The 288,358-nt window shown below is 34.7% G+C and overlaps 1 long non-coding RNA gene and 1 pseudogene across 14 annotated transcripts; one reads left to right on the forward strand and one right to left on the reverse strand.

Moving 5' to 3' along the window:
• Positions 1-30,682: 30,682 nt before the first annotated feature.
• On the reverse strand, positions 30,683-229,092 carry LOC119626230 (uncharacterized). 14 transcript variants are annotated; one of them, XR_012090392.1, is made up of 6 exons: positions 228,842-229,090; positions 211,506-211,585; positions 209,165-209,325; positions 106,039-106,174; positions 103,047-103,119; positions 30,683-32,075 (listed from the first exon to the last, which is right to left on the reverse strand). It is a non-coding gene; the product is annotated as an uncharacterized lncRNA (long non-coding RNA). The 14 variants fall into 14 exon arrangements; XR_012090393.1 differs by lacking the exon at positions 106,039-106,174 and adding an exon at positions 122,844-122,977; XR_012090386.1 differs by lacking the exon at positions 106,039-106,174 and adding an exon at positions 172,718-172,904 and having other exon boundaries at positions 30,684-32,075; positions 228,842-229,084.
• Positions 113,643-118,747, forward strand: LOC140709677 (small ribosomal subunit protein uS5 pseudogene; annotated as a pseudogene).
• Positions 229,093-288,358: the final 59,266 nt, after the last annotated feature.

Consider the following 288,358-nt stretch of genomic DNA (forward strand, 5'->3'; position numbering starts at 1 on the left):
ACTTAATTTCTTTACTCACCCATTGGTCATTCAAGAGCATATTCATTTCCATATATTTGTAAAGTTTCTAAAATTCTTCTTATTAGTTATTAATTTCTAGTTTTATTCCATTGTGGTCAGAGAATATGCTTGATATAATTTCAATGTTTTTGAATGTTTAAAGACTTGTTTTGTGATCTAACCTATGGCCTATCCTTGAGAATGATTCATGTGCTGAGGAAAGAATGTGCATTCTGTAGCTCTTGGATGACACATTCTGTAAATATCTATTAGATTTATTTTTTTCTAAGCGAAGATTAAGTCTCAAGTTCTTTATTTTCTGTCTAGAAGATCTGCTCAATGCTGAAAGCATGGTGTTGAAGTCTCCAGCTATTACTGTATTGGGGCCTATCTCTTTAGCTCTAATAATATTTCCTTTATATATCTGGGTACTCCAGTGTTCGGTGCATATATATTTAAAATTGTTATATCCTCTTGTTGGACTGACCCCTTTGTCATTATATAGTGACTTTACTTGTCTCTTCCTATAGTTTTTTTCTTGAATCTATTTTGTCTGATAGAAGCATAGTGATTCCTGCTCTTTCATGTTTAACATTGGCATAAAATATCTGTATTTTTAGTCTATATCTGTATCCATCTCTTTCTTTTTAGGCTGAATGAGATGGATATAGATAATTACCCTGAGAGTGGGTAATTATAAAGGAAACAGGTTTAATTGACTCACAGTTCTGCAGGCTTAACAGGAAGCATGAGTGGGAGGCCTCAGGAAACCTACAATGATGGCAGACAATGAAGGGGAAGCAGGCACCATCTTCACAATGTGGCAGGAGGGAGTGTGAGCATGTGAAGGAGGAAAAACTATCATTTATAAAACTATCATATCTTGTGAGAATTCACTTACTAGCACAAGAACAGCATGGGGAAACTATCCCCATAATCCAATCATTTCCCTCCCTCAACACATAGGGATAACAATTCGAGATGCGATTTGGGTAGGGACACAGAGCCAAACCACATCACAGTCTTTCTGTGTCTTTGTAGATGAGAAGTGTTTTTTGTAGGCAACAGGATCAGTGGGTCTTGTTTTTTCATCCATTCAACTAGTCTATGTCTTTTGATTGGATAATTTATTCTGTTTACATTCAATGCTATTATTTATAAGTAAGGATTTATTCCTGCCATATTGTTATTTGTTTTCTGGTTGCTTTGTGGCCTTTTCTTCCTTTGTTCTTTCCTTCCTGTCTTCCTCTAGTGGAGATGATTTTCTCTGATGATATAATTTAGTTTTTTGCTTTATTTTTTGTGTATCCAAGTATGTTTTTGGTTTGAAGTTAACACAAGGCTTACAAATACTATCTTATAACCCATTATTTTAACCTAATAACAACTTAACATTATTTGCATAAGTAAACAAACAAAAAGTAAACTAATAAAAACTCACCTTAGCTTTGTCCCCCCACTTTTTAATTTTTTTGTTTCTATTTATATCTTACTGTACTATGTCTTGACAAGATATTGTATTTATTTTTTTTATTGGGTCATCATTTAGTCTTTAGCCTTATTTAGTTCATTTGGTGAGGTCATGTTTTTCTGGATGGTTTTGATGTTAGTAGATGTTCTTCAGTGTCTGTACATTAAAGAGTTAGGTATTTATTAGCAGCCATTCTTATTGGGAAGGCTTTCCAGATACTTGAAATAACTTGGGTGTTATGATTGAAGATGTTTCTGCTTTAGTGGGAACCCCAAGCTCAGTAATGCTGTGGTCTTGCAAACTAGTAGAGGTCCCAGCTTGATGATCTTGGACAAGATCTGGGATAATTTTCTGCATTACCAGGCAGAGACTCTTGTTTTCTTCCCTTAATTGTCTCAAACATATAGAATCTCTCTCTTCATTCTGAGCCACATAAACCTGGGGGTGCAGTGACACAAGCACCCCAGTGGCCACCACCTCTGGCCCAGGAAAGGTCCAGTATTTCATCCAAGAGTCAAGTCCTAAATTGGGGTATTAATCCCTTCTCACATTGCTAATAAAGACATACCTGAGACTGGGTAATTTATACAGGAAAGAAGTTTAATTGACTCAGTTCCACATGACCGGGGAGGCCTCACAATCATGCAAAAAGCAAAGGAGGAGCAAAGTCACATCTTACATGGCATCAGGCAAACTAGTATGTGCAGGAGAGAATTCCCCTTTATAAAACCTTCAAATCTTGTGAGACTTATTAGCTATCAGGAGAACAGCATGGGAAAGACCCACCTTCATGATTCAATTCAATTACTTCCCACCAGGTTCTTCCCATGACATATGGGACTTAGGGGAGCTACAATTTAAGATTTGGTTGTGTACACAGCCAAACTATATTATTTTCCCCCAGCCCCTCCTAAATCTCATGTCCTCACATTTCAGTACTAATTATGCCTTCTCATCAGTCCCCCAAAGTCTCAATTCATTTAAGCATTAACTCAGAAGTCCACAGTCCAAAGTCTCATCTAAGACAAGGCAAGTCCCTTCTGCCTGTGAGCCTGTAAAATCAAAAGCAACTTAGTGTTAGTTACTTACTAGATACAATGGGGATACAGTCATTCCAAATGGGAGTAGTTGTGGAAAACAAAAGGGCTCCCGGCACCATGCAAGTCTGAAATCCAGTAGGGAATCATTAAACCTTAAAGTTCCAAAATGATCTCCTCTGACAACACATCTTACATCAAAGTCATGGTGATGCAAGAGGTAGGCTCCTACAGCCTTGGGCAGTTCTGCCTCTGTGACTTTGCATGGTACAGCCCCACTTCTGGTTGCTTTCATGGACTGACATTGAGTGTCTGCAGCTTTTCTAGGTGCAGGGTGCAAGCTGTTGGTGGATCTACCATTCTGGGGTCTGGAGAACAGTAGCCCTTTTCTCACAGCTCCACTAGGCAGTGCCCAGACTCTGTGTGGAGGCTCCCACCCCACATTTCCCTTCTGCACTGCTCTAGTAGAGGTTCTCCATAAGGGTCCCACCCCTGAAGCACACTTTTGCCTGGGCATCCAGGCATTCCACACATCCTCTGAAATCTAGGCAGAGGTTTCCAAACCTCAATTCTTGACTTTTGTGCACCTGCAGACTCAATTTCACATGGAAGGTGTCAAGGTGTGGGGCTTGCACTCTGTTGGGCCATGGCCTGAGCTGTTCCTTGGCTCCTTTTAGCCATGGCTAGAGCAGCTGGGACATAGGGCACCAAGTTCCCAGGCTGTATACATGGAGGAATGGGGGGAGCCCTGGGCCCATCCCATTACATCCTTTTATACTCCTAGACCCCAGGGCCTGTGATGGGAAGGGCTGTCACAAAGGTTTCTGATATGCCCTAGAGATGTTTTCCGAATTTTCTTGGTGATTAACATTGGCCTTCTCATTACTTATGCAAATTTCTGCAGTGGGCTTGAATGTCTCCCCAGAAAATGATTTTTTTTTTTCTTTACTATTGCATTGTCAGGCTGCAAATTTTCCAAACTTTTATGCTCTGCTTCCTCTTGAACACTTTGCCATTTAGAAATTTCTTCCACCAGATACCCTAAATCATCTCTCTCAAGTTCAAAGTTCCACAGGTCTCTAGGGCAGGGACAAAATGCTGCCGGTCTCTTTGTATAGCAATAGTGACCTTTACTCCAGTTATCAACAAGTTTCTCATCTCCATTTGAGATCACTTCAACCTGTACTTCATTGTCCATCGCACTATCAGCATTTTGGTCAAAGCCATTCAACAAGTCTCTAGGAAGTTCCCGCATCAACCTGTCTTCTTCTGAGCCCTCCAAACTGTTTCAACCTCTGCCTGTTAACCAGCTCTAAAGTTGCTTCCACATTTTCAGGTATCTTGATGGCAGCACCCCACTCTACTGGTACCAGTTCACTGTATGAGTCTGTTCTCATGCTGCTAATAAACACATACCAGAGACTGAGTCTGGGTAATTTATACAGGAAAGAGGTTTAATTGACTCACAGTTCAGCATGGCTGGAGGTCTCACAATCATGGCAGAAGGCAAAGGAGGAGCAAACTCACATCTTACATGGCAACAGGCAACAGACTGTGTGCAAGGAAACTCCCAATTACAAAACCATCAGATTTTATGAGACTTGTTTGTAACTATGAGAAGAGCATGGGAAAGACCCACACTATGATTCAGCTACTTCCACTGGGTCCCTCCCACAACATGTAGGAATTGCGAGAGCTACAGTTCAAGATTTGGGTGGGGACACAGCCAAGCCATATCAATTGGGGACCTTAAGGGCCTGCTTGGTGCTCCACTCACCTGTGGTGATGTTGGCACTTAATGTTCAAGACAAAGTCTCCTTTCCTTTTCCCTCTGCTTTTCTCAAGAATAAGGAATTTTGCCTCGTAATCATCACAGCTGGTCACATGCTGAGTTTCACCTGAACTTAGCAAATCTCAGATGCTCACCCAAACCCCACAGTGTAGTACCTGGATATTGCTGCTGGTTATTCAGGGCCCAAGGGCTCTTCAGTTAGCAGGTGATGAATGCTGCCAGGGCTTTGTCCTTTCCTGTAGGACAGTGGGTTACCTTCTGGCCCAGGGTGTGTCTATAAATGTTTCTTGGGAGCTAAGGCCTGGATTGGTGACCTCATGACTGACTGGTGCCCTATCCTGAGGTGGCTGAGGTGGTATCTAAGATGTAAGACAAAGTCCTTCCCACTCTCCCCTCTCTCCTCAAGTGAGAGGAAGGGGATCTATTTTGGAGCCATGAGCTGTGCAGCCTGGGGTCAGGTGAGAGGTGATGCCAGCACTCCCTTGACTGCTCCACTGGTGTCTCAGTAAGTCACATACTGCCTCCCTACTCCACGCCCTCCAGTTCACTGTCCTGGGCCTAGTTCTGCTCTAGGACTCATCTAAGAGTTGCATTCCTTATGACTTAGACTGCCTTTCATGTTTACTTAGACACTAAGAGCACATTGGCCCTCAGTGGTGAGGTGTGCTGGCACTCAAGTTTGAACTGTTGCAGTTGGTGATTCCCCTGTGCCTATGGTTGGTTAAATGCTCCCTCGGTGGGTGAACATCAGCTGAGTTTGGTCTAGTTTTTCTCTCTGTTCTGACACGACAGCACTGAGTTCAATGCCTCACAATTGCTGTCTCCCTCCTTCAGTGCCCAGAGATGCTCTCTGCAACACATTGTGGCTGCCAGGGGTGGAGAAGCGTGGCACTAGAGATTCAAGACCATTTGTTTTTCTGTCTCTTTAGTGCCTCTTTCAGTGATATGAAATTAAAACCTGATACTGTGAGTGCTTACCTGATTTTTGGTTCTTATGAAGGTGCTTTTTCTCTGAAGATGGTTGTTTAACTTGATGTCCTTGAGAGTGAGTGATGAGTGGAGGTTCCTGTTCTACCATCTTGCTTTGCCTCTCTCTGAAGTAGTTTTGTACTCATGTACCAACATTAGATAATATACTAAAATTCTACTTCATAGGGAAAATATTGTTTTTGTTTAAAGTTTTTAGGGTAAAAATGCTAAATGACTTAATGAATCATTTGAGTGATAGGAAGAATGGCTTTCTTTGAGAAGCTGTGCCGTAGCAGGTGTAGCTCAAAGTAGCTCAGAGACTCTATCACTTTGGTTGGTTGGGAACCCTATCACAGAACAGTAACTGCCCTTACAGTATACTACTTCTATAACAATTACTGTCTCTAAATTAGGTTTCATGTAACTCTCTACAGTTTGAGATTTTACCCTACTTGCAAGTTAAAAAGACTATATTACTGTTTGATGGTAGAAGACTGGAGACTCTGGGTCAGAATAAAAGGAATTTATTATTCACAGCATAGCAGAAAAAATAAGCTTCACATATATGTTGGTTTTCCTTACCCCTCATATCCCCAGGGTGAAGTGGAGTGACCCAGATGGATGCTGCACTTGCAGTAGGAACCCTAGGCTTAAAGAACTCAAATCTTTTATAACAGAAAATAAACTTCCCTGAACTTTGTCCCAGAGGGAGATATCTCTGTTATTATGAACAGCAAACAAAGCTGCCCTTTGCCCCAGAGGGAGCCACTATCTTTATCTTCCACAGCTGTTTGCTATACAAATATCTGTTATAACATAGTCAATGCCTCCGCTTGCAAGATGGATAGAAATGGGAGACATTCACAGAAGATTATTTCTCAACACTGACTTCCTTAAAAACTGTATTTCTCTCAGGACTCTCCCCACTGTTGATAAGTAATTTTCAGGCCATTACCAAAAAAGTTTTCTTCTGTGGAAAGGACATGAAATATCAGAGAGATAAACACAAGGTTATACTTGTGAGAGTTATCTTTTCAGGATTAATAAAGCAGTTCTTTATTAAAGAGTAAGAAGTATATTGCATATGAATGCTGATTGATACTCAAATTTGAAGAAAAATAACAAAGGTGTAAAAAGAGATGAAACCTAGATGCCAGCTGGGGCCACCTGTATTAGATATTATTAAAGAGATGTTTCCGATATCTCTGATTAGTTATCTCTTCTTTTGTCCCACTCTTTATGAATCTCAATCTACCACTATGGTTCTAAAAAAGACATGGAAGCAGACAGAGAAATTATAAAATAACTCTACAAGATGATACTGGTTTAATAAATACTTACTATGTCAAGATACCATGAGAGATTTAAGGAAATATAAGATATAAATTCTTTTGTTAAAATTTTATAACATAATTGAGGAGATAAGACTTTTAAATGGGAGAAATTATGTAAATATATTAAGTACCAGATTGAAAGAATAATGTTATAAATTTTAATGTGAGTAATTGTTAAAACTTTAGAAGGCATTTGTGAACAACAAGCTTTATGTAAAGAACTCATGTCGTATTTGGGAGGCTGAGGCAGGAGGATTGCTTGAGCCCAGGAATTTGAGACCAGCTTGGGCAACATAGTGGCACCCCATCTCTACGAACAAATTTAAAAATTAGGCAGGCATGGTCATGAATGCCTGTGGCCCAAGCTGCTTGGGAGGCTGAGGTGAGGGTATTGCTTGAGCCCAGGAGGTTGAGGTTGCACTGGGTTATAATTGCATTACTGCACTCCAGCCTGGGCAACATAGCAAGACCTTGTCTAAAAAAAAAATTGTTCTAAAAAACAAAATTGAACAGCATTGAAGTCACACTGTAATGGTCATCATATTCCACTACTTCGCCAGCATGTCCATTCCTACTTCTTTCCCAAGAGAAAACACAAGAAAGAATGAGAATTAATAAGAGGTTTGCAAATGTGGTATGTTAAAAATAATAAAATCATAATGTAAAGTTTGTTATAATATTTACATTACTCATCTAATATTATACTTAGAAATATTTCTATGGAGTTGTTAACTTCAAAACCTAAAAAGTATCTCATAGTAGAATAGTATAAGAAATATTGTCAGCATTCTCCTACTGATGAAAATTGGAGTTGTTTTAACTTTTTCAACTTTATAATATTTTAACAGTTACAACATCTAACCAAAATAAATATTTCTAATAAGCTAAAAGATGGAAAAACTACTTTATAAAAAGTAAATCTTTAGCTAGTAGGCTTTTACTAATCTCTTTTCCCTATTCAAGTGTTGTTTTAATTTACAATATCCTATTTACCAATTATAATGAGTATTAATTTCAAATCTTTCTTGTAATTTATTATTTCTTCTTCTGATGAATTACTTATTCATATTCCTTTCTTAATACATCTTGGTAATATTCGGTCCCAGTGAATAGTGTTAGTTTTCAACTTTTATAATGTTTTTTCTTTTTTTTTTTTTTACAAAATTTAAAATGTTTACATAGTTAAATGCATCAATCTTTTCTCTTTCAGATAATCTACAAAACTCTCTGATTTAGCAAAATCTTCCCTGCTTCAGATTATAAATACTTGTTCATATTTTCAAGTTTAAAAGTGTTTATAATGTAAACATCATCAAGATTAAGTTAGCTTTTAAAATATTTTAAGATTCAAACATCTGGAATGTAGATTTTTATATGGTATAGGCCTGGCATTAATTTTTCTCCAAGTTGATAGACAATGAACAAAATAATATTGATTTAACTGTATACATTTTTTCTGTCAACTTAAAAATCATCCTGGATTCTGAATATATATGTGTACGTGTACATACATACTCCCTCAGCTTTACTAATCTTTGCCTTTTCTCACAAAATGTCACATTGTGTAATTGTATAGTTTTTTTTTTAATAAAATGACGTAGAGTTAGTTCCTCATGTTTTCCTTTTCTAAAATCTCATTAGCTATTCTTACAAATTAATTTTCCACATGAACGTTAGAATAAACAACTGGAGATCTAGTTTTAAACCATATCTATATATGTACACACAAAAATACATGTAGATCTCATTACATTTTTGAATAGAATTACATGGATTTTATAGTTTAATAGAAATGCAACTCATCTCTATTTTTATATTGAGCCTTTCCATTTAAGAACATAATCTTTCTTTTCAATTATTACATTTGATCTTCAGTAGACATTTAAAATTTCTTGATAGGATTGTGTTTTGTAGTTATTGCTATTTTCCAGTGCATTTCTAGTACAATATTGTTGATATCTATAGAAAAGACCAATTTTTAGATATTATTTTTCTCTTATCCTGTTGATTTTATTTGTATAGTCGCTAAAACATTTCTTTGATTACAAAATATTTTCTAGAAATAATTTTATATCTGTTGCAATTTTAAAGTCTTACACTCTTTTCCCCTTACTTAATTTTTTTTTTAAGTGCCTTTACTAGTTTCCAAGCTAACATAAAGGTTATTTAATAATACATATTTTAATATCTTAGATATAATGGGTACAGCATGTAATGTGCAGTACTCTCAATTTGTCTATCCTCTTGCAAACATTTATAATTTTGAATACTTTCTTTTTTTTTTCTTTTTTTTATTTATTTATTATTATACTTTAATTTTTTAAATGTTATGTTGTTATTTTGCATTTATTAGGTTCCAGAATTAGGCTGGATATAAAGAAAGACAGTGTAGGGGAAGTTTTGAAAAACTTGAGTCTGATTTAGGAATTTGAACCACTTGCTTGTAATGGATTTATTGAATGAGCTAGATCCAGCAGAGTACAAGTCAGGAAGCAAGTTTCTACTTTCTATCTTCCATTCATTTTAAGGAATCAAAGTCTTGTAGGTTATAGTTTGCTTTTGTTTTTATTTTGGTGATTGTTTTAGTTTTTATTACTAAAAAGAGTCAAGCCAATCTATTCTTTATAATATCTATTTTCATATTCCCCATAATAATGCAAATATCCCCCAAACACTGTCATTCCAGAATCATCCTAGTCAATCAATTTTAAAAAGTTGATAAAACATCTTTTCAGTCACAAATAAACCACCATTATGTGTAAAGTAACCTTTTAGTCTCTCTGAAGCGTGCCAGATCAATGCTGATTCCATCTTAAATCAAGGTGCAACTAAAAATCAAAGGAGAAAAGGAATCATAACAATTTCAAAGAACAAAGACATTTGCTTATCCATAATATCTTATATTGTTAGCAAATAATTTTAAAAAATACTGTGGTGGGGCCACCTATTTATTTTTGTATTCTGATCCTAAATCTTAGAGAATGAATCAATAGAACTTGCTGTAATAAAGTATATGTATTATAGAATTATTCTACCCTTCAGATAAATGTTTCAGCTGTTACTGTAACATTTATCTATCTTACTCTATATTTTAATAAAACAAGATAAACAAAACTTCTCATAATAAGTTGCAAGAAACTGATATTTTTCTGTAATAATTTTACTACAAAGTATTGTTATAGTTAAATGTATTATATAACTGTACATTTCATTATTTTTGTTGCATTATTTCTTTTATAATTTCTGAATATGGAAAAGGAAAATAATTGTTTAGAGCTATGTTTGTTCAATGTGATAGACACTATTCCCATGTGGTCATTAAATTTAAATTAAAGTTAAATAAAATTTAAACCTAGTTATCTTATTTCAAGAGCTCAATAGCTACATGGGTCTAGCGTCTGCCATGTGGGACAGCATGGATATAAACATACCTATCATTGCAGAATGTTCTACTGGACAGTGGTGGTTTCAAGTATGGCAAAACTAGCATATATTTGTAACTTGCAAAGCCATGATATACTCTTAACATTTTGTGATAGTTTATAATGACTTTTGTAGTGATTAGTTATTTGATATCATGAAGGAAGTAATAGCTATCTTTTATTTTAGTCTCTTTTAGAAATTGCAACAGGATTCTCTGAGCGGAGGCTGTGAAGAACTTCAACATTAGGAAAACATCCGGATTAGGGGGCAGTGGGGAGAGGAAAGAATATCAAAGACTTATAATATCAGAAACAAATCAGAAGCCACATAGAGATCTCTCACATGACATTGTTTCTTAAATTAGCTGGATTTCCCTTTGCTTCCTTATTTCTTCATTCATTTCTTCATTAATTCCACAACTATTTATTGAGCCTCTGTTAAGTATCAGACATTATTCTAAATCTTGAGGAAACTAGACATAAAAGTAATGATCTTAATGTTTGTGTTCCCCCAAATTCCTGTTTAAATTCTAACATCCAAGGTGATGGTATTAGGAGGTAGGTCCTTGTGAGGTAATTAGGTCAGGGAAGTAGAGCCCCTATGATTGGGATGTTAGTACCGTTATAAAAGAGTTCCAAAAGCTGCTTTGCCCCTTCTGCCATGTGAGGACACAGTGAGAAAAGGATTGTATATGAACCAGGAAGTAGGCTCTCACCAGACACTGAATCTGTCAACACCTTGATCTCAGACTTACCTAACTCCAGAATTTTGAGAAATGAATTTCTGTTGTTAATAAACCACCCAGTTTATGTCATTTTGTTATAGCATCCTGAACAATAAACATAGAAAAACAACATGTATGGCATGTCAGATGGTAGTGAATGCTAAAGCATGCCAAAAACAAAAAGCAAAATGAAACAACATAGACAAAAAAAAAAAAAAAAAAAAAAAAAAAAAAACACACACACTAAGGAAGAATATACTTAGAACTGGGAGGAATTCCTATTTTAGAACTGGGGGGAATTCCTATCTTAATGATCAGATTGATCAAAAAAGCCTGTTCCAGTAAGGTGATATTGAAACACAAGAGTTCCCTGGTGCCTCATCGCAAGGCATGCAACAGGAGTGTGGCTCTGTGTTCCTCCACCACCACTCAAACCCCTTATGGGAAGAAGAGCATGCAGATGGGCCCACCCACGAGCCAAGGCGAGCCCTTCTGGGCTCTGGTTCTATGGTGGCATTTCGAGGTGGATGCCTGTGACTCCCGAAGCCCCAGTGTTACAGTGCTCTTTTAGCTCTGCTGTCTGCAGATGGCTTAAGTGTTAACCAGCTCAGTTTCCTCTTGGTCCCTGGGTCCTTGTCCAGTGTCAAGAAAGAATCAGACCACACATGAACTTGAAGAGTGAACGCAGGGATTTTACTGAGTGGTGGAGGTGGCTCTCAGTGGGATGGATGGGGAGCTGGAAGAGGGATGGAGTGGGAAGATGATCTTCCCCTAGAGTTTAACCATCCAGTGGCCTGTCTCCTCTCTGATTGTCCCTAGCCAAACTACTCTCAGCATTCAGATGCTCTTTCTCTTCTCTCCTCCCCTGCCACCCGCTTCTTGCAGCAAAAACTTAAGAGTGTGAGGGAGAGAGAAAGTGAGCCTCCCCACTTTCTCTTCCATCTTCTTATCCCCAAGTTCCAGAGATGTTAGACAGATGACACCCATAAGTGCCATTGTGACCTGTACCTGTGAAGCAGGGGAGCCTAGATAAGAGGAGTTATTCACCCTCACCTATGCCTGTGCCTCCCCTACTGTTGGCAACCTTTAGGTTCCCTGGGCCTCATTTATGTCATGGAGCATGCCCTCCTTCCATGAAGTGGGGATTTAGTTTGCAGGAATTGGTCCTGTCTATTTACATTGTGCCTGTTGCCTGGCTTTGGATTCCTTAGATCTGGTTTTCCTTTCTAGGGCTTCAGCCTGAAGCCTGGAATCAACTTTGGGACAAAAAGGTATTTCAGGGGCTGCATGTATCCGCTCAGATTAAATCTCAAATAGGTGCAGCTGGTGGGAGGAACCAGCCAGCCAGCCACATGGGGTCCTAGCAGCAGCCATGGTTTTCTCCCACCCCTCATGACCATTTGGTGTGGCTTGTGCATGCTGCAGACACACCCAGGCATCTGAGCCATGAGGGGAGTGGGTAAGGAGCATGGCATGCTGGACCCTGCAGCTGCTGGGGTGGGGGTGGGGATGGCACCTGTAAGAACAAATGAAAACCACATTGCTCTGAACTGCACCTCTGATGGCTGAGCCAAATGATTCTTTTTAATATCATTGCTGTCGTCTGTAGCAAAACCCTTAACATTATAAAGGAAGAGATAAGAGTCATTTCAAAACATGAAGGAAGACACCATAGCCACCACAGTGAAGTCTGGGGGTCTTGGCCTTTGGAGTTCAGTCTCGGAGCCTTTTAGCAACAAAAGATACCTTCAGTTGCCCCCTCTGTGAAGGGAAACAGAGAAGGAAGGCGAGAGGTTGTAAGTTCTTGGAAAAGAGGCAGATCCAGTAGTTTCACACCTGTACTCACCCTTCTTTGTATCTCGGATGGGACTCCAGATGAAACAGGAGAGTTCCCTGACCTCCCCTTGCAGGATGTGCGACGGGTGTGGCTTTGTTTGGCCACCACCACGCAAACCCCTTATGGGAGGAGGAGCACGCCAAAGGGCAGGTGCAGGAGCCGGTGCCAGTGCTTTTGGGCTCCAACCCCATAGCAGAGTCTAAGGGTGGCTGTCTGCAACTCTTGAAGCCCCAGTGTTAAAGTGCTCTTTAACTTTGCTCTCTGCAGATGGATTAAGTGTTAACCAGCTCAGTGCCCTCTTGGTCCCTGAGTCCTTGTCTGGTGTCCAGGAAGAATCAGGTCACACACGGACATGAGCAGTGAATGTGGGGGTTTTATTGAGTGGTGAAGGTGGCTCTCAGTGAGATGGATGCAGAGCTGGAAGAGGGATGGAGTAGGAAGGTGATCTTCCTCTGGAGTCAGGCCACCCAGCAGCCCATCTCTCCAGTCATCCCATTGTAACTCCTCTCTCCATTCAGATGCTCCTTCTCTTCTCTCCTCTGCCACCCAATTCTGCCGTTTGTCTGCTTGTCTCCTTCTGGAGCCTGGGGCTTGGGATTTATACGGTTACAGGATAGGGTGGACTGGTGGGCCAAAAGGCAACAATTTGGATACAAAAACAAAAACGCCTGTTCCCATGTAGAGTCATGGGTTTCCAGGCCTTAGGGTGTAGCCTTTGCTGGGGAATTGTCCTTTTCTACACAGTATTTCCCTATCTGCTGTCCACATCAATATTTAAGTAGGGACACAAAGAAGAACTTATGTTCTTGGCATTGTATTGAACTCAAGACTGTTTTGTTTTAGGCATTATACTAGGCTTTGGGACTGCAAAGAAGAAAAGAGTTTTTGTCCTATTCTCATCAAGGACTAAGGAAGAAGATAACAGGAAGAATAACCCATTACATACAATGTGCTAAGTGTTCTATTAGAAGTACATGCATATGGTAATATTTCCTCATTTACTAGCTAGTATTTTTCCCACAAAAGAATATAAAGCCTTATGAACAGTACTGAGAATAATAATTCTTTTTTTATTCAAAATTAATTTTTTAACAGAAAAGAATTAATCTTAAGTGAAGAATTATTTAAAAAATTAACCAACATACAGAGCTTGCAGTGAGTGAGCCGAGATCACGCCACTGCACTCCAGCCTGGGCGACAGAGTGGGACCCCACCTCAAAAAAAAAAAAAAAAAAAAAAAAGTCAAAATTAGTCCTATTCTGGACAGTATGAAAAACTTCTACTGACTTTTCATTTTTTAACATTATATGATCTTCCCTTTCAGAGGGATGAGATTACAGTTGATAAAGGTCGTGAACATCAAATTTAAAATGTAAAATAAATGAACAAATAAAATTTGTGTCATCTATTTTTTGTCATGGATATGTTAATAAATAAATGTGATAAACATGGAGACTTTTTATAGTAAATCTTATCTTACTGACAATTCATTATTTTTATACCTGTTTTAGAAAAAAATTAATTACAATTTTTCTGCTTTTTCTTTTTTTCAGGATTAAATTTTATTTCACATTGATCAAAACCATGAAAAATATTTACATTTTCCCATGTTATAGCACAATATTTCAATGGAATATTTCTTGCCATAAATAATATCTTGCTGATTTGTAGAACTGAAACAACAGTTTAAGTTCTCCAAGGTAAGGAAAAATGACATAGTAAATAATTGTTTAAAATTTCTAAATCCAGACATAAACATATGGCTTCATTATTAACATCCTATATAGTCTATTACTAAATTATTTCCATTGTCAATTAGCACCCATTTATAAAGATGCATTCTTAATATTGTTTTGATCAGCTGGAATACACAGATATAAGGTATTTAAAATCTATTTATGCTTTATAGAGAAACCAGACATTAAAACGTCAGGTACTACTTATTTGAAATTATTATACCTTATCCAAATTATTTAGTCATTAGGTTCTTTAAATTACTTAGTTATTAGGATCTTCAACCCAGGTAACAGCAATAATTCTGTGGTTTTATTTTTCTGTAAACAACTGAAAGAATAATCAGATCATATTCTAATATGTTCTGAAATATCTTTAAGACTGATCATAAAAACTAATTTGTAATATCAAACTAATGCTTGATATTTCTGCTATTTTTTCCTAATCACTTTTGGATAACTCCAAAAATAAAGTATAATATTAGGAAATTCATTTTTTTGAGTTTTACTTTTCTAAACTGAAAATTAACAATCTTGAAATTAAAACAGATGCAATTTTTCATGTACTTCATGATGGATGCATGGAAAGATTTACCCGGAGAGAAATAAACACACCTATTAGTTATCTCCAATTAGCCATGAAAGAAAGAAAAGGCAGATGAGTGATTGATTACTAAAAAGCTCCAAGTAATTGGGTAATAAGGCAAAAGTAATGTTATATGTTCCTATAGTATAATCTAAGAACATGATTTCATTTGTATAAATTAATTACAAAGTAGGTACAATTAACTGACTTCCAGGTAAGTACAAAAATATAAGGAGTTTTGCAGATAGCAACCATTTGAAAATAAAACACTTCAATCATATTATAGGACACCATAAGAGAATGTCTCACTCTACAGTATACAGAGTCCATTCCTTGTTCTGAATGAGACTTACAAACAAAAAAGTGTTTATTTAAAACTTGTGTTTTAAGGAAAGCTTTCACTGCAAATTAATTTAGCCAACATTTCAGTCATCTGTAACATTATACAATTTTACTATCATTTCTATAATCCATTAGTTTAAAATGAATTCAATTTATGCTACAGTTGAGTGATTAAATAATTTCTGAGGAAATTTTAATTATCTTTATGGCAGTTTTCTAGATTTGAAAGAAAAAGACCTTACACACAAGTTGAAATAAAAAATAGTTATAAAAACTCAACTTACTGTAAAAGCCAGAATCCACAGCGGGGACAAAATATATTTCCGTTCTAAGTATTGTTACCTTCAGATCTCCTGATTCCTAAGTCCCATTTTGATGTTGGAGCAAGAAAGGGGACTTGAGGTGTCATCTATCTTATATCTCTCATTTTGAACCTTGCCTTCCACAGGGCTTCTGCACGGTGTCCTCTCAGCTTCTTGTACTTTCTCCCGAATATTCGTGTTTTGCTCCCTCACTTGATTTGAGTCCTTGTTAAAATGCTACCTTTTAAGAGAGGACTTTCTTGGCCACCTCTTTATCCTGCTCTATTTTTCTTTTTTAAAAATTTAGAAAATATGTAGCATAAATGCTATATATATATATATTAAAAAATATGGTACATATATACGTGTGTATATATTATATACCCTGTATCTAGTATTTATTTATTGATTGATACAGGATCTCACTCTTTCACCCAGGCTGGAGTGCAATGGCATGATCACGGCTCACTGCATCCCCTCGACCTCCCCAGGTTCAGGTGATCCTTCCACTTCTGCCTCTTGAGTAGTTGGGACTACAGGCATGCTGCACCACTCCCGGTTAATTTTTGCATTTTTTTGTAGAGATAGCGTTTCTCCATGTTGCCCAGACTGGTCTTGAACTCCTGGACTCAAGTGATCCACCAACTTCAGCCCTCCAAAGTGCTGGGATTACAGGTGTGAGCCACTGTGCCTGGCCACTGGTCTGTTTTCCTTTAGAATTACACTTATAAACAACGTAATATTCCATGTTTATTTTTGTAATATTCTGTCTCCCTCTAACTTCACCACCACTAGCATGTAATAGCCACCTGAGTGGGGCATTTAGTTTGTTTAAAGTACGTACCCGGTACACGGAAGAGGGTCAGGCAATATAGAAGATGCCTGTCAAATACCTAGGAATGCAGACATAGTCAGATGTTTTTCTATAGACATACTGATTGAATTTCACTTTAAAACAAATAAAAATCACAACCAAAAGCAACTGCCTAGTAAACCAAGTCTCTGTGGTTTCAGGAATCAAATACTGAATTTAGTTGCATTTTGCTTATGGTAGTCAGTTGATTCGGGATTGTCCACAATCTTAATCATCATGTTATCTGATATCTAGATGATCAAAAAATGTATTTTGTTTTCCCTTTCAATGTTTTTTTAATCTAAGAGTCCAGATATGTCCAGGCCTTTGAAGATAAATTTCAATATCCTGGTAATTTCTAAATTTGATTATAAGTTAGGATTTTTGTTTGCTAGAGAAATAATTCTTCCTTACAAGTTAGGATTTGAGTTTAAAGAGTTGCTTCCTCGTGAGTTCTGCAAATATTCACCTACCAGAAAAAGACTATTCTTTACACAATATCTTTTGTAATGGTGTACACTACATTTACTTTTTTGATACAGGAAAGTGCTTTCTTTAGAGTCATGATGATGTCATCTTCAAAACGTTGACACTCTCATAGCTGAGTGAAAAAAAAAGATATTTAGTTAAAATAACCTGGACTAAAATGTCAGCTCTTCTATGTTGTAACTTCTGAGTCTCAATGTCCACATTTATATGAAGTGAGTGAAGGAATACGAAGCATATTGCAGGCTTTCATCAGACAAGGAAAAAAGTCTGTGAAAGTTTCTGAAAACATTCTGCTGCAGAGAAACGGTGATATTTTAAATCACTTCTTTTTCTTATCTCCTCCCATTCTTGAAAAGTGCAACAGAAAAAGAATTTTCTTATTGTGGTCTTACTGTCTCCTAATTCAAAATCATTCTGGATTTCAAATGAATTAATGACAGGCAATACTTTCATAGCAGATTGCCTTTTAGATCTCTTAGCCTTAGAATACAACTAATATATTTAATAAATTTACTTATCAAAAACATTTCTTTCTGAACATGAAAAAATATACTAGAAACTGTCACTATAAAACTACATACAAAGTGCAGTACTAGTCCTCAGAAATGACCCCAAACCACAGAATATGGAAGAGGAGAAAGGAGAGGTCGAGGAGAGAAAACTGACAGCAATATCAGATGAATTTTCTGTAGATGAGTAAGGTAGAGAATACGTAAATGACTTGACTTTTATAAAGTGTCATCTTGATTGCCTTTTAAAAAGACATTTTAAATTAACTGTGACTAGTGAGACAAATAGCCAATTTGGGGGAAATACACATACTCCTCCAACATAAGGTTATCATTTTGCTATTTGTCAGTGCTAAATAAATATTCATAAATGTGGAACTTATCTTCCCCTATCAAAATTCTAAGGATTCGTTTTCTCAGTTTTCAATTTAAAGATATGGTCGTTGAGTATTTTTTTTTTTTTCTTAAAGCCTCTATTATTAGCCTACAAATTATTTTGAAAGAGAAAGTCAATTAAATATGTGAGCTCAAACATGTTATGTTTAAAGACTAGCCCATTTCCCCCCAAAACTGAATTAATTGAATATTATATGAGAATATGTTAATATTTATAATACCACACTGTAAAAGTAAGGATGCTTTTACAGGTAAGTAATTTCCCTAAGGTGGAAGAAATTCATTTTTAGTGTCAATTTTAAGATAAATGACATATTTCCTTACAATAGTTTTAGAACTTCTAACATAGCCAAGGACAGGTATGCCACAGTTGTTAAGAGCATTAATCTTGATGTTGTACTATTTCAAAACGATACTTGTGTTTAGCAGGTTACCTGCCTCTGAAGGTACAAGTAATCCTTTAAACTAAGAAAGGCCACGTGGAGAATAGGCTCCCTCTGATGAGTGCCTCAAATGTCAAACCTGTTTATTTAAAGAGACCGTGTATAATTATGTAGTCAAATCTGGTTTTTTCCCTCTTGGAAATCTCCACTTTATGAATAAAATACTGCTTATGGGTTTGTGCAGCCAGACAACTAGTGCATAAAAGAAGGGAACTAGTGTCAGATCTTTTTATATTGATTTTTTTTTTTTTTTAATAATGACAGTTTCTAGGTCCCCAATCACTAGGAAGAGGAGGATTCAGTATCTCTGAGACAGATTGAGAGAGGCCAGATTCAGAGCCCCCATTAGCTGATTTGCTGAAGGAGAATTTAAGATTTTGAGGCAGTGTTTCTTACACCTGACTACAGAGTTAATTAAGCAAAATGCCAGTTTTATCTCCAGACAATTGCAGAGGCTTTGGTAGTGTTGGTTATTGGCCAATTTCTCAATCTCTATTATGAGAAGCACTCTAAGCCTTTAATTTAAAATGTCTTTATTTTACACATCTTACCTACATTAGACCTCTGATCATCTTCACATTTATCGTTATTAAATGATTTTGGATTTCTTTTGTCTTTTCTCTAGGTATTACCTTACAACTGGACACTATTTATTGGGGTTACCTAGCGTGTAAGAGGGTATTTGGATAATTTCTTCCATGAAATTTCAGGCCATGACTCTAAAATGATTCATTAGCTAACATTTTACTAACATCATTATAAACATTTTTACATATAAAACATCTATATAATTCCAAGACATTAAAAGTCAATACAGTATTTATAAAGCAGTTATATGCATTCAGGCAGGTGACTGTATCTTATATTTTTTATCTTATAAAGAAACAAAAGTGTGATCAAATATTGGATCTACTACGTACTGTTCTTTGGATGAGTTTCTTAAACCTTTATACTTCAGTTTCCTCTCTGTAGAACATTATGGAGAATATGTTAATATTTATAATACCACACTGTAAAAGTAAGGGTACTTTTACATGTACCCTTATTTTTAATGCCAACCTAAGGGATTTTTGTGTTAGGACTAAAGGAAAAACAATATAGAATGCTTATCACAGATTCTGGTATTTGATATATAGTCTATAAACTACAGTTAGCAAAGAAAACAAATCCTCACACTTTCCTTATGTGTATATATAAATGTTCATATGTGTGTATATATGTACGTATAAATATGTGCATGTGTAAAACTTAAAAAATGCACCTGGTTTGTCTTACCTACTGAGTTACTTTTATTGGATGTCTTTGTGTGGGTGTTTCTGTGTGTGAATTATCTTATAGACTTGTTAGGTAGACACATAGAAGAAACCAAACACATCACAGTAACAAGTGACTTTCCTATTTGAGGACTGGCTCTAAGAAAATCTCATATATGAGATCCACAAATTATATGCAATATATGCACATGTGTGTCATGCACATTTATGATTTCTAGAAATGATGTAGAAGTTCTACAATAATAAAGCACAGCAAAAAATCTTGTATGAATTTAGAAATGAGATTTCACTTCAAATAAGTTTATTTAACTTATCCAGTGTAAAGTTGATTTTAGGTTGGTTTTTGGTGTAATATACTTTCAGAAGTACCATCTCATAACAAATTTCAGAGAACTTGGATGAAAATAATTATACAAAAATTCCCTATGAAATATTCATTTTTAATATGCATTCTGTTTCGATTCAATTTTTTAGATAGTTTCTTTAAATATATTCAGCTTTCATATTGCTTTGCTTTATACTGTCAAAACAATAGCAACATTTGCTTTACTGTCAAAGAGATCAATTTCAACAATTCAATATAAAACACAAATCATACCATTTGCTGACATGAAAAAAAGAATTCGTTGAATTTTTCACTTTTTTAGCCAGTTATATAACTGACAACTGTATGTAATTTAAGTTTTTTAAGCACACCCAAACAATAAAGAAAAATAACACATTTGCAGGTAAAATGAAATAAACATCAAGAAGGAAAATTACTTTCTGAGACGTTAAGGTACCCGTGGGGTGTTGCTATAAAACTGCTTTTTTCATTTATCTATCAGATAAATATTGGATTTGATTCTGTAAGTCATCAATAAATGAACAATACAATTGTGTACTAAACTGGTGAGTCTGCTTATGATAGTCTATTCTGATCCTGGAATTATAATATCATTGGCATTAGTTGGAGTTAGGCAACATAGGAAAATTACAAGAGATGTTAGTATCCTAATTTTGATACACTGCTGCTAAGTTGCCTCTTGAAACAACAAGAAGCATACAAGGAAAATTCACTAAGGTAAAGTTACGTCAAGACTTGGTCACACAATAAGTACCTGGTGGAGCTAGGATTCCTATCCGTGGCTGTATTGGTTAAGAGTTCTTCCAGGACAGGAGAAGGTCTGTCAGTGGTCACATTTCACCTGAAAACATGAATAAAATTAAATTTCCCAAATGAGTGGTTATTTTATTGGACTTTTAATAAGTGAGCTCTATAGAAATTTCATAATCAAACATTTGACAATTTCAGATATACAGAAAGGAATATAAATATAGTTACTGATCAAATAGTATGCAATCTGAAAATAAAACTGATGGTAAAACCTTTCAGCAACAAGTGTTTTGGAAACATTTTGACCCTTCCACATATTACCTTGATCCAAGTATCTGTGGGGCAGCTGGTAAGGAGGCTAAGTTCATAAGACACTAGGCCTTGACTTAGACAAACTTCCAAGCAGTGACTTTGGTTTCTTCATTGCCATTAAAAAAAATTCAAAACCATGAGATATCATCTCCCATTTGTTAGAATGTCTATTACCAAAGAGACAAAAGATAAAAAGAGTTGGGGAGCATATAGAGAAAAAGGAACACTTGCACCCTATCGGTGGGTGTATAAATTAGTATAGCTGTTATGGAAAAAAGTGTATGAGGGCCCCTCAAAACAGAACTACCATATGATCTAGCAATCTCACTACTGGGAATATATCAAAGGAAATAAAATTAGTATGTCAAGGAGATATCTGCAATTCAATGTTTATTGAAGCATTATTTACAAGAGACAAGATATGGAATTTGTGTCCATCAACAGATAAATGGATAAAGTAAATGGGATAGATATACACAATGGAATACCATTTGACTTTAAAAAAGAAAAAAATATCTTAATGTAGGAATATCCTAAGAAGAATTTTCATCTGTTCTGTACACATGCTTATGGATAAATTTTAAAAATTGAGTTTCTAGCTGTTCATAGTGACTGTATAAACACACAATCAATTTTTAATATACTAACATATCCAGCAAACTTACTGAATGAACTTACGCGTTCTAGGAGATTTTTGTTAAGTATTTTTGGGATTTTTCCATGTACACAATCATGTCATCTGCAAATGAGATAATTGTATTTCTTTCTAATCTAAATCAAAATGTCTTTTTATTTTTCCTTATTGCACAACGGATAGGTCTTCTGGAATGATGTTGAGTAACAGTTGTAAGACAATAGCCAAGGCTTTTTTTACACCACAATGTTGCGGGAAAGCATGAGGTGTCTTACAATTAAGTATGATGTTATCTGTATATTTGACACCCTTTTTTCAGTCAAAGGAGTGTTCTTCTATCCTTAGTTTTCTAATAGTTTTTTATAATAAAAATCATACATAAATGTTGATTTATCAATATTTTTGCGTTTGTTAAGATGTTAGTGTGGTTTTTCTTTTTTAGTCTGATAATATTGTGAATTATATTGATTTATTATCAAATGTTAAACCACTCTTGCATTCCTGAGATAACCTTCACTTAGTCTTTACATGTTGTTGAATTTAGCGTGCTAATATTTAGCTGAGAATGTCTTTGCATATGATCATGAGAGATACGGTTCTATAGTTTTCATTCCTTTTAATGTCTTTGGTTATTCATAGTATTACCTGATTATTCCTTTAATATCTATAAGTTCCATGGTGATATCCTTCTTTTATTCCCAATATTAGTAACCTATATGTTCTCTTTTATATTCTAGATCAAAATGCCTAAAGTTTCTATCAATTTTATCGTATTTGTTAAAGAATCAACTTTCGTTTCATTAATTTTCTCTATTGTTTTGTTTTCAATTTTATTTCTTTCTGTTCTTTTGAAAAACTGTTTCATACTTAATGAGGTATAATTGACAAATAAAAATTGTGTATATTGAAGGTGTACAATGTAATGTTTTCATATATGTATGTATTGCAAAATGATTGTCACTATCAAACTAATTAACACGTCCATCACCTCACATGGTTACCTTTTTAAATATTATTTTAATTGACAAATCATGATTGTATTACATTATGTATTACATGTATAGAATAGAAGCTGCTGCTTTAAAAAACTGACAATGAAGTAAGAGTTGAATCTAGAGCAAGCAGAAGAAAGCAATTATAAAAATAACATAGTGCAATGTGATGTTTTGATACTTTGTTCTTTTTATAATTCTTTTCTTCTACTTGCTCTAGATTTAATTCTTATTTTATTGCTACTTCTTTAAAGTAGCAGCTTAGATAATTTATTTAATACTTTTCTTCTTTACTAATATAAACATTTCATGTTTTTTAACATTCTCTAAGCACTTCTGTAGCTATATTCTGCTAAATATTATGAGGTATTTATTTTCACTTGGTTAAAATATTATTTAATTTACCCTGAGTTATCCTCATTGACCAATGAGCTATTGAAAGTGAGTTGTTGATTTTCCAAATATTTTGGGGAATATTCTAGATATCTTTCCATTGCAGATTTCTAATTTAATTTTGTTATACTGCAGATCATGAACATACTTTATATTATTTCTTTTCTTTTAAATTTGTTAAGGTTTATGTTATGGCCCAGAATATGGACTATCATGGTGAATGTTCCACATACACTTTGAAAAAAAACGTGTATTCAGCTGTTGTTGGGTGGGATGTTATAAAAATGGCAATTAGGTCAAGTTGGTTGATAGTGTTTTCAGGTATTCTATATTTTCACTAGTTGTTATATCAATTACTGCTTGAGGAATGTTGAAGGTTTCAACTGTATTTGGGGATTTAACTATTTCTGTTCTAAGAGTTTTCCCTTCATGTATGTTGAAGCTCGATTGTTAGATGCACATATGTTTGAGACTTATCTCTTCTTGGAAAATTGAGCAATTTTATCTTTAAGTAATGTTCCACTTTATTATAATATTCTTTGGTTTAGGTATATTTTGTCTAATAACAGTATTTTGGTTAGTGTGTGCTGCAAGGTATAACTTTTGTACATGGCATATATTTTTATGCTTTTTTATTATTAACCTATGTGTTTATATTTAAAATTAATTTCTTCCAGATAACATATGACTGGTTGTACCATTATTCTTCAATCTTACAGTATCTGTCTTTCAACTGGTATACTTGGATTGTTCACATTCAGTATGATTCAATTTAAATTTTATTTAATATGGTTGAATTAAAATCTTTTTAGCTGTTTTATATTTGTTCTGCCTATTGTTTTATACTTTTTTATATGTTTTTTCTGACCTCTCATGTTGAGCATTTTTATGATTTCATTTTATTTATATTGACTTACTATCTTCCTTAAAAATCAGAATCGGCATTGAAATAATATAAACACTTTACATATACTGCAAGGAACTTTCAGCAGTCTCCTCCCAATTCCTCTTTTCCATTTTCTGTCCCATTGTTACATACATTTATTTCACATATGCACAATACTTTGATAGCTTTATATTTTGAGTTATTTAAAGCAATTAAAATTGCAAATCAATTTTATTATATTTTCTTTATTTCATTTTTTGAGCTCTTCAATTTATTTACATAAATTGAAGTTTCTCTCCGATATAAAATTATTTTGCCTAAAGAACTGTGTTTACTATTTTGTATAGACTAATTCTGCTGCCAACAAATGCCCTCAGATTTTGTCTGTCTAAGATAATCTTTATACTTCTTTCTTTTTTGAAGTATATTTCCCCTGGGCATAGAAGTATAGGTTGATTTTTTTTCTTTTAGTACTTTAAAAATGTCTCTCTTTTGTATTCTAGCTTCTTTGTGTTCTGAGACAAGTCTGATAAAATTATTATCTTTGTTCTTCTGTGTGACTACATTTGAAAAAACATCTCTGGCTGCCTTTAATATTTTCTCTTTGTCTTTTGATTTCAGCAGTATGAATAGGATACACTTTGGTTTTCTTTGTATTTTTTCCCTGCTTGGTGTTCTCTGAATTCTTGGATCTGAGATGTGTTCTTTGTCACTAAATTTAGAAAATTCTCAGGGGTTACTTTCAAATCTTTCTTTTTCTTTATGTTGTCCCTTTTTCTCCTTTTGGAAAATCAATTATACATATATTAGGCTATTTGGTATTATTCCTCAGCTCTTAAATTCTTGGTTCTGCTTTTTCCTCTAAAAGATTATTTTTCTAATTGCGTTGAAATTTGGGTAATTTCTATTGACCTATTTCAAGTTTACTGGCTGTTTTCTTGGCTTTGCTATCCCTACTGATGACATTCTCCAGTGTCAAGATTGAACACGTTCTTCATCTCTGTAAGATCTTTTCCATTTCTAGTAATTCCGTTCTTTTCTATTATTTCCATCACTTCACAGAAATAATTATGTGATCTTGCATAATGTCTAACTTTTTCATTGAATTTTTAAATATATTAATTATAGTCATTTTCATTTTCCTGTCAAATGGTTTGTCATCTGAGTCTGGGTCTGATAATCTCTTTGTCTTTTGAGAGAGTTTTTACATTTGCTTTCTATTTTGTATTTTCCTCATAAATTTTTATCAACAGCTAGTCATTTTTATTTTTTTTAAATTTTTTATTTGTTTTGGTAAACTGGTATAGACCAAGGTAAAGAACTTCATCCAGGAAATTTGCAAACCTTTTCTTCTGCTGGGTTTTTAGTTTAGGGATTTGAGTTAATCTTGTTAGAAATTGGGCCGGGTTTAAAATTCCTTATTGCTATGGTTACCCTCATTGCACTATAATTCCTCAAGTTTCTTTAGCAATACCTGTGATTTAACATGGGGGATAGCTTGCCTGTGTGTGTGTGTGTGTGTGTGTGTGTGTGTGTTTTGTCATTATTTGTTTTTATCTTTATCTCATCTTTAGTTTTGCCCCTGGCTGTATCTTTTTGTATACTCTTCACTCTTCCCTTTACCAGTATGCTGTTACTTATTATTAAATGCTTGTTAGACTGTCACTGAGTATCGAGTGCAGTGGGAAGTTGTTCCCCACGGTCCTGGTTAATCCTCAGTTTTAGGCAGGAACCCTATTTCTAGGACACAGGGGTGTGGCCTCCTGTTCCTACTCTGGCTAGAGCTCTGGCCCTGGCATGTAATGCTACCGTTTTCCCAGAGCAATGTTTTTATTCTATTTTCTTTCTCCTTTTGCATTGGGCTTAAACCTAGCTCAATTTCTAATAAGATTAATTCAAATCCCCACACTAAAAACCTAGCAGAAGAAAAGGTTTGCAAATTTCCTGGATAAAAATGTTTACCTTGGTCTGTACCCTTGTAGCCTTCAGTGCCACAAAGGTTAAATTGTTGGTTACCTTGCAGTTAAGGCTTTTGTTCCATCAAGAAGCCAGTTTTGTTGGGTTAGCTATCAAACTAATAATTTTGCCTCTTCTTGGAAAACTTTGTGTAGAATTGATATTACTTCCTTTTTTTTTTTTTTTTTTTTTTTTTTTTTTCTGAGACGGAGTCTCGCTCTGTCGCCCAGGCTGGAGTGCAGTGGCACGATCTCGGCTCACTGCAAGCTCCGCCTCCCAGGTTCACGCCATTCTCCTGCCTCAGCCTCCTGAGTAGCTGGGACTACAGGCACCCACCACCATGCTGGGCTAATTTTTTTGTGTTTTTAGTAGAGACAGGGTTTCACCGTGTTAGCCAGGATAGTCTCGATCTTCTGACATTGTGATCCGCCCGACTAGGCCTCCCAAAGTGCAGGATTACAGGCGCGAGCCACCACCCCTGGCTGATATTACCTCCTTTCTTAAATATTTAGGAGAATTCAATAATGAAGCCATCTAAGCTTGAAATTGTCTTTGTGGGAAGGTTTCTAAGTACACTTGTAGTTTCCTTCATAGTTATATGAACTATTCAGTTTATCTATTATTTCTTGATTGAGCTTTGATACTTTGTAGTTTTCAGGTAATCCATCTATTTCATCTAACTTGTCAAATATATTATTATAAAATTTTCACAATCTCTTGCTTTTTCAATTATGTGTAGAAAGTGTATATCAATTGTCATATTCCCCTTTGATATCTTTATGGCTCACAAATGATTTAGAAATGTTTCATTTAGTTAAATATTTGGTATTTTCCAGATATTTCTCTAGTTACTAAAACCCCAGGGGTCTGGCCTTGGTCCTGCTGTTCACCACACAGAAAGCCAATGACTGAGAGGACAAGTATTTCCAAGGAAGAAGACTTTCTTTGGCTGCTATGGCCAAGGAGATGGGAACTGAGTCTCAAATCTGTTTATCTGGCTAAAACTAGGGGTTTATGTAGCAGGGAGGAAATGTAACAATATGTAAGAAAACAAGAACTAGGGAGGAGCAAGGAAGCAATCATGATGAATGAGGGGTGGCATCTGCTATGGTGATCTAGTGAGTTGCAGTTCTTTGATACTTTTTTGAGAGGCCTGAATGTCCTGTCCTGAGGAAGGAACTCAGATAAAACAAATAAAAGTTTGAAGCTCTAAGACTAGAAGAGTCAATTTCTGTGTTTATCAAAAAGAGTAGTCTATGGGACTACTCTTAAATATTTTTTGGTCTATAACAGTATAGCAGTTCCCACACACATATAGAGACACTTTTTGTTCAAGCCATAGTTTACTTGAGGAATTGGGCTAACCATCCTGTAGCATATTCCCACAATCTGTATTTGGCAGATTGTATTTTATTGCTGTTGTTCAATATGCTTCTCTTGTCTTTATATTTCTTGTAATTGAATCTAAAACTTGCATAGTCGCATTCAAATTCTAGCAAGAATGATTTGTAGGTGGCATGGTAGATTTCTCTAATACTGCATGAAGAGCCCATATAGTCTGGTTTTCCTAAGAGAGATCAGTGTTTTCAGTTGTTGTCAGTCCATCTACCCATTATAAGGCTTAGTAGCAACATTTCATGTATTTTTAAAACATCTAGTGTGAACTGTTATCCAGATCCACTGTTAAATTAGGACTTATAAAATAATAATTTTATAGTGCTATGATTATTTTTGCTTTATTAGTTGAACTTCTTCTATAGAAGAAATTAACCTTATCAAGTATTTGGCTACCTTGAAATGGTTTATAAGGTATTATAATTTCTTTTTTCATTTTATTTGCCAATTTGCAGAATGAGTTATCACACCAGCACTCTATAATAGTAGGGTAATCATATAACTCATCCTCCGAACTGCGACACTTACAAGTAAAATGAAGTTATATTAATAATCATCTTAAGACAACAATCATAACCTGGGATTATTCCAGGAAAAGCTATCTAATGGTGATCTATGCATATTTTTAAAAGTTGATTATGAACTTATGGATCTTTTTGTATTTTATGTTTCATTTCATTGCAATCATAATTCTTGTTAATATCCTAGTTGTTTTATATTTGGCTGCTGAGAGCTGCTTCAAGTTGGTTTCTATGTCCTTTTGAAATTATCTCAGTAGTCTTTGATAGCTTCTTTCCTTTTCTGGACAAGATACCTCATGCTCATTTTATATATTTCCTTCCTCCAGATCTGGAAACAGTTATTTCTCAAAAGAGTCTGTTTATTTTAGTAAGGAATGGTATGCAAATACCAAAATAATACCAAAATATTGGTTTTACAGCTGATTACTTCTGTATTACATTGCTTTTAGGCTTTCTCAATGAAGAGAACTAAGAAACATGATTTTTTAAAAGAAAAATTAATCATGAGTATCTACTGGTATTTCTAAATTAAAATAAAGATTACTGGGATTTAATCTTGCTTTTATATTTTATGTTTGTGTTTATTTTCTTTTACTCTTCAAATATTGATTACGATATTTAATGTTACCAATATTTTCTACTTTAATATATATATTCACTCAAACCATTATTTTTACTAACAATGACTAATTCAATTTCAAATTTCTGTGATGCTAGTTTTATCCTTTAGGCATAAACTACTAACAAGGCCAGTTAAAATCCTGTGTTTTAAAATCATGTTAAAAATTTTTGTTTAAATGTTATGCCACTAAATTGATGAATGATTTTTTAAAAAATTTATTCTTATAATTTATGTAAAATATTCAAAATTATAAAACAAAGTAAAAAGATCTGTAGCTTCTTTGTTACTTAACTCTTCCTGCTTGTCACTCTCCAAAAGATAGCATTAATGAAACCACATTAAAGTCTCTATATTGAAACTAGTTTGACTATATTTACTGATATATCATCATATTATATTTACTGCCATATCGACGTACTAAGGTAAGTCTTCATCAAGCCTCTATTATGAAATGGCTCTTTTGGAATCTCTGATTTTATTCTAATCATAAGCATCTTTTTTCCTCACTGTCTCTGTTGCATATTTATGTATCTTATGCTAGTTCACATAAACTGGCCACTTGCAGTGTCTGTTCTGGTATACTAATAGTAGGGAAATCTCTATACTTGTTCAGAGATCAGCCCTCACATTTAGATTGTTTAATCACACTTCTTGCTGCAACGACTGAATTAAGCAAGTGCGTTTGTATTTATTTTGTTATGTCCTATTCTGACTCTGTTACTATTTTGCAGATTTGTAGAATGCAGCGACTACTAAATATATGACTCTCCTGTGAGATTGGGTGAATACTAGAGATGCTGGAAATGCCATTTTTAGAGATGTTTCATGGGAAGGGTCATATACTCATAAAATAATGTCTCCCAAGAAACCCTTATCCTGAAAGGTTCTGCTGCATACTTCAAAACACCCACCCTTGTCTTCTATGTTTATGGCTACAAATGCCTGCAATGAAACTCCAGAAGTACAAGGAAGTATCTGTCCCTATGGCATAGCTTAACTTAGCTGCTGAACCTTCATTTTGTAATTTAATTATTCTAGTTAATTTTAGGTAATGACAGGGAAAAGAATGTGTCTTTAAAACAGTTAATACAATACTCATTCATATAGAAACATATAATATCCTGGAAAGGATAGCAAATTTAAGTTCAAGAATTACTGTAGTGAAGAAAACTATTAAGTTTTATTTAAATCATATCCCATTAATACTCAGACTTATTTGACCACAGAATTGTTGCTTCTTACATAATGTATTAAAGTGAAGAAGAATTAGTGTTCTATAGAACACACTTGAGTTTTGTAAAGGCTGTGTTAAATAAAGTTCAACAAACGCATTTATTGTACAATATTTGAGAGTTTTTTATTTGCTACTGTGAATGATGAATCTTTAAGGTGGAGGATAGTATATGGAATATTTCCCAAATTTATTTATGTCAGAACTACTTTACTGCATGGCACGAACTGTGAATTATTGTTTAGGACATATAAACATCCTTCTTTTTTACAATTTACTTCTCTCTTTCTTGCTCAGAGAAGGTCATTTAATCTGTATGTCATAAAATGCTAAGAAATGTGATTTCATTACTACTCTTATTACTATCAGTATGTTTACCTTTAATTGATGCATTATATAATAAAGAATCCTGAATATGTCATAAATCTAAAGCTCAGCGAATTTCAACAAACTGAGCCCACTTGTGTAACCAGCATCTAGCTCAAGAAACAGAATATTTTACTTATCTGTAAAGAAAAGGGAAATAAAAATTTCCCCCGACTTTCCAGGACCACCTTATTTTCTTTTTTTTTTTGTCTTTGGTATTTTTTTATTTTTTTTTATTTTTGATTTTTTATTTTTTTTATTATTATACTTTAAGTTCTAGGGTACATGTGCACAACGTGCAGGTTTGCTACATATGTATACTTGTGCCATCTTGCTGTGCTGCACCCATCAACTCGTCATTTACATCAGGTATAACTCCCAATGCAATCCCTCCCCCCTCCCCCCTCTACATGATAGGCCCCGGTGTGTGATGTTCCCCTTCCTGAGTCCAAGTGATCTCATTGTTCAGTTCCCACCCATGAGTGAGAACATGCGGTGTTTGGTTTTCTGTTCTTGTGATAGTTTGCTAAGAATGATGGTTTCCAGCTGCGTCCATGTCCCTACAAAGGACACGAACTCATCCTTTTTTATGGCTGCATAGTATTCCATGGTGTATATGTGCCACATTTTCTTAATCCAGTCTGTCACTGATGGACATTTGGGTTGATTCCAAGTCTTTGCTATTGTGAATAGTGCCACAATAAACATACGTGTGCATGTGTCTTTATAGCAGCATGATTTAGAATCCTTTGGGTATATACCCAGTAATGGGATGGCTGGGTCATATGGTACATCTAGTTCTAGATCCTTGAGGAATCGCCATACTGTTTTCCATAATGGTTGAACTAGTTTACAATCCCACCAACAGTGTAAAAGTGTTCCTATTTCTCCACATCCTCTCCAGCACCTGTTGTTTCCTGACTTTTGAATGATCGCCATTCTAACTGCTGTGAGATGGTATCTCATTGTGGTTTTGATTTGCATTTCTCTGATGGCCAGTGATGATGAGCATTTTTTCATGTGTCTGTTGGCTGTATGAATGTCTTCTTTTGAGAAATGTCTGTTCATATCCTTTGCCCACTTTTGGATGGGGTTGTTTGTTTTTTTCTTGTAAATTTGTTTGAGTTCTTTGTAGGTTCTGGATATTAGCCCTTTGTCAGATGAGTAGATTGCAAAAATTTTCTCCCATTCTGTAGGTTGCCTGTTCACTCTGATGGTAGTTTCTTTTGCTGTGCAGAAGCTCTTTAGTTTAATGAGATCCCATTTGTCAATTTTGGCTTTTGCTGCCGTTGCTTTTGGTGTTTTAGACATGAAGTCTTTGCCCATGCCTATGTCCTGAATGGTACTACCTAGGTTTCTTTCAAAGAAAAGGAAGCAGTAACATCAGAAGAACATTCTATAAAAATACTGTCCAAGAACACTAGATGAACTTACTATAGGTTGCAGAAGTTGGAGTAGAGGTTTTGCACACCAGTTATACTGACACACAAACTGCAGATCTATCCTCTTCCTCACAGCTTTAGAGCTTAGCAATTGACCAGTAAAAATGTAGAGGGAATTACTTAAGGCAAATCAATTTAACTTGTCTTTCAGCAAATGTTGCATTGACTAAATCTTCTGTTCTTTTGCACATTGGTGGTAGAGTTAAAAATTTCATTAAAAAGCCAATGAGTTTGTCCATAGAAGAGTGAATTGATAAGAGAAAGAGGAATTCTGGTTGACAGTTACAGACAATATTCATGGACAGTGGTAGAAGCGGCAGGCTCGGATAGTTTTCTTTCTGGAATAAAATCTATATCACTGGAAGATGCTGCTCCTTAGTTTCTTTCTTCTTCTTTTTAAAAAATAGTTAATTTAGTTTAATTTTTAAAAATTGACAGGCCGGGCTCTGTGGCTCATGCCTGTCATCTCAGCACTTTGGAAGCTGAGGTGGGCAGATCATCTGAGGTCAGGAGTTCGAGACCAGCCTGACCAACATTGAGAAACCCCCTCTCTACTAAAAATACAAAATTAGCGAGGCATGGTGGTGCATGCCTATAATCCCGGCTACTCAGGAGGCTGAGGTAGGAGAATTGCTTGAACCTGGAAGGCGGAGATTGCAGTAAGCCAAGATCGCACCATTGCATTCCAGCCTGGGCAACGAGAGCAAAACTCCATCTAAAAAAGAAAAAAAAAAAAGTTGACAGATAAAATTGTATATATTTATTGTGTACAACATATTTTGTTTTATATATACGTGTGTATATATATATACACATGTACATACATATATACATATATTGTGGAATGGCTAAATCAAGCTAATCAACATACATATTCTTTCTTAGTTGTTATTTTTGTGGTGAAAACTTGAGATCTACTCTCTTAGCATTTTTCAATAAAATAATATATTGCTATTAACTATAGCCACCAGGTTGTACAATATATCAAGAGATATTCCTCTTATCTAACTGAATTCTTATCTAACTGTATTCCTCTTATCTAACTGAAATTTTCTATCCTTTGACCAATGTCTCCCCAGCCACCTCCTGCCCCGACCACCACCCCAACCCCTGGTAACCACCATGCTACTCTTTACTTTTATGAGGTGAACTTTTTAAAATTGCACGAGTGCGATCATGAGGTATTTGTCTTTCTGTGCCTGCTTATTTTACTTAACATACTATCTTTTGCAAATAACAGGATTTTCTTCTTTTTTATGGCTAAGGAAAAACCAGATTTATATACTAGATTTTCTTTATCCATTCATGTTGATATACACTTAGGTTAATTCACTGTCTTGTCTATTGGGAATAATGCTTTAATAAACATGGAAGTGCAAATGTCCCTTTAATATACTGATTTAATTTCGTTTGGATATATACCCAGCAGTGGGATTGCTGGATCATATGGTGGATCTATTTTTAAATATTTTTAGGAACTCCATACTGTTTTCCATAGTGGCTGTACTAATTTGTATTTCCCCCAACAGTGTGTAAGTGTTCCCTTTTCTGCACGCCCTGGCCAACACTTATCTTTTGACTTTTTGATTATAGCCTTACTGCTCCTCGGTTTCTTGTGTTATTTGTAATTGTCTTTTATGGCTGTCTGCTTGGTCATTTAATATTTATTTGGGAAAGGATACTATCTTAACTCACAGCTTCTAATAGCTACAAATATGATGCTTATGGTCAGCTGCGGTGGCTCACGCCTGCAATCCCAGCACTTTGGGAGGCCAAGATGGGTGGATCACTTGAGGTTGGGAGTTCAAGACCAGCCTGACCAACAAGGAGAAATCCCGTCTCTACTAAAAATACAAAAAATTAGCTGGGCATGGTAGCATGCGCCTATAGTCCCAGCTACTCAGGAGACTGAGGCAGGAGAATGGCTTGAACCTGGGAGGTGGAGGTTACTGTAAGCCAGATCGCACCATTGTACCCCAGCCTGTCAACAGAGTGAGACTCCATCTCAAAAAAATTAAAAAAAAAAGATGCTTATTATGTTTCTATTGCTATACTTATGTTTCAAACTATTAATATATCATCCCTGATTTTCACCTTAACATTGTGAAGTAGCTATTATTAATCATATTTCACTAATGAGTAAAATCAACAGAGAGACTAAGTATTTGTCCTAGGTCATACCAATGTTAAGCTGAGAAAACAAGTTTTAACCCTAGACATCTGGCTCAAAAACAAAGTGCTTTGCTGAAGGGTTCCTGAAAAGAACCCTGGGAGATAGATAATGTGTTCTTTTCTCAGAGTTACAATCACTGAGGGCTGGGGTATGAACCCAGATCAGAAAACTGTGGGTGCATTATTCTTTCCTCTAACCCAATATAGTGCATATATATTCTTTCTACTGAGAAGTTCAAAGACTTACTATATCAAAGAAAAAGAAATATACTACTGACTTTTAATAAGAAATGAAAATTTATGGTTTGAAACAGGGATAGAACACTAACATGTTTCCGATTTTTAAGGTACAGTCCAAAAAATGGCTTCACATTCAAGGATACAGGAGAATTAGGCTGGATTTCCATCACTCATCTTTGTGTATATGACTGAGAACATTGGTATTTCTATGCTGTAGTTGGGTAATGTTTCTTTTTTTATCTATGCATATTTAGGTTAATATCAAATACAAATACATTAAAATAAACAGATAAAAATCATTACATAACTTGCATCAGTGGACATTAGGTATCCAAAGATAGATATATTTACAAACAATTGAAACACCTTTTAGTGCAATGAGAGGGAGACATTATAAATTATACCACTTTGTGATGGATATGTTCCTTTGCTTGGCTACAATAATCATTTCACTATGTATATGTAAATCACAACATTACATTTTACACCTTAAATATACACAATAAAAATAAAATATATCACTTTTGGCTTGTTTTACACTTAATTTTCTCAGACTTCTCTGGAGAATTGGTCCTGCATTTACTTAATTGACTTTACACTTAATAAAATACAACAGAAAAGAAAAACCGTCAAAATATTACTGATTTTAGACATGAAAAAGTAATGCATAATTTAAGTACATATACAGATAACAATTATCTTTCTATGAGGTTACTATTACGGTATATATTGGTGGACATCTTTTTCTAAAAATAAAACATAAATAAAAATTCTACAGGCAGAATTGTTAGTCAATGGTGTTAAATGTTTCACAATTTTATCAACTTTACTGAGGTATATTTACATTCAAGTAATTGTATGCATCTAATGTGTGTGATTTGATTCATTGTGATAGATTGGTCCAGGGCCAAACCACTGCTCAAATCCACACACATTTTTCTCACCTCTCAGAGTTTCTTTAAGCGTCTATGGAACACATCCATACCTCTGAACCCTGCCCCAGATAATCATTGATATATTTTTGTTCACCATAGATTAGTTAGCATTTTCTAGATTTTAACGTAATTAGAATCAACAAAACAATATAAACCCCTTTGCAAAAGGCTCCTCTTAGCACAATGGCTTAAAGAGTCACTTATGTTATTGTGTGGATTCATTTTTATTGTCGAGCAGTGTTCGGTTGTAAAGATACCCATATTTTGTTTACCCATGCATTTGTTGATGAATATTTGGGTTATTTGAATTTTGGAGCTACTTTGAAAAAAGCTTCTATGAATATCTGCATATAAATCCTCTGTGTGGATATATATTACCAATTATCTCAGGTAAATACCTGTGGTGGAATAACTAGGTTACTTGGTGGATATATATTGAATTTTTAAAGAAATATCCAAAGAGTTTTCCAAAGTAATTGTACCATTTCACGTTCCCAGAGGCAGTGCATGAGAGTTTCAGTTGCTCCACATCTGGACACTTAAAATTTTCAGCCTTTACTCTTAGCTCTTCCGATGGGTACACAACAGTAACTTTTCTTTGTTTTAGTAGTACTTTCTTAGATAAATAACCATGTTGACAACTTTTCATGTGCTTATCTGCCACAAAAATCTTTTCTGTGAGGTATGTGCTGAAATATTTTGCTCAGTTTTTTTTTACTGGATTTAATTTAAAGGGCAAGACCACCCTGCCTAATTCAGGACCAACAGTTCCCCTAAGGCTAAAATCCGCTGAGGGAGCTAGTCCACCTTAGGGAAATGGCCGATCCTGGCTGTGCTCCACTACAGACACTGCCACACCAAACCCTCTGGTTCCAGGTTGTTCCTTGCCACCTTAACTCACCCATTCCCCCAGAGGCTCTGGGAGCCAGGATTGAGTCCAGGTGCACAGTAGCACTGTGTGGGGTTCTCAGGTATCTCCTGATGTTTCAATGGTTTTTATGTATTGGCTTCCTAACTATAACTGTTTGCATTTTAATGGTTTATTTAAAGTTATGTCATGTATCCTTAACTTTTCACATTACTTAAGGTTAATATCGTACACATTAATGTAAAATGTAAAGACCTTACAACCATCTAAGTCCATTTACCTCTTGAGATCTGTTATGCTAGAATTTTCATATGTATTATATCAATATGCAGTATACACTCTGAAAGAAAGCATCATAGTCTTTGACTGAAATAGCCATGCATATTTTAATGAAATGAAGAATAAAAAATAGACTATCTCCAAATACGTATCATTTTATATTCCCTTCTTGAATGTCTGTTTCCCTCTACTACCACTCACCTTCACCCGGAAGAATTTCCATTAGCATTTTTTGCAATACATGTCTTATCAAGACAAATTCTCTTAGTTTTCTGTTATCTGCAAATATGTCCACTTTGCTTTTTTATTGAAGAATATTGTCACTGTACATGGAACTCTGGGTTGCTAGTTTTATTTCCTTCATTACTTTAATGATGTTATTCCACTTCTTCTGACTTCATAGTTCCTGATGGAAGACCACAGTCATTTGGAACATTGTTTCACAGTATATAATGTGCCATTATTCTCTGGTTTCTTTCAATATTTTTTTTTCTTTTCTTTGGGTTTCTGTAATTTGTCTATGATGTGCCTAAGTAAGGTGTACTCATTGTATGTGTCGTTTTGGTTTTACTGAATATATTACATTTTGAATCCATGTATTTCACAAAATTTGTAAAGTATTTGAACACTAATTCTTCAAATATTTTTACTGACACATTCTCTCCTTTGCTTCTGGGACACTAATTACATGTATGTTTGACCATTTGATATAATCTAACACTCTCTGTAGTTCTGTTTGCTTTTTCTTTAGTTTGTTTTTTCCTCTGCCTCTTAGCTTGGATAATTTCCATTATATGATTTTCAAGTTCATTATTTTTTTGTCAGCTCCTTTCTACTATTAACCTGATCAGTTTACATTTTAATTCAAATATTTTGTTTTGAATTTCTTTACTTTCTATTTAAGATTTTTAATTAGTATATCTAGCATTTTCTATTTTTCTGCTGAGATTTTCAATTTTTGTCCTTTCATTCCAAGTGTATTTTCCCTTACTTCATTATAAAAGCTGTTTTATGGTCTTGTCTGACATGATAAAAACTCTCAACACATTAGGTATCAAAGGAATGTGCCTCAGCATAATAAAGACTGTATGTGTCAAGACCACAGCTAACATATTAAATAGTAAACAACTAAAACATATCCTCTAAGACTAGGAATAAGACAAAGGTGCCCACTGTCACTGCTTTTATTCCTCATAGTACTGGAAGTCCTAGTAAGAGCAATTAGGCTAGAAAAAGAAATTAAAGCCATTCGAACCAGAGAGGAAAAAGTTAAATTGTCTTATTTGCAGGGAACATGATATTATATGTAAAAAATTCCTATAGACTCCACCAAAACCTCTTAGAGCCAATAAAAAGATTCAGCAAAGTTGCAGCATTAAAATCATAGAAAAATCAGTTGTATTTCTATACATTAATGATGAACTATCTGAAAAAGAAATTCAGGAAACAATTTCATTTAAAATGGCATAAAAAGATGATACTGAGGAATAAATGTAACTAAAGAGGTGAAAGATGAGAAAAAGTTGAAAACACAAATAAATAGAAAAGTATCTCATGTTCACATATTAGAAGACTTAATATTGTTTAAAATACCTATATTATTCAAAGTGACCTACAGATTCAGTGTAATACAAATAAAAACTTCAATAAAGTTTTTCATGCACACACAAAAATACAATCCTAAAATTAATATGGAACCACAAAGACCCCAAATAGCCAAGCAATCTTGAGAAGAATCAAGCTGGAAGAATCACACTTAATGATTTCAAACAATATGATAAAGTTACAGTAATCAAAATAGGATAAAACTTGTATAAACACGGATACATAGACCAATGAAATAGAATAGAAAACCCAGAAATAAACTAACACATCAACCAATCTTTGAAAAGGCTACGAAACATACAAAATGGGGAAAGTATAGTCTGTTGAATAAATAGTGTTGAGATAACTGGATATCCACATGTGAAAGACGGAAATGGAACCCTTATCTTACACCATACATTGAAATTAATTCACAATGGATTAAAGACTTTAATGTAAGATGGAAAATTTAAAACTCTAAGAAGAAAACATGGGAAAACTCTTTGACATTGGTCTTAGCAATGACTTTTTAGATATGACGCCAAAAGCACAGGCAGCAAAAGCAAAAGTAAACAAATGGGATTACATAAAACTAAAAATATTCTACACAGCAAAGGAAACAACAAAATGAAAGGACAACATATGTAATGGGAACACAAAAATTACAAACCAATAGGGGATTAGTATCTAAAATATATAAAGAACTCCTTAAACTCAATAGCAAAAGCTAAATAAACCAATTAAAGAATGGCAGGAGATCTAAATAGACATTTTTCAGAAGAGGGCATACAGGTGGCCAACAGATATACTGAAGCTGCTCAATATCACTAATAATCAAGGAAATGCGTATCAAAACCACAGTGAGGTATCAGTCCACATCTGTTAGAATGGCTATTATCAAAAAGAAAAGAGAATACAAGTGTTGGAAAGGGTGTGGAGAAAAGGAAAACCTTGTACACTTTTGGTGAAATATAAATTGGTATGACTATTATGGAAACAAATCTCAGAAAATTAAAAATAGAGCTGCCATATGATTCAGCAACTCCACTATTATTTATCCAAAGGACATAGAATCAATATGTCTAAGAGATATAGATATATTTAGATTCCCATGTCCATATGGAATTATTCACAATAGCCCAGATAGGCACTCAACCTAAGTGTTCCTTGTCAGGATAATGAATAAAAAATTATGGGGGGTGTGTGTGTGTGCGTGCGTGTGTGTGTAATTAAATGCAACACATCCATAAAAAAGAAGAAAATCCTGATGTTTGCAACAACATAGGTAAACTTGAGAGGCATTATGCTAAGTGAAATAAGCCAGACACAGAAAAACAAATACTCTATGACTTCACTTCTATATGGAATCTGAAAATGTCAAACTCATAGAATCAAAGAGGAGAATAATGGTTGCCAGGGCTGGAAGGTGAGGGAAATTGGAAGATGTTCGTCAAGGGGTACAAGCTTTCAGTTATAAGATGAGTAAATTCTGGTGATCTAATGTAGAGCATTATGACATTAATTAATACTGTACAGTATATTTGAAATTTTGTAAGAGTAGATCTTGTGTGTTCTCCACACACACACACACACACACACAAATGGTAACTATATGAGGTGATGAATGAATTAACTTGATTGTGGTAATCAGTTTTACAAAGTACACATATTAAATTTTTTCACATTTTATACCTTAAGTATATACAGAATTTATTGGTCAATTATACCTCAATAAATCTGGAAACAAGAAGTTTGTGTTTGACAACCTAACATCTGGATCATCTTGAGTCTAGCCTCTGCTTATTTTATTTTCCTTTAAGAAAGTCATATTTTCTTTCTTTTTATTTGAGTAATTTTCCATTGTATCCGGGATACTGTTACAGTTATATTGTTGAGGCTGTACATTTTGTTATATTCCTATAAAGGATGTTTAATTTTTTTTAGAAAACCAAAAACTACCTTGCTTATCCTCAAGCCTCAACATTTTTCTTGTGTGTTTAAGGCAGTAACTCAACTCTCAGTTTTTTCCATTTAGCTTTAGCTGCCAGCTGCTTTGAGTTTTCCCCATGCTTGCATAATTCAGTGGTTAGCCACGGATTTGGACAGAGTTTTTATACATAACTTGATGATTTCTTCCATGCTTTCTTTTCCCAGAATTCCCTCTTCATTTTTAGAGCATGATTGCCTCAGGCTCTGTGTTCTGATTCTCTAGGTTAGAAAGAATGTGGGTTTCTACCACAGTTTAAACTTCCCTGGGCCACACTGGGACTGTGGTCAGTCTTCAAACTTAAGTCTTAAAAATGAGACACAATCCTTGCTATAACCATCTTCAGAGTTTTAACCAATGCCCCCAACCCCACAAAAATATTACATTTTTTTTAAACTTTCAAGTTTTTAAAAATTGTATCCAGATTGTATCGTTGTTTTTGAGATGATTCAATTGTTAGGAGATTATTTTGCCATACTTGAAGAGGAACTCCTTAGGGTAGAACAATGTAATCCATTTCTCAGAAGACAGAAATATTTCTCCTGGACAGATTCCAAAACATATGTTATTGTGTAAAAAGATTATCTGAGAAATTAGACACATAACAAAAACAAGATTTCAAAAATTCGGCATCCAGAAATCCAAAAAATTACGTCAATGAATGAAATGAGCAGAGGTAGGTAAAATCTCAAAAAATCCCAAAGAGACATTGATTTTTTTTCCGATCGAAAACACAGTTTTGAACTGGATTTTATTGTGGTTTTGCCTGTCTTCCTTCCAGATGGCACAATATAAATTGTCTCAGAGATAAGCAAAGAGAGGCAGACTGAACACATAGCTCTCAAGAATCAAATTTCGCATCACTGATAACATGTACAAACAGAATTTCTCATCAGTTAACACTGATGTCCATAAATTATCTTTTAAACAATTTGTTATTGATAATACATACACTTCTAGTCCTAAAAACTAAGAACTGAATCAATAAGATATCTTCTTTCAATTACAAAATATTTTCTGTGCTTCTGAATAAATTATTTTATTCTTGCAAAAGAGAAAAATCTCATAGGATATATGTTCAGAACTTTAACCCAGAAGCTGAAATATTTTTTTTTCTTTATTTTGAGAAGCAAGAATGGGTAAGTTACAGGGTAAACTCTTTAATGCTTCTATTGACTAATTTATTTATCTTTTATTCTATTATTTTTAAAACTAAGGGTAAGATCATCTTTATTAGCTTGTATTTTTAACATTGAAGGTCTACTTGTTGGATAATACTGACAGCTGAGTGTTTCAGGCAATTAATTTTGAAATAGGACCAGTAAGAATGCTAATACCATGAAGCCACACAGAATGGCTGATGACCAAGATAGCCATAGTTAGGCAACATGCATACTATAAATTTGGTTTCCATGTGAAACATTGTAACTTTGAAAAGTTATCTTGTATTTCTGTTCTTTCATTTACTTAATTTAATAAAAAAGACAGATCTATTAATTAATATCAAGGTTAACTTTTTTGAAATTTAGTGCTCGAATGAAATTCTAACCACATAGTTATGAGTCTTTTAGTTAATAAATACAAATTTCTAGTCAGTCTTTTATTTAATAGGAGAGAAGCTGTTCAAATACTTCTGATAGTAAAATATGCTTCAAAGACTGGCTTTCAAAATTATGGATATTAGCTACAATATTTTACCTACTCTGGAAAATTAAAGTGGTATTGAAACTTTTATGTATAGTAAATGTATTGCTTAATCTTTGTTGATGAACTCTGAGCATCATGAGTGTGATATACCAAAGCATGAAGTCACATTTTCCTATTCATGTTTATATTGTGTAGTAATGGAAGAAATTTTGTTGTATATTGGACTCCTAGTTCATTTCTGAAAATAGTTTGAAACGATGATGTTTTTTAAATTAAGGATATTGTATTGTCTTTCTTTGTTTTCTTTTTCTCTTTTTTTTTTTTTTTTTTTTTTTGAGACGGAGTTTCGCTCTGTTGCCCAGGCTGGAGTGCAGTGGCGCGATCTCGGCTCACTGCAAGCTCCGCCTCCCGGGTTCATGCCATTCTCCTGCCTCAACCTCCCAAGAAGCTGGGACTACAGGCACCCACCACCGAGCCTGGCTAATTTTTTGTATCTTTATAGAGACGGGGTTTCACCGTGTTAGCCAGGATGGTCTCGATCTCTTGACCTTGTGATCTGCCCGCCTCGGCCTCCCAAAGTGCTGGCATTACAGGCGTGAGCCACCGCGCCTGGCAAGATGATGTGTTTTTTTTGGGAGATTATAATGAAGATATTTATATTGAAATCTTTTGAGCTAATTATTTCTTCAAACATTACCAATTGTTATTCTGTTTTTTCTCTTTATGTTAAGGTTCTAGATGTAATGTAATACTTTAGAAGAAAAATATTTAAAATAATTTTTCCATGACATTATATCCAAAATAATTTGTTTAAAATCTCTCTAATACCTGTAAATGTTTTTTACTTCTACAGAATATTTTGATTTTCAACAGTCATGAGAGCATTAACAGCCAGACAAAGAGATGGGGACTTAGATACTGTGGATAAACAGAACATTTATTTTAGTTAAATGCCTAACATTTCAAGCTTATTAATCCAGAAATTTCAGGCAATGCCTCCACAGATTTATATATCTCTTTATTAATTAAAATGTTTTCCTTGGCCGAGCATGGTGGCTCACGCCTGTAATCCCAACACTTTGGGAGGCCAAGGTGGGCGGATCACCTGAGGTCAGGAATTCAAGATCAGCCTGGCCAACATGGTGAAATCCCGTCTTAAAAATACAAAAATTAGCCAGGCGAGGTGACGGGTGCCTGTAATCCCAGCTACTAAGGAGGCTGAGGGAAGAGAATTGCTTGAACCTGGGAGGTGGAGGTTGCAGTGAGTCGAGATCACAACATTGCATTCCACCCTGGGCAACAGAGAGAGACTCCTCAAAAAGAAAGAAAAAAAGTTTTCCTTATAAATTTTTTATTTATTGTTTATATTTATAAACCTTCAGTTTAAAAGCTTATATTCTTACATATATATATCATTTGCATTGTAGCCTGTTGTGTGTATTTTGCTGAACATACATGTTTTTCTTCCAAATTTTAGTTTAAAAAGTGTGTATTTTTTTTTTTAATGCTAAAATAGCATTCACTTGAATGGAGCTTTTGCAGTCTAATATGCTTTTGAGGTTGCAGTGCTCAGTACTCCCTGCGCAAGTCAGAAATGCCAACACCATGCTAGAGACAAGCTCCTGGCCAAAGGCCAGGACACCGCCTTTGTCAGCCAGCTCTGCAGAGGGCAGGGCAAGTACCCCTTTCTGAGACTGGGAAAATACTTGGAAACTGCCAGAATCAGCTGAATTGTAAAATATCTCAGATGTGTTTGAAGAAAACAACAAATCATCAACATAAACAAGACATCATTAGGGTGCTTGATGGGCATTTCTTCAATGAGAAGATTCTGAGCTGTGATTACTGTGTGTTTACCTTTGCCCACAGAACATAAATGAATTCTGTAATTTGGTAAAAAAGAATATTGCTTTACTCTCCAGCTGGTTTCCTGGGGGAAAAATAATAATATTTCAAAGAGGAAATACTTTGTTAAGCATATTCCTTTACCAACAATCTAGCATATTATTCAACACTTAAACTCACACATTACATTTTATTCTAATATCTTGAGGCTGGTATTTGTGAAAAGGTATTAATAAAAACAGGCTTTCCTTTACATCGTTCTCAACAATAATCTGGTCAGTTGGAGCACTTACTCCATAAGCTTAGTATACTGTAACAAAAAAAGTGTTTGGAGGCACATTAAAATTAAACATGCTAATTCAGTTTTCCTAATATATTCTGCTTTTGATTCTTAGCGAATTAATGATGATCATGGTGTACATTAGAAATAGTTACTAAATATTTTTAAAATATTTTTAGAATAAAATGACTAACCATATCACCAAGGAAAGAGATAGTTAAAAAGAAACATTGTACAAATTGTGCATTGACACAAAATAGACCATATTAGCATCCCAGAAACAAGAAACAACTATGAGGTATTAAATTGAAAATCCATGTGAAGGGAAGGTATGCATCTGGTTCTTCATGTCTTGCAACTTTTAAAATAGAATTTGAAAGCTAACCAGAAAAAAGACTTTAAAGACATTATTTCCAAAATTATGCAGAGTTCACAATGAGTGGATCTTAGAGCTTCTGTGTACCTATTTTTCATATTTCATATTTATATGGAAAAATGCATAAGAAGTTAAGGATAATAATATAAATATATATTTGGTAGGACAATTATCATAATCTCAGTGTTCTGTTTTTTTACATTCCATACTTCATAATGAAGAGAATTTGGATTTTCTTTCTTTCCATTTTAGAGATTTACATATGAATTTTGTACAATAATTTGAAAAAAAAGAAAGAAACGTGTGAAAAATATTAATACTGGAAAATATATAAAAAGACTGCAGAGTTTTTTCTTCACTCCTTTTTAAAAAGTTATTTAAATAAGATCGAAAACAAATATACAATAATATGTATTGAAATGCATTTGAAAAATTTTGAACCTACATGGATTATTTACATTTATTTGTCGCATTTCTCTTGAAGAATAATATAAACTTGAAACAAGTAAAACAAATTCCTCACTGTCCTCAGTTTTGAATGTTTAAATGCTTATCACATGATGGAGAAACCTTATTTAAAAAAATAATGTTACTGGTATGAATTTCCATATAAGTTTTAAGCACCTTAATCAAAATAATATCTTACAGATTCGTATAATACAGGTAACATCATAAAAATGATCATCTTTGCACCTTTGCCACCACTTCATACCTAGCCCAATATAAAGAAACATAATCTAGTAATTATTTCTTTTTTTTACATTATCTTCATACATGTTCTCCATTTCTTGATTTATAGACTGTGTTACCTATTAACTGCACTGCGGAAGCTGCAAATTTTGATCATGCAGGCAGTTCTCCACTTCTCATCATTGTCTTCATCAAATATTTTATCATTATTTAAATTACTGCTTAGTTGTATATCTTTCGTTAACGTACTTATATATTCATTTATTTTATCAATTATAATCACCAAATCCCCTTCTATATCATATCTTACTCCTAATCTTTTTATTTTCTTTTCCTTATTATAACTTTTCTATCCTCAGCACTTCAGAATGACATGGTCAAAATTAATAAAATTTACAATTGCTCTGTGATCATAAGTAAGTCTGCTTTGCAGGATGAGCTAAAAGTGGAAAACTAATGAACTTTATTTTTATTATTATTTTGCAGAGACATTAACTGCAAGTCCAAGTTATATTTCACAATAATATTTTCTTTTATAGTGTCTCAATATCATGACCTCTGAATCACTCAAAGTATAATACAGTCCACATTAATACATAATTAAATATTATTTTTTATCAGTCTATCAGTTGGTTTAAAATTGTGCCCACATTTTAGTTTGCTTCACAATTAGAAAATAAATTTTTTGTGTAGTTTTTAATTTTCCTAGAGTTTCTCATTTCTGCCTCTCTCACTTTTTAAAATGACATTATAATGTACTTTTAATGTAGCAGTTATGTGATGAATCTTTTCTAAGTCCTTGAATTAAAAAAAAGTCATTATTCTACCTTCACACTTGATTTAAGATTTGTCTAGAGACAGCATCCATTCAAAGCCATTGTCCCTCCTAACTTTGGAACCACTGTTTGGTACTTTTCTGGCATCCAAAGCTATTAATGAAAAATCTGATGTTAGTATGAATCTTGCACTGTTGTAATTACCTGTTTTTGTCTCAAGAAGCTTGTATTTATTTTGTGTTTTTTTTTAACTTATTGGTTTAAATCAACCAGAATTTCTTGGACTGTCTATGTAACAGAAATTAAATCAGTATAAATCATTGTTTAGGTTCACTTTGGGTTCCTTTGATTCTTCATGTTTTCTTTCATAGTCGTTTTATCTTGCACCCCATACTTTCCTTCTGTGGTCATTTTCTTTCCCCTTGAAGTTCATATTTTGAAGTTACTTCAATGAGAGTCTAATGATGCTGAGCTATCACACATTTTGTTTCTGTAAAATGTTTTACTTCATTTTTCTTTTTATAAAGATAGTTTTGATGGGACACATTTATTTCCTATATTTGGGGGTTTATGTGTTTTTATCATTTCTGAAAAATCCTTGATTATTATCTCATTTTCTTCTCTTTATATTTTAAGATCAGGGATACATGTGCAGGTTTGTTACATAGGTAAACTTATGTCATGAGGGTTTGTTGTACAGATTATTTCATCACTCAGGTATTAAGTCTAGTACCCATTAGTTATTTTCCCTGATCCTCTCCCTCCTCCCTCCCTACACCCTCTGATAGACCCCAGTGTACATTGATTCCCCCTGTGGATCTATGTGTTCTCATCATTTAGCTCCCACTTATAAGTGAGAACATGCAGTGTTTGCTTTTATGTTCTTGTGTTAGTTTGCTAAAGATAATGGCCTTCAGCTCCATCCATGTCCCTGCAAAGGACATAATCTTGTTCATTTTTATGGCTCTGTAATATTTCAAGGTGTATATGTACCACATATTTCTAACCAGTCTATAATTGATGGACATTTAGGTTGATTCCATGTCTTTGCTATTGTAAACAGTGTTGCAATGAACATAACACTTGCATGTGTCTTCATAATAGAATAATTTATATTTCTTTGGGCATATACCCAGTAATCAGATTGCTGGGTCAAATATTATTTCTGTCTTTAGGTCTTTGAGCAATTACCACACTGTCTTCTACAACAGTTGGACTAATTTACACTGGCAGCAACAGTGTATAAGCATTGCTTTTATCCACAACCTCACCACCATCTGTTATGTTTTGACTTTTTAGTAATAGCCATTCTGACAGATGTGAGATGGTATCTCATTGTGGTTTTGATTAGCATTTCTTTTTTTTTTTTTTTTTTTTTTTTTTTTGGAGACAGAGTCTTGCTCTGTAGCCCGGGCTGGACTGCAGTGGCCGGATCTCAGCTCACTGCAAGCTCCGCCTCCCGGGTTTACGCCATTCTCCTGCCTCAGCCTCCGGAGTAGCTGGGACTACAGGCGCCCGCCACCTCGCCCGGCTGGTTTTTTGTATTTTTAGTAGAGACGGGGTTTCACCGTGTTAGCCAGGATGGTCTCGATCTCCTGACCTCGTGATCCGCCCGTCTCGGCCTCCCAAAGTGCTGGGATTACAGGCTTAAGCCACCGCGCCCGGCCTTGATTAGCATTTCTATAATGATCAGTCATGTTCAGCTTTTTCCACATACTCGTTAGCTGCATGTATGTCTTCTTTTGACAAGTGTCTGTTTATGTCTTTTGCCCACTCTTTTACGGGGTTGTGGTTTTTTCTTGTAAATTTGTTTAGGTTCCTTATAGGTGGTGGCTATTAGACTTTTGTCAGATGCATAGTTTGCAAAAATTTTCTCTCACTCTGTAGGCAGTCTGCTTACGCTGTTGATAGTTTCTCTTGCTGTGCAGAAACTCTTTAATTTGATCCCATTTGCCAATTTTTGCTTTTGTTGCAGTTGCTTTTGGTGTCTTCATCATGAAATCTTTGCCCATGCCTGTGTCCTAAGTGGTATTGCCCAGGTTTTCTTCCAGTGTTTTTATAGTCTTGGAATCTACATTTAAATCTTTAATCCACCTGGAGTTAATTTTTGTATATGGTGAAAGGAAGTGGTCCAGTTTCAATCTTCTGCATATGGCTAGCCAGTTATCCCAGCACCATGTATTGAATAGGGAGTTCTTTCCTCATTCCATGTTTTTGTCAGGTTTGTTGAAGATCAGATAGTATAGATGTGCAGTACTATTTCTGGGTTCTCTATTCTGTTTAATTGGTCTATATGTCTGTTTTTGTACCAGTACCATGCTGTTTTGGTTACTGTAGCCCTGTAGTATACTTTGAGGTTGGGTAGCGTGATTCCTCCAGTTTTGTTCTTTTTGCTTAGGATTGCCTTGGCTATTTGGGCTTTTTCTTTGGTTCCATATGAATTTTAAAATAGTTTTTGTCTAGTTCTGTGAAGAATTCCATTTGTAGTTTAATAGGCATAGCACTGAATCTAAAAATTGCTTTAGGCAGTATGGCCATTTTAATGAATTGATTCTTCCAATTCATGAGCATGGGATGTTTTGCCATTTGTTTGTGTCATCTCTGGTCTCTCTGAGCAGTGTTTTGTAGCTCTCCTTGTAGAGATCTTTCACTTCTGTATTCAGCTGTATTCCTAGACATTTTATTCATTTTGTGGCAGTTGGGAATGGTAGTTTGTTTCTAATTTGGCTTTGATCAGAAAATAACAGATGCTGGTAAAGTTGTGGATAAAATGTTTATACACTGTTGGTGGGAGTGTAAATTAGTCCAATGATTGTGGAGGACAATGTGGCAATTCCTCAAAGATCTGATGACAGAAATACCATTTGAACCAGCAATCCCATTACTGGGTATATACCCAAAAGAATATTAATTATTCTATTATGAAGACACATGCCTGGGTACATTCATTGCCACACTATTTACAATAAAAAAGACATGGAATCAACCTAAATGTCTATCAATGATAGAGTGGATAAAAAAATGTGGTGTATATACACCATGAAATACTACACAGCCATAAAAATGAACGAGATCAGGTCCTTTGCAGGGACATGGATGGAACTGAAAACCATTATTCTTAGCAAACTAACACAGAAACAGAAAACCAAATACTGCATGTTCTCATTCATAAATGGGAGTTAAATGATGAGAGAACACATGAACACACAGAGGGAAATAGTACACACTGCATTCTATTGAGGGTGGAGAGTGAGAGGAGGGAAAGGATCAGGAAAAGTAACAAATGGGTACTAGGGTTATTACCTGAGTGATGAAATAATCTGTATGACTAATGCCCATGACACAAGATTACCTATATAAAAAAGCTGCACATGTACCCCTGAACTTAAAATGTGAAAAAGATTTTAGTTAAAAGCCTATTCATTATTTTCTTTCCACAGTTTCTTCTCATTGGTTTCTTAATGTTGTTGGACATAATTTAATACTAGATCTTGACATTGTGTTCTAGTTCATTCCAGCTACATCATTCTAAGTTTCTGGTTCAGCAATGTTAATTTTCACACTTTGAAAATTTCTTAAATACTTTAAAGACAGTATTTGATTCACCAGCTAATTGGGTCAAGGCATGACTTTTTCTCACATAAATTTGAATGTACTTTGTATTTTATTAAAATAAGTTATTCATGTGGTTTATAATTTATAAGGTTATTCAATTTACTCATGGAAAAAATACTCTAAAATACTCTAAAATTATGGTAATGGGGTTATAGACATAAGAGCATTTTATTATCATTTTTGGCCTGTGATCCTAATAAATATATTAGGCAAAATATTGTCAGAATACAAACATGAGTGAAAGAATGTGCTAATCAGTGTTCTTATATCAATATATAAATACATTTATTAAAGATTTCTATGATGACTTAAGTGGGTTGAATTTTGTTCCTTCGGAGAATATGTTTGCTAAAAACCTCAAAATGTAACCTTATTTGGAGTAGGTTTCTTTGCAGAAGTAATTAAGGTGTGGATATTGAGATTAGATAATCCTGAATTAGTATGGGTGCTAAATCCATTGACAGGTGTCCTTACAAAAGAAAAAAAAGGTACAAAGAAATGCAGAAGGGAAGGCCATAGGAAGATGGAAGTAGAGACTGGATGATTCATTTACAAGTCAAGGATTGCCAAGGATTGCCTGTGGGCTAGGAGAGAAGCCTGGAATGAATTCTCCCCTAGAATCTTTGGAAGAAAGCAATCCAACCAACATCTTTATTTTGGACTTTTTAACCTTTAAAATTATGAGAGAATAAAACTGTATTGTTTTAAGCTATCACATTTGTGATATTTCGTTGCAGCATCCCTAGAAACTAGAATATGCCTTTTGATTATTTACTATAGTATATTGATATTAGGCATTTAAAAGTGTTTCAAACATATTTTAAAATTTTCAGTGATACCTGCTTCTTCTAGAGTGAATTTTGGCAATATAAAATAGTTTTGTAATCACTTCTACAATCAAACCACCGAAGAGTTCCAATCACACCCCCTCCACACACACTTGAATCCCTCATGCCAGATTTTTGAAGGCAAATTCTCCCCCTCACCCATAACACTTGACAATCAAGGATATAATCTCCATTCCTATAATCTTGCCTTTTCCAGAGGGCCATATAAATGAGATATGCAATATACAGCATTTTGAGTTTGCCTTTGTTCACCATGCAAAATGCATTTGAGATTTATTCATGTTGCTGAGTGTATCAAGAGTTTCTTCTTTTTATTACTAAGTAGTAAAAGAAGAGTAAGAACAAAAGAACTGTGGTTTTGACCCAGTTGAGAAACATGGTTGTTTGCAGATTTTTATGAAGAAAACTTATATAAATATCCAGAATTTTGTATGAACATAAATTTTATTATGCTTATGTGAAAATCTAGGTAATATAGTATGTGTATGTTTAACTTATTAGAAACTAATACATAGTTTTCCTTAGTGGCTGTATCATTTTCCATGTTCATGAGTAATGTAGGAAAGTTCCAGTTACTTCACATCCCCATCAGAACTTGATTGTCACAAGAGTTGTATAAATTCATGCTTGCACACACGTATTCACAACATCAACATCATCAGTTTAGGGGACCACTCTACTACCATGTAACCTTATCTTAACTAATCACATCTGCAATGACTTTATTTCCAAATAAGGTAACAATCTGAAGTAGTGAGGTTAGGACTTAAATATATCTCTTTTAGAGGGACACAATTCCACCCACAGGCAATGCAAATCCACACAATTTTCTTTCAAAACCCATCCAAGGTATAACACTCCTAATTGCTATATTCTGTTGTCTCTGTCTTATTAAAGTATACCCACAATCATTTCTCTTTTCTAATGCCCAGTCCACAGTTACTGGGTAAACCTTGTGCTTGGTTCTTTGGTTCTCTAACATTATATAGAAGACAATGGGGAAAGCAATGTGGTCCAAACACACAACTCTCTGATAGTCTTGTATAATGAAAGGATTAAACTGGCCAGACATGATGGCTCATGCCTGCAATCCCAGTACTTTGGGAGGTTGAAGGTGGATAGCTTGAGCTTACAAGTTCAAGACCAGCCTGCGCAACATGGCAAAACCCATCTCTACAAAAAATACAAAAATTAGCCAGGCATGGTGGTGCACACCTGTAGCTCCAGCTACTTGGGATGCTGAGGCATAAGGATGCCTTGAGCCAGGGAGGTTGATGCTGCAGTGAGCCAAGATCATGTAGCCTGGGTAATAGAATGAGACTCTAAAAAAAGAGAAAAAGAAAGAAAGAAAGGATTAAATTAGTAGAAGTTAAGCTCTTAAAGCTCATATAATGGGAGGCAAGAATCTTTCTGGATTCCCATTGCTATATCCAGGACATATCTATCCCTGTTTTGCAAAAACCTCTACTCCTCTATGTTTGGAACACTCTCCCCTTCTAATTTTTGCCATTTACTATTGTACAATTTATATACTTTTCACCTTAATTCACTGAATATACTGATATCAAGTTCAAAGTTTTCCTGTTTGCTTCGACTCCTATTCTCAATATAGTTGATTTCAAATTCCACATAGAAAACTAGCTTTGACTTCACCATCAACAGTGATCTTCAATTCGAGTCCATTTTCCTGATCCACTTTACGGTAAGGCTCTAAGAAGTTACCCTGAAATCCTGTATCACTCCAACTCTCTGACCACCATCTCCTGTTTCTTGCTTTCCTATTTAATTACTTAGGCAATGAGTTGCTGTGATTCACATCAGGACCTCCAGTTTACTGACCTCTCTTCTTTCTCTTCCTCCCTTTTCCCCATCCTTAGTTTATTCCCTGTTCACTTAGATTCCATGCTCTATCATTTCAATCATTCTCTTTGCAATCTCTTAAACCCTCTTATTATGATATGTTTTAAATGCACAAATTCTGGAAAAATCTGAATAAAATCACCCATCTGCCTTCTGCATAGTCTCACACGTATCACTGTATGTGGGAGAAGAAGAGTCACATGGGGCAGACGAACTGTACAGTCATTATTAACCCAAACTACTCCCTCAATGCCATGTTTCTCTATGACAGTTTAAAATCTTCTTCACATTAACTTACTTTTCTTTATCTAAAGGACTTTTTCTGTTTCTGAAGGACTCTCCACATTAACTCATTCTCTAAAAATAATAAATATTTTGAAATGACATTAATTACATTGTAGAATTTAAAAATACACTACAGTGCTGAGCTTTCAGGCCATTTTTTGTTTAAAAGTTGGTAACAGAGGAAAGTACACTCTTGGAACAAAAAAATTTTGAAGGTATTGGCCAATATATTACACTTACATTTTGGTTCATCTGCTGTACTGGAGGGGGTCAAAACTCAGGTTCTGCCCAATATGCAGAGTCTCAGACAGAACCTCCCCACATTAGTAGCAAGTAAGGGTTATAGCCTTAGTAAAATATCAAACCAGACTTAAACATATCTATTGTCCAAACCCTAGGAAACCATAGGAAAGTCTGCCTGGGACTGAGTAATGCAGAAGAAGTAAAATAAAAAAGAAAAGAAGTATGTTTCTGAGACATTATGACCATAGAACAATGGTGTAATGAACTTTCTTTCCAGCTATGTAATTTGGTCCATTCAAAGAACTTCAATCAATGTGACTTCTCAATTCTGGCTCCTTCAACGTTAAAGTTACTGCCCAAGTTAGGTAGGCATGGGATTCCAGTAACTACATTAGGATGTTGGACTGGCCATCCCTGGCAACTTGAATCTATATTTCCCTAATCGCTGCAGGCCAGATGAAGTAGCTGATGTCTCTTTGTTAGAGGCAGGCAGTCAAAAATTTGCTGGGAAATACATGGAATTAAAAAAAAAAACAGCTAAATGTGGTTATATATTTAAAAAGACATCACATATTCTGGCAGAAGAAATTTAAGTACTGTAACATCACAACCAGCATGCCAGAAATCCACAAAAGATCTATGTCATATGAGTTTGACCGTAGTTCTCTGAGGCAGACAGAAATCAAGGTGATGTGCGACTCTTAAGTTTTTTTCCCCTTCTAATCTTGTACACACACACACACATAGTCTAAATCTGTAGGAAATGAGTCATATATATCTGAAACTATCTCACCAGAAAAGCTGATAGGTTCAAGGTCAAGGTCTTCCCTTCTTTCGGGGCTCTGTTTAGTCATGTCCAGGAAAGAACAAAGAGTTCATAGTTTTATTTTGTTTCGTTTTCAGAAATTTGTTGGAAAAAAAGAGTAGGAAGGCTAAATGTTATACTGCATGATAGCAGTACATGGAAGGAACACTAAACCAAGGAGATGATGATGATGTTTATACTTTTTAAAATTCCTGGCAATTCCGTCTGTAACTAACTTTAAGTGAAATATAATTACATGTAAGGGAACAGTCATAAGGGTTTAAATCGATCTTTTGAAACAAACTGATCACCCAAATCAGACTGTACTCTCTTCTCAATAGAGATTGATTGCATTCTAGATTTGGGATTATTGACACAACCAGAATAACTATAAGAGTTATAACTATATGTGATTGCATTACAATGATCAGGTAGAATTCTTGGACCTTGAATATGTCATTCAAGGTCTTTGGAACCCAGTTTGCCTAAGTATAAAATGATTATTTTGTCAAAATGATTTACAAAATCCTTTCAAGCTCCAATATTTTATGTTTTTTGAAACTCTGATTCAAAATGTATTTTATTATTAAAATAAAAAAGGAAAGAGCAAATTGTAACATTACGGTGAAAATATATTTAGAAATCATTTTTATGCTTTTCATGATCTACACCATAAACCTTAAACTCACTTGAAGTCCCCACATGCTGTAGTTCCAACTCATTTTTGCCTCCTCCAAGCCTCAGGTGGTTATATATTAGAGAATGGTTACTCTCTCTTCTGCATATGTGGCGGTACCCTATACTGTTTCTTTCTTCAAATTTCTTCTTATTTTCTCTCTCCTTCTTTTGAATGACTTTTATCCCATACTCACGTGAATGTTGAAAATCTTTCCTTTAAAGTTTAGGTCAAATGTCAACTTCTTCACGAAACCTTCCCTGGAGACTCAGGCAGAAATGGTGTTTCTTTAATCAGTGCTGAGTGACTACTACTAATCTTCATTTAAAATGGAACCCATCATGTTGTCCTGCAGTTTTTTCTTTGTTACCCTCTCAACGAAAAAGAAAACTCTTTTAAGAACAGTATCATATGTTGGGCATCTGATATCCACCTTAACGTCAGTCTTCTTACCCCATAATGCCTAGGAACTAGAGGACATTCTCCTAGAATTTGACTGGTAGTGATCTTCGGGTACAAAAAAGAAAGTTGAGAAATGTTGATATAGTTTTATCTAATGTACACTTATGACGTAAATTCCAGGACCAGTTACAGGATGATAGATTTCACTCAATCTTTTACTGGATTGCATGATCAACTCTCAACTGCTTCCAGGCGGTGCCTCACTGGATGACTCATAACTAGCCATTTTTCCAATCCAGAGTTATGTCCGTATTCCTTTGGGTGTCTTCACAAAGTCACATTTTCAGGTAAATTAATATGATTTAACTTAACTAACCTCAAATAGCTTGGGGTTAACATGCACTTAACTAACCTCAAATAGCTTGGGAAAGAAGAGCAAAGAGCACGCATAAAATAGAATTTGTAGTAAAGGAAATTCTGGATTCATTAAAGACAAAAAGGAATTCTAAGACATGAACACTCCGTAACAAGGGCTTTTTAAATTATAAGGGATACACAATGATATTTTATTTTGTACACTTCCTATTGTCATCTCCTTACAATACAAAATTAACACTTAACACAGGAGCGCATTGCACATAGAAAGTATCAAAAGAGACATGTTAGGATATATAGTTATTTTCAAAATAATTAAAAAGTTATAGATTGCTTTATAATATTTGGCTAGATAATTATTTGAAACATAAAAAAAATTACAATGCAGAATCCTTTTGTGGGAAAAATATATTAATTTCTGTTGTTTCCTCCTGATGTTAAAAACGAGAGTGAATTTTATTTTTTATTCATAGGAGGTTTTCGTTTCAAGTACTAATTATGTAATTTGCTTGTGACTAATATGAATTATTGAATCATTATGATCAATGATATATGTTAACTAACAATATGGAGCATTAGTTATAAAGCTAATTTCTACAAAACAGCTGCTTGTGTAGATATATTTCTCTGTAGAGTTGTTAAATATAGCATTTTTAAATATTGCAACGTATCCAAACATCAATTTTATTACACAGCATTATTTTAAATGTAGGCAATGGAAGTTAATGTTACATAAATGCCCATTTAAATGTTTAGACATTTACATCAAGTGAAATATTTTCTTGTATTTATACAAGTATACATTTCATTTATACCAAATGAAATATCTCTTAGCAGAAGACGCTGAAAGAAAAGGCAGGAAATTCTGGTTTAAAATGTGTGTAACCATCATCTGTAAAATTGTGTACAATTTTGTTGTATGCATAAATGATATAAAGATAAATCTCATATTTAATTTTAAGGACATCTATAAAGACTTATTTCTAGAAATTATTTGGCCCCAGTGGTGTGCAAGATCTCTTCTAGATGCCAGAACACAAGCTAATAAAAGACTTGATATCTAATTAGAAATGGGCTGGCAAATTAAGAAAAACAAAAATAACACAAAATAGTTTTTTAGACACTCTTAATAAAATTATTTTTGCTGCTATTATTATAATAGGTACTATAAAAATGTTTTAAGAAGTTTGATCTTGAATTAGTCTTTCAGAATGGATTAGGTTTGTGTAAACAAACGAGTAAGTAGAGGGCATTTTTAGCAAGTAAACCATGTTAGCCAGTCACAGGAACTAAAATGTGCATAGTGATTTAGGGGATAGGGGAAAAAAAGGTATAGTGTGGGTGATTAGTGGTAGCTAAATTTTGAGGAGAGAGTGTAATACTTTCAAATTTAAGCAATGTTATCATCTAATAATATTGAAGTGTGTTTTTGAAGCCCTTATGAATAGAGAAGTAACAATGGTCATGCTGAGCAGAGCTTCTCAGACTTTAATGTGCACACTTATCGCTTAGGGATCCTGCTAAAACGCATATGCTGACTCAATTCTCCAGTAAAGCCTGAGATTTCACCTTACGAAAATGAATTCCCAGATAATACCATTACTGCGAATTCCCAGACTATACTTTAAATAACAATGCCCAATAGACAGATTCAGCTGCAAAACCTGGAAATAAAGAAGCTAATTTGAAGACTAATGTGGGAATCCTGATGCAAAGCAAGAAAGGTTAGTGCCAGTGAAAAGAGAGATAGAGAATATTTGTCAGAAATGTTAGAGAGTAATTAATAAGTATGTTTTCTGGATTTGAGAGGATCATTGAAAAAAAGATGATCTATTTGTTTTTCTGTTTGCGAAGTTGATAGCACAATGTTAGTTTGGAAATCAATATAAATTCTGAGGTGTGATATGGCTTGGAGGGAACAACTGGTATTCTTTTAGACATTACACTTACATTTATGGTCAGGCATCTGGATGGAAACGTCCACAGGCCTCGCAAAATGAGGATATGAAGCTGGGAGGAAACCTGAGCGATTAAGCCATGGAAATTGTTAAAATCATCAGGAAAAGTAGGTAACAAAGAAATAGAAGAGAAACTAAAGATAATGCCTATTTTTAAGAGGTAGAGAAAGGAAAAGGAACAATGAAAGAGATAGGGGGAAGGTGCAAACAGTAGTATGGACTAAGAATCAACAAATAAAGCAGATAAACTCAGAGGAGAAGCAGTCTGAGATGTAAATAAAAAGTCACAGAGGTTAGGAATGTTGAACTTAAGAACCAGAGTGTCATCAGTGAACTGAGATCCTCAGGGCAAATATCTTTTAGTAAGGATGAGTTTTAGTAAGGATGAAACTGTGGGCAACCATGAAAGGGCAAAGTTTAATTGAATTTGACTGAACTACATCTCATAAACATTTTCATTTGCCTATATTTTGTTACGGAGTATAATAGTCCTCTATTTAGTCTTTCTTGCATGACCTGCCTGGAGTATTCTCTCCACCTCCTTATATGTAATAATTAAAATCTGCAATAATATCTGTCGCATAACTTGGAACTTGTACAATTCTAGCTCATGATTAGCATATGAAGCTGGTCAAGGGTGAAGTGCTCAACACTATTTCTTTCCTTCTTCTCTTGAGCCTCAAACTTTGGGAATTCCCTCAAAGTTTTACAGCCTTCATTCACATATAAATTTGAAGTAGGGCCAGGAATAGCTTACATATGTTTTCCCTCATTCCATGATGGTGAAGAACTCAGCTTTTCCTTAACAATATTACTTCATACACGTAGGTATTATAAATCCATTCTCAACTTCAGTTTTTAAAACAATATTTAGAATCTTTGTGCTTCTTCTCCAACATCTTTTCTTCCTTCCTTCCTTTCTTTCTCTTTCTTTTGCTCTTTCTTTCTCTTTCTCTCTCTTTCCTTCCCTCCTTTCCTCTTTCCTTTTCTTTTCTTTTTTCTTTCTTTCAGACAGAGTCTCACTGTTGCCCAGGCTGGAGTGTAATGGCACAATCTTAGCTCACTGCAACCTCTGCCTCCCAAGTTCAAGCAATTCTCCTTCCTCAGGCTCATTCGTAGCTGTGATTACAGGCATGTGCCACCACACCTGGCTAATTTTCGTATTTTTAGTAGAGACAGAATTTTGCCATGTTGGTCAGGATGGTCTCGAACTCCTGACCTCAGGTGATAAACCTGCCTTGGCCTCCCAAAGTGCTGGTATTACAGCCGTAAGCCTCCGCATCTGGCCTAACATCTTATTTTTTTCACTATTCTTATCATAATATTGATTTGAGTTAAGTTGTGTTTTTTATTATTCTTAACACTTATATTTTAATTTTGAAGACTAATGTAGGATCACACCTAACACAGTACAATGTCCAGGAAGTACAATAAGGCCTTATCCAGATAGATGTAAGGGAATTAAATCACAATTGTATACATTTTTCCTATCTTTGCTGTTTTTTATGGATTATCTCTGTAACCTAAAATTTACACTTTAAGATTTGAACTTTTTTGTTGTTGTTTTATTTTCCAATGATAGAATTCACCCCGTAATCTTTAAATACTCATGGACCAGAAACATTTATGACCAAAGACATGCACGTTTCTTTCGGGAATTATTCACAGACTTGTGTAACATTCGTCAGTATAATATTGCCTTAAAAATTACCAATTCTGCATTACCTAATTAGATATTGGTGAGGTGATTAGAGGTTTTTGGTGATGTTCCAATTGCCTTTCCTTCTGAGTCATATTGGTGGTGACCAGTGGGTTTGAACCAGGTTAGTGTCTTCTGAACTGAGATATGAGAATAAAGCAGAGCTGGCTCATGTTAATGGTGCACAAAATCAAATACTATCCAATAGGCAATATTCAGAAGTAAAGAGTCAAAAAGAAAAGAGCTTGTACAAATAAATTGTCAGGAAAACTACTTTCAACCAAAGCAATAACAAGTATGGCAGCTAAGCACTCGCTTATCGTCTCCAAACAGTAACTTCACTGGCCCCATTTTCATTTTTAACAACCCAATGCAAGAAAGAAATACAAAAAACTCCTATTCACAAAGCAATTCAATAATTAGAAATATAGCGTAGTACAATTGCCTGATCTATGAATATGCTCTATGATCAAGGAGATTGTAACTATCTAAATGAAGAAGTGTTATTGATAGGAAGAAATATATTATCTCATGTGTCTTAATCCCTAGTAGAGGATGTTTAAATTGGATTGATTTTCCCCTTTTAATAGTTTTTCAAAAATGCACGCTTTATTTTTTAAAGACTATTTTTAGGTTCATAACAAAACTTAGCATAAAGCAGAGTTCTCTCATACTCACCGCCCCCACATACTCACACTTTCTCCTCTATCAACATCCCACATCACAGTGGTACATTTACCACACTGGATGAACCCACACTGATGCAACATTATTACTCAAGTTCCAGAGTGTACATCAAGGTTCATTATTGGTGTTGTACATTACATGTGTTTGGACAAATGTATAATGACACTTATTCACCACTATAATATCATACACAACATTCTTCATACCCTAAAACTCCTCTATGCTCCTCCTATTCATCCCTTTTCCTGACACCCCTGAAAAGCACAGATCTTTTTACTCTCTCCATAGTTTTGCGTTTTCTAGAATGTCATATAGTTTGAATCATATAGTATGTAGCCTTTTCAGATTGTGACTGATGTTATATTAAATAAAATCCATCTATATGCTATCTTCTATGTCTTCTACTATGACGTTAAATCTTTTTAGAATTTGCACACTGTAATCAGCACTGGTATTTTTAATACCTGTAGAAAATGATGGCATTATAAGTGTCACTTGCTCTTCTTTCATGATTGCAGTGCCTTTTCAAACATGTTCTATTATTCTAAAATTCTGTAACAAACTATCAAACAAAATCCATAGATATCAATAACCAGAGTATCAAATATTTTTAACTGAAGTTAAGGCAAATGTAGCAGTAACTAAAAATTATTTTTCTGAAGTCTGAGATAAATTATTTAAATTACGTTTTAATCATTTACAGAAAAGTTGACATGCTAGCTGGCTATCAGCTAGGTAAAACAGAACCATGGAAAATGAATGCAGTATTACCAACAGTTCATGGCAAATGACATCTCATTTCATGCTCTCAAGTTAGTCAACAGCTTATTCATCATTCACTGATGTTCAAGACAGATTATCTATCATTTGAAACTCAGAAACACTTCAAGATGTTGTTAGGTTTTAATACTTCCCTACAAGACAGATAACTGTTTATCTCTAAATCTTTCAGTATGCTTAGAGGAGTTAACTCTGTCTGCAGAGTTAAAACAAGAGACAGAGAATCAAATATAAATGAACGCAAATTCCAGAAGAGAGAGGAGAGCAAAAGGGAGCATAATGTGTATAATGGTGAAAAAAATGGAAGAAAAAGAAAGGAAAGTGTCAAAGGGGGTTTACTAAAGAAGGAAGTTACAGGACATTTTGAAAGATTAATTCTGATCACCCTGATTCATTCATTATTCCTTTATTCATTCTTTCAATGTATACCAATGCCTATCATGTGCCAGTCATTCCTCCAGGCACTAGAAGTAAAGAAGGAAACAAACACAAAACCCTTGCTCTTATCGAGCTTAAATTCTAATGGAGGGAGGCACAATAACAAACATGGAATAGGTTGGTTTTTGAGAAGAAAGAAAAAGCAGGGTTAGAAGACAGAATGAGAGGTGCTACTGTTCTAGAAATCTTGGCCCAGAGGGCCTTCCCCGATGATGGTATTTGAACATACTCTTAGATTCAGACACTGGGGGTAAGAACTTTCCAGGGAAAGGGAATAGTGGAGCAAGAAGGGGAATGCCTAAAATATCCCACAGTTCCAGTGGTGCTGGAGAGAAAGAAAGGGCTAGAGAGTGGAAGGGAATGAGCCAAGATTCAGATCATATTGGTCCCATGATCCAACTGCTTCTCATTCTGAGTGAGATGAGAAGCCATTGGAGGGCACTGATCAGAAAAGTGATTTGATCTGACTTGCTAATAAAAACAACCATGCTTGTTATGTATAACATACATATATATGTTAATATATGTAAAATATAAATATATATTATATATGTAAAAGCAGAGAATATATATAAAATCAGAGAGATAAGTGTGGGACTTTTATAATACAGGGAAAAGACTATTGTATCATTCTTATGGAAGAAGAACATTTAATATGTCTAACATAAGGGAAAAAAGAGATTAGAAATAAAGGCTGAATGGCTCAGAGAATAAAAACTCGCTACATTTTAGTACACAAAATAGACTAAATCCAAAGTGGTAAATTTACACAGAGAAGCTGAACATAGGGTTTCTAATTTGTTGGGCAAGAAAAACAATTGAGATTTTATCTTTTAATATAAGAACTCTAATATGAACATTTGAAAATGATTCAATGTTAATGTTGGAAGACAGGTAGTCATAACTGCTCACCAAGTAGAGAAAATGCAAATTTCATGTGTACAAAATGTTCTTTTAGAATGAATGTGGAAGAGAAAGTTATTAGGAGTTATAGAACATCATTAATCACTTCAGTCATTCGTATTATCAATTCCCTCTTTGCCTCTCCTTCATACTGAACTAGCCAGGGCTTTCTCTCTAGCTACTTTCCAGGTATCCTTGGTTCTCATACACCCCTGCCGGAAGGCATTATTTCCTTATTCCTAACCCCTCCCCACACACCTACAAACCTATTTACTTTAATTTATCTTCCTGTTTCAAGCTGCCTTATTTATCAGTTCTCTTGACTGCATCTCTCTCACGAGTCCTCCCTTCACTCCTATCTTTCTTCTTCTCCCCAGTCATGAAATGTGCTCATATGTCTCCCATAGGACTAACCAGGACAACTGTACATTGCTCTTATGCCTCCTGTAGCTACAATCTTATTTCTCTTTAATTATCATGCAAACTTGAGTGGTCTACATTTTCTTGTTTCTTCTTCCACCTTTCCCATTCATTTTTCATTGTACTAGGATCTGGTTCCCATTTTCAATAATCTCCTGAGCCATCTATAACCTGCCTTTAATTATTGTGTAATTATAGTATGAAAAATTCTGCTGATTTGACACTTGTGATAACTACTCAAAATTCTTACATATATTAGAGATATTAAAAACACATTTGGAGACATTATGTTAAGTGAAATAAACAAAGCATATAAAAACACAGGCTGAATGATCTCGCTCTTATGAAGAATCTAAAAAAGTTGATTTCATAGAAGTAGAGAGTAGAATAGTGATTACCAGGGACTGGGGAGGATAGGGAGTAGGGGATACTAGGAGAAGGTGATCAACAGGGGTACAAAGTTAATAAGACAGGAAGAGTAAGTTCTGGTGTTCTATCATACAATACAATGGCTATAGTAAATAACAATGTAGTGTATATTTCAGCATAGCCAGAAGAGAAGATTTTGAATATTATCACCCCAAAGAAATGATAAATGTTTAAAATTATGGATGTTGTAATTACCCTGAGTTGATCATTATGCAATGTATACATGCATTGGAACATCACACTATATGCAATAAATATATACAATTACTATGTGTCAATATAACTTTAAAGTAATAAAATAATTAAAAAACACATTTGGATGATCAGTTTGAGAACTTTAGGGTAATTTTAATTAACATAATGCACTTATAGTAATTTGTACTACTAAAATCATTTCGACATTTGTTATACCATTTACTACTTATATTTTATTAGAAAAGTATTGTTATGTGCCTGACTATTTTAAGCTATTTTCTGCCAAAAGATTTAGAAAATTACCCCCAAAACCATTAAAATATTACTGATTTCTAACCAATATATAAAATTTGTATTTTTCTCTATACATTTCTTTTCCATGATGCACAGTATATTGGTTTATACTTGTTCTCCTCCAATGTCTAGTGTAATATTTTGTGTTATGATTTCATTGCCTGTATTTTTTTTTTGATTCCCATTAATGATATATACGTGACGATGGTTCTTTTACTCCAGAGATAACTGATTATAGTTTAGTACATAATTTTAGAGCTTAATGTTTATATTCTGGTTACAAAATATTGTATATTATAGAAAATTTTAAAATGTAAACACAAGAAATAAAAGTCACAAAAAACCCGCAGAGAGGTAATCTCTATCTCTAATGTGAGGCATATATTTTCACTTTTTTATCTACAAATAATATAAATTTTATCTAATCTTTATTCTTACTTATGTTTTATATTACACAAAGTGGAATGATGGTGTGCCTCTTGTTTTATAATTTGCTCTTTTATTTATTATTATATTGAGAACGTTGTTTCAAGTTATTCAATAATTTTATGGAACATCACAACAACAAATTCATGGAAATGTACTGCTTTAACCATAGTAAGCAATGTTTTATAAATGCTCTATTGCATTTGCTTTTGTGTGTGTATATCTTGTTTCTTATCCTTCAGATATGTTACTAAATGAACATATTTAAGCTAATAGTACTGCATCAGTCAGGAGTTCTTTTTTTTTTTTTTTTTTTTTTTTGAGATGGAGTCTCACTCTGTCACCCAGGCTGGAGTGCAGTGGCCGGATCTCAGCTCATTGCAAGCTCCGCCTTTCGGGTTCACGCCATTCTCCTGCCTCAGCCTCCCGAGTAGCTGGGACTACAGGCGCCCGCCACCTCGCCCGGCTAGTTCTTTGTATTTTTTAGTAGAGACGGGGTTTCACGGGGTTAGCCAGGATGGTCTCGATCTCCTGACCTTGTGATCCGCCCGTCTTGGCCTCCCAAAGTGCTGGGATTACAGGCTTGAGCCACCGCGCCTGGCCCAGTCAGGAGTTCTAAAGGAAAATAGAAACAGAGAGTCTCAAACTAGTTGCAGTTAAAGCTTAACAATGAATGTACATATGATGTTTCATACATATGCAGTTGGTGGTTTACATTTCCAGATGTGGAAACATGTTGTCTAAGTTCTCGTATAGTAGGCTGAATCCCACTTTTAAAATAGCGTTTATCATATTGTGTTACATAAGCCTGTGATAGTGTGCACTCCTTTAAGGAAGAGGATGTGTTTTTACTTTGGACTTTATTTCTTGGCACAATGCTTAACACATCATAAGCCTTCAAAATGTGTATTGAGAAAAACACATAAATATTTGTCTGAATCAGTGTGTGTAATTTAAACTAAATACTACAATGACTAATAATAATAATATCAACAACAGCAGTGTCGCCATCTCCCAATATTCTTTTGCCTAGGTATTTCTAAAACTCTATACAAATTATAACTGGTTTATATTAACTGATTTCAGTTCCTATCAAGTGATAGGAAAGTTAAAATATACTTAAGTTTAATGATACATTTTTCTGACTTTACCATTTTAGTATCTCAGCTGGAATTTAAATAGAAATTTGTATATTCCTGTCTAAGAGTTGATTCTTTCTTTTTATAGCCTATATTCAGCATTTTATTTTGAAAGTGGATTAAAACCATTATAACTTTTTTTAGTCATCAAATGCCTTAGTTACTGCAAATGTTTCAGACAGGACATTATATTTCCTAAACAAGTTTCTTCCTCTACCTTGGAAAAATGCCGTAACTCTCGGAGTCATTCTGATTTAGAGTTCATCTAATCTGTGATCTATATAAGACAAATTCTTTCTCTCAATGGCAATATTTTCATTGACTAATTTTTATTATAGAGGTAACACAAATTTACTTCAAAACTAATTTTTGTTACCTCCTACCTCTCTGTTCCTATCTTTCAAAGTCCAACTCAAATTCTAGATCATGCATGAAAAACACCTCCTTGATCATATTTATATTTTTATATGTATGCTTTTGGCAATGGTAATTTGTGCATTGCTTGGAAGTTTAACATATGTTATCATGCAATATTATTTGTTTCATAGGTAATCCTCTCATCAGGTAAGATTTTTTTTATGCTCCTATGTAGAAAAGAACTAACATAGTAGGCTAGAGGCAGCTATCTTTAGAAGGGCCTACTGTAAGGTGGACCCTTGGCTGGCATCTGGGAATTTGGCACTTGTCTTATCCACTTTCTGATAAGAGTAGCTCTCTGTGCCTAGGCTGTTTTTACAAATGTTATGATTTATGAATATTCGCTTTTCTTCTGGGAGTCTGTAATTTTGGTATTTGCCTAGTATGTGCCTATATGACCACCATCCAACAGAAACCATAGGGGCTGAGTTTCCAATGGGCTTCCTTAGGCAGGAACATTGTACTTATGCTTCTGCATTTTAATTGCTAGATGAAGGCACATGCTTAAATGTGCCCCTTCACAAGGGGGAGAGCATAAGAATGCATGTGCATGGATTTCTCCAGAATTTGCCTCTGTCTCTTTTCTCTACCAATCTCTTTGTGCATTCTTTCAGTACAATGCACCTTAGCCATGAGTACAGCTTTATTCTGAGTCCTGTAAGTCCTTCTAGCAAGTCTCTAAACATGGGAATGGTCTTGGGGAATCTCAACACACTTCTATACAAGCTATTAAATCAGTCTGTCACTCTTCATGGATGCTGTCAGAAGACAAAATCTTCTGGGTCAGAGACAAGAGGTTTATTACTAAAAGCATAGAAGACAGTATGTGCATCATTGTTATTTTAGTTCTAAATCTGCAAGTCCCACGGGGTGACACAAAGGGCCTCAGGTGATTACTGCAAAAACAGTGGATTGGCATTGCAGCCGAAGAGCACTGCGCTTGGGGAACCTGCTTCTTTTATAGCATTCCTACCTCTTTTCCTGGAAGGAGACATTATCCCGTCTTTCAAGGTTTCAAGACAAGGAAATATTACCAAATTCTTTAAGGTTACCCTAAGAAACAACCTGAGTAAAGAGTTTTCAAGACCTTGAATTTTTGAAATACCAAGGAAGAATTTACGAGATGCTCAGGGCCTGTGGAGGATTATCCTGCTGTATTAGACCATTCTCACATTGCTATAAAGAACTACCTGAGACTGGGTAATTTATAAAGAAAAGAGGTTTAATTGGCTCAAATTGGCTGACAGTGCCACAGGCTGTACAGGAAGCATGGCCGGTGTGGGGCCTTCCAGGAAACTTACAATCATGGTGGAAGGTGAAGGGTGGTGGAAGCTGGTACATCCTACATGGCTGGACCAGGAGGAAGAGAGAGAGGGAGAAGGAGGAGGTTCTACACACTTTTAAACAACTAGATCTTGTCAGAACTCACTCACAATTACAAGAACAGCAAGGGAAGTCTGCTCCCATGATCCGGTCATCTCCCACCAGACCCTTCCTCCAACACTGAGGATTATAATTCGAAATGAGATTTGGGTGGGGACACAGAGCCAAACTATATCATTCTGCCATTGGTCCCTGCCAAATCTCATGTACTGCTCACATTTCAAAACAAAATAATGCCTTCTCAATAGCCCCCCAAAGTCTTAACTCATTTCAGCATTAACTGAAAAGTGCAAGTTGAAAGCCTCATCTGAGAGAAGGAAAATCCATCCACCTATGAGCCTGTAAAATAAAAAACAAGTTAGTTACTTCCAAGATATAATGAAGGTACAGGCATTGGGTAAATATTCCTTTTCCAAAAGTGAGAAATTGTCTAAAACAAAGGTACTATAGGGACTATATGAGCCTGAAGCCCAACAGGGCCATCATTAACTCTTAAAGTTCCAAAATAATCTCCTTGGACTCCATGTCTCACATCCAGGCCACACTGATGTAAGGGGTGGGCTCCCAAGGCCTTCGCCAGCTCTGCCACTGTAGATCTGCAGGGTACAGGCCCCTCAGCTGCCTTAACTGGCTGGCATTGATTGCCTGTGGCTTTTCCAGGCGCATGGTACAAGGTGTCATTATACCTACCATTCTAGAATCTGGAGGACAGTGGACCTCTTCTCACAGCTCCACTAGGCTGTGTCCTAGTAGAGACTCTGTGTGGGGGCGCCAACCCCACATTTCCCCTCTGTACTGCCCTGTTAGAGGTTCTTCATGAAGGCCCTGCCACTGCAACAGACTTCTGCCTGTATATCCAGACATTTTCATACATCCTCTGAAATCCAGAGAAGTTCTCAAGCCTCGGCTTTTGCCCTCTTTGTACCCACGTGCTTAACACTACATGTAAGCCACCAAGGCTTGCCGCTTGCAATGGCCTGAGACATATATGGGGCCCTTTTACCCATGACTGGAGCTGGAGTGACTGAGATGCAGGGAGCAGAATCCCAAGGTTGTTCAGGGCAATGGGGCCTGGGCCCAGTCCACAAAACCATTCTTCCCTCCTAGGCCTCCAGACCTGTGATAGGATGGGCTGCCACGAAGGTGTCTAAAGTGCCTTGGAGATATTTTTCCCATTGTCTTGGCTGTTAACATTAGGCTCCTTTTCACTTAATGCAAATTTCTGCAGCCAGTTTGACTACCCAGAAAATGAGTTTTTCTTTTCTACCACATGGCCAGGCTGCGAATTTTCGAAACTTTTTTGCTCAGCTTCCCTTTTAAATGTAAGTTCCAGTTTCAGATCATCTCTTCACTCACAAACATAAGAAGCAGCTGGGTCACTTCTTGAATGCTTTACTGCTTAGACATTTCTTCTGCTAGATACCCTAAATTATTTATCTCAAGTTCAAATTTCCACAGATCTCTAGGGCATATTACAAGAAGACAGTCCTGTGCAGGGCAAGAGTTGACTCTCCCCCACTCACTAGGAATATTAGGTGATGTAGGGAGATCCCCTGAAACTATTGCTATGGAATAAAAGATGAAATGCTCCTGATTATTATAAACACAGAATTGCATGCAGGATTGTGTAAAGACAATGCCAGATTGGACTGCCAGAATGAGCCAACAGCATGTGATGTGCTTCCCCTTGCAGAGAGCCTATGAATGGACTTGCAGTCAGGGAGGTTTCACATCACCAAGATTCCTATCCCAGAAAAGCAGATGTTCATAGCTCTGGGAATGGAATGCGACCCTTGTGGAGAACCTATAAATGGATGCATGAGGGGCGCCTGTCCATATGGATAAGATAGGGCTATAAATGTCCTCATCTTTCCATGGCTCTTCTAGGCCTCTTTAGGGTTAAGGCGTACTCCCTTCTGAGAAATTCTGGTCTAACCGGTTGTCTAGCTTCACATCCTGTTTCTATGGATTGTTTGTAACCAGCTTTTGCTGCAACTGTTACTGCTGATTAATATCTGGCTAATCATAGGTTATGGAAAGACTATGTTTCTGTTTTAAGACTCTTTTAGAAATTACTGATGCACATTCTATATTGTAAATTCTTATCTCTGTATACTGTACTTCTGCATACAGATGTTATGTTAAAGAATTACTTCATCCCCATGTGACCATCTCGCCTCATAATCAAATGACCCTAAATCCCTCACTAACCTACGCCTGCCCTCATTAAATTTAATGATAAATGCTGGCATATCCAGTGCATTGGCAGCACCACGGAACTAGAAGGCGGTGACCCCCACTGAACCCAGCTTTCACTATCTTGTGTGTGTCTATTATTTCTTGACCTGCCGATCCACCTGGGAACAAAGAAAGAGCCCCGTTGCATTGTTGGCTGCTGGCCAGATCCCACAATAGGGTGATGGTTCAGCAATTATAACATTGCCTCTCTAAAAGTGATGAATTGGCAGCCAGCAGCCAGGGAGAGCCATTTCCTGATGGTCCACACCTGTTGCACTAAAGTGTTAATTGAATGCAGATGCCAGGTAGAAGCAACCTCCTGGGCATGTGCATTAAGTGACAAATGGTAGAGTACGACCTTCTAGGGGCAGTCCAACAGAAAAAGGAAGAAAAGTCTCAGATGGGCATGTGAAATACTTTCTAAACACACTGCATGTGCTCCTCTTCCAAGTGCTGCCCACCAGGACACTGCAATGTGGACAACCCATCCTAAGGGAAGAATTAGGGGAAAGGGATGCAAGATGCTGGAAGGGGGCTGGCCTATGAAGTCCTAGAATCACAGTTAAACACTGCCCTTGACCTTCATGTGCCCACTTGGGTCTCTTCAAGTATGCTTCCCTTTCTTTTTAAATAAACATCCACTCCTGCTCTGAAACTTGCTTCAGTCTCTTTCTGCCTTATGCCTCTCAGTCAAATTTTTTATTCTGAGGGGACTAGAATTAAGGTTGCTGCCCACCTGCAGATTAGTCACTGGTAATTCTGATACCTTCCATTGTTAACATATTTGGTGCCATGAGACTCAGATATTTGCCAACAGTAATAGGCAGGGGCACCACGCTGCCAGTCTCTTTGCTAAAGCACAGTAAGAACAACTTTTATTATAGTTCCCAATAAGCTCATCATCTCCATCTGGGATCATTTCAGCCTGGATTTTATTGTGCACATCACTATCAGCATTTGGGTCACAAACAATAAGTCTCTAGGTAGTTCCAAACTTTCCCATATCTTGTCTTCTTCTGAGCCCTCCAAACTGTTTCAACCTCTGCCTATTACCCAGTCCCAAAGCTGCTTCTATATTTTCAGGTTTATTTATATCAGTGCTCCATTTCTGTGGTACCAATTTTCTGTATTGGTCCATTCTTGCATTCTATAAATAACCACCTGAGGCTGGGTAATTTATGAAGAAATAATTAGTTTATGGTTCCACAGGCTGTACAGGAAGCATGGCTGGGGAGGCCTCAGGAAACTTACAATTATGTTGGAAGGTGAAGGAGAAGCCAGGACATCCTACAGGGCTAGAGCAGGAGGGGGAGAGAGAGAGCGAGAGAGTGAGAGAGAGAGAGAGCATGGGCAAGTAAAGGGGGAGGTGGTACACACTTTTAAACAACCAGATTTCATGAGGACTCACTCACTATCACAGGAACAGCAAGTTCACTTCCATGATCCAATCACGTCCTAAAAGGACCCTCTTCCAACCAACATTGAAGATTACAATCCGACATGAGATTTGGTTGGGGACACAAAGCCAAACCATATCACCTGCCCAATAATACCTCTGTGTATTGTATAAGATTCTAAATATATCAAAGATAGCAAACATATTTTTAGATTCCTTTTATGCCATCTAGACCAATTATACAGTGTTCAATATGAATGTAAACTCAATGACTCCTTGTATTAGTTTTATGTGGTTGCTATAACAAATTGTCATTAATTTGGCAGCATAAAATAACAATAATTTATTCTGGAGGCCAGGCATCCAAAATCAGTGTCATTGGACTGAAATGAAGGTATTGGCAGATTCAAGCTCCCTCTGGAGGTTCTAGGGAATAATGTATTTCTCATCTTTTCCACATCTTTTGAACATGGCGCATCACCCTAATTGCTGCTTCCATGGAGGCATTGTTTTCTCCTCTTGTGTCTGTATAGGGAAATCTCTCCCACCTCTCTTTTGTAAATATGCATTTGAGGATCACATTTAGGGCCCCTCTTGATAATCCAGGATAATCTCCTCATTTCAAGACCCTTAATTTAAATACTAACATCTGTAAAGTCTTTTATTTTTTGTCATGTAAGTTAACGTATTTACAGGTTCATGGATTTCCAGCACACAGGCATCCTTTAGAGGGTGGTGTGCATAAAATGTTTTCAAAGTTATAAGATAATTACAACTGCATACTACAAAATAGAGAAATAATCACTCAATTTTATAGGTCTAAATAGGAAGTAATTTTTTTCTACTCATTAATACGTCTCTAGAAGTACTTTTAAGCCCATATACATATTTTGACAGAAGAAAATACTACACAATCTGAAAGAGAAAGCAGAAGTACTTTCTTAATAGCTAAATGAGATTTGTGGCATGCTCTTACAGAAACTTGAAACTAAAATTTACTGGAATGTACAAAATATTTATCTTTACAGACCTCCATATAATTTGAAATGCTGGTTAAAAGAATCAAAATTTTTCATTTTTTCCTTTTTATAGGTCAAAAAATAAGCAACACATTTTTGTAGCATGTATTTGGTAGAACACTGCTGTGACAGAAAGAAGAAAACGAAACAGAATAATTTACAGACGTTTTAGTGGTTTACAACCTTTAGATTAGGGAATCTAACAAACACTGTTCTCTTCAATACCTGTATTTAGGATTTAGTTACCTTTTACATCTACTTAGTGTAGAAACTAATGAATAAATGACTGCAAAAACATTTTCATAGAATAAGGAGATTTCTGCTTCCTTCCCTTTCTAGAAACACAGGTCATACACACATATGTGTTTCTAAATCTGATTGCTAAAAACACAAATTAGAATTCATGGTTTAGTTTACCCTGACAACTGTCATTTTTAAATTCCCTATGTAGTTTTTCACACATCAATTTCAGACAACTTTCTTAAGCTATTTCTGGCTCATTTAAATTTCCTAATTCACATGAAATAAACTTCTATTTGTTATTTCCTCTGCTTGAGAGGTCAGAATTTAATCTCTTTTACTATGAACAAAAATTAACTAAATGATGTGTGTCCAGATCTTTGCAATTTAAGTGATAGCTACTGGAATCAGCTGATGTACCACCTTCCTTTGGCAGTACTTTCTATATGGTCAGCTTGGTATAAGGAGGACTCTAGAACAGGTGCGGCAAACCACGATTCAGGGACCAAATCAGATCCCAGCTGTCTTTGTAGATTTTGATGTAACCCAGACATACTCAAACATTTACATAGAGTCCACAATTCCCTCACCTCTACAGCGGCAGATTTAAGAAGATGCAACAGAGGCTATATGGCCCAAAGAGTTTGAAATATTTACTCTCTCACTCTCCTTGGCCATATTTACTGATCTTTGCCCTAAAATAAGGAAAATAAAACATAATCTGTTTATTACATATACCTAAGACAAAGTAATGTGGAACCAATTGAAACCTAGAATGAGATTTAAAAAGACATCACTAAAAGGCTAAGAAATAATTTTAAAAGACAGAAATAAAAATCAAATCATATTTAAAAATATATTACTAAAAGGCTATTGAGTTTAAAATAAGAAGATTAAATAAAAATAATATGAAGTCATGAATTCAGAGTCCCAAATTTAACTGCACAGATCAAACAAGATTTTGCTTGGCCCTCAACTTCATATGGTTAACCACAGATATAACATGAGACAGTATGATGTGGCTACCAAAACATATAGGACAATTCTCTGAATTAATAGAAGTATGTTTCTAGAATAATATTACTATTAATAATAACTAACAATTATTAAGTATGTACTATGTGGATACACTTTTTGAAGACTAGTTGTATGTATGTATGCATATGTATGTGAGTTAAATTAATTCCATGACAGTTCATTTAGGTAGATATAATATCCTATTTTATGTATGAGAAAATTGAAGTGCACAGAGTTTCTTGCCCAAGATCACACAGCTAATAAAGTCTGGAGACAGAATTCATACTTGGTTGTCTGTCACCAGAGCCCCTGCTCTTAGGCCCCCTCGCCCAGAGAACAAATTACTTAGAAAGTTAATAACAACTGTATCCAAATGTTTGAAAGGGTTTCATGTGTAAGAGAACATAGATTTATTGGGAGTTATTTTAGAAGTCAACATTAAAACAGTAACATCAATGATAGAGTTGCCACTTTTCAAAATATAAAGAACATGTTTATAATTAAAATTATTATTATAACTGTAATAGGTTGAATCTCTTTTCTGAACTCATAACAAGTGAATTTCTTCAGGGGCTGTGTGTGATTTTTTTTTAGAGATGGTCTCGTGGAGATTTTTTTATGGAGTGGAAGTATTCTAGACGTGCTGTAAATATTTGATGATAGAGAAGAAGGAAATCAAAGAACCATGGATGTGCTCTGGCATCTTATTCTATCACTATTGCCATGTAGGAAGATGACTTGCCTGAAGCAGGATAGTGTCCAGGATTAGCTTAAGAGTAGACTGTAAGAACACTTCACGTTCACAGGGAGTTGAAGCTAGCACCCTAGAGCACAGTTAATGGACTACATTTTTGATCCCTCTGAATTTTTTTTCAATTAGGCTTAAACATGAAAGCTATGGAAAGTTAAAACATTTTATTCTATAAAGTTCAAAGTGGCAAAGAGGCACTGGAAATGCAAAGTTCCCGTGATATTTTATCAATGTTACTCAACTTTCTTTGGGGGATTAAAGAATAATTCTTATTCTGTGACTAATCTTGAGCCTCATTCTTCACAGATCTAGGCTTCCCCATGTGTTACTCGGAAATACTTTCTGTGCCTCAGCACAGAAATAGATATTTTAAAATGACTTTCCAACCTTTGGACATTCAATACACTAAGTAGAATCCAAAACCAAGACATGAAATGAGGAAATTTCAAGGGAGATGATCATTACAAATTTAACTAAATAAAAGTACAATATTTTGTCTTAAAATTATTAACTTTGGATACCCCCAACAGCACAGTAGTCACAGAGATGTGTGTTTGAAATATAGTAACAAGAATGTTTATTAAATAATGTTTATACATAGACACACAAGCAATAATTTATTGTTAAAATCTTCATAGAATCTCAGTTACTATTCACTTTTAAAAGAACGCATTTCTGGTTTTAACCACCTACTTGGGTTTAAAAAATATTGTGTACTTATTGACAATACCTCTCTAATTAATTTTAATTATTACATAAAGATCTATTTTAAGAATCTTTAGTCTCTTGGAAAATTAGTCTACATTTCTGGCACCTTAATGCCAATATATACTGCCAAATTTCTAATGTTGAAAAAAGCACATTCCCAATAAGGCAAATTCCTTTACCAGTAATCTTTAAATTCCATGCATGCAAAGATATGCTTCTACAGAGAAACTTTTGATAATAAATACGGAAGATAAGATTAAAATGCAAAATTCCAGCCCAGCTAGAAACAAAACAGGTGAGTACTGCAATTCAAACATTATGAGAAAGTGGACTTCATTCATCTTATTCTCTGTTGTATTACCGGTGTCTCAGAGAGGACAAGACACATAATAAGCACTCAGGGACTGCTGAAGTGAACAAATAAATGAGTGAACAAAGGTAATGGAATATTGGGGGTACCCACCCCCAATATTTCAATGTAAGTTCTTTCTATTTTCCCTAAGTGTTAGCTGGCTGAGAAATAAAGAGAAAGTACAAAGAGAGGAATTCTACAGCTGAGCCTCCGGGGATGACATCACATATCAGTAGGACCGTGATGCCCACCTGAGCTGCAAAACCAGCAGGTTTTTATTAAGGACTTCAAAAGGGGAGGGAGTGTACGAACAGGGAGTAGGTCACAAGATCACATGCTTCAAAGGGCAAAAAGGAGAACAAAGATCACATGCTTCTGAGGAAACAGGACAAGGGCAAAAGCAAAGATCACAAGACAAAGGGCAAAATTAGAATTACTGATGAGAGTCTATGTTCAGCTGTGCACATATTGTCTTGATAAACATCCTAAACAACAGACAACAGAATTCGAGAGCAGAGAACCAGTCTGACCTCGAGTTTACCAGGGTGAAGTTTTTCCCCACCCTAGTAAGCCTGAGGGTACTGCAGGAGACCAGGGTGTATTTCAGTCCTTCTCTCAATCGCATAAGACACACGCTCCCAAAGCAGTCATTTATAGACCTCTCCCAGGAATGCATTACTTTCCCAGGGTCTTAATTATTAATATTCCTTGCTAGGAAAAGAATTCAGTGATATCTTCCCTACTTACACGTCCATTTATAGGCTCTCTGCAAGAAGAAAACTATGGCTCTATTCTGCTTGACCCCACAGGCAGTCAGACCTTATGGTTGTCTTCCCTTGTTCCCTGAATATCACTGTTATTTTGTTCTTTTTCAAGGTGCACTGATTTCATATTGTTCAAACACACAAGTTTTATCATCAATTTGTGCAATAGTGGTCCTGAGGTAACATACATTCTCAGCTTATGAAGATAACAGGATTAAGAGATTAAAGTAAAGACAGGCATAAGAAATTATAAAAGTATTAATTTTGGGGAACTGATAAATGTCCATGAAATCTTCACAATTTATGTTCCTCTGCCGCGGCTCCAGCTGGTCCCTCCGTTCAGGGTCCCTAACTTCCCACAACAATCAAAAATAATTGCTATGATGTGAATGAGTCTCCCAAAAAGTATGTGTTGGAAACTTAATCCCTAATGCAGCAGTGTTGGGAGTTGCAGCCTAAGGAGAGGTGAATAGGCAAGGAAGGTTATGCCCTTACTGGATTAATGTCATAATTTCAGGAGTTGGCTTGTTAATTGTGGGAGTGGGCTCTTTATAAAAGAGCAAGTTTGGCTTTCTTATACTCTCTCCCTTGCTTGCTGTTCTCCTTTCTGCATGGATGACATAGCAAGAAGGCTCTCACCAGATGCTAACACGTTGATCATGGATATTCCAGCTTTCAGAACCATGAGCCGATAAATTTCTGTTCTGCATAAATTACCTAGTCTGTGATATTCTGTTATAGCAGCACAGAAAGCTGGTACCAGTAATGTGGGGTGTTGCTGTAACAAATATCTAAAAAGGTGGAAGTAGCTTTGGAACTGAGTAATGGCAGAGACTGAAAGAGTTTGGAGAAGCAGACTAGAAAAACATCTGCATTGATGGAAATTCTGGAGACGGCTCAGATGAGAACTGCAGAGAAAGTATGCACTTTCTTTGAGATGATGTAAGTAGTCAGGAACAAAATGTTAGTAAAAATATGGTAAGTAAAGGCCATTCTTATGAGGTCCCAGATGAAAATGAGAAATATTTTGTTGGAAACAGGAGTTAAAGGCCATCCATGTTATAATGGTGTGAAGAACTTGGCAGAATTTTATTTATGTCTTAGGGCTTTATGGAAGACACATTTTAAGAGCAATGAACTAGGATATCTGGCAGAATACATTTCTTTTCTTTTCTTTTCTTTTCTTTTTTTTTTTAAGATGGAGTACAGCTCTGTTGCCAGGTTGGAGTGCAGTGGCACGATCTCAGCTCACTACAACCTCTGACTCCCTGGTTCAAGCAATTCTCCTGCCTCAGCCTCCCAAGTAGCTGGGATTACAGGCATGTGCCGCCGTGCCCAGCTAATTTGTGTGTGTGTGTGTGTGTGTGTGTGTATACATATATATATGTGTGTGTGTGTGTGTGTATATATATGTATATTTTAGTAGAGACGGGGTTTACCATGTTGGCCAGGATGGTCTTCATCTCCTGACCTTGTGACCCGCCTGCCTTGGCTTCCCAAAGTGCTGGTATTACAGGCATAAGACACTGCGCATGGCCAGAATAAATTCCTAAGCAAAATATTGAAGAAGCTGAGGGGTTTCTTGTGTTTTTTTTTTTTTTTTTTTTTTTTTTTTGGGGGGGGGCTTTCTTTTTTTTTTTTTTTTTTTTTGAGACAGTGTCTTGCTCTGTTGCCAGGCTGGAGTGCAATGGCGTGATCTAGGCTTACTGCAACCTCTACCTCTTGGGTTCAAGCGATTCTCCTGCACCAGCTTCCCAAGTAGCTGGGACTACAGGTGTGCGCCACCACACCAGGCTAACGTTTGTAGATGAGGGATTTCTTTTAATTGCATACACTAAAGTGAGAGAGCAGAAAATGATTTAAAGATGGAATTTATAATTAAAAGTGAAGCAGAATGCAAAGATTTGAAGAATTCACAGCCTGGCCATGTAAAGAATGAAAAAGTGTGCAAGGATGTAGCCAAGCAACTGTTTGATAAGATTGGCATGGATAGAAGGAAGCCAGGTGAAATTCTTCAGGACAATAGAAGAACGACCCCAAAGGCATTTCACAAATCTTCAAGGCTGCCCCTCCAATCTAGGACTTTGAGGACAAGGTTTCTAGAGAGGCATCCACTAGACCTCAGCATTCACTGCTCTGTGATGCCTCAAGTTTCTTCTCCCTGCATTTTAGCACAGGAATCCTTGGCCTCTTCATTTCTAGCTATGCGGGCCTAGGTATGCTTCCAGCCACCATTACAGCTATTACTCTGGAAAGTACAGGCTATAAATCTTGATATAAATCAACCCTGTAGTGCTAACTGTGCAGATGTGCAGAGTGCAGGAGCTGTGGAGGTGTAGTTGTCTCCAGCAAGATTTTAAAGGAAGCTGTAGATACCTGCTGCAGGAGTGAGGAAGAGTCCCCAGTAAGACAATACCTAATGAGACCTTGATGGTGGAGCACCCCTGAGACCCTAGTACTGTAGAATCATTAGCATGTAGCCTCAGCCCAGAAGTGCTGCAGGTACAAGACTCCGAACTGTGGGAGTTGCTGTGTGAGATGACTTCCGCAAAACCATGGGAGTGGAGCTGCCTGAGGCTTTGGGGTTCCAAACTCTATCCCAGTGTATTCTGAAGGTGACACACGGAGTCAAATATTATTCTGGAGCATTAAGATTTAATATTGTTGATCATGTTGCCTTTTGGACTTACTTAGAAGCTGTTAAATCCTTTCTTCTTCCCTACTCCTCCCTTTTGGAATGGAACTATTTATTCTATGCATGTTCCACCACTGAATTTTGGAAATGGGTAGCTTACTTAATTTCACAGCCTCACAGCAGGAGGGGAATTTACCTCAGGATAAATCCTGCCTGAGTCTCATCCATATCTGATGATAAGACTCTCGACTTTTGAATTCGTTCTGGAATTTGTTAAGGTCCTGAAACGAGTTAAGATTCTGGGGCTATTAGAATGGAATTAATGTATTTTGCATATAAAAAGACACGAATTGGGTAGCTGTGGATGGAATGCTATGATTTAAATGTGCCCCCCCCCCCCAAAAAGCATGTGTTGGAAAATTAATCCCCAGTTTGATAGTGTGAGGAGGTGGGGCTTAACGAGAAATTACCAGACCATGAGGACTCTGCTCTAATAAATAGATTAATGCTAATATTACAGGAGTGCATTTGTTATCATAGAAGTGGGGTCCTTTTAAACAGACAAATCCAGGTCTCTTCTCATCTCTCTATCCCTTCTCTCGGTAGCTCTTGCATGCCCTTCCACCTTCTGTCATCAGATAACACAGCAAGAAGGCCCTGAGAACGCATGCTGGCACCTTGGTCATAGACTTGCCAACCTCTCGAACTGTAAACTAATACATTCTACTTTTTAAAAAATTACCCAGTCTGTGGTACTCCGTTATATCTTGATTTCTGTTCTATCTTTCATTTCCTTCATAGAACTGCTTGCTCAGAGAAATGAAGAATTCAGGAATAATAACACTGTGCATGTGGAATGTGCCACTTTACAGGACACATAATTAAAATCATAACACAATAGGATATTATAGGGGATTTTCTGAACTGAAACAATAAAATTTTTTATTGAAATTGAAATGGTATTAATTTATTGGTGCTGTTTCAGGTCTTATACAAAGATTTGATATTAGGAGTACATTTGTAAAAAAAAAAAAATCTGTGTCAGATTTAGGGAATAATTTTAGAGATTTTTCTCTGGTATAATTCCAAAATTCACTTGTAGCAAAATGAAGTAAAGACAAAAGAAAAATGACTTTCTCTTTTTCCTTGAATAACTCAAGTTTTGCCTTGTCATACATTCCTTTTGAAGACAGTATCAACTTATAATTTATTATAAGAAAGGTCAGTTTAGGGTACACCTAAATGGTACTGTTAAATTTTGGAGTTTCTGAGCTTTCAGAAAGTATCCTTGATTGAAAAGTGAAATTCTTTGAAATAACACTCTATGAGATGACAGAAACCAAAGCATCAACTCACAGCTAAACGTGGTGTCATGTGCTCAAAACTGAGTAAAGTATTTTAATAAAATTTCCACTAATTTTAGCTGAGTTTTGTTTAGTGGCTATAGGGAGAATAGTTTCAGACCAAAGGTTAGAAATAACTCCCATTCAGATGTGAAAATATATTGCTTTTCTGGGAATCAAAACGAACCTGAAGTAAACAGTCCATGACTGGATACTAACATTTGATTGCACAGTAATAAAAATGGAACAAGAAGCCAAAGGGTTTGGTCTAGAGTTGGCACTAGCCTAACATTAGGCAAACAAATGAGAATAATTAGAAATAAAACAATTGCTTTTATTTTAAATAAGCTGAAGAAATATACACACTTAAGACTGTATTTCCAGACTGTCCATCTGATATGGTTAGGCTTTGTGTCCCCACCCAAATATCATCTTGAATTGTAGTCACCATAATCCCCACATGTTTAGGGAGATACCTGGTAAGAGATGATTGGATCAAGGGGGTGGTTTCCCCCATGCTGTTCTCATGACAGTGAGTGAGTTCTCATAAGACCTGATAGTTTTACAAGGGGTTCTTATGCCTTCGCTCCTTACTCTTCTCTCTCTTGCTGCCATGTGAGGTCCAAGCTTGCTTCCCCTTTGCCATCCACCATGATTGCACATTTCCTGAGGCATCTCCAGCCACACAGAATTGATAGTCAATTAAACTTTTTTCCTTTATAAATTACCCAGTCTTGGGTTGTATGGCAGTGTGAAAATGGACTAATACACCATCCGATTCCAATTTGCATGAGTACACCCTAGTTGAGACAATGTGAGGGATGTTGCTCTGTTCATTTATCAACTCACTTAACACATGTTTTGTTTTGAAATGAATTAAATTTTAAGATTTTTTAAAATAGAAAAGTTTCTCTTCCTCTTAACCCAGCTTTTCACAATGAAAATATCTGTTTTCATAATCCATAATCCCTTGCCATAAATAGAAAATTAACATTAATTAATTTCTTCAAATACAGACATTATTTGGATTTTATATGCACTCTTTCTTGTGGTGTATATTTCTATAACATATTATTACATGTATCGATTAAACATCACTACAATCAGGACATGGTACTATTCTAACACTATAAAACTATGTTTGTTGCCTCTTAATAACGTGTTTCTCCAACCCTAAGCCCTGGGAACAACTTATTTGTTGTCTATCCCTAGTTTTGTCACTTTAAGAAGATAATATTAAGGTAATCTTATAGTATGTAACCACTTTTAAGTTTTTTTTTTTTTTTTTTCTTTTTGGGCCTACTTTTTGTTTGTTTGCTTGTTTCAATCAACTGCATGTTTTTGAGATCAGGTCAAGTTGCCACATGGATCAAAAGTTCATTTCCTTTTGTTGCAAACAGTATTCTGCTCTATAGATGTATCATAGTTTATTCACCCAGTTGAAAGACATTGTGGTTATTTTTGGACTATAGCTATACAAATAAAGCAGATATGCATATTCATTTATAATAGAGCTTTTCACTTTTAACTATGAGAAACTTTGAAAACTGCTTTCCAGAGTGACTGTATCGTTTTACACTTGTACCAACAATGCATGAAGACTTCTTGTTGCTCTATATCCTCATGTATCAACATGTACTTACAAGCAGGAGACAATGCCAGTATCCAACATTTTAGACAAATTAGACATGGTATTGCCGTTCAGATTTTATAACTGAGTAAAGAAGACAGACTTTATCAAGTAGTTTACAAACATTCAATCATAAATTTATAAATTCTAACAAGTACTGCAAAGGAAAAGTACAGGATTCTCTAAGATCATAACATTGGTTGACTCAATCTAGTCTGCAGTGTCGAGAATACTTACCTGGGGAAGTGTTAAGCCAAATTAAGGTACGAGCACCTAAAGATGCACACAATGCAGGCATAAAAAATTCTTTCATGAGGAAACGTGCAAATGGAGGCTAATCAATACATTTTTCTCCCTTAATTCTCATCAACCTTAAGGTGAGATTGGCTTGTGCTCCAGGAGAAGAAACCGCTCCCTTTCCACATTATATATGTATGAGTAATTTGGGGAGATTCGGAGAGCACAAAACTGATTGTTTTTATGTTAGGGAAGTTTCTGATTGGAGATATGGCCTTACTGCAAAAAGGAGCATCCTGAGCTTGACATATAATTATATTTCAATGCATATTTTAAGAAATTTTGGTCCCCAAACAAAACACATATGCTTGACACATTTATAAAATCAATTTAATTAAATTGAACTGCTCGTTAAATGAGAAATGTAGAAATGTCCCCTTTTTTCAAGGTGATAATAAATCCAACATGTAATATGACCTGCAACAAATTATTTGGGTATGAGAAATAAACATGAACTCCCAAGGCCTCAACTGACTGAATAGATCCCATCTTGGCCAAGGGGTCCCCAGAGTAACCTTGAAAACAGTTATTGGCAATGATGAGATGAGAGGTTAGACATACCTCATAATGCTCCCTTTCTCACTAACTGCCATTGGGTTTTCTTCCCTAAGGGCTAAACAGAAACCAGTCCTTGTAAAATACTCTATCTCTGATATCAACCAACCCCAGATGCCAACCCTCCTTTTTTGCCTTATAAGACCACTGACCAAAGAGTGGTTCTGGCCAGCCTAGTAACGCACAGTAAAGGTTTTCATGTCCTCTGCTTCACCTTTTAATGTCAGAGGCCAAAAACTCTACCCTCAGATCATACTAACTCTGCCATTTTTTGAACATGGAATCCATGAAGGGGCATGGAACTCAATTGAGTATGCACATGTTTCTCCTTTTATGAATATTCATGACGGTTCCTACAGCTTATTAAATATGTATATTCAGCCAGCTTGCTCAACATAAATTTCTCCCGTTTGCCCCTTCAGTCTTCTGGCCAGAGGCGACATTTCCCAGCCTGTTCCAATGGCCATTATTCAGGCTGCAATGCTTTATGACAAATAAAGCTCTCCTTTCCAAATTTATGAACCTTGTCATTCATCAGTTGACGGTTAGATACTTAAGAAAAATGCTGGGTAAATAATGATTGCAAATCACTGATTAAATAAAATTCTATCATTTTATAGATGATAAAACTATGGATTAAGAAACTAGTGCCTTCATCACAGTCATAAAACTAGACATGACAGATATTCATATTAGAATCCCAGGTATTTTGTCTTTATTTTCATTTTTTTCTCACTATATTACAGGGGCACTAATACATATTTTTATTATTTTTAAGTGATATATATAAAAATATTCCCAGGCTTTATGAAAATCTGGCATTATACAAACATGCCATTTTAGACTGTCAAACAAGAGACAGAATAGGTTAAAATAAAATTAACACCAATTACAAAGAAAGCAATTAAGAAAATAATATGACAATTTGAATGTTTCACTTGAAATAAAACAGTATTAAAATATTGAGTGTAAATAGCAATTAAAAAATAAAATTATAGGCTCAACAGAAGCTTTTCTTTTCCAGGTTGTGAGAAAGTAGAAATAGGAATTAAATGTGTTCAATTAGTTGGCACTTGATGAACACTCCTTCAAAGAGACTGAGGTCTCTGAATTCACATCTCTCTCTTTTTTTTTTTTTTTTAATTAGTAAATTTTACTTTTACTAATACATATTAAAAGTAAATTTTACTTTTACTTTTTTTTTTTTAAATTTATTTATTATTATTAAACTTCAAGTTGTAGGGTACATGTGCACAACGTGCAGGTTTGCTACATATGTATACTTGTGCCATGTTGGTGTGCTGCACCCATCAACTCGTCATTTACATCAGGTATAACTCCCAATGCAATCCCTCCCCCCTCCCCCCTCCCCATGATAGGCCCCGGTGTGTGATGTTCCCCTTCCCGAGTCCAAGTGATCTCATTGTTCAGTTCCCACCTACGAGTGAGAACATGCGGTGTTTGGTTTTCTGTTCTTGTGATAGTTTGCTAAGAATGATGGTTTCCAGCTGCATCCATGTCCCTACAAAGGACACAAACTCATCCTTTTTTATGGCTGCATAGTATTCCATGGTGTATATGTGCCACATTTTCTTAATCCAATCTGTCACTGATGGACATTTGGGTTGATTCCAATGTGTCCTTATAGCAGCATAATTTATAATCCTTTGGGTATATACCCAGTAATGGGATGGCTGGGTCATATGGTACATCTAGTTCTAGATCCTTGAGGAATCGCCATACTGTTTTCCATAATGGTTGAACTAGTTTACAATCCCACCAACAGTGTAAAAGTGTTCCTATTTCTCCACATCCTCTCCAGCACCTGTTGTTTCCTGACTTTTGAATGATCGCCATTCTAACTGGTGTGAGATGGTATCTCATTGTGGTTTTGATTTGCATTTCTCTGATGGCCAGTGATACACAGTTTTCAATGAGCTATTTTACCTTTTCATTAGTATTTGATTTCAATATTTTAACAATTATTGGTAAGTGTAAGAATTGCATCTGACTGAAATCAGTCCATGTTTTCAACAATTAATTCAAGTATAAACGAGACAGCAATATTTCATAGACAAAAGTAATTGGTTATTATCCTTGAATCATTGTTGGAATATGCTCATTATATTTTTGGAATCTGATAATGGAAACACCATCAAATTGTTTATGTTTTGTTTTTGTTTTCCTAAATCAAGACAAATTGATACAAAACATCTTACAGAGAATTAACTATAAAAATTGTAAATCTAAATTTAATATTTGAAATTATGCAAGTAGTAGCAGAAAAAATTGGGGGAAATCCTCTATAACCTGGATTGTAGAGGAATTCTTTCTAGGTAGAGTACAAAATCTGGTGCAATTTAAAAAATGATTGACGACATGTTGTACACAGAAATAATTTTAAGAGCTTTGTATGTAAACAAAACCAAACAAAAACAACAACAAAAATCACCATAAACAAAGTAAAAAAAAAATTGATATCAAAGTTGAAGAAAATATTGACAAAATATATTCCTTGTACAGAGTCATATCCTAAATACAAATAGAACTTTTTCAAATTATAGAATTTCCTAAAATTTTTTGAAAAGTGGAACAAAAATAAGCAAACAAGTCACAAAAATAAAGATAGCCATAAATACATTAAGATATATTTAACTTCATGTATAAAAAGAATTATGTAAATTAAAACTGTGTTTATATACCATTTCTCACATACAAATGGTAAAAACTTAGAAACTTGACAATACACTTTACTAATGAGACTGTGGAGAAACTGTTATTTGTGGGGAGGGGACACAACATAGTACAACCTCTTTGGAAGGGAATTTGGCAATATTTAGCAGAAATGCCTATGCATTTGTCCTTTGACACAGTCATCTTACATCTATGAATTTACCATGAAAGTATTTTAAGATTACAAAAAATACACATACACATGATCGTTCATTGTAGCATTATTTGTAACTGCAAAATGTTGGGAACTATGTAAATAACCACATAGCAAATTGGTGGAATTAACTATTGTGTATACACACAATGAAAGACTATGAAGCTGGTTAAAATAATACAACAATATACAAATTGATATGGATAAATTTGTAGACTATATTGCTAAGTTTCTTAAAAAAGCAAGTAGCCAGAGTATATATAGTATGCTATTTCCATATAAATATCAAGGGAAAATAAGAAAACATTCAAATATTTGCTAATTTTACAGTAAGGAATACAGCAAGAATATATAAAAGAATAATGATATTAGTTTATCTACAAGTATGAATTGAGAAAGGGGTAAAAAAATAATAAAGTAACATTTCACTGAGTATAACATTTATTACAGTTTTAAATCATATTAATACTGTACATATTCAAAAATAAACAATGCAAAAAGGAAAAAAGAGCCAATTATATATCTAATTTAAAAAGAAAACCTTCACTAAAATAAAAAATAAAAATAAAAAACACTAATCCAATTGAGGCTGAAATGCAGTTGTTTGACTATATATCCTTTGGACAAAATAAAAAAAAGAACTCCAAACATACCTGAAACTTATCTTAATAGATTTGTTTTAATTTTTTAAAGGTTTAACAATTGTGATTATTATATGTATAGTAATTATAGTGCAAATGATTAAATATAATGATATTATTGGGATTCAGTTTTCTCACTGTGGAAAGGGAAACATACAAATATGAATTGGGAAAGGCAAAAATGAACTTTTTGAGCATCTATTCATCTATCTCTGCCTCCCCACTCCCCTGCCCAACTCCAGCCAACTGTGTCCTTGAAAGGGCCTTGAAGCAATGAATATTCCATTAGCAATAAGCACATTTAGCATGCAGGTATTTGGATCTTTCTTTATAAATGTCATTCCTCACTACAAGACATTAGAGATTCCTGGAGAAACAGCTCATTCTAGTGCTAGAGTAACAATGGTTAGGAGGAACCTGAATCATTTTTGGTGCCAGCAAATTGGGAAGTGAACAAAAAGAAATGCTAGTGTGCCAAAGTATGAGCATACTAAAAATACACAGGGATGAGGCCGAAGTGGGCTCTCTTTGGCCAAACCTGGAACAACTTGAGTATCTAATTAAATAAGAACAGTTATGGATTATTATCCACGGAATGAAGTAAAAATCCATGATTTCATATTATCAATAAAAATATGTAAATGATGAATAAAAAAATAAAAAATCTTTTTTTTTTTTTACAGTATAATTCTCACCTATAAACATAAAAGGGATGATAGGGTAAAAAAATATCATTTTGTACCTTTATAGTAAAAGTTTTGTAGGCAAGAAACAACAGCTGTTAACTTTAGAGGTAAAAATTTTGATGAGGAAGAGAATAATTACATTTCCTCAAATTATTTCTCTCAAAATTAAATATTAAAAGAAAAATAATAACTATATAGTCAATAAACCAGACAACATCTAAACCAAATAATAAAAATTGCCATGGTCACCAACAGGGAAGAAACATCATGTGTCTCTGAATATTACATCCTAAGAAGGACACAGCATTACTTACGTAGATTTCCACCCCACAATAAAAGCCTAACCTGAATCTAAACATAAGAAAACACCAACAAAACCTATTTGAAGGAAATTCAGCTAAGATAACAAACTTAGGTTCTTAAAAACTGAGAAAAGTAAATGCACTGTAAGTTAAAGAAAGGCTAAAACATGTTCTAGATATAATCTTTAAAGATTAAAAGACAATTTAAGAGATACGTCAAGTAAATGCATATATAATCCTGGATATGTTTAAGTAATGAGAAAAATGGCTAGAGAGGTTATTATTAGGACAGTTGAAGAAACTGGAATGTGAAACATAAATAAAATATTATACTAATGTTACATTACATGAATTTGGTTATTTTACAATGGTTATATAAGAGCATCTCCTTAGTCTTAGAGTACTAACACTGACTTTCAAGTGGGAAATGGGGCATGATGTATGCAATTTCATTTCCAATTTTGTTCAGAAAAAGTATGAGATGTAGAGAAATAATGACATAGGTAGAGCAAAATGTTAAAAATTGGTGAATCCAGATAAAGGATATTTGGGAATTACTTAATTTTTTTCTAGGTTTAATTTTTTGGGGGTAATAAAATGTATAAGAAATAGATATTTTCCAACATTTGAGGAGTTTTACAATTATCTTTCTGAAACTTGTTTATTTTATTTATTGTTTACTTTTGTAGAGACAGGGTCTCACAAAAGAGAGATCCAGCTGATCTTGAACTCCTGGGCTCAAGTGATCCTCCCACCCTAGCCTCTCAACGTGCTAGGATTACAGCTGTGAGCCACCAAGCCCGGCCTGCGAAACTGATTTTTATTTAAATTCCATTGTGTTTAGATAATGTACTTTGACTATTTTTAGTTTTTAAACTTTGTTTAGACTTGCTTTAATGTCAGTTACACAGTTTACTTTGGCAAATGATCCAAGGGTATATGAAAATAATGTGCATTTTGCTACTTAATTCTGAATTGAGTCTCTCTCTCTCTCTCTCTCTCTCTCTGTGTGTGTGTGTGTGTGTGTGTGTGTGTGTAATTTCATGTTTCTGTTAAAACTCAACATCCTTTTCTTTACTTTCTTGAATATATTAATCACACAGTTATATTCAAGCCCTTGTATGACAATTCTAATACCAACTCTAGGTCTTCTATTATCTGCCTTTGTTTGTTTTCATTGTTGGTCATTTTGTCCTATGTTTTGATATGCCTGGTAATTTTTGACTGAATTCTCGACACTTTGGATGAAAAATTATAACAACTCTGGAATATGTCATTTTTCTCCAAGGAGGGTTAGATTTTCTTTGACAGCAAATACTGTATTAGTACTTCCCTTGATTTTGTTGTGCGCTGATTTCAAGCTCTGTAGAACTATTCTATATCACTTTCACTGTTACTTTCAGATGGTAGTCCTTACTCTTAAGCATGTTCCTTATACCCAGGAGGTGGTCTTAGTTCTAGGTTGTGGTTTTTCTGGGGTCTTAACAAAAGACCTGGAGTATTTGAGAAAATGTTTGCACCATTCCGGGGCTTGATCTTCAACATCTGCCTCCCTGATATTATATAACTGATAAAATTTCTGTTTAGTTGTTTCCTTTCAGCAAATACTCATTTCTAGTCTCTTGTTCTTCCTGCCTGCCTGCCTGCCTGTCTTCCTACATTTTTCCTTTCTTCCTTTTTTCCTTCCTTCCTTCTTTTCTTCCTCCCCTCCCTCCCTCCTTTCCTTCCTCCCTCCCTCCCTCTCCTTCTTTCCTTCCTTCCTTCCTTCCTTCCTTCCTTCCTTCCTTCCTTCCTTCCTTCCTTCCTTCCTTCTTTCCTTCCATCTTCCTTTGTTCCTTTTGTCATTCTTTTTTTCAGTTTCATTTTTCATATGCAAGAATGGGTAATTAACCAATAACTAGAAAGGAATTTGCCTGTAAATTTTTTCCCCCTCATTATAGTAGTTTCCTCATTTCAAAGATTTTTGCTTCTTGAGTCCTATCCAATTTGGCAACTTTAAATTCCAGTCACTGACTTTCAGCCAAGTGAGATGCTGGGTTCTGCTTGGGTTCTGCTCTATGATGCAGTGAATTGAAAAAATGTCTTCAAGGGGAAAGATGAATGAATGTGGAACTCATCTTATGCTCTTCCATTCTCTCAAGGATCATAGATCCTCAAATCCTGCCTCAGGTGGTTTATCTCTAATGCTTTCAAATAGTTTTTTAATATATTTTGTCCATCTTTCATAATTTTTTGTCAGAGGATTTGCTCAAAACAAATTACTTTGTTGTAGTGAGAAAAAAATTTTGAAAGTTATTATTTGAGCTCATATTTATTATCTCTATTTTAGAAACTCGCCCATAATAGAAAGCTAATACTGGATGAAGTATAAGTTAAATTCAGATCTTTTCATGACAAGTCCATTGAGCTTTCAGTAATGTATTAAGAAGCATACATATTTATTATAAAAATACTTTCAATGTGTGGAATCTTCTGCATACAAAATGTATTAAAACCTATGTTATTTGTGACAGGCTTCCTAATTTTCATATATGCTACATATATGTACGTTCATATGTGTGTGTATACATATATACATTTAATTTAAAGCACAGTATAGATGAGCATATGTAAAACATGTTTCCAAGCCTCTTATCCTAAGGTGCTATTATTTTTGTGGGTATGTGTTTAATAGATGTGACTAATACTCTCACTCAGCAGAAGATCTAGGGCAGAAGGGATCTTAAATAGTTAACTCAATAACAAAATTGCAAAGATGAGTCATTAACTTTAATGAAGATCATTTTTTCTTTCTTTTTTATATTTTATCCACTCATGTAATAAATAATAGTCATAATAAAGCTATAAAAGTGATAATGATGATTTTGGTGGTTGTATAATTTTATACTTCCCAAAAGGGCTAAAGCGTATCCCATCCATAATCAGTTGTTTAAATTATATGCCTTGAAATGACACTCAATGTTTTAAAAAAGAAAATGTATTTTGGGAGAATTTCATCCTAAAAATAAATCTGCCTCAATTAGTAAGCTTGAGTCCTCATTCTCCTGCTCATTTAGCTTAATGAATGTCATTAGCATGGGCTGTTAATCATAATGGATAAGATATGAGTTGCTTTCTTTCTCCCTTATGTTTTCCACCCTAGGAAAAAAAAAATCCATGCAGGTGGGGTTTTTACAAGTTTAGTCTTTCTTCATCGTAAGATAAGGATGATGAGACAAAAAATGCATCTTGAGGCAATTTTGATAAAATATGGCTAGACTGATGTTCTTGTTTTTCAATGCAATAGCTGTAGAAATTCACATATGTTGGAGAATGTAGATGTTAATGCTTTAGGGAGAAGTTTGAAAGATAAAATGATATTTATGTAACATATTAAATAATATTTATAATATATAAAATATATCAATTATTATATATCTGCCAAACATATTTATGCATATATACACATAAATATGTGTGCGTGTGTGAGGGTCAGTCTGTGTTTTTAATGGATGTATATACAGATACCAAGATATTATAAACTCAAAGCTTAATCCTTCTTAATCTTTAGAAGGATAAATTTACTTTAGAGAATAAAATAATTTATTTGTATGAAAGCACTCCGATTATCAATAGGGAATATTAAGGAAATTTCATTAATCCATAGCAGCATGTCAATAGAAAAGGGGTGCAGAATACCTTCTGGATGATCAAATTAAAAACATATGCACTTTGAAATGGTTTTCTTATAATATCAGTCTGCTTTTATCATCTAGACCAGAGGACCTAACTTACTGGCAGAAAATTTCAGTTCTGAAAGTTGGTACTGTAGGAACACAGGGATGGTACGTTTCTGTCTCAGAAAAAGACAATCAAAGCAAAGTGTATGTTTCATGTAAATTGTGGCTCAGCATTTTGATATTCTGGTTTTCTGGTACAGAGAACTACTTTAAAAGATGATTCAGAAACCTCATAGGGAAAGAACTGGGGAAACTGTCAACCTGTTGGCAATGTTAAGAAACCACAAACGGCTGACAAATAATCTCTGTCTATCATGCAGGGCCAAGAAAAAACAGAAAAACAAATGAAGAAAATCACAAAAACAACTGCAAGAAGCCATAAAGAATGTGAGTCTTAACAGTAAAGAATGAAGTCTTATTGTGGAAGAAAAAAGTGAATGAACAGAAAGGATAGCGTGTAAGAAGATGAAATAACAAACATAGCAGAATATGGTACAAAACATAGAGGTTACAAAGATCAGGAGAAATAAGGTGTATGATAGAAAAAAAAAACATGCAAGAGTAAAATGTAGCATAGATGCAAAATAATTAAAACAAGGAATATTATATCAACTTCTATTTAGGCCCAAAGCTTTGTGAGACTGGCAATAGCAGGATGCTGAGATATTTGCTATCTTCTGAATCTCAGCTGCAACCAGCACAGCTATTTTTCTCAAGTTATGAAATGAATATTCCAGCTGCATAGATCATTAAAGGCTTGCTGTCATTTTGAATTTACTTGATCCTTCAGTGAACACGTATCAATTAAGATACTCTGCCTAAATAAAAAAGAGACCCTTTCCTTGGGAACTGTCATTACGAGCCATGTCTGTGGACCCTAGAGCCAACTCTGTAGTGTCATCGATAAAGGCATGAAACTCTAGAGCCATAGTGTCTGGGTTCATACACTACCTTTGCCATTTATTTCCTATGTGATCTTTGACAAGCAGTGATACCCCTTATTGCCTCAGAGTTCTCATTTGTGAAAAGGAAGCAGTTAGACTATCCCATGAAGTTATGACAGGGATTAAATGTATTGAGTTATGTAAAGTACTTAGAATAATGTATGTCACATACTAAGCACTATCTGCTTGTAAAAGGAACAACAATTGTACGTGCCTGTTAGAGGTACTCTCTTATTCATTCAGTGAATACTTACTGAGTACCTGCTATTTGCCAAGCATTGTTCCAGGAACTTTGGATTCCGTTATTAATAAAATGGACACAAATCCTTATCGTTTTGGAAATGACATTCCATAGGTATATTCTAGTAGAAATACTCTAGGTACAAAGATGATAATAATATCCTATTAGGCTCTGTTCCAATTTCTTAAGATATATTATTGTTATGGACTGAATCTATGTATTCCCCCAAAATTCATATATCATATATGGCCACCCCTGACCTCCACGGTGGCCATATTTGGAGTAAGGAAATAATTAAGGTTAAATGAGTGAAGTGGGACCCTGATCTGACAGAATTCATTTACTTACAAAACAAGGAACAAGAGCTTTCTCTGTCTCTCTTTCTGTCTCTCTCATCTCACTCTGTGTGCATGCAAGGCCATGTGAGGACGCAGTGAGAAGTCACCATCTGCAAGCCAGGAAGAGGGTTCTCACCAGAAACTGAACCCTGCCTGAACTGTGATCTTCAACTTTCCAGCCTCCAGAACCAAGAGAAAATAAATCTCTGTTGTTTAAGGCAGCCAGTCTGCGGTGTTTTGTTATGACAGCATGAGCAGACTAAGACAATTATTAACCATGACAAGTAGTTTCTATTCCATATCCCATTCCACAGATAAAGAAAGCAAGTTGTAGAAATATTAGCTAAGATATCAAATACCTGCATGTTTCTAAGTACTTGTCTTTCTTCCCATTTTTTATCTATTTTATTTAGTATTTATTTATTGATCTATTAATTCATTTATTCAACAAACCGCTATTAATATTTTCTGGCAGACCGTGAGTTCAAAGCCAGAAATTCTGGCTTCAGAATTTCTCCTCTTAATCAATTCATTTTGCTGCCTCAATTAACAATTTGCCAAAGCTGGAAAAAATTCAGCCATGTTGAACTTATTACAGACTTTTAATTCCCATTTGTTTTCCAATTCAAGAATAATATCTAGTGTTGGATTATGAAATACCTGAATAAATTAGTATCATCTAAGCAGTATTCCTCATTCTCTAATACAGTACACACTGAAACAGTCATAATGGCATGCAACTCTACCTTCTAAATATCTGTTGAACACATCATTCCCACCCAATTTCCATCCCTGTGGCCTTGGTTCATTTGCTCATTACTGTCAAGTCCAGAGATGTATGTTTAAGTCACATCAATTTCTTAGCCAGCCTTTCTTTCTTCATGTTTCTTTCATAATGTAACTCAAAAGAATGTGTCTGAATGTTTATCTCATACTTATAACCTTTAACTATTCAGAAAATATTGAATCCCAGACTCATTGTAATGACACACAAACCCTTTCACTATTTTCCTCTCACTTAGTTCTCTAACACAGTGCCTGGCTTGGACTGATATCAGTTCTTGAAAATATTACTTAAACATTAGTTCAGGAAACATTTCCTGCTCAATCCCTCTGAACCTATTACATTTCCCACACCTTGTATATTTTCCCATCCTGTCATTATTACTCAGTATTAAAAATTTACTTGTTTGTTTAGCTGTCACTTCTAATAGATTGAAATTCCATTGGACAGGTTTTATGCCTCATTCATTTTTTATATGCCTAGGCTTGGCACAATATTTGGCACAGACTAGTTCAATAAATGATTGTTCGATTAAATAGTATCAGGCCAACCCCTGAGGAAATAGACACCCAATAATATAATTGCTCCATTAGCTGTTTACTAATTTTTACACATCTGATCATTATTTACAATAAGGAATAAGTTGGTGTCAAAAACAAAAACATTACTATTTCTCTCAAAGGATTCAATTTTTTTTTCAGACTGACATAAAAATGGGTATTTAGTAGATCTTCCAATATAGCAGTTTTCAGATAAACAATTTGGAAGAATAACCACCAATCGAAGTCTCATCATCTTTGCCTTTCTCATATTCATTTGAAAAATTTAAAAGCCAGTGCCAATGTATGGAATAAATAGTTACTAGGAAAGCACATAAATACAAATATTGTCATCTCTAGGACTTCACATCAGTGAAGAACACACTGTAAAAACCACTCTTAGATTGTAAACAGCAGGGATTTAATACAAGGAACTGGTTTTTGGATTTAATATAAGGAACGAAAAAGCTGAAACATGAAACAGGAAATCTGTAAGATTACCTAGAGATTAAGAAGCAAAACTACTACAACCCTTAGGACTGAGTGCCAAAGGGAAGAAGTAGTGTCACCAGAATTCAGAGATCATAATAACTTAGGAGAAGCTGGAATCAGGGTGGGCTTTTCTAGAGGGAGATAGAGGCTGGGAAGAAGCACAGCTTTTGCCAAAGACACCATTTTAGACAGAAAAGAGGGAGAGGAATATATCCTTGACTGAACCTTTCTCTCACTCTCTCACCTCCTGAAAATGTCTGTCATTGACCGAACCCTAGTGGAGACTCACTCGCATAGATCCCAGAGAATGTGGAGTTTAGTGACTGTCCTTCCTGTAATACACAACAGAGCATAGAAATTTTGACATTTCTACAAGGAGAACTACAAAACACTGCCAAAAGGAATCAGAGATAACAAAAATAAATGGAAAAACATTCTAAGCTCATGGATTCGAAGAATCAATATCATTACAATAACCATACTACTCAAGGCAATTTACAGATTCATTGCTATTCTTTTGAAACTATCAAGGTCATTCTTCACAAAATTAGAAAACAAAACAAAACGAAACTATTCCAGAATTCATATGAAACCAAAAAAGAGCCCAAATAGCTAAAGCAATGCTAAGTAAAAAGAACAAAGCAAGAGGCATCACACTACCCAACTTTAAACTACATTATAAAGCTATGGTAACCAAAACAGCATGGCAAAAAAGAGACACACAGACCAATGGAACATAGACCAATGGAACAGATTAGAGAACCCAGAAATAAACTCACACACTTACAACTATCTGATCTTTGACAAAGCTGACAAAAACAAGCAATGGGGAATGACTCTTTATTTAGTAAATGGTGCTGGGATTTTTGCCTAGCCATATGCAAGAGAATAAAACTGGACCCTTAACTTTTACCACATAAAAAATTAACTCAAGATGGATTATGTAAGACCTTATAGTAGATAAATCCTAGAAGAAAATCAAGGAAACATTCTTCTCTACATCAGCCTTAGAAAAGAATTTTTGAAGAAGTACCCAAAGCAATCGCAAAATAACCAAAAATTGACAAGTGAGACCTAATTAAACTAAAAAGCTTCTGCATAGTGAAAGAAACCATTAACAGAGTAAATAGACAACCTATAAAATGGGGAAAATATTTGCAAACTGTGCATCCAATGATGGTCTAATATCTAGCACCTATAAAGTATTTAAACAAATCAACAAGCAAAAAACAAAAAACTCTATTTAAAAATAGATAAAGGATATGAACAGACACTTCTCAGAAGAAGACATACAAACAGCTAGCCAATCAGTATTAATATATGAACAATGTTCATCATCACTAATCTTCAGAGAAATGCAAATTAAAACTACAATATGATACCATCTCACACCAGTGAGATGGTGGTGGGAATGTAAATAAGTTCAGCCACTGCGGAAAGCAGTTTGGAGATTTCTCAAAGAACTTAAAAGATGGCTACCATTTGACTCAGCAATTCCATTACTGGAATACACAAAGGAAAATAGACGATTTTAACAAAAAGACACATGCATTTGTGTGTTCATCACTGCACTATTCACAATAGCAAAGACATTTAATTAGTGGAGTTGCCTATCAGTGGTGGACTGGATAAAGTACTCAATGGTATATGGTATATATACATCATGAAATACTACACAGCCATCAAAAATAACAAAATCATGTATTTTGTAGCAACATGGATGCAATTGGAGACCATTATCCTAAATGCATTAATGCAGGAACAGGAAACCAAATACCACGTGTTCTCATTTATAAGTGGGAGCTAAACATTGAGCACACATGAACATAAACATGGAAACAATAGATACTGTGGACTATGGTGGAGAGCGTGGGTTGAAAAACTACCTACTGGGGACTATACTTACTACCTGAGTGCAATATACCCATGTAACAAACCTGCGCATGTACTCTCTGTATCTAAAATAAAAGTTGGAATAAAAAATCTTTTTTTGAGAAATAGATCTGACGGCAAAGCTTTTTAATATGATTGTCTAAGGTATATGATACCATCTGTATTGTAAACTTTAAAACTCAGACAATAGATTATTTGGGGGATGGTAAGTATTGCTTTTTACAGCATCATCATCAATAATCAGAGAAATGCAAATCAAAACATCTTACACCAGTCAGAGTGGCTATTATTCAAAAGTCAAAAAACAACAGATGTCAGAGAGTCTGCTGAGAAAAGGGAACGCTTATATGCTGTTGGTGGGAGTGTAAATTAGCTCGGCCACTGTGGGAAACAGCTTGGAGATTTCTCAAAGGACTTAAAACCTATCTACCATTTGACCCAACATATAAACAGAATATAAACCCTGAAAATTCTGTTTGAATTAAGGCTTATCAAAATCCCTTATAATAGAGTCACATACAGATCTGACCATACAGATGAAGATTTTTTTTTTTTCAATACACTATGATCATCTAAGAGAGTATTAGCTTGTATTCATTTATCTGGCCAATTAATCGACACGTTAGGAACTGATTCTACATAGCAGAGGTTACTTCATTAGGATAAAGTTTGGCAACCACATATCTAAGTGCTGGGGAAAAGGGTGAAGAAGGAAAGATTATAACAACAAAAACAAGAAGAAAGGATTAGGATGACATTTTGGTCAGAAACCTGAGAGGCAGCAATACCAGGATAGGAAGATGAGGACAAAAAGGGAAATGAGGGCTATTGAAAGCCACCTTATCTACTTCAAAGCATGGATCAGAGCTGTTCCTGATGTTTCCCAGACACGGTTTCTGTCTGGTCTTAGTAGCAGCTTCCAATTTCTCTTTAGGAAGAAAAATATAGCAACAAGAGGTCAAGTGAAAACTAGGAATTATACTGAACCTATGTTTGCTTAACAAAATGCAGATTCTGTTTATTTTGGCTAGGGGCAAGGAGTATGGTAGAGACTACACAAGATCAAGAGTTTTCTCCAAGCAAATGCTGAACCCTGCTGTAATCTCTGCTCTTTATTTCTTTGTATATATAGTGTAAAGTCAGCGTCGATATATTTTTCCTCATTTGAATCAAACAGGCTTCTGTTTCTACTCTGTTTCTATTCCATTGCTCATATTATCTTGCATATGTTACTCTTTTTCTAAAATAAAAAATAAATTCAACATTGGTTGTCAAATGTCTTCATTAATCGTGAATGCCCCAATGCAGTGTGATATAGAAAGCATGGTTTTCTTTTTTTAAGAATGAAATGTAACTTTTAGGGGTGACATTTAAAATATGTTTCTTAGCAAAAGTCTTATGATCTTTCTTTGACATATTCTCATCTGGATGAATTTAATTTTAAATTAGGGACAGTAAAAATGGAAAATATTTTTATTTAATATGTAATATCTTAATCACGAAGATGAAGTTTAATAGGACTGCATGTTTATGTTTGTATTAATGGTAGGACACGGAGATGTATTAATCAAACCAATAAAACTCTAGTACACATAATATAAATGTCATCTTCTTTGGTGGGTGAGTAGCATTTTGAACGGGATTTCTTGTCAAGTTGGTGCTGTTATTGAGGATATGAGAAGCAAAGTTCCAGAGTAGGTAATATTCATGCAAAATTTTCTGTTTCAAAATATCTTCTAAATACTCTTTCAATTATAAACATCTTGGAATTAATAAAATGAAAATACCATATGGGAATATGGAGTTTGGAGTTTAAAAATCATAGAATGATTATTTTACTGTAAGTTGGTTGGGTGGAAAGATTTTAACTTTATTTGGAAGCCTCAAGCAATATGAAATTTAGTATAGAAAGCTCCCCTAAATCAAACTCAGAAAATTAGTAACAACCAGCACACAGGAAGAGGTACGCTAAGAAGGAACCCAGGAGGGGCCCCTGGAGATTTATTCTAGCACGTGTCCTCAGTGTGACTTTTTTTCTAACTCTCCTTTACTACTACGTTTGTCTTACATTGGACTTTCCATTTTTCTCCCTATCTCATAGGGTTATCTATTAGAGTTACTACTTTCTAATCTTATTCATATTTGAGGTTTCTTAATAAATTTGGCCCAGTCGCCCCATGTCCTCCTCTCATATCATTTCAGCTTCAGCAGTTTCAAACTGTTCCATGTTCTTCTATATTTCTAGACAAAAATCAAGTCATATAATTTTTCCTTTCTATCCAGGCCATTTGGGCCATGACCCATGATTTCGCTTGCCTGCTCTTGGATTCGTCAGCCATCCATGATCCAACCAGTTGTGATCAGAAACCAAATGTTCCAAAGTGAGATGGAAATCCCTCTTACAAGCCAGGTTTTATAGCCCAATGGCTCGCACCTGTAATCTCAGCACTTTGGGAGGCTGAGGTGGGAGGATGGCTTGAGCCCAGGAATTTGAGACCAGCCTGGGTACTGTGGCGAAAACCTGTCTCTACAAAAAACATTTTTAAAAAATTAGCCAGATGTAGTGGCACGTGCCTGTAGTCTCAGGTACTCAGGAGGCTGAGGTGAGACAATCACTTGAGTCTGGGAGATCGGGGTCACAGTCAGCCATGACTGCGCCACTGCACTCTAGCCTGCGTGACAGGTGAAACTCCATCTCCATAAATACATACATAAATAAGTAAATCAGTTTTGGTGGTGGTTGATTGGAGGGGTGAGGTGGTGGTGGTAGTTAAGTAACCGTGTGATTTCTTAACACAGACAAAATTTTCTATCAGTCCCAGCTCACTTCAGTTTCAGTCATGGAAGAAAGATAAATGGCTTTCGTTTGCTAAAACTTTAATGCCATATATTTTTGGTCAAGAACAACCTTCAAAATGAGAAAAGCGAGGGCCAGAGAGGGTAAGCAACACATGTCATACTATATCGCTAATTACGGGTGTTGCTGGGACTAATTTTAACCCAGGAGTTCTGTTTCATGTAGCACAGGAAGCTGTTTCCAACTCCTTATTCATGTAAGACTGCACAAGAACAGAAAGCAAAATTTTTTGCCTGTGAATGAGCAATACTTGCACAATGCCTATTTAGCATACTTCTGCAGAGTGTGGTTGACCATAGCTTTGGGGAAAACATTAATTGATAGGCTGAAAGCCTCTGAACAGCTTGTACCCATCCTGGCTTTCAAGGTACTGACACCCACATAGCAGGTTTCTTGCTCAGGGCTTTGTTTTCTTTCTGTATGTAGACTATGAAAACAGAAATAGGAAATTTGGTTAGAGCCAAAAAATATTTGCCACTTTCTCTACCTAAGCCATGTTGCATAACTCAGATGCTGTTTATGAGTTACAATCATAGCAAAGATGCCACTAGTTAGAAATGTTTCAGAATCATCAGAGGATGAAAAATGTTATAGAGATATGATAGGAAAAGAACACTTTTCTGCAAAGTCTTTGGATTTTAGAAAATAATTAAATTCAGTGCTAAAGGAGAACAGCTTAATCAGAGTTGCTGATGGTGATCTGGCCAAAATGAGGAGCAAGGAAAAAGCCAGAGAAAGTGTCTGCTATCTTTCCCACTCCTTCATATAGCACCCAAGTGACTATTAAAATGTATAAATTTGAAACATTTGCCATGTGTGGATTCAGGGGACTCCTGAAAGATGAGATCTACTAAGAAAAGGAGAACAGGACTTTTAAATGATCCATTAAATACAGAAAGAAGAGAGATGAAAAGGAAACACTGAATGCAAGAGGTAAGAGAGAGGCAAAGAGGATGGGAAGAAGGTAAGCAAAATTTTGTCTCAGAAAACTTCAAAAATAGTGAACAAAGATGATGGTGGCCAATTGCAACATGGATATCGTGCTGCAGTAGCTTTCAACCCATTTTTGGTATGCAGGGTACATTTCTGAGACAATCATAATTGAAGAAAACACAAAATTTACACATTTCTTGGTACCTAACAGTATAGTTCCTTTTTAAATTTATATTGTTATATTTAGAAGTAGTTAAGTTTCTGATTCCCTTTAAAAAAAGAGGGAAACAAAATACAAGAGGGGAGAATATTATTGATCATCTATTTCAAAAGAAAACAGTAACTGCCTGGCTCAGCTAAAGTCTCTACTGATTATTCTTTACAATGTCATGTTTAAACACCATGGGGTAGACATTTCCATGGAGAAAAAAGAAGAAAAATCATGTTACGATCCTGAGTACCAGCTCTATAAGACAATGCCCAGTTTCTCTTGAAAATGATACAAGCTAAATACTACAAAGGTTGTAGAGTTATGCTTCTTGTGTTAGAATTGGGATGAAGGCTCTGCAGCTAGAGAATACACATTAGGACTTTAATTGATTTAAGAATTTAGAATGTAAATCTTTAGAAATTCCTACACACAGACTGAAAATTGAGCCCCCTACTAGACAGTATTACATCTCTGAGCTAAGTTTAGAACATGACCCAAATATCCAAGACATCTATGGAAAAAAAAAAAAAAAAAGTAAAAGAATCTCCTGACCCTGACTCCTGGCTGGTTTTGTTTTACAGCATTATTTTCTGCAACGCGTTTTCTATACTTCATGGAAAGGAGCCAAAGCCCTGAACTGTAAAAATCCATTGTTCATCATTGAAAATGGATGCACTATTCCATCAGGGCTGATAGTTCGACAGTCCAAAAGGACTTAGATCATTCAACCAAATGTTGATGAAAAATAACTTACTATTATTTAGAGTAATATTTTCAAACCCGTTTTTTACCCTTTTGCTTCCATAAGTTACTAATAAGAGAAAAATTTTCTTTGCCATTTAAGAGTAAAAGTAAAGCAAATTTAAACAACTGGTTAATTTAATGATAATTTAAATCCTTATTTATACAAATTTGGATTAATTTAATAATTATGAAATAATATATTGTGCATTAGTTTAATTCTTGACAATATTTAAACATAGTTCATACTTACTTTATAAATGAATGTATTAATGCCATAGGCAATCGAAATGTTATTCTCCCCCCTCCTCCTTCTTTTCCTATCATTCCACCTCCTCTTTTTTTTGCTTCTCCTCCCCTTCCTAGATTCTGAAGCTTTGCAAATATAAATTACTCCATTGCAAACATGCATTAACGACTCATTATTATCCTATCTGATAGTAGATCTTAACACTTTTAGTAGAATGACAAGAAAAAAATGTTACTATGAAATAATGTATTTTTTTAATTGCTTTTGTTTTAAGACAAGTTCTTGCTCTGTCACTTGGGCTACAGTGCAGTGGCATGATCACAGCTCACTGCAGCCTGGAACTCCTGGACTCCAGCAATTCTCACACCTCAGCTTCTCAAGTAGCTGGGACTATAGGCACGAGGCACCACTAGTGCACCTGGTTAATTTATTTTATTTTTTGTAAAGATGGGATCTCACTATGTTGCCCAGACTGATCTCAAACTTCTGGCCTCAAGCAATCCTCCCATTTCTGCCTCCCAAAGCCCTGAGATTACAGGTGTAAGCCACCAGGCCCAGTAATATCGTTAATTGATAAATTTCCTTTTTTTTTTTTGTAGTGTTATGATATATACTGGTTTTCATCCATGGTTCCTGGCTTGTAACTCCCATAGGCATTGTTGCAGCTTTTTGTTACAGCGTTGGCTATGTTAGACCTCAAGGCAGGCCTCTGACCTTCTCCTCCCCTCCTTTCACTCTAATGTTTCTCCACCTTTCTCACTGTGGGTCTTAGGACCCTCCCATGAGAGAGTTCTACCCTATACACTGGGGGAAGGAATGTGGATGTCATGAAGTTTCCATAAAAACCCAAGAGGTCAGGGTTCAATGAGCTTCGGGAGTTGACCACGTGGAGGTTCCTGGAGGGTGGCACAGCCAGGGAGGGCGTGAAAGTTCCTCCCTGGAACTTGGGAAATTGCCCCTTTCCCAATACCTTGCCCTATGTGTCTCTTCATCTGTGTCAATTGCAGTACCCTTTATAATAAACTGGTAAACGTGTTTCCCTGAGTTCTTTGAACCTCTCCAGCAAATTAATCAAACCCAACTTTGATTTGGTTCATGGGAACCCCAACTTAAAGCTGATTGATCAGAACTTCTGTAGGCCCAGACTTGCAACTGGGTGTATGTGAGGGAGCAGTCTTGGAGACTGAGCCCTCAACCTGTGGGATCTGACACTATCTCTGGGTAGACAGTGTCGGAATTGAATTAGACGACAACCAGCTGGTGTCTGCTGCTTGGTGTGTGGGGAGAAAACCCTCATTCATTTGGTCACAGAAGTCTTCTGTGTGATCATTACTGTGATGTGAGAGTAGAGGAAAAACAAGGTGAAAGCAAGTTTTTCCTACACAATTTTATTGATTTTGTTTTGTTTTGCTTTGTTTTGAGACAGAGTCTTGCCCTGTCACCCAGGCTGGATTGCAGTGGCGTGATCTCGTTTCACTGCAAACTCTGCCTACTGGGTTCAAGCAATTCTCCCGCCTCAGCCTCCCAAATAGCTGGGATTACAGACATGCCCCACCATGCCTGGCTAATTTTTGTGTTTTTAGTAGAGACGGGGTTTCACCATGTTGGCCAGGCTGGTCTCGTACACCTGACCTCAGGGGATCCACCAGCCTCGGCCTCCCAAAGTGTTGGGATTATAGGCGTGAGCCACCGTTCCCTGCCTGATTTTACTGACTACGACAAAGGCTACAATTCAAACTCCAACTTTTGGAAGCATTTCTGAATGAGGACATAAAATGTTGCTCAGGAGTGAACAGCCCATGTATAGATTATTTAAAAACCCTTCAAGGGTTAATATTGCAAATGTATAGCATCACAGTCATGTATAATTACTTACCAGTGTTTTAAAAATAAAACTGCATGGCTCTCAAATTTTTGAAAGCCTAGATGAAAATGATTTAAAATTCTGTTGTCATTGTCTCTGGCTGAGGGAATGAACAAAATGCTTCTGTGATTAAAAGGGTTAAGAATTCTGTATAAGTCTTGTATAGACTTCAAGGTTTTTTTTTTTTTTTTGCCCCTATAAATTATCAAAGTCTTTTTCAAATGGAACATTGTGTTTGCCCTTTTAAATTTATGATGGATGCTATACAATTAACATTATCATGACAACTGAAATGTGAAAGCAATGGACCTACAAAATGTAATTGCTATAAAATAATCCTGGCATTTGTCAACCACAAAAGTGGAAAGTATTCTATCTCAGCATCCAAACTTTTTTTTACCTTAACACATACATTTAATTTTACTATTAAACAGATTTCTTGTTTCTTACTCAAGGTCTATATAATGACATTATTCTGGATATATTTTTGTTTTCCTGTATGAGAATAAATTAGAATAACCTCACAAAAACAAATTCAGCAAATATTAGTTATTTACTCCACTTTATATTATTCACCTTAATTTGTGATTATTTCCTCCAAAAGTCAATGTTTATTGAATTACCAATAACCATAGTGTTAGCATCAGTTATTTACATTAACTCTGTATGTTTGTGGAGAATCTCATAAATAGATTTTATTAAATGCTCTTCTGTATTTGTAAGTGCATATTTGCTTTTTGTTTGTTTGTTTAGTACTTTTATATTTTAGAGCATACTGGAATTTTGCATTTCACCTTTATTTTTTCCTAAGTGTTAGAATTTAACTTCTTTCCCTTAAAAGTTTAAAGGTTATTTGTGTTGTCAATTAGAATTTGAAATAAGGAATCAAATAATCTTAAATAACAACAATAAAAATTACGTTCAAAGTTTTAGCAGTTCATGGATATTTATGTTTCTGGACAAAAATGTTTTAGAGAGATTCTCTCTAATTTCATCCATATTTTGATCACGTAGAGTTTCTGATCACATTTGATGATATACTTTCTAATTTATATACAGTAACATTATGAGATACTTACATAAGTGAATAGAAAAGGTATATGAAGCATGCTTTGGAAGCCAGTCGTGGTGAGTCAACCAGGAAGAATTTCTAAGTTTGGAGTTAGGCTTTCAGAGTTCCAACTCCAGCTCTTTCTTATCTATTATCTAGCTAATAAATTTGATCCATTTATGGGGCTAATTTGAATATACACTCCTATTCTACATATTTTATACAATTTATGTGATTATAATTTTAAATTACATCTACAAGAAAGCTTGCTAATTTAAAAGAGCTATGCTAATATGTAGTCATATTATTATTACTATTTATATTATTAAATAGTGTTTTAAAAAAGCAAGGTAAGCTAGAAATAAGAAGAGCATTAGTATGTCCAATAAAGTAAACTTCCATGGGGAACACAAAGGAGAAAAAACATGAGTAATATCTTTATAAGGGCTAAGAGGTATTCTTGACATCATCGGGACACAAATCAAAACATGATGAAGAGTTTGGGCCATTTTAAACTTAAGCATAGTTTCATATTAGGAATATCTTTTTCTCTTGTTAAATAAATAATAGTTCTGGTAAGCTGATCTTTTAAAAATATCAGATTTTGCTTCATAGATGGGAAAGTCTTTCACTGACGGAAGTAAAGGCATATTTCTGAAAGTTTAAGTGATTCCAGGAAATTAATAACATGAACTTCACCTTTCCACATCTGCCAATTTCAACTGTGATGTGTTGTTATTTACCTCATGGTAAAGTTTAGCCATCCTTTCAAACTTTTGTGGAAAAGTACCAAATATTAGTTGCAATCTCTCCCATTAATTTAATAGGTTTGAAAGTAGAATTACAAGATTTTCTTTTTTGTATAGACAGATATACAAATTTTAGGCAAAGGTAAAAAAATGTGTTTATTACTCTGTAACAATTCTCAAGCCCATAAATAGTTTCCAGACCATAAGGTTTTCGATGTGCTGTTTTAGAAGCCTCTAATCAAACCATGTTATACCTTTTGGATTTTAACAAAGAGAGAACCCAAATGTAAAACAAATAAACATACAAAAAACCCCACAAAAGGATTAGTAGACAAAACATAAGTTTTGAGAGTATCCAATTGACAGCACTAGGGTAATAGCACTGGCAGGCTATTTTAAGGCAATTTTTCTGTACTATTGAGTAGCTAGCATTTCATGGTTGGAATATCTATGATAAGCTGTGGGACCTATGGGTAGGTAGTAATACTGATTAATTCACCTGTTTTCATTCTCTGCGTTTTGCTAGAAACTGCTTTCTTATTCTCCTTTCCAGTAAACACTTAATATTAAGACTTACAGTGCTTCATTGTAGAAATAAGGGAAAACTGGCCTTGGGCCACATTTGTAAATCTATATTCAAGTACGCCATCAATCAAATCTTACCCAAATGCCAACGTGCAGCTGGGTATTACAGATGTTCAGTAGAGTCACTCCTTTCCTTTCCCACAAAACAGATCTAGGGAACAAATTTAAAACAAAACAAAAGAAAAAGAAACAGAGGAAATTAATTTTATATTAGGACTCCTTCTTTTTCTATCAACCAAAACTCCTTGTTGTTGACTGATATATGAGTTTGTGCTATTTGCAAATTGACTGTTATTTGTACACATTTAAGCATATTCCGAGTTCTCTTTCTCTACGTTTCCATTTCATTACTTTTTCCTTTATTCTAAATATTCATGTGACTAACCATAGGACAGTTGTTACTTTGAAACTACTCTATAGTGCCTTTTACATTGCATTTTACTTTGGTGAATGTTTTTTGCTTGAATAGGTTAGAATATTTGGAACACTGGTTTTAATGTATTGGTTTGATATGAAGTGACATTGAAATGATATCCCCGAGGCCTTATGTTCATTCAACTAAGTTAAATGAGATTCTTGTTCTTAAAATGAAGAAAATGTAGATATCTGCAATATTCTTGGAAGCTTATTGAAAATTTGACTATTTTCAATAACGCCTGCATTCTTCAAACTTTATTCTATACTTTTCTAATAGTTAACATACACAAGTATTTTATAATATTACATTTCAGTTCATGAAAGAATAGCAAAATTTTTATTTTAAAAATATTTTTTAGACAAGTATTACATTTTGTACATTAGGTGAGCTACACTATAGTTTACATTTGCCAATAATACATTCTTTCATAAATATTTTGTAGGAAATAGCAGAATTGGCTGAGAATATGTACATTTGTAATCTTACATGCATGCATTTTGGAAAGGAACACATGATAAAAATTTACAAATAGTTGAACTATAGTATTATATTACATACAGCCACACTTGTTTTAAAAGAAATTACCAATTTCCAGACTAAAAGAAGTGAAGAAAAAAAATGACCATGGTACTCAAAGAAAATATTTAATGATGAAATATTTCAAAACTTATACTTATTATTCTAACCTTCTGCCATTTTTGGTCAACTCTTTCTCTATACAGAAGTATAAATCATAACATGGTCTAAGGATACATCACGTCTTATAAATAACCTAATTGTACCTAGACATTTTAGAAGCTGGCAACATGAATTGAGAAGAAAAAAAAAACGAACATCATTCTTAGTCACGTTTTTAAAGTTAATCTCTTCACTAGGAACATTTTTCAAATTTAGAGAGTAGAGAATACAAATATAATAAATGCATCCCTATCTGATGAAAAGCAGTGACTATTTAGACAATGCTTTCTACTCAAACTTGGGTCTACCCAAGTTTATCATATATGCACTTTTTTTTTCATATTTTGTTTTAAATGAAGCAACACTGCTGGCAAGCCCTGCGTTTAATTTCCTAATTAGTACAAAAGCTGGTAGGTGAACTGCAGATTCACCAGCCAGTTTTCCCTTATTTTTACAATGAAACACTGTAGGTCTTAATAATCATGTAGTTTGGCTCTTGTCATTATAGATCTTGATTTTAGAATATTCTAACAAATGTTTTAATTTTAAAAGGTACTTTAAGTTGGGAGCATTTAAATTACATCAAAGAGTTAAAATGTAATTTCAGACCCCCAAGAGAGTTCATAATTATACTTGTGTATTAATACCTGAAGGGTTTTATATTTCATCGTATTGGATGATTTTTGAAGTCTTCATTGTAAATGGCAAAAACCACAATTACTTTTGCACCAACCTAATATTAAGACTATATTAGAAATTAATCACGACAACAATGTAGAGAAGTCAATTGTATAGGACAACTTCAGAAACTGAAACAGTCTTCAGATGAAAGCCTTTTCTTTCACGTTAGTAACCAAATCCACTTGAAAACAATTTAAGACAAACTGACGACCTTTCAAATGTTGTTCTTAGGATAAGATTTGTATAAACATTCAACTGTTTTTTTTTTTTTTTTTTCTTTTTTTGGCACGGAGTCTCTTTTTGTCACCCAGGCTGGAGTGCAGTGGCGCCATCTCGGCTATCAGCTCCGCCTCCCGGGTTCACGCCATTCTCCTGCCTCAGCCTCCTTAGTAGCTGGGACTACAGGCGCCCGCCACCTCGCCCGGCTAATTTTTTTGTATTTTTTAGTAGAGAGGGGGTTTCCCCGTGTTAGCCAGGATGGTCTCGATCTGCTGACCTCGTGATCTGCCCACTTCAGCCTCCCAAAGTGCTGGGATTGCAGGCGTGAGCCACCGCGCCCGGCCAACATTCAACTTCTTATTACGGAATTCTTTTACCAAGAATTTAATTTTTAATTTAAACTTTCTTTAATCTAAACTTTTTGTATCATTCTTTATTGCGGTTGTTAAATGGTTCTGTGCAAATATAATAACATCACCTACATAAAGCATATTTGTGTCTTTAAAAAAATGAGATCTAAGTCATTTTAAACCAAGGAAAGTTGTAAGCGAAAAATCTAAAATCAAAAATGATTAGTGAGAAAGTTGGCTTCATCTTATAGAAAACAAGTATATTTGGAAAGTTACTTATTTTCTTTCTTATACATCCTATTTTCAAAATAAAATGTAAATATGTGTTTCTCAGTAAAAACCTGTAAAATTATATTTAAGTGTATGTTATGATTTTCAAATAAAATAGTATATATTTATTTCTAATATCCAAGTAAAATTAACAGCACTCAATAGTTATAAAAGATATCTGGGTTTATTTGAACATTTTCTTCAAAAGTTGTCAAAGGGAAAATAAATGCTGTTTATATGACAGAAAACAAGTATCAAAAATCCTCCTGTCTACAACAGGCTAAAATTCAATTTTCTTTTATATCCTGATTATTCCCTAACACTTTTTTAAAACTACTGATAATCTTTTTTCAATAAAAGTAAAAAGGAGATTTAGACACATAAGCTGAAATTGAGGAAAGATTCAAAATGTATTCATAACAAACAAACTGGAACGAGTAAGAAAAATACATACACATTTGTACACATTTTTTTCCTGGGACTCTGTAAAGCATTTTTAAGTTTTTGGCCTCTTTTAATCTTCACAGCAGTCTTACACAATAGGCATCATTATCCCTTTTTTATTGGTGAATTCAGACTTGGTCAGAGTGCTAGTAACAGAAAACACACACATACAATCAATTTAAATCATAACTTAATCATAAACTCAGTTGCCTTCAAAGATGTGGCTTTTTAATTTTTCTTTTAACCTCAAAATGTTCTGAAATAGCAAATTTTAGCATATCAAGTTTGATCTGCCAACAGTATTTATTAATGCCTCTAGTATCCTACTGGGTGACTTCAGTCACTTCCTATCACAGTTCCAATCTGCTATATGTGCAATTCCTGATCTGGCTGTGCACAGATACTAATGGCCTAAAGTAGCAAAGAGATCTGTCTGGGAAAGTGCTCACTCAACTAAGATTACTGGCATACTGTACCAGTTCCAACATGCCAGTCAGAAGCCAATGATTGCTATTAAACCTTTGGCCATTTGACATCCATCTGTCTCTCTGATCAAATTAACAGTGAACCAAGGGGAAAAGGTGTATGGTCTCCCTTTTTTGCTCATGAATTGTAGGTGCTCTCAACTTTCAAATTTATATTAACTGCGAAGGTCCTGTTGAAGAACAAAACTCTACTATAAAGTTTCGGAAACTACTGGGGCATGAAACAATACACTATTTAACTTACTTCATTTGCCCAGCTCTTTATCATTCTTATGAAGTATCCACGGGATTCCTTAAGTTTTGCTTGTGAGCCTACCTCACAATCAGCTGCAGATACAAATTAAAATGCAGATTCCTAGGGCCTCAACAGACATAATGTATTAGAATCTCTAAGTGTGGTGCCTAGAAATCTGCTTTTTAAAACATGCTTCCTGAATCAGTTGTAAATATGCCGGCGTTTAAAAGTTGCAAACAAAGCAACTACACTGGTCAGTAAACCCCAGGAGCTAAGATTAAGACAAAAGACATTTATGTAGAACAAAGATGATTGGTATCGGTAATTATTTTGTATCTTTAATTAGCTAAGAAACCCTGGATGATGGGTTTTCAAGGAATACAATAGGCAGAAAGGACTCAAGGTAATCATTTTCAGGAAGATTGCATACCCAGTAAGAATTTAGTGGATAATTTAATCTCCTTTTTGTTCTGAGCTTTCATATTTTTCTTATTGGTACACATAGTATATAAATATTCTTATATATATAAATTTATTGAAATATCTTACAAATATCATAAACATGAGACAATGAAACAAGTGTCAAACTGGTTTTATTGCAACACTCATTTTATGCAATCAGAATAAAAATGTTAAATGGCTATGAGTGTTTACCAAAATATTATAATTTAATCAAAACTCTTTTGTTGACTATACCAGGAAAACTTCTCAAATAGGAGCTCAACCTTGACTCACATTAAAAGTAGTTTGTTCTAAATAAATGTATTGATACACACTACATTTATTTCAACTTTAATTTATACTCTAGAACAAAATTATAAAATTGTTCATTTAATTGCCAGCATTTGCTTGGGGTCTTTAACAGAGACATTTGAGGAGATTACTTTCCAAGAATGGTATCAATTTTAACCACCATTGTGTAGCAGGACGATTTGCTCCAGAGAAAAATCCATTGTGCTTTTTATTCTCCAATTTGCTATCTATAAAAATGCCTATCAACCGGTCATCTAGGTTTTAAGCCCCACATGCATTAGGTATTTCTCCTAATGCTCTCCCTCCCCTTGTCTGCCACCTCACGACAGGCCCCAGTGTGTGATGTTCCGCTCCATGTCCATGTGTTCTTATTGTTCAGCTCCCACTTATGAGTACGAACATGCAGTGTTTGGTTTCCTGCTCCTGTGTTAGTTTGCTGAGAATGATGGCTTCCAGCTTCATCCTGTCCCTGCAAAGGATATGAACTCATTCTTTTTTATGACTGCACTGTATTCCATGGTGTAGATGAAGTTACAACAGAAGGATGAATCCCCTTATCTAAGGAAAAATTGGTGGTGATAGTTCTTGATTGGTCACCCTTATTTCTCCTGACCTCAGAGAAATTTTGTTTAGTTTTGTCTCAAAAAAACAGGCGTCTTTTTTCTCTCTCTGGTCTGATGCCCTAGCAAGATAGAATTGAAGGCACAAAGCACTCATTAGATAAAAGGTGTCACTCTTACTATTTACTTTTGTTATTAATATGTTCCTAATCTTAGTATGTCTGCAGTACATATAAGAATTTGAGATGCAGAGAGTAAAGTTATCCTGACTAGAAAGATGATTTTAAAAAAATGCCTATTTCAGTAGTATGTTTCTGTTTTACATTTACTGTAATGAACCCACTACATTCTCTGTGTAGTATTACTTAAAAGTGTAGATTGAGAAAATAAAACTGCAGTATTTAAAATCAACTAGAAAGTGTCTCATGCCTCTGGCTTATTGTTATACCATCTTTACTGTCACAGGAATATCTAAAATTAAGTTTTCTCTATTTCACAAGAACTGATTCTATTTAACTTTTATTTCATTAAAAAACTATTGACTATGCTGTTTGTTTTGTATTTTCCCATTTTTACCGCATACTAGCAAACAATGAAGGTATCTACTTTTAAATGGTTTATCTAATAATTATAAATCTTATAGGATACATTATTTCTGATAGAATCAAATTCAATGCATTTCCTAGAGAAGCTACCGTTTCACTAGACTTTTCACTGTCAGCATTCCGTGTACACATCTTACGGGGCTTCATTTACTGATGCCTAAATCTTTAACATGACAGATAATTATAAAGATAAATACTAATTCAGAATCCTTCATAATGTAAAAATCATTCAAATGTTTTCATTTACGATATATTATTTAATTAATCAAGAATGGGTTGCCCATTTAATTTGTGAAGAAAAAAAGTGAATGCCTTTGAAATCTTTGCTACAAATGTAGGCAGACTCAAAAACAAAATCTGTGCTACAAGTATATTTCACAGCTTTCTATTAGTTAGACGACCTCCATTCCTGTAACAGTTTCAATTGTCTTCACAGTTTAAAGAAAAATATTGGATTTGCCTCTACTTAAGACTGTATCTGTTCATAAAGTCCATCTAGATTAGCTGAACCAGTAAAATTAATCAAGGATTAAAATTAATACCTACATACAGGCACAATCTAAGTTGGTTGATCACTACTGACATATAAATCTGCATTTGTTCTTGTGACTCCTGTCTTGAGAAAATTTGAGAGCTCCTGGGAGGCTGAAGAAAACTAGTTGAGATTGGTGAAGCAGTGGAGAACAAGAAAAAAACAAAAACAAGAGTTCAAATAGCCAGACACTTTATTGGCAACCATTTGTTTGATCTACAGCAGTGAGTGATTTGAAATGAAGTCTTGTGATGAAGTGTTTGCGACCAAACGTCTCGTCCACCAGATGTCAGTGTGACAAACCAAACTGATGGAAGCAGAAAGGGTCTGAGAAGAATTCAAAATGGTACCACGGATCACAGCAAATTGGACTGAAATCCTTGGCTTATCCTGGAACTAATGAGAAATGAGACCTGACTGAAAAGACTATTTGAGCACAGTGGCTACAAATATTGAGTGTTAAAATAAGGTCTGAAGGCCAATTTCCTCATTGTGTGCCCGAAAGACTATAGTTACACAGGAACATTAGGAACAAAGAAACATCATGTTTGAAAATAGCAAAATTTTAACAGACCTGAATAAGAAGTGAAGAAGAAACTTCCAGGGGAGCCTCCAGTGGCTCAGGATCAGCTCTTCATAAAACACCAGAGTGGTGGGGATTGACAATTGTTTGTGCTTTTCCAAGATTTTGTAGCATTTAAAGAGTAATGCTTTCCTGGAATAGACGTTCACTTTCTTAAAATTCAAAGCTCGTATAGGGTTCTTTGCTTTGCCGTCTCTTTCAAACCAAGCAGGATCACCCAATCCTAGTTATATTATAATGTGTTGGCCAGAAAATTGCTATTCTTCATTAATTTTGTGCAAGTGTCCAGCTGCTCATCTAGCACTTCTTAAATATTTGATAAGTTATTTCCAGGAAACTGGCATATTTTTTTTCTGTCTGTATCTGTATTTCCCTCTGTCATTGCATGTAGCTCTAAATTCACATGACCAAGTATGTGTATATTTGCACATATGAATCCCACTACCTAAAGACTGCCAGAAACATACCTATTATAGTCAAACACATTTATGTATATTAATTTGCTACAGTAAAGAAAATCATGCACCACGGAAATTGTGGAGAAGGAATTAAATAAGAGACTTATGATAGGATTATTATAAATTCAATCTTATTCTGGGTAATTTGAGGGAAAGTTTAAGGAACTATTGGTTTGTTTGGAATTAGGTACGAGTATCCTATTAATTTGTCTAGGAGGTGGGAGACGCTAAGTTGGGCTGGAATTGTCACTGGAGAAGAAGCAGTAGTCACTCATATTTGCCAGGAGAGAAGGATATTTGTCACTGTAATGTTTGCATTTGTAGTGCATTGTCTTGTCCAATTCTGGTGACAGAGTGATCTCATCTGATGCTAACATTCTCTGAAATTGTTGATGCCCAGCACACCACAGTGCAGTCATGAGCTGCCAAGCTGGCAAGAAGCTATCAGCAGCTATACGACTTATTCTCAGCTATATTTTTTACCAGAAGCACTAGAGAATTAAACTTTAAATTCATAGTAGTTTAATTAAAACCTACTTAATGTAGAATGGATAAATCTGAGATGAGTCTTATAAGCAAGTAAGAAGAAACGTTATAATCATCTAACACATTGGTACCTCTATGCTTAGTCAAATGGATAGATATGAACGTACAGTAAGGGATGCTGTAATAATGTTTTGCCACACATTTCATGAAACATTGAAGTATAATTTTTTAAAGACAAAACTTCAAAAGAAAAGAAAAGCAAATTAAAAACACACTACTAGGCTTTGAGGAATTTAGGACCTATTAAAAATTATTAATTGCCACTAATTTAAGGTGCAAGAATTTTGAGTAGATCAAGATAATGTATGAAGAGTACTTTAATCATGTGATATGCAAATAGAAGGCATTTTCTTTATTAATATTAAATGCAGTCTATTCTTTTTTAGACTGGGGTTGGGGGAAGACTAATATAATGTAAAGTTGAACTTCTTTTAAGTTTAGAATTCAGTCCTATTTCGATGATTTGGATGAAACTTTAAAAATTTTGTAATTTAAAAGCAAGTCAGTCTGGTAAATTAAAACTATTAGCAACAGGAAAATGTAGATTCCCCACCAAAACTTCTACATTTATCTTCTGGGTGAGTTTTATTCATTTCTCCTTATACAATTTCAAGAAAGCTTTGTGTTATAACCATGAAATGGACTTATCAAACCCTAGGATTAGAGTCACATGTCATGCAGATAGCTGCCAAGAAGTACCTAGAGAAAAAAATAATTCGTAGGGCACCTTGTGGTAGTATAACTTCAAATATTTCCTCATACTGCCTCCAAAGGTAAAAGTGAAGAGAAATTACTGGAAATTATTGGCAAAAAAAGTAGTATGTTATACTTACAGGATATTCTTGAAAGGTCTGTCTAAAAAGGACAACCATAAAAGTTAGTTTTACAATTTCTTAGAACCTCTATTGCAGTATGGGTTTTATATGTATGGTAGTTATTTACATTATACTTAAACTATGATATATATACATTGCTGAAACTGGTTTTGAGCAACAATATCTGGCAAAAAAAAGGAAAGCTTGTATGATTTTTTTGGTCATGGTTGCTTGTCATCCTAATTTTGATGACTTTTTATATAATTAATTATCCTTATATGCTCACATATATGTACATGCTGTCAATACGGCATGATACTATGATGCCATCTATTTTAATCTTCTCGCTATGCCAGTAAAATATATATTATGGTCCTGTAAGTTCAATGCCCCTGTGAACCTATAACCTTCTAATTTGATCTGCTTCCACTGAAGGTTTGTTCAGTCTCTTTTCAAACTCTTAGATTAATGACATTTCTAAACAGGGGGAGTTTAAGGAACCCTAGGTAAAAGGTCAGCAACTTTGCTTCAAACAGAATTTGCAGTGCACCTATCTGATATTCATTTAATCAGAACTTCAACCATCAATTTATGTCTTTTGCTGTGTGCTTTCAGCTAGCTGACAGTACCTGGTTCTTCTCCACCATCAAAATTATCCTGAAGACATCAAGATTGGAAAGAAAAAAAATTATCTTTATTTGCAAATAACATGAACTTATATATGAAGAATTCTAGGCATCCACTAAAATACTATTAGAACTAATATAGATTTAGCAAAGTTGTGGGGTACAAGATCAATATAGAAAAATTAATTTTATTTTTATATACTAGTGATCCAAAGTGAAATTAAGAAAGCAATTCCATTTAAAAGAGCATCAAAAAGAATAAAATGCTTCTGAATATACCAGATGCCTATCCCTGACCCCACCTGGTGGTCTTTCTTTACCCACCCCGGTAGCCAAAGACAAAGGTCATAATCTCTTGGGAGTTCTATGGCCCTGCCCACCACCTGAGAAACCTGAGTACATAACCAGGTATCCCTAGGGCAAGTTTGCAACCTCCTTATAAGACTGCAGCTGATGGACTCTTGAAACCTCCACTCCCTGGCTGGAGGCCTACCAACACAAAACCAGTACACTAAACAAAAACACCAAGGACTCTCACAGAGTCCAATTCACTCCCCTACTACCTCCACCGGAGCAAATGTTGGTGTCCATGGCTGCAAGAACTGAAGACAGATAACATCACAGGACTCTTTGCAGATACTCCCCAGCACCAGCCCGAAGCCCAGTAGCTAGATCCAGAAGAGCAAAAACAATCACTAGAGTTTGGTTCTCAGGAAGCCCCATTCCGAGGGGAAGGGGAAGAACACCACATCAAGTGAGCACCCCATGGGACAAAATAATCTGATTGTGGTGGATAAGCTTTTTGAAATGCTGCTGGATTCGGTTTGCCAGTATTTTATTGAGGTTTTTCGCATCAATATTCATCAGGGATATTGGCCTGAAGTTTTCTTTTTTTGTTGTGTCTCTGACAGGTTTTGGTATCAGGATGATGCTGGCCTCATAAAATAAGTTAGGGAGGAGTCCGTTCTTTTCAATTGTTTGGAATAGTTTCCAAAGGAATGGTACCAGCTCCTTTTTGTGTCTCTGGTAGAATTCAACTGTGAATCCATCTGGTTCTGAGATTTTTTTCGTAGGTGGTATATTAATTGCTGCCTCAATTTCAGAACTTGTTATTGGTCCATTCAGGGATTTGACTTCTTCCTTGTTTAGTCTTGGGAGGGTGTATGTGTGCAGCAATTTATCCATTTCTTCTAGATTTTCTAGTTTATTTGTATAGAGGTGTTTATAGTATTCTCTCATGGTAGTTTGTATTTCTGTGGAGTTAGCGGTGATATCCCCTTTATCCCTTTTTATTGTGTCTATTTGATGCTTCTCTTTTTTCTTCTTTATTATTCTAGCTAGTGGTCTATCTATTCTTTTTTTTTAAAAAAAAAAAAAAAAAAGAAAAAAAAAGAAAAGAAAAGCCCAGCTCCTGGATTCATTGATTTTCTTGAAGCATTTTTCATGTCTCTATCTCCTTCAGTTCTGCTCTGATCTTAGTTATTTCTTGTCTTTTGCTAGCTTTTGGATTTGTTTGCTCTTGCTTCTCTAGCTCTTTTAATTGTGATGTTATTAGGGTATTGATTTGAGATCTTTCCAGCTCTCTGATGTGGGCATTTAGTGCTATAAATTTCCCTCTAAACATTGTTTTAACTGTGTCCCAGAGATTCTGGTATGTTGTCTCTTTGTTTTCATTGATTTCAAAGCTTTATTTCTGCCTTAATTTTATTATTTACCCAGGAGTCACTCAGGAACAGGTTGTTCAATTTCCATGTAGTTGTGTGGTTTTGAGTGACTTTCTTAAACCCGAGTTATAATTTGATTTCACTGTGGTCTGAGAGACTGTTATGATTTCAGTTCTTTTGCGTTTGCTGAGGAGTGTTTTACTTCCAATTATGTGGTAGATTTTAGAATAAGTGCCATGTGGAACTGAGAAGAATGTATATTCTGTTGATTTAGGGTGGAGAGTTCTGTCAATATCTAGTAGATCCACTTGATTCAGAGATTAGCTTAAGTTCTGAATAGCCTTGTTAATTTTCTCTCTCACCGATCTGTGTAATATTGACAGTGTGGTGTTAAAGTCTCCCAGTATTATTGGGTGGGCGTCTAAGTCTCTTTGTTGGTCTCCCAGAAGTTGTTTTATAAACCTGGGTGCTCCTGCATTTGGTACATATATATTTAGAATAGTTAACTCTTCTGGTTCAATTGATCTCTTTACCATTATGTAATGCCTTTCTTTGTCTTTTTTCATCTTTGTTGGTTTAAAGTCTGTTTTGTCAGAGGCTAGGATTGCAACCTCTGCATTTTTTTCTTTTGTTTTCCATTTGCTTGGTAAATTTTCCTCCATCCTTTTATTTTGAGCTTATGTGTCTTTGCACATGAGATGGGTCTCCTGAATATAGCACACCAATGGGTCTTGACTCTTCATCTGTGTCTTTTAATGAGGGCATTTAGCCCATTTAAAATTAAGGTTCATATTGTTATGTCTGAATTTGATCCTGTCATCATAATGCAATCTGATTACTTTGCACACTAGTTGATGCAGTTTCTTCATAGTGTCATTGGTGTTTTTATTTTGGTGTGTTTTTGCAGGGGCTGGTATTGGGTTTTCCTTCTCATATTTAATGCTTCCTTCAAGAGCTCTTTCAAGGCAGGCCTGGTGGTGATGAAATCCCTCACCATTTGCTTGTCTGGAAAGAATTTTATTTCTCCTTCATTGATGAAGCTTAGTTTGGCTGGATATGAAATTCTGTGTTGAAAATTCTTTTTTTGAGAATGTTGAATATTGCCCTCCACTCTCTCCTGGCTTGTAGGGTTTCTGCTGAGAGGTTCACTGTTAGTCTGATAGGCTTCCCTGTGTAGGCAACCTGGCCTTTTTTTCTAGCTGCATTTAACATTTTTTCCTTAATTTTGACCTTGGAGTTTTCACTAAGATCTTCTTGTGAAATATCTTAGTGGTGTTCTTTGTAGTTCCTGAATATCTCTCTCTCTTTCCATCATCTATCAGCTCTATCCATCCATCCATCCATCCATCCATCCATCCATCCATCCATCCATAGAAATAAAATAGCTATATATGAAATGTATAAACAAATAGACAGGGGTTGGCAAACTATAGTCCATACTCCAGCCACATGTTTTTGTAAATAAAATTTTATTGAAATACAGCCAGTCCATTTGTTTCTGCATTACTATGGTTGCGTTTATACTATAACAGCAGAGTTGAATGGTTATAACAAAGACTGTATGGTCCATGGCCCGAAAATATTTAACATCTGGATACTTATGGAAAAGTTTGCCAAGCCCTAAAATAAGAGGATGGAATAAAACACTAAGCTGTTAATAGAGGCTATTAGGGATGTTCAGCAAAATATGAAAAAAAAATGTAATTACTAAGAAAATAATAATTTTAACTTTAACTGAAAATATTTCATGTGTGGGAAAAAAAATTCAAAATCCTGAAGGCTGATGTGGGTAGATTAATTGAGGTTAGGAGTTTGAGACCAGCCTGGCCAACATAGTGAAACCCCTTCTCCACTAAAACTACAAAAATTAGCCAGGCATGGAGGCAGGTGCCTGTAGTTCCAGCTACTCTGGAGGCTGAGGTACGAGAATCTCGAACCCAGCAGGCAGAGGCTGCATTGAGCCAAGATTACACCAGGGCACTGCAGCCTGGGTGACAGAGCAAGGCTCTGTCTCAAAAACAAAAAACAAAAACAAACACACACCACTCTGAACAGATATTTGAAATTTGGAGGAAGCTTCTTCTCTGAGAAAACACCAAATGGCAGATGATGCCGGTGCAGTGAAGCGGGGGGGCCCAGAGGCCCTGGTGGCCCTGGGATGGGGAACCGCGGTGGCTTCTGCGGAGGTTTCGGCAGTGGCATCCGGGGCCGGGTCGGCCGTGGACAGGGCCGGGACCGCAGAACTCACGGAGGCAAGTCCGAGGATAAGGAGTGGATGCTTGTCACCAAGCTGGGCCGCTTGGTCAAGGACATGAAGATCAAGTCCCTGGAGGAGATCTACCTCTTCTCCCTGCCCATTAAGGAATCGGAGATCATTGACTTTTTCTTGGGGGCCTCTCTCAAAGACCAGGTTTTGAAGATTATGCCTGTGCAAAAGCAGACCCGTGCTGGCCAGCGCACCAGGTTCAAGGCGTTTGTTGCTATCGGGGACTACAATGGCCACGTCGGCCTGGGTGTTACGTGCTCCAAGGAGGTGGCCACCGTCATCCGTGGGGCCATCATCCTGGCCAAACTCTCCATCGTCCCCGTGCACAGAGGTTACTAGGGGAACAAGATTGGCAAGCCCCACACCATCCCTTGCAAGGTGACAGGCCGCTGCGGCTCTGTGCTGGTGCGCCTCATCCCTGCACCCAGGGGCACTGGCATCGTCTCAGCGCCTGTGCCCAAGAAGCTGCTCATGACGGCTGGTATCGATGACTGCTACACCTCAGCCTGGGCTGCACTGCCACCCTGGGCAACTTCACCAAGGCCACCTTTGATGCCATCTCTAAGACCTACAGCTACCTGACCCCTGACCTCTGGAAGGAGACTGTATTTACCAAGTCTCCCTATCAGGAATTCACTGACCACCTTGTCAAGACCCACACCAGAGTCTCCGTGCAGCAGACCCAGGCTCCAGCTGTGGCTACAACATAGGGTTTTTGTACAAGAAAAATAAAGTGAATTAAGCCTGAAAAAAATAAAAAAGAAAAGAAAAGAAAATTGGAAGAAATATGCAGTATAGATAAGCCAGAAGACAAATATAAATGAGAAGTTTAAAAATATTGAAGATAAAATAATGCAAGTCGAGTTTAGTGGAAAATATAGTGGAAATGAAGAGGAGGGAATATTTAAAGAAAATGACTGACAACATTTCAGAAGTAATGCCAAACTTGAATCCACAGATATAAGAAGCTAATACGCGCAGTAAATATTACATACTTAGTCACATGATATGGCAGTTGCAGTGCACCAAAATTTAAAAAATTAAGAAGGAAAAGAAAAAAAAAAAACTAGAGTGTAAAAACCAATCATTTTAAAGTAACATAAATTACACAAAGGGAAGACGTCTCACAGCAATAAATGAAACCAAAAGACTAAAATAATATCTCTACAGTATTATAAGAAAATGATTAGAAATCAAAACGTTTTTACCCAGCAAAAATATGTCTTTTAAGAGAGAATAAACTTTAAGACAAAAAGAATCTTTACGACTAGATAATTTCCCGCAAAATGCTCATGAAGAAAACAAGCATATATTAATAAACTAGCCTCAAAATATATTAATAGACATATTGATAAAACAATAGGGAGAAACTTTATACATCTATTCCTACAGTAGAATATTTCATGTTTTTAACTTGATAAATAAAACAGTTAAAAAATTGGTAAAGATAGAAAATATATGAACAACATAGTTAACAAGCATGGCCTAGTAGTATGATCTGGAATTCTGTCCCCAAACAAGAGAATACAATTTGTTCTCAACCAAATATAAAACAGTTTTTAAATAAGCATATTATAGGCAGTGAATCAATTATCAATAAATGCCAATGAATTTCTATTATGTAGAAAACATAAGGCATGAGATTTGAAAAGAAAAAAAAACACACAAAGATAAATTTTTTTCTGAGGTGTTAGGAGAACATCACAAATAAGCACAATATAATGGAAAGATGAAGATTTCTGCCCCACAATTAAACAATACAAGTTGCTCTCACACATTTACAAAAACGATGATCACAATTTAAGCTCATAAATCAATTATCAATAAATTCAAAGAATTATTATTATAAGGCTGTATAAAGACATAAGATTTTAAAATGATAGAACATTTAAATTAGTACAGCCACTATGCAAACTGTATAAAGATTTCTCAAATAATAAAAAAAAACTGCCATATGATCCAGCAATCCCACTACTGGTTAGATGTTTAAAGGTAATTACATCGGTATATCAAAGAAATATCTGCAGTCTCGTGTTCATTTCAACACTGTTTATAATACACAAGATAGGGAAGAAAATCAAGTATCCAACAACACATAAATGGATGAAGAAAATGTGGAATATATACAAACAATGGAATATTATTCAACTATAAAAAGAAGGAAATCCTGCCATTTGTGACAACATGAATGAACCTGGAGGACATTATGTAAAGTGAAATAAGCTAGGCATAAAAAGAGTAGCACCATATAATTTCGCTTATATGTGGAAATGAAAAAAATTGAACTCATAGATATCGAGAGAAGGGTGGTTACCAGGGACTAGTGATGGTGAGGGAGGCAGGGAGATGTTAGTCAAAGGATACAAAATATGAGTTAGGAGGAGTAAATTCAAGAGATCTACTTTCCAATATGGTGAATCAAGTTAAATAAAATGTATTATATTCTTTAAAATTCCTGAGTAGATTTTAAGTGTTCTCACCAAAAATAAAAGGTAAGTAAATGAGGTAATGCATATGCTAATTAGCTCAACCTAGCCATTCCATAATATATTCATGTTTCAAAGCAATGTATTATACACAATAAAGATACACAATATTTATTTTTCAATCAAATACAGGAAGTAAGTTATTCTTTTCTCACATGGTATGATTCATTGTATACATAGGAAATTCAGTTAAATTTATGGATAAATTATTAGAAATAATAACAGAATTTAGCAGGGTGAAAGGAATAAGATCAAATTAAAATACTTTTCTATATATGAACACCAGTTTCATAGCTATGTGAACTTTGTCAAGTTAATCTGTCTGGAATTATAAATTCCTCATCTATAAAATAGGAAAACTAATAGTAACCACTTCATATGGCTGTTAGAATATCAAATAAACTAATAGGTATAAACTCTTTGAATAGTGCCTGATACACTGTAATATCTAAATAAGAATTAAATAATAGATATATTCGTATTTATAGTATTTTAGGTAAAAAGAAGTATGTAAGCTATTGGAAACAGCCTTTTATGATCTTCCACTATAATTAGGAACTGAAAAGTTTCTACCACATTTATAAGCGTTTTGAATTACAAATTACTTCCAGTAAATGCCACTCTCAAGAAAAATGTCCTCAGCTGGTAGTTTCTGAAAACTACCCATGGTAGTAATCAGATAAAAATCATTGTAATGGTCTGCTAAAATTCTGAAACAAAATAATATAATATAGTACTGGAAATAACTTTTTCATCAAAGTATTAAGTTCTTCTGAATGTTTCCTGCAACAGTTTCTGTTTGGAAAAATTAAAGAATTTTGACGAGGATTTTACAGCAATTATAGAAAGTGGAACAATTTTGTATTTGTTCTAAAACTCATAACTGTACTTTGACCACTAACCATATTTTATAACACAAATCTCTTTTTATTTGCAAATTTCCTTAAGAGGAAATTAATATTTTCTCACAAGTACTAAATAAATCAGAATAAACATTTATATAATATTTATTTGTAAACATGACAAATGTTAGTTTAATCTGTATGTTTCCCTTTGGTCCTTTTAATATAAAATCTGTTTTGTAAAAATAAAAAGGTTACAATATCTTTTGTCTGCATTCTCAATGTGCATCAAGAGGGTAGTAAACTGGATGAAATCAAGCTATTAGGAAATGATAAGGAACAATGTGAGGTGAAATAGACATATATTTACATGGCTTTCAAATGAAAGAGATGATGATAAAATGAATAATACCAATATCTTCAATGTATGTGCAGTGAATAGAGCATCAGATACTTAGTAAAGTGTAATAAAGTAGGAGACAAACTAAAGAAATTTTTAAGAAATAGGAGGAAAAGGATAAATAGAAAAAATATTGAACAATTAAAGGATGAATGACAAGATCAAGTGAACCAATTAACTTAACAATTGTAGAAAAAACGAACAGAGAAAATGGAGATGAGGCAATAATGAAAGAAATAAAGGGATATTTAGGAACCCCATAGATGTGAAGACTGACATAAGCAAAAATATTAAATTGGAATAACATTAAGACAGCCTAGTGTCTAAGTCTGATATTTTCTTAACATTAAGAATAAAAAATAGAACTTCAAATGATATCTGAGATCAATATTTGCCTGCAAAGTAATTAAACTAAGGATAATCTAGGACTTTTTTTTAGGATTTATTCTAGAAAACCATGATGAGTCTACACAGTGGTTTCCTGAAAAGTGACTTGGGTCAACCTGAATATCACTGCTTTGCCAAATGGAAAGAAACATAATGTTAGCTACATAAGAGCATAGAAATGAACACTAAAGTCAGTGTATATAAAAACTTGAAAGATACAGGTGAAAAGAGAAACAAATAATAAATATCTTTAAAAAATAATAAATATAAATGAACAATTTAACCACTTAATGAATGTAGAATAGAAAGATAATAAACCCCAAGAAAGCAGACACTCTCCCACCAAAAAGATAAAGCAGAAATTAAAACAGGCCAGGCACCCTGGCTCACACCTGTAATCCCAGCATTTTGGGAGGCCAAGGTGGGTGAATCACTTGAGCCCTGGAGTTTGAGATCAGCCTAGGCAATATGGGGAAACTCTATATAAACAGAAAAAATTAAAAAATTATTAGGTTGGCGTGGTGGCGTGTGCCTGTAGTCCTTGTTACTTGTGAGGCTAAGGCAGGAGGATTGCTTGAGCCCATGAGGTCAAGGCTGCAGTGAACCATAATCTTGTCACTATATGGTAGCCTGGGTGACAAAGCAAGACCCCGTCTTAAAGAAAAATAATAATAAATAATAATAAAATATTTAGTAATACAAAACTAAAAAAATTGGTATTATCAATAAATATTTGCCCAAAATATAGACAGAATCTTTAGACAGGAAAAAAGTTCCATAGCTAAAAAGAGAACAAAAATAATTTACTCAGAATTTAGTACAAGGAAATATAAAATCAACAATCAAATAATCACACAGAAAAAGAACAAATGTAGTAATAATATAGGCAAATGGAGAAATTTACAGATGCTAACCTACAAAGACAGTTTAAAAAGTGAAAAACTGTTCAATTTCCTTAGTGAAATTTGAGACACCCTGCTAAGTGGTGTCAATCAAATTAACAAAAATAAGAAAATGCCAATACACAAAAGTAGAAATAGTGTATACTAAAACTGCAGAGAAACAATTTTAACAAAAACCAAAGGATATTATTCAAAATCATACAAATTTGAATAAAACATCAAACATATGAAATAATTTCTGAGAAAATGAAATAATTGAAAGTGACTCAAGGTAAAATAGAATAATTTTAAAAAAATAAATAAAAAATAAAATGCTTTGAATGTACTACCTTGAAAAAAATGTATTTTAGAATTTTAAAGACACCATAGGAACAATTACATCTCAAAGAAAATAAAAATTTCTGCTAGTAAGAAAAAGAGGAAAACTGTGCTAACTTTTTCGACAAGGCTATGAGATCTCTAATTCCATTTTGATTATGATGGAATTTCTAGTATCAAATGTGCCAGCTGACATAAACAAATAAAAATGGCAAGATATATTAAACCATACTGTAGACACTGGAAAAGGGTAATCCAGGACTCCAATCCTTGAAAGAAAAAAAACCTAATGAAATTATTCTTCCCGGCCGGGCGCGGTGGCTCAAGCCTGTAATCCCAGCACTTTGGGAGGCCGAGACGGGCGGATCACGAGGTCGGGAGATCGAGACCATCCTGGCTAACACGGTGAAACCCCGTCTCTACTAAAAAATACAAAAAACTAGCCGGGAGAGGTGGCGGGCGCCTGTAATCCCAACTACTCTACTCGGGAGGTTGAGGCAGGAGAATGGCGTGAACCCGGGAGGCGGAGCTTGCAGTGAGCTGAGATCCAGCCACTGCACTCCAGCCTGGGCGGCAGAGCGAGACTCCGTCTCAAAAAAAAAAAAAAAAAAGAAAGAAAGAAATTATTCTTCCTTTTGCCTTAGTCTTCTGAGAAACTTTTTGGATAGTAGAATGGGCTGGGGATTGGGAGAAACCCAAGAGGAACATGTACATGTCTTGCTGGGTTGAGGTATCAAAGATTAGAATGCAGGCAGACTGCAGCAGATGACATTTTTGGTGCATAACATCAGCAAAGAAGGAGTCACATGAAAAAAGAGCTGCAGAAACCTGCATGGGAGTCCCCTTGATGAACAACAAAAGACACATGTATAATGATTCTCCACTATGCTGAGTAAAAATCTACCAGGAGGCTACACACTGAACAAATTCCTGATCATACACAGGGCTAACAGACCTTGAGACTCTGAACAGCCAGAATAAAGAGACCACATTGGACATCATGGAAATTCAGTACAGACCACAGAAGGTCTGTCTTTCTAGTCAGGCTAAACTAGTCCTAAATTAAAAGCAACTCTAAACTCACCCTAAAATCATGGAGAAATGAGGCTCCTGCCAACAGCTATGTGACTAAGTTACCTTGGGAGTGGATTCTCTATCTCCAAACAAACCTTTAGGTGATTGTAGTGATGGCCAACATTTGATGACAACTCCATTAGAGACCCTGAGACAGAATTTCTGAACCACAAAAATAGAAAGAGATATGAAATGTTTATTGTTGTTGTAGCCACTAAACTTTGGGTGTAACTTGTTACACAGCAATTGATAATTAAAACAATTATTTATCCAGCTACCTTTACTGCTGTGTCCAAACGGTAACACCAGAGGCCAGTGTTCATCTCCCGAACTATATCATCTCCTGGGTGAACCAATCTGGGGGTCCACTCATTTCACTATATCCCTTCCATAGATGGAAGAATCTTTTGTCCTATCAAGAAAATACAAGAGTATAGGTATAGATTAGCCTTTCCTACAAAAAAGACTTATGTAAGAACCACCATTAATTAGTCACTTGACAAAATGCTTATCCTGGATATTTTACACAATACTGTATTTCATCTGGAGATGCAGTTCATGGCAAAGGAAGTGTAGTAGTAATTTCACATCTACAGAAACTTGTCTTTCTTCATTAGTTATCATGTAGAAGCAGCCATCTTGATAGAGCAATGAAATAGTCTACTCATGTATGATCTCAGCTGGGAGACAATACACCATGAGTTTGGGCATAAATTTGCCAGATTTGGTACATCCTTTGAAGCTGCAACCAATATATATTGCCACTCCCTCCATGAGTAGGGTATAGAAGTCAAGATGGTGATGTGAGTGCTCTTGTTACTGAACTTAATATGTAATTGAAAAAAAATTTCTTCATCTTCCCACAACTGGTGGACCTGGACCAGGCCTAGTGGAAGAGTAATATTCCAAATCAACAAAATCTGGTTTCTAACGGATAGGGAGATGAATCTGCTCGCTGATCAGTTTGCTTTCAGAATGTCTATGAAATAACAGTTTGAGAAGGAAAGTGGTTAAACTAGGAGGGTGTGATATATCGTAGTTACCAGGGGAATCTCTCAGTATTTACTTTTGCAAAAGTCCTTGTCAGTGGAAAACCGACACAGACTGGCTCCCAAGACTTGGATTCTGCAGGAATGAAGAAAGTTTGGTTACCCCATAAGGAAAAAAAAATTGTGTCCATCTCACTAGCAAAAAAATCCCTCTGGCAAAAAAAGGCAACATGGAAGAAACAGTGTTTACTTAAAATATACAACATTTCTTATTTCATCATTGTTTTATGAATATTTTATTGAACCTTGTGAACAGGAAAACATGTGGAGACTATAGCGGCTATGTTTAATGTTTTCAAAGCACTTCTCTTCTTTCCCTCCCCACCTTACAAAAAGGACCAATGAAACTTAAAGTTTCAGGTGGGAATATGACCAGAGTTATTCCAAGAGCCACAATTATAGTGAGGCTGATGAGCTGATGATATTTTGTGCATCTGCTATGAAAGGGAAGTTCTGCAGTCAAATGCCCTACCCCTGAGCTTAAATGTTAGACCTAATACCATAAAAATCCTAGAGGAAAACCTAGGTAGTACCATTCAGGACATAGGCATGGGCAAAGACTTCATGTCTAAAACACCAAAAGCAATGGCAGCAAAAGCCAAAATTGACAAATGGAATCTCATTAAACTAAAGAGCTTCTGCACAGCAAAAGAAACTACCATCAGAGTGAACAGGCAACCTACAGAATGGGAGAAAATTTTTGCAATCTACTCATCTGACAAAGGGCTAATATCCAGAACCTACAAAGAACTCAAACAAATTTACAAGAAAAAAACAAACAACCCCATCAAAAAGTGGGCAAAGGATATGAACAGACATTTCTCAAAAGAAGACATTCATACAGCCAACAGACACATGAAAAAATGCTCATCATCACTGGCCATCAGAGAAATGCAAATCAAAACCACAATGAGATACCATCTCACACCAGTTAGAATGGCGATCATTCAAAAGTCAGGAAACAACAGGTGCTGGAGAGGATGTGGAGAAATAGGAACACTTTTACACTGTTGGTGGGATTGTAAACTAGTTCAACCATTATGGAAAACAGTATGGCGATTCCTCAAGGATCTAGAACTAGATGTACCATATGACCCAGCCATCCCATTACTAGGTATATACCCAAAGGATTATAAATTATGCTGCTATAAAGACACATGCACACGTATGTTTATTGCAGCACTATTCACAATAGCAAAGACTTGGAATCAACCCAAATGTCCATCAGTGACAGATTGGATTAAGAAAATGTGGCACATATACACCATGGAATACTATGCAGCCATAAAAAAGGATGAGTTTGTGTCCTTTGTAGGGACATGGATGCAGCTGGAAACCATCATTCTCAGCAAACTATCACAAGAACAGAAAACCAAACACTGCATGTTCTCACTCATAGGCGGGAACTGAACAATGAGATCACTTGGACTCGGGAAGGGGAACATCACACACCGGGGCCTATCATGGGGAGGGGGGAGGGGGGAGGGATTGCATTGGGAGTTATACCTGATGTAAATGACGAGTTGATGGGTGCAGCACACCAACATGGCACAAGTATACATATGTAGCAAACCTGCACGTTGTGCACATGTACCCTACAACTTGAAGTTTAATAATAATAAATACATTAAAAAAAAAAAAAAAAAAAAGAAAGGGAAGTTGACTCAAGCAGGCAAAGGACATGAGTAGATGGTAAGGGGCAAAATGGGTTAGCTGTACTCTGTACTCTTTACTCTTCTCTATTCTGCTTTCTACACCAAGAGGCTGAAAAATAAGAAATCTGCTTTCCATTGGTTTCAGCCAATCTACACAGAAGATACCAGGTAGAGAGGAGAAAGAGGTGAAAACATATGTTTCCCTGATTTCTGCTGCTCAAAGTCACATTGAGCTGGCCAAGTCCCTTAGTCAAATGTCACTACCTCTTTCAAAATGGCCAGCTTTACACAACTCTCCCTCTGTAAGCTTTTCAGACACCTTCCTTCTCTATTCTTTCCTGCCTAGGGAACAGTTGTAAGAACTGTTATGCTGCAGGTAACTGCTGATTCCCTTACTCTTACTTTTGTAGTTAGTTCTCTTAAATAAGCCTTCGAGTTCTATTTGAACGTACCATCTTATTGGGATCCAGACTGATACACTAGGTTAACTGTTAATAGCCAGAAATATTAAATTAAAGATAATTCTATCAAGAATCACAAAAAAAATAAGTTGACCAAAGTCAGGTACCATCACTTGGAACTCTTGATTACACAGGATTAAGTATCCAGCAGACATTCAGATGGTAGTGCTGATTAATTAAATGATATTTTTAAAAAAAATAAGATTACTCCAAATTCTGAGATGTGATTATCAATTTTATAAATAACACCTCCAAGAAACATTAAATATTCTTTGCATAGAAACATAAAAAATGCCAGGTGAGAGATGAAGAAACAGTACAACAATTTATCTCTGAAATTAGCATCAAGGACTTTTACAATTACATTGTTCTGTTTTTATATAATACATTTGGGAATATTTTCTCACCTAGGAATTTACATGATAATAAATGTGAATTCTTTTTAAATCTGTTTACATTATAAACTTACATACCTATTGTCAGTAATATCACATTTACCATTTAAAAGTTATGTTCTTGTTCTACATCTACCTCTTCTGGGCTTCCAAGGATAGTCTCTCATTCTGCCTCTGGTTCTCTTAAAATTCACATTTTTCCATTCGCCAGGGCCATTTTCCTGTAAACCATTAAGCTCCAATCTTATTTCTCTAGATGAGCAATTTATTTTTGTCCTTTCTTCATTAAAATTTTGATTTCTTCATGGCAGACAATATTCATGAGGAAATGTCAATTTAGCTACCACATTCAGTCATCTTTAATTTTAAGCTGAGGAATTATTCTGGATAATGAATTACACCTTTTAAATTGAGCTAGCTGACCACAGTGATATATCTGGGTATGTTAATTCAACATGTATAAAGCACCTACAGTAATTAATAATATTTTTTCTAATTTGTTATAATTAATATAAAAATTATGCTGAGAATAAGCTTATGAATAAGACATAGTTTCTGTCTTGAAGGTGCTCACAGCCATGTTGAGTTATGATAAGTAAAAATCCCAGAGGTGTCTGACACAGGATTCATTACATTTAGAAATCTCCCTAGTAAGTCCTCTGTATTTTGTTAAATGGTTCTCTCCCCAATTAAAAATAATTTCACACTGTCCAACAGAAATTAAAGTTTGTATTTTATTGAAAATGGTTTAGATCATATTTTATTTTATTTTTTACTTTTGGATATTTGTGGAATGACTTTGTTCATCTCTTATTATATTGAAACAAACAGGTCAACACCAAGCAAACCAACATAAATGACTAATAAATCAATTTTTTGTTTTTACCAACATTAGTATTATAGCTGCAAAGTGTTTGAATCCCTTGGAGTTTGGATGAAATATTTATTATAATTCAATAAAGGTCCGTACTAATGTATCACAACAACTGCCTAAAAACAATGCACTGATCACGCATTCAGATCCTATGTAAAAATAGAGAAAAAAAATGTAAAAAGACAAAGAGAGAAAATTAAAATAAGAAAATTTAAAAAATAAACTAATAGAGCTGAATTATCTTTTGTCTTAAATTCTTAACCTTTTTTTTAAAAAACATAGTGTAGAATTTATTAGAATTACTTTTGGTGAGTGATGCATATTTATTTTGGTTTAAGATTGGATTTCTTAATTTAATAATTTGAGTCATGTAGGTAAGAAGAGATATTAAAATAATATGTTTGAGGGCAAGATAAATCTATCAGGTCAAAAAGGCTGTCTATAAGATTGATGATTTTTGATAATTCAGATAAATTTTAGAAAAATCTCACTTACTTAAAGTTAGTATATGGAACTTCAAATATTCATAATCCAGTCAAGAAGTCTGAAGAAAGCACCCTGCTCCACCAAAAAAAAAAAAAAAAAAAAAAAAAAAAAAGGGACATTCTAAGAAGCAAAGACTTAAAATGACAAAGTACTGAAAGTCTATGCTTAACAGAGGGTAAGATTCAGTTGTTTGAAAATTTCCTTATATGGATTTATCTATGCTTAACAGCGCTGAATGAAGAAAATATCACCATATTTATACAGCGAATAAAATGGAATTTTTAAGATTCTTCAGTTTGCATGTGAGATAAAAGTCTATATTAAAATAAACTTGATGATATGCAAAAATGCCATTTTAATTAATGCTTAAATGGTAGGAGAATTAAGTATGCACTTCAGATAATTTCAGATGCTTTCATTATGTTACTATTCTTGACTTTATGTAGGAATTATAGTATACAGAGCAACATATTCATAAATTATATCAGAAGTGAGTAAAGCAACTCAAGAAGTAATTGGCCTCACTTGTGTACCCACAGGGACCCATTCTTCTAGAACAGGTAGACATAGTGGGAGATAGGAGCAAGGATAATTCGATCATGAGAGCTGTTCAATACATGGAATGCACACTGTGGAAGAATGAAAGAATAAGTCAAAAGAGAAAAACAGAGATTCTACAGTTTTACCTTATAACATACACTGAATATAGAAATGGCTAGAATCAAATGCTTAAAATCTTTCTAGGCACCAGTGCCCTTGTACCTACAGTTCTACAAGATGCTCCTCAAAGACTTACAGTTTGATTTTTTATGTATTTTTGAAATGCAGGAGAAAAAAGATCTTTTACTCATCACAAATTCATGCTCAAGGCTCCTGTATCAAAAAACAGATTAACAAGTGAAAAGAATACAGATGTATTTAACACAAGATTTACGTGACATGAGAGCCTTCACAAATCAAGATGGTAAGAAAGAGGGAAACCTGAATATTTTTATGGACTGTAATGCAGAAGTGTGATTGGAAAAGAAGAAGATATGGTAATAAACTGAGGGGCATTTGGCTAGCCTGTTTCTTCATACATTCCTTATGTGTGGGTAGAAGGGCGACACCTCTGGAATAAAGGTTCTATGATCTACTTCAGATTCAGATAATTCTCTTATAGCCTGCTTTACAGGAGAGCAGTGAGAAGAAAGTGAGAATAAACTGCTGCTGCTGCTTCCTCAAATGCCAAAATGTCGTATTTTAGAGTAGTATGTTCTGAACTCTATCAGAGAATGGAAAGAAATATACAAACTAAAATATATTTTCAGGCCACACAGAGATTATAATTTTTTTAGTTTTAAACTGAAATTTAAATTATTTCTTATTTCATCTTTATTCCATGAATGTTTTTTAAATCCCATGAAAATATCTCATTGATATGTTTTCTGTCTTCCTTTCAGTTAGTATGAAATTGATGAACATATTTCTGAATATATAATCCTGTAATGTTCTTCATATGGTTCAAAAGTACATCAGAAAAAAGTCATGAGTATTTAATCTATGGAACACAAAGAGTAATTAAAGACTGGAGGTTTTGCAAACCTGTAGTTTTTAGATAAATTTTTTCAAATACTTATTTTTCCTTCAAATTTCTTTCGTTTTAACTTTTATTCTAGGTTCGAGGGTACATGTGCAGGTTTTTGTATAGGTAAATTGTACGTCACGAGGGGTTGGTATACAGATTATTTCATCACTCAGGTAATAAGCATAATACCTGATTGGTAGCTTTGTGATCCTCTCCCCTCTGCCACTCTCCACCCTCAAGTAGGCCTGCTATCTGTTGTTCCTTTCTTTGTATTCATGTGCACTCAATGTTTTGCTTCCACTTGTAAGTGAGAACATGTGGTATTTGGTTTTCTGTTCTTGTGTTAATTTGCTTAGTATAATGTCCTCTAGCTCCATCCATCTTGCTGTGAAGACATGATCTCATTCTTTTGATAGCTGCATAATATTCCATGATGTATATGTACCACAGTTTCTTTAACCAGTCTACTATTGATGGGCATTTAGATTGATTCCATGTCTTTGATATGGTGAATAGTGAGTAACATATATGTGCATGTATCTTTACGGTAGAATGATTCATATTCCTTTGAGTATACCCAATAATGAGACTGCTGGGTTGAATGGTAATTCCATTTTAAGTTCTTTGACAAATCACCACACTGCTTTCTACAATGGCTGAACTAATTTACATTCCCTCTAACAGTGTCTAAGTGTTCCCTTTTCTCATCAACCTCACCAACATCTTTTTTTTTTTTTTTTTTTTTTTTAACATTTTAACAACAGCCATTCTAACTGGTGGTATGGTATGTGAAGGTAGAGAGTGTATAACTCTGGAATAAAGCTTCTTATTGGTATCTCACTCATATTTTATGGTATTTCTTTGATGGCATCTCATTGTGGTTTTGATTTGTGTATCTCTAATGATTAGTAATGTTGAGCATTTATTAATATTTTTTTGGCTGCACGTATGTTTTCTTTTGAGACGTGTCTCTTCATGTCCTTTGCCTGCTTTGTAATGGCATTGTTTTTTGTTTGTCAATTTCTTTAAGTTTCTTTTAAATTCTGGATATTAGACCTTTGTCAAATGCATAGTTTGCAAATATTTTCTCCCATTCTGTAGGTTTCCTGTTTACTTTGTTGATTGCTTTGTTATTTAAATTGTCCAAAAAAATTGCATGTATTTATCATGAACAACAGGATGTTTTGAAGAGTATATACATTATGAATTGGTTAACTCTACCTAATTATATATGCATTACCTCATATAGTAATCATTTTTTTGTGGTGAGAACACTTACTCTGTTAGCATTTTTTAACAATAAATTATCACTAACTACAGTAACCATGCTGTACAATAGATCTCTTTATTCCTTTCATCTCACTGTAATTTGTATCCTTTGACCAACATCTTCCCAAGTCCCTACTTGCAAAATGCCCCAGCCTCTACCAACAACCATTTTACTCTTTATTTTTATGGGATCAACTTTTTTACATTCTTCTCTGACCCTATATTATTTTTTTCTTCTATTAATTTTTGGCTTAGGTTTTTTTTTTTTTTTTCTTTTAGTTCCTTGAGGTTAAATGTTAAATTGCTTGAGAGCTTTTTTCTTTTTTGATATAGGTATTTATTGCTATAAGCTTTCCTCTTGGAGCTGATTTTGCTGTGTTACATAGGTTTTGGTATGTTGTGTTTCTAGGTTCATTTGTCTCCATTTATTTTTAAATTTCCCCTTTAATTTCTTCTTTGACTCATTTGTGTTTTAAGAGCAATTCATTAATCTCTGTGTGTTTGTAAATTTTCCAGAATTCCTTCTGTATAGATTTCTGCTTTCAAATTCTTGTGGTGAGAAAACATACTTTATACATATATATACACATACATGTGTATACATATATATACACACACGTGTGTATATTTTATATATATATTTACCACTGTTATATCCTCTTGCTGTATTGACTCCTTTATTATATAATAAACTTATTTGTTTCTTTTTACAGTTTGGACATAAAGTTTTGTTTATCTGATATAAACATTGTTCCCTTTTGGTTTCTACTTACTGTTATATCCTCTTGCTGTATTGACTCCTTTATTATATAATAAACTTATTTGTTTCATTTTACAGTTTGGACATAAAGTTCAATGTACGTATGTCATTACAGATAAAGTGAGTCTCTTGTAGGCAACATACAGTTGGTTCTCATTTTCAATCTATTCATCCAGGCTATATTTTTGGCTTGAAAAATTTAATCCCTCGATATTCAATGTTATTATTGATAGGCAGGGACTTACTACTGCCTTTTTGTTAACTGCTTACTAGTTGCTCAGTAGCGCCTTTGTTATTTTCCTCTTCCATTTTGGTAAAGTGATTTTTCATTAGCATTTCTTATAACACAAGTGAGATGATGAACTCCCTCAGATTTTGTTTGTCTGGGAAAGTCTTTGTCTCTGCTTCATTTCTGAAGGAAAGCTTTCCTACATACCACAGTCTTGATTGGCACCTTATTTTTCAGTACGTTGTATATATCACTCCATTATCTCCTGGCTTGTAGGATTTCTATAAAGAAGTCTGCTTGTAGTTGTATTAAAACTGCCTTATATGCTATTTGCTTCTTCTTTCTGCTTTCATGATTCTTTGTTTTGATTTTTGACAGTTTTATTATAATAAGTCTTGGGGTAGTGCTATTTAGACTGAATTTGACTGAATACCTCTAATGTTCCTGTGCCTGGATATTTATACCTTTCTTCAGTTTTGAAAAGTTTCCTATCATTTCTTTAAATAAGGTTTCTATGCCTTTATCTTTCTTCTCTCTCTTGAATTTCAATAACTCAGAAAAAAATTGCTCTTTTGATTCTGTCACATAAATCCTGCATGTCTGCTTTATTCTTTCTCATTAGTTTTTTCTTTTAAAAAAATCTAACTGTATATTTTCAAATAACCTGTCATTGAGTTTTCAGATTCCTTCTTCTGTTTGATCAAGTGTTGTTGATGTTCTCTATTGTATGTTTTTCATTTTGTTCATTGTATTTTTCAGCTCTAAGATTTATGCTTTTAAAAATTATTTCAATCTTCCCTTATATTTCTCATTATAGTCACTTATTGTTTTCCTTATTTGTTTGAATTGTTTCTCTGTATTTTATGGAAATTTCCTTAGCTTCTATAAAACAGTTATTTTTGTCAGGCTTTCATGCATCTCCATCTCTATTGGCTCAGTCACTAGAACTTTATTTTGTCTCTGGTGCTGTCATCTTTCCCTGTTTGATCTTGATTGTTGTGGCCATGCATAGATGTTTGTGCATTTGAAAAAGTAGTACTTATTCCTGTTTTTGTAGACTGGCTTTGTCTGGGAGCACCTTTTAACACTAAGCATGTCCAGAGGTTCTTGGCAGGCCATCTGGTATGGTCCCTATGCCAAGGACAGCTTAGCCATTGCAGCAGTGGGGGAACCCTAAGCCTGAGACCACTATGTCTGCTGGGGGTAGGATTGGAAGCCTTGTGGCCACTGAGGCTGGCACAGTACTTGAGCAAGCCCAAAGACTCCTGGCTTCTGAGGTCTACTGTCCATTGAGATTTGTCCAGAGCTGAACACTGCTGTAGTCAGTAGGTAGTGATGTCACCTGCAGATAGTGTCTGCCTTTCAGGAGCTGTGGGTAGCCCCTGGCACTGGGGCAAGTCTGGAGGTCATTCCACAGGTACTTGCCTAGAATCAGGGGCCACTGGAGTCTGCCTGATGATGGGTTTTTCTGTGGCAGGCCTGGTTTTAGGGTCCAAGAAAAAGTCCTCTGCTTACTTGCCTCTCCTTCCCCTAAGCAGAAAGCGTATATCTCAGTGTGGTGCTCCCTGTGGTTGGGAGAAGGATGATGTGTGTAATGTAAAACTGTTTTCCTATCCTCTTCCATGCATCTTTTTTTATTATTATGCATAACCAGGTACTGTAGTCTTGCACCTGTTTACCTTTTTGAAGATTTCTGTGCGTGTATAGTTGTTCAAATTGATGTTTCTATGATGGGATTATCACTAAAGATTTCTTTTTTGCCATCTTGCAACATTACCCTCTTCCCAAAATACTCTTTACTGCAGAGAAAATCCTGGCCTTCAAGGACAATAAACTTGAGTCAGTAAGACGTTTCCTGTGTTCTAAGGAAACTTCCTTTAACACAACTTCTCTTTGGAATTGTTATCATGTAGAGCTGGGGAACTATAGAGATCTTTTCAGTTAATCTTGTTGGCATTGATTTTTAGAATTTTATTTTTCAATGCAGTAATATTTAGACACTAAGTAGGACAATAATAATTTCAGAGACTTATCTGAATAACAGAGTATCTAGCCTATTCCACATTATTTATCAGACTTCATCCTTCTAATTATGACAATGTTAATAAATACATATACTCTCTCATTTCCCTCAAAGTTTCCTCATGTGTGTGTATACATATATGAAACATATCTATGATATGATAGCACAGGGATGAATAAAACGAAATTTAGATTTTTTGTTTTGAGAAGGTCATGCTCCATTGCCCAGGCTGAAGTGCAGTGGCATGACCATAGCTCACCGAAATCTCAAATTTCTTGGCTCAAGTGATCCTTCCTTCTTAGCCTCTCGAGCAGCTAGGCTTTAAAAAAAACTGTAGAGATGAAGTCTCACTATGTTGCTCAGGCAGATGTCGAGCTCCTGGCCCCAAGCAGGCCTCCTACCTTGGCCTCCTGAAGTGCTGGGATTACAGATATGAGTCACCATGCCCAGCCTGGATTAGAATTTTTACTGAATACCTTTTCCGTGAATCTATCTGATAAAATGATTACATATCAAAATATGAAACTTATTTATATGTTATTTATTCCAATTTTCCTAGTGTGTATGAAAATGACTTTGTCTAAATTAATTTGAATTTTTATGGATATATTTTTGCAATATATTCCCTACAAACAGTTCGTTTATGATATTTACATGTTTCTTTATTGGGAATATAAGATTCACAAGTACATAATTTTTACCACTGGTATCAAACACACACACACACACACACAGACACACACAAAACAAAAACCCAGAAGGCAAGCATCAAGACAAATAAAAGAAATCAATATTTTCTAAGCATCGAGGACTGTACCTATTATCTCATTTACATATAATACAGTATTATGAAATGAGTTCTTATTGTCTTTCACAGATTCAGAAATCTAGGCTTAGAGGAAATTTGCAATATTCTTCAATGTTAAACTACTAGTAACTAAATATAATTGTTATTAAAATCTAAGCCTGCCTGAACCCAAAGATCTCATTTGTTAGCTAATACATCATCGTATACATTCACCCAGTATATTTTAAAGCCCTTACTATGTCCTAAGCACAATACTAGACAATTTTTATAATTGGAAACTTATCTTTTTGTCAAGGCCTTGTTCTTATTACTCTTAATTTCTAAGAAAGACTCTGATTATCATTAGGAGTTTGCTGAGTTAAAAAAAAAAAAACACGTCAGAACACTCAGAAAAAAACTTGTTACAATGAGTATAAGATTTGAAGCTTTGTCTTATTCACCTACGTGAAAAATAAAACAGATTAATAATAATGTTAGAATAAAGAGAGTACTCATAGTTACACTACAGTCAGTTTGGTTATGTGAAATACTTTGTATTCAGAGGATAATTTGTGAAGTATGCTTCTTCAAGGGAGGTAATACCTGGAAAGAATAATATTTACCTGAGCTATTACAGGATTCTGCTTTAAAATAATGACTTACTTTCGCTCTGGATGTGAAACTTGTAATAAGTTCTGAATATAGACACACAGAATTTATAGATATAAAAGAAAACTATAGAACTAATTAGTTTTGCTGAAACATTTGAGCTGAAAATTTTGCTCTGACCAGTCACTGTGAACAACTGAGATATCCATAGATGTCAAGGCAAACAAGTTATTTCATTGCAGGTTCTGGGAGAAAAAAGTCCTTTTTAAAATTTTCATAAATCCTTACATTATCTCAGAGGTTCTGTACTTATTACTAGACCTTGATTTCACCAAGATTATGTTCACCTAGAAAATACTTAAGAAATTTAAATTACCAGCTGCTGAAAGATAACACAGAATGGTCATATGCAATTTGCAAATAGGCACTAGTAAGAATACCATTGAGTTCTCACTGAATAAAGTATTAAGATTGCTCTTTTGTCTTCCCACTGGGGAAAACTGTTATCACTGTGCCTTTGGTTTACTATGTGAATAGTAGAAATAAAAACCCTCAAAGGAACCATTTATTATTAAGTAAGTGAAATAAATTAGTTACAGTTCAGCACTTGGAAATCGTAGTTACTTAGGAAACATCTGTCTCTAACAAAAATTTAGTTTGTGAAAAAAATAAAGAAACCTTACCAAGCATATTTATTTTCATATTAAAATTTCAGCTAATGCCGGGGAGTTCATCTTTCTCTTAAGATTGACATTTTCCTCACAAAGAGTAATATCTTTTGTAACTTTATATGCAAAAGAACAATATTTGGGACAAAGTACAATGACATCTAGCGTACATTGTATTTGGGTTGATTTTATGGCTTTTTCTTGCCTTTCAGAGTCAACCATACTGTCTAAACAAAGGAAGACATTAATGCATCTGAATTAATTTTCTTCTTTTTCACAATATTAAAATATATCTACTAATTATCACATTCATAAACTTAAAACTTTCCAAGTATTTAATTAGTTAAACTCATAATCTGCTACAAGCACTAAGTACCATAATGTACAATAAAATGTAATTTTATATTTTCCTTTTTTAATGTGATATATTCTATATTTTAAAAGTAATATTTGCAGTTCCATTTTTGGTAATGAATGCATATACTCCCACAGATAACAATTATACATTTTATTCAAAATATCTATAAACAACTATTGGAAGCACTGGTGAGTGACTAAAAATAGGCAGAAACTACAGCATAAAATAGATAAAAACTCCATTTAGTGAAATTTGTGCTTATGTAAATTTTTTTCCTGAAGACACTTACCAGTTCAAAAGATGAAGATAGCTGAAATTCAAACAGAAGTCCGTAACTTTACTGACTTGAGGCATTAGAGGATAAAGTTACAGGATGCCAAACAACTGAAAAGTGAATAAAGAAATTTTGGAAAGGAGAAAGAGATAGAGAAAGGAGCCCTAACGTTTGTCTTTAAACTCCACCAAAAGTCTGGTGTTTAAGACAAGCATGCTTATTACTACTGTTTGTATTCAGATTTGTGGCAGAGATACTAACCACCGCAATAAGGTAATAAAAAGGAACAAAATGCATACTATTTTACAGACACTAAAGAGTTGAAAAGATGATAATGAAATCTTTTTAAAATTTTATACCAACAAATTTGATGACTTAGATTATACAAAAAAAAAGTCCTTGAAAGAGTCCAACTATTAAAGCTCACTCAAGAAGGAAGAGATACTCTGAGTGGTACTCTGCCTATTAATGAACATAAATTTGTAATTAAAAGCCCTCGTGACTTCACACTAGTTAATTCAACCAAATGTTTGTAGAAGAAATAGTATCAACTTCACATAAAATCATGTAGATAAAAGAAGAGGAAGGAATATTTTCCAGCTGTTTTTAGGAAGCCAAAAGCAGAGAAAATCTTTACGAGAAAGTAAACTATGGATTAATATTTCTCATAAAATTATATGTGGAAATCAGTAAATCATATCCTAAAATATGTAAAAATTCATGACTCCCTAATAACACAAATAAATCAATGTATAATTAAAATATGAGGATGAAGGAAAAGCTCTTTTTTAGGATAGAATGTCAACCAGTATACATATAGACACAATGAAGGTGTAAGAAAATCACAAGACTCTAAAGTCAGTAGGTAAAGATTTTTAGAGAATAGGATATTTTCATTGTCTCACCGTATTCTCCACAAATTACTTATCAGTTGACAAGGATAGCGTCTCATCGTAATGGAGAAACCTGGGAGATCCACTTTACCAAGTGATCAAAGTTCAAATCATTAATACTGGGTCTGTACTGAAAGGAATTAACATAATGGCCTGAGACTGCTATTCTTACAAAGGCTTCTTGCAAGGTTAGTCACCGGCATCTGGGAACTTGGCTCTATAAATGTTCCCTGGGCAACAGTTAACTGATAATAAGGGTGGGGTTCACTGTGCACAGACTGCACGTGCAAACAATATGGTTATGTTAAACACCTGCTTTTATCTTCAGAGTCTAGAATTTGTGTACATGTTAGGCAGACGGTGACTAAAAATAAATAAATAAATAAAATCTTAAATAAAAAGTAAGATTTTTTTCTTTTTTATAATATTAAAATATACTAATTATCACATTCACAAATTAAAAGTTTATGAACAAAAAGATAAAAATCTTAGCTACTTAAATTAAAAACAAAAATCTTAGCTGCTTAGTCTCTAATGGGCTCCCCTAGGCAGAAGTATTGCACATATGTTGCTGCAGATGGGGTTCAGGACATGCTACACCAAAACATGGCTGCTTGGCCTTTGAGAAAACAGCAGAAGCAGGACGTCCCCTCACCTTCTCCTTTCCCTTCTTCTTTGAAGTAGGCCATAAAACCTAGGTCATTCTTTAACCTTCCACCTTCCCTTCTCTTCTGAAGACCTTCACGTGACAGGTATCCTCCCCTGCCCGGATGGAAGGAATGTTACGCAGGGATGCCAAGAAGCATTTGAACAAGCCTGCCTTGCTAAGTTCCTCCTAGTTTATTACCAGAGATTATACTCTTTTGTCCTCCAATAATACTTCTCTACGACTGTCCATAAAAATACACAGATTCTTCTGTTTCTTAGGGGTCTTCATTTCTGGAGACTGTAATACCATGTAAAACTTATATTAAATAAATTTGTATGCCTCTCTTTTGTTAATTCATCTTGTTATGGGGCCTCAGCTATGCACTTTCAAAAGGTGAGGAAAAAATATTATGTAATTTTTTTTCTCCCCTACACTACATTTTTGTTGCTGAGGAAAAGTGCACTCTGGGTGACCCCACGTGGGAGGCAGAGAGCATAAGGAAGACAGGCTTCATGTGAATTCCTCCACATTCTGACTGTCTTTTTCCCTTCTGATTCGACCATTTGTCTGTACTACATTGCTGTAATAAATTTTAACTGTATCACTGTATGCTTTGTCTCTTGAATTTTTCAAGGAAATGTCTGAGGTTCTCTTGGGGGTTTCCATCACAGGGGCAAATTGACCTGATGTGCATCCTAATGTGAAGCAATGAGAAGAATAAAACACCATTTTTAATGTTTCTGTCAAAACTGTATAAGCTAAATGTAATCATGAGAAGACATGAGACAGATTAAAATTGAGGGACATTCAACAAAATAACTTGTCAAAGATGTCAACGGGAAGAAAGACAAAGAAGCGCTAGGGACTTTTTTAGAATAAGAGAGACTGAAAGAGACATAAAAACTCCATACGATGACCCTAGATTGAATCCTGAACCTCACAAAATTAAAATAGTTTTAAAAGACTGTTGGATAATTTAAAATTTTTATTTTTTGACAATGAAATACATAATAGTGTAACATTGTGCTTAAATTGTTCACACTTTAATAACTTTACCATGATATATAAGAAAATGTTACTTTTTAAAGAAAAAATATTAAGTTATTTAGGAAATAGAGGCATGATGACTCCAACTTACTCCCTAATGATCCAGAAGAAGAATAATAGCAGTATGTGCATGTGCATGTGTCTGCATATGTGTGTGCAGGTTTGTGTATGTCTGGAGAGAGGGGAAAAGAGCAAGAAGAGCATGAGAACAAGAGCCAGAAAGAAAAAACAAGTAAGGTTAAATGTAAATATTTGACAAATTGGGTAAATAATGGATGAGAGTTCTTTGTATCATTCTTGCAAATGTTCTTCTAGTTTGAATTTATTTCAAAATTAAAAGATAAAAATTAAAAATAAAACAATGTATGCATTAAATTTAACAATGCAATGTTGTATAAAGAGAAAGGTAAACAGCCTTCTGCCAATTACACTTGTAAAGAATAACCATGTTAATAAACTCAGGGGTCATTGTGCAACTTTCTCTTCACTTACACAAAAAACCTCAAACAATTGTATGTTATATAATGTATTAAAATCTTATATTATATATATATATTTTGCATTTAAGTATATATATAAATCCTTAAGCCTTGTGTGTGTGTTTACTAAATAGAATCATAATATAAATACTACCCAACAACTTATTTTTTTCACTGAATAATATGTCAAGAACGACCCTACAGGTCAGTACATAGAATTCTAATTAACTATTTTTTTTTTAATGCACACACAAATATATAATTTTGTATGTAAGATTATTTTGTTGTTTTCGTTGTTTTTACAGCAATCTTTTTCTGTTGATTTATCTCTTTTTCTTTTGTCTCTCGCATACCCTTTCTTCCACCACTTACTTATTTCTCCACACATCCTCTCTAACCAAGTAACCCATGTTAAAAATATGGAGTGTTTTGTTCTATTCCTTACTTCCTGTCTGTTTAAATTATTTTTATAGCTTTTAAAATTGCTGCTATAAATGAACCATTTTCACAATTCTATTTCTGTGTTTATTATTAGATTTATAAGGTTAAAAGTGTAACTATTTTTGTCTCTGATTTTGCTAAGTCTGCAAAACAGCTTTCACATTGCAAAATGAATTGTGAGACTAGCATCATCTATTTACATAAGGAAATGAAAATCCATTTTTCAATATTTTTAACAACCACTTACAGCCCATAAAGTTATTGGGTTGTGGGAGGTTAAAGTGGTTCCTTAGGGAAAATCAGTGCTGCCTCCAAGGGAGAGGGTGTATGGCTCCCACAATCACCTCTGGTCATGGAAAGGGGCTTCAGTGGGATCACTGGGGTAGCTTCTTTTGTCTTCTATTTATGTCTGAGAAATATAAAGGAGTTGAGGGGCACTGGTTTCAAATATGCTCTCAATATAGAGAAAAGTAGAAGTGGTGCTTTGGATGGTTTTTATATCCGAAGTTTGAGCACAAAGGATTCGTAAGTATTTTCTAAGGATTAGAGCTGAACCAGATGAAAGAAGGCCAGAGAGTATTAGAGCTTAAACAGCTTACAAACCTGGGGATGGCTTTGCCACCTGACAATAGCACTAGTCAGGTAAAATCCTTACTGACTCTTTCCTACTCTCCCTCTATCTCCTCTTGTCCAGTAAAGAAAAGAAACTGTTAATTCCGTTATCCTTTCTTTGGGCAATGGGGTAAGGAGAAGCAGCCATGCACTCACAATTCTTTCAATACCAGTTGACCATCTTGCAGTGGTCCAGAAATGGGAAAGAAGAGAGATGAAGAAGAAGTTGATGACATTTAAACTTTTTATTACTACATTGGACTGGACTTAAGGGTACTGAATATTAATTACCTTCAGTGACCTGAAAAGTCGTGAGAATGTCTATGCATTTCATCTAGGAGAATGAGAAGACTCAGCATCACAGAATAAACATAAATAGCTTTGAGAAACTATTTGTATTATTCTAAGGTAGACATATTTATTTTTTTCAATGTTTTATTGACAAGTTTTCTGATATAAAATAACAGAGTTTTGTTGTAATTTATTTTTGTAATCCAATGCTGAATTTTATTTATCCAATTTACTAATATTTAATCTATTAAAAATTTAATCTATTTAAAATTTTTATATTAAAAATATAATTTGTCTTATGCTTTTCTATTCATGTTTTCTTTTTAGATTTTGTTATTATAGTTATAAAGGTTTTAAAATATGCATCAGAGATAGTGTCATTTCTTTTGGAGTGAAGTCATTTAACTGTTATTCGAAATATTTTATAATTCTTTTATCCAATTTTCCCTGTGATTATTATTTGTCATTCCAAATCTTGTATAGTTTTATTCTTTTTAATTTACAGAATCAAAATATCAAGAATATTGTTGGCATTATTAGTCAAAGAAACCATGTTTGAATCCACTTCTGCTTTTACAATTTTCCATTTTCTATTTTATTAATCACATATAATCTTTGTTAAATTCTTCTCTTTTCTTGTTTTTGCATTTTTGAAAGTACTATGAATTTTTTTAATGAAGGCTATACATTTCCCATAGAGTAAAAATAAATAAATAAATAAATGGACTACCCTTTGTAGTGTGAGTGGATCTCACTCAATCAGTTGAAGGCATTAGGAGCAAAAACTGAGGTTTCTAAAAAAGAAAAACAATAGTTTCAAGTGGTGCACACCCATAATCCCAGCACTTTGGGAGGCTGAGGCTGGAGTATGGCTTGAGCCCTACAGCTTCAGACCAGCCTGGGCAATAAAGTGAGACCCCATCTCTACAAAAAATGAAAAAAAGTCAGCCAGGAATGGTGGCATGTGCCTGTGGTCCCAGCCACACCAGACTCTGAAGTAGGAGGGTCAAGAGCCATGTTCCTGCCACTGCACTCCAGCCTGGGTGATATATCGACACACTGTCTCAAACAAGCAAACAAAAACAAACAAACAGACTAATACAGGAAATTGGTACCAGGAGTTTGAGGCACTGCTCTAAAGATACTTGACAATGTGGAACCAACTTTGGAACTGTGTAATGGGCTGAGGTTGGAACAGTTTGGAGGGCTCAGAAGATGATGTGGGAAAGTTTAGAACTTCCTAGAGACTTGTTAAGTGGTTTTGAGCAAAATGCTGATAGTGATATGGACAATTAAGTACAGGCTAGGGTGATCTCACATGGAGATGAGAAACTCATTGGGAACTGGAGCAAGGTCACTCTTGCTATGCTTTAGCAAAGAGACTGATGGCATTTTGTCCCTGCCCTAGAGATCCATGGAATCTTGAACTTGAGAGAGATGATTTAGGGTATGTGGCAGAAGAAATTTCTTAGCAGCCAAGCATTCAAGAGGTGACAGAGCAAAAAAGTGGAGAAAATTTGCAGGCTGACCATGTGGCAGAAAAGAAAAACCATTTTCTGAGGAGAAGTCAAGCCAGCTGCAGAAATTTGAGTAAGTAACGAGAAGCTGAATGTTAATCACTAAGACAATGGGAAAATGTCTCCAGGGAATGTCAGAGATCTTGATGGCAGTCCTTCCCATCACAGGCCCAGAGGCCTACGAGGCAAAAGGGTTTCATGGTCCAGGCCCAGGGCCCTGCTGCTCTGTGTAGACTTGGGACTTGGTGCCCTGTGTCCCAGCTGCTCCAGCTCCAGCCAAGGCTAAAAGGGGCCAAGGAACAGCTTGGGCTGTTGCTCCAAATGGTGAAAGCCCCAAGCCTTGGTGACTTCCATGAGGCGTTGTGCCTGCAGCTGCACCGAAGACAAGAGTTGAATTTTGGGAGCCTCTGCCTAGATTTCAGAGGATGTGGGGAAACACCTGGGTGTCCAGGCAGAAGTCTGCTGCAGGAGTAGAGCCCTAATGGAGAGCCTCTGCTAGGGCAGTGTGGAAGGAAATGTGGGCTTAGAGCCCCCACACAGAGTCCCCTCTGGGATGCTGCCTAGTGGAGCCGTGAAAAGATGGCCACTGTCCTTCAGGCCCCAGAATGTTAGATCCACTGACAGCTTGCACCATGTACCTGGTAAAGCTGCAGATATTCAATGCCAGCCTGTGAAAGCAGTCACAGGGGCTGTACCCTGTAAAGCCACAGAAATGGAGCTGCCCAAGGCTGCGGGAGACCATTCCTTCCATCAGCGTGCCTTGGGTGTGAGAAATGGAGTTAAAGGAGATCATTCTGGAGTTTTAAGATTTAATGTATGCTGTGCTGGGTTTGGACTTGCATAGGGCCTGTGGCCCCTTTTGTTTTGGCCAATTTCTCCCATTTGGAATGGGAATATTTACCAATGCCTATACCTCCACTGTATCATGGAAGTAACTAACTTGCTTTTGATTTTACAGGCTTCTAGGAATAAGGGACTTGCCTGGTCTCAGATGAGACTTTGGACTGTGAACTTTCAAGTTAATGCAGAAATAAGACTTCGGGAGACTGCTGGGAAGGCATGATTGGTTTTGAAATGTAGAAAAGACATGAGACTTGGGAGGGACCACGGGCAGAATATTATGGTTTAGCCCTGTGTCCACATCCAAATCTCATCTCAGATTGTAATCCCCATGTGTCAACGGAGGGACCTGGTGAGAGGTGATTAGATCATGAGGGCAGTTTCTCTCACACTATTCTCATAATAGTGAGTGAGTTCTCACGAGTTCTGATGCTTTAAAAGTGTGTGGCAGTTCCCCCGTCCTCTCTCTCTCTCTCACCTGCCACTATGTAAAATGTGCCTTGCTTCCCCTTCTGTCACAATTGTAAGTTTCCTGAGGCCTCCCTAGCCATGTGGAAGTGTGAATTAATTCAACCTCTTTTATTTATAAATTATCCAGTCTCAGGTATTCTTTATAGCAGTTTAAAAACAGACTAATGCAATACTTTTATAAATTGAGACTTGCTTTAGTTTTATTTAGATTTGAATCTTACATTTCTTCATTGTTAATGTTAACCATGTTTTGTTTCTGTTGTCATTCGTCTGATATAGTTTTAGGCATACTAATTCTTTTTTTTTTTTTTTTTTTGAGACAGGGTCTTGCTCTGTCACCCAGGCTGGGGGGCAGTGGCACAAACATGGCTTCCCGTAGCATTAACTTCTCATCTCAGCCTCATAAGTAGCTGGGATTATAGGCATTCACCACCACGCCTGGCTAATTTTTGCATTTTTTGGTAGAAAAGGGGTCTTGCTATGTTGTCCTGGCTGGTCTTGAACTCCCGGGCTCAAGCAATCTGTCTCAGCCTCCCAAAGTGCTGGGATTACAAGCGTAAGTCAGCATCCCAGGCCCCGTTTTTTAATTCTTAAACTCTCATTCTGACTTAGCTGTATTACTTATTGAAAGACTATGGCTGATTTATATTCTTAATCTGATAGTGTCTTGTTATGTAGGACTTCAGGTCATTCTCATTCAGGGATTTGACTAATATACACGATTTACATTTTTTATTTATATTCTATTTATTATATAATTCTTATATTATTTTATATTGCTAATACTTATATTATTGATCTTCATACTTCCTTTTCATTATCTGAATTTTTTCTAATTACCTTTAGAATTTATTTATTTTTCTCACACCAAATAGATCTATTTTACCACTGTTGCCACTGACATCCCAATGATATGAGACCTTTAGAACATTTACTCTTTCCTGCTTTTATTCTCAAAAAAATTTTGACAATGATTTTACTCACCTGTTTGCACCATTACCTCCCCCACCTCTCCACAGTACTGGCATATGCTAACTGGGCTGCCTGCCTAAGGCTGATCCTAGGCAGATGTGATGTGCTCGTCTTGGGGATGTAGCATTCACAGTTCTCTGTTCCCAGACTTCATCTGTTGGGCCCAGTGCATATTCCTGCTCCTGCTCTTCTTCCAGGGGTATTTATTTTTCCTCCTGTTTCCTTCCTCCAGCAGCAATTAGTTTATACCTGTTTTCCTAAGGTGGCAGTGTTATGCCCTCCACCTCAAAGATTAAGGCATTTATTTCATATGGTAGACAGGGGAGAAGGGTCCAGATAAAGTTTTTTGACATTCCCACACCACTGATGTTCCCCTTTTCAAGTCTGTACCACCAAAAACATTTTCTTAGGAATCTTCCCATTCTTTTCTGTGAGTTCCTGTAAGAGTTTACAAACAGAAAGTCTGCCATTGTGTGGGGATTTCCCCAGTTTTAGGGGTCCTCACAGGCTCTACACTCTCCATCCCACATTCAGCCTCTAAAAATTCATCACACACTCTAGCAGTGCTCTTTGTACCTGAGTCCATCTGGGTTTCCCTCAAGTAGAAGAGTGAACACTTGTCCTTTCTTCCTTCAGACTCCTGTCTCTCCTTATATTGTGGGCCAGTTGATGGCTCTGCAAATGTAGGTTTAGTTGGGTTTGAAAAAAATTACGAATCTGAAGTTTATCTCATTCCTTTTTGCTGTAACGGTTAAAGGGACACCCTTTACAGGCTTTCTGCATTCTGGAGCCAGAAAGTGCTCTTAACTTTTTGAAGTTTCTTGGAAAATTCTCAAAAAAGATATGTTTTCTCTTTAAAATTAGTGTACTTAGAGTGGTGTGCTGGAACTAGCTAGTACCAGTTCAATGGAGTTGCTTGTATATTTTCAGGAGTTTTATGAGCGAATTGCATCATCCATGGTGAGACTATCCTACCATAAAATAAGCAAATGCTGCAAATAAGCGTGTTTCTTTTTATTTTCCTTCTAGAGACTCAGTTTTTAAACACTAACCAGCATACCCTACATGATAAGTCATAGGAATATTGGCAAGAGTCTTAGATGAAAGCTAGGAAATTATAGGTAAAAACATGAAAAGAGTTAGGAATTAATATTTTTTGTGTGTACAAATGACTATCAACACCAAATATAAAACCAGGAAAATATCCAGAAAGTGAATATACATGGAGTAAAAACCAGACAATGCTGATTTTGCAAAATTTTTTTCTTTGGGAAAATTAGGCACAAGGATGAATACATGAATGAATGAATGAATGAATGAATGCATGCATGCATGCATGAATGAATATCAACAGTGGGATGGGCCAGGGTGCAGTCAAAAAGCAAGCAGTAGTAAATATAGGACATTTTCTATTCCAGTAATTTATTCAATAAAATGATTCTAAAATTTATCCAGGGTAGTTCAAAGCACCCTTTTCACTTTATGGCATGAGGTTAAGCATAAGATTGAGAATATTTTGTTTTAGATTATGTATCAAGTCTAAATTTTTAAAAATCTACTTTCAAATATTATGAACAAACTCTCTGTCTATCATACTTCACTGAGAAATTGGAGTTGAATTTCAAACTCTTTCTACCTTTAATCATACGTATGGATGACCTTGCTTTTAACAATATTTTCAACATTATTATCAATCAAGGCTTTTTATTTTCAAAGACTCTTGCTCTAATCTTGTAAAGTTATAAGAATTTAATCAACACAGTCAGTACTTCTAGATTTATTTTCCCATAATTGAAGCCAGATAAAAAGGCCTCTTGAATTTGTTCACTGAAATACTTTTTTTTCCTCAAAGGAAAAATTGTGCTCTTTATGAGAAAGTTAATATGGAAAAGCACATTTATGTGATCATAAATTGAATTTGAAAGAATGTATAAAATTAAACTCTCACTTTTCTGCTGTACCAATGAAGATTTAATACAGCTCCACTGAATAAAAACCACAGTTTCCAATTTACATAATTGCCAATTTTGATGTTACCTAATGATTATAAATACCTCCTGGGTAAATTGTGTAGCTCTCTTTTTTTTTTCTGCACTTCTCAAAGAATGATCTGTCTAGAAAATAGCCAATAAATTGCTGTCAATAACATTTTGAATATGGAATATTTTCAAACATCACATGATTGAAATTCAAAGTGTTTTCATTTAATTATATTGTTATTCACATTGGTATTAATGGTTATAAATTAGCAATGATATGAATACCAGAAAAATCATTAGATATAATGGTTCTTAAAGAAAGGTACGACTTCTTTGCTTCTTCATGTCAAAACGTCATTATAGTATGGAGTATAAGGTCTCCTTTAGAACATATTCAACTGGAGACCAAAAGTTTAAGAAGGTATTTATGGAAAAACAATTTTCCAGTGGATATGTAATCATGTAATCAGGTGATCCTTTTACCACTGCTATCTAAGGCACAGGATACAACTGTAATATATATGTGTATCTATTTTACAATTGTGTTATATATGTGTATCTATGTTACAATTATATCCTTGTGTATATGTATATTTACACATATTTTTACATATAATTTTCTTACCAATAACATACTCATACATACGCTCCTATCAGATATTGTTTTTCAGCAGCCTTGGCAAGCAATGCTTCATTTTATTTAAAACTATCTGTGTTTTGTTATCGCTGTTCCTCTGCTGAAGTTGTCTTTATTGAGCTAATATCTACATTTATGTCTTTCTATATGTTCCTCAATACATTTATACAATTATTTTGTTTTCTTGATTTATTTGCTGTAAAACATTTAGTAGCAGTTGTAATAAGAGTAATAGTGTTTCCTTGAGTTGCCTTCATTTTGTCCAACCTCCAAAAGTTGTCTTTAAAAATGGTGCTTTATTACCTTCCAACTACAAGTTCAGACACATTTCTATTATCAGTTTTAATATTCAGGTCTTATTTTAATAGAACCCTCAATGTATGTGAAAGACAGTTTCCAAAGACTATATAAGGAGGATTATCACTGTTTTTGTCACCTTTACATTATCCTCATTAATTTTTCCCAAGAATTACTTTTTTCCATTGTTATACAATATTTATCTTACATCTTTTCACAGAAGTCATTAGACTCACTAAAAGTGATCTGTATATAATGTATATTCAGTCCAACATAATATAGAGGAAATAATTTATTAAAGTGCTTGTATTTGGCTTGAGCTGTTGAAATCTGTGATTGTGCCTCATTCCCTCTATGAAGTAACTTTGAAAACCAAAAACTTAAAGAAACTAGATCCACTCCTCTTCATTTTTCCGTATTCATTTTTTTCTTTGAATTGCCTTCTTTGTGTTGGTCTTCTTATTTTCTGGTAATTCTCTTAAAGTCTGAGACAGAGTCTTGTTTGAAGGTTTTTTTCAAGTGTTTAAAACTTAGATAGAAAAGGCTTGTGTGGACATTCATTAATATTAATGTATTTCTCCTCCTGGCAACATGCCAAAAATATCTCCCTCCCACAATCAAATTAATAATTTCTAATTTTTAATTCATCATTAAGAAATATTCATTGGGAAGTATACTCAAATAACCATTAACAAGGTAAATGACAAGTGGTTGCTGGTCTCTAAGAGCTCTCTCCCTCAGGACAGTGGGGACCACCAATGGATATTCTAAGAAGGAACAAAAAAGAGACATGAAACTAGAATGAACAGTGGCTGCTTTGAGCTTCCGAACTGTGCAATTTTATTTCAAAAGAGTTCATGGCATCGTTAAAAGCAATATTTATGTAAATAATCACAATATTTAACATGATCTTATTAAGGTTTGGGGAAAGGAAAAAAAATGCAGAAGTTTCCTGATAATAAAGGATAACAACTCTCATTGGAGAAAATGCATAATGCATTTCAGGACCAGAAGCAGATTTTACTTTTCTTTTACTGGAGGTCAATTTTGTCATATTGAATCTATATTTGGGTTTTACAGCACTTTATGTTCCCAGAATTCACTCATCATAGGCCTTATTCCTCTTAAACTGTCATTTTCAAGACTGTTGTATCCTATGAGTTAACGATTTTTAGGAGATCAAGGTTCGGTTCTTTGTTATTCTTGTAAATAAGTAACAAGGAAGAATGACGTACAGTAACCTGGTTTGAATCTAATTTTTAAAAAATCAGGACATAAAAAATCACCAAGTTCTCAGAATTAAAATGAAAGATTGCTTTTCCAGATATTTTCTCTATACTAAAAGAGACAGCTACTTAAGCATATTGTCAGTCTGAATGAGTTCACTAGCAGCTGTCACACAGTTTTAGCCAATTTCCTACAATCACATAGAGAACAATGTCATCACAATTACAAGGAATGTCATTAACTGTTACTAGAATTTACATATGTTACTTGTAAAATTGTCATTAAAATATGTGTTGTTCACTCAAGACTGCATTACTTAAAATAGCTTGATAGTTTGGGGCATTGGTAAGAAGGCTCTGTTCAAAGTCATCAAAAGCAATATGTGTATCTTCCTCAGATAAGACATTGTGTCTCATGTTTAACAGTAAACTATGTTCTGAAGTGATGAAAGACAGTGTCAACACTGATTATAGTTATGCTGGATTGCCAATGCCAATGCTTTGGTATTATTTGGGTATTAGAATTTTGAGAGAATAGACACCAATGTAGATTGACTTAAGCACAACAAGTAAACAACAAATAAAAACTATTTCATATGAAACATTGGGCTATCTTGTCTCACAGAATCCAATCCAAGAGAAAATTTCCTTGCAAGTTTTCTACGAAGAAAAACTCTTAGTCTCAATGAAAGGGTTTAACTACCCCACCTTAAAAGCTCAACTATTGCTAAGGCTAACCTTCTAATGCTACTCACCATTTCCATATCTCAGACCAACATTCCAACACTAGGAAAAATAGCTAGGATCATAGTGTGTAAACATAGCCACAGGGGGGGTCCATCTGTGAGAGTGAAGGTAAGATTCTAGCAAAGAAATGTCAGATATTACACCACAGTACGTTACATCTCTAGAAATTTCTGAAAAAAAATCAAGCAAAGGAAAAAAAAATCTAAAACTAAGAAGTGCAATAAATAATTAGACCCATACCAAAAAAAATTTTTAGAAGAAACGTTCAGTTATTGGGTGAACTATAACACTGTGCAATGTTGATTAGATTTAACACACGTGGAAATTAACATTAGATCTTCCTTACTGGGAAAAATCACACTCAATGCAATTACCTCCTTGACTAAGGCTCTCCAAGAAGAGAGCAAAACTGGGGTCAGAAAAAAGTAAAACTCAGTCCGATAGCCAGGACAATGGGAAACATGAAATTTATTCGGTACACTCTGAGTAGGTCTACTCTTGGAAGTAGAGGCTAACTCACATTAATACCATACCCAACCACATAAAACCCATTTGGCTTTTTTGTTTTTTTCCCCAGAGAAAATCTACTTTGCAGCAGTAGATTATTTCTAAATTAATTCACTGAACACAATGCCGATATTCTCTGTTCTTTAATTCATCAGTTGGGCATTTATAAATTTGTCAATTTTGTCAGAATTAATAAGCTTGTTAATTTCAAATATTTTGCAACACCACCTCTGAAGATCATATTTTGTTTTGAACTTTGTATTTAACATACGTTATTTCTGACTTTAGATTTCTATACATAAGAAGACACTAAATAATAAGCTTCCTCTTTGGTTGTTATTTATACTCATTGAAACATTCAATCCTGAAGTCAGAAAAAGCTCTGGAAAGAGTTTATTTGGGACATAAATTCTCCCTGTAGTTTAATTAAAGATTGGTAATTAGGATTATTATGTGTTGTGGCTTATCTTGAATTCTGATCACTATGTTTTGTTCCCAATTGGCCCGTTTGATCTTTTCTTTCATGCTCCAAATAGTTTTACCAATTTATGTCTGAAAAAAAAAATCCTTTGTGACTCAATTTAAAAAATATGTGCCACAACAGTTCAGGGAGAATAATAATGAAGATATAATTGAAATGTTATGATTAAGTTATTTCTTTTGAAGTGTGTTCTGCCCAAATTTATTTTCCTTATCTATGTTTCTTTTATTTAAGATATAATTAGTATAAACTCATTACAAAATAATTCCCAATTATCATCTGTAGGTTATGTGTATCTGTTTATATATGTATACATATATAACAATTTCTTCTTTATGATATTTTAAAAACATAAGTTATACTTTTAATAATTTCTAAATGGAAAGCATACCATTTTCTTCTTTTTTAACAGGGATAAATAGAATAGCAAAATTTCCTCAAGACTTATCAAGTGTCAGATAAGCCTTTTTTTTTTTTTCCAATTTTTCAAAGCTTACTACTTTGATTTATCCAAGAGAGTCTAGAAACTTAGTTGATATAATAAACTATGAATCTCAAATGTGAATGGTTAAGAAATTTGCCAGATTCACAAATGGTGCTTTAGGGTTTCGGGGAGAATAAAAAGATTATGTGCTAGAGAATGTTGACCAAACCAAATTCAAACATTCAGTGTGACACAATGGGGAAATCTTTCATGCTATCTCAATTTCAACCTCATGGAAAATTCATGACTGCCATGAAAAGACCAAGCTTGTGAGTTTTATTTAACCCAGCTTTGACACCAGCAAATTCAGGAGGGAAACAAAATCTAAGTATTTTAGTTTTTAATTTTCCTTTGAAAAAAAAAGGTTCCATCAAATCCAAGCTTCAGTTTTAAAGCCCATGTTCTTTTGTGCTACAATTAAAAAGGCAAACATATTTTGTTATGTTCATAGCTGTACAATTGTTAAAATAATGGACTACTGGCTCCAGTCAATTTGCTATTTCACTGTACCATAGATGGTAATGCTTAAAAATAAAATCATAGGTTTATGAAATGTAAGAATTTTTTAAAACTGATGTCGTAATATATTTCTGATAATTAAAATTGCATTATATCAATTTTTATTTCTTATTCTATTAATTTCATTAAAATGTTCTTATGACTATAATTCTTTGACAAACTGTTTGAATTCTATAGTGATTTACCACTTAAAATATGTAGATATGGGCATATTAGTAAGAATATATATGCTTTCCTAGTTATTAAAATTCGATTTAAGACAGCAGTCATAAATACTTCTTTTGAGGAATGCTATAGCTATCATGTTCATGCTCTGCAGGCAGCTGAAGAAATGGCTTTCTGTTACTGTTTAACTTGCTATATTTTTTTTCACTGTGAATCTACCGGCTACCAATACATTATTAAAAAAAAAAAAAGTTGTTCTTTTTATCAGTCATGATAGGGTGGGTAAATATTATGGTAATAAACAGCCCTCAAATCTCAATACTTATTGCACTGAAGATTTATTTCTCTTTCACACAATTTCTGTTGGGTTTAGGCAATTCTCCAGGACAACTGAACTACATGATGGAGTTCAGTAACCCAGGTTACACCTCCATATCATCAGAGCTTCGATAACCACAGCAGCAAGATAAGGCACAGCATGAAAAGTCACATATATTCACTTTAATACTTCAATAAGGAAGTGATTCATGGTACCTCTGCTCACATTTTATTGCCAAAGGAAGACCTATGGGATTGCTTAAAGTTCAGGGAGTCAAAAAAGAGCAATACTCCTATATGCCTGAAAGGAAAAGAGAATCGGAAATATTTATGGACAATCGTAATATCCACTATACCCTCTGAGGTTTTTTATTTACTTGTTTGGTTTTATTACTTGATTTTTTTCACGATTGCAGTGTACTTCAGCAGAGGTTGGCAAACCTTTCCTGTACAGAGTAGTATAGTAAAGATTTTCATCTTTGTGGACTATATCCTCACAAATAGTCAGCTCTTTTGTTATAGCATAAAATCAGCAATAGATAATATTAAAACAAGTGAGTATGACTGTGTTCCAGAAAATCCTTTTTTATGGCCTCCAGGCCATTTACTGAATTCTGACTTGGAATAACAACCATCCCTTCTGTTACTGATAGCAAGAAATCCCCTGGATCCTTCTCTTTTTCATCATTCCTTGGCCTCCTACCAAGGCTTCCTCATCTAGCCATGCAGATTGTGTACTGTATAAACTCAATGGGAATTTTTCACATTGACTACAATAGGAATGGTGCCTCCTGGATTTCTTCCCAGTGGGAGCCCAATCTACTAAACCTTGCATACAAGTTACAAAAATCTTTTATATTTCTGTTTTGTAGATACCAGTGTGCTCTCTTTGCTATTACAACATAAGTTCAATATAGTACTCAAGGGAATGGGCAAGATGTTGGGGAACAGTACATGCCATAAACATTATCGATATTTTTATTTGATAACAGCTTATTTTGATATATGATTTGTAAATAAAAATTAGCAAATTCAGAAAAATAATGAAATAAAGCAACAAACTATAAAAGTAGTTGTGTTTTTTTAATTTAATATTTTCTATTATAAACTTATAGCATTATAATTTTTAATGAATCTGTAGTTTATTAAATGAATTAGCTATAGTTTTTGATCAACTTCCACTTTTGAAGTTTAGCAAGTTTCAAATTTTTGCTAGTAAAAATAATACTAAATGAAATGGTTATACATAAGTGTTTGAGCATTTTCTCAGGATAAATTTGTTAAGATAAATTATTTTCTTAGGAAAAATTTCTGTAGTATATTTTCTAGGTCACCCCTACATATTCTCATTTTTAAAAAATATGAATATGACTATTTCATATTTTCCTCATCAAGATTGAGTATTATCTTCATATGGTAAATTCATGTAAAAATACACATTCTTGATTATTTGACTATATTTCCTGATTAATGAATGACTCATTTATCTGGCAATTTCAGGAAACAAATTTACACACAGACACACACACGTAACTTTTCCAGGTATTAGTACATACCTATTAGAGAGCATGTATTTGCTGTATATTTATCTGCCTTATTACAAAGGGCATAATGTAAACTTTTCTCAAGGATTCTAAGTTATCAATTAAGATAACATAGAATACAATTTTCAGAGATCATTATCAATATTAATGAATGTTTACTCTGTGATATATTCGTACTGTTTGACTTTGTTCACCTTGAAGATTTATTATTATTCTTATAAAAATAGAGATAAATACATACATACAAATGAGTTGGGACTATGTACTAATAAGCTGTTTTCTTAATGTCCCCTGGGAAAATCAATCTTCTTAATGTGTAGCTACATCCTTACATTATTTATGAGCTTATGTTTTGTAGTTGAATAGTCTGTGTTTGTTGCTGAGTAGTAGGAACAGGGGAAATAAACAACCCTTCCAGTTAGTCACAGATAGGGTAGGTATGTAGTGATCCTGGAGAAAGATGGTTTTAGAGGAAGTCTATTTGAGGTCTGTTTAATCTGAGAAAAAAGCTAAGGCAAGCATTTCATTTCACAGGGATAGGTGGGTTTAGGAGCCCCTAATTCCTGCTATACTTCTGTTTTACACATTTTTCAAGTTTTCTTAAACTATCCTGTGTACTCCCAAATGTCCCCTCCAATAATGTTTTACTTGTCTACTTGATTCTGTGAGAACACTTTTACATGTCACTTTTTTCAAAGAAAATATGATAGGTAGTTGTTGATTATAAAATTATGATAATTATTGTTAATTAGTAAGTTTTCCTTTGCCTTTTTAAAAATGTCATCCACAATCTCTACCACTATTTGATTTACTAGATGCGTGTTGAAAAAGTAATAATAGAAATACGTTGGAACAAGACAGAAGAAATAGTAGAGGTCAAGGAAAGAAATTTGAATTTTAGAGTAATGCAGTGTAAAAGGCCTATATTTAAGCAGACAAGTATACTCTTTTTTTTACTATACACCAGTGAATGAAAAATGTTAACATTAAAAATCTAAAATACATATATATATTTTAGCACTGCTTCTGAATGATGTCTTGCAAATAACTAAGGCACTACGTCAGTGATGTTAGTACTCCTGACTTTGTATAACCTCAAACTCTAAGAAGCTCTTAGGAGATAACATCATTAGTCAAAAAGATTATTGCTCCCCTCTAATAGGGAAATGAATCAGATAGTTTACAATCGTCCCTTGGCATCCAGGGTTGGGGGGATTGGTTCCACTGGTTTGCACTAGAAAGTCAAAGTTAATGCATAGTACCTATCTATAAGAAAATCAAAATCAAACTTGGAAGTAAAGGCAAGCAAAAGTAATTGTAATAGATGGCAATATGTGGAATATTATTAGTATGAATAAATACTAATGGACATTAGTATAACATAATAATATAAAGCTGGGTGCAGCGGCTCACGCCTGTAATCCCAGCACTTTGGGAGGCTGAGGCAGGCTTATCACGAGGTCAGGAGATCGAGACCATCCTGGCCAACATGGTGAAACTCCGTCTCTACTAAAAATACAAAAAATTAGCTGGGTGTGGTGGTGGATGCCTGTAATCCCAGCTACTCAGGAGGCTGAGGCAGAAGAATTGCCTGAACCAGGGATTCAGAGATTGCAGTGAGCCGAGATCATGCCACTGCACTCCAGCCTGGAAGCAGAGAGAGATTCCATCTCAAAAAAATATATAAATATATATATTATACATGTATATATAATATATATTATATATGTATATATAAAATATATTATATACATAATGCTATATATTTATGTGTATATAATATATATTATATACAGAATATATATTATATATTATATATATAATAGTAGTATAATATAATAATATTAGAACTTTGGGAGCACATATGGGTGACTACTTTTATTCTGGATATCAGAATATGTTTCATAGAAGACTTAACACATGAGGTAGACCTTATAGAATGAGTTGTGTTTTTCCAGCCTTGTCTTTTCAGAGGTTTCCAAGAGTCAACTTTATCACAATGTCAAATGGGCTACATCAAGAAGCAGTAAATTTTCCATTACTGAAGATGACAGCACACAAGCTGGACAAAGCTTACACAGAATGTTGCAGTGCGCCCTTAAGCATCTATGTTGGAGTGTTTGCCAGATAACTTTACTTCTCTAGGTTCCTTCTTCCTTGAGATGATAATATTCTAAACTGTCTGAGTTGGGCGAGTTGTTGGGGTGAGGAGAGAGTGGGAGGGAGAGAAAGAGAGAGAGAAAGAGAGAAAGAAAGAGAGACAGACAGACACAGAGAGAAAGAGACAGAGAGATGTAAATGCATTCCAAGCAAATGGCAAGCATGTATAAAGTTCTACGAGTGACTTATATATTTGGAAAATTTGGAATAAGCCTATGTGACCAGTATGGATAGTGGTAGGAGTGCACTGGTGAAGAGGGAAGTCAAACTGGAAAGAGATAAGAGATGGAAAGTACAAGTTGCATTCAGATTAACAAAATCCTCAAATATAATGCTAATAAACTTTAAATGTATTCTATTAGCTACTGAAATGCACCAAAGATTTTGGAGTAAGAAAGGTGAACAAGTTTGGAAAGAATCAAGTGAAGATATCACCATTTGAAAACTTAAAAAAGATCATATAAGATTTTTAGTGGGAATCCAATATTTTTGCCCACAAAGCTTTTCTCCTTCTCTTGCTAAAAGTACAGTCTTTTTCTTTTAGAATTATCTCTTCCATTATAAGAAGTCTTAGTAAAACTGTCAATTAAGAATTTGTAAAACTATCAATTAAGAAGGAAAAATAACCTAAGCTAGAAAGTGAAGTTCCCCTTCAAATTGGATCTTGTGCAAAGCACCACAATTGGAGCTAATGATTCTCCCCCAATGACTGTGCCTTAAAAAGATTGTTTACTAGTTCACAAAATCTAAATCTGAAGGGTTGCTTTGTTCTTGTTTTTCCTGGTATTTAGTAAGAGTTCACTTCTGTTGTTTACAAACAGAGAATATTAATTCACAGCCACAACAGTCCTGTGTGAAAATAAGTGTATGCTTCTCACATTACCGGGTCACATAATGAGTGACATCATTGGTATTATTTTAAAAATAATGCTGGATATCAGCAAAGTGGAGAATCAGGAAGTTCTGACCACTCCTTTTCCCCACAGACACAGTGATTCAACAACACACAGACCAATTCCCTTTGTGAGAAACTGGATTCTAACATATATGATGGGTGAGGAATTGGGTTGTTATTTAGATACCATGCAAAAGCTGACTTTTACTTGTCATAAATGACAAGTAAACATAGAAAAACAAATAATCAAATTTGGGAAAGGCTAATAGAATTCAATTCAGGATGCTTTGTTCTACCTATGTGTGGCTCTTGTAGCCTCATTCCTCTTAGAAAAAGTAGAAACTGGGAATTGGCAATATGACCATTCTACTGGAAATCTTATTAGAATTATAAGTTTCTCTCCAAACTAAGAAAGACTACGTTTTTATGGGTAATAATTATCTCACTTTCTCCATTCTCTAGTGTCACTTATGCTGCCCTGGGACATGGTAGACAGACAGCAACACTTTATCATTTCTTCCTTGCTCTTAACAGCCTTGAATCAAACCCTAAGCATCCCTTGGCCGTAACTGTCATATTCATGCCACAATAGGGGCTTCCAAGTCCATAGAGTATTATGGAGGCCACAGAGGAGAGCACACTCTCTGGGATCACTTCCAGAGTCAGAGAGGTGGCGATATCATTTGCAGTGATATCTGTAAGTCTTTATTATTTCTGTGCATAGAATTCTTCAGAATTTCTCCAAGAAATACCATCTAAATTGTTAATGTTCATTTTCAACATTTCATTTTTTGTTGTTGTAAAGAAATCTACATATCTGGACCAAATGGAATATTGTAATTATACTGAGGATAGAGCCAGACTATATTTATTTCAGGTATTCATTCACTTATTTGACATATATTTATGGAGTGCTATATTAGTCAGGGTTCTCCAGAGCAACAGCACTAACAGAATATATATATGAAAATTTATGACAATTGGCTTGCATGATTATGAAGTCTGAGAAGTCCCGTTTTATGCCATTTGGATAGCACTTTCTTACTGGAGACCCAAGGCAAATTGGTGGTATAATTCAGTCCAAGGCGAAAAACCTGAGAGGGACAGTCACTAGTGTAAATTTTAGTCTGAAGGCCCAAGAAAAAGAGCTCCAGTGTCTAAGGGGAGGAGAAGACGGATGTCCCAGTCAAGAAGACAAAGAGAGAATGTGCCCTTCATCTTCCTTTCTGTTCTACTGAGTCCCTCTACAGACTGGACGATGCCCACCCATGCTGGTGAGGGCAGATCTTCTCTACTCAGTCTACTGACTCAAATGCTAATCCTTTGAGAAGTGTCTGTACATGTCCTTTGCCCATTTTTTAATGGGGTTATTTGTCTTTTACTTATTAAGTTTTTTATAGATTCTGGACATCAGACATTTGTTGAATGCATAGCTTGCAAGCATTTTCTGTAGGTTGTCTGTTTACTCTGCTGATAGCTTCTTTTGCTGTGCAGAAGGTCTTTCATTTAATTAAATTCCCACTTGTCCGTTTTGCTTTTATTGCAATTGCTTTAGGGGACTTAGCCAAAAATTATTTGCCACAGCTGATGTCAAAAAGGGTATTTCCTAGGTTTTCTTCTAGGATTTTTATAGTTTGAGATGTTACACTTAAATCATTAATCAACATTGAGTTAATTTTTGTATATGGTGTAAGAAAGGGGCCCAGTTCATTCTTCTGCATGTGGTTAGCCAGTTATCTCAGCACCGTTTATTAGATAGAAAGTCCTTTCCCCATTGCTTGGTACTGTTGGCTTTATTGATGGTCAGATGGACGTAGGTATGGGCCTTTATTTCTGGGTTCTCTATTCTGTTCCGTTGGTCAAAGTGTCTGTTCCGTTGGTCAAAGTGTCATGTTGATTTGGTTACTGCATCCTTAAAGTAACTTTGAAGTAGGTAATGTGATGTCTCTGGCTTTGTTCATTTTGCTGAGGATTGTTTTAGCTATTTGGGCCCTTTTTTGGTTCCCTCTTAATTTTAGAATAGTTTTTCTAATTCTGTCAAAAATGATATTGGTAGTTTGATAGGAATAGCACTGAATCTGTAAGTTGCTTTGGGCAGTGACAACATTAGTTTTTCCAATCCATGAACATGGATTGTTTTTTTATTTACTTGTCTCATTTCTGATTTATTTCAGCAGTGTTTTGTAGTTCTCTTCAAAGAGATATTTCCCCTCCTTGGTTAGCTGTATTCATACGTATTTCAGTTTTTTATGTGGCTACTGTAAAAGGAGTTATGTCCTTGATTTGGCTCTCAGCTTCAACGTTATTTGCTTGCAGAAGTGCGACTGACTTTTGTACATTGATTTTGTTTGGTGAAACTTCACTAAAGTCATTTATTAGTTATAGGAGTCTTTTGGCAAAGTCTTAGGGTTTTCCAGTTATATAATCACATTGTCAGTGAAGATAGTTTGATAACTTCTTTTCCTGTCTGGTTGTCTTTTTTTTTTTTTTTTTTTTCTCTTGCCTGATTGCTCTGGCTATGACTTCCAATACTATGTTGAATAGGAGTGATGAGAATGGGCATCCTTGTCTTATTACAGTTCTCAAGCGGAATTGTTCCAGCTTTGCCTATTCAGTATGATGTTGGCTGTGGATTTGTCACAGATGGCTCATTATTTTGAGGTATGTTCCTCCAATGCCTCTAATCTGTTAAGGGTTTTCATCATGAAGACATGTTGGATTTTATCAGAAGCTTTTCTTGGGTCTATTGAAATGATCATATTTGTTTTGTTGTTAATTCCGTTTATGTGGTGTATCACATTTATTGATTTCTATACATTGAGAGAAGATGATATGGTTTGGCTCTGTATTGCCACCCAAATCTCACCATAAATTGTAGCAATCCCCATGTGATATGGGAGGCATGCAGTGGGAGGTAATTGGATAGTGGGAGCAGGTTTTCTTCCATGCTGTTCTCAGGGTAGTGAAAAAGTCTCACAAGATCTGATGGTTTTATACAGGAGAGTTCCAGTGCGCATACTCTCTTGCCTGCCACCAGATAAGGCACGGCTTTGCTCCTCCTTCACCTTCCTCCATGATTGTGAGGCCTCAATGTGAGGAACTGTGCATCAATTAAATCTCTTTTTTTTGTTGTTGTTGTTTTTTTTTTAATATATTACCCAGTCTCAGGTATGTCTTCATTAGCAGTGTGAGAATGGACTAATACAGAAGACATATTAGTGGCCAGCAAACCAATGAAAAAATGCTCATCATCACTAATCATCAGAAAAATATAAATAAAAACCACAACAACATACCATCTCACACTAGTCAGAATGGCTATTACAAACTCCAATAATAGCAGATGCTGGTGAAGCTGCAGAGAAAAGGCAACATTTATACACAGTTGGTTGGAATGTAAATTAGTTCAACAACTGTGGAAAGCAGTTTGGAGATTTCTCAAAGAACTTAAAAGAAAACAGAGCTACCATTGAACCCAGCAATTCCATTACTAGGTTATACCCAAAAGAAAATAAATAGTTCCACCATAAAGACACAGGCACTCATAATGTTCATTGCAGCACTATTCACAATGGCAAAGACATGACATAACCCAGGTGCCCATCAGCACTAGATTGGATAAAGAAAATGTGGTACATATACAACATGGAATATTATGCAGTCATAAAAAAGAATGACACAACATCTTTTGCAGCAACACAGATGCAGGTAGAGGCCACAATCCTAAGTGAATTAATACAGAAACAGAAAAGGAAATACCATATATTTTCACTTAAAAGTGGGAGCTAAACATTAGGTACTCATGGACATAAAGATGAGAACAATAGACACTCTGGACTGCTAGAGGTGGGAGGGGAGGAAGTTGTGTTGACTGAAATGCTACCTATTGGATACTATGCTCACTACCTGGGTGGCAGGATCTGTACTCCAAACCTCAGCATCATGCAATATACCCATGTAACAGACCTGCACATGTACCGTCTGGATTTAAAATAAAAGTGAAATTTTTTTAACATGCTAATCATTTCTGGAAACACTTCACAGACACATTCAGAAATAATGTTTTGCCAGCTACCTGGACATTTCTTAGACTGGTCAAGTTATGCATAAAATTAGCCATCATAGGTACTTACCAAGAGCCAATCACTTTGCTAGGCACTGACTACTGAGTAGCATAAAAGATAAATATAATCTGACCTCGCGGAGCTTGAATTATAGTAAGGAAGACTTTGCACCAAATTAAGCATATATATTGATGGTAGTCTTGCCTATGTCCTCAATATATTAAATTCTCTGCTCTAATGTCACCTACTCTGAAAAGACATTCCCAGGACAGCATGTTTAGATTCCTGAGTAAGAATGATACTACAATTTGCTTTTCTACTTAGTCACATAATATCATTATTATATGTGTAGTATATGTCTAAATAGATCATATATTACATATAATAAACAAACATAAAATATTAAACATGTAACACATTTAAACTGTAATATAATCTATAACAAGGCAGGGGAACATTTATTTGTTGTTTAACACATACACTTTATTGAAAAACAGAGCACTCATAGCAGAATACAGAACAGGAAGACGAAGATCAGTGTAATGGAAAAGACTTTTTTTCATTTCTAATGACACAGAATAATACGAAAAGTACTTTAAAATGTTAAGTGTTTTATTTACTTCTTTTCGTTATTGAGTGTGAAATGACTATGAAAATGTATGAAAAAAATAATGGTTTTTCTCTAAAAAGTACACAGTTAAAAATATGCCCATCTCAAAATGAAAAATAGCATTTCTTGTTATTATATATTGTAACTAGATAAGTATGCATGAAAATGTGAGTATGATACTAATACATCATGCAAGAAAGCCAAGCAATAAACCCTCACTATCTAAGGACAAATTACCCATTATCTTTACACTCCAGAAACAACTTTTGTATTTTTACAAAGTAGTAGTAGATGTATTTTCAGTTCTTCAGACTCTGTTCAAGCCACTGAGTTTTAAGCTAATTTATTTTTACAAAAGTGCGAAAGAAGGTTAATTTGCATTTTTCTATTACTGCATATTGTTACTGTTTATTTTCCCCCTCCCTACCTGCCTTTCATTAGTTACCTTTTTGTTATTATTGCTTTTCTGATAACTTGAAAGTTGGAATTGTGAGGCAATTTTTTACTTGAGTGATTATATCTAAATTCTTAAGACCTATTCCCCTATTTGATGTCCTTTATAAATTTCTAAACCTTACCAATGCCTAGATTTTTGCTACAAGCAAGACCATTACTTTAGGCTTTTTACCTTCCGTTGTCATTGACATTCTACTTTATAAACTTTCTCATATGTTAAGAAAAATTTTTGGCTCACAAAACTAGAAGACCAGATATAACTCAGCCTTCAAGATTGACTTAATCTAGTCACCCTATCTCTGTTTTTGGTAATTCTGTCCAATATAATTTATTCAAATTCACTCTGTGCTTGCTTCACTGCCAGCCTCAATTTTTTTTTCACGATGGAGAAGTGGTTATAGTATAATGTCAGACATCTGAGTCCCACATCGGGAAGAAGGAAACCTATCTCTTTTGGTAGATCTCTTTTAAGAGAGAAGAAACTTCATTTCCAAAATCCTCCAGCAAGTCATTGTCCATGTCTCTTAGCCTCATCTTAGTTCATATATTCAATTTATATCCTTCATTTTGCCTAAGGGTAACGCCGTATGTTGATTGGCTGAGGCCTGTATCATTGATCCAGTCATTATTACTCTTGAACAATAAAATTTAAAACTTCAAAGTGGAGTTTAGGTCAGCTGCCCTTAATGCAGATGAGATATTTGGATAATTTTGAATTGCTCATTTCAAAAATCAAGTCATTGATTAAAAGAGGAAACACGTAAGGCTCAGTGGCTCATGGCTGTAATCTCAACACTCCGGGAGGCCGAGGCGGGCGGATTGCTTGAGTTCAGGCTCAGGAATTGGAGACCAACCTAAGCAATGTGGCAAAATCCAATCTTTCCAAAAAAAAAAAAAAGAGTTAGCCAATTATGATGGGGCATGCTTGGGAGGAGCAGTTAAGCACAGGAAGTGGAGGTTGCATTAAGCCATGACTGCATCACTACACTCTAGTCTGGGCAAAAGAGTGAGACCTTGTCTCAAACAAAACAAAACAAAAAAAAGAAATTACAAGTAAATAAATAAAATAAAATAAAAGATGGAACAGATGAATAGTTACAAACAATAGCCTCTCCATTCATTATCACCACACTTATTTAAAATATACTCCAAGTCTCAGACAGTTTTGAAGAAAAATTAAAATTAAAAGGAGATCTAAATATCGGAAATCAGTGACTGAAAGGGTTACAAAGTTGTCATTTTATAATATTAACTTACAAGACATAAACTAGAGCTCACTGAAAGTATAGATTATTGCATAAGATAACTGGGTACAAGATCAACACTTGAAAATAACTCTATATTACATCAGTGTAACTGATTAGAATTTGTAATAATTTATTACATATTCATACTCATAATAGTCACAAATCTCTGTTAAATGTTAAAATAAACCTAATAAATGATATGTAGTATCTGTATGTTTAAAGTTATAAAATCTTACTAAAAGACTTAAAATGGGTAAAGGACTGAATAGCATGACTAAATATTTAAATTTTTACAAAATAAAATGTAGAAAGAACAAAAAATGAGCCAAAACATTTCTCACCAGTATTTCTTTAGCATAGTCAAGTGAAAAAAATTCCATATTCTAACTGCTTTTACTTTAACATACCTTAAATAGAATCAGGAGCCACAACTCTGTAAGTATACATTCATAGTGAGTTTGGTTTGTCAATTTTTAGTAATATAACTTGTTGAAAGGATAAAGAATGGAAGAAGAGTTTACATTTTTTCTGTGGCTCCTGGAAATGATCTAATTCTGTGTTTCTCATCTCTGTCTGTATGGTAGAATCACCTGGGATCTTTAAAAATTATTGATGTCTAAGTCCGTGCTGACCAATTACATCATATTTCTGGGAGTGATACCAGGCCTCTGGAATTTTTGAAAGTTTCCCAGGTGATTCTAAAGTAAATCCCATGTGACAGTCTCTCACTAAATTCCCTAACACAGGCTCTATGACAATGATGAGGAACTGCAGAAAAGAAAGAATGCAATAGCATTTTTCTGGAAATTTAGAAATATTGTTATAAATTGTTGGGCTACAAAGAAATTGATGAGCAAAACATTGTAACTATTCCAAGACAATAAGCTTTAAAAGACTAAAATGATTAGAGAACAGGACAGAATGTTTTAGAATCAAAACATCTTTCATGCTTATAAAAGTATAAAATTGCCCAGAAAATTACTTGGTCAGGCTGAGTGTGTTGTCACGAGAGATTCTGTAGATGTGTCCATTTCCTAACCCTGAAGCAGACATCCAGCCCCAAAGCAGCCTCAGATGCGGTCAAGAGGGTGCAGACCAGAGTGGATGATGAGGAGGTGGTAAAGGTCAGGGGCAGATCTGAGGGCCAGAAAGCTCAGCTGAAACAAAATAAACTCAAAAGCAGGCTGAAAATTACATAGAACCAAACCTCAGTTTTCATGATACACTGGGTTTTTCTCTATTCCAGTCCTGACTTTAACAGTGGCTTGGAGACAACAAATGCTGTGTTTCAGGGCATTACTGCTCAGTGCTATTTTCTCAAGATGATTCCTGCTTCACCTATATCAAATATCAATTGTGAAGCGTCTGAAAACAAGTTGTTTAGCAAGCAACAAGTTACAAGGTCTTATTCAGGTATATTATTAGTATTATTAGAAGGCTATTTTCATAATTCATAGGGCTTCATTAAAATATGTTGAAATACTGTTTAAAATAGATGATTTTAGACTGGATCTTTCGAAGTTACATTTTGTAGGAAAATATTCCCCAATGGATGATTCTGAACAAGCTTTGCCTCTGGAAAGGGTGATTTTAAAATAATTTTGGCAGGAATTTGATATATTAAGTTTCTTTTTCTGTGATTGGTGTTTTAGTAATAATTATTTTTTAATTTAAGGTGACATTTTAAAAGAACATGGAGAAACCTGAAAGAAGTTATGCTAAAAGTAAGTCAGTCAAAGAAAGACAGATACTTCATGGCTGCTCTTACATGAGGCATCTAGCCAAATACACAGAAGTTAGACAACAGAATGGTGGACACTAGGAGATGGCGTTAGGTGCAAATACGGGGAGTTGTTCAATTGGTGTAATGACACACTATACAAGAGAAAATTCCAGAGACCTACTGTATCACATAGTGCCTATACTTAATAATCAGGTATTATATAAATTGAACTAGTACTGAAAAAAAGTGTTTTTTTAAGAGGGTAGATCTCATGCTAAATGTTCTTGCCACAAAACAAAAAACAACAACCAAAAAACACAAAAAAGGAATAAAAGGAAACTTTTGGAGGTAATAGGTATGTTTACTACCTCAACTACTGTGACTGTAACACAATTGTACATATATATGTGTCCAAACTCACCAAATTGTATACATTAGTTATATGCAGTTTTCATATACCAATTATACCTCAGGTAAAGCTGGAAAGAGCCATCCACAGTGGCTCGCACTTGTAATCCCAGCAATTCAGGAGGCTGAGGCGAGAAGACTGCTTGACCCAAGAAGTTTGAGAACAATCTGGGCAACATAGCAAGACCCTGTCTCCGCAAAACATTTTTAAAATTAGCCAGGCACGGTGGCACATTCCTGTAGTCCTAGCTGCTCAGGAGGCTGAGGCAGGAGGATCTCTTGACTCCAGGAGTTCAGGGTTATGGTGAGCTCTGGTTACACCACCAGACTTTACCCTGAGAGACAGAGCAATTCTCTCTCTCAAAAAAAAAAAAAAGCTGGAAAAAAATAAACATTTTTGATTCAGCGTCTTTAACTGTTAATACTAAGAATATATGTTTGTGGGATGACAGAAGAGAAAGGAAAGATCTACAAAAAGAGGTGGCAATCATTATTTTAAGGTAAAAATGCTACATAACCTTTTAAGTTTGGTACATAAATATTTCCTTATAAAATTCTATGTTTAATAATATCCACATTATTCACATATTATATGTTAAAACTCTTTCTAGCATGGCAGACTACCATGTTTTTACTTCTCAATAATATAGGCAAAAATATTAGAGCTTAGGAGTTGATCATCTATAAAACATTAAATAAAATTTATAAGAAGTTTCCTACTGATGTATTTGCACCTTTTTATTTAGCCTGTGACATTCGATTATTCTACCAGATATTTTTATGCTTCTTAGTCAGATTAAAGTCTTCATATGTTGAATCAGCCTTGCATCCCAGGGATGAAGCCCACTTGATCGTGGTGGATAAGCTTTTTGATGTGCTGTTGGATTCGGTGTGCCAGTATTTTATTGAGGACTTTTGCATTGATGTTCATCAGGGATATTGGTCTAAAATTGTCTTTTTCTGTTGTGTCTCTGCCAGGCTTTCATATCAGGATGATGCTGGCCTCATAAAATGAGTTAGGGAGGATTCCCTCTTGTTCTATTGATTGGAATAGTTTCAGAAGGAATGGTACTAGCTCCTCCTTGTACCTCTGGTAGAATTTGGCTGTGACTCCGTCTGGTTCTGGACTGTTTTTGGTTGGTAGGCTATTGCCTCAATTTCAGAGCCGCGGCTGGTTCAACATACACAAATCAATAAACATAATCCAGCATATAAACAGAACCAAAGACAAAACCCACATTACTATCTCAATAGATACAGAAAAGGTCTTTGACAAAATTCAACAGCCCTTCATGCTAAAAACTCTCAATAAATGAGGTATTGATGGGATGTATCTCAAAATAATAAGAGCTATTTATGACAAACCCACAGCCAATATCATACTGAATGGGCAAAAACTGGAAGCATTCCCTTTGAAAACTGGCAAAAGACAGAGATGCCCTCTCTCAACACTCCTATTCAACATAGTGTTGGAAGTTCTGGCCAGGGAAATCAGGCAGGAGAAAGAAACAAAGGGTATTCAATTAGGAAAAGAGGGAGTCAAATTGGCCCTGTTTGTAGATGACATGATTGTATATTTAGAAAATCTCATCATCTCAGCCCAAAAATCTCCTTAAGCGATAAGCAACTTCAGCAAAGTCTCAGGAAACAAAATCAATGTGCAAAAATCACAAGCATTCCTATACACCAATAACAGACAAACACAGAGCCAAATCATGAGTGAACTCCCATTCATAATTGATACAAAGAGAATAAAATACCTAGGCATACAACTTACAAGGGATGTGAAGGACCTCTTCAAGGAGAACTACAAACCACTGCTCAACGAAATAAAAGAGGACACAAACAAAGGGAAGAATATTCCATGCCCACAGATAGGAAGAATCAGTATCATGAAAATGGCCATACTGCCCAAGGTAATTTATAGATTCAATGCCATCCCCACTAAGCTACCAATGACTTTTTTCATGGAATTGGAAAAAACTACTTGAAAGTTCATATGGAACCAAAAAAGAGTCCGCATTGCCAAGACAATCCTAAGCCAAAAGAACAAAGCTGGAGGCATCATGCTACCTGACTTGAAACTATACTACAAGGCTACAGTAACCAAAACAGCACGGTACTGGCACCAAAACAGAGATATAGACCAAAGGAACAGAACAGAGCCCTCAGAAATAATATCACACATCTACAACCATCTGATCTTTGACAAACCTGACAAAAACAAGAAATGGGGAAAGGATTCCCTACTTAATAAATGTTGCTGGGAAAACTGGCTAGCCATATGTAGAAAGCTGAAACTGAATCCCTTCCTTACACCTTATACAAAAATTAATTCAAGATGGATTAAAGACTTAAATGTTAGACCTAAAACCATAAAAACCCTAGAAGAAAACCTAGACAATACCATTCAGGACATAGGCATGGGCAAGGACTTCATGTCTAAGACACCAAAAGCTAGGACAACGAAAGCCAAAATTGACAAATGGGATCTAATTAAACTAAAGAACTTCTGCACAGCAAAAGAAACTACCATCAGAGTGAACAGGCAACCGACAGAATGGGAGAAAATTTTTGCAATTTACTCATCTGACAAAGGGCTAATATCCAGAATCTACAAAGAACTCATACAAAAACTTAAAAGAAAAATACAAACAACCCCGTCAAACAGTGGGTGAAGGATATGAACAGACACTTCTCAAAAGAAGACATTTATACAGCCAACAGACACATGAAAAAATGCTCATCACCACTGGTTATTAGAGAAATGCAAATCAAAACTGCAAAGAGATACCATCTCATGCTAGATAGAATGGTGATCATTAAAAAGTCAGGAAACAACAGGTGATGGAGAGGATGTGGAGAAATAGGAACACTTTTACACTGTTGGTGGGACTGTAAACTAGTTCAAACATTCTGGAAGACAGTGTGGCGATTCCTCAAGGATCTAGAAGTAGAAATACCATTTGACCCAGCCATCCCATTACTGGGCATACACTCAAAGGATTATAAATCATGTTGCTATAAAGACATGTGCACGTGTATATTTATTGTGGCACTACTCACAGTAGCAAAGACTTGGAACCGACACAAATGTCCATCAGTGACAGACTGGATCAAGCAAATGTGGCACATATACACCATGGAATATTATGCAGCCATAAAAAATGATGAGTACATGTCCTTTGTATGGACATGGATGCAGCTGGAAACCATCATTCTCAGCAAACTATCGCAAGGACAGAAAACCGAACACCACATGTTCTCACTCATAGGTGGGAATTGAACAATGAGAACACTAGGACACAGAAAGAGGAACATTACACACAGGGGCCTGTCTGGGGGGTGGTGGGGGGAGGGGGGTGGGATAGCATTAGGAGATATACCTAATGTAAATGACTAGTTAATGAGTGCAGCACACCAACATGGCACATGTATACATATGTAACAAACCTGCAGGTTGTGCACATGTACCCTAAAACTTAAAGTACAATAAAAAAGTCTTCATAAACATAATCAGTGTCTCCAGTGTTGAAATATAAGATGTTATATAAAAAACGTTAAAAATATTTACATCTTTATAAATCCTAATTTATTTTAGCTGATACACCAATTGAAGTTCCACTGAACTGTGTTTACTGAATCATAGTTCTACTGAATACTCTTAATGCCCTTTGGATAGGCCTAGAAAACCCTGGCAAACCGGAAATATTAATGCCAGGAAGACCAGTCCAAGCCAAAGTTTACAACCACACTGATCCCAAGACAACTTATATAGTCATCAGAAAAATGAGTTTTGGCCACTTTTCTGTCTCCTAGAAACAGTGTTGACAAAACTAGAAAATTCCAATATCACACAGAAAAGTACTAGAACAACAATGGGCTAGATGATCTTATGCCCACAGGCTGTCTAATACTTTGAGGCATACAAAGTTCTTCCCCTCCTGTCTTCATTCTTTGCCTATGGTCTAAACCGTTTTACACTTGTCTCAGATCTTCCTACAATGTGTTGTTTTTCCTTGAATGTAGTTCCCCCCTTCCTCCATCATTATATTATTAGCACTGGAAGGTACTTCTTTATGAGGGTGGTGGTAGTGTTGTCTGCTATAATCTAAACCATACGTGTTGAAACTCTCACTTCATTTTTGGTTCATCTCGATTTTGCAGTAAACAAAATATAAGTATTTTTTAAATTTCCACTTACTATGTCATTTATTTTCTAAAGTATTATCGATTTAATTGTGTCCCCAAAGAAGATATACTGGAATCCTGACCCACAGAGCCTCAGATATGACTTTATTTGGAAACATATATGGAAAATCATGTACTGAGAGACCCTCCTAATAAGCCCGAGTGAATTTGTGTCATTACTTCCTAATGCATCTTATTTTTATATTACTGTTATTCTAATCATCATGTTAAGAAACATCTAAGAACAGAAATTGAATGCAATTTGCCTAAAAGTTCAGTTATCCAGACTCCAGCTTGGTAACCAAATATAAATTAAAAATGTTCTGACAACAAAAATTCTGGACTTAAAATATATTACCTTAAATCCATGCACCCACCTCAATGGAAATCCTTTGGGCTCTCATTCAAAGCCTATGCCCTAATTTATAGACAGGTCTACAAGCAAAATTCACTATTTTCAGATCAAATACACAGAAATGTAAGAAATTCCTCAAATTTGGTATATTCTATTTTTGAAACAAAGTAAACAAGAAAATGCTAAATATATTCTGAATAGTACCAGTAGATTAAATTTCCACGCATTAAAAACTTATATTAGCATTTTAAAATTCTGAGTTTTTACCTGTGTATACATCTTTCATAGTAAATGCTGTACATTTATAAAAATGTATTCTTTCTAGGTTATCACTTTAAATCAAAGATATTTTCCATGCCATTACTTATTGGCCATTACAACCATTTTAATGTCTCAATAATATTCTACTTTTTAATTTCATTCCATTAAAACTATAAATTAAAATACATAGATAGCAACAAACAATGGCAGATGGAACTGTAGCTTACAGGGATGAGGTTAGTGATTATTTAAAGTTGATATGTATATCAGTTTGTTCTCATACTGCTATAAGAACTGCCTGCGACTGGGTAATTTATTTTAAAAAGAGATTTAATTGATTTACAGTTCTGCATGGCTGGAGAGGCCTCAGGAAACTTACAATCATTGCAGAAGGGGAAGCAGGCATGGCCTTTCTTGTGGAAACTGAGAAAGATTGCATGAAGGAGGAACTGTTGAACACTTATAAAGCCATCAGATTTCGTAAGAATTCACTCACTATCACAACAACAGCATGGGGGAAACAGTTCCCATGATCCAATCACCTTCCACCAATTCTGTCCCTCAAAATATGTGTATTATGGGGTTTACAATTCGAGATGACATTTGGGTGGGGACACAGAGGCAAACCATATCAATAAGTAAACTCTCACACAACAATACAATATTCCTCAATAGCTATTGGATGATTTATTGTAATACTGTATGACTAGAGTTATTCAAAAGGTTTTAATTTTATGTATCTGTTGTTTACTAAGTCTGAAAAGTATGCAATATGCAAGACATGTTAGTCATATTTGTAGAATATTTAGAAATACTTTAGCTTAATAGAAGATATTTCAGATATAGAAAAGTAACTAACCACACTTGCTTGACTGGGACAGGCTAAGTGTATAAAACACTTTGCTGCCCAAATTTCCAGCTCCGGTTGCAGCTAGAAACCAGTCCTTATACTGGGAAATAAACCATGCACTGTTCTGGTGGGAAAATCCCTGCTGGTAAGGAAAGATTAATATAACCCAAGTCACAAGACTGCATGGGATCCAACAAGTGGTAAAAATTGCCCCATTCTGCAATGAAACTAGATTTTGAAACTCCTTTGGAAAGACTCTCTTCCTTACAAAACAAAAATAACAGAAATCAATTGAGCGATGTATTAAACTAATTATTAAAACATGTATAAGTGACTTAGGAAACATACATTTTCTTCTCAGAAAAACAATTACAGATGACTAGACCTACTTAAATTTAAATCTCCCAACTTGCTAACTTCTGGATTTGTTTTAATGGTAAGGGAAGGGGAAATATGATTTGTTTTTAAAGAAGCATGAACTGAATCAGACAATTGATACACATCACTCAATTTAGTAATTACGACATTGCTATGGAGTATTGAGGAAACAGTCCATGAGAAAGATACATGGTTATTAAATGGAACACCCAAGATTAAAATTTTGATACTCCTTCCTTCCTGTATTCTACTAACTTGATACGTCTTTCTCAAGTTCAAAGAGCCACAAAGGATCCTTCAAAACTATTAGGACACTTTCTTTCTTTCTGATTTAAACTCTAGCTGGAACTATTTCAGTTGCTCCTGTATGTCTCTCAAATGCATCAAAATTTAGTTCTCAGTATCTGCAATCTATGGTCTAGCAGCAAAGGAAAAGAATGTAAAAAGAGGAATAAAGAAAAATAGAATAGTACAGTTGAAAAAAGATAAAAAGATGTAGAAGAAGAGAAAGTAGATGAGAAAAACAGAAACACAGCCCCAATTCCCTACATTTTAGCTACTGTACTTGAGAAATGTACTGATAGTGTGTTTCAAGAGCTCCCACCTTAACTGGAGTTCCAGCACCGGAGTGGCTAGCAAGAAGAGTGGGACATAGGTGGATACAGTGTGCCTTCCCCAGGATACTTCTTTTACCTGCTGGGCAGACTGACACCTAATTGTCTGACCCATGACCAGGTGGCTCTCAACAGGAAAATAGTTTATATTGGAAGACAACTGTATTGTCTTGTGGATATTGTCTAACCTCTGCCCGCTTTATGCCATAACCATCACCTTGTCCCTGAACCTTGCATTCTCTCTGGCATTCTAGGGAAAACTTGGCCTCAGATTCTTCAGAGGGAAGACACAAACTGGTTATATAGCACCACAATAGGAAACAGGTTCAAAGATTTTTACTTACAGATTTCAGGCAAGGTGCAACGAGCTGGGAGGGCAGCCCACTGCCCCTGAGTCACATGAGGCAAGAATGAAGAGTCAAGAAGCGAAAGAGAGAGAGAGAGTGTGTGTGTGTGTGTGCACGTGCAAGTGTGGCAACTAGTAGTCTATGTAAGAGAATAGGCTGTGAGACACTTTAAGCTCCCAGGCAAATGCCTCGGTGATCCATGTATTAGTCAGCGTTCTCACACTGCTAATAAGGACATAACCCGAGACTGGGTAATTTATAAAGGAAAGACGTTTAACTGACTCACAGTTCCACATGGCTGAGGAGGCCTCACAATCATGGTGGAAGGCGAATGAGGAGCAAAGTCATATGTTACATGGTGGCAGGCAAGAGAGCTTGTGTGGGGGAACATCCAGTTATAAAACCATTAGATCTCATGAGACTTACTCACTATCATGAGAACAGTATGGAGGAAACCACCTCCATGATTCAATTATCTCCACCTGCCCTTGACACATGGACTTATTACAGTTCAAGGTGAGATTTGAGTGGGGACACAGCCAAACCATATCAGTTCACTTAAAGGAAATGGAGGGACAAACTGGGAGCCCAGTCTGTTAAATAAGAGAGAAGCCTCTAAGCTGTTATCTTACTACCAGCTTGAGCCTTTTGGGTGGCTGTTCTACTTCTAATGTCTACGCAGAAGCTTTGCTGTGATGTTCCCATGATAGCACGTGTGTGTACTCTTACATTTCATCTCTGTTATTTTTTAAGAGTCCTGGGTTAAGTTTTGAGTTTGTTGAGAGCTCTGAATGCTGACAAAAAAAATGGAAAAAGTAATTCTAGAATTTAGAGTAAGACCGATATATCACACATTGCATATTTCATCAACTGTCATCTCAGTTTCAATTTTTCTTTAGGATAAATCTGCCAGGAAGTCAGCCAGTCTTCATATCTTGACTTCATTATCTCTGCAGTATTTGGTACCATAAAATACTTTTTGAAAAGAAGCAGAAGGAAATGCAACTGCATACCGTATCCTGTGTGATGTCCATGGGATTTGCATTTATTGCCTCTGCAATCTCATTCCTTATCAGTACTTGCAAAGTCCACTTATGACTGACAGTCCACTTAGCCAGCAAATGTGACATATTTTGTATTTTGCACTTTAAAAACGATCTAAAATACATTAGCAATTCTTTGAAAACATGGCAGTGTAACCTGAAAAAAAAAAAAAAAAAAAAAAAAAAAAAAGGACAGTACTGTCATTCAGTATACTCCAGTTGCAGTCCATTGTCTGAATCCAGATTCAGGATTCAAGGTCTACCTGTGCTACTTTCTGGCTGGGTAGCATGGAGAAATTCACTTAAGCTGTCCGTGTTTCATTTTCTATTTGTAGAACAGAGAAAACAATACCTGTCTCCTGGTGATTCAAGGAGGTAATTCTTGGAAAAGTGTATAATATCATGCCGTCCTTTGCAGAGTACACTCAACAAAGTAGTAAACATCACTGTTATTATATTATTATTATTACTGTTATCACCAATGTGAAATACCTGAAGAAATAGTCTCACATAGCCATCAGTGTCTAGAAATATCCCATCCCTACACTGTTGACTATACAAGGTTTATTACTCCAATTTGTTAATAGCCAATTTGCTTCAAAACTGTACACGCATACAGGTCAGGTGAGAAGAACAGAAAATTATATCTCATTTGTGAATCAATTAAATAAAATGCATTTTGTATGTGGTTTCTAGATTGCATATTTATGCTGGAAAATATGGCCTAAATGAGCTTTGAGGGGCAGAATGTCTCGATAATCCTATACCACAGCTGTATGTTTCTCTCACAGAACATTTGTGGTCTCTATGTCTCCTGACACATCCTGTAGATACATAGAACTATTGCATTTCTGTATTTATTGCAAATCAGTGTTGATGCAACAAAAAAGTGACTATACACAGTTATCTTAAAGAATGAGGACTTTTACTCTGAAATAATGTACAATTTACTAATTCAAGATGTCTCTTGGATAGTTAAATATAAAGCCCAAATAATGAAGATGTCATGAAAGCAAGCCTTCTAGTTCACTTCGGCAATTATCTGTTTCCTATGTAGAAAACAGATACACTAGTAATTGCAAAATTGATACCTGCATGACTATTTTACCACTAAAAATTTGTGCTATTACCCTATGTGTAATATCAACCAAAAAAATTTAGTTCAATATATTTTATAAAAATGTATTTTAAGTTTCCTCCCTGTGGTTTGCTAAATGACAGTCATGTTACAAATCTGTAATAACATAGTTTGTCATAATTATGCTGAGATCCACAAAAGTAGAAGATGCTAACGGGCACTACTGTAAGAACTGATTTGTGGTGCATTCTTCTACAGTCACCAAAAATGACTAGGGAAAATGTCATGAGATCATTTGAGAAAGTTTTCAAAAGTGAATTAAAATTTCGTGTGGTATTATCACTGACTAAGCATTCCTGAAAAATCAGTTGAGGTTTCTCTGAGTAAAGTAAAGCTACACTGGGCATGACAGTACAACAAAGAGAACAATAAACCTCTTCAACCAGTGATAGCCATATATTATGTATGTTGAAGGGAAAGCAAACAAACAAACAAAACCTAGAATTTGTATCAATTAAGTCTGGGTACCATAAAGTAAGAAAAATAACTGTAATGAAAACGGAAGTAGGTCTTTCATTCTAAACTTCTACTTAATCTTCCATTTTGTCAGATTTAAGCTTCTACTCTTTCAACTGCCTTAGGTCTTTTGAGTTGCAAATATGTTCTCTTACTTTTAAGATGTAATTATCTTTTCCATAAAAAAAACCCTCCTGAACAATCTATTTTATTCCACTGGAAAAATGTTGAAATTCAAGTCAAACACCACTATTTGTTTTTTCCAGCAAGGCTTTCATAATGGAGTATTTCAGTTTGCTTAATTTACTATTTTTAAAAATTCCATATATTACTCTGTAATGCTCTAGTTTATGTAGTCAAAATTGTTGAACAACTCTTTCATAAAAGTATTTCCATTTTTTAAACTTTAATTTATGCCTTGAGTATCCCTATATTCTAACATCTCAGGGTTAATCCTTGCTGTTACACTCAAAAAAGTTTGAATATTGCAGCGATTATTATTAACAACATCTATCAAAAAAAACAAGGAAAACAACAATTTCTATTATTTCTGAATGTCCTCGAGGAATAATGGGAATCACTGTATCATGATTTTGCCTCTGCATCTGTGATTAATTTGTTTCATTTGCTGTAATTTTGTGTTATTAAAATCATATATTTTTATCAATTTCCATTTGTGACCTCTAACTTTGCTCTTGCATCAGTGACAGGCTGTAGCAAAATCTTAATTCACCATACCACAACTATGCTCCATTGTTCACAAAGGGAATTCGTTATCAGACCAGAGATAGTACAAAGTTAGTGCAAAGTCACCATCTAGATTACTAAAACAACTTTGAAAGTCAGGTGTATAACTATATTCATGATGGACAACACATTATTAGTATCATTATATGTAATTTAGATTCATAGCTTTTACAACATATTAAAAAAGTACAAAATACTAGTAGGCATCATCGGCTTTTATCTTTCAGCTTCTAAATATGTATTATAATAAGAGTAATAAAATCTATTACTGCTCAGAAGCTGAATCCTGTGATGTATAAAATAAATTAACATTATGCCATACACAAGCTTTCCCACTCATCTTTTACAGTAACCTTCAGTTTTCCAGTTGTAGACCACTTGCAGTAATTTGTCTTAAACCAGTGGTCACACATGCTAAGGATGTTGCACAGTTGCTGAGGGAAAAATAATCTGATGAAATAGAAATGAAAATGTAATAGATGTTTCATTCCACAGCAAATGTTTTTCAGACTGTAGACAGTCTTCCTGGAATGAGAAACAGATTCTGAATTCTGGAGATGAAGCAAAGAATATAGAAGGAAGAACTCCATTGTGCATCCAAAGCAATGCAGACGTCATCAAAATCCCTTAGCTCAAAGCCTAACCCAAAGCTAGAATTTTATCAACTTAATTCGAGTTAGGAACTTGGAATGATATCCACCTGGTTTGCAAGACCTTCACCAGATGCCAGCTCCCTAACTTTGGACTTCCTAGCCTCTAACACTGTTATGTACATATGTGTGTGTGTGTGTGTGTGTGTGTGTGTGTGTGTATTCTTTCTCAATTACCCAGTCTGTGATATTCTGTTATGGTAACACAAAACGGACTAAGACAAGCCCTTAATTATACATCAGGGATTTTTGTTCAATATGAAACTTTTATAAGGCCTTAATTCAATTTGAAAGAAAAGAACAAACCTTTGATATTTTCCAAAAACCAAAGATGTTCCCTCTGTAGCTCTCTCTCTCTCTCTCTCTCTCTCTCTCTCTCTCTCTCTCTCTCTATTTATTTTTGAGACAGAGTCTCGTGCCCAGGATGGAGTAAAGTGGTGCAATCTCAGCTCACTGCAGCCTCCAACTCTCAGGTTCTAGTGATTCTTCCTCAGTCTCCCGAGTAGCTGGGATTACAGACATGCGCCAGTATGTCTGGCTAATTTTTGTACTTTTAGTAGAGATGTAGTTTCACCATGTTGGCCAGGCTGGTCTCAAACTCCTGACCTCAGGTGATCCATCCGCCCCAGCCTCCCAAAGTGGTGGCATTACGGCATGAGCCACCATGCCCAGCCTTTCTCTCTTTAATATATACCATATTTTGTATTATTGTCATTGCATTTAATATATAGCTCACAGTCCACAGCCTCACATACACACACACACACACACACACACACACACACACACACACACACAGAGGCACAAAAGTCATGGTAGGGGCCAGGCGTGCTGGCTCATGCCTGTAATCCCAGCACTTTGGGAGGCTAAGGCGGGCAGATCATCTGAGGTTGGGAGTTCGAGACCAGTCTAACCAATATGGAGAAACTCCATCTCTACTAAAAATACAAAATTAGCCGGAGTGGTGGTGCAAGCCTATAATCCCAGCTACTGGAGGCTGAGGCAGAAGAATCGCTTGAACCTGGGAAGCAGAGGTTTCAGAGAGCTCAGATCTCGCTCCTGCACTCTAGCCTGGGCAACAAGAGTGAAGCTCTGTCCACCTCCCCCACAAAAATAAAAGTCATTGCAGGTTGTATAATGGCCCCCAAGGATATCAAGCTCCTAATCCCTGGACATGTGAATGTTACCTTCTATCGAAAAAAAAAAAATAAAACTTTCCAGATTTGATTAAAATAAGGATATTGAGATGGTGAGATTATCCCGGAAAATGTAGGAGGGCTCTAAATGCAATCAGAAGTGTCCTCAGAAGAGGGAAGCAAAGCCAGATTAGACTACAGAATGGAGAACAGACCACGTGATAACAGAAGCGGAGAGAGACTTGAAGATGCCACGCTCCTGGCTCTGAAGATGGAGAAAGGGGCTGTGAACCAAGGGATGCAAGGAGTACAGCTCTAGACACTGAAAGTGTCGGGGAAACATGTTCCCAGTGAAGAATACCATTGGGAATAATACAAAATATGGTATACACAATGATATGGTATATGTTTGAAATACAATAATACAAAATATGGTATATATTTGAAATGGCTTCCAGTTTCAAATATCATTACATTTAGGGAACAGAATAATTTCTTGGCAAAAGCTGAACGTATATTACTTAAAGTTGTCTCAAGAACTGCCCTACTTCTAATAGGTTCTGTTCTACCCTGACTGATGAAGAGGCAGCAGAAATATTTTCTATCACAGGCTCTTATATCTCTAACTTCTCCCTAAATCTTTCCAGAGATTATGGGATCAGAAATGGGCAAAGGAAACATATGCAGTCAATTTCTAGATGGCCAGGGACCCAAGGCCTAGAAAAACTGTGAAGATATAATAATATATCTATCTCAGGAACATGTGCTGAGTTTGCCAGAAAATAAGAAGGAAGAGATGTCACAGCACATTTATAAGGTCTAGGAATTATGAGGCAGTAGGAGAAGCCAATTGAGAAGATACACACAAACCAGAATACAATTAAAGTGAAACCATGATGTCCAGAAAAAAAAGACAGAGAGAATGTATCACTCCCATGGTGTCTGTGGTTCAAGGACATTTTCTGTCCGTAACAAGTCTATGAGGATCTCTGCACCTGGTAATAAAAATGGCCCTGGCTGCAGTAACGTAAATACTTCCAAAAATATTGTTTGAATTTTTGAATGTACTTATTTTAATCAGATGCTCTACACTGTACTTTCTATTTCTTTCTTTCGTTTTTGATACCAATTCTCGCTTAGTTGCCCAGGCTGGAGTGCAGTGGCATGATCTTGACTCACTGCAACCTCCAGCTTCTGGGTTCAAGCGATTTTCCTGCCTCAGCCTCCCCAGCAGCTGGGACTACAGGCATGTGCCACCATACCTGGCTAATTTTTTGTATTTTCAGTAGAGACGGGGTTTCACCGTGTTAGCCAGGATGGTCTCCATCTCCTGACCTCGATCTCCTGATCTTCCTGCCTCAGCCTCCCAAAGTGCTGGGGTTATAGGCACTAGCCACCGTGCCTGGTCTCTCTCTCTGTTTTTAAATGACACTATTAGAATTTGAGTATATTTTGTATGACTTTGAAGTAATGGTTAAATCTCACGCTTCCTGAATCATATAGGGTGTACAGGTATCATGTGAAGCCTGGGCTTTGAAATAGGACACATTCAGTTTGTGCTCAACTTTTTCACGTACCATCTATGGAACCTTGGCATGTAACTAAACCAACTTACTCAGATCTAAGGTTACTCCATAGAGAAACTGTGTTGGTTCATATAAAGCATCTTACCCAATGCCCGACAAATAGTAACTGTTAAATAACCACTGGTCATTCTCTCTCTTGCCATTATGCTAGAAGAGAGTTTAGTTGGCCAGTAGAGTTTAGGAATGTAGGAGAAAATAATGGAGGAGGGATAAAATTAGAATGGTAAGTTTATAGAATTTTATTTTTCTACTGGTCATCACTAAACATTGCACTTCTTTAAAATCTAAGTTGTACAATACTAAGTATGGGGGTAAACCCTTGGCCCATTCATTTTCCCTGCTTCTGCTGCACTTTGCATTTCAGGGAGGCTCACCCCTATACACTCTTAAGCTACCGTGTCTGCTGGCTTTGGCAGGGATCAACCAGCAGAAATGTCTCACGGAAGACTGGAGCCTGGAAGAAGAGAGAAGCTAGAGTATTTCTTCCTCCTCTCTCTCCCTGCCTCTAGTGACATCACTGGTGTGCACCTGCATCTCTTCTACAGTTCCAGCTGCCACCAAATTGTTCCATTACAGATCAAGCTTTCCCCAGGTGACTATAAACGAATAACACCACTTCGTCCCTTGTCCTTTTATCCCTCTTGTCTTCCTAAGCTCTAGGTGGACTTAGTTTTTCATTTTGCTTCTCAGATCTTTCTTTACCTCGTTTCTATTTACTTCATTGGATGCTGACAGCTATAGTGTGGGGTAAATAAAAGCCGCCTCTCATCTTCTCTGAGCATCTGCATTAGTTCACACTTTGACTGCTTATTCACTATCTTTCTTCCCTATTCCATTGCTACTTTGTGAGAATGATATCCATGTTATTTTGATCACTGATATATCCTAAGTGCTTAGGACAAACAAAAAAGTCCTGAAAACATTGCTTGAACTTATGGTTGTTATTAAGGTTTTCCAATGCTAGCTACTATTATACTAGACTAAGTTGATTAAAGGTCTTCCAGAGACCTGGAAGATACTTAAAAATTACAGCAACTGTCCCTGTATTAGCATGCATTGCCAATAATAACATCACTTTGCCAAAATGGGGAGCACAATAGTCAATAGCATAAAAAGCAGATATCACATTTATCTTATTAATACCTTAAAATGAATTTTAAAATTAAAATGAGTTATTTAAGAATAAAAAAGTCAAATCAGACTATGAGGAAAACATTTGCAAACCACGTATCTTTTTATAAAGGTCGTGTATCCGAAATACACAAAAGATCTTGAAACTCAACCGTAAGAAAACAACTCACCTGAAAAATAAGCGAAATATCTGAAAGATAAAAGATACCTCACCAGAGAAGATATGCAATAGACAAAAAAGCATATGAAAATGTGCTCAACATCATTTGTAATTAGGGAAATACAAATCAAAATGGTAATGTGATACCACTACACACCTATTAGAATGACATACATCCATAGAAATCTGACAATATCAATTGCTAGTAAGGATGCATAGCATCAGGAACACTCATTTTTGCTGATGAGAATGCAAAATGGTACAGACACTTTGGAAGAGAGTATAGCACTTTCTTGCAAAGCTAAATAGAGTATTAATATGCAATTCAGTAATTTCACTCCTCGGTATTTATCCAACCGATTTGAAAACATCTCCATGCAAAAATCTGCATATGAGTTTTTATAGAAGCTTTATTCATAATCATGAAAAAATGGAGCAGCCAAGATATCCTTTAAATAGTAGAATATATAAACAAAATGTTTTACATTTATACAATGGGATACTATTCAGTGATAAAAGGAATGATACCAGTGTTTACCAGGGATGTGTGTGTGTGTGTGTGTGTGTTTATACATGTTTGTGGTTTTCTGTGTGAATTGGTGAAATATGGGAGAATTTTTCAAGTGGTGAAACTTCTGTACAGTATTGTAATGACAGAAATGCTATGGTATCTACGATACTGAAACGTAATGCTAAGTGACATTTTGCATTTGTCAAAACCCATTCCCATAACAAAGAGTGAATTTCAATTCATGCAATGTTTTAAACAAGCATTTAGGATATGGGGATAACCTAAAATGGAATGTAGACTATTACAAGAGAATTTAAATGTATTACAAATGTATGAAACAACCTCACTGAAGGGGATGGGGGAAAAAGGCACTGACTTAAGTAATTTTGAAGATGAGTGAAGTCTCTAAGAAAAAAGGTAAAAGTAGCAGTATATAAACACTGTACACTAGTTGATACAATTGTGTCCCGTGGGGTTCACTTAATAATTCTAATAATTCTAATTAATAATTCTATACTATACATATATAGTGTAATTAAACAAATAATGGGTGGTTAATGATAAGGAGCTAGGTTTCTCATTGGTGTCATGGGAGTTTACAGATAAGAAAGGATAAGAAGCTAGAATGATCCATGTGGCATGGATTAGCATTGAAGGGATCAACAGAAACTCAGGCTTACATTTATATAGATACAGATGACTAAATAGATAAATATTTATAGATAGGTAACACAGGTAAGTATATATACAGGTATTTCCTTGTTCTGCCAGTGGAGGGCCGAGAAGCAAAGACTTCAGTTACACTAAGCACACAGAACACATTATCCCATGAAAAGAACCAGGACTCCTTGGGAAAAAAGCTGGTTCTAGGACTAGGGCAGGTAATATACTTGAGGAGCCTACAGCACTGTGTAGTGTCATAAAGAAAGAAAGTAATCACCCTTCTTACCACACACACACACACACACATACACACACACACACAGAATGATGGGGTATGTCAAAGAAAAAAAAGAGCCAATGGAAAAAAGCTTCCAATGGCTAAAATTGAAAAACTTTTCAGCAAGAAGATAAAGTAGTGATTAACTATAATCAAAAAATATAAAATGAATATCCATGAGTCCATACTGACATAAATAAATGAATAAGTAAATGAATGAAGCAGAACAAGTGAATGAATGAAGCGTCTTCAACGCAGAAAAATGTCAAATAAATTAAGTAGATTTTCTGTCCTTACTACCCTTTCCTTAATTTGGGCTGCACAGAGTGACTTCTTTCTAAAGAATACAGTATGCAAGGTGGGTCGGGAGGATGAGTAACTCTGCCATGAAAAAAAAAAAAAAAATCTGACAGAAACTACTTCAGTGAGGAGATCAGGTAAAAAATAAGTCAGGTTGATAATACGGAGTATTGGCATGATGTAATAAGAATGGCTTTAGCCTTAGCTTTAGCTCTGTGGTCTTCTGCTCCAAAACTCACTCCTCTAGTCTATGCCTGAGTAAAACATCCGACAAATCTCAAATGAAAGGCATTTTACAAAATACCCATTCTACCAAATACCAATTCTCCTCAAAGCTCTCAAAACTTCAACAACGAAAGTCTGAGAAAAAGTTATACCAAGAAGAGACTAAGGAGATATGACTAATAAATAGAATACTAATCCTAAATGAGATGCTAGAATAAAAAACAAAGGAGATTAGGCAAAAACTAAGGCAATCTGAATAAAACATTAGAGTAGAAAATGTGTCAATATTGGTTCATTATTTTTGATAAATGTACCATACTAATGTAAACGGTTAATAACAAGGGAAACTGGGTGTTAAATTGTATTCTTCCATTTTCACGCTGCTGATAAAGACATACCCGAGACTGGTAATTTACAAAATAGAGAGATTTATTGGACTTACAGTTCCACCTGGCTGGGGAGGCCTCACAATCACGGCAGAAAGCAAAGCAGAGATCCTCTGTGGATGGCGGCAGGCAAAGAAAAAGCTCTTACTGCGGAACGCCTCCTTTTAAAACCATCGGATCTCGTGAGATTTACTCACCATTACGAGAACAGTGCAGGAAAGACTCGCCCCGTAATCCCGTTCCCTTCCACTGCCTTCCTCCCGCAACACATGGAAATTGTGGGAGTTACGATTCAAGAAAAAATCTGGGAGGGGACACAACCAAACTATATCACAAATAAATGGAATTATCTGTACTGTCTTTGAAATTTTCAGTAAATCCAAAACTACTCTCAAATAAAAATTTTATTACACAACGGAATATGATTCAGCTGTTTAAAAAAAAAAAAAAAAAGGAATCCTGCCACTTGCAGCAACATGGATGAAACTGGAGGTCATCATGTTAAGCAAAAGAAGCCAGGCATGGGTAGGTAAGTAACACATGTTCTCACTCAGCTGTGAGCTAAGAAAGTGGATCAAATGAAGCTAGAGTGTATGATGATGGATGCCAGAATTTGGGAAGAATGGAAGGGAAGGAGGATAAAGAGAAGTTGGTTAAGGCATACAAATATACAGTTAGATAGAAAAAATAAATTCTGGCATTCAAGAGTAAAGTAGGGAAAATATGGTTAGTAATAATTTGTTGTATATTTCAAAATGGCTAGAAAAGAACAATTGCAATGTTCCCAACACAAAGAAAAGATAAATGGTAGAGTTGATGGATATCCCAATTACACTGATTTGATCATTACACATATCCAGTTATCAAAATATCACCTGTACTCCAAAATGTATGTATAACTGTTATATATCAATAAAAATTATTATATATAAGACAATCACATCAAAATAAATCTATACATTCAAAGCAATTCAGATAAAATTATTCAAAGGAGTTTTTTACATAGACAAGCTAATTCTTAAAATTATATGAAAAAGCAACCATTCAAAAAATAGCAAAGAATTATCCAAGAGCAAGGTCAGAAGACTGCAATTAATGATGCAACAATTTTTGTAATTATTTTTCATAATATAATTCTATTTTAGGGATAATGTAATTGGGGAAAATGACCTATCTAATAAATGGTTCTAAGATAAACTTTCATTCAAAGATAAAAAATAAATTTGATTTCCATTTTACACTAACAATAAATGTTATTGGCATTAAAATACTAAATGTGAGCAATTAAAATACTTTGGAACAAAACAGAAAATAGTAACTTCATGACTGCAATATAATCAATAATTTTTAATAATGTATTTTAAAAATAAAAATCAAAATGGTAACACTCTATTCAAGCACACTGAAAAATAAATCTCTGTGTATCACAAAATGATTTAAAAGGCAAACCACAGACTGTATAAAAAAAAGGTTTGAACAAGGTGGCCATCAAAGGGACACAGATCTGAGATGATAAAGGTCTCTCACAATACAAAAATCAGACAGACAGCAAATAGTTAAGAACATAGGAGATAGTGGCAAAGACTATAAATAGGGAGTTCACTGAAAAGGGAAATAAAATGACCAATAAGAAAAACAGATAATCTACTTCATTGCCAGTGAGGGCAATGCAAGTTAAAACTATGAGAAACAATCAGTGTCTCAGAAGCATTGGTGAAGCTATACAGAAGCAAGAATTCACCCTCACTGCTTTTGAGATTTAGTTGGCACCAACATTCTAGACAGGAAAGTGGAAATATCCTTTTAAGATGGCTGTACCCTACTATCAAGGAATTCAATTTCTAGTTACATATTTTAAAGCAGTACTTAAAAAAATTGACCACCATTCCCAGTAAAAAAAAAAAAAAAAAAAAAAAAATTTATAGTACAATCTCATACAAACATACTTTTTTTTTAAGGAAAAAAAGATCCGTGAAGCAATACCCTTACTATGTGTGATACATTCAGACATTGTCTTTTCTCTCTTATTCCATTCCATTCTGTTTCAATTTTTAAATATTAAGAAGACATGTACAAGCATGTTTATTGTTTATTTTTTGTAACATTGAGAAAATATAAAATAGCTATCAAGTAAATAATGAATGTATAATGAAAATAAATGAACTAGAGAAAATTTTATCAACTAAGTAAATCTTAAAAATACATTGGGATAAAAATTCGACACAGAATCACACTTTCATATAAAATTTAATAACATACAAAATGAAATTATTTTGAGGTGTAAACATATTTAATAAAAATATTTGATATGCACTAGAATGATAACCATGAAATCTGGAATTTACACCTCTAGGGAGTAAAGGAGAGAGTGTGGAATTGAGAAATACTATAAAGGAGGTTTTAGTTATATTTATAAGGTTGTATTGCTTAAACTAAAGGATAAGCACTTGGGAATCCATATAGTATTCCACTTCTAGTGTGCTTAAAATATTTCATTATAATAAAAAGGAACCCGATATACAGAAATAATTATAAGGAGCAATCTTTCAAGCTATTGTGATACTTATCTTTGCGTAATAACTTTATTCAAGCTAAAATAATTAATTCAAACTTGGTGTCCTATTGGAGTTAAGATCTGGCATATTTCCAAAAAGCTCACTGAGTGAATTCATCATATTTACATCTGGTTTTGAACCTTTATTAAACCATCTTAAACTGTTCAGTGTTCCTTGTCACTGAAAGCCCAGAAGTGAATCGGTAGTTTTTCCATATGTAAGAAAAGTTTGCTGGTTGGGCATGGTGACTCACCCCTGTAATCCCAGCACTTTGGGAGGACGAGGTGGTTGGATCACCTGAGGTCAGGAGTTTGAGACCAGCCTGCCCAACATGGCATAACCCCATCTCTACTAAAAACACAAAAATTAGCTGGGCATGGGTGTGCGTGCCTGTGATCTCAGCTACTTGGAAGGCTGAGGCAGGAGAATCGCTTCAACCCAGGAAACAGATGTTGCAGTGAGCCGAGATCACGCCACTGCACTCCAGCTGGGTGACAGAGTAAGACTCCATCTAAAAAAAAAAAAAAAAAAGTTTGCTAACCACAGCATCTTACCAAAATTCTATGTGGAAACCTATGACTTTTTAAAGAGTAAACCCTCAGTTGCATGTGGATTTTACTCAAGCTGAATGTGTTTAAATATTAAATTTTCCTCAGGCAAAAATATACTTCCATTTCCAGGTTTTTGAACTAAAAATAAAATATCTTTAACAACGAATTTGGTGGACTAAAGAGTATGAGCTGAGTTGTTCAATTTAGAAGAATAGTACATCCAGACAGCATTGTAATGGCTCAGTAGTACAGAATTTAATGTGTGAATCTTTGCTTTATTTTATATGCTCACAGGCAAATCTGATTTATTTAAATTGATGCTTAGTTTTTAAGATATACTCAGTTTATTTGAAATTATAAATTGAGTTGATGACAAATATTATCAATAACTTTACTGTATATCTGTGTCTTGGTTAACTGATGTCCACTTGGAAAAGACAGAAGACAGGACAGTAGAGGCTATTGGATATCATGAAGACTGATAGCTTTTGCCTTTGTAGAGTGAAGCACATTTGCCATCGATTTAAATGCCGGCTGTTCATTTCAGGCAGAGCTAGACAAAATAAGAAAGAAAGTACAAGGAAATGATCTGTACCTTCAAAAAATGTGAATACAGGTACAGCAAGTTAAAATGTCAGTGAGTGGAATTTTCATGTTAAATACACGTGAAGAGGAAAAAAGGAGAAAACATACAAGTTGTAATTTTTTCTAATTTGAATCATAGACATTGCCACTTCATATAATTTTAAAATTTCTAAAATATTATATTTTGGTGTATAAATATGGAAATATGGAAAAATAACAAAATAACCTCCAATCGATCACAATCAAATATAAGAAATAGAATATTACCCATATTGTTGTAATTGTCTGTATATTCCTGCCCCCCGAATTTAATTCATTGTCTTCCCCCAAACCTGTAATTGATATAATTTTTGTTTGCTGCTTGTAAATTTAAAATAGTATCATGAATTTTTTAGCTTTCTACTTTCTATAATTCTGCCCTTCTTTTTTCTCTTATTCTTGATTATAAATTGTTTCTTTGTTACATTATTACATATTTTCAAACCACATGTTTTAATGTTACAAATTCTATTTTTCTATCCTTTTGTTTACACTTCGTAATTTCCTATGGAATTTTACAACGTGCAAAATTAATATTTTATCTCTTCTTCCAAATAAGAGTATCATAGTCTTATAAGATTTTAAGTCATCACCACTGCCTTAATATATAAATACTGTTTTTCAGGGTTGGCCTTTCTAACTCCACAAAGTAGATTTTTAAAGTTGTTTTTGATAGACCACTCTTATTTATATTTAACTTAAATGCTTACATATTTCTTTGTTTACCATTGCTTTTTGCGTTTCCTGATTCCTGAAGTACATTTCTTAAAATCTTCTTAACAAAGATTTATTAGATTTGCCATTGATAATCTGGTTTCACAATGACATATCTAGTATGGATTTCCTTGTATTTAATATGCTTAGGCTATGTTATGCTTTCAAAGTCTATAGATCAGAACACCCATCCCCTCCTCATGAATATTCCCTACTGCCTTATCTGATATATTTCATAAAATATAGTTTATATTTGACTTATGTATATGTGTCCCTTGATTAGAATGTAAACTTTATGTAGATGGCAATTTTGTTTGTTTTATTCACTGTTGTATTTCTAGTGTCTAGATGGTGCCTGGACTTGATGTAAGATTTAAAAGTTGTATGTGTGTGTACTATATATTTTTTTATATATATATATATTTATACTTATATGTTTATATATATAAACAAAGAGACATAGACTAATCTATATTCTAGAATCAGAAGAAAAACGATTCCACATCAAATCTCAGAGGAAAAAAGGAATTAAATACTAAAGAAAAGGATAAATATGTTGGAAAAATCTAAAAGAATAGTGGCTGTTTACTGCAAAAAATGATTTGGATATTTAAAAGAGAAAATTAGCATTTGTGACAACAATGGCATGTAAGTTAGAAGAAGAGAAAATAGAATTGAAATGATGTAAGGTCTGGACACATATCAAAATCACAATTTAGCATTATATTTGATGAATTAAGGAGACATGCAGTAATCACTATGGTAAATAATGAATAGGAAAAGAACGCATAACTTTCAAATTAATTAAGGTCATTACAACAATTTTTAAAACACTTAAATGAAAATAAGTCAAGAAAATAGAAAGTAAAGAATCACAGGCAGATGAGTCAAATAGTCCTTTGTAATGTGGTAGTTATAAATTAAATGTTATTTATTTATTAAATGTAAGTGGGCTAAAGGTTATAATATGAAAAAAGGATTTTAAGTTATGAACAATAACAAAACTGAAATTGTAAATGTTAGAAAATACATCTAACACATTAGTAACTGAACATACGACATACACATCTAACTTTTTAAAAACTGGCCTATGATATGGTAGCTGTAGGGAAGAAACAATTACAAGAGATAATAATATAAGGTAGACATATATAGGAAATATGAGAAGTCCAAGAATTAACAAAAGTATAAGACAAAGCAGGTAAGTCAATAAAGATACTGAGAGATTTTAGTATTGCTCTTAATTACCGATAGAGCATGAAGACAAAACTCAGTAAAAATAGACAATGATAGAAAAGAGTCTAGACTCAGGCATATTATGAACTCTTGAGTTTCAACAAGATGGCACTGCAGAGCAAATTTGTAGAAGCAGTCTTTTTAATACCCAGTGCTAGGGTTGACTAGATATACATATGAGAAAACAATATTTGAATGCTATCTTTTACCATATACATAAAAGTAACATCTATATTATTTCAATCTAATTATGATAGACCAAACAAAAGTTACTAGAAGATAATACAGGAGACTTTATTTATGGGCTGAAGTTAAGGTCAGTCTGCTTAAATAGAATGCAAGACACATTAATAAAGGGGAAATTTATAAATTAGAATACAATAAAATTAACAATTTCTGTTTATTAAGACACCATCAAGAGACCAAACAGAAAAGTCCTGGACTAGAACAGTAAATTTGTAACACATATAAATGACAAAAGGAATTATATTCAGAATTCATTTTTTAATTCTATAAAGGAATGAGAAAAAGAAAAACAATAGAAAAATGAACAAGACGTGTTAACAAGCAATTAAAAAAAAGACACCTAAACAGCCACTTAAACATAAGAAAATATGCTGAGACTATTAGTGATAAGGGAAATTCACAAGCTAAAGCTAAAATAAAACAACACACTTACCAAAGTGGCTAAAATTAAAAGTACTAACTAAGAATTGGAGTGCAGGAGGAACAATGGAAATTCCGTAAACTGCAAATGGGGAGGCAAATTTGCACAATTTGGAAAACTCAATAGCAGAGTCCAACATAACTTATCATATATACATGCCCAATATCTATATGTGCCTAATAGCTACTGAATTGGATATTGGAAAACATTTATGCCATCTCAGAATGTTCTGTTGGATGGTGTTGATCTACTATTAGTATGTTCAAGTCAGACAGTTCCTTTGGCTAATTAGGTCCCCAAAAATCTTTCTTTCACTAAGATTTGGATATTTCCTTGAAATGATTTAGATGTTGTATTATTTAGGGTGTGGTGTGACTGTTACATAATATGAAAAAATAGCAGTGGCTCAGGCAAAAGGTATAACCCTTTCCAAGTGGAGGCAATCTGTTTCATGACATCAAGTAATCCAGGGCCCTGCCAGTTTATGGCTTTGCCAGCTTCCTCATGCAGGTCTTATCTCATGTCTGACATGGCTGTTCTAACTCACACCATTAAATCCATATTCCAACAAAATTACAATAGGGAAAGAACAGGAAGAAACTGCCCCTTTTCTCTTAAACTACATAACTCTGAAATAGCGTATATTGCTTCCTTTCACATCTGATTGGCCAGAAACTAATCACATGGTCACATCTAACTATGAGAGTGTCCAAGAAAGTAATCTTCAACTTGATGTCCATGTGCCTAGCTAAAATTCCTGTTCCTGTAGAAGATAGAAAGACTTTTCTTAACCCATCTAGCAATCCTTCCAATATATAGCTCCATTTTATACTGTTACACACATAATTGAGTTTTCCTGCTTCCCTCTACAGCTATTCAGTTAAAGATTATGTAAAATTTTGATTGCAAACATTCAGAACATTAAACAAGATATTTATATTATAATCTGATTTATGTAGTAGAATTCTTATTGTCAATTTTGAGCTCCCTACCACCATAAGTAGTGAGTTGCCCCCAAACAGGAAATAGAAATTCACTCCCATTCAGAAAAACGTTTTGCAGAAACAAAATGTCAATACAAAAAGGTCTCACAGCTGACAAGATTATCAAGTTTTGATGAGCAGTAAAATCTGCTGTATGCCATCTATTCACCTGTGTGTGAAAGCTGAGTATTTGAAATGGAAATCTGTTCCTACTTAAATTGTAAAATGGAGCGCAATAATTACAGTTAATTTTTGCACAGTGCAGCACATAGTAAGCATTAATTAAGGATTGTTTTACACAGTATTTAATAAAAGACTCATTTAATGGAGACGGATATTGTGTATGCAAACCATTCTCTTCACTGAATTAAAATATAAATGCAAATTAAATCAAATGTATATGGGTAAAATGTATCAGATTAATAATTTCATGTAAATTCTTAATAATTGAGAAATCTCTATTATTTCAGGTATTTTTCTTTTAAGATAGACTACATGAAAGAAAAATCAAATTTTCAGATTATATTTTATTTTTGAAAGTGAAATAATAAATGGATCTTTATGATAAATAGTATGACTACACAACTCTTCAGCCAGAGAACATAAGCCTTCATTTGATGACCCTGTGCTCATGATTTACAAAGTGGCTGGCACCATAACAAACTTGTGACAACAAGGTCAGGTTTGACATTGCTATCTATTCAGGTAGTAGACACTATATTAATAGAGATTGATGGAATACTGAGTCATTTACTAAAAATTTTCCTTCCACTTTGTCTGTTCATCATTTATATGATGGAGTACCAGCACTTCATAATGTAATAATGGGACTTTTGTCAAAGGAAGTAAAGGTTATTAAGAAAAAAAGAACTCTCAAGAGATGCCTCTAAGCCAATTACAGATAAACATGTCGTAGCCCCCTTGACAGTTCATGTGTGAATTTTTTTTATCAAATACTTCCTCATATCTACCATTTCTTTCTTCACATCTTTATCTTTATAACTTCAAATTATCTCCTGCTCTATAAACCTCTCTCCTCACCTGAAGCTTCTATGTCAAAAACACGGGATCATAAAGCCAAGGTACTGGTTCCCAGAGACTCACAAATAAAATCAAAAAGACTGATGCTTAACTAGGGGATAGGATTATGTATTTGAGAAATACTGGCAACTGGGGGAAGGGAGCAGGAAACCAGAAGATTAGGAACACACAGTGATTGCCTTACTTCCAAATTTAAGCTGCAGACAACTACAATGACACTATCTGAGAAAAGAAAAAAACTGCCTGTTTCTTGCTGTATAAAAATCGTACTTAATCCTCTTTAAATTTTTACTTAGTTGAACTATTATGAAGCCCCAATCCTTAAAAATTAGTGGGAAGTATTCCCATTTGTCTACTTCCATTTTATGTAGTTACCCAGATATTAGCAACACTATACCAGAACAATGTAGCATACATAACTATATTTTTCTACAGTGTCCCATAGTGCTCTGACCACTAATTAATAAAATGGCATATGTGTAGAGAGAATGTTCCTTAGATGTGTGTTCTTTCTGAATTTTTAGTTTCTTGAAGAATGGAAATATTATGCATCACTTGCTCAGTAGTAAACAACTTTGTTCTATCATATTTATTAGATTTTCACAACAAGAGAGAATTTCACAGAGGAATATTTGTTATGTTTTGAACCTCTGGTCAATACATCAGGAATCAGTCATCTCTGGAAGTTTAACCAATTTTTGTAGAGGCATTCAGATCACACTATCACCATAGGACAATCATACATTACTATATTTTTATTATAATTGTTGGGTTTTTTAAAAAAAATTTGAATAATTTTATTTGTGCACTCTCTATGTTTAGATTTAAAGATAAATTACCATAAATACGATTGTTTTCACTTTTTCTTTCTAAGCCTACCCAAATACAGGATATAATCATGTTATATCTGTATTACTGCAATACATTCCTAAATGTTGTAGGAGGCACCAGCAATCTAACATTGGTGCAATTGATACTACAGCCTTGAGACACTCTTTTAAGCAAATTACTAGAAATAAACAACATAAAATGAAAATCTAAATTTTATCAGCTCTACATTGCTACTAAATTCTCAGTTCAATAATTGAAGCCCTATACCATCATATATCACACCCTGCATCTCCACACTAGCAATCACAGTCTGAAATCTAAACCTATGACGCTTCAGTCCAAGCATCATCTCCACAACAAAAGAGAATAAACAAGAAGGTGAGTTAAATTTATTATTTTAAAATAATAATCTCTTACTGTGTCCCTCACATAATACATGGGAATTATGGGAGTACAATTCAAGATGAGATTTGGGTGGGTACACAGAGTCAAACCATATCAGCGCTAGCTGGCTCCTCCCAAAATCTCATGTCATCACATTTCAAAACCAATCATGCCATCCCAACAGCTCAAAGTCAACTCATTTCAGCATTATCTCTAAAGTCCACAGTCTAAAGTCTCATCTGAGAAAGGCCAGGTTATTTCTGCCTGTGAGCCTGTAAAATCAAAAGCAAGTTAGTTACTTCCTAGATACTATGAGGATATAGGCATTGGGTAAATACAACCATTCCAAATGGGATAAATTGGCCAAAACGCAGGGGCTACAAGTCCCATGCAAGTTCAAAATCCAGTGGAGTAGTCACATCTTAAAGCTCCAAAATGATCTCCTTTGACTCTGTGTCTCACATCCAGGTCATACTGATGCAAGAGGTTGGTTCCCATGGTCTTGGACAGCTCCACCTCTGTGGCTTTGCAGGGTACAACCTTCTTCTTGGCTGGTTTCACGGGCTGGCATTGAGTGTCTGTGGCTTTTCCAGGGAAATGGTGCAAGCTGTCAATGGATCTACCATTCTGGGGTATGGAGGATGGTGGCCCTCTTCTCGAAGCTCCATTAGGTAGTGCCCCAGTAGGGACTCTGTGTGGGGGCTCTGACCCTGTATTTTCCTTCTGCACTGCCCTAGCAGAGGTTCTCCATGAGGGCTCCCCCCATAGCAAACTTATGCCTGGGCATCCAGGTGTTTCCATACATGCTCTGAAATCTAGGCAGAGGTTCCCAAACCTTAGTTTTTGACTTCTGTGCATTCACAGGCTCAACACCTTGTGGAAGTTGCCAAGGCTTGGGGCTTGCACCCTCTGAAGCCTAGGCTGCACACAGCCCAGGAACCCTGGTCCTGGCCTATGAAACCACTTTTTCCTTCTAGGTCTCTCAGCCTGTAATGGGAGGGGCTGCTGTGAAGACCTCTGACATGTCCTGGAGATATTTTCCCCATTGTCTTTGGGATTAACATTCAGCTCCTCATTACTTATGCGAATTTCTGCAGCCAGTTTGACTTTCTCCTCAGAAAATGGGATTTTCTTTTCTATTGCACTGTCAGGCTGCAAATTTTCCAAACTTGTATGCTCTCCTTCCCTTATAAAACTGAATGAATGTCTTTGAATGAATGTCTTTAACAGCACCCAAATCACTTATTCAGTGCTTTGCTGCTTAGAAATTTCTTCTGCCAGAGCCCCTAAATCATCTCTCTCAAGCTGAAAGTTCCACAAATCTCTAGGTCAGGAGCATAATGCTGCCAGTCTGTTTGCTAAAACATAACAAGAGTCACCTTTGCTTCAGTTCCGAACAAGTTCCTCATTTCTATCTGAAAGCACCTCAGCCTGGAATTTATTGCCCATACCATGATCAGCATTTTGGGCAAAGCCATTCAACACATCTCTAGGAAGTTCCAAAGTGTCCCACAATTGCCTGTCTTCTTCTGAGCCCTCCAAATTCTTCCAACCTCTGCCTGTTACCCAGTTTTAAAGTTGCTTCCACATTTTTGGGTATCTTTTCAGTAGCACCCCACCCTACTGATACCGGTTTACTGCATTAATCCATTTTCACACTGCTGATAAAGACATCCCCAAGACTGGGCATTTTACAAAAGGAAGACGTTTAATGGACTTACAGTCTCACATGGCTAGGGAGGCCTCACAATCATGGCAGAAGGTGAAAGGAACTTCTCACATGGCAGCAGCAAGAGAAAGAATGAGAGCCAAGTGAAAGGGGTTTCACCTTGCAAAACCATCAGATCTTGTGAGATGTATTCACTACCATGAGAATAGCGAGAAACCACCCCCATGATTCAATTATCTCCCATTGGGTCCCTCCCACAACAAATGGGAATTAAGACAGCACAATTCAAGATGAGATTTGGGTGAGGACACAGAGCCAAACCTTATCAAAATGGTATATAACAGTGAAAATATGCTCAAGGCACTATCCTTGAACCAGAGCCATGAAAGAACAAGGTAGACTTGGGAAACATTAAATAGTCTTGTGCAGCTTCAATATAAACAAGATGGCCAGGAAAATGCAAACTGTTAAGAAATGTCTATGTCATATTAAAGAACCAAGACTTTATGCAACATACACCACAAATTCATTGAAGAATTTTAAGCAGAACAGTAACTTGATTAGATTTGTACTTAAGAAAACTGTCCTTGACAGCCTGTGGATGATTTATTGAATGGGGAGGCAGATTAGGGAGTTCGGTTTGCAAGTCCAAATGAAAAATGACGATGGTCCCAAATAAGAAAATGATACTGGAAGGGAATGATTTGAGGATAGAAATTATTTCTTATCACTTTCTTTTCGTCACAACACTTAGTAGAGTGCTTTTCACATATCTGTCCTTAATTACAAAATGACTCTATAGGTAAGTAAAAGTAACTAGTATCAAAATGTGACAAAAATATAAATTACTGTCACATTTTATAGTTTATTCACTTAATACAATGTTATTAATTGTCTCTGATATGGTTTGGATGTGTGTTCCCTCTCTATCTCATGATGAAATGTGATCCCTAATGTTGGAGGTAGGCCATAGTGGGAGGCATTCTATCATGGGAGTGGATCCCTCATGAATGGCTTAGCGCCATCCCTTTGGTGATGAGTGATTTCTTGCTCAGTTCATTGAGAGATCTGGTTGGTTGAAACAGTATGGGACTTCTTCCTTCTCTCTCTTGCTCCTCCTCTCTCCATGTGATATGTGGGCTGTCCCCTTTACCTTCCACCTCCCACCTCCCACCATGATTGTAAGCTTCCTGAGACCCTCACCAGAAACTGAGCAGATGGTGGTGCCATGCTTGCTGTACAACTTGCAGAACCATGAGCCAAGTAAGCCTCTTTTCTTCATAAATTACCCAATCTGAGGCATTTTTTTAGAGCAATGCAAAATGGACCAACACAGTTTCTAAGAGTTCTGTTGTAACCAATCTCTTAGCAGACTTGTTATGAACCGCCTATCCAATACAGAATGCTCTTCATTGTGGCTCCACCATACTTATGGTAAAAACACTTGAAGAGGAAAATTCTGCCCTCTTTCACTTATCTAACTTACTCCTTATTTCAGTCAAAAGAAAACAAGCCAAACATCCCCATTCAGTCTTTTCCCTATTCAGTAAATACAAAGCTACTCAATTTCCCTGGCTAATAGCACAAACGTTGTCATGAATGTTTCTCTCTTCAATTCACTTTGCTTTCTCAGCCATAGTGTCAGTTTATTGAGGGTAGGGATTTAATTTCTCAACACTTCTAGAATTGTACAAGGTGCAGCATGATAGACACTTTAAAATAATGTTGGTTTATTGGTTCCTAAATTGAGGCATATTTAAGTCACTGATATTATTTTACATTAAAATACAATTACAGTTGAGGAGGGATGATTTTCATATCACTGTGATGTACAGGTGCTCTAGACAGCTTTGAAAGTTTGAAACTTTGTAGGTTTTTCTGAATATTTAAGATGTCATATTTTATTATTGCTACATGCAAAAGAAAGGAACTGTGGTTGTGACTGGCATAAAAAAATTCAGAAGGATGGAAAAGTCAAGTCTAAACAGGCTTTTCTTTCCAAAATCCTAGATGTAAGTGTGTCACCAAGATAAAAGCCATGAAAGCATTGTATGAAAACCTTGTATTGATCCAATTTTACTGATAGAATTAATTGCAATGGATTTTGTTCTCTTATTTATATAATACAATTTATAACTACATTTTAGTAATATTCATCTGAACGTTTTACCTTTTAGGTTCAAAGTGATTTGTTAAATTTGCTTATGACTTTAATAATGAGAAATAACCATATGAATTCACTAACTCATGTTTGGACTCAAAGATGCTTGTGCATGGGCCACACCCAGGCCTTGCAATCATTAATTAAGGCAAGGATCAGTGTGAAAATGGGGGAAAAAATTATAGGTGCACAAATTGAATACTGCTGAAGGTCTATTTGCCTGGATTGTCAGTCTTAGCTACCACCTCATCATGAGAAGATAGGAGGTCATAACAAAGCACATTCAAGAAACATTTATTTAGTGATGGTTATATGTCAGGCAACTGAACCCTGGAACCTGACAATCTGCAAGGATCAATGGTGTCCACTCTGAAATTCAAAGACCAGACCAGATCACTCATTTCAGCTCAACTACTATATATCCAGTCCTCAAAATATATCTCTAGTTATCCAACTAAATAATTTAATTGGTTCTTGTCTAACTCTGAATTGACCAATTTTGTCCCTCAGACTTTTTGCGTAACTTTTACCTCTTTGGGAAAGCTGGAAACAAAGCAAATGCAAATAGCTTTTACCTCTCTTCTAGGTAATTTCCTTCTCAAATAGAAAAGGAAAAGCCTGGCTAGGTGTGATGGTTCACATCTGTAATCCCAGCAGTTTGGAAAGCTGAAGTGAAAGGATTGCTTAAGCCAGGAGTTCAAGGTACAGTGAGCCATTATTACCCACTGCGCTCCAGTGAGGCAACGGAGCCAGACCCTGTCTCTAAAGGTTAAGAAACACTCTGATTGATTTTATCTACTAAACATGTTGAATCTCTTCACTGCATTCCACAGTCCTTGTTATCACCTGCTCTTGCCTAGAGGATGGCAAGTGCTAACTATAATTCCTGGGTGTTCTCCTTCATATCCACTCTTGCCCCTAAAATCCATTCTTCCCACAGCAGCAAGGGCAATCTTGTGAAATCTGAATCAGTACCTGTATACTCTACTTAAATTTTTTAATTACTTCCCACAACATGTAGAATAAAGAACACAACATGTGGCATTAACATGAACTCTAAAATTCCATGTGATTTTAGCTCTGTATTATGCTACTTTATGTGAAACCTGTGCTCTCAGCAAGACAGGCTATTTAAGTTTCTCTACTTCACCTTGATACTTTGCACTTACTGGAATCTTCTCTCTGTCTGTAAAATTTCTCTTCCCTAGTTTGCCTGGTTAGTTCTTTAAAGCTACATTGGCTGATATGGAAGCCACTAGCCATATGGCTATTGGGGACTTGAAATGTGGCTGGTTAGAATTGAGATGTGTTATATAGACACACTGAACTATACACTGGATTTCAAATACTTAGTAATGAAAATGTAAAATAGTAGATACTCTGTTAAGTACTCTTACCACCAAAGGAAAAGCCAAAACAGAGCTATAACAGCAAAAAACCCAAAGGGGATGGGAGAAACCTTTTGGAGGTGATGGATACACTTACAACATTGACTGTGGTGATGGTTCATATATGTATGGTTATCTCCAAACACATCACTTTGTGTACATTAAACATGTACAGCTTTTTGTATGCCAATCACACTATAATAAAGTGGTTATAATACACACATGCACACATACACAAAGAATGTAAAATAGTTCATCACTAATTTCTATATGATTGTGAGACAGGAGAATAGGAAATTAAGACAGACAACCAAGGTTTAAAATGTAAGCAAAACAAACAGCAGGTGCATCCAGTTCTAGGCAAGATTAAGCAGCATACAGGCCACATCCTCACTCCTGTGATAACAAGTTTCCACTTCAGCCTCTGCTTGGCTGCAGGCCAAATCTCCACTTCAGCCACTAATTAGTTGTGGGCCAATCCTTCATAGGGTGTAACCCATTGGAGTCTAAAGGGTTCTTAGGGGTGTTACCAAATTCTTTTAGCTTAATACAAACCCCAAAGAACATTGTCATCAGGGCTCTTGAGCTGTTTGCTCAAGCCCGCTTCCACTCTGTGGAGTGTACTTTATCTTCAATAAATCCTGCACTTTTGTTGCTTCTGTCTTCTTTTGTTCCTTTGTGTGTTTCATTCAGTTCACTTTTCGACATACCAAGGAGCTGAACAAGTCACAGTCAAGACTTTCCATTCACTAACAGTTGCATATTGAAATGATAATACTTTTGATGTATTGCATTAAGTAAAATATATTGCTAATATCAATTTCAGCTATTTCTTCTTTATGTAATGTAGCTACTAAAGATTTAAAATTTTATTTGTGGTTCAAATTATATTTCTGTTAGAGAGAACAGTGTTTTAAAGCTTCATTCAAATATCAGTCCTGCCACAGTGTTTTGAAAATTCCCAGACTAGTTCATTTCCTTCTGCTAGACACTGTCATTGCCCTCTTTCAGTTTTAGTTCCAGCATTTACCTCAAACATAGTTCAGTACATATTCATGTAAGGTTTTATTTTTTTAATGTCTATAATCCCTGCTAAAACACAAGCTTCAGGAGAGCTGGGGTCTATTCACTGTGCATAAGACAAGTTCTTATGGAATAGACATCCAATAAATTGTTGCTGAATGAAGTAATCAATAAACCAGTAAATAGAGAATAAAACAGACAAACAACAGCTAGAATATTGTGATAAGTAGATGAATAGTGGCATGAAGAAAGAGACAGGAACTAATACCTATGAATAAAATGACAAGAAATAGTTTTAGAAGAGGGCTCTTTTATTTCCGGAGGCTTAGTAATCTGAATAAATGCTGATGTATTTCCTATTACATATCACAACTGGATGAACAAAGTCTATAGGCAAGGAACATGGGTAAATACCAAAGCTTAGGTCCTTCCTTTCAGGCAAAGTCAGGCAGCCCTACATGACTCTGGGCCTGTGTCCATTGGACTCCTTAGAAAATTCAATATGACTTACAGAGAAAAGCACTTTCATCCTAGTTGTTTGTTTTGTTGTTTGCTGAATGTTTTCTTGAAGAGTACATGCCGAGGTGATTGAATTTTTGGCCCCAATTCTTACCATCTTCCCTCCCTTGACCCTGACAAGGCCTTATTTGTTTGTAGTCTTCTTTACTGCTCCTTGATGTTGGGTTTGTCATGTTGCTTACTTTGACCAATAGCAAAAGTGACATTGTGCCAATTCTGAACCTTGGCTTCAGAAGGCATAGTGTGACTTCAATGCCTTTTTTGCAAGTCCTCCTTCAGCATGACAACAATGTGCTTTGCAGAGCCCACTAGTCTAAGGAGGAGGAGTGGGGAGACAAAGATGAGCAGTAAGAAACAAAGCCACCAGACAGGGCCAGACTAAATCAGCCAAATCTTAGCCTATATGCGATATATGACCAATAAGAAATAACTGGCGTTTTAACCTGCTCAACTTTGGAATGATTTGTTATGTAGCAATAGTAACCTATACATGGAAAAGCTTCTGTTGAAAAATAATATACAGCATGAATGTCTGAACCCCACTGGCATACTGATAATAATAATGATACTACTACTAATAACAATCATTATTGCATACTGATTATATTCCCAACACTATGCTAAATTCTTCATTTTAATTTATGTATTGGTTTATTTTTCTTAATGACAAAAATTGTACCTATATTTATGATATACAATATGAGGTTTTGATATATGTATATATTAAAAAATGGCTAAATCAAGCTGTTTAACATATTAACTATCATACTTATTTTTTGTGGTGAAATCATTTAAAATCCACTTTCTTAACAATTTTCAAGTATATAATATGTTGTTATTAACTACAGTCACTCTAATGTACAATAGATCTCCTGAAATTATTGCTTCTGTCTAACTAAAATTTTGTGTTCTTTGACCAAAATCTCTCAAATCCCCAAATTCACAGTCTCTGGTAACTGCCATTTTACTCTCTGTTTTTAGGAGCTCTACTTTTTAAGATTGCATATATAAGTGACATTACGTAGTATTTGTCTTTCAGTGTCTGACTTATTTCAGTTGACATAATATCCTCCAGAACCCATGTTGCCACAAATAACATGATTTGTTTCTTTTTTATGACTGAATAGTATTCTATTGTTGACATTTAGATTGATCCTATATGTTGACTCTTGTGAATAATGTTGCAATGAACATGACAGTGCAGATATCTCTTTGACATACTGATTTCTATACTCAGAATATATACTCAGCATTGGGAATGCTAGATCATATGATAGGTCTATTTTTAAGGTTTTAGTAAATTTCATATTGTTTTCCACAACAGTTATACTAATTAATATTCCCTGCAAGAGTGTACAAGGATTCCCTTTTTTCCATATTCTCACCAACACTGGTTATCTTTCCTCTTTTAACATTCTGACAGGTGTGAGATATTTTATTGTGTCTTTAATTGTGCTATTTTGCATTTCCCTAATTACTGATGTTGAGCATTTTTTTCATATGCTTGTTGGCCATTTGTATGTCTTCAGGAAATGTCTGTTCAGATTTTTTGTCCATTTTTTAATCAACTTACTTGTTTATTGCTATGGAATTGTTTTGAGCACCTTATGTATTATGCATAATAACATTCATTAGATGTATGCTTTTCAAATATATTATGCCATTCCATAGGTTATCTTTCTACTCTGTTTATTGTTTCCTATGTTCATAAGCTTTTTAAATTTGTTGTAATCCTATTTGTCTGTTTTTGCCTTTGTTGCCTAGGTTTTGGAGTCATATCCAAAAAAACCTTTGCCCAGACCAATGCCATGAAGATTTCTTTCTATGTTTTCTTTTAGTAGTTTTATAATTTAATGTCTTACATTTAAGTCTTTAATCCATTTTGAGATTTTTTTTGTATATGCTATGAGATAAGGGTATAATTTCATTCTTCTGCATCTGGACATACAGTTTTCTGAGTACCATTTCTTAAAGGGACTCTCTTTCCCATTGTGTGTTTTAGGTATCTTTGTGGAAAATCAATTGACTATAAATGTGTGTATTTATTTATTTAAGGGCTGTCTATTCTGTTCTGTTGGTCTATGTGTCTGTTTTATGCTGGTACCATGCTATTTTGATTACTATGGACTTGCTCTAGGTTTCAAATCCCATGGTGTGATGACTCTGGTTTTACTCTTTTTGTTGGAGATTGCTTTGGGAATTCAGGGTCTTTTGTGGTTCCATATTATTTTTAGAATATATTTTTCAATTTCTGTGACAACATTTCATTGGACTTGTGATAAGGATTGCACTGAATCTGAAAACTGATTTGCATAGTAGGGACATTTTAACAATATTAATTCTTCCAATTCATGAACAAATATCCCATTTGTTTGTGTCATCAAATTCTTTCATGAATGTTTTAATACTTTTCAGTGTATAGTTCTATTACCTCCTTCAGTGTACAGATCTATCAACTTCTTGGTTAAATTTATTCCTAAGTAGTTTTTTTTAAGATTTGCTGTAGGCCGGGCACGGTGGCTCATGCTTGTAATCCCAGCACTTTGGGAGGCCGAGGTGGGAGGATCACGAGGTCAGGAAATCGAGACCATCCTGGCGAACATGGTGAAACCCCGTCTCTACTAAACATACAAAAAATTAGCAGGGGTGGTGGCAGGCGCCTGTAGTCCCAGCTTCTCGGGAGGCTGAGGCAGGAGAATGGCGTAAACCCGGGAGGCGGAGCTTGCAGTGAGCCGAGATCGTGCCTGGGAGGCGGAGCTTGCAGTGAGCCGAGATCGCGTCGCTGCATTCCAGCCTGGGCGACGGAGCGAGACTCCGTCTCAAAAAAAAAAAAAAAAAAAAAATTTGTTGTAAATAGGATTTTTTTCTTGATTTCATTTTTCAGATAGGTCATTGTTACCATATAGAAACTACTGGTTTTCGTATGCTGATTTTTGTATCATGTAAATTTACTGAATTTGTTTTTCTAAGTTTTTTTGTGGAGTATTTATGTATATATTTATTGTGCAGTATTTATATATATGAGTAAATAAATATATGTGTGTGTGTATATATATTTATATATAACCCCACATATATATATATGGGGTTAGCGTTGTGTACCCAAGTCTTCCTCTCTAGAGTTCCCTGGTGGAAATGGATGTTTGTTACCTCAGTTACATATATATATATGTAAAAACATATATGGAAAAACCAGAAAACAATGTAATGGAATTATTCAGTCCTCACCTATTAATAATTATCTCAAATATAAGTGGACTTAAATTCTCCAATAGAAAGATGGAGTGGCAGAAAAGATTTTTAAAAATAAATCCAACTATGTATTGCCTATTTTAGGCAATATAAGTATTATCTAAGTATTAATAAGTAATATATTTTAGGCAATATATAGTTGGATTTATTTTTTAAAAATATATTCTGCCAATCTTTTCATTGGAGAATTTAAGCCCATTTGTATTCAAAATAATTATTAATAGGTAAGGACTGAATGCTTCCGTTCGATTAATTGCTTTCTAGTTTTCTGGTTGCTTTGTTGAACTTTTGTTCCTTTATCTATTCATGTTGTCTGCTTTTGAAATAGACGATTTTATCTACAGATATATTTGATTCATTACTTTTTATCTTTTTTACATCTTCTATAGACTTTCTTTTGTGGTTACCAGGAAGCTTACATAAAATATCCTATAGTTATAATCTGCTAATAATTTAAATATGATCACGTAATAATCATTATACTTTAACTTACACCCCTGCCAAGCATTTGTGTTTTTGAGGTCACAATTTATATCCTTTTACGTTATGTATTCTTAACAAATTATCATAGCTACTATTATTTGTAATAGTTTTGTCTTTTAACCTTTATACTAAAAATATAAGTGGTTTTCACACCACCATTACAGTACTATTCTGAATTTGACTGTGTACTTTCTTTTACCAGTGAGTTTTACTTTCATTTGTTTTTGTGTTACTCATTAGTGTCCTTTTCTTTCAAGCTTGAAGGACTTTTAGCAATTTTTTGTAAGACAAATTTGGTGGTGGTGAATGTTCTCAGCTTATGTTCATCTGTGAAAGACTTTATCTCTCTTTCATATCTCCAGGACAACTTTGCTGGGCACAGTAATCTTGATTGGCAGTATTTTTCCTTCAGTCTTTTCAATATATTATTCCACTATTCTTGATCTGTAAGGTTTCAGCTGAGAGATCCATGCTAGCCTTAATAAAACTCCTTTATATGATTGGCTTCTTTTCTCTTGTTGCTTTCAGGATCTTCTGTTTGCCTTTGATTTTTGCAGTTTGATTATAATATGTCTTGGAGAGTCTTGTTCATATTGAATCTGATTGGAGAATTTTGACCTTCTGGTACCTGGATAGTTATCTTTCTCCAGATTTGAAAAGTTTTCTGCTTTTATTTATTTAAAAAAGTTTTCTACCTCTTTGTCTCTCTCTTCTCCTTCTTTGACTGTTAAAATTAGAATTTTTATTTTTTTATTGGTGTCTCATAAATCACACAAACTTTCATTTCTTTTTATCCTTCTTTTCTCCTCTGACTATAAATTTTCAAATAACCTGTCTTAGGTTCACAGATTCTTTTCTCTGTTTTATCAGTTATGCTGTTGACACTCTCTATTGCATCTTTCATTTTATTCATTTTATTTTTCAGCTTCTAAAGTCCTGGTCTTTTAAAAGTAATCTTAATCTCTCTCTTAAATTTTTCATTTTGTTCATGTATTGTTTTCCTAATTCCACTGAATTGTTTCTGTATGCTTTATTGATAGTGCTTAAAACAATTATTTTGCATTCTTTTTTCAGGTAGTTCATATATCGCCATATCTTCGGAGTTAGCTACTGAAAAAATATTTTGTTATTTTGGTAGTCATATGTCTCGTTTGTTTTTCATGTTTCTTGTTGCCTTACATTGATGTCTATGCATTTTGGTGGAGCAGTCACCTTTTCCAGACTTTACTGACTAGTTTTAGTGTAGAAAGACCTTCTTCTTTGGAGGAGTATGAGAGTGCTTGCTGGGTGAGGTGCTGAAGTTCTGGCACCAGTGAGGATATAGCTTTGTAGTGTAGCTCTGTCAGCTGAGGTCAATGTTGACAAAAATTACAAGGATCCTCAGTAGCTAATGCTGTGGATATCCACAGTGGTGATGATATCGCTGGGGTCTCTAGTGATGGCAGATAAGGTCTCTTTTTCTTCCAGAGGGGAATTTGTGGCTTAGGGGATCCCTCTTGGCAGTAGGTCCAACTTGTGAGCTTGTTCACAATAGTAGTGCCACTGGTATCTGATGAGTGGCACTCATTGAGTTGTCACCGAGCTGAAGCCTAAAGCAAGAACACACATGGAGAGATGATAGCTCTGGGATCTCAGACAGTAATGGCACCGGTGTCTGGAGTACTAGCACCTTTCTGCTGCATTGGTAACAGTATGCAAGGGACGGATGCTTGTGAAGTATTCAGGGAGTCTATTATAGGAACATGGTTGTGTGCAAAGTTACAATGGTCCTGGGCTTGGCCTCTGAGCCTGGTCACATCCCAAGCTCTCTATGGCAGCTGAGCTGGTGTCCAGAATGCAGGCATGCTCAGAGTGATTTTTGGCTCTGGGATTTGGAATGCAAACTAGTTTTCTATGACAGTGCTGGAGCTTCTGAGATGTAAGCAGTTACAGTGCAACCACAGAGTCCAGGGCTGGAGTATGGGCACTTTGGATATAACCATAGCTTTGGAGTTGGGGCATACAGAATATTTGGAGAGGTGGCATTTCTTTTCCCAAAGCAGCTCAACAATGGCTGCTTTTTATGGGATTAATGTTGTGAACCTCTCCAGAGTTCCCTGGTGGAAATGGATGTTTGTTACTCAGTTACAAAAGGAACCAGTCTTCTCAACAGAGCTGGCCACTGGAAACCACAGTGGTTCCTGCCATATGGCTGATACCTAGAGCCTCTGCCTTTCTTCGTTGTCCTTAGACATTTACGGTCATCTCAAGTATGCTGATCTTACCAGTATTTCTTTCTGTGGGTATATTATCCATTTGTTGTTTTGTTTGGTTTTAGTTTGTGTTTTTTTTTTTTTTTTTTTTTTTTGAGGAGTTGGGGGGATGGATACTGCTACTTCCTACTCTGCCACTTTGTTCCTTGCTGATGTCATTTCAAAGTCATGTAAATATGTTTTTCTAACAGTAATGCAGAAAGATAGGAACAGAAAGGTGGACACTGTAATCTTAATTTGTGTCAGTGAGGAAATTGAGGGTCTGAAAGTTTACAAGTCAAGCCTGAATTTGAACTCTGAGTAACTCATATTTAAAATCACAACAACACACCTATTCTGGTGTTGAATTTTTGTGACACAGTTGAGTATATTGGAATGAAAATATTGACATAGGAAGTAAACAAGGTTCTCACCAACTTTCTCTTTCCATATATTCTTTCGTTAACAATTACAGTTGTAGTTTATAATACTGAGCAAAGCGAGAACTGGCATCTGTGTCTTACCATGGATCAATATAATGAGTCCATTAGCACAAAACACCCAACTATCATTACCTCAATTTGTGTATGCAATACATTGTAAAGTTGTCATAGAACATTCTTTATTCTATGCTTTAATGTCATGATATTTAGGAATGGCCATTATCTGGGAGCAATGTTGCCATATAATGCCCATTAAACTATAGGCCACATTTAAGATAATTTCAACTAAAAAGATTTTTAGATGCTGGGGCTCTTTCAAAATCCTTTCTGTTCCTTTGCAAAATATATGGTTTCTTTTTGGCTAAAGATTGTAACATCTTTTTCATTTGCTAGTATATTCTACCCTCAAAGTAAAAGTCTTATTAACATAATCAAAAACTGAAATGCATTTCTCAAAATTAATATAAATTAACTGCTGAACAATTTAGTTCATTACTTTTGACAGACACGTCATTAAATTGTGAAAATGAACTGCCTCTAAGTGGCAGAGACCATGACACTGAGGATGAAATGTAGACTCTAGGGCCCAAAGCAGCTATAAGAGAAGCAAGTCATGCAAGGCCTCCAAATAGCAAAAAACTTGGGGGAAAATTTGTAGCAAAAACTTATTTTGTAAGATGACAACTTGTTCTATATTTACCGTTGCTATATTTTATAATAATGTGGAGAGAATTCTCACCCACCCGCAGCATGGATGACAGCCCAGTGTCTTCATGCATAATCCTCTCACCTTGCTCTCAGAATCTCTAGTTCCCTGAAGGTCTTCTGTTCTTTTAGCTGGCAGATACCAGGCATATCACAGAAGCAACACATTTCACACCAGCACATAGGCATTGAGCTAAGCTTCCAATGTAGCCAATTCAACCCAAGCATTACTAAGCAGTTCTAACAGAATGATGGTTGAAATTTCAGCCTCTCTCTAACAGCCAAGAAACACAGAAATCAGGCAGTGACCACAAATAATAGTTTCTGGAACAAGTAACATTATGAGGATATATGAGTGTCCCAGCTCAGTAACTTAGAATTTTTCAAACATGAGAAATTTATCTTTTGTGAAGGGAAACAAACCAAGTGTGAAGTCTATAAACGTGAATGTGAATGCAAAGATGGATACAAAGTATTCATGTTAACTTAATGACTTATCTGGAAGAGAACATTTATGCTGTGGTGTGGAGGGTAGCATTAAGGAGTTAGCCCAACTGCTTTCTTCACCTTACAATGAGCACACATCACATTGCCAGCTATATCATTCCACCTCCATATCTTTGCAAATACTAGTCCCCTGTCTGCAGAAGTTTCCTTCTTATGTGCAGCCTCTGCGAACCTCCACTGTCTCCTTCTTTTGCAATTACTGTTGACATCATAGAACTAATGATTTACTACAATTGTCTTAATCTCTGGTAGTCTATACTACACAATTTAATCATTTAGATAACTGAATAATCTGTGGATATCTGGCACATTCTGAAGAAGTCCAAAGGAACATGAGAGAAAGGGAATAAAATGACTGCACACACACACACACACACACACACACACACACACCCCTTTTCCATCTGAAATCTGGGAGTGATGGGAAACATATCACTTCCACTGATACCCACACCGATATTACCAGGTACATATAAGGGATGCTACAATTTTTTAAAAAACTAAATCACTCATTTCCTGCTTAACTGAATTATTGATCTTTCTCACCTCTCACCTCATCTAGATGTGTGGGTTGCTCTGTCTCATGGCGATTGAAATGGAAAACAAAGCCCCTTCATGTCACCAATACCTACATCTGTAACTAAATAAGCTAGATAGATATTTCTCTGGATATTGGAATTTCTAAAAATAGAACATATATTTTAGCTGTTTTGAAAACAGATGCTTCTATAAAGTAAAATGAGAAAATCTTTTATCCCTTATCTCCAAAGTCATTCCCCAACAGACTATATGTTTTTAGGAGGATGGAGTGTATGTGTATGTATATTGAAGGGACTTGCTATTCTAGGAAAAATCAGGGAATAACTGTCTTTATCTCTCACCTTTTCTCTTCCAACGTGCTCTTCTTTCCCAGTTCTTAAGGAAAATATCTTAAACTCACAGCTTTATGGTCATTTTCAGGCATTAAAGGAATATTTATTTTTTAGGTCTAGAAAATTCCAGGTTGATCTAAATCAAATGTTCTGTATCTTAATTCAAAAGTTATCTGCTTTTCCTCAACTCAAGACTGACACAGACTGGAGAATCTGAAGTGGGAAATGGGTGTCATCTGTTTTCTTCCTTTTTGGCCCTTTTCTTCTTTATTTTCTTTGTTGTTTTGGTCGTTTTACTTTTCCACCCTGTCTTTTGCCCTGCTTTTGTTTCTATTGCATCCAGGATCAGATGACATAGGGAGGAAGGATGGAAGAACAAATACGTGACTTATTCAACACTGATTGTCACTTGAGGTCAGTAGCTGTATTCGTGTTGTTGCTATGATAAATTACTACACATTCTTTTTTTTTTTTTTTTTTTTTTTGCTTAAAATAGAATAAATTACTTATCTTAGAGTTCTGGAAGTCAGACATTCAGAATTAATTTTATGGGACTGAAATTGGGATGTTAATAGGGCTACACTCGTTCTCGAGTCTCTCGTGGAAAATCCGTTTTCTTTTCCAGCCCCTAGAGGTGGCCTGCACCCCTGGTCTGTGGACCTTTCCTCCATCTCCAAAGCACATCACTCCAACCTTTGCTTCCATTGTCGTATTTACTTCTCTCATTCTAATACTCCTGTCTCTCTCTTATAAAGACCCTTATGATTATTCCAGGACAATCTAACCATTCAAGATTCTTAACTTAATCATATCTTTAATTTTCCTTTTGTCATTTAAGGTCTGAGGATTATAACATAGACATTTTTCAGGGGGGAGGTCATTATTCTGCTTAAACAGCAGCATCCCTCAAAAACTTGTATTGGTTCTTCAGTCAAGCACAGTAGTAATTGGTACTTCCTCAAGACCAAAGGACACTGTTTACATTCTCAAATTCTCTGGACCATCATACTCCTGAGGCAGCAGTAGATTCCAAGGCACGTCACCCCTACCTGGCTTAATTTATGTGCAGGAAAAGCACTTGGCAATTTCCCAGAGAAGAAGTGGGAGGGTGTCCAACACTCTTTTGGCCCAGTTTTGGGCCAAAAAGTCAATGTCTACTTATTGACCTTGCCCTCCTAAATGCTTCCTTGATTTTTTTCAACTCGGCACAGCATGCAGCTGAGTATGAGCCAAAGTCCACAAGTTCTGTTATGTTGCCACTGAGTCAGTGCTGTGGTCTGTCACCTTACTCTAGAATGTTTAGGGTCTCAGCAGTCATGGTCCTTAGCATGGGACCTTTGGCAAAATCTCAAGATAACGGGAAGATATAAATTAAATTTCCTGCTACATATAAATGTAAATTTAATTTAAATCATCTGAATAAGATATTAAATTTTACTTAAAAGATTTGGGGCAAAAGTCTCTCCTCTCCCAAAGACAGCCTATTATTATTTGAAAGTATGTCCTAACTCTTTGTACCTAAAGAAATGTGCCATTTTGTTTTGTGTGGTTTTTACTTAATAAATAAAGTATCATATCACATTGTGTGAGCTACCTCATTCTTTTAAACTATAATGCATTATTTCATTGACTATGCCACAATCTGTTTGGCCATTTTACCAAAGCTAATTCACTAAAGGCATTTTGCCAAATTATCAATTTGCCAAATAAACATTTTGTAATATTTACGTTTTGCATTTTAACTATTTATGTTGTAACAATGACTTTATTTCCTTCTTTTTAAAAGCTAACTAGTATTTCATTGTGTATAGATAGCACATTTTCTTTCATCTGTTGACAGATACAGGCTGATTCCACAACTCAGGTATTTTGAACAATGCTTTAATGAACATGGGGGTGCCGATATCGCTTTATATAATGATTTTATGTCCTTTGAATGTACACTCAACTGTGGAATTGCTGGATCATACAGTAATTCTTTATGCAGTTATAATTTGTCAATTTCCAATGAAATAAAATTTAATAATTTAAAATTACTTATAGTACTTAACACAAATTTGAGGACGTAAGATCATTTTGTCAGCTTTTGCAGATTTCTGCAAAATTTAAGTTGAGTCGTTTAGAAATGAAAAATATTTCACTTTTCAGAAGGTGGTGATCATGTTCTAAATATGTGCCCTTCTGGCTTCCCTTCTTTGTGCCCCTCACTCACCTGTAACCCTGGTATCACCATCTTGGGCTGATTCTTTCCTTCATTTTTGTCCTAGCACCAAGTTTTCTCTGTATTCTGATTCTTTCCACTGAAGCTTCTGTTCTGATTCTTTCCATTGAAGCTTCAAGTTGCTAAAGCACAAAAGGACATTCCTTATAATTCTGTCAATAAAATAAAAATAAAAATGTGTCAACTATCCAAAACAAAGTATTTGTTGAAAATTTTTCGTGCAATTTAAATTATCGTAAACTTTAAAAATGTAATTTTTAATTTAAATTTGCCAAATCGATTTTTCTATGAAGTGACTTTTGCATTTTGTCTATTTGGTGAATTAGCTTGTCATCACTGGCTTGAGTGAATAGCTTCAGCAATTGCCCACTTTCCCTATTAATAGAAGCCTAGTGTCTGTATTTTTATTTTTCTACTGGGCTTTTGGAAACAAAATGTAATAATATTCTGCCTCATTTTCCTCCAAAATGGCTTTTGCACACCCATAGGAATATATAGAAGGTATCAATTTTACCAAACCTTTACATATGCTAGTTATTATAAAAATTAGTGTTTTATTATGGTTGTTTTTGTTTCCCTGCATTAGGAAGATTAATAATACTTGCGTTTCTAGTTTGTACTTCATGTGTTGGGTGTGGAGCTTTTTGCAATTTTTTCTTTTTGTGGGCTTTGGGGGCATAATGTTAATCATTTTAAGGGTTTTTGTGTTGTTAAATTTGCTGATAATGTTATTTACCATCCAGAAGTTTCCTTTTGTCAGTTAAAATATTTTATTTCAGAGATCTTGCTTCATTTTTGGAGCATAAGATGGCCTTCCCTGCCTTAAAATCATAAACATTTTTTATTGTATTCTGCCAATATTTTTCCTTAATATTCAGTAAATGTGGAAGTTATAGTTTTGAAAGATATGAGACAGAGATCTGGTTTCAGTATTTGAAAAATTCAAACTTGATTTTTTAAATCATCTAAATTTATAAGATATTTTAGCATTTGATAGAGTAAGTCCCCATCTTTCTTCATTTCCAAAGTTGGTTTTGCTAAGTTGACATACTAACTATAGAATCAACTTGGCAAGTCCCATAAAGGATCTTCAGAACAACTTTGATTAAAATTGTAGTACATACATATGTTGATTTGAAAACTAAATGTGTACCATGTTTATTATTTATGAATATGGGCTAGATTTATTTTTTTCTTTATTGTATCTTTTGCAGTTTTCTCAACATATGTCTTGTCCATTTCTGTTTTAGTATATGCATAGATACTTTATTGATTTTTGTTGCTGTCTTAAAGAGATTTTGCTTTTTGCATTTTTATAATTAATTATTTATTTTTATAGGAGAATTTGGGGGTTTTATATATTTAATCTTATATCCTTCTATTTTGCGGTACTTTCTTAAATGGTCCTGAATTTACTGGAAATACTTCTAATGCTTCATAGCAATTTATTTTGCTTACTGAAGGTTTTAGATAGAATCATTAAATCAGGTATTATTTCTTTCTGTTCCTTGTATGTCAAATATTTATATCAGGAATAAGATGTAAATTTTAAAAATACCTTTCTAGTATCTATTGAAATGGCAGTGGTGCTTTTCTCTTGAATGTGCTACTGTGTCCAGTATAAAATGAATACTCTATCCAAGTTCTGGGTAATGTGTCCAATACAGTCTGGCAGAAAGAGAAGGGTCATTGCAACCCAAATCATATAAAATGGATTTTACTTTCACAAAGCTCACAATATTTCAAGGTATATTAATAATGTTTTGGTTGCAAGATATATTAATAATGTTTTCATTGCAACCCAAATCACATGAAATGGATTTTACTTTCACAAAGCTCACAATATTCCAAGGTATATTAATAATGTTTTGGTTGCAAATGGTAGAAACCCAATTTCTACTCAAGAGAAAGAAAAATTTGGTAATAAAATAGGATTCTGCATAGGTTTCAGGAAAAGGATGCAACCTTAGAATGAAACTAAAGCCTACACTGATATTAGAAAAACTCAAATTATTTTCCATTTTCCTCACTTCTTATCCTCTTTGTGAGTACCTGTTGTATTATTAATCTTCGATTGCAAACTAACTTCCGTTCCTTAGATCTTGTAGCAGAAAACAGCTACCACATACAGCTCGCCAGTTTATATGTGATAGTCCAGGCACCTACACAGTTTCACAATTTCCAAGGGTGAAAATTCCCAGAGAAGAGACCTTATGACTCTATTTGAGCAAGATGCTTGCCATTCGACCAATCATCTATGGCCAGAGAAAAGGTTAGTACCACCACAGCTACTGCCACAGACATGCAGGTGCAAATAAAAAGGGGAACTTACCAGACAATCCTTCTGGGCCCAGGATTCAAAATCTGCCCATTATACAGGAAAGACAGACACCTTTTCTTGTGTGCTATGTTCTGTGTTAAGGAAAATATGGAGTCATTAGAAATATCCAGTGCAGAGAGAAGAGACCTCATTTTTGTTTACGGAAAAGTGCACACCTCCCTGTCGAAGTAATATTTCCCCTAAGCCTTCAAGAATAAGTAGCCATGCAGATGTCCTAGCTGGTGATCAGCCTGGATTTTCACAATAGAATCTCTGATTTCACTCAAGTAAAATTTGTTTTCCAAGTGAAATTAGAAAACTTTGTTCTGATAAAGCTCTAGAATTAATTCTTCTCTAATGCAGGAATTCTCAAACAAATTTTAATGTGTATATAATCTTTTGCGGTAGTCTTGCTAAAATGCAGATTCTGTTTTCAGAGGTCTACAGTGGGAATTTTACATGTCTGCAAGCTACTAAGTGCTGCTGTTAATGCAGATGCACAGACTACACTTTCAGTTACAAGTTCTCATGTATTTTAAAGAAAGATTTACATTTTGGAGATTCACATGAGGCATCATGCCTCAAATCATGAAGAATATTCACCATGTAATGAGTATTGGATGAATGAATCAAGTGACAACAGAATGGAGCATAATCAGAATTTGGCTTTTTTAAAGTAAAATGTCAAGTACCTTAAAGATAGAAAATTGAACAATTGCAGTTCATGCTATGTAAACAGCTTTTCTTTAACATCTGGGGGACCTGCTGTAAATAAAGTAATTTTTTATACCATGTTATTTTTATGTCTGATTTATGGCCGTTTGGTGCTTTGCAATTATCTTCAGTGTCCTTTAGTCATCTTCTGAGGCAAAATATATAATCCTCTGGAGTTCATACAAACACCTACTGCAATTTCCCTGTAATTTCTTAGCTGAATTACTGAGCATGAGAAGCTAATTTAAACACACACACACACACACACACACACACACACACACTTGCATTCAAAGGTCAATGTTAAGCACATTAAGTTACAAAATCACAGTATCTTCCTGTTACATACTGTGAAGTTCTCTGTGTAAAATAAGACTTGTAATAGAATAATATTTTTAAGTTGTTTTAAACCAATAAATCAAAACCAATTTATAGTTTAAGCCTGATGCAGTAAGTTTATTTTTTAGAAAATAGACTCCAAGCTAAAGATTTGCATGCAAGCTTCTTACTGGAAAATACTCCCCACAAAGAAGTGAAAGAAGGAGAGTTGGGCAAAGATAGAAGATGAACTGTGCTACAGTTACAAAGGAGACTTTAGCAGAGCCTCGGTGGTAGCTCTGAACCTGGCCGGTCAGAGATGTTCTAGATTGAAAAAAGAGCTCCTTGTCTGAGAGCAATTATCTGGGAAGGATATAGCTGTGATGTCAACTGCCAGTACTCCCAGAGATTGGGGTAATGAGTGTCTCCATCCTGAAATAAGATCTGAGCCAGACAACACAGCATCCATTGCAGAATGCCTCTTGCACCTTACATGCTCATCATCTCTCCTCTGCCCAGTCAGGATTCTCTTCTCCCATCCAAGTACTAACTAGGCCCACCCCTGCTTAGCTTCTGAGATCAAATGAGATTTGGTGTGTTCAGGGTGCTATGGTTGTAGGAGATTCTCTTCTTTATTAGCACTTCTGCTGGCCTAGGTTACGTACATGATGGGTAATCCACGCCCTTATTCCTGAGGGCTCTGAGTCCTGGTACTTTGTCTTTCTCAGGCTGTGACTGATGCATTGGTAAATTAATATCTAAACTGGCCAGGACAATACCGAATGATGCCACAGTAGCTTGACTGCATACTATGAACGTTTCATCCTATCCCTGCTTTATCACAGCAGCCTTGCTTTGTCTTGATGGTTAGTGTTATTTGCCTTGACCAGAATAATTAGTCCACTCCGTTAGCTTCTTGTTGACCAAATGGCAACTACAGCTTTAAGTTTAGTGAGATTCTTGCAGTGTCCCCTGGTAGAAATATTCTTTCCCTAGTATTCTGTATGCATATGAACATTACAGCTCAGAGTTGTGGCGATGGAAAGCACATTTGTGCCCACATGGGTCATTGCAAGTAAAGCTAAGAGGGAATACTCCAACTTCTACACTTCGTTTCCTCATATATAAAATAGGATGAGTGTAGCCAAGAGTCAGATGCCCAGGGTTGCTTGTCTTTTACTGTAAAGTGTCTTCTCTGTGTGATATGATAATAGATAGGATTCTATACTGATGACTCAAATACTCTATTAGCCCTAGAGTAGTGATTTGACTTGAATCAAAACACATTACCATTATGAACTTGTCTTCCCTGTAGACAGAAAAGATACATTCATAACAGTAATATGTTTTCATTCAAGTCAAACTGAACTGCTACCCCCTCCAGAGTGGAAGTGGTTTAATGAGACCAATTTGCCACAAAATGGCTCTCGAGTCTTGGGAGACAGTGCTGAATTATGGCCTCAACTTTGATCTCTGTTGCTGGCATGTCAGAAATTTGGTAGCAAAAGTAGTTAAATTAGGATTGATGAGTGAAAACCCATTATGTTGGGCCATTTCCTGCTACTATGACTGTTCTGGTCACAAGTCCATCATGGCAGCATTTGAGTGACTGATAGCAGAGGCAGGCTAAGAACTAATAGCCAAATCACTTTCTATTTGATTGTTGAGTTCTTCTTACATAGACAATGCAACATAGGAGGCCCTAGTATATAATACACAGAGCTTCACATTCCAGTCTTATCAGTTCATTTATAGCTTATTACCTAGAGCTTCTTGTCTCTAATCTTTCAAACTTTCTCTTTCCAGGCCCATGAACAATCAACCAAGGCCTTACACATTTCCCATGAGATGTTTTAAATTCTAAACTCAGGCCACTTTTCTAATAAAGTGGATGACCACATACAACTCGTAACTTGTATTCACTGGGATAATTTTCCCTCCTCACCGTCTTTCAGCACTAACCCTTCAATAGTAGTAGCAGTCCACTTAGGACTTCAGCTTATATACCAAACTGACCTATCCATAAACCATGCACAGTATTTCTCCTTTTCTGCCAGCAGGTCTAGAGGGAGATACAAAACCACAGGTGTGAGCTGAGGAAGATGCACTGGTGTAACAATGGCAGATGAGATGACAGTCTGTTTCCTTGTGCCCAAGTATTCAAGTAAAATATGTCTTCAACTCAGTGCGGACACATTAAAATAGCCTAAGTTCTATACTAATGAATATTTCAACCTACAAATACCATAGCATCAATATCCAAAAATAACTTAATTTATAATTAATGACTTAAAGGCATCACTCTCTTTAAATGAATAAGAATATATTATTGCACGTTAGTTCCAATTTACAGGGAAAATGCATTCAGTGAAGAAGATTTCTCTCAATTCGTTTTAAAATAATAAAGATAATTTATAAATAATTATGAATTAAATGTAGCAGCAGCAAGTTTTGAAAACATAACTTTTACTAATGTGAATTTTCCTGATGTTCTTTTCATTGGAATTTAATTTTAGGACAAATTGAAGCTTTCAAATAGCACCATCTGATCATCTATTAGACAGTGGCATGCAATACAGCAGTTGCAAAATGAAAAGGAAGTGAAGCAATGCTAACAAGTAAAGGCAAAATTGTTTCAATTTCCCAAGATTTCTGAATTCATAGAAGACTGATTTAGTGACTGTACAAGTAGAAGCATCATATTCTATACCAGAGCCATAATAAACTTAAAATTCATGTTTCAGAGGCACAAGTGAAAGGTGTACTATACAGTAATTCTAAGTGTCTAAGAATACAACAGAGTCTAACAGTGTACCAGGAGTTGTTTTACACTATGAACACGAACACTGTGTTTTTAATGTATAGGTAAGCCATAATGAAACTGATAAGCCATTTGTTACATTACTTATAGTCTACGTGTCTAGGTGGGGAATGGGTAGGGGTGATGGCAACCAGTAATTCTGGTAACTTTTACCTAAAATCTTTTTGTGTACATATCTATGAGTTGACAGTGGAAGCACAAGAGACAATATAACGTGGCTGAAAAAAATACCATATAAGGTATCATAATACTTTGTGGAACAAGTCTGCTCACTGAAGCATAAGTGGGTCAGTAATTGCTCCTGGCTATATAATGAAAATTTTTACAATGAATTAACTAAACTCTTTCCAAATAGTATCTTTTAAAATGTTCTTACAGAAAACCTCCAAATACACAAATGTAGCAATAGAAGTAGAGTGACGTTCTAGAATTAGAGTGACGTTCTATTTCTCCACTCTCCAGTGTCAGCAATTATCAACTTTTGAGCCATCTGATTTTATCTGTACACAACTCACTTCCTCATACCTCTGATTATTTTAAAGCAAACTGAAAATATTACACCCTTTCATGAATAAATATTTCAGTGTAAATCTCTAAAACATAATGCCTTGTTTTCTACACATAGCACCACCAACACCTGAAAATTAATAGTAAGTTCACATTATCATCAAATATCCAGGGTTTATATTTCCTAACTTTCACAACTTTTGCTTGTTTGTCTGCCATTTGCAATTCTAGAAAGACCTGTGAATTACACTTAGTTAATATATCTCATAAGTTTCTTTTACTAGAGTTTCACCTTCCATTATATTATTTTTCTGGCAATCTTTTATTGAAGAAATACTGTAGTGAGCCACAGATTTTGCTCACTACATTACTGTGGTGCTACTTAATACATTCTTCTGCCTCCCATATTTTCTGTAGTTGCTATGAAGCCAGGATAAGATTTCGTTTTCTGTGTGTTTTGCTTTGCAAGGCTATTTCATAGTTGGTCATGGTCATTCCCATTAGAAGGGATATACTGCCTGCTTTCCTCTGTTGTTTGTGCTATTATCAGTCATTGATGATAATTTCCTGGGTCCACTAATTAATTAGAGATTGCAAAATGATGATATAATTCTAATATTTCTTCTTAATTTTTATTTGGATACTTCTATAAGAAGAAACTTTATCACCTCTTTGGTTAACTGCAGTGCAAATGGCATAGAAAACACAATGAATGGTGTTTTCTCTCTGTTTATTGTGAGTCAATTGCTTCTTATCATTCAAAGATGAGCATTTTGTACAATAAAGGTTTTATTATGCATTCATGGATTTAAACATGGTTGATGTTTTTCAATCCATTGCAGTATTGTTTATGTTGACAATCAATAACCCCATTTTTGACCATTGGGAACAACTTTGGCTTCTGTGCCCTTTTACCATGACACCAGTAGCCTTTGATAGATGCATTTATTCATAGCCTAACAGTATACTCCAGGCTCATGTAGTATCTTTCCTGCTTTGACCTGGATCAACTATTTTTAAAATAATTTAAAAAGCTATTTTTAAGTTTGTTTGTGTGAAAATGTATTTAGAGACCATAGTCTGAGTGACAGAAGTGCTCATTGTTATGGGGTTCATTATTATTCTCTGGCTTCTGAAGTGAAGACAGCTAGAATATGTATATCATGTTATTTATAAAGTATATGAGTTTATACTGATACTTATAATTCAAATTCAAGTTAACAGTGTTTTATTCAACTTCATTGATCTTACACCTGTATCTCTTTTTCTCCAGGCCAAATATTCTACAGTTTTGTAACACCAAAATTTACAACCTCACTTTATCTTCTAATCTGCATACAAAAGAGTCTCAGAATAACACTAGCCATATCACCATTAATATGCTTATGAAGAGTTCAATTCTTAATTTGTTTCCTTTATACATTTCCCACAAGAGATGTGTAGTCCAGGACTACATTTTAATATCCTTAGATTAGTTGCATTCTGCATAGAAATGAAACTAACTCTGTACATTTTTAGCCTAATCTGTTCCATTATACTTTCAATTTTGGGGAGACATTTTTAACAATATTGTTTTATACTTTTATAATTTTAATAGTTCCAAATTAACATCTACCAGAGTATATTCAAAGAAGTCTAGATTCAAATGGTGTTCCCTCCAGTTTATTTACACCTCTAAACTATTAGTAATCTTTTGAAAAAAAAAAGGTTTACCTTTTGAATTTTAAAATATAACTGTATATTATACATAAAGTGCTATTTATATATTCTATACTAATTTTTACCTACATACAGTGCCTTTAAGTACTACCCTTATTCCCTCACTCTCATTTGTCCTTTGATTTTATTTATTGATACTTTGTGCCATGAGAAATATTTAAATTAGATGCTAACATTTTATATCCTTTGACACCCTCATATAATTATCTGAATTAAAGCAATATCTTACTTATCCAAAATAATATCTGAAAGTCAGTTATTGAGCATCTTATTTTTCATATAATTTCCTCATTCTCCCTCAAAGGTTAATAATTGTACAATGTACATGATAAGAATGTATAGCCATTCCATTCAACACTTATTTTCTTATAATCCATTATTTAATTTTGATATACAGGTAAATATATTCCATATCAACACTGGTTCATTTACTTATGGCTCTTCAATCATTTAGGTTGCCTAAACTCATTATTAGATGACTCATGAATAGGAACAATGTTGTAGAAAATAGCTATAGAAGATGGCATATTCTGAAAGGTTGCCTGAGGCCTCTATGTTTGAAGTGTTTGAGGTTGAACATATGATCCCCAATTCACGTTTTTCTTTTCCTGAGTATCTTAAATAATGTCCTACTTTTGTCTAACGCAGCATGTTGCTTTGAAAAGGTCTGATTACAATTTGTACTTTTTTTTTCAATTTGTTTTTTTTGTCTGGATGCCCAAAATATTTTCTTTCTTTTTTAAAGTCCAGTACATTTACGACAATATATCCTGATGAAGAAGACCTGCAAACTCTGAGCAGATCTGCAGAAGGAGAGGATTGAGAGTATACAGAAGGAGGATGAAGACACTGGGCTGAAGGGGGAGGAATCTGGGAACCCTGCATGGGGCTGCCAAGCACCAGGGCTTGTTTGCAGCCCTCAGTGGCTCCTGGTGAAGGGAGGAGCTGAATAGGTGATGAGTGGCCCACTCTCATCACAGACCTCTGGAATCCTGGCTGAAGGAGACCCCATGATCCCATTGACATTTGAGCTGACAGGGAAAGCTGCTTGGAGAAGTGGTAGGGACAAGACTCCAGCCTGTGAGGAGCCTAGAAGATTTGGTGTGGGAATAGCAGCAGTGGAGCACAGCCAGGGACGTTCATCCCAAGGTGTGTCATGTTCCTCTAGGTGTCTTTGGCCCTTGTTGACTGTCTTACCAGGTTAGAGCAGGACTGTCTTGCTCATGGGAGAGGGTCAATCTGATTTCAGCACTCCCATATCTGCTGGCCTCTTCCGGGTCTCCTTCCTGGTCATACCTGTTTGCAGTGCTGCCTTGGATCCTCAGTCAGGGTGCTTTCCAGAAGTTGCCATTATAGCTTCTTAGCTGGTAGGCCCCACCTGTCAGAAAACTTCAGCAAATGCGCCCCCACTGACATGCACTCCCCAGCAGCCTCGCCCCAACACTTGACCACCACACACTCACCTGTAGTGCATGTATGGATAGACCTCCTGCTTCACTGTCACCAGTGCATGTGTGTACCTCACCCCCAAGCACTGCCTTCACCAGTGTATCCACGTGCATAGACCCTCTGGCCACCAGCTGCCATTGCCAGTGCATGTAAGTGCAGACCCTACTGCCACCACCCAACAAAGTGCTTTTGCCGGTACCTCCCCCGCCCTTGGTGTGTTGTTTCCAGAAGACTGGGAGCACCTTGACTCCTCCAGTGCAGCAGGTGCCTAACCTCAAGGGACCAGAGAAAAAAGCTGTGGGCCTCATTCCAACCCCCCGGGTTAGAACATTTAGCCCAGGAGTGCTGACCTGAGCCCCAGCCCCTGAAATTGTCCAGAAACGAAGTCAGTTGACTGACTTAAACCACAAACCCTCAAGGACATCAAGAATATTTTTTTAAAAAAAGCCCCATCAGAAGGACATTAACTTCAAAGATTAAAGGAAAATCACGCAGATAAAAAAGAATCAGTGCAAGAACTCTGGCAACTCAAAAGCCCGGATGTCTTCTTACCTCCAGAAAACTACCTAGCTCCCCAGGAATCGTTCTTAACCAGGTGAAATGGCTGAAATTACATACTTAAAATTCAGAATCTAGATGGCAACGAAGATCATCAAAATTCAGGAAAAAGTTGAAACCACTCCAAGGAATCTAGAAAATCCAGTAAAATGATACAAGAGATGAAACTCAAAATAGCTATTTTAAGAAAGAAGCAAAGTAATCTAATAGAGATTGAAAGCTCACTATAAGAAATACAAATGGAAGTATTTACAGCAGAATTAACCAATGTGATGAAAGAATCTCAAAGCTCAAAGACCAGTTTTTCAAATCAACTCAATCAGACAAAAATAAATAAAAAAGAATTGAACAAAATTTCTGAAAATTATGGGATTTTATTAAGAGACCAAACCTATGACTTATTGGTGTCCCTGAAAATGGGGGAAAGAGAGCCAACAACTTGGGAAAACTTTTTGAGGATATTGACCAATAAAATTTCCCTAATCTCACTGGAGACTGGAGAGAAGGTTGCTTCTTTTTTTTTTTTTTTTTTTTTTTTCTTATTTCCTCTGGGTGTTGAAGATTGCTTCAACATTCAAACTTAGGAAATTCAGAGAACTCCACAAGATACTATGCAAGATGACTATGCCCAAGACACATAATCATCAGACTCTTTATGGTCAATGCAAAAGTAAAAAACATTAATGGCAGCTAGAGAGAAAGGGTGGGTCACCTACAAAAGAACCCCATCAGGCTAACAGTGGACCTTTCAGCAGAAACTCTACCAGCCAGAAGAGATTGAGGGCCTATATTTAGCATTATTAAAGAAAATAAATTCTAAATAAGAATTTCATATCCATTCAAAGTAAGCTTCATAAGTGAAGGAGAAATAAAATCCTTTTCAGATAAGCAAATGTTAAGGGGATTCATTACCATCGTACCTGCCTTATAAGAGGTCCTTAAGCAAGTTCAAAACATGGAAATGAAAGATTGTTACCAGCCACCACAAAAGCACACTTAAGTACATAGACCATTCACAGTACAAAGCAACTACATAATCAAGTCTACATAACAACACAATGACAAGATCAAATATGTGCATATCTATATTAACTTTGAACGCAGACAGGCTAAACACCCCACAAGACATAGAGTGGCAAGTTGGATGAAGAAGCAAGAACCAATTTTATGCTATCTTCAAGAGACTCATCTCACATGCAATGACACCCATAGGATCAAAGTAAAGAGATGGAGAAAAATTTACCAAGCAAATGTAAAACAAACAAACAAACAAAAAGCAGTAGTTACTATTCTAATTTCAGACAAAACAAACTTTAAACCAACAATGATCATGGAGGACAAGAAAGGGTACCACATGGTAATAAAATGTTCAATTCAACAGGAAGATTTAACTATCTTAATTGTATATGACCTTAACACTAGAGCACCCAGATTCATAAAACAGGTTCTTAGAGACCTATGAAGGGACTTAGATAAGCACAGAACAGTAATAGGAAACTTCAACACCCCACTGACACTATTAGACAGATCATTGAGACAGAAAACTAACAAAGATGTTCAGGACCTAATTTGACATTTAACTAAATTGACCTAGCAGACATCTAAAGAACACTCCAATGAATAGTAAAAGAATATTCGATCTTCTCAACAGCATGTGGCACATATGGTAAAATTGATCACACACTTGGCCATAAAGCAATTCTCAAAAAATTTTAAAAATCCAAAATCATACCAACCACACTCACAGACCACAGCACAATAAAAATAGTAGTCAATACAAAGAAGATCTCTCAAAAACATACAATTACCTGAAAACTAACCTGCTACTGAATGACTTTTAGGTAAACAGTAAAATTATGGTGGAAACTAAGAAATACTTTGTAACTTATTAGAACAAAGAAACAGCATACCAGAGTCTTTGGGGGCACAGCTAAAGCAGTAAGAGGAAAGTTTATAGTGTGAAATGCTCACATCAGAAAGTTAGAAAGATCTTAAATTGACAACTTAAAATCACACCCAGAGGAAATGGAAAAAAAAAAAGAAAACAAAACAACAACAGCAACAACAAAAAGAAAAAACAACAAAAAAACCCTAGCGCTAGCAGAAGAAAATAACCAAAATCAACTGAATTTAATAAAATGGAGACACAAAAAGCCATCCAAAGGATCAACAAAACCAAAACTTCGTCTTTTGAAGAATAAGATTAATAGAACGCTAAAGTAATAACGGAAAAAAAAAAAGAGCAGATTCAAATAAATGCAATCAAAAATGACAAAAAGAACATTACTACCAACCCCTCAAAAATACAGAAAATTCCTCAGAGCCTATTATGTACACCTCTATGCATCCAATGTAGAAAACCTACAAGAAATTGATAAGTTTCTAGAAATATACAACCTCCTAAGAGTTAACCAGGAATAAAATTAAACCCTAAAGAGACTAATAACGAGTATGGAAATCAAATCAATAATAAAAATCCCATCAACCAGAAAAAGCCCTGGGACCAGATAGATTAACAGCCAAATTCTACCAGACGTATAAAGAAGAGCTAGTTCCAATTTTACTGAAAATATTTCAAAAAATTGAGGAGAGACTCCTCCTTAACTCATTATATGAGGCCAAGATCATTCTGATACCAAAACCTGAAGGACAAAACATAAAAAAAAAAAAAAAAAAAAAAAGAAAGTTTCAGGTCAATATCCCTGATGACCACAGATGTGAACATTCTCAACAAAATACTAGCGAGTGAAACCCAGTAGCACATCAAAAAGCTAATCCACCAGGTTGAAGTAGGCTTTATTCCTGGGATGAAAGGTTGGTTCAAATACTCAAACAAATAATTGTTATTCATTACATGAAGAGAACTAAAAACAAAAAACACATGATGATCTCAATAGACATAGAAAAAGCTTTCAATAAAATTCAGCATCCTTTCATGTTAAAAATCCTCAACAAACTAGGCATCGAAGGAACATAACTGAAAATAATAAGAGCCGTCTATGACAAACTCATAGCTAACATCATTCCCCCTTGAGAACTCAAATAAGACAGGATGCCCACTATGGCAACACCTATTCAACACAGTATAATACAATAGTTCTAACAAGAGCAATCAGGTAAGAGAAAGAAATAAAAGGCATCAAAATAGGACAAGAGGAAGTAAAACTCTCTCTCTTCATAGACCATATGATTTTATATCTAAAAAGTCCCATAGTCTCTCTCTCTCCCTCTCTCTCTGAAAAAAGAGTCCTATATCTGATAAACCACTTAAACAAAGCTTCGAAATAGAAAATAAATGGAAAAAAATCAGTAGCATTTCTACACACCAATAATGTCCAGCTGAGAGCCAAATCAAGGAGCAATCCCATTCACAGTAGCCACCAAAAAAGGAAAATTTCTAGAAATAAAGCTAACTAAGGAGCTAAAAGATCTGTACAAGGAGAACTACAAAATGCTGCTAAAAGAAAGCAGAGACAACAGCAACATATGGAAAAACATTCCATGCTCATGGATAGGAAGAATCAAAATTGTTAAAATGGCCATACTACCCAAAGCAATTTACAGATTCGATGCTACTTCTATCAAACTACCAAAATCATTTTCACATAATTATTAAAAAACTATTCTAAAATTCATATGGAACTGAAGAAAGAGACTGAATAGCCAACACAATCCTAAGCAAGAAGAACAAAGTCAGAGGCATCATACTACCTGACTTCAAACTATGCAGACTACAGTAACCAAAACATTATGGCATTGGTACAAAAACAAACACATAGACCAATTAAACAATTTAGAGAACCCAGAAATAAAGCTGCACACCTACAAGCATTTGATCTTTGACACAGCTGACAAAAATAAGCAGTGGAGAAAGGACTTTCTGTTCAATAAACTGTGCTGGGATAACTGGCTAATGGTGTGCAGAAGAATGAAACTGTACCCATACCTTTCACCACATACAAAAATAGACTCCAGATGAATTAAAGACTTAAATGTAAAACCTAAAACTATAAAACCCTAGAAGAAAACCTAGGAAATACCATCTGGACATAGGCCCTGGAAGAAATTTCATGATAAAGACTCCAAAAGGAATTGCAACAAAACCAAAAACAGACAAGAAGGGCTTAATGAAACTAAAGAGCTTCTGCACAGCAAAATAAACTATCATCAGAGTGAACAAATAACCTGAAAAATGACAGAAAAATATTTCCAAACTGAATTCAACAAAGGTCTAACATCCATAACATAAAGGTTAAATCCTTATAGATTTAAACAAATCAACAAGCAAAAAACAAAACAAAACATTAAAAAATGGGAGGCTGGGCACAGTGGCTCACACCTGCAATCCCAGCACTTTGAGAGGCCGAGGCAGATGGATCACCTGAGGTCACAAGTTCGAGACCAGCCTGACCAACATGGTGAAACCCAGTCTCTACTAAAAATACAAAAATGTGCCTGGCATGGTGGCACACGCCTGTAGTCTCAGCTACTCCAGAGGCTGAGGCAAGAGAATCCCTTAGATCCGGGAGGCAGAGGTTGCAGTGTACCACTGCACTCCAGCCTGGGTGACAGAGCGAGATTCCGTCAAAAAAAAAAAAAAAAAAAAAGGCAAAGGACATGAACAAACCCTTCTCAGAAGAAGACAAACACATTGCCAAGAAGCATAGAAAGAATTGTTCCATATCACTAATCATTAGAGAAATGCAAATCAAAACCACAATGAGTTACTACCAGTCAGGATGTGGAAATACAGGGAGATGAAAACACTACTCCCGGCACCCACATTTCCCCCAAATGCAGCAGAGATATAGTAATTCTTATTAAATTTTCAAAATCATATAGTAAATTCTCAAGACATATAGATAGAGCAAGAATTGGTGAAGGAAATAAAATCAACATTAGCAGTGATAGATTACATGTTTTATAATGACAGGTTTGGTCCCAGGAAATGACTCTATAACAGTGCATTATTTTACATGCACACACACATATACAATGTTGCTAGATAAATGAGCAATAGCAGACAAACAATGTTTTAAAAAACAAAATAGATAACTAAATAAATTAAATTAAGGAAATAAAGAAATAGGCCAATACTAGGCTATAATATCTAAATAGAAAATATAAATGGCTACTGTAAATGAAAGAGTAAACATTAGCTAGTCTTGTAACAATACATACAGAATCTCAGAAAAAAAATGTGTCTAGGAATTATTAGGAATCTAGGTGCTCTAATCTAAAACTCCACCTTATGTCTAAGCAATTTTCTTAAGTCTCGCAGTGTGTGCATTATGTTCATTCCTCAGTGTAGCATTATTGTGCATTGAAATCATACAAAATTAAAGTCTTTCATCAATGATACAGAATATCTAAAAGTGTCTTTACCTAGCCACACTGCAGACAAAGAAATATTAGCTAAATAATATAGTTAACTTCAAAATTTCATACAATGCCACACAGTATATTTCTGTGACTTTCAAATTAGCACCTCACTGTCACTTCCTAATTTCCTTTTCTTTCTCTTTTACTTTCAATTGCTAAATATTGGAGACATAATGTAAGTTAAAATGAGTTGATACAGTGGTGGACAAATGGTAGAAGCAGGGCCAGGAAAAAGCATACTGTATGTATGAAGGAACAATTGCAAAAAGGCAGTTTTTTCTGATCCTCAAAATCCTTTAGTGTTCACAACTACTTTGCAAAATAGTTATATAAATTTTATGTTCCTAATATATTTCTTTTTTGTAAGCGAAAAGCACTTTTCCAAAGTTAATATGCACTTTAGATTCAGTCCTCCCATTTGGAATAATGGAAAATAAAACTTAGTGTTAGAAATGACCTTAGGAATCAAGTTGTTTTTTCAAATGTTACTGGCAATGTAAGCCTTTCTTAACAAATGAAACTGTTCTGAGAGCACCAGTAAATCAGATAAGAGCAGAACTGCATTAAATGAATTTAACAAGAATGGTTGGAAATCCCCAAATTTGACATCACTCAGCACCTTTGGAAGGTATCTGAATAATTCTGGAAAGCATATTAGGGCTTATTCATAGTTTAGATACCACACATTTAATTCAACTACTTCATGGTGTAGATGAGAAAGCTGAAGTTAAATGATTTTCTTAAGTAGAACAGTCAATTAGTAGCAGAACTGGTGTTTTAAGTAACTTGAGTCCAATTATGTGCCATTTACATTATTCATGGTACCCTGAACTTTCCTAGAAAATCTATTAAACAATTTTACTTTTATTTTTCCACTTTGATTATATAACGATGCCTTGGCTTGATTGATAGTTCAGTGTTAAAGTGTTACATAAGTTGAATTATGTAAACAAACTAGTGGAGCTCACAGTTTCCAAAATATCTTAAATTAATCTTTGTAAATCAAAGAATTTTATTGACCATATAAAAATCACACAATAATTTCCCTATGTTATAAACTCTGACTTGTTTTATATAAGCAAAGACCAATTATGTAAATTTGCAAGTGTGTCTATAGATAAACAGAAAGTACATACTAAAGAAGTGGGGAAAAAATAAGGAAAATGAAACCATGTGGAACAGATTTTGTCAGTAACAAGCAAAAGCCTACTGAGATAGTACAATTGTTTAAAATGATGAGTGTCATCTCTTCCTAGTTTCTGTTTTGCACCTGAACTGGTTATTGCTTCCTGTGGCTAAATGTCATATATTCTTAAGGCAAACATTGTGCCTATAGTAATCTCTAATTATAATCCATATTTAATGTGAAACCAACAAAAATATATTAACTTACAATATACTTCATGAAAATATAAACTTCTCAAGAAACAAAACATGAAGCACCAACGCTCTAATACTTTTTCTCTATTTAGGCAAGTTTTTATTTTCAAATAAATGACAGCAAGTTGCCCCTCAAAAGGAATGGTGCAAAAGTTAAATAGAGATAGCTTTGAAACCTAAGTAGCTGATCATTTCAAAATAAAACATTATAAAATTATCATAATTATAATAATAGTAAAGATAACTAATATCTATTTAACACTTTCTATGGGAAAACACTGTGCTAGTAATTTATATACATTTGTGTTATTTCATTAGTATAAATATTTTAGGAAGTAGATACTATCAACATTTTATAGATGACAAACTAAGGCTCATCGTCAATGAATGTACTACGGTTTTTATAAACACGATTCTCAGCATAGAGAGAGATCTGGGTCAAAAATCTAGCTCTGCTACATCTGAACTGTGAAACAAAAGACAAGCTATTGCATATCTTCGTCATTAGAATTCCTACTCCAATAATTGGGGTAATTATCTTACAAGATTATTATTAAGAGATTATGTATGGATGAACCTGGCCAACAGAGGCATTAAACATGCTGGAAACAATATTATACTGCTTTACTATTTTTGGAGCTATTGTTTATTACCACAAATATTGTTATGCTGCTTAATACTCTTCATATTTCTATCATCAAAAATACTTTTATTTTTAAAGATTTTAATTTTCTTTCTTCACATATGACTAAAAGGGCAAAAAGTGCAGTAATCATAATTTTAAGTATTCACTATAAGCTATTTGTCAGAAATGACATTTCAAAAATGACCTTATTTCCAAACTGAGAACTGAGTCCAGTCTCTTGAGGAATAAGTAGAGTATGTAAGAAGTTCTACATTGCTGATATTCACAGCCCTAGGCCATTTACATACCTGAAAATGTAGGAGACATTGAAACAAATTACTATTTATTTTCCTAAAACTGACATTTCCTGAAACTAGCTAGTAATCAGTGGCTAATTTAAAAGATAATCACTCTCTACAGTTGACTTGTTTTTAATAGCTTTGGTGGAACCTTCAGAAAAAGGTCACTTACTATGATCCCAAGGAAAATGTTCTGGGAGCCTAACAATTTCTCCCTCGTGTGAGATTATTCTCCCCATTAACCTTTTAAATGCAATTATATGAATTTATTAACAAGAAACAAATCTGTTAAAACTCAAGGGGATTTTTATGACCCATGACTTGTCATTTTAAAACATTTTAATCTCACTCACCCTACATTACAACCAACCCAAAATCATCTTAGGCAGTTTATTGTATATGCCATTAGCCAACACAAAATAGAGCTTTATTACCACCACATAATTTAAATGATTTTTTAAAATGTCAGTAAACTCTCATCTAATCGGTTTGTCTTCTCTAACCCCATTTATTATTAGCAAAGGCAATAACACTTGGAATATTGGCCTCTCAATATTTCACTCAAGATCGATCATTATTTAATATTTCTCCGCAGTAGTATAAATCTGATGAATACTTCTTACAAATCACACAGAAATGTATATAAAGTACATTTTTAAAGAGTGAATTAAATCAGCAAATCTGTCTCGGTGATGCTATGTTCAAGTGGTAAGTGTTTTGAACATGGAATAACATAGAAATGCTATTTTTAAAAGGAATAGTTCAGTGTCCATTCATTCTGACAAATACTTATTAAATGCCCAATTGTATTTATCCTTAATTATTCAGCTTCTCTTTATATTGAGTAGTCTGTTTCTAGTTTTCTAAGTCACAATTTATAGTTGTCAAAAATAATTTCCCCCATTTCTAAACTCATTGCTACTGTCATATTAATGAACCAATCATTTTTGACCCCAAAATATTTTCCATATTTAAACTGCGTGTCATGTCTCTGGCCTGGGAGGGCAGCCCCATCTCATCACTAACTGATAGAATCTTAGATACTCCTCAAAGACACTTTAAATAGAGTCCACAAGTAGTATCTCCCTACAGCAAATTGCTAGAATTAACATAAGGAATACCGAAACACATAAACAAATAAATGTCATTACCTTTGTTGTCAGAAACTTCCTCACAAGAGTTACAAATTGTATAGAAGAAAAAGGAATACCAATCGGTGCCTTCCCTGGGGAAATGACTTACATTTTCCCGGCAACTTCAGAGGTGATCACACATTTTAAAGACTTAGGCAGATATTTAATAAATATTGATTCATTGCCTACAATACGCCAACGCACTTCTGGAGAGTTAATGATAAAATAGGCAAACTTACACTCTCATGGGGAAGAGAGACCATACAAAAGCAGACAAATAAATGAGCATGACAATTTCAGCTGACACTAAACCCTAAGGAAATAAAAATACATATGATGAAGTGCTGAAATATCATTGGCTACCTCAGAGCAGTCAGGGAAGTCAGCTCAAAGAAGCTGACATTTGAATAAATAAATGTAAAACTAAATAACAAAAAAAATACCTGAATGGCAGGAACAAGCTGAATAGCCAAGTCTGAACTGTTCTTAAAATCTCCACCTTCTTAAAATGTGTATGCTTTGCAGCTAGCAGGGCTCTGAACCAGATGAGGATTGAAGGTCAGAACCAAGGCCTCAAGGACTTACACATGATCCAGGAAGTTCAACCCTGAAAATGGTGACTATGGGGTAGATGATTAGTTTTTTAATTCCTTCAATCATAACACAAATATTTAGTAGTGCCTATTATGTGCAAAATACTGTTCTAGGACTGGCTTAAGATATCACAAACTAAATTGTTCATAAGCCGATATATTCAGCAGAGATTTATTGAACTTCATGTACTTAGCTAGCATTAACAGGATTTTTAAATGAACTTACTCTTCCTGATGATGTAAAAAGCTGTTTTTGACATCCTATCCTTGACATTTTAAAGCAAAAGGTTACATTTCAGAATGATAATGCTCTTGCCTTTTTTTCTCCCAAATTTGTCACCACTCATTTCCTTTAGCGTTTAAGATGTTGGCGTTATTAACCATTTTGACAATGCTCACAGCTATGACTTGTTCTCAAATGTTTGCCTGAGTCCAGAGAATAGGTTTCACTACCGGTTACTTAAACAAAACCCTTTTTGAAGGACCATTATGATAATTTTTTAAGTGGAAAGTTTTCCAGCATGCTAAATACTTTCAAAATGAAAACACAATATTTATAAAACAGATCAAAACTGCTTCAGAAAAATTATTATAGGGTAGTGAGTCAATAAATAATGAAAACCTATTTCAGGAATACAGCACCTTTCAGCCAAAGTGCTTTATGTATGGAGATAGCTTCAATCATTCTCTCCAAAGTAGAATACACTTTATATCATGGCCATTTATGATGGAAAAAATAAAATGACTGTACCTCACTTAAAACACAAAGAGTGTGTTAGATGACAAATTGTGATCAGTAAAATGCATCTAGTTTAGGATGGCAATACTCACGCCAAAGGTTTCATAAAAATTAATTTCATCCTCAAATCAATTATGAGAATGCAAGTCCAAACTGTACAGTCAGTGTAACTGAAAGTCAGGAAGACAGACAAAAAGCTGGCACAAGTTAAAGGCCAATATTCAGCATATTGACTTAGACATATTCTTGTCATAAGCCTCTGTGCATCCAAAGCAGGACAAAGCAAAGAAAAAAAAAGTCAACAACGATACAAAATACGGTGGTGACTATGTCTCATGTCTTACATGATCCCTAAGCCCCAGGTAAACAGATGAATACACACTGAACTGTTGAAAATTGCCTTTTGCCTTTCAATATAAAAATCAAGCCAAACCATGGGTTTGGCTACATGTGAATTAGACTTCAGCAAGTAAAGGATAATTATTTTAAAACAGGAAGATCTGTTTAAAAGTACCTTTACTTTTTACATGGTTTCTTTTTATGTATGCACAGGAGATATGGCTGTTTTGTATGTTTGTTTGAAATTCATGAAAAGTCGTATTCTATATAAACAGAGAGGTAAATTTCAGAACTAGACATGATGTTATAGAAATCAATCCCATTTTCTTACCTGGTGCTCTTGGCAACGTGAGAAAACCAATTCAGCATCATACTGTTAAGTGTCTCTATGTAGTCATGCCGTGTATGTCATAGATTATATTTTCACCATTATACATTAAACCCTTTATAATGCCAATCTCAATAGTTTACTACTGAGTCCAGATGCTTGTGGAACTATGATTTAAATATTCCATCAATCATTCTAATTATTGATCTACTCTTTCACATATGTATGGAGGATAAATTTAACCTTTCTTTAAAAACAATTTTCTTATATGGAACTGAAAATCTCCATAACTTCAGGACAGCTCAGATTACTATTTGAGATATTTCTATGAATTCTATCCATTAATTTTATCTTTTCTTGGCTTTCTTGCTATGCTCCATTTTTTGTTTTCCTTTAAACTCTCTGACTTTCATTGCATCATAAATATTGGTCCTCCCCATTGCTTGGGGCATTTTTTCCCTAAATACTCTTTTTTCTTGTACCAAATATTTATGCTTTCTCATTTCATTTCATAACTGTCTAGATACTTCTAAAATCCACTTGCATTCTATATTGCCATTCCTAAAATTTTTCTTCACCTGCAGTTGCACATTTTCTTATTTTATATTTTCAGCTGTTTGCTGATTATTAATTTCTGCTTATTCTACAAGTTCCTCAAACAAAACGTTTTAACATTTTAAATGAAATATGCATCTCTTTCTAGTAATGTGGTTGGTTAGATATTTGGACTAAGAAAGCGTAAAATCAATCAAACAAAAACTTCTAATAAGCATCGTTAAGCCATCAAAAACATAATACACCTTCATTCAGGCAGAGACCAGGTGAAGGCAGGCATGAGAAAAGCAGAGCACTGGAGCAGCCTGTCATCCCTGGTGCATTTGTCAAAGGCAAAAGGTTTGGTACACAAACCTGCTGGGAGAAGGTAAAAATGGTCTAAACCCAGTATACGGCCAAAGCGGAGAGCCTTGCAATACAGCAGCCATCCAGTAAACCCAGGGCCCTGCCTGGGTTTGAGCACACAGTCCTACACAGATGACTAGCCCTTTCTAATATCAACTGCAATGTCAGGGGATTACAAAACCACCCTCAGTCTTGATAATTTGCTAGAATTCATGGAACACACTAAAAGCTATTATACTCACAGTTAGAGTTTATTACAGAGAAAAGATACAGATTAAAATTTGGCAAAGGAAGACTTTCTTAGGGTAAAATCCAGGAGGGTTCCAAACATGGAGTTTTTCCTGTCCTGTCTCTGTGGAGTGAGAACACAAAACAATGCGTTGCAGCTTCCATATTCAAAGCTTTTATTTGGGCCCCATTACATAGGTATGAAGCACTGATTAATTGCCCATGTGGTTGATCTTAGCTTTCAGGTCAACTGATACCACATGACCAGGATACCGCATGATAACATATGGCCCAGTTTTAAGTCACATTATTGGTCTTTCTGTTATAGCCAGTCCACATCCTAGGACTATGGGGTATGGTTCACCCCATCCTTAACACCTGGTGTGACCCGCCCCTACCTTAAAAAGTCTAATGCAAAATCAGACCTCTCTTTGATGAAGGCCAATTTCTTTACTCAAAAGACTATATAACTAGTGTAAGAGTGAATTATATATGAACTCATGCTCTCCGAACTGGAGAATGACGTTATGCCAGCCATTTTATATATTGTTGCTTAACAGAAAAGAGAAAATAATCATCACTAAAAATTTGGAATCACAGTCGACCTCCATACAATATTGCAACCCAATTACCAAGAAATGAGAAGTTCAAGAAAATCTCAATCCAAAAATATGCAGAAGCAAATGTAGATTCTCTTTAGTGTGTCACCTTCTGTCTCAGGCCTCAAACAGTTTCATTAGTTATAATTCCAAGGAAAATGAATATTGCATAGTAAAACTGAACATACAATGTATCGAGCATATCGAACATACAATAACATACATACCATAAACAAGAATATGTAGAAATAATAGAGACAAATTAGACTCACGAAATCTCCAAATAATGGAATTATTATGGATAGACAATAAAGTAAATATGTGTAATATACCTGAGGACAAAAGTAAAGCTTAAATATGTTCATGTAATAAAAAACTAAAAGTTCAATTATATTTTAATTAAGTAAAAAAATCAAATGTATCTCTATGAATAATACATGTGAATTGAAAAAATCAATAAAGAATACTGTATAATTTCATTTATATGGTTGTCAGTGAGTGGGGAATGGGTAATAGTATCCACAAAAAGTCATGAGAGCTTTTTTTTCATGATAGAGCTGTTTAAATTTTGATTAATGTGGTGGTTGTGTTTATATGCATTTTTTAAAATCTCATGAAACTACACAAAAAGGGTAAATTTTACTGTATGTTAATTGTAACTTTTAAAAATAGTATTTTTAAAATATTGAATGGTTTAAACAGCAAATTAGATGAGATTTAGCAACTGGATAATGATGAGAAGAAATATGCTAAATTTCTGCAAAAAGAGACATAATTGTATATGCAATAAATTAAGATATATGGAAGATAACAAGGTAGATTGAAATTAATGAGATGGAAAATACATAATTTAAAAAAAAAAACTTCAAGAAATTCACTACAAGGCCAAACATATATATCTAATCAGAGAGTCAGAAACAAAGGAGAGAAATAGTAAGCGAGAGGCGGAATCAGGGTCAAGGGCCACATTTTTCAGTCTATAAAACTACCAATCTAGACTAAAAAGTCTTTTTATTAGTCAAGATTTTTCAGGCTAACAGAACCAATGTTCTAGAGAAAAGAAAGGAAGAAAAAAAGGAAGCAAGGAAGGAAGGAAGGAAGGAAGGAAGGAAGGAAAGATAGAGAAAAGATGTTTATTATGGAAATTGGTTCACGTGATTATTGAGGTTGAAGTCCCACAATAAGCCATCTGCAAGCCGGAGAACCAGAAAAGCTGGTGGCGTAATTCAGTGCATGTCCAATGCAGTGGGGGATTGCCGGGTAGGGAGCAGGATACTGCCATAAGTTCCAGAGTCTGAAGTCCCCAAAATCAGGAGCTCTGATGTCTAAGGACAGGAGAACATGGACGTTCAGTTCAAGAAGAAAGCAGTAATTTGCCCTTCCTCTGTCTTTTTGTTCTATTCAGAACCTCAATGGATTGGTTGATGCCTGCCTTCTTAGGTAAGGGTTGATCTTCTTTACTCAGTTTACTGACTGATGTCCTAATTTCTTCCAGAAAGACCCAGAAATAATGTTTAGCAACTATCTGGGCATCCCTTAACCCAATCAGTTTGACATATAAATATAACAAGGATAGTCCTGAATGTTTCAATAAACATACACAGAAATTACATTGTGATATATCAACTCAAATGAACAAAATGTGAAAGACAAATGGAGTTTAAAAAATATTCCAAGGCCAGGCACAGTGGCTCATACCTGTAATCCCAGCACGTTGGGAAGCTGAGGCAGGAGGATCACTTGAGGTCAGGAATTCAAGACCGGCCTGGCCAACATGGCAAAACTCCATCTCTACTAAAAATACAAAAATTAGCCGGGCATGGTGGCACATGCCCGTAATCACAGCTACTCAGGAGGTTGAAGCAGGAGAATCACTTAAACCTAGGAGGTGTAGGTGTAGGATTGTGCAACTGCACTCCAGCCTGAGCAACAGAGTGAGACTCCATCTCAAAAACAAAACAAAACAACCCAAATAAAAGACAGAGTATTTTAAAAGAATAAATGTGTATACAGTAGACAACAGCAACACAAAAGCAAGAGAATGGAATGATGTATTTTAAAATTCTAAAAAAAAAAAAAAAAAGCCTGTCAATTTAGAATACTATATCTAATGAAATAACTTTCAAAGACAAAGGTCAAATAAAAATATCTTCAGAGCAAAACAAATAAAGCAAAAATTCAAAAGACTTACTAATGCAGACTTGTATTAAGGACAAATATAAAATGATGTTTTTCAAATAGAAGAGAAATTACTAAAAGAAAGGTCTGATATGAAGGGAAGAAAAGAAAAAGTGAAAAACCAGTGGTTAAATTGAAAAAATACAGTTTAAAAACATTTTAAAAACAAAAATAGCAATTCTGTGTGAATATTTAATAAAGTAGAATATATATATATATATATATATATATAAAGATGTAAGTGAATGAATGCAATTAAGGTATTGTTACTGTGTTACTCAAGAGGAGGGTATAGACATTAACTCTATACCTTGGCAATAATTGAATTTGTTATTATCCAAGGAACTGCTGAAAAATTATAATACTATATGAATCTTCCAAACTTGTCAAAGGAAAAAACTGAATAGTGGGGGAAAAAATGATATAAAATAGGAAAGAGAGAACCCAACAGATATAAAGAAAAAGAGAAAATAAATGCAGGATAATAAAAAAGCACAAAATAAAAAATTTTAGATAAAAATTCATATATAAGTCATTACAAGAAATGCAAATGGATTAAATACTTCAGTTAATTCAAACTTGTTAGAAGGAATTAAAAATAGTTTTAAAACTTCCATGCTAATTGCAAGGGACACAGTTAAAACATAAAAATAAATAAATATTGAAAGTAAATAATGAAAAAGTATATCAGACATATTTTTACTAAACAAAAGCTGGTATAACTTCTCATATCAATTTTTATGTCAATTTCGATATCAAAGAGAATTATTCTTAAGGAAAAAAGCATTACTTCAAATAAACAGGGTGAGTAAATTTAGTTAATTTCTTTAATAACATAGTTAAAGAAATTAAAAAATCACAATTTTTAATCTGCATATAAATGTGTGTACTTCTAGTAAGAGGGCCTCAGGTATAATGAGCAAAAGCTGACAAACCTACAAGAACAATTTGAAAATCCTCAATTATAATGTGGACTTTAATATACCTCTCAATAGAACCAAAAACCAAGATAAGTCTGTAAATATAAGAAAATTCTCAAAAGCAAAATTGACATTCTTGATCCGATAAATATATACAACTTATTGCATTGATGAGATGCAGAGCACATTCTTCTCAAACATACGTGAGATGCATATAAAAACTGATCATATGCTGGACCATGTAACAAGTCACAACAAATTTAAAAAACGGAATTCATATGGAATATGTTCTCTGCCTAGAAGTGCAGGTAAATCATAAATCAAAAATGTAAACATAGCAATAGAGAATTCTTATATCTGTGGAAATTAAGAAATAGGTTTCTAAGTAATCCAAAGACTACAGATAACATCTATAGTTTTGAATCTTAAATTAGAAAAAAAAATGAAAGAAGTTAGGGGGAAAAACAAAAATAACAGAAAAATTCAAAAAAGTAGAATGAATAAAAAAAAAAAGAGTAACAACTAATAAAACAGAAAGCAAAACTTCAATAGAGAGAATCAAAAAACCAAATGTTGGTTGGTTCTTTAAACACACTAATACACCTGACAGATTTCTAGTGAAATCGAACAAGAAATAACAAAGGCACAAATAATATTGGTAATACAAAGAAAGCTAGAACTGCAGTCAAGTAAGGATAATTATGGAATAATATAAATTATTATATGCCCATAAATTTGAACATTTTGGGGGAAATGGGCAAATTCCTAAGACAATAAAACCTATCAGACCAAATTTAAGAAATAGAAAAATTCAGTCAGGTGCAGTGAATCACACCTATAATCCTAGCAATTTGGGAGGCTGAAACACAAGGATTTTGTGAGGCTAGGAATTCAAGATCAGCCTGGGCAACATAGCAGGACACTTGTTTCCAGGAAAAAAAAAAAAACAACACCTTAAATTTTTTGTAAAAATGCTGAGCCCAGGAGTTTGAGACCAGGCTGGGCAACATAGTAAGACATCATATGAATAGTTCTATAACCATTAAAGTAACCAAAGTAGTGGTTAAATATTTTCCTACAGTGAAAACTGAGGCTCAAATGAGATTCATTTGGTTGCTCTACCAAACAATCAAAGCAAATATAATTTAAACTATTACAGAAAAGAGAAAAGAAAGAATACTCAGTAATGTTGTTTATGGTACTATCATACTGGTCGTACTCAAATTCAGCGAGAACAAATGAAAGAATGGAAATTACAGACTAATATAGATGCAAAACCTTTAAACAAATAACACTTAATCTTAAACTACCAATTAGGAATACTAAAACAAAACAAACAAACAACAACAAACAAATAAAAGAAAAAGTTGCTAAAAATAACCAAGGTGCATATACCTCTGTAAGAGAATAAGTTTTGAAAATTACTCAGTGATTTCTTGCAAATTTGAAAAGTTGCCCATCACTAGCCAAGTCATGTGCTCATGGACTTTTATCTGCTTTCTTAACCATTCATATAAAATAAAATATGAGATTGAAGCAACTCTGTATGAAATAGATAACACATCATAACTCTTCAGGCCTTTCCTAGGGATGCAAAAGCATCAACAAAGTAATAAACCACAAAATTATTAAAGGAGAAAATATTAAATCATTTCAACAGATACATACCAGATTTATCAAAGTGGAAAGCTAAACAATGTCTAAGAATACTTTGAATAAGTATGGCATGATTCCATGTAAGTCAGGATCTATTTGTATAAAACAATTGTTTTCTTCTAGGCAATTACTTTGGTTTTTGGTTTGTTTGTTTTTTTTTGGGTTAAGTCTTTCTGATAGTTTACTAATTTCTATATCAGGAAAGTCAAAATAGTATTTTCAAAGGACTATCACGTCTAGAATCCCTTCAAAATATCTTCCTTTATGACATTCCAGGATCAAGTATTAGATAGGTACACATAAGAGAGAAAAAGATGGGTACATATCAAGGTCTATATATTTATACCATTGAATTTATAGTGATTATAGATTTTTTGGTAGTATTTTCCATTCACTTTTACTAGAGATTCTTTCTGAATTTCATCAGATGTACCTACTGTTATAAATGCATTTCATTTTTTTTAAAGTTTTTGCTTACTTTGAAGTTATCAAGTGAAAATAACTAGTAATTTATTGGCCATCATAAGTTATAAATCTATATACAATGCATGCTTTATTTTATTCCCAAAATACTTTGAAAAAGAGGACTTACCTTTATCCCTATTTTTTAGTCTGCTAGGAAGGTGTGATCAAATATGAAATACTACAGGTAAACCAAATAAGATGAGGACTGAGAGTAGAATTAACAGTCAATTAAGCAACCTGAAAATCACTGTTGAACTTAACCAGAGAGTTCCTGTAGAGTTGTGGAATTTCAAAAGAAGAGGTAGAGAAGGATTGAAGACGGAGAGAATAGAAAATAAAACTTTTTAATTTTTTATTTATTCAATTTATATAATAATCATATCATTAATATTTTATATATAATCAAATATTCAATATTAATAATTAAATATTAATTATTAATAATTAATTAAATATTAATATATTACTATAAGTATGATAAATTTGTTTTTATTTTATAAAAATAAAATAAATAATAATATATTATTATTTAAGTTACATAATAATAAATAATAAAGTATTCATTATTTTATTTATTTATTTCTTTGAGGAGTTTTGCTTCAGAAGGGAGCAAAGAAATGATGTGATAATTGATAGAGCAAGTGGGAACAAGAGCAGTGTTTTCCGTTTTTTTTTTTTAAGATTAGAGAAATAATGACATAGTTACATGACAACTGGAATCAATTCAGTAGCATCAAAACATTCATACAGTAGGAGAGATGAAAGCACTAAGGACCCACTTGGAGATCACGACCCGGATTGAAAGTGAGGCTAGTCAACCTGTTGTGTGTTTCTCTCATTCAGAAAATGTGTACCTCATATTCAGTTTTAACTGGTATATGGCTTTGTCAAGTCCTTAGTACAAATGCTAAATCCTATAGATCCCTTGCCCTGTCCTTCCAAATGAGTACATCATTTATAATAATAGCAACAATAAATCAATGAAAATAACAATAAGATACAATATTAAAAATGATAATAATAACAATAAAATAACAACCTCTTCATCACCTTTATAAAGTGCCACATATGTTCCCGATACTGTTACATTATCAATATCCTTGCAAACATTTTATAGAATGGGTATTATCAACACCAGTTTTCAGAAGAGGAAACAGAAGCTTAGAGCTAGTAAACAGTAATTCCGGGTCTTTAAAATTGCAACACCAGGTAATGTAAACTGCCTACCATAGTATCTGGAACAGAGGAAGTTCTCTTCCTATGTATGTCCACTACATCATTTTTCTAGACAGTATCAGAAAAAGAGTAAAGAACTCTGGACCATAAATATTTTTAAAAGCCTAGATACTTTTGGGTTTGTGCACTATTGTTGCAGGGTGTTTACAAACTGTTGGTAGATAACATCATGTTTTGTGGCCAGAGCACTCTGGTCCTCTTTGTTTACAGCCCAGACACAAATGGAAGAAGTCCCATGTCTGTGTATGACTGTTTCTGTAGTTTCTCTGACCTTCAGTATTTCTCTTTATCCCTCACACCAAGATTTTTAAGCCGTTTCAAATCAAGTGATATAACACAAAGAATTTGCAAATGTCCCTCTTCCAACTCCTCCCAAAAAGGGGCTACCAGGTACGAATCTCAAATGTAGAAAAATCTGCATCTACTACTTGAGGAGTTACTGCTTCCATTTTTCAACCTCAACAAAACAATCTCTATGTAATCAGGGATTAATCAAACATATCTTTGAAACCCAATTACTCTTCCTAAAGAGAGAGGACAACTACATTTCTCAGTAAATGAGGACTGTTTCGAAAGTCAAATAATCCCCTGAAACAATAACATTTACTCTTGAAAAAACTTCTTCCCAAATCAGGAGTGACAGAAATTTATAAATCTTAGTTGAAGAAAAGAAATATTTTAGATGGGATTCTGAAACCCTCAGGAAATTTCGTACATAAAGAAGGACAGGATGTTCACAAATTTAGAAAGAATTTTGTAAGCGTGTGCTGTGCTTAATATATTTTAAGGGCAAAAATATTCAACAAGGGATGCAGAATATGGGGAGAAGATAAAGTTTAGAATTACATTGAACTGTTCTGTAATTAAGATGTAAATAACCAAAAATATTTAATACTAGTATAATGGTTTTCAAATATTTAAAATTCAAGCATCAATTTCACTCATTTAATTTTTTTCTCTACCTAATTCCTCTTTACCATAATCAAGAGAATAAAAACTCTGTTTTGGGGTCTTGTTTAAGAAACACAGATTCTAGAAAACTGTAATATTTTTAATAACTAATTTATTTCTTCATTGATAGATTTCTAAAAGTGCTTATTTTCCCATTTATCCAAATAAATTAAAGTTTAATGCTATAAGTTTTATGAAATAGATGACTCCTCTTATATAATTATTTTACAACTCTAAAAATTACATGAGAAATCTACTAATAGTAGTAACAGCCTTCATGCAACACACATACACAACTACGGGGAGATAAAAACACTATTAAATTAAAGCTAAACAGGGGGAAAAATAAGACTTTCTTACAACTTAGGTCTCTGCCATGGTCTGAATGTGTGCCCCCAAAATTCATCTCTTGAAACCTGAACCGTGAAGGCAATGGTATTGGGAGGTAAGGCCTTTGTGAGATGATTAGGTCACGAGGGCAGAGTCCTCATAAATGGGATTAGTGTTCTTAATAAAACGGGTCCCAGAGAGCTGCCTTGACCCTTCCATCACGTGAGGACACATTAAGAACATGTCTTTGAGGATGTGGGACCTTGTCAGATGCTGCATCTGCCAGTGTGTTGATCTTAGACTTCTCAGCTACTGTAATTGTGAGAAATACATGTCTGTTGTTTATCAGCTATCTGGTTTATGGCACTTTGTTTTAGCAGCTTAAACAGAGTAAGGTAGTTTAAAAAATAAAAAAAAAAAAATTCTCATTGATATCAAGAGTGGAAGACTGAATTTTTAAATGGTCTCACCTCATAAAAATTGAAAAGGAAGAGGTGAACTGTATTTTCAATTGATATGATTAAAACCTGGAAAATTGAAAAAAGTAAATGAAAAAACAAACAATAAATGAATTCAGTAGTTTGTTACAGAATACATGGAAATCAGTAACCTTCTTATATTAAAATATATTGTATGTATATGTAGTTTAAAGTTTAAAGCCATATAAATATTTTATATAATTATAAACAAATTTAATTTTATACAAGTAATTCCTACCAATCTACAATAAAACAAAATAAAATAAACTTAAATGTATCCATAAAATAAACTTAAATGTATCCATAAAATAAACTTAAATGTACAGAATGGCATGCTATCTATACCATGTAACATAAGATTACATTAATTTGAATCTATATCCCTTGTAAAGTATACCCTAAAGATAAAAACAATTAAAAAAATCTTAATCTATTTTTAGGAAACATATCAGTAGTAACCATGTTTTGATATTGCTCTTTGAGATTATTGTATCTGTTCTGTAATATAAAGGAAATGGGTATTTATACTGAAATCTTGAGAAATGAGATTTTGGCGTGGGAGTAAGGAGATGCAGATATAAGGTAAATGGAGCAAAATAAAAATATCACAGTCCTAAAGTATGTGTGTGTCTGTACATGTGTGTTTGTGTATACGTATGTATGCATATACAAATAGTCTATTTATATATTCTACTTGGATCCTAAAAAACTTTAAAAGCGGCCAATTCAGGAGCAATTCAATCCCTAGCAACCAGGCACTCAGATTTAGTATCTAAATACATTTTTCTGGCATGGTTTTTGTTTTGTTTGTGAAATAGCTGATTCCTGAGCCTAAAACAACTTGTTTTATCAGAAAACAAAGACAATGAAAGATAGCAGGGTTTGGTCTACATTTTCAGGAAAAGATAACTTCAATAGGCTATGAACAATTTTCACATCACTACTTATGGTAAACCACAAAATATTTAAATGGTCAGCATGTTTAACACCATGAGTTCATAAGGTCATTAAAACAATCTCATTAGTCATACTAGAGTATAAAGAAGAATCAGTTATTATTTTGAAAACTGGCAGATAAAATGATCATTAATTCAGCTTTTCTATACAGAGTATATTCTTGGTGAATAATAGATTAGAAATAGTTAGTGAGGGAAGTTTCTTTTTTATAGAACTGCTCTAGCTAACATATATTGAAGAAGTGGAAAAAATTAGAATGCCACCATTTTGCTAACAACTAACGAATCAATAGATCTAATAACTGATTACCAATGGCCATTAATATTACCAAGACACAATTGGTCATTATGTGCCTCATGATGAAAGTACACAGCATCACCTATAAAGTATTTTTGTCCCTCAGATCAAACCCAAATCTGATAAGCCTCTAGATAAAGCTGTAAGTTACAGAAAATGCAAGGGACACATTGCATTTTAAAGCAGTGTATTAAATTACATCCACCAATGTACTCAGTAAAATTCATGCTTGTCAACACTGCAGAAAAAAAATGACCCTGTTTCTTCAATAAAATACTGAAAGAAAAAAGAGATGGAGAAATAAAATATGTATTTTTAAAACTATCATTCAATTGCAATATATGGATTTTATTTGGGCCCTGATTAAACAAAGAAATTAAAGGGTCAGGTATGATGGCTCATGCCCATAATTCCAGCACTTTGAGGGGCCAAGGTGGGAGGACCCCTTAAGGAGTTCGAGACCAACCTGGGCAACATAGCAGGACCCCAACTCTACAATATTTTTTTCTTTAATTAGTTGGGGAAGGTAGCACACTCCTGTCAATGTAGCTACTTGGAAGGCTGAGCCAGGAAGATCAGTTAAGTTCTGGAGTTTGAGGCTGCTGTGTGCTATGATTGTACCACTGCACCCCAGACTGGGCAACAGAGTGAGACCTTGTCATTGGCAAAATGTAAATATTACCAATTATCAGATTAATTACCAATTAAAGATATTTGATCATCTTAGAGAATTACCTTGTAACTATAAAAAGTTACATGATGATTAGTTTTCTTAAAAGTGTACTTATCATTTACACATATATTCTCAACTATTTCCAGGTAAATATTTAATGTCTGAAAATTGAGTTCCTTTGCATGAGTAGATGAACATATGTATGATATGTATACTTTATGCATGACATTGTCTGAAATTTTATTTTAAAAATCAATATGATTAGTTAAAAACATCTGACTATACCATGCCCTTCCTGACTATATTTTCCTATTATTGGATATGTTATATTGGAAGCTCTATATAGATATATATATAATTATATATATAAAGAATTACATATATAGATTTAGATATGACATATTATATATTATATATAGAAAAATATGTATCACTTACATATAAATATGAATAGGCAGATTAAGATATAGATATATTTTATATCTTGAGGAAGATATATAATATACACTAAATTATATATTTTATATCTATATAGATATGTATAATATATACAACTCATATGTGATATATAATTATAATACATATTTTATATAATATATAATACAATTATAATATATAATCCATAAATTTCATGTTGTATATGTATTATACAATACATATTTTATTTACAACATAATATATATCATATAATAATTATAATAATTATATATAATTATATATTTTTATATATATATATATTCTGAATGAATTGAGTCCAACTTCCTGGATAAATTTTGACAAATTTCTGAGAACACCCAAAGGCTAAGTATTATCTTAGGTACAGCAAAATTTGGTATGGCTTTAAAAACCATATATATGAAAAATATATATATTATATATACAGTCATTATATAACATATAACATCTCCAATAATTAGAAAATATAGTCAAAAAGAATATATTTTTATATGGGAAGCACTACATATACATATGTACATATATATGAAACATATATAGCTACAGTGTTTCATATATATAGTGCTTTCTACACATATAGTTTCATATATATATGAAACAATATATATCCCAATTAAAAAGAAATGTATTGTCCAAAAATAAAAATGCTACAAAAATAAAATGTTACGAGCTTATCATTAAAGCTTAATATTATTTATAACAGTAAGCAAAACATGTGTGAAAAATATTATATACTTCACATTTACAAATTTACATAGTAAATATATATCATATTTAACATAATCTCATAATATTAATATGTAAGCATCTATATATCAAGATTAACAATATCATTTATTAAATAATCGAAATTACTAAATAATTATTAACTATAGGATGTGTGATTCTCATGAAGGATGGCCAGAGAGTAAATCAGAGAAAATAAGAAGTCATTCAGAAGAGGAGAGAGATTAAAGTTCTTCTGTGATATCAGGAAAAATTATCAAAATAATATGTTTATATATAATGGGGTACAAAAAGAGAACTAGCCACCAACATGTGACTTTGCTATATAAAACCTTTATAAATATGGCCAATTAATAAGGGTAGCTCAGCATTGTGGAAATAGTCTCTACATCTGGGTTTGCCATTTAACTGTGTCACCTGAACTGTGAGCCTCGGTTTTGCACTAGTCAAATGAAAGTAATAACACTGATGATAAAATGAAACAATGTATATGGGACTCAATAACTAGTATTTAGTGTCTTTGTAAACCATCTAGAATTTGTTTATTTGTGACCTGCAAATAGAATCCATATTTTTTCTTGGGGCCAGTGTCAGCATATTGTCACACAAAAATAAATAAAACAACCACCACTACGCAAACCTCACAAAAGTACAGATGAGAGGGAACTTTTCTGAAGGATTCCTGTCAATACTAAAGAGAGGTTTAAAAGAACATGGCACGCAGTCTACTGAAACACATTTTAAATGCTTCTATCCTAAGTTCTATTATTGATGCCAGCAGTTCAACTCTCCCCTTCTATAAATCTAGTGGTCCTGTGCCCTTTCCCTCAAGGGTCACCCACACCATTTCCTATTTGGAGATGCTTGGATTCTGTTCTCTTACTTATTCATATTTCCCAAAGGCCGTTTTCCACCTAACCAAGGGTACCAGTAGCCAATATACATCAAGTTTTTAGAAGGCAAAGAACATAAGAAAACTTGCCAGACACCCGCACTTTATTTCCTTCCTATCATGACTAATTACCAACTTATATTGCAACTCTGATGCAGAAAAGTAAATATGACTCAGAATACCTGTCAATTTTTATTTACAACATGAAACTATGCTCACTCATGTTAGTTTATTTTATATATACAGAATTACATATATAGATTTAGATATATTATATATACTATAAATAGAAAAATATATAATATATATCATTTACATATAAATATGAATAGAGAGATTAAGATACAGCTGTGTTGTGATTACACAGCACAAGAAGACTGAAGCAAGAGCAATGTGGTGTGAGAAGGGAAGAGAGTGTCGGCAAACTGAGACCACAATTCTGAGTGAATTAAGCCTAACTTGTGGATAAATTTTAACAAATTTCTGAGAAACTCCCAAGGCTGCGTATTATCTTAGGTACAGCAAAGTTTAGTTTGGTTTAAAAAAATCTTTTCAGCCATACCTCCCTGTGTGTCTTATTGTGTCTTATTCAAACTCAAGATAGCCTTATCTATGCTCTGGAACTTCTTCATGACTTTATCAGCAACTACCACTCTGTGCTTCCTTCCATCGTTGTTAAGTCTTTCCTTCTTATTCAGAATAGTGACCTAGAAGAAAGTAGCATAAAAACTCTTCCTCTACTGAATGCATCAGACTTGTCCAACTCTATACTGATTTCCACATTTTTCCTTATTTTGTTATAATTCTAATAGAGACCTTTGAATTCTCTTTATTCTGTTGGTTCTACCTCTCCACTGATGACACTTGCTCAGCTCATCCACAGACTCAGTAGACAAGCGGCATGAACTATACTCCTCAGAAGAAAAGGGGCCAGGCACGGTGGTTTCAGGTCTGTAATGCCAGTACTTCGGGAGGCTGAGGTGGGAGGATCACTTGATATCAAGAGTTTCAGGAGAGCCTGAGTAACATATATGCTGAAGAAAAAAAGAAATATGTATATGTATATATATGTGTGTGTGTATATATATATAAAATTTTGTTCAGGTAAGTAAAGAATATTGATATTAGTATTAGTATATTAACAAATATCTGAATATTTGACATATAATTTTCTGTGGAAAAATTACAATTTTTTCAATGAAATATTTACTGGGTGGGTAGCATGTTTCACAGACTGCAGAATAATTGAGAGGAATGGCACACACTTGATCAGTGCTATGAAAAGCCCTGGGTGCCTGGATAATTTACCACTAACTGAAAATGATTTTCTGTGTATGTAACTCATCAGTAGCATCATTTGGAAATAGTAGGCAATAACAGCTATAAAGCTAGGTGCCTACTGTCATATGCAAAGGATGGGATTAGATTTTCTAATTTAGGTTTGCTCACCATTTCATTCCTTTGACAGCCATAAAACTGTCAGTAGCACCATTCTCATTAGATGTATCTAGGAAAAAACAACAGAGTCACAACATGAAACACATGGAGACTTCTGTAAAACACTCAGCTCCTCATCAGTTAGTGCAAACATTCTATAAACTACAATCTATGAACCTACAGTGGCATGGTATGTCAGCAAATAAGCATCGTACATGTACAAATGTAAATTTACAACAAAGTTTTAACCACCCAAGAGGTTCACCTTGCCTGCTGCCTAGATGGAGCCAATTTATCAAGACAGAAGAATTGCAGTGGATAAAGTGTAACGCATGCAGAACCAACTGTGCAGGAGTTTTATTACTGGTTAAATTGTGTCCAGAGTTGGTTCCCTCCCGTGGGTTCTTGGTCTCACCGACTTCAAGAATGAAGCCGTGGACCTTCGCGGTGAGTGTTACAGCTCTTAAAGATGGTGTGTCCGGAGTTTGCTCCTTCAGATGTTCAGATGTGTCCAGAGTTTCTTCCTCCCAGTGGCTTTGTGGTCTCACGGATGTCAGGAGTGAAGTCACAGACCTTCACAATGAGTGTTACAGCTCTTAAAGGTAGCACAGACCCAAAGAGTGAGCAGCAGCAAGATTTGCCAAGAGTTAAAGAACAAACATTCCACAGGGTGGAAGGAGACTCCAGCAGGTTGCCACTGCTGACTCTGGTGGTCAGCTTTTATTCCCTTATTAGGCCCCGCCCACATCCTGCTGCTTGGTCCATTTTATGGAGTACTGATTGGTCCATTTTACGGAGTGCTGATTGGTATGTTTATAATCCTTTAGCTAGATACAGAGCACTGATTGGTGCATTTAAAATCCTTTAGCTAGACACAAAAGTTTTCCAAGTCCCCACACCACCCAGAAGCTCAGCTGGCTTCACCTCTCAAAATCAGTCTCCCTGAGCATTCATTGATCAGAGTTTTTAAAGATAATTTGGCGGGTAGGGGCTTGTGATGTGGGGAGTGCTGATTGGTCAGGCTGACGATGGAATCGTGGGGTTAGAAGTGAATTTTTCTTGCTGTCATCTGTTCTTGAGTGGGATGGCAGAACTGGTTGAGCCAGATTACCGGTCTGGGTGGTGTCAGCTGATCCATGGAGTGCAGTGTGTGCAAAATATCTCAAGCACTGATTTTAGGTTTTACAATGGTGATGTTTTCACCAGAAGCAACTTGGGGGGATTCAGACCTTTGGAGCCAGAGGTTGCATGACCCCTAAACTATAATACCTAATCTTGTAGTTAACTGTAGTCCTGAAAAGGTGGACTGATCCCAAGCCAAGAAGGGGGCTTTTCCCGAAAGGACTAGTATCAATTTTGTTTCAGAGTCAAACCATGAACTGAATTCCTTCCCAAAGTTAGTTCAGCCTAAGCCTAGGAAGGAATGAGGACAGCTTCAAGCTTAGAAGCAAGATGGAGTTGGGGTTGGTTGGGTCTGATTTCTTTCACTTTCATAATTTTCCCAGTTATAATTTTTGCAAAGGTGGTTTCAAAGTGAGTAGATCGATGTTAGTGATGGTAACTAAAGAGAAAATGCAACACAATTTTTTTCAATTGTAATGTGATAAATTTAATAACTAATTTTTGAAAGAGGAAAACATATGCAAAAATAATTTTGTGTATAGATCAATAGTTTATTTATTCCCTAAATTCAATGTTTCAATAAATTAAGAAGAAATTCAAGCTATGAAAATTAGAAATGTGGTTATTTCTATGAATAAAATAGTTCCTCTTGAAATTTCTGAATTTGGAAGTCAAATTCTTTAAAAGTTCTATTGCCTGCTTAGGAGGAGATTAAATTCTCTCCATTACTTTTATATCCTACATAAAACTAACTGAGATGTTTTTACTTTCTCTTATTACTTTTCATTTCATTTCATTTTAGATGTATGTGCTTTTTAATCTCAGCTTTTCTGAAACAAGATACATATGTTCTCACAGGAGTGAAATATGAGACAAGAATGAAGAAACATTCTGCAGAATTGGTGATGCAGTCATCTTTTGACGGGCATTAGATAGCACAACAGAGTCATTGTTATGTTTTAAATTGTGCATTTTCTGTAACATGACTCACCAAAGAGTTGCTTTTCTATAATTCTTGTTCCTTTTTCTAATGATAGCTCATATAAATCACAAAGGGTACCTTATTAACATGCTTCAGCAAGGACATTTGACAGAGAAAGGAGCAGCCCTCACAGAGCACACCACTGTACTCACATTAAGTTAACCTGAGAAGGGTGGAATTTTTTCAGGTGAATTTCCCCAGTTAATGGTCCTAAAAGGGAAAAACCACGACATTTTAGAAGAATCCAGGAAAGTGGGCTTTTTAAAATACGGTGGAAAAAATTTTACATTAACATGCATCTCTAAAGATCCTGGCATTACAAATGCAGCCCATTGTTTGTGTACTTCTTTAGCAAAAATTAAATTCTCTTTAGTTTGGGGTAAATATGTAACTAGTATATGTGATAACATACTGCTTCAGCCTTCACAAACTGCTCCCACAGACATTACTTTAACTAAAATAATTAATTAAAAAGTCAAATTATCTCTATTTTAAATGAAAATTGTACAATCTTTATTTAAAATAGAGACAATTTAACTTTTTGGCATAAAGAATCTGATGCTCAAAAGTCTTACGTTGTTTGGCCAAAAGAGGAGCCTTCCCCCTCCATTTCCTTTGTTCTTCCCATTCAACCCAGCAAGTCTTACTTATACTTAGCATGTGGGCAAGGTTTCTCTACAAATGAAAGGCTTGAGATTCGTTTTATTAATAAATTTGTGCTAAGTAAAAAAAAATATTCAATGTGAATGTTACCAAATTGTGGTGTTAGGAACATTTAAATGACTAGGGTTAGATACTTTAACTGCAATAGAAAACATAGTTTTTATTTAAAAAATTTCCAATTGCAAATGTAAACAATTTGGCATAATTGAAGGCAAAATATAGTTTTAAGTTCCTAACCTAATCAAGAGATTTGAAAAAAGAAAAAAACAACTGAGGTTGATACTATGGTTTAACCACAAAGAAGCCATAGAGCACCATATTTTACCTCTTTCTACCTCTAATATATCAGTGGAAAGTGTAAAATGTTCATTCGCCCTGGCTGCCTGAAAAGTAGAAGTAACTGGAGAATAAGTTTTGCCCAAGATATGTGAGTAAAAATCACTGAGTAGGGGTTCCAGAAAAGACTTCCAAAAAAAAAAAAACAGATGAAATCAGCTGCTTACCTTTATTTGCCCCTCTTCCATGTGGAATGTACATGCAGTGTTTGAGAGTACAGGATCATTTTGTGACAAGGCTGACAAAAGTCCCATGTACAGAATGGGCAATCAGGAAAATGAAAAAATCTGTCTTTGAACAGTCAGTCCAGGCTCCATATTCAATGGGATATATAAATCTGAACCTTTTCAAAACCACCTTTATATAGGATTCTTGTGATTTGAAACCAAAATGAAATTTTAACAAATACAAAATGTGAAATTTGAAATTAGTATGTATAATATTTTTTAAAAAGAAATAAATAAAATATCAACTTTAATAAGTATAAAAGACATAGGAACCTGAGAGGCAAAGTCTTGCCAATTGCTGCATAGAGGAGGATATTGATTCTTCTTATATGAAGACAAAGCATTCATTCGGTCTAACTATGATCTGTTATAGACCACATGCTGAATCCGATTGTAACTTTTATGAAAATAAGAAAAATTCAGAATGACAGCCTATGCCAATTTCAGCAAATTCCTCCAAGAAATGGTGGGCCTTCCAGATTTGTTCTATCAAATTTGCAAATGGTAATAGAGATGCTCCTTGTAGCTGCAATCGATGTTGACTGATTGCTGTAATTTGGAGCCCTGTTTAAAAAGGCAAACTTAAGTTCAGGACAGGTGAATCAAGAAAACAGGAGTCTATGTATTTGAACAGATTAGAACCTGCAGATAGTGTCAGTCTTATAGGGAGCAAGACAGCCTCAGGCATTTCTTTAGCTTGCTAAAGTGCGCTGCCATTCAAAGGTTTGGAAGTGGGTGGCAAAAATGGAATTAAAAATTTTGCCTCAGTAAAACTGCATGAAAGAAGTTGCATCAAGCTAAAATATGGGTGGAACAGAAAGGCAAATACCCAAGAGCCAAAGCCTCTGACCTTTAAAGAGAAAATACAGATGAAATCTGTGAGTAGTTTCTCATAGATATGACCCCAAACAATTTTACTGAGCACTTACTAATTTTAGGGAAAGCTGAATTGCTAAACAATCACAAATGTAGACCTCAAGAGGCAGGGAATGTTCAAAATGAAGAGAAATTCCAATCCCCCAAACTCAGACTAAGAGGGAAAAACATGAGAGACCTCCATAGCCACTAGGAATACACCATCCCCAATGTCACCTCAGATATCACCCAGAGATATCTTATAACTCATAAGGAAGTTGTTTCCATTAGCACAATCAAGGTCTCACTGATTATTTTTTTTCCATTACCAGAGCAGAATTCTCCCTATTCCTAAACAGCAGGATTTGATTGTAGTTATAGTTAGGATGTTTTTAATGTCCAATCTTTCCTTTCTCAGTGGGATTTTTTTTATTGCTCATATTTCATGGCTCTCTATCACTGTATATTGCATGCCTTAAAGCAGATAACTTGTCTTTTCAGCTTATATGCTATTAGGTCATTTTCACATCTACAGATATGGGCAGACCAAATGCACATCATCCAGATATTGTAAGCTTGAAGCTGGATGCAATACCTGAATCATACTTTTGGGTGTGTCTCTTGGGAGTGGAGGTGAGTGCATAAACTATTAAATAAGAAATGCAGTATATTTGGATATTAGGTGGTAAAGGGACTGGCAGACATGGCAAGTTACTTCTTCAAACGGCATTGATAGTCCACATTTTCCTTGCCTTACTATAGCATCTACAAACTTTTCCAATCTATCATGTGACTATAAGTGGTCACGAGATCCTGTTCTAGACAATGGGATGTTTGTTGAAGCAATCTTCTGACTATAAGAACAAACAAGCCGGCCGAGCATGGTGACTCACTCCTGTAATCCCGGCACTTTGGGAGGCTGAGGGAGGTAGATCTCGAGGTCAAAATATCGAGACCATCCTGGCCAACATGGTGAAACCCCATCTCTACTAAAAACACAAAAAATAGCTGGACATGGTGGTGCACGCCTGTAGTCCCAGATACTCGGGAGGCTGAGGCAGCAGAATCACTTGAACCTGGGAGGTGGAGGTTGCAATGAGCCAAGATCGCACCACTGCACTCTAGCCTGGGTGACAGAGTGAGACTCAGTCTCAGGAAAAAAAAAAAAAAAAAAAAAAAAAAAGAAAGAAAGAAAAACCCATAACATAATTTTTTTTTTTTTTTTTTTTTTTTTTTTGAGACGGAGTCTGGCTCTGTCGCCCAGGCTGGAGTGCAGTGGCCGGATCTCAGCTCACTGCAAGCTCCGCCTCCCGGGTTTACGCCATTCTCCTGCCTCAGCCTCCGGAGTAGCTGGGACTACAGGCGCCCACCACCTCGCCCGGCTAGTTTTTTGTATTTTTAGTAGAGACGGGGTTTCACCGTGTTCGCCAGGATGGTCTCGATCTCCTGACCTCGTGATCCGCCCGTCTCGGCCTCCCAAAGTGCTGGGATTACAGGCTTGAGCCACCGCGCCCGGCCACATAATTTTTGATGAAACAGGAATATTGAAGGCTCTGGATCTATGATAATATACTTGAAATATCTCACTAGTCCAGGATTTCCTTCTTCTAGAATTCTTGTTGTATAAGGAACACTATAGATATGTTGGTTAACTATTTCTTAATAACAGTGCTCTCCAAAATTCAGTGGCTTAGCCCTCTTGCATCAGTGGATCAGTTAACGTAGGATGCACTCATCTAGGGCAGCTTGACAGGGTGGCTCTACACGAAGAGTCTTCATTGCTTTTCTGAGACCAGCAGAATAGTCAAAACAAATCATTCTCATGGTAATGGTAGAATCACAAGAAAGCAGATGGAAACCCCAAAGACTTCCTTAGGTCTAGAACTGGCACCCTTCTTTCTGTTGACTAAACCAAATCACATAGATGACCCGTCGTCAAAATGTGTGAAACAGGCTTTACCATATTTAGTGGAGAGAACTGCAGAGTCACACAACAAAGGGCAAAGGAATCTAGGAAGTGGTGAGTATTTGAGGCAAAATGTAATTTACCAAAGCTGATGATATTCTAATTTTCTGTTGTACACAAATGAAAATCTAACAGTCACCTATATAACTGTTGGAAGGGTTACATTAGCAAAGTAAAGCAACGAGTACAATGCCAGCAGCATAATAGATAATGTTTATTATTATTGTTATTATCATTGCACTTATATCTCCAACACAATCCAATTGAATCACCAAGAAAAAAAAAAAGCATAAAGTTATAAAATAAACGATTATAACATTATATAACTAATTTTCAACTTTTACAAATTTCATTTTATAATGACATGAATTAATGTATTTTAATTTCAACAAAAACACTAATATAAAACTACAATAAGACTGGAGAATAAAAATATTCCTGATGATTTTGAGCTCTTTTGTTATCTGCCTATTTAAACAATAGTTATAACAAACAATAGCATGTGTTTAATTCATATAAAATAAAAATTGTATTGATAATCAATCTTACTGATAATGCATTCCTATTGGAAGTTGAATGTCTTATTGACTACTTTTTAAGTCTTCATTATAAACAGTCCTAAAAACCATAAGATAATATAAACAAACAGCTGGAGTTTTAATATATAACAAGTATGCATTAAAATCATCAAAAATTTATAAAAATCCAACTTAGCCTTTTCCAGTACTTGCTAGGTGAAATTCCTAAGATTGCAAGTAGAGATTGTATACATGTAATACTAAGCTCATATTCACTTGCATTAAGGAACAGATGATAAGAACAGCAGTCATCCAGAAAATAAAATTGTTGCACATGGACTGTCTGACTCTTACACAATCATTACCCTATTGAGTGAATCCAAACTTCCTAAAAGCATGATAAGCATAGTCCACAGCACAAAGAGTCAGCCAGGTCCTATCTCATCAGAGCAAATCTGGTCAGGTGACTGTTTAACAGTCCAGCTGTCCAGACTCTTCTACTAAATTAAACCTAGTTGGATTAATCTAGAGATGGAGGCTGCGCCTCTGCCAAAGTCACTGACACTAGGCCTCTGCGTGCTCTGGGACCTTAGACTGAATTCAGCATTGTCATTATCACACATTCTCGAGACTGTAGGACAATAACCACATAAGACCTGAGCAGCAGGGGCCATTAACCTGGCAACAGGGACCATTGACCTGGGTCCCATGTTGTAAAGGGGGTTCTCTCTCTCTGTTTCTCTCCCTCTTTCCTCCTCCTCTCCCTCTCTTACTTTGTCTCTCAGTCTCTCTCCTTTCCTTTTCTCCTAACGCACATGCACACACACACTTAAAAAAAAAACACACATGGACTGGTCTGACACTTAGGATCCAATATGCAGCACACAACCAGCACACAATGACTGAGTCATTATAGTCATAACTAGATCCAATGGCAGGACGTGACCAGTAACTATGTATCTACTCTTGTGATTAATGCTAATACAGAGGAAAGGGAAACATTTCTCCACATTTCCTGCTCTGTGTCCTAGGAACAAAAAGTAATGGTGTCCAAATACCATGGAAGTTTGTGGTTTGGATTGTTGCTGACACTGGAGAGGAAAACTGTATCAGAGTTCCAGAAGGATTTCACTGGTGGGATGCTTAGGTAAGAGAAAAGACAAGTGAATCAACATGTAATCCTTCCTCTCAAATAGCATGAATAAAATCAATTTTGGCATAATTGGATATCATTTCACAGTAACTCCAAACACCTATTTTATTCTTCTCTTTGTGTCCAAAGCTTAGTTCTGGAAGGATTCAAGAATTATCATATTTGCAAAATCATCAATAGCAAAAGGAGAAATACTGTGTAATATTAAACAATTTGTATATTGTCAAATGTGTATATTTGTATATTTAGATCAACTTGAATGAAACGTAATAATTGTTAACATTACTAAGCATGTCTAAATATTACTATAAGAGAGGGCAAACATCATTTTATAAGTGATAAAAGTCAGTTTTTTGGTAGTAATGTGATAATTATAATTTATCATATGTGTGGTTATTTTACAATATTTGAGAATGATAGGTAAAATTCCTGTTAATTTCTGGATATAGGTATTGCTGTAAGGAACTTATTACTAATTCCAACTTAGTGATAATTTCAGCAGAACAAACTATCTTTAACTGAATATGCATAAAACACCACCAAAGAACCATAATGACTCAAGAAAATTGTTTAATTAGGTATTACTATCATAAGAACACAATTTGTGTAAAGACATCATATTAATAACACCCCAATTTTGTTTAAAATAAAAGAAAAACAGGTTTATGGCTAAATACTAAGTAATTTATAAATTACAAGTGCTTATCACTCAAACATCATCAATTAAACAATACTTAAATTCAATTTTTTTGATATTTCACCTCAATCATATGGAGAGATACACATACATATATACATACACAAACACACACACATTCTATTTTTAATTATTTCTATTTAAAAGGTTCGTTTGCCCTGTTTACCTCCCCTTGCCTGTGGGCAGGGCTGATCTCTTGCGAGGTAGTCCTAGCATCTCTAACTCTAAAAAAAAAAAAATTTAAAGGTAAAAATAAATAACAAAAATAAAATAAAAGGTCTTTTTGCCAACAAAGGAGATAGAATACATTTTAGAATTTATAATCTGATATATAGCTTTGAAATACATAAGCATTTAATATGTTGACCATCATTTGTGTTCTTGCTTTAGATCTCAAAGAAATTAGAAATATATTTGCCACTGGAGATTTCAATTTGAAAAAGTGGGTAGCAAGTCTTCTGAGGAAAATGAAATAAACCAACTCAGGTTACACAATCCATGGGCATTACATGCTTAAGTCTGTAACTGGCAGTCATAATTTTGGTTTATAAAAGAAGTAGCAATATGTGTTTTGTGATGACCCTTAGATTCCCATAGGAATAAGAAAAAATATTCTCTGTCCTAAAGGACAGTAGTAATAGAGCCCCTTTTATGGAATATTGAAAGTCATATACTCACATATGCACACATGCATGCATGCATTCATGAGTGCATGTGTGTATATGTACACAGTACACACACACAAACAGACACAATTGAGAAAAGCTTGCTCCTGGGAAAATGTAACTGTCCTAGTAGTCAGAGAATACTTGCATAGAACAGCTAAACTTTTAAGGCCCAGGACAACTTACAAAATGTATAACGGATGCAGGAGGAAAAGGTGGCCATTAAGGCCTCTGATCATTTTTCCCTTCCCTTAAATTGAGCCTTCTTTTCCCCCATGATGTATTTAAGATATTCATGCAAAGGCAGACCTTCCTCTTCCCCTCCTAGACATATCTGGAAATAGTGAACATTTAGAATTTGATATTGCAATATGCTTTCATGAATAAATATTCAAAGCAGTATTTTTGAATTGGACACTTTGGTTTAAATCTAGGCCGCAATATTTACCGTGCTACTTAGTGTATTGGTTATCTGTTGCTGCATAACAAATTGCTCCAAAATATATTGGCTTAAAATAACAGTGATATTTTATTATCTCTTCCAGTTTCTGTAAGTCAGGAATTTGGGAAGGGTCTGTTGGATAGTAATTGCTTGAAGTTTCTCCTATGATTGCAATCAGATGTTTCCCGGAGCTGCAGTCATCTGAAAGCTTGACTGGAGCTTGCATTTACAAGAGTGTGCACTCAATAGGCTGACAATTTAATGTTAATTAATGATCAGGGTTTCCACTGATCTACCCATTGAACTCTTCATGGGGCTGCTTGATTGTGTAAATAGCATGATAGCTGAATTCCCAGAGCCAGAGATCAGAGTCCAAGATGCAAACTGCAATGCTTTATGATCTAATCACCTTTGCCATATTCTATTGGCCACACAAGGTCAATAGGCCTTGGAGCAGCGTGGGAGGGCACTTTAAAAGGGTAGGAATATGAGGGGGCAAAGATTATTGGGAGCCATAATGAAGACTGGTTGCTACATTTGGAAAATATAGCCAACCACACTAATCTTCAAATTCTGTTAAAATTAACCTATCAGTTCCTATCTCATGATGAAGTCATATTAGAGAAGATAAGTTTTTTTAATGGCCTGGCACATAGTAATGGTTCAACACATTTTATCTCTTTCCTACTTCATTTTCCTCTATACTGTTGTGCATTTAAGCAATCTGCATACCTCTTTTACTTGCCACATTAAAATCTAAGAAACGAAAGGTACATATGAATCCAGGTTAGATTTGAGGTTCTAAATTCTGAGAGAAGCAATTTAGGGAAATCATATAAAATTTCACAGCTGGCATATTTTCATCTGATAAATCAGAGTAAATAAAATAATGCCTATAGACTTGCTTTCTCAATTAAGAAGTTGAATTCTAGTAATAAAAAATAAATTAATAAGCTCCTTGTGTCTTCTCTTTTGCTAGTACTCTATGGCCATCTTTTTTTTTATTATTGTCACTTTGTAATTGTACATATTTATAGGCTACAAATTGATATTTTCATACATATACATGTAATATAATGATCAAATCAGGGTATAGAGCATATGCATCACCTCACATATGTATCATTTTTTTGTGGTGAGAACATTCAAAAGCCTCTTCTAGATATTTTGTAATATACAATATGTTAGCCATTATTACCCTACTCTGGAATAGAATCAAGAACAAAACACTGATATTCCCATTTAACACTCTTTTCAACATCATACTGAAAGCCCAGGCTAATGCAATCAGATTTTAAAAAGGAAATAAAAGGTATATATATAGGGATGGAAGAAATAAAACTATCTTTGTTCACAGGTTACATGATTATTTATATAGAAACCCCCCCAAAATTGACCCAAAAAATTCTGAAATTAACAGCCTATAGCAAGTTTGCAGAATCAAGGTTGATATACAAAAGTTAATTGCTTTTCTATAATCCAACAATGAACATTTGGAATTTGAAATTACAATACCATTTACACTAGCAACACAAAAATAAGAAAAAAAGAAAGTATGTGTGTATAAATGTAACAAAATATGTACAAGATTTGTATGAGAAAAACTACAAAACTCTGATGAACTAAATCAATCAATGTTTAAACAATGGATATAGGAAGACACAATATTGTTAAGGTATCAATTCTTCCAAATTAATCCATACATCAAAGTAATCACGATCAAAATTCTAGCAATTTATTTTGCAGATATATACAAAATGATTCTAAAGTTTACATAGATGGGCAAGAAGAGCGCAAAATTTACATAGAATAGTTAACAGAATATTGAAAAAGAAGACCATGGTCATAAGACTGATACTACCTGACTGCAAGACTTACTACAAAGCTACAGTAATCATGACAGTGTGGTATTCATGAAAGAATAGGCAGAAATCAATGAAACAAAATATAAAACCTCAAAATATACTGTTTCTCCCCCTGACACACATACAGGTCAAGTAATCTTTGGACAAATTAACAATGCCATTTCAATGGAGAAAGGATAATATTTTCAACAATTGATACTGGATCATTGGACATTAAAATGCAAAACGAATAAACAAACAAATAAAAAAAACAAAAAACTAAACATAGACCTAAACCTTTGACAAAAACTAGCTAAAAATGAATCATAGATATAAATGCAAATTGAAAAACTATAAAGCTTCTAGAAAACAATGTAACAGAAAATATTTGTGACTCTGGATTTGTCTGTGTATATATAGATACAAAGCGAAAAGAATGATTCATGAAATTAAAAAAATTATGTCAGACTTTATTACAATTAAAAACTTTTTGTCTGCTGAAGGGAACAAAATGCAAGATAAAGGCCAGGATAAAGTATTTGCAAAACACATTACTGATAAAAGATTTGCATTCAAAATACACAAAGAACTAAAAACTCAACACAGTAATAGTAAGACAACTCCATCAAAAAATGGCCAAAGATCTAAGATGACCCTTCATCAAAGATGATAACTAGATGGAAAATAAGTATATAAAAAGACACACAACACCATGTATCACTAGGGAAATTTAATTTAAAATAATAATCAGGTATCACTAGACATCTATTCAAATGGTTAAAATCCAAAACACAGACAAGTACCAAACGCTGGGAAGGATGTGGGGCAATTTTCATTTACTGCTGGTGGAAATGGTAAATGGTAACAGCTACTGTGGAAGACAGGTTGGCAGTTGCTTACAAAATTGAAGATAGTTTTAGCAAATGATCTAGCAATCTCATTCTTGGATATTTGCCAAATTTAGTTGAAAACCTGTCCACTTAAGAACCTGCACATAAATGTTTATAGTAGCTTTATTCATAATCATCAAAAACCTAGAAGCAACTAAGATTTCCTTTAGTAGGAGAAAAGATAAACTGTTGTACATTTATATAATGGGATATCACTAGGCTGTAAAAAGAAGTGAGCTATCAAGTCATGAAAAAATATGGAAAAAACTTGAATTTCTTATATATTATTAATTGAAAGAAATTAGTGTTATTTCAAATATGTAACATTTTGGGAAAAGCAAAACTACAGAGACGTATAAGATTAGTGGTTTCCAAAGTTTCAGGAGGGTACAAAGGCCGAGTTGAAGTGCAGGGGATATTCTGTTTGATACTTTATGGTGGAAATATGGCATTAAGTATTTGTCAGAACCCATAAAACAGCACAACACGAAGAGTGAAACGAACTGTGGACTTCAATTAACAACTGCTTAGCAATATTTGTTAATTTGTTGTAAGAAAAATACTAACCAATGCTGGATGTTAATAACAGGAAATCTGTTGAGGAGGGAGACATGGCCACTGCACAGTGTGCTAAATTTTTCTGTAAATCTAAAGGTTTTTTTTTTTTTTAATAGTCTATTAATTTAAAAAGAAATGACTACAAGGTAAGTTCAATTATGTTATTGCAAATTTTGTTTGTTAGGATGAAGCCCTATTTATGGAATCTTCCTCCCAACTCTGGGCACCCTACTGTCATTAGTCATTATTTGGAGTACTGATGGAGCATCACAATTAAATTTGTTTCCCAGTTTTATGCCTTGCTCACTTTATTCCACTCACTTTATTCTGACTTCATACATGTCATTTTATCTTTCTGTCTTTTCTATAGCACTAATATAGTTTAACCTTTCAAAATACGATATAGAATACATCCTTCTGATACGTTGTCAAAAATGATATGGAAAATGACCAACAATGTATTCATCAAAAATCCAATCTGTTGCTATTACAATAAATTGTATCTTGTAAAGCCAGAAAATGTTAATGAATTACATCACTTAACAAAATGTAATGGTGCATTGGAATTTTCAGAAATCCAGTACACATTTTAAAAATCTGAAACTGAATAATTCCAAAATCATTTCAAGGCTTTGTATTACTGTTCCTTTGTGTGCTCTAAACATGTGCTCATCTTCATGTAAAAGGAGTCTATCATTGACTTAACACTTAGTAAAATAGCTTTCTTACTTCTTCCTTGATACACTACTTTTCTTATTATAGTACTTTTTAAACTGAAGCCTGTCTTTTTTTCCTAGTATCTGAGATTCAAGAAGTTCATATATCTCTAAAAATGTTTACCAATCATATTTGTTTACAATATTTTGGGAGAAATGAATTTGATCATATTCTTAAACGTTTTGTGACCCACAAAATCACTATCTTAGAACATGGCAGAAACCCTTATAGAAGGCATAATTTTATCTCAATTGCTACAATAGATCCAGTTTTTTCTATCTGAAGATAAAGGCGTTATTTCAGTGTATATTTGATTTACTCCATGTGTGTCAGTTTCAGATGTATTTGCAATTTGTAAGAATAATGCATTGACAAAAGACAAACCAGTGTTTGGAAAAAATAGAACTACCTTCAACTCATAGTCAATGGTGCCTGAGAAACTTCCAGCTGTTTTGCTTTTCTGAAGTAACACTTTTTTAATACAAAATGTTCTAATTTTTATTTCATATTTTTCAAAATAGTATTTTGCCTCCCGTTTTGTTTGTTTTGAAGATGGCTGAGTCTCAAATTAGGGATGCTTCGTCTTGGTGGAATTCACATCCTAGCACGTCATGGATTTCCCTTTTCCAGTTACCAACCAATAGGATGAAGTAGGATTTTCCATCAAAAGCTTAATTCGTGTTCATAAACTGGGTTTTTAATCTGAATTTCCGTTTGCTTTTGTAGCCCACTGACTCTAGCCCGGATGGGCTATTTTTATGATCTTTTATATTTCATATAAAACCTAGAGATAGCACTAAGTAGTCAAATATGCACTTCCTTATAGCTCTCTCAAAGCAAAAGGCATTTCCAGGTTCAGGTCTAATCACTACAAAAGGCAAGTGAAAACAGAGTAGACGAGAAAGAATCCAAAATGACCAAGGAGCAATGTTAAAAAATCATGTAACAAAAAGATTCGTTCAAAATGCAAGATAGGTCAAGGATTTTAGTATAATAGTTTAATATTCTGTCAAATTATATATTACAAGCAACTTTTTTGTTTTGTTTTGTTTTGTTTTTGAGACAGAGTCTTGCTCTGTCAACCAGGCTGGAGTGCAGTGGCATGATCTTGGCTTACTGCAGCCTCCAACTCCCAGATTCAAGCAATTCTCCTGTCTCAGCCTCCTGAGTAGCTGGGACTACAGGCACTCGCCACCACACCTGGCTAATTTTTGTATTTTAAAAAATCTAGTATTTGAGTTTTGTTTGGTAGTGAAACTATCAAAGAACAATATCAGTTACCTGAAATAAAAACTAATAAAATATTCGTACATTTTCCAACTCCATATCTGTAAGAGTATCTTACAATACTTCAACCAATACAACATACAGTAATACAGTGAACACAGAAGTAGATGAGAAATATCAGCTGTATTAGTAGATATAAAATCTAGTTTTCTAGACAGACATTAAATGGATTCTCAAAAATGTAAATACTGCCTTTATTTGTTCTAATTCTTTCCATTTGGAAAAATAATTTTCTCAAATATGTTTTTATGTTAAAATATAATGGGTTTACTGCTATTTTAAAATGGATTAATAAGATATTTCTCAATTTTAATTTCTAATTTGCTGTACTTTAATAAATACAACTTTTTGGAGTACTTAATCATTTTTAACAATGTAAACAGTCCTGAGACATTCAAGTAGCTTAAGAAGCACTGGCCTACACTAAGTGTCCCAGAATTTGGTTGTGAAACAACGAGCTATTTAAGACAATATTCAACTCTCCATCAATCTACCTTAAAGAAAACTTGTCAGGAGATATGACCCATGCCAAAGACAATATTACATTTCCTACTTAAGGGAGTAGGAAATACACCTATTTACATAACAGCAAAGACATCCATGCCTGCTATTTAAAATACTATTTAGTCATTCTAAAATATGAAAACACTACCAAATGTCACAACCATTTGAGAAAAACTAGTAGCATGAAGAAGAGTGACAACTGGATATAAAACCAGAGAAAATAAAACACATGTAATTCAAAAAGCAGAAAAAAAATATATGTATAGACATATATATTAAAACTTTTTTAAAAGATTAAAAAATATATGGTTTCTATAAACAACAATGGGATGATAAATGAAAAGGAAAAGGACAAGGCAGAAATTTTATAAAAACATATTATATATGTCATATGTATCCCATATATGGATTCTATATGATCACCAACATTTTAAAAAGGAATAAGATTCAATAATTTCCACAGAGTATGTATTAGTCCATTCTCATGCTGCTAATAAAGACATACCCGAGACTGGGTAATTTATAAAGGAAAGAGTTTTAATTGACTCACAAGTTCAGCATGGCTGGGTAAGCCTCAAGAAACTTACAATCGTTTTGGAAAGGGAAGCAAACACATCCTTCTTGACATGGTGGCAGCAAGGAGAAGCGCCAAGCAAAAGGGAGGAAAGCCCCTGATAAAACCATCAGATCTCGTAAAAACTCACTCACTATCATGAGAACATTATGGAGGCAACTGCCCCCATGATTCAATTAGCTCCCACCTGCCCCTCCCATGACACGCAGGGTTTATGGGAACTACAATTCAAGATCAGATTTGGGTGAGAACACAGCCAAACCATATCAGAGTATGACCTAATAAAACCAAAGAAAAGCAAAAATGAAAGCATAAACGACGACAGCGAAATGTTAAACCCAAGAAATTAAAGAGTTCCAGATAGGAGAAGAGAAATATGAGAAACAAGATTATGTCAAAGAAATCATGAATTTCCCAAAATAGAAGAGAAACATTAGGCTTCTAATCAAGATGGTCTTGAGTTTACAAATGTATATATTCATCCCAAATGATACTAACAGTGCAGGTTTTTTTTTGGAAAATTAAAGAGGTATAGCTATGTCAAAAACCCAGAAGAAAAATAAATCACTGTAGGTCAGAAATTATAAATCAGGCACTAAAGCCTCCGATATGTTTAGCATTAAATTCAGTAACAGGCAGAAGATGCTGGATGTTTGGCCCTTCCAGTATAACTGGGCCCCAAGAGCTCTCCAGAGATGATTTGGAGAGGAAAGGACCAGGTTCGCAATATGAAATCTGTGACTGAAATGGACTTTCTCCATCCTTAAAAGTCTCTGAACATAACTATAATTATTCCCTGTAGCTATGACCTGTGAACTCAATTTGGCAGAATGCATGGAGACAGATGATCAATCAGGATGTATGCCAACTGAATTGCTGGATCCAGAAGTGGATAGGAGATATCCCTACTGTATCCATGGGACAGGCACCAAGAATCTTATAAATTATTGCCTGAGCTGGAGATTGGGCAGGTGGAAGAAAATACAGTGAGAGGACATGAGAGAGGAAACAGAAACACAACAAACTAGAATTAAGCCTTCAAGATGAGTCACCAAGTGAATAGTATAAAGCACCTGAAAAACAAAATAAAACAACACTAAACACTGGAGCCAATAAAATTAATAATCTCACCAATGTGAAAATAATATATTTGAAACAATAGCTTTAAGGTATTTTTAAAGTCATTAAAGAGATAAAATGGCATCTGTAAAAGAAATGAGTCATTTTCAGAAAACTAAGGAAGAAATCAGTCAAAGCCAGACGTATAAGGAAAATAACCAATTAGAAACATGAAATATAAACATTTTTGTAAGCAAATTTAAATAATCAAATAGAAAGTACCCTCTAGCCTTGTCCAACAGAACTTTCTGCAATGATGGAACGATTCTGTATCTGCACTGTCTAATATGGTACTCATCAGTCACTTCTAGGTAGTGTGCAATCGAAATGCATCCATTGGGACTGAGCAACTGAAGTTTTAATTTCACTTAATTATAATTAATTTAAATACGTTTAAATAAGAACACATGCTTGGTATCTACTTTACTAGACAGCAGAGTGAGATAAAACATAGTCAAAAAAGGAAATTGTCGTATGAGAAATAGCACATAAGAATTTGTCCAGAAAGTGATATAGATGGATACAAAAACATAAAATTATAAATATATATAAAATATATATTTAAGTATATAATATATATCTTTATATAATTTATAGAATATATATTTATATATTATATAATTATATAAAATTCACATATATATTTAAATATTATATATAAATATTATATATAAATATTATATATAAATATTATATATAAATATATAATATTTAAATATATATTAAAATATATAAATTATATAATTAAATAAATAAATATTAAATATATAAATTTAAATACATATATGAATTTTATATAAATATAAAATTATAATAGATTGAGGCTTGAACATATGTCTAAATAAATTCCCAGAAACAGGATATAGGGAGAATCCAGGAGAACAAATATGTGAAGAAATAATGGCTGAAAATTGCACAAAAAGTAAAAGAGGGTATTTCTGGTTGAAAACATGCCCTGTAATTAAGAAAATAAAGACACATCTAAATTTACCCCAGTGAAACTGCAGAATAACAAAGGTGAAAGGAAAAAAAAAAAAACCCTAAAAATTACAAAAGGAAAAGTACTCACAATTCAATGACAGCTAGAGTAACAGAAAAGTTTTCATCAGAAACAACGTCCACCAGAACAAAGCAGTTATGTCCGGAATGAAGAAAAATAACCAGTCTTCAGTCAAACTCTTGTTTAAGCGTGAGGGTGAAATAATGATTTTTCTTCAGAAAAAAATACAAGAGTATTTATGTCCCATATGCCCTTCATAAAAGAAGTCTTGAAGGATCCATTTCAACATGAAGAGATGGTTACTCCAAAGAACAACACAAAAAACAGAAGGATCTGAGAAATATGTAAGAGACATTGGTAAATTTAACTATTGCATCTGTTATGTTGTAAGTAACAGACTTCTGAGTCAAACTATTTCAGAAATAATAAAAGAATTCTCTGTGTCAAATAACTGGAAAGTTCTGAGAAATAGAAATTTCTGAGCAGGTTGATCCAGTGGCTTTACAACAGATCCAAGCAAATATCTATTCCCCTTTATTTCTTATTTTTACTATCCACAAAGTTGGCTTCATCCTAAATATGGGTTCTTTGTAAGGGTGACATCTTTTATAGTCATAGGATGGATGCCAGAAGTGTTACATGGATTCACTCTCATACATTGCAGAAGAGTGATAAACTTCAGTTTTATTATGATTGAATAACCTTAGTATCCATCACTGTGAGTAATGCCATGTGCTGATTGTAGTACATTTGGGATAACTGGACATCTAACTGTGTCTTGAGGGGCTAAATTACCTTTATTTTATAAAGACCTAGGCCTAACTGTTTAGGCTTTCAAACACACTGTTAAGTGTATTGGCATGGATATTAGAGAGGAAATAAATATACTCATTTTATTTTTGTGATTGTAACAATATATCATTCAATTTCTATTCTTGAAAACAGTTGGAATTAAAATTGTAGACTATAAAAAGAAAAATAGCTGGGGTATTTCAGTAGTTTTTTTATAAAGAGTGTCTTGTTTTGGTTTGGTGTGTTTTCTGTGAGGATATAAATGCTGAATCAATTTAGAATTATCTCAGACTTATAAAGTTTGATCTCTGTGTTAAAAATGTACGAATACACATTGAAGACTAAAAATAAAGTTTGTGGTTTATAATAAAGAGACAAACAGATAACAAAGAATGTTTGAAATCTACCCAAATGTAAAAAATAAAATAATGGAGTTAAAAAATACGTGATAAATGGAAACCTCAAAAATATTTGACTGAAATATGCCCAACTATATTAGTAACCAAAATAAATACAAACATATTTAATTCACCTATGAAAAGACAAAGAACATACAATTTTAAAATTCTAGTAATCAACTCTACATGAAAAATGCATTAGACCAAAAACAACTATACCTCAAAAGTGTTACCCAACAGAAAATGGATGTTACAATTTTAATATCATAAAAAAATAATTTAAGGAAAAATATTAATAAAGAGAAAAGGTACACAATCAGATAGTAAAAAACAACAATAAGGAGATATCTCAACCACAAACACCTATGGTCTTTATAATATTGTTTAAAATTATGCAAGGCAAAATTGATAGAATTAGTAGGAGAGATTGTGTAATTCACATTCATGCTTAGGAATTTTTAACCTAGTTATCTCAGAAAATTGTGGATCAGAAAAACCCCAAAATTTAGTTAAGTCACAGAAGATCTAAACAATGTAGTTAATACATGTGATTTAATAGCTTTATATGTAACCCTGTGCTACAGGGAAAGCCTGGAAAGCCTGGAAAGCCACAGTCTCTAGGTAAAATATACTTTACCTTTGAAGGCCACTGGGATCAAGGGTCAGTAAGCTGGAACTCAGGAAAAGATAAGAGATTAGGAAAATATTGTTAGTTAGGAGAACCTGGATTCTAGCAGCCTGGTTTCAGGACTAGACTGTGGGCAGATGGCTAGGAATGGACTCCTTATGGAGCAGATGGTTGAATAGGAATACAGGGTCTGATCACCAATTTAAATTTTTTCATGTTTTGTTCTATAACTCTCTGTTCCCCTCAAACTTCAGTAAAGTTCTTTTATATATAACAAATATTTTTAGTAATAGTGCTTTGCAAAATAAAAGGGGGATGAGTATGTTCACCTTAGGAGTAATGTGGATAAAACCAAGCAGATTCTTGCAATAGGTAGAAGGAAAGAACCGATGAGCTTAGGTGAGCCCAGATAGAGAAACCATGATGACTACCAGGACCCCATGTTCTCAGGAATATGGATGAGGGATGACAACGACTTCTAGCAGCTGTGGGGATTAGTGTTCAGATTGTTCTCTTAGAATAATAAATCAAAGAGTAACTCCTTGGTAGGGACATTCAGGTTATACATCCATAAAGTATCTCATTTACTTGAAGAACATGGCTTAGTAAACTCAAGGGAAGCCTGTTTTGTTGTAGAAACAGATTTTCAGTCTGACATGCCTGAAATAAATTTGCCACAAGCTGTGTCTTTGCTACACATAAAAGTGTACTTCTATGTCTTTAGAGAACTAAGCCAAGGACACTATGTTTCCTATTTAAGAAAGAAATGTAGATTTCTCATTAAAAGGCAAAGCCATCATTTCAAAAAGATGAATTAGACAGTACTTTAAAAATAATTCCAGGTGGTTAAGGCACTTAAAACAAATCTAAGAAAATGTCTTGGCTCTAGGCCCAAATAATTTTAATTCAATTGTGAAAAGCATACACTTTTGCTTCTTAATTCTTGATTCTTAAGATTTTATTCTTACATGTACACAAAGGTAAGTAACAGCAGCTCAGTAAACTTTTAAAACTTAAGAAAAAAATCTCAATTTTCATCAATTCAAGGTGAAGTTGGAAGGACAATGTATTGTACATTAAAGAAGGAAAACTTATCAATTAATTTGGACTTCATTCTTCAAGTCTTTGAAGTTGATTGGCAAAGCAGAACTCTATCAACCTAATTCATACCTGCCTTAGAACTTGATTTGTGCATCTTTAGCAATGAACCTCATCTATGCAACACTTATTCTGGAGTTGTAGAATTGATAGAATGTGAATCTACTCCCCGGTTCTCAGTAGCAGGTTTGTTGCTGCTGCTCCCCTTCCCGATCTGAAAACACTAAGCAAGACCCCTAAGCAGTTCCAAATTTTCAATGGGTTGCAACACCTGAGAAACAACTAATTGATCCTTCTGTCCAAGATGATAGTCCTTGAGAAATTTTTGACAGTTGAACAAGTTCCAGCCAATTTAACACAATGTGTTTCCATTTTTTTTACACCTTCATAAATGAGCTGACTGACTTCATTCTGTGGCAAGTCAATCACAGGGAAAACCCTCTCATAAGCTACTGATGAGAGAACATGGGAAAATCAGTGTACTTAATCATCATTACAGAAAAATTATTTACACAATATTTTCTACTAAGTACATTATCTTTGCTCCAAGTCAAAGTATCATCACATCTGAAATGGTTATATATTTTAAACAACTCATATAAGATCTTAGTTTGCATATCAAAAATATCAATTTTTCTGGTAGGTTGACCTTAAATGAGTCATAGCAGACAAACAATATGATGCTACAGCCCACTGCTTATCATAAACTGTAATCAAACAGGGACTGTTCTCTGTGCAAACGGCATCTAAACCAGGCCACAAGACCAGAAAACCAATCAATACCTACAAGTGAATCAAGGAGTGAATGACACTACAATAGCCTTTCAAGAAATTAGAAAAGATGTGTAGTAAATTCAAAGTGCTATCACATTATTCATTTATTCATTCATTTAAATTGACCCTATTTTGCCTGATATGAGAGAGGAGAATCCAAGTTCATGTTCTAAAGATTATTTTGGAATCACCTTGGATGAGTTATTTAACCTCATGATTCATACCTTTCTCTTTCACAAAATGAGGCCAATGATAATACATGTCTCACTACCTAACCATTTTTTACAAGACCCAAAATAAATAAATAAGTTAACTGAGTATAAGAGTCAGTTATTATTAATTACATGGTATTATGCAGACTTAATCTAAAGCTAATTTCTACAAGATTATTTCTAACCAAGTAGGGTACTTGAATATTTGTCATAGCTCTCCCAATAGCTATGTGTAACTCTCCAGTTAACTAATTATAGTTGTTACTTTATAGGAAATATGTGCCATTGATTTACTTCCCCAACAGCTAATATTTTCTGTTTAGAGTCATATACCTGAAGAGTGAGACAGAAAAACAAACAAGCCCATGTATTGGATACATTAAATACCATTCAAACTCCGGAAATACAGTTGATCTTTAAACAATGTAGAGTTTATGAGTACTGACCCTCATGATGCAGTCAAAAATTCACATACAACTTTTGACTCCACAAAAACTTAACTACTACTAGCCTACTAGAAGCTTTACTGGTAAGATGAATAGTTGATTAACACATATTCTTTATATGTACTACATACTATATTCTTGCAATAAAGTAAGCTAGATAAAATAAAATCCTATTAAGGAAATTATGAAGAAGAGAAAATACATTTACTATTCATTACATGGAAATGGATCATTAGAAAGGTCTTCATTCTCACTGTCTTTATGTTGAGTAGGCTAAAAAGGAGGAGGCAGAGGAGGAGTTGGCTTTTACCATCTCAGGGGTGGCAGAGGTGGGAGAAAATCTAGATATAGGTGGACCCCCACAATTGAAATCCATATTGTTCAAGGGTCAAGTGTATAGGTTTCCATTATCAGGATCCTAGGAAACACTCATGTTTTACCATGAAAAGAAATGTGGGGATATAAAAGAAATTATGGCTGCCTAAACTTATTGAGGTACTGAAGAGAGTTCAAAAGCTTGGAGAATACAGGCTTAGGTTTCGAAGTTTCTTTATTCCCCGAAATTTGATATATTAGGTTGTATATAAATGCATAAATTGTCTTCTTATCAGAAGATCCTCTGTTGTTTATCAAATGCTCTGTTTTCCAACTCCCAAAAGATTACAAATCACTTGCTTAATGATAACTGGATAGTAGATATAGAAAATTAGTCATAAAAAAAATTATCATTTCAGTTACCAAGTCACGGGCCTTGGTACTTATATAAAATCTTTGCACAAAATGAAGCAATACTCTATTATTTATTTATTTCTCTCTTTTTACTTTATCTTCTGGTAGAGAATATTGAGGCAATATAGTCTTTGACAATACACCGTGTTCAATTGAATTAATATAAAATTATGGAAGAATTTTAGCCAAGATTTCTTATAGTGTCCGTAACTAAATATTACATTTTAATGACTAGCCCAGTAGCCCTTCTCACAATGATATAAGATTTAAATATTGCCTAAAAAGTACTTAGAGTACTGAAGGAATAATAAAAAAATACAATAAATTACTATATTAATATTTTGTGCTGTATACCTTTTTGGTTTTCTGTGTTCTCTTTTATAGTTTCTGCTATGGGAGTTTAGAGAATCAATAAAATTTGCGTACACAAGAAAAACGTTTTCATTTTAGAAATTGCCACATTATGGAATTCAGAGAAGTTACCTCATACAGCCAATTGATTTTCAAATTTTCTTTCTTAAGTCATTGTATTCTCAGGTCATATCTTCTCAAGTTTGCCTTTATAGTTTTATGACAGAAAGTCATAAGAAAGTATATAACATTTTTTAGTTGGTTTCTGTATCTGCTTCTCACTATTGTTGGAAAAGCACCCAGTGAAAAGCTCACACTATGCTCTTGTTTTGTAAGGCAGGGAACTAAATAAAGTGAAGATTTTTATGATATTTTTGTTTATAATTGACTTCCTAAAAACTGTAAAAATTGGTTAAAAAGCCATGTAATTTTACAAAGAAGAAAAAGTAAAGTGTTCCTCCTTCAAGTCACCATGAATGACAGAGAGAATTAGGATGGGGAAGTTGGCAGTAGAAGCATCTTCTTCCAAGAAGTTTATTAAACAAAATACCCCATAACTGAAAAAGTTCAAAGAGTCACTGTGCAAACACATCAAAAACAAGACTGAAGATGATGTAGAAGACCATGTGATCAACTTATGCTATGTTTTGTACTTTCTTACACTTATGTTAATTTAGAAAATATTTAAGATAATTTAGAATTAACATATATTCTATTTAAAATTAGTTAAAATTAAATAACTTTCTTGTTCAGAAATCATTTGGTTTCAAGGAAGAGAAATCCTTTAAAATTTGGGTCAATTATTATAGGCTCCAGGAGCAATCTTGGCATGTCTATTTGCGAGCTATATGCAGGTATTACATGGATGAGAAATTCATCAGACAGATTTGTTTGTTCTTCTCTCTTCTTATCTTTCTTTTCTCTTAATAGTCCACTGAATTTTTGCTCCTAGTACTTTAAGTTCTAGGATAGATGTGCACAACGTTCAGGTCTGTTACATAGGAATGCATGTGTCATGTTGGTTTGCTGTACCCATCAGCTCATCATTTACGTTAGGTATTTCTCCTAATTCTATCCCTCCCCCAGCCCCTCAACCCCCAACAGGCCCCCATGTGTGATGTTCCCCACCCTGTGTCCAAGTGATCTCATTGTTCACTTCCTACCTATGAGTGAGAACATGCAGTGTTTGGTTTTCTGTCCTTGTGATAGTTTGTTCAGAATGATGGTTTCCAGCTGCATCCACGTCCCTGCAAAGGACACGAACTCATCCTTTTTTTATGGCTGCATGGTATCCCATGGTGTATATGTGCCACATTTTCTTCATCCAGTCTATCATTGATGGACATTTGGGTTGATTCCAAGTCTTTGCTATTGTGAGTAGTGCCACAATAAACATACGTGTGCATGTGTCTTTATAGCAGCATGATTTATAATCCTTTGGGTATATACCCAGAAATGGGATGGCTGGGTCAAATGATATTTCTAGTTCTAGAACCTTGAGGAATCACCACACTGTCTTCCACAATGGTTGAACTAATTAACAGTCCCACCAACAGTGTAAAAGTGTTCCTATTTCTCCACATCCTCTCCAACATCTGTTGTTTCCTGACTTTTTAATGATTGCCATTCTAACTGGTGTGAGATGGTATCTCATTGTGGTTTTGATTTGCATTTCTCTGATGACCAGTGATGATGGACATTTTTCTCATGTGTCTGTTGGCTGCACTTTGAGAAGTGTCTGTTCATATACTTTGCCCACTTTTGGATGCGGTTGTTTGTTTTTATCTTGTAAATTTGTTTAAGTTCTTTGTAGATTCTGGATATTAGCCCTTTGTCAGATGGTTAGATTGCAAAAATTTTCTCCCATTCTGTAGGTTGCCTGTTCACTCTGATGGTAGTTTCTTTTGCCATGCAGAAGCTCTTTAGCCACTTTTATTAGTGTGGGCTGAGTAAATGTTTTCAACCCAATAATGTCAGGGTTGGCCATATGTAAACTCCTGAAATAAAAAAAGCCAAACAAAAAATATTAAATCTGGAAAAAGTGTTGTTCAAGTCAGAACGAGAAATAATTTCCCAGACAAACAAATGCTGAAGAAGTTCATCACCATTAGATATGCCTTATAAGAACTGATAAGAGATTCCTTCAGGTTAAAATGTAAGGACACTAGACAGCAAAAAAAAGTACACAAAAATGGAAAGTTTTCTTGTAGAGGTAAATATATACATGGTACAGAATCATGTAATACTGTAACGGAGGCAGGTAAATCCGTTTTAATTCAGGTGTAGAATTTAAAAATGAAGGCATGAAAAATATAATTATAAAATTATGCTAATGAATACAAAATATAAAATGATATAACTGTGACTTTGATAACATGAAGTGTGGGAGGGAGACATAAAAGAGTAGAATTTTGGTATGCAGTTAAACTTAAGTTGTTATCAGTTTAAAATAGATTGTTATGACTATAAGGTGTTTTATGTACTCCCCATAGTACCATGAATAAAATACCCATAAAATATGCACATCAAAAGTAAAAAAGCCTGACAAAGTAATCAAAGCCTGTCTCTACAGAAAAATCAATAAGACACAAAAAACGGCAGTAAGAGTAAAACAAATTGAGAAAATAACTATAAGACACACAGAAAACAAAGGATGGCAATAATAAGTTCATCCCTATCAGTAATTATTTTAAATGTAAATACCACATTCAAAAGATTAAGAATCGTTGAAGAGTTAAAAGCAATATCCAGCTATGTGCTGTCTACAAGAGATTATTTATTTATTTATTTATTTTTCTTTTAGAGACAGGGTCTCCCTGTGTTGCCCAGGCTCTTCTCCAACCACTGGGCTCAAGCAGTGCTCCTGCCTTGGCCTCCCAAATTGAGTAAGAATCACTTTAGATATAAGAACACATGTAGGCAGTCTGGGTGCAGTGGCTCATGCCTGTAATTCCAGCACTTTTGGAGGCTGAGGCGGGTGAATCACTTGAGGTCAGGAGTTTGAGACCAGCCTGGCCAACATGGTGAAATCCTGTCTCTACTAAAAATACAAAAATTAGTTGGGTGTGGTGGCACGTGCCTGTAATCCTAGCTACTCGGGAGGCTGAGGCAGGAGAATTGCTGGAACCCGGGAGGTGGAGGTTGCAGCGAGCTGAGATCATGCCATTGCACTCCAGCCTGGGTGACAAGAGCAAGACTCTGGAAAAAAAAAAAAAAAAAAAAAAAAGGGCAGAAAGTAAAAGTATGGTAAAAAGTACTCCATGCAAATGGTAACTATCTATTCAACATGGTACTGGAAGTTCTAGCCTGAGTAATCAGGGAAGAAAAAGAAATAAAAGTCATCCAAGTAGAGAAGAAAAAAGTAAAATTATCCCTGTTGATAGATGACATGTCTAATATATAGAAAACTATAAGAATTCCACAAAAATACTGTTAGAACTAATAAACTACTTCAACAAATTTCCAGGATACAGTATTAACACTCCAAAGTCAGTAATGTCTTACATTAACAGTGAAAAATATTAAAACTAAATAAAAGAAAACAATATCACTGACTGTAGCATTAAAAAATAAAATACTTAGGAATAAACTTAATCAAGGAGGCAGAAGATTTGTGCACCGAAAACTACAAAACATAGATGAAATAATTAAAGGTAGAAATAAATAGAAAGACATTTGTGTTCGTGGATTAGAAAACTTAATATTCTCAAAATGCCCATACTTATAAGTCCAGTGCAATCCCTATCAAAATCCTAATAGCATTTTTTTTTTCAGAAAAAGAAAAAATACTAACTTCATGTACGACAGTAATGAAAACATTATGGGAGTGGCAAAATCCAGGTATGCAGACAAGTGGAATAGGAAAGACAGCCCAGAAATAAACTCTCACTTAACATGGTCAAATAATCTTTCACAAAGGTGCCAAGGCTACACAATGGGAGAAAGGACAAACTCTTCAACAAATGGTATTGGGGAAACTGGATATCCACATGCAAAGGATAAAGATGTCCCACTTTACTAATGTTCAACAAGCATAGGAAAAGATGCACAATGACACTAATAATGGGGGAAACGCAAATCAAAACCATAATGAGATGGGATCTCACACTCATTAGGATGGTAACTGTCTGAAAAACAATGTAACAAGCATTGGTGAGGATGCGGAGAAACTGGAACCTTTGTGCACTGTTGGTAAGAATGTAAACTAGTGTAGTGGCTATAGAAAATAGTATGGAGTTTCCTCAAAAAATTTAAAATATAACTACCATATGATTTAGCAGTCCTACTTCTGAGTATTTAATCAAAAAATTGAAACAGGGTCTCAAAGAGATATTGAACATCCATATTTATTGCAGCTTTATACGCAATAGTCAATGCGTGGAAGCAACCTAAATATTATGGTTAAAGACAATGTGATATATACGTAAAATGGAATACTATCTGGCATAGAAAAGAAGGAAATCCTGTCATAAGCTACAATATGGCTAAATATTAGGAACATTATGCTGAGAGAAATAAGCCAGTTATAAAAAGACAAATATGCATGATTCTACCTACATGAAGTATGTAAAGTAGTCAAATTCTTAGAAAGAGAAACAAAATGAAAGCAAAGCTTCAGTTTGGCAAGTTGAAAAAGTTCTACAGATCTGTTGTGCAACAACATGCATAAAGCTAGCTTTATTGCACTGTACACTTAAAAATGACTAATATGGCAAATGATATGTTCTTTGACTAAGATTGTTTTTAAAAACTAGAGTAATAGTATATGCATCTTCATAGGTATGAAACAAAGCAATTTATGGTTTGAAAGAAGATAAGATGTCTGTGTCTTACTCAGTATCCTGTACAGGCTCCCAAGCCAACACACATTAGTTCCCAAGGGACTCCTGCTCAGAGCCTGAACTTTAGAAAGCCTAAGGTGTCACAAACAGACACACTCAAAAAATTTATTATGGAACACACGAGTGCTCTCTCACTTCAGTTCTGGCACTCAGCATAGACAGGACAATCTTGTAATCTTACAAACTCACTCTCATGACGAACACTATTCAAGTACGTCCAAGATAAATGTTTCTCCACATATTTTGTCCCCAAGTCCTCAAAACAAAAAGTGTCCCAATCAAAATGTCATGGAGGTTTGTGAGAGTGGAAATGAAAAACACAAAATAAATATAAAATCCTTTCTCTCAGAAGGCATAAATGCAATAGAGTCTCAAACAGTTAAATATGATTTCCAAGTGAATTTAGCTGACCATTGACTTGCTTTTCTTTGTGTTTGAATTTAATATGCAAACATGATATGTGGGTAGCAGCCAGTGGCACACTACAACTGATGTACATGGAGGATGAGAAATACTTTACAATATTAACACAATTCATATTATTCCTAAATATGCATATATGTACATCTTAAATAACTACAAGAAGTAGGATACTTATTTTTCACAATTACAGTCAGATGAATACTGAATGCTAGAATTGTGAATAATTTTATTTTTAAACATTTTTGAAATCTAAGTAAAATTTAAAAATAAATGTTTCAGCATTATTTAATTATTGATCTTATTATATTAAGTATTTGCCTATTAGTTTTAATAAATCCTGTTGAAGATTTCAGAACTGTAACTTTTGAAAATATAATGAAAATATTTGCATTGAATTTTATATTATTTTACTACTTAATAAAATATTTTCAAATTTTGTATGCTTGGAATATAATTACAATTTAAGCACAAATATGTGACGAGCAAATGAATAAATAAGGTAGTGTTGGCAATATGAATTTCCAACAAAGTAGACCTCAAGAAAACAGGGGCATTTTATATTGATAAAAAATTTACTGTTACAAATGTATGAACTGTGGATCTTCATATACACAATAACGGTATCAAATGCAGAAATAAAAAGTTTAGAAATACAAAGAAAAATGGATAGAAATTCTATTATTACAACATATTGTAACAAACCTTTTGGGTCAAATAGAGACAAAGAAAGCAAGAAGCAAGTAAACATATAGTAGTTTTAGTAGTATGAAGTAGCCTACTTAAGACATAAAGTTAACACTCTCATCTTTATAGTGACCATTTCTCATTTTCTGCCATCTAAAAAAAACCTAATAATTCTGTCAAAACCTTGAAATGATTCTTATAATATTAATTTAAACACAATGCAATGAATCTAGAAACAAGTTTTTGAAGTTCTAACACAACAAAAGTCTAAAAAATCCCACTCATTAAAGAAAAAAACTCTTTAGAACTATGTAACTATTCACTTAGAAGTAAAATTTAAATTATAATTTCAACTATTTATACTGTATATATCAGTAGACAAAATACTTGCAAATATGACTAACATTCATATTATGCAACATATTAATCATTCCAAATTAATATCCTTAAATTAATTAATAGGAGCTGAAAAAGGCATTAAAATTATGATCTTCAGTACTGCTTTCAGGATTTATAGTGGGATGGAAGGTGATATATCTTAAACCAACAGCCAGAATTCACTAAAGATGGATCTTTATTATTATTTTTATTACTATTGAAAATGTTCCCTCTCATCTTTATTATTTAGCATTATGTTTGGAGGATCTAGTTTAAGCATTATGGCATAGAAAAACGAGGTGAGAAAACTAAGATAATTGTTTTGATGAACAGTGATGACTACCAGTTCCTAAAATACTGGATATGGAACTAAATCAAGGACTAGGGGACAAGAAGTCATTTGATGCTATAAACATTATTTCCATGCTTCAGTCTTTTTTTTTTTTAATAAAAATACCCAGAAGTAATCATTATCACTTAACATCATTCTGAAAGATCTGGACAATGTAATACTTTATAAAATAGAAATAATGGAGGAGAATAATAATATCACTGTTGGCAAATTATATAATTATATACTTAGAAATCCTTGGAAAAATCAGATTTATTAAGAGTTAAGCAAAATTGCTGTTTTTAAAAATAAAAAAAGGATTTTCTTTATACTAGTTATTAATACTTGATAAGTAAAATAATCATTTCAAAAAGAAAATAAATCAAAGTAATAAACAAAGCATTAGAAATAATTCTGTTTTGTTTTGTTTTTTTTGAGTCGGAGTCTCGCTCTGTCACCCAGGCAGGAGTGCAGTGGCATGATCTCGGCTCACTGCAAGCTCAGCCTCCCGGGTTCAGGCCATTCTCCTGCCTCAGCCTCCCGAGTAGCTGGGACCACTGGCATCACCATTACGTCTGGCTAATTTTTTGTATTTTTAGTAGAGACGAGGTTTCACCATGTTAGCCAGGATGGTCTTGATCTCCTGACCTCGTGATCCACCCGCCTCGGCCTCCCAAAGTTCTGGAAGAAATGACTGCATCCAATTTTTAAAATTTATCCTTTGGAAACTTTGAATATCTAAAATGTCTTGTCTTCTCAAAGTACACCGTGTGTCTAACCAAAATCTCAATCAAAATATGTGTGTGTGTGTATGTGACGATAATGTATAAATTCTAAATAGTCTCAGGAACAAAAACTGGCCGAGAATAGGTAAGAAATTATCTAATATTTGAATATTAAGGCAAAATATTATTTACCACATATCACATAGCATTACAAAATTACAATAAAAATAATTGATAGTGTTATCACAAATGACACATTATAATTCAATGTGGAATAGATAAAAATAACAAAGGTTGTTAAGAAAAAGTGACCATTTAGAAACACACAATTAGAGTATCTAGTCACTTCAATCACTCAACTAAATTTCAAAATTAACTGTTGAAAAATAAAAGGTAAAGGTGATGATGTTGGGCTCTATTTAATTGCTCCCTAGATAGGAAATAGTAAATGTTTTTAGTACTCATGAAAATAAATGCTGGCAAATTTGATTGTATAATATTTAAAAGATTCTTGCTATTCAAGTACCAAAACGAAATTAAATTTAGAAGCTTGCAATAGAGATGAAAGAAATATTACATACCTTGTTATATAAAAATTCTTACACATTATTATAAAAATAGTACTCAGTATGAGAAGATGAGCAGGTCATTCAAAATGGAACATGCAAAGGGTAATGTACATTTGGTTAAAAAAAGAAAAAAGAAAGAAACATTTTCACCAATACACAGGAATGCAAATTTAAAGCAATAACATAATATATATTTTTTTCACTTAGGACATTTTTATGTAATATCAGAACTAATACTCAGTGCTAATGAAGATATAATAAAATAAGCTGAGGAAACAGGCCCAAACTCCCTTAAAAGCAATTTGTCAAAATATATTGTGCTTGAAAATGCTTCTCACTTTTATTTAGAAATTACTTTTCGAAATGTCTGTCCTCAGTAAATAATTAATGTTGTCACAGACTTTTTATGAAAGAAAATTTTGGAAGCAACCCAAATGTCCAAAAATGTGAAATTATTTTACAAATTATAATGTATCAAGAGAATGAGATATTATCTAATATTTAATGCCATGCTCAATAAATGTTTCTTAGAGTTCTGGAGTCAGAAGTCTAGCATCAAGGTGTTGGCAAGGCTGTATTCCTTTTGCAGAGATCAGAAAAATTTCTTGTTTTTTTAATTTCTGAAGAGCATCTGCATTGCTTGGCTCTTGGCCCCTTCCTTGAATTGTGTCATCCCCTGGTTTCCACTGTCACATTTTCTGTTTCTCACTTTGATCATCCTACCTCCCTCTAATAAGGACTCTCTGATTACTTTGGGTCCACCTGGATAACACAGGCTAATAGGATGCCAACACAAGATTCCTAATCACATTTGCAAGGTTCCTTTTACTACGTAAGGCAACATTCAAGGATTTGAGGATTAGGATGTGGACATCTTTGGGGAGCCATTGTTCAGCCAATCATTGTGAAACAAAGTATAAAATGAAGATAGCATGTGCTATGGTCTGAATGTATCCACCCCAAATTTGTATGTGGAAACCTAATCACCAATGTGATGGTATTAAGAAATAAGACCCTTGGGACATGATTAGGTCATGAGAGCTGAGCCCCAGTGAATGGGATTATCCTTCTTGATAAAACGAAGCCCCAGAGATCAGCCCTGCCCCTTTGGCCATTTGAGGTTACAATGAGAAGGTATCCATGAGGATACCAGCCATTTCCAGACACTATATCTGCCTGCACTTTGATTTCGTGCTTTCTAACTCCAGAAATGTGAGAAGTAAATTTCTGTTGTTTACAAGTCACACAGTTTATGGTATTTTCTTATAGCAGCCAGAATGGAATAAGACAACATATAATCCTACTTCTCTAAATTATGGAATTATATTGTGATATTCCTCTCTTTACAATGTTTTTCAATGAGAATGTAATACTATTATAATCAACATTGTTCAATGTCAGGCAGAATCTTTTTCAATTCTAATCTGCTTGTAATGTCTTAACGGCAGTTGTAAAAGCACATACAAAAAGGACTTCTTTTTCCAATATTACTCCATACTACATTTCAAACTTTACTTTTCAGATATAACTAAGTAACTAAGTCTGAAAACACAAACTTTAAAAAATGAAGACCCCTCCCACACACACTTCTTGGAATACTATATATATTTGATCTTACCACATATAACAAGTCTACTGTATATGATTTTCTTGCTCAAAATGAATATCTTTAACACTTGTATAAAAGATAAATAAGTGTCCTTTGTTTACATACACAAAAATAAAAATAAACAAAGTACATATTCTGTCTTAATTATTGAAGTATTATCAGTTGTTTTGCATTTTTTTGGTAAATGCAAACTTACAGTGCTATAAGCTCATAGAAATTTTCAGATTCTATTCATCATTTTCCCATGTAATTTAATACTAGCATTAATTTAAAACTGGGGTAGGGTAGTTTTACCACCAATTTAAATTTTTTTTTGTTAAAGTAATTATAAAAGAACATAATAGAAAAGTTCTCATAATAAAATTTGCGATTTTTTTTCCTTTTAGCAACAATGTTGAAATGATTATCGCTAACCCCCTTTTCCCCTTGGTTTCTTTTGCAGAATTTTTTCAGTCAGTCACAGATTTTAATTTTGGTGTTAACCTTAAATACCCCTGTTCTTTATTCTGTATTGCCAGTTGAATGCCATTCCACGGAAGCCTGTAGAAATGTCTTTACGATTTTATGCTAAAGTTGTTTAAATGATTTTACTCTGAAACTAGCATTCAATAGCAATGCTGGAAATTCCAATTATTTATTAAACACAAAGATGAAAATCCAGTAATATTTTACAGCTCTTGATAATTTCTCAGAGTATTCTTTCTGAATTTGCTCACATCAATTGTAATAATCTCTTTATTGCTGGCTGAAGCAGTGGTGTGCCTCTGCTCTCTGCCTCTGGATATTTCTATTTCATTTGATAACTGCCAGGCCATCCTGCTGTGGAATTTATGAATCTCTTGAGTGAAAGTAACAGAAAATGTAATGGCACTCATTTGTGTATTACTTTAATTATGTAACTCATGGAGTCTCCTTGTTCACAGTTTAACCTTTTCTTTAACCAGTAGTAAATCTTCCACTTCTGCATTTCATTTGGCCCTGTTTTGATTTAGTTTTCTCACTGCCTATTTAAGAACCAAACAATCAGAAATTTCATGCTGATTTTTATTCTAATTCAAGTTAAGCTGGTGATGTTAGCTATCATAACTGTGTGGTTTGGCCTTGCTTTGAGAACATTTAAGTGATTTTCCTCGATAGCATTTGCTACTTTTGTTTGATAACATGGGGCTTTGACACAGGAGTCCTTGGGTAACTCCAAAAGGTCAATTGAAAATAGTATTTTAATCAATTTCTACAACAAAGAATTCACCCCTGGATCTTATGGTGAGCAGCTTGAATTCTTTTCACCTTATGAGTCTATTGAAAATGTATTTTATTCCATATGCACTATTTCTAAGCTATTGTTCTTGGAAACTTTCCATCCTTTGTCATCTTTGATCTATAAAGAAACAGATTGGACATTTTAAAATCTTTTGACCCAAGTCAGCAAGTTTGCCAATTAAATCACTCATTAACTTGAATTTATATTCCAAGCAAATCCTTTAGACTTATTTAAGGTACTTAATTTGAGGTAAAAAATACTTGCATGTTTTATAAAAGGAATTACTATGTTATGCTGGTTTTCCTACAGGTACTAAATTTCATTATCAAATTTTAATGAGCTTCTGAATGTGATTTCCCAAGATTTCCAATGGATGTGTCAACCACCTCTCGTCCCTTGACTTGTCTTTCTGTTAGCTCTGCTGGCTTTGACTCCTCCAGTCATGCATTCAAGCCCATGAGCTCCGTGAGCTTCTAGACCATACAAATTTTATGTGAAAGTCTTGTCAACACTCAGTCACTATCAAATCCTTCACTCAATCTCTGATCTTGAAAACACCCTCTTTTATCCTTGAAAGTATAGAGCCTCCCATAACATATTTGCAAATTATAAATAAATGCAAATTCGTAAATAACTTATACCTTGTTTTTTACAATGTAAACAAGTTTAATTCTTCTGGATTTCGCATAAAATTTCTACTTATAATTAAAAGTCAGCTTCACAAATTGTATTGGTTTCTTAACTTTAAAAAATATTCTACTATGTAATAAAGATAGTAAATTAAATCTGTTTTCAATTTTAAAACACTCATCTTTCAAATGTTCAAACTTTAAAACGTTATAAATGTATTGACTATAAAATGTAAAACAAAATAATTTTATTCACGTTTTAAATTCAAATTCAGTGATAAAGAATGATATATAAATATATATTACTGTTTATTCAGTAGATATAAGAATGGACAAAGACATTTACCTGTGTATTGTTTACTATAAAAAAGTTGTTTGCCTTTCTCAGTCCACAGCAATTGCATCTAACCTTTCTGAATACATGAATGAACTCATGAATAGACTAACTTATCAGGCAATTGTTTATTTATTCATAAAATATACAAATCCTAGATTGGCTGATATTTCAAGGTAAAGCATTTATTATTTTCATGGTTTTTATCTGCAGCAACAAATAGATAACTACTCAGTAGCCTTGTTAGTCTTTTAATTGTATTTTTTAAAATCACATAAAAGAATATTAGGTAGAAAAATATTGTCCTTTACTTTGAAATTTAATAACTCATCCTAAATTTTTTAAAACTACTATTTCTTTTATACATTTTTTAACCAAATATGACATTGAAAAAAATAATAAATAATATTGGACAGAAATTTCTTATATATTTGTGCCATTGACTTATATTAAGTATTAGTCCACTAAAGTGTGATTTATGTTAAAGGTATGTTTTTTCTTCTAATGGAGGATAATAATAAAACCTTGAAAATATTTTGCATTATTATTTAATAGTGTATTAGTTCATTTTCATGCAGCTGATAAAGACATATCTGAAACTGAGAACAAAAGAGGTTTAATTGGACTTACAGTTCCACATGGCTGGAGAGGCCTCAGATCATGGTGGAAGGCAAAAGGTACATCTTACATGGCAGTGGGAAGAGAAAAATGAGGAAGAAGCAAAAGAGGAAACCCCTGATAAACCCATCAGATCTTGTGAGACTTTTTCACTATCATGAGAATAGCATGGGAAAGACTGGGCCCCTGTGATTCAATTACTTACCCCTGGGTCCCTCCCACAACATATGGGAATACTGGGAGATACCATTCAGTCTGAGATTCATGTGGGGGCACAGTCAAACCATATCATTCTATCCCTCGTCCCTCCAAATCTCATGTCCTCACATTTCAAAACCAACCATGCCATCTCAACAGTCTCCAAAAGTCATAATTAATTTCAGCACTAACCCCAAAATCCACAGTCCAAAGTCTCATCTGAAACAAGCCAAATCCCTTCTGCCTATGAGCCTGTAAAATCAAAACCAAGTGAGTTACTTCCTAGATACAATGGTGGTACAGATATTGGGTAAATACAGCCATTCCAAATGGGAGAAATTGGTCAAAACAAAGGGGTAACAGGGTCCATGAAAATCTGAAATCCAGCAGTGCAGTAAACTTTAAAGCTCCAAGATAATCCCCTTTGACTCCAGGTCTCACATCCAGGTCACGCTCATGTAAAAGGTGAATTCCCATGGTCTTGGGCAGCTCTGCCCCTGTGGCTTTGCAGGATACAGCCTCCCTCCTGACTGCTTTCATGGGCTGGCACTGAGTGTCTGCAACTTTTCCAGGCACACAGTGCAAGCTGTAAGTGGATCTACCATTCTGTGATCTGAAGGATGGTGGCCTTCTTCTCACAGTTCTTCTCATGTGCAGTTATGCTCAATCTGCATAATTATATTTACATCATTAAAACTAATTACTAGGCAGTGCCCCAGTACGGACTCTGTGTGGGGGCTTTGAACCCACATTTCTTTTCTGCAAAGTCCTAGTGAAGGTTTTCCATGAGGGCCCTATCCCTGCAGCAAACTTCTGCCTGGGCATCCAGGAATTTCCATGCATATTCTGAAATCTGGGTGGAGGTTCACAAACATCGATTCATGATTTCTGTGCACTTAAAGGTTCAATACCATGTGAAAGCTGCCAAGGCTTGAGGCTTCCACTCTCTAATGTCACAGCCTGAGCTCTATGTTGGCCCTTTCCAGCCTTGGCTGCAGTGGCTGGGACACAGGGCACCAAGTCCCTAGGCTGCACAAAGCACAGGGACACTGGGCCTGGCCCACGAAACCACTTTTTCCTCCTGGGCCTCTGGGACTGTGATGGGATGGGCTGCAGTGAAAGTCTCCGACATGGCCTGGACACATTTTTCCCATGGCCTTGGGAATTAACATTATGATCCTTTATTTTTATACTAATTTCTACAGCCAGCATGAATGTCTCCTCAAAAAATGGTGTTTTCTTTTCTACTGCATTGTCAGACTGAAAATTTACTGAACTTTTATGTTCTGTTTCCCTTTTAAGATGGAATGTTTTTAACAGCACCTACGTCACATTTTGAATGCTTTGCTAATTATAAATTTCTTCCGCCAAATACCCTAAATCATCTCTCTCTAGTTCAAAGTTCCACAAGTCTCTAGGGTGGGGCAAAATGCCTCCAATCTCTTTGCTAAAACATAAGAAGAGTCTCCTTTGCTCCAGTTCCCAACAAGTTCCTCAACTACATCTGAGACCACCTCAACCTGGACCTTATTGTTCATATCATTATCAGCATTTTTTGTCTAAGCTATTCAACAGGTCTCTAAGAGGTTCCAAACTTTCCCACATTTTTCTTTCTTCTTCTAAGTCCTCCAAACTGTTCCAAACTCTGCATGTTATTCAGTTCCAAAGTTGCTTCCACATTTTCAGGTATCTTTTCAGCAACACCCTGATCCTGGTACCAATTTACTGTATTAGTTTGCTTTCCCACTGTTGACAAAGACATACCCAAACCAGAGAACAAAAAGAAGTTTAATGGACTTACAGTTCCACATGACTGGGGAGGTCTCAGAATCACGGCAGGAGGTGAAAGGCACTTTTTACATGGTGGTAGCAAGAGAAAAATGAGGAAAAAGCGAAAGCAGAAATCCTTGATAAATCTACCAGATCTTGTGAGTCGTAGTCACTATTAGGAGAATAGCATAGAAAAAACCAGCTCTCATGATTCAACTACCTCCCACTGGGTCCCTCCCACAACATGTGGGAATTCTGGGAGACACAATTCAAGTTGAGACTTGGTGGGGACACAGACAAATCATATCAAATAGATTCATTTATTTTAGAGTAGATGTCTCAAGCTAGTTCTAGAATCAAGCAAGAAATATATTTTTAAATGGAAAACATTTAATATCACAATGCTAGATCAATTTGCATAATTATATTTACATCATTAAAACTAATTACTAGGTTTTTAAACCTGCATCTCCATTTTAAAAGCTATATTTAATATAAAAAGAACTTCTTCCAAATATATGAAACTTGATTCAAATAACCATATTCTTCCTTATAAAATCCAAATGTGTATGAAGGAAGCAGCAGATGACGTGATTCAGATCATCAGATAGCATGGCATGAAGAGGGGAGAAGGCAGTTCATAGCATCAGAGATGCTCTCATGGCAAGGAACAGATACATGTAAATAGTCAATAAAGAAGTTCAGGGAGATCCAAAGCACAGCATACTAGACCATATGCAAGTACAGAAGAAGAGTTAAAGGTTAGTTTAGAGCACTGTTTAGAATTCTTTTGTACTATGCTGAAGTTCCCAGTTCCTAAAACATTGAATATGAAGCAAGAAGAGACATCGGCACTCAGAGAGTCATTATATCTGTTGATAAAAAAATGCATTATTATATGTATTGAAGTCAAGAATAAACTGATGATAACTTTAGATGTCATTATGTTAAATGGTTCTAAAGTATATGTAGTGAAATTGAGTAAAGAAACATGCAATGAGAGTACTGTAGTAAGTCATTTTCCAATTCTACAAACAGTAATCAATGAGAAAACATAAGGAGGAAACAATTATATTTATGCTAGCAACAACAAAAAACTAAAGTACATAGGAATAAATTTAAGAAATTTACAGAATTTTGATAAAGAAAACATTTAAACTTCACTGAAGAACATAAAAGAAGACCTGAATGAACGAGACGTTCATTCTTCTTAAATTGAAAAAGGCAGTTATACAAATGCTGAATCACATCCAACTTATGTGATTCCAATGGGAGATAAAGAGGTTTTAGAGAAAATTGACAAATTTTATTCTAAGTATTCTAAAAAATATAGAAAACTCAGCATGTGAGGGTAAAATTCTAAAATGCAGGGGTGGGTGTGGTGGTTCATGCCTGTATTCCCAGCACTTTGGGAGGCTGAGGTGGGCAGATTGCCTGAGCTCAGGAGTTTGAGATCAGCCTGAGAAACAGGGCAAAAGTCAATTTTTACCAAAGAGACACACACACACAAAATTAGCTGGGTTTGTTGGTGTGCACATGTACTACCCAGCTACTTGGGAGCTGATGTGGGAGGATCTCTTGAGCCTGGGAGGTCAAGGCTGCAGTGAGCTTAGGGTGTGCCACTGCACTCCAGCCTAGGTGACAAAGGGAGACCCTGTTTAAAAAAAAATACAGTACTGATGATTTGCACTGGCAGATTGTACATTGCAATGCTAAAATAAATACCTGGTCCTGTGTAAATTTTGTCTGATCAACAGAACAGAGTTTGTTCAATAATCAATGTAACATTTAGAATCTGTGATACAAAATCTTTATATCTAGCGTACATCGATATACCTGTATACCTATCTCTTTATTTATATACAACTAAACAATATGAGCTAATATGAGCTAATTGTGACTAGTATGAGTTCTCAGACCAAAAATTCCAAATAGCAGTCATAAGGAAACTCAGTGATCTCCAAGATGACACAGAAAAGTAATTCAGAAATTTATCAGAGAAATTTAACGAAGAAATTGAAACAATTTTAACAGAAATCTTAGAACTGAGAAATACATTTCCTGAATAAATGAGTTCATCAGGGGCTCTCAACAGCAGAATGGATAGAGAAATGGAAAGAATCAGTGAGCTCTAAGACAGCTTTTGAAAATTACATGGTCAGAGGAGTAAAAAAATGAAATAAAATGAAGATCATCTAAAAGATATAGAAAATTATCTTAAAAGACCAAGTCTAAGAATTATTGGTGTTCAAGAGGGAGTTGATCAAGAACAAGGATAGAAAGCTTATACAAAGAAACAGTAACAGAAAACCCCCCAAAACTTGAGGAAGATACGAATATGCAGGTATGGGAAGGTCAGCAAACATCCAACAGATTTGACCCAAATAAGACATAATTAAACTACCAAAGGTCAAGGACAAAGAGAAGACCCTATAAGCTTCAAAAGAAAAAAAAAAAAAAGCAAATAATATATAAAGGAGCTCCAATTTACCTGGCAGACTTCTCAGCAGAAACCATACAGGCCAGTGGGGTGAGAGACATTTTCAAAGTGCTGAAAGTAAAACAAAAACTGCCCTCCAAGAGGGCGACAAAGCTTGTGTCCAAAGTTTGTGTCCAACAAAGCTATATTTCAAATACAAAAAAAAAAAGATATAAAATATTTCTCAAACAAAAGCTGAGAGATTCACCATCACCAGATCTATCTCACAAAAAAATGCTAAAAGGAGTTCTCCAGTTTGAAAGAAACACACACACACACACACACACACACACACAAATGTGCAAAAAGAAAACATTTGAAGGTATAAAACCTACTGGTAAAATTAAGTAGGTGGAGAAACCAAGAATGCTCTAATACTGTAATTGTGGTGTGCAATCCACTCATAATTTTAATATGAAACTTAAAAGACACATCTATTGAAAACAATAATAGCTATGACAACCTGTTAAGAGATGAGTAATATTAAAATATATAAATTGAGACAACAAAAAGCCTAAATGGAGGGCAATATAACTAACGTTCAAACGAAATTTTTAAGTTTTTTCTTTGTTAACTTCTATTTTTTTTGTGTGTGAACTATGATAAGTTGTCATCTTCTTGAAATAACTTGTCATATCTATAAGATTCTTTTTGTAAGCCTCAAGGTAACCACAATGCAAAAATCTGTAATAAATACTCTAAAAATAAAAAGCAAGAAATTAGAACATACTATTATAGAAAATAACCTGACCACAAAGGAAAAAATAAACAAAAAGGAAGAGAGGAGTTACTAAGCAATCAGAATATAAGCAACAAGATGGCAACAGCAAATCCTGAATAATAATGGGACAAAATTTTCCAATTAACAGACAGAGTGACTGAATAGATGAATAAATAAAACTCAACTATGTGCTACCAACAAGAAACCCACCTCACATAAAAAGATGCACATATACTGAAAGTGAAGGGATGGAAAAAGATATTTCAAGCAAATAGGAATTTAAAAGAAAGGAGGAGTAACTATACTTAGGTAAAACAGATACATCAAAGACTATAAAAAGAGGCAAATAAGGAACATTACATACATTACATGGGGTCACTTTAGCAAGAGAACATGATAATTATAAACATCTATGCACCAAACATGAGGGTACCCAAGCATATAAAGCAAATATAATAGATCTAAAGAGAGAGATAGACTGTAATATAACTAGAGAACTTCCACACTCAACTCTCTCTCAGTAATATGCATATCATCCAGACAGAAAATCACAAAGAAACATTGTAGTTAAACAGTACTCTAGAACTGCAGAAATTAATCAAATACACAGACATTAAATAACATGGTCCTGAATGACCACGAATAAATTAAAAAGGGAATTTTAAACATTTGAAACAAATGAAAATGGAAATACAACACACCAAAATCTATGAGATAAATCCAAAGCAATACTAAGAGGAAAGTTTATACAATAAACACCTAAATTTAAAAACTGAAGGACTTCAAATAAACAGCCTAATGATGCATAATGAAGAGCTACAAGAAGAGGAACAAAACTTCTAATCTAAAATTAGTAGAAGGAAAAAAAATAAAGATCAGAAGAGAAATAGATGAAATTGAGACAAAAAAAAGAGCAGACAATGAAGTGAAAAGTTGATTTTCAAAAAAAACAAAAAACAAAAAACAAAAAGCCTCTACCTAGAATAAGAACAAAAGAGATAACATCCAACTAAATAAAATCAGAAACAAAAGGGAGACATCGAACAATTATAGAGCACATAAATACAAAGAATCATTAGAGATGATAGGAACAACTATACAATAACAAATTGGCAGGTCTAAAGGAAGTGTATAAATTTCTGGACACAGCCTACCACAATTAAACCATAAGGAAATAAAAACCTCAACAAACAAGTGGGTTTGAAGAATAAATAATACCAATTCTATTCAAACTCTCCAAAAAAATTTGAACAGGAGAGAATACTTCCACTCATTTGTTGAGGCCAGTATTACTCTGATTTTAAAACCCACAAGGACACAACAACAACAACAATAAAAAAGGAAACTACAGGCCATTATTGCTGATGAACATAAAGGCAAAAATCCTCAGCATAATATTTAACACAAGCAAATTGAATTTAACAAGACATTAATAAGGTTATTCACTTCAATCAAGTGGGATAA

This window comes from Chlorocebus sabaeus, chromosome 21 (assembly GCF_047675955.1).
Source record: "Chlorocebus sabaeus isolate Y175 chromosome 21, mChlSab1.0.hap1, whole genome shotgun sequence".
Classification (NCBI taxonomy): Eukaryota; Metazoa; Chordata; class Mammalia; order Primates; family Cercopithecidae; genus Chlorocebus; species Chlorocebus sabaeus.